The following is a 288358-nucleotide window of genomic DNA, read 5'->3' as shown; positions in this document are numbered from 1 at the left end:
CAGTCCTGGTTCAGTCCTGGTTCAGTCCTGGTTCAGTCCTGTTTCAGTCCTGGTTCAGTCCTTGTTCAGTCCTGGTTCAGTCCTGGTTCAGTCCTGTTTCAGTCCAGGTTCAGTCCTGGTTCAGTCCTGGTAACAGTGCTCCTGTTTGTCCTTGTTTAGGCCTGATTCAGTTCTGGTGCAGTCCTTAGTTCAGATTAAGTGTGATCGTGAGCGTGAGCGGCATGTAGACAGGAGCGGGGCCCGTCCATTAATTTTGTTTGACTGATACACATGACCTGCCTTACCCTCATCCAGCACATTTTTTTTTACATAAATCATGCAAGAAATGTTTTCATAATACGGTCTGAAAGTGTCTCCACTGTCTTAAGTGAACCGTACTGGCCCGTTTATGCAATCCAAAACGAAGCCTCAGAGCTTCCAAAGCAGTCAAGCTTGTTTTGGCTCACAAAACGCTTAATCTAAGGAATCAGAATCAGAAAAGGTTTATCGCCATTGTCAATGAACATAATTTACAAACATAGGAACTTGTCTTGGTGATTCGGTGCAACATAAAACAATAAACAATGATGAAACAACCTATATAAGTCAAAAATACAAACAATTAAAATATGCTATAGGATAAAAAATGATCAAAATAGGCTTACTATGTACACAAATGTACAGTTGAATTTACGTATGTAGTGCAGAAAGTGAACAGTGGAGGCGCTATAAGAAGCCAAAAGAGATGATTGGACAAGAGAAAAAGTTGATTCAGCAGAAAGCAAATATAAACATGACATTTCTCACCAAACACTAACCTGATCTTCAGATAAACCGCCAAATTTCCAATGATAATAACTTTATATGTTGAGGAGACAAACTTGGCAAAACAAAGCAAGAGCACGTTGGCAACAGCTGTTTCCTGTTTATCGATGCATGGCACTCGTGTTACGATCGAAAATATAATATTTCCAGTGCATAATGCATTAACAGCAGCCAAACCCAATGCATTACACAAAGAGACTTTAAAATGTGCTGTAGAGACACAGAGAAGTCAAATAAATAGAGAATAGGCTGACGATAAACTTGAATATATTTGACCTGTTGCTTTAGCCACGTCTCACATGACACGACCTTGGAATTGCTAAACTTCTTTTTGTGAATTACTGAGATCGGGCTCATGATTAAAATGTACGATTATGATTTGATTTTAGTTTTACATTAAAGGACTATGGCTGGTTCACCGTTATTTGGTTCCAAGTAGAAACCAACCAAAAAGATCTGAGAAGTACTGGAACCGAAAGCACTGTATCAACTTACCTGTAAACAGAAGAGTTGGAGAAACAAGGGTCCAGAAAATGCAATCTTCAGTGCAGAGCCTTGTCAGAAATCTGTGTGTTGAACTTCATTAAAAAATATCCACATCCAGTCACTGTCTGCAGTATATGTGTGAAGTTGTGGCCAAACAAATAATACAAACTTTGGCATAATCTTTGTGCTTGGTCCAGGTAAAAGCATAAAATCCCAATAAATGTGGTGTGGTTAAAATCCAAGTGAATCCAAGAGTGACGTGAGTCTGCGTGAAGTTGTAGGATTTTATTTTTGCCTTGATGCATGTGGAGGAAACAAAAATTAAACTTCATGTGAGCTACGTCAATCCTCTTCACGGCTCTTGTTCATGCATTGGTTTTGAGTTAGAACTGAACAGACGTCATACAATTTTGGCCATTAATTTACGCTGGAAAAATAACCGTTCAGGAATCAGTTTCGAAAAGCAGGTATCGTTAAAGTACTGGTTTAGAAAAAATATCCAATGGTAGCTAGCCCTATAAAGGACCCATATCATGCTAGATTTCCCCTCTGAGTATAAAAACGATCTCCTTGGTAACTGACATTTTCTCGATTGACGACGTGGCTCTGAGAATTTTCTCTGCTGTGAAACATGGCTAAAAGGCTGCTTTAATAATAGCAATTATTTAGGGATAAATCTAAATCTCAAATAAATCTAAAATAAAAGACACATTTTGTATCCTGAATTTAAGTCATCCTGAAAGAAATTCTGGCAAACCGTCCGGCGCCTCAGGAGGGGGAAGCAGTGCCTCACCAACACCGTTTACGTGCGGGTGGAGGCCTGCTGACCTCGACTGGGGATGTCCTCGGACGGTGGAAGGAATACTTTGAGGACCTCCTTAATCCCTCAGTCACGTCTTCAGAAGAGAAAGTAGAGACCGGGGACTCAGGGGCTGGCTCATCCATCACCCAAGCTGAAGTCACTGAGGTTGTTCGCAAACTCCTCGGTGGCAGGGCTCCGGGGGTGGATGAGATCCGCCCTGAGTACCTAAAGTCTCTGGGTGTTGTAGGACTGTCTTGGCTGACACGTCTCTGCAACATCGCATGACGGTCGGGGACCGTGCCTCTGGCAGACCGGAGTGGTGGTCCCTCTGTTCAAGAAGGGGGACCGGAGGGTGTGTGCCAACTACAGAGGGATCACACTCCTCAGCCCCCTCGGTAAGGTCCATTCCAAGGTACTGGAGAGGAGAATCGAAATGAGTTTCCTCCGCCGGGTGGCTGGGCGCTCCCTTAGAGATAAGGTGAGGAGCTCGGCCACACGGGGGGAGCTCGGAGTAGAGCTGCTGCTCCTCCACGTCGAGAGGAGCCAGCTGAGGTGCCTCCTGGGCGCCTCCTTGGGGAGGTGTTTCAGGCATGTCCCACCGGGAAGAGGCCCCGGGGAAGACCCAGGACACGCTGGAGAGACTATGTCTCTCGGCTGGCCTGGGAACGCCTCGGGATCCCCCTGGAGGAGTTGGAGGAAGTATCTGGGGAGAGGGAAGTCGGGGAGTCCCTGGTTAGACTGCTGCCCCCGCGACCCGGCCCCCGATAAAGCGGTAGAAAATGGATGGATGGATGGATGGAATTTAAGTAATTGTAGCTGATCATTTTTCCATTCCGACTGTACCATCCACCACACTGACACAAGCAACTTAAGTTGACGTTGACAGCCTATATCTCCATACTTGTGTTTTGTCCTTGTCGCTGCACTTTTCGCTCCTATCTAAACCTTTTGTCATGTTTCCCTTCTAACCTGTCGACGGTGCCTTTGTTCTAATCTTCACTTCCATAAACCTGCGCATCCTCTTGACATTTGGCGGCGCTTGCCAACCCTCGGGCGTAGCCACTTTGTGGAATAGTGATAACATGTCAGCGCTCCCTCTTCCCGGCAATCACACTTAAAAACACTTAAAAAAGCAGCTTGTTTGTAAAAGGTTGCTGTGCCCGGATCAACATGAGGTTGTCCAGCTCTGTCCATTTTGGCCAAGCTTTAAGGAAGAGAGAAACTAATGCTCTAAGCCAGATGGGGACTTTTAATCTTGTACAGGAGAGTCACATCACCCACATCCCCAGGTCATCCTATTATATGGTCCACTCAACAGGTAATGCTACTCAAGGTAATTACATGCGGGCACTGCTTTTGAGTGGGTAGAGATGGTCATTTAAAGCTGTAGTCATGGCTTTTGTCTGCTGTGCTTTGTTTGTGAGCTTGAGAAAAGGAAAGGGACATGGTGTCAGATTGGATGCAAACAATGTTATGGGAATATGGGCTTGCTCTACTTGATTTGCAATGCATATAATTATTTAAATAAATAATCTAGAATAAGTAGATGAGGCCATTTTAATTATGCATCAAAGTGGTCTTGTACTTTGTTTAGGTCATGTTTGACATTTGACTTTTTAGGTTACATTTTATTGTTAACATTTAGGGAAAAATCTTAGGGTTCCTTGCAATTAAATGTATCTGATGTTAAACCATGAAAGAAAAACAACAGTCTGGAATAGTCACTGGCAGTTGTTTCCACATGGTCCTTGTCCATACAGAGCTAATTAAAGTGTTGTTTTTTTTTTTTTTTACACAAATAGCTGCCTATACAATATTGAGTATAAGACTGTTTCCTAACATTAAAAAACTAGACCTTTAAATGTTTATGTGAGGCAATGGGTCCGGCCTAAAGGCTTAGCCAGTGCATTTTATGTGTTTATCAGACAAAATAAAGCATGAGGTGAAAGTTTCACCTCATGCTTTATTTTGTTCCCATGTCTGACTGGGTTTCACCGTGAAACCCAGTCAGACATGGGAACACCAGGGACCTTTTTGCGGTGCTGTGAGTGTACCAACTTTAATGTCACTTTGACACATTTCATAATGTTCTCTAACAAAAATAAGCAGGGTTTCATTGAACAAAAATTTAGCAATATTTAGAAGCAAAAAAGTGTTGGAAAAATTGGTCACAGTTAGGGCAGGACGATCAGTCTTGAGAACCAAAACACCATAAGACATCAACAACTTGGCCATCATGTCCATGTTTTTTAACCAAGAAAAAAACATACTAAACATTTCAATTGCTATAATTTAAAGCAATATTTGATTTGAACATGTTTACCACATATGGGGACACCGATAGGTCATGTTTTTTTTCTTTTTTTTTTCTTTTTAAACAAAATAAAAAGGTTTTAAACGTTTTAGCAGAAAACCTGACACAGCGAGAAAAACAAAGTCATGACATCCATTATCTAAAACAAAAATTACAGCGGTAATTTTTGTTTTGATAAGTCCCGTCTTTCAAAAAGGTCAATTTATAAATTAAATCCAGCCTTATAAGAAAGTGAACTTTCAGCAGCCTTTGTATGTTTTATAACAAGTAACTCCTCAAGCTAATGTTGAACACGTACCAAACCGAGCTTTTACCTCAAAATACTTTCCCACTTTTTTCTGTTGACGTCACTTCAACAATCCTGTCTGAGCCCTGTTTGTCTGCGTGATGACTGTGACCCATCCGCTGGCAAAGTGAACAGCTCATTTTCTCCACAACAATATTCAACAGGCGGATGTCCTTGGGGAGACAATAACTGCAGCCTCCCAGATGGAGAGACAGGTTATTTTTTATATTACCTGTCCTTTGAGGCCACTGTCCCCACTCCACTTTTATTTTGGCTCTGAAAGTGGGGAAAGGTAATCTCATCATTTAAGATTGCAGAGTCTGCTGGTTGTCATAGTCCATCAAGTGACATAGATAGTGGCGCCATATACCGGTAGTCATTTAACACTTGTAACCTTTACTGTAGGAACTGCATTTTATGTTTGGTTTTTACTGCGTTAATAAAGTCCTGGCCCTCTGTCCTGGTTCAGAATTATTAGAATCTATCTTGGTTTTGTGGAGATAGTAGAAGTGAATTTAGAGAAAATGCCTAACACAGGGTTGTTCAAAGACACAATACTATATTCTCCATCATAATGTGTTAGTGTGAATATATTTTACATTAAGGTTCCAAGCCTGAATAAAGGTGTTACATTGTTAAAAAAAAAAAAAAAAAAGAGTTTTATTATGAGTCAATTACACTTCAATAGTCGGCTCTGATGAAAAAAGTTTGGACATGTACAGTCTAATACAGGGCTAATCAACTTAATTTTCCTGGGGGCCAGATTTCTCGGGGGCCGTGACCCTTGCGGCTGGATAGAACATGTCACCACTATTAATGAAAGTTGGGATTGCATAAAATATCCTCAACAATAGAGATCTTTCAATACTGGTAAAATATCTTCTGCTATATTAGATGCTTGAGAAAAACTAAATCGAAATGTATTAAGATAAGATAAGATATTCCTTTATGGTCCCACATGGGGAAATTTCATTGGTGCAACGCAGGAAGATACAGAGGTAGATACAGAAGAACAGATCACTTATAGGAAGTCTGAAAAACACTTTCAGTAGAATATCTCCTATAAATAAAAATTCCCATAGACAAATAAATAAATAAATACATCAATACCATTGCATGTGATCACAAAAGTAATTAATTAATTAAACAACATTGTCCTGCAAATTAGATATTTCAATACTGAAGCAGAACTAACCTAGGACAAGTCTAGAAAGGCTAATAATCAGGTCTGAAACAAGACTAACCCAGAAACAAACCAGGTATAAAGCAGAATTAAATAAGGACTAAGTCAGCATCAAACCAGGTTTAAAGTAGCACTAACCCAGAATTAAACCAGAAAAAAAAGAAAAAAAATTGGGTTGGGTCTCTGGCCGGATCAGATAATTTGGTCTGATTGTGGCCCCCGGGCCTTAAATTGAATAACCCTGGTCTAATACTTGTGAAATGTTTCAGGGTTTACTCCACCCACACACACCCTTTTCTATTCTCTAAATTGAATGAAGATTTATTGGTTTAAATTTTGGTTTAGGTATTTGTATTACTGTATATATTTAGTCAGGCTATTTGCTCTCATTTGGAAAATGTACTTACTGTTCAGTACTTACATATTGTGTTTAGTATGTCTTTCCCGCAAATGAGTCAAAATGCCACTACATTTTCAGGGGTAAACTCCAATGAATTAGCTTTAAACACAGACAGAACCAGAGCCTCCCTGACCACTGTGCTGAGGCTCATCTCCTTTGTACCTCCTTAAGCACAGCCAGAGGAGCTTTAGGTACGTGTCTGCTGTGTGCATGAGGCAGACAAAGCACCTCTCACCTCCGTCGACCCCAGCAACGCTACACTGACACTGGACCGCCGCAGCGTGTGACATAAATCCCCCTTCCTCTGCTCTGCCATGTTTGCTCCTTTCCCCGCTCCTCTGTGCTAGTCTGTCTGGGCATTACGACCTGACCGTGCACTGGGACGCATAGCTCTGAGCCAGCGGGTGCAGCATGTTGTAATATAAATCAGTTTTTATCCATGCATTCACAGTATTCTGTTCTGCTCCGGGACAAACTTTTATTTGGTTCCAAACTCCCTCGTCTCATTCGGCACTTCAGACTACTGGATAAGCCAGGCATTTGGTTCCGGCTGCGCAAAACCCCCATTGTGCTTTTTCATTGTATTATGAAGCTACTGTTTCAAAGTTGAAATCCTCTTACAAAACACTATGACTAAACTGGGCCTAAATCAGGATCAAACTGTGGGATGTTTGACATGCAATTGTTCTCGTGAAGTTTTTAATTATTATTCTCTGAATTCATCTTTCATTTCAGGGATACATTTGTTATGAGAAAAGACATCACATTTTACAATTATAACAAGCACAGATTAAATTACAATAGCCTCAATTGTAATTACTTATTTTCTCTTTCTAAAATGTCCGTAACCATTGCTTTCTAGTTCTTACAGCAGTATTGTGACCTAAATAATATTATTGCCAATTAACCAAATACATACAGAAAATCCACAATTTTCCAGTAACCACAATGACCCTGGTGGTGTAGCACATATCGCATCACTCCTTCTCCCTTATTACTCTGTGAATCACCTTTAAACCCTAAATGTAGCTCAGTGCAGTTTTATTGTAAGGGCCACATACCCCAGCCACAGATGAAAAGACTATTACAAGGTGATAGTCTCAAGTATATGTCACATTGAATCGTATTGTGCACTTAAAGCCACCATCAGTGCCACACAAGCATGACAGGCACCTATGTTATTTTTGGCAGCTGTAATAGCTTCAGTAAATAGGCAATGTTCTGTGCATCTGTTTGATCGGATTACTCACTTGTGTGGTTGAAACTCATTAGCTGGTAATGCTCCTTCGTGTTTTCATGGTTGATTAGTTGTAATATTCGCTATATAGAAAATGGGTGATGTTATTAGTTTTTTAATTGTTAAGGCTGTCTTTTGTATACCATAATTTTCGGGCTATAGAGCACTCCTGAATTAAAGCCGCAGCAACAAAATTCACAAACAATAAATAAATTGTACATAATACGGGCCAAACCTCTCAATACGCCGCAGGGGCCCATGTTGTAACATGAGATATTTACACATAAAGATGTCCGTGGTAGTGAATTCTCATTTCAGTGCGAGGCGCTGTATCATATTGTCACGGGTCCCAAGCTCCAGGGCTGTAGTAGCAGTAATTGTGCAATCTGAAAATGTTGTTAAAAACAAAAGCAATGACAGACCGAAGCGTAGCCTTTCATGTCCAGATTGCGTTTTCTATTGTTCTCAAACACAAATAATACTGTGTACAATTAAAGTCAGTCACTCTTCAAATAAAAACATAGACGACTGCAATAAAATATTATGCAACCGGCCACAACATGGACATTAAACACCAAAATGTAAATCTCAACTAACTGTAAAAAGTGAATCTACATTGCTACAAATATACAGATCTCAAATGTCAATTGTCCCATAAACTCCTGTACAAATGCTTGAACACAAAAATAAAATACCGTGCATACACATGCTTATGAAGCTGAATCAAAACCTTAACACCGGAGTTCCCAAGTTACCGCAACGTTTTAGCTATGAAATCTGACATGACTTCGGACGCGGTTTACTTTACTGCTAATCTGAAAGCTAACTTGCAAATACAAGCCGAAAAGTTCCAGTAAACATTGAAATAGTACTAACTACTGATGAAACATTAAGTAATGACCTTATAGTGTAAGGTGTTGGTGATTTTATGGTGAACTGACCTGAAAATATAGTAAAAAGCAAAAGCAATGACGAACCGAAGTGTTGCCTTTCATATCCAGATTGCGTTTGACCAACCTGGTGCAACACCTCCTGCACAAATGTTCCGCCTTACTTTTCCAATTTACCAAAAATCAGGAAACTACTTAATAATGACACACACTACACACATATGACACATATGTCTAAATAAATGTCTTAGTATTATTTTACCAAAATAACATATTATCAAATTATTCAAATTTCTTGTTATAAAGCACACAGAATGTTTAAGTTTAACATACAGATAAAACTTAACAGCTGTCCCTACTGTCCCCTCCCTCCCTGATTACTCTGTGTGAGCAAATTTACCTGTGGCTTTGTCTTTACATCTGGTTCATCTGCAGCTGAGTTTGTGAGAGTTGTGTTGTAACATTGAAATATTTCCACAGAAATATGGTCCATGGTAGTGATGCATGGGTTGTCTCTTGACTCGTGGGGCAGTTGGGTCAAGAAAGTTTAATTTCTAAACTGCAGACCGCCGTGTATCGCATGTCCGCACTGCGTCTAGAGTCACTTCCTCATTAGACTAATTTCTCTGTGAATTTGAGTCGGATTGTAATAAAACACAGTGTTTTTAAAGCTTAAAATACAGAGAACAGGACGCGTCCCCACTGACATCTTCTACAGGGTGTCAAATGCTTGCGCTTCCTGCTAGATGGCCCCCCGGTGGCCACTAGCCCATTAAAATCTGTAAATTAAATTTGTAAATTAATGACCGCAGGGTCCAAAGCATGGGGAAAAAAAGAGTGGCTTAAATTTGGGTAAACACAGTATACAGAAATGTGGTTTAAATGTAATGAAACTCCAAATGAGCAGTCAAGCGCTTGAAAAGGCAGGTTCACTTAAAGGCGCAATAGACGATTTTTCGGCGATTTGAGAACTCAGGCGGAAGTGAACATGCGCACTCCCCTGTGCGGACTGATACAACACACATGTGCGTTTGTTTAGTAGCGCAACGGATCACATCGCATCTCTCGTCTCCCGTAGATTTCTGTCCACTTCTGAGTCAGCTCGAACTGTCTTTCTCCGTCTTCATTTTGCCCCGTACACTGAGGGAAATATATTATGATAGATCAATGCGCTTAGACACACGGAAATGTGGGACGAGCCTCATGCACCTGCAGGTGAGCGGTAGGTGCGTTTTATGATTGATACGTGGCAGGACTAATCGGCAGTCCACGCCACGAGGAAATAAGACTCAGATTTATGCCAAAAAAATCGTCCATTCAACCTTTAACACAAGGTTGCAATATTGAATATAGTCATTCCATTAAGGCAAGGCAAGGCAAGGCAAGTTTATTTGTAGAGCACATTTCATACACAAGGCAATTCAAAGTGCTTCACACAGCAGGAAAAATGCATTCAAATCACAAAGAAATTACAGAAATACAATAAAATTAACTAAATTAAAAATTATCAATCCAACTGATTTTCTAAACTAATAAAATCACAAACAAAAGAGAAGAGTGCAACGATAAAAATTAACTACAATAAAATTAACTAAATTAAAAAGTATCAATCCAACTGATTTTCTAAACTAATAAAATCACAAACAAAAGAGAAGAGTGCAAAGAAAAACTCCTTTCAGTCATATGCGCAGCTAAACAAAACTGTTTTTAGCTTAGATTTAAACATTGTCAGAGTAGAAGTCTGTCTCACATCTTCAGGAAGACTGTTCCAGATTTTAGCTGCATAAAACTGAAACGCAGATTCCCCATGTTTTGTCCTGACTCTGGGCACCAGCAGGAGGCCGGTCCCTGAGGTCCTCAGAGTCCGAGATGGTTCATATGGCACTAACATATCCAAGATGTACTTTGGTGCTAGGCCATGGAGAGACTTATACACAAGCAGAGCTGCTTTAAAGTCTCTTCTCTGAGCCACAGGGAGCCAGTGCAGAGACCTGAGAACAGGACTAATGTGATCATACTTCCTGGTTCTAGTCAGGACCCGAGCAGCAGCGTTCTGGATGAACTGCAGCTGTTTTACAGCTCGTTTGGAGAGACCAGTGAGCAGGCCGTTACAGTAGTCTAATCTACTGGAGACAAACGCGTGGATAAGTCTCTCTAAATCTGGTTTTGACAGTATATTTTTGATTTTGGCAATGTTTTTTAGATGGTAAAAAGCTGCTGATGTTATTGATTTGACGTGGCTATTAAAGTTCAAGTCTGAGTCCATTATTACCCCCAGATTTCTAATTTGGTTTGTAGGTTTTAGAGCGAGACTCTGGAGGTGACCGCTAACACTTTCTCTTTGTTTCTGTGGGCCAAAAACGATTATTTCAGTCTTGTCTGAGTTCAGCTGGAGAAAGTTGTTTTGCATCCACACACTGATCTGTTGGATGCAGTGACAGAGTGAATCTACTGGTCCATAGTCACCTGCCGACAGTGAAACATAGATCTGAGTGTCGTCTGCATAATTGTGATAGGACACATTTTCACTGCATATCAACTGACCCAACGGCAGCATGTAGAGGTTGAACAGAAGGGGACCCAGGACTGACCCTTGGGGCACTCCACAGGTCAGGGTCATGTGGTCTGAGACACAGCTACCAATTTCAACAAAGTACTTCCTGTCTTCCAGATAGGACCTTAACCAGTTTAGGGCAGTGCCAGTGATGCCCACCCAGTCCTCTAGTCTCTGTAAGAGGATCCCATGATCGACAGTGTCAAAAGCAGCACTCAGATCTAACAGAATTAAGACTGAGGCTTTGCCCGTGTCAGTGTTCAGGCGGATGTCATTTGTCACCTTGACAAGAGCAGTCTCAGTGCTGTGATGAGGTCTAAAACCTGACTGAAAAACATCAAATGAGTTGTTTATTAAGAGGAAATCTGTGAGCTGTTGGTAAACAACCTTTTCAAGGACTTTGCCCCAAAATGGTAGATTAGAGATGGGCCGGTAATGACTCAGTACTGCGGCATTAAGACTGCTCTTCTTTAGGAGAGGCTTTATGACCACAGTTTTCAAAGACATTGGGAATGTTCCAGATTGAAGCGACATGTTAACTATGTGAGTGAATGGTGCTAACAAACTGTTCAGCACAGACTTTAGACATTTGGTGGGTAACACATCAAGGCAGCATGTAGATGAACTCAGACTGGTGATGATCTCATGGACAGTTTTGTCAGTTACTGGTGCAAAGTGAGTTAGCTCTAAGTGCCTTGGTGGTTTTAGGGTAATTTTTTGCATTGTGGGATTTATAGCATTTTTAATGCCCTGAACTTTGTCATTAAAGAATAATGCAAACTCATTACACTTGGATGTGGAAATGAGTTCTAACGGCAGCTGAGCTGGAGGGTTTGTTAATCTGTTTACTGTGGCAAACAGGACACGCGAGTTGTTACTGCAGCTTCCAATTATTTCAGAAAAATATCTTTCCCTAGTTCTACATAAGATTAGGTTGTACATGTTCAGCTTTTCTTTGTAAATCTCTTTTTGAACCTGGAGCTTTGACTTGCGCCATTTCCGTTCGGCCCTGCGGCACTCCCTTTTCTGTGCCCTGACCGAATCATCATTTCTCCACGGCGCCTTCTGCTTATTTTTAACCATTTTAGCCTTTATAGGGGCGATGGTGTCCAGAACATTCAAAACACTAGATGTAACAGAGTTCAACAAATCATTTACATTAGAACATGAGACATTTTCAAAGTTTATCATTTCCATAAACAGTGCACCTGTGCCATCACTTATGTGTCTCCTCTGAACAACTGCAGGACCAACCGGAGGTTTGGGAGAAACAGACAGGTCAAAGAAGACACAGAAATGATCAGACAGAGCAACATCGATCACATTAACATTTGAAATATTTACCCCCTTTGTAATTATGAGATCTAGATTGTTTCCTTTGCTGTGGGTGGGGCCTCTCACATGCTGAGTAAGACTGAAGGTTTCAAGGACAGCATCAAGCTCTTTAGCGTTTCTGTCACAAATATTATCAACATGCACATTGAAATCACCTGTAATGACCAAACCATCAAAGTCTGTGCATATGACTTAAAGCATCTCAGTAAAATCATCAATAAAACTTTGGCAGTGCTGGGGAGGCTTGTATAAAACAATGAAGAGAATGGATGGAGACCGTTTTAGCTCCATTTTAAAGGATACATACTCAAATGATGAAAACACCCCAAAAGACAACCTGCGGGTAATTATTTCATCTCTAAAGACAGCACAGACTCCACCCCCTTTTTAGTTTTTTTCGTGTTTCAGATTCAAACTTAAAGTTGGGTGGAGCAGATTCTATCAGAACTACATTTCCTGTGTTTTTGTCAAGCCATGTTTCAGTTAAAAACATAAAATCAAGATTATAAGAAGAAATAAAATTATTAATTAAGAGAGATTTGTTACATAAGGATCTGACATTTAGCACAGCAAGTTTCAGACTAGTTTCAGTGGGACTGGGCTTTATCTTTTCACAGGGAATATGAATCACATTTCTCAGATTGGGCCTGACTCGCATTTTGTTTTTCCATCTCTGTGATGATGTGACTACAGAAATAGCACTAGGGGGGGCTCTTTTTACATAGGGCCCCGGGTTGGTTTGATTTTAATGTGACAATAAGTCCCGGCAACGCTGAGACCCAGTGCATCCTAGCTATGGGAGATACCAGGTGAAAGGCGAGGTTGGATGGGTGGTGGGGCTTTTGTAGCCAAGGAGAGTTTGGGACCAGGTGAGAGGCGAGGGGGGATGGGTGGTGGGGCTTTTGTTGGTGTAGTCGGCTTGTGCAGGGAAGACATAGCCCTTGCTATATTGGGCGTGAGTGGAGCCATCTTAATGCCTGATTTGATCAGACTTTCAAAATGGCTGGGAAGGCCCATGGGTGAGAGTGGAGATGAGAAGGAGAATGATGAATCTTTAGTGGGAGTAGATGTTGCAGGGGGAACCCAGGGCTGGTGTGAAGGCAGGGGCGATGACAGGGATGTTGTTGGGCTTGTCACAGATGGGTCCAAGGCCTTTGAAGATTGTTCCTTTGCTGGAGGCGGTGGAGGTGAATGCGGAGCAGCTGGAGCTGAATCCTTTGCTGGTGGTGGTGGAGCAGCTGCTGATGAATCCTTTGGTGGAGGCTGAGGTTGTGGTGCTTTTGATGTTGAAACATTGGCTCGGTCTCTGGCTGATGGAGCAGGAATTCTTCTCTCATTCCTCTCTTCTCTAACTATCTGCTCAGGACCCTGTCCAGGCCCAGTCCAATGCCTCAGAGCGTGGAGCAGGTTCTCTGTCAGCACCCTCACTCCACCTCTGCATAGGTGGGGGCCATTTCTCTTAAACAGGTCCTCTCGTTTCCAGAATAGATAGAAGTTCTCAATGTAGTGTAGTCCTCTCGGGGAACACCCTTTGGACAGCCATGTGTTCAGCTGAAGAAGCCGGCTAAACTTGTTTATCCTCCTGTCGATGTTTGGAAGAGGTCCACTTATGAATGTTTTGATTTCCATTTTATCAAGCACGTCGAATAACTTCAAGAAGTCTTTTTTCAAAACTTCAGTCTGTTCCCGCCGCATGTCCACTGCACCCACGTGCACAATCAGCTGTTTAGCTCCTCCATGCTTAGCCATAATATTTGGAAGGAGTGACGTTATCTCAGAAACAGTGGCGCTTGGAAAAGAATGTGTGTTTATCTTTTCATGTGTCACGTGACTTATCGCGCCGTCCCCAACTAAAACAATCTTTGTGACCTTGGCTCCTGGCACAGATCCTCCTCACTGTATTTTGGCCACGTCATCTTTCCTTTTTTCATTTAATTCCATCTCTGAAAGTGGTAAAAATCTGTTGGTGAGCTGTATTTTAGGCGACTTCACGTTATCTTTGTATCGTTTAGGCTTTGCTCCAAGTTTGTTCCAAGAAACAGCCTGGTCTTTCTGGTTTTTAGACAGTTTTGGAAACGATACAGAGTCACTGCGGTTTAGGTTGAAAGTAGCAGTTTTTCTTGTAAAAAGTGTGCTCTTCTTACCGTCGGTTGACACAGGAATGGTATCGTGAAGAACTTTTTCAGATTCCAAAACAAATATCCGTGTTTTCAGCTCATTAATTTCTTGTTGATATTTCCGACAGCGTTCACAGTCTTTCTCCCTTCTTCTCCCGGACATGTAGCTGGCGTCAGATATGTCGTTAAAACTGGAAAAATGTTCTTAAAATCCTTGGTTTACTTGAAAAAGTCTAAAGCAAAAATGTTTGGAGCCGTAGGATATATTTTAATGTTAACACATTTTAATTCAAATACATTTAATTTTGGAACAATATAAGTGTGAATACATTAGAAAGTAACAAAGCAGTACTCATTTAAAGGAGACATAATATGCAACATTGACTTTTTATTAGCTTTAACACTGTTGTAACATTATTCTCTCATTAAAGATCACAAATATTTAGGGGTTACGCATTTTGGCATGAAGTCTTCCTCAGAGCGCTTTCCGAAATATTTTGAATATTTGTTACCTTTTTTGGGTTTAGCTCTCAAGCCTTGAGGACGCGCAACCTTCACCGTTTTACAAAAATACCACAAAGAGTTGTATTTTGCTTCATTCACGTTTGTTTGCTGAATCCTGTATAGTAAGTCCTCAAGACGACATCTACCCCTTACAAATGTCCCTGTTTTGTGACATGAAAGATGGAGCTCCAGCATCTTCTGGGTTTTTCTAGGTACAAAAATCATCACCAGCCCCGCTCTGCTGTTCTGAGCATTTCATTTCATGTTCATTACAACTGTGTGCCTGCAACAGCATGTCAGGCAATCTAGCTTTTATTTCTATCCTCTTTGTGATTTCCTCTCCTGCCAGTAGATGGAGTTCTTCACGTTCTAAAACAGGAGATGCCAAAGCTACTCAAGAGGATGTTTTAAAGATCTATAACGATACAAATACATATTCTACCGCCATTATTTTTCCATATATAATGTTAATTTGCTTGTTCCTTTGCTTGTTTACAATTTCCAGACCAAATTCCACTATGCCTATGACCGGCTTCTTTGTATGCGTATTTCCAGTGTTGGGAAGTAACTCACAATTCGTCGAGTATGTGTATTCCGGTACATGTACTCAAACTTCATGGAAATAGTGTGAAAAATAGAGCACAACTTCTAGTGAGTGCATGTGCATTTTTTTCCTTCTCTATTTTGTAACAAAGTTTCTCTTATCTTATAAATAAATGCATCACAAAGTGAAAAAAATAAATGCATATGTTTTAACCCGTCAACGTGAAAGTATTCAGAATCTATCTGAAATCAATACAACCTGTGATTATTAGTGGCGTAGTCCTATTTCTGACCTGGTTTGGACCTAGTAATATAGTCTGTCATAGAGCTGGTTTAGATCTGGTGGTAAAATATGTTCATAGGAGGTGCTTTGTGTGCAAAGAAAAAAATACTTATATAAATTCTTCCCCTCTCCATTCCTCCCACCTGTATTAGAAAATATTTGCAATAAAATACTTGAGGTTCAATCAAACTGGACACATTTATCTGCATTATTCTACAACACACTAAAAGTATCCTGAAATGCATTTCACATTGTCATCATATGACAAAACTGTGTAAAAAAAGAAAAAAGACTAGAATTTTACCAATAAAATTACCGTTCTTTTGTCATTTTCTTTTTAGTGGGTCATGTTTTTTTCCTTATTATGAAAACCAAATAATTAGGTTTTAATGGAAATCTAAAAACCACACCCATTTTTGAGGCCAGTTATTTAAAATACATCTACAATACAAGTTCAACCTTTTACCCTGTCATCCCCAAAATCCCTCCTCACTGCATTCTGTAAAACTCTTCATGCCGCCATGCTGGGCCCTTTTCCCCAAACACGGTCTAAATAGTCTTTTCTCAACAGCCTCCTCCAGCTTCTGAATCCCACTGCACATCCATGAAATTGGAAGATCTAATTCTCCCATAATGCTTTGAGTGAGCCCAGGGGCTGCCTCTCAGTCTGCTGTTTCTGCTACCTCCAAAACTTCCCCGCTAACAACCACAGATGACAGCCTGCATACGAGCACTGTCATCAATGCTTTATCACAATGGCATGCACTAGCCTCCCCACAGCGAAAACACATCTTAGTTACATTCCCTTTGCGAAGTAGACTTTATGGCATGCTCTCGGCTTTGTGCAGAGTTGGAACTAGGACTGTACATATCCATGGGGCCCCGCACGGCTCCAAAAAGGGCCCTCGAAGCTGTACATTTAGCCTCTGAGCTGTTATTCTGCAGGTGCTTATTGGTGACACTTAACATCTTAATAATTATCCATTAATCCTATAGCAAAAGAAAATCTAATCTAGTTTTAAGAAATATGTCGGTGTAATCCCTCATTCGTCCAGGCGTGTTCCATAGTAGAACAAGCTTCATTGTAGTCATCTGGACTCAGTTAGAAAAAATACACGTTTTGACTCTCATCCAAGAGTCATTGTCAATAAAAGAATTTAGATCGAGAACTCCGATATTAATACTGTTCTGTGGTAAGACCCGCCCATTGGGCGGAGCCTTCCTGAAGTAGAAAGAGTTGTTTGTTTCAACAGAAACTCCCCCCTTTTATCTACCGAGCTAGCCTATTCAGAATTTTAATGGGCTATTAGAATCCTCTTTGTCTTTGTGAGACCCTGGCTCAACCACCCTGAGTACCTGATTAGCATCTAAATGTCCTGGTCCTGGTCCTCTACCTTTCCAGGGGTTCAGTATACCATTATAGATACCAGGGAGATTGAATCTTAACCCTCCATTTCTGTTTAAAGAAGGTCTTTCTTTTTTAACAAAAATAGCTTCCTTAACTCCTCTTTCAAACCATCTTTTCTCCCTGCTTAAAACCTTCACCTCACCGTCTTCAAACGAGTGATTAGAGGCTTCAAGATGGAGATGCACGGCACTCTGTGGTCCTGAACTTGTATTTCTTCTGTGCTGATAGAGCCTCTTGTGTAGAGGCTGTTTCGTCTCACCTATGTAACGTTCTTTACAGCTTTCTTCACTGCATTGGATCGAATAAACTACATTGCTCTGTTTTTGAGTCGGCAACTTGTCCTTAGGGTGAACCAGTTTTTGTCTTAAAGTGTTTCCTGGTTTAGAATAAACAGGGACTTCGTGTTGTCTAAAAATTCTCTGCAGTTTTTCCGACAGGCCAGACACATAAGGGATAGAAACACCCTTCCTTCTCTGTTCAGTTTCCCTTTTGTCCTGCTTCTTGGTTCTCTTCACTCTGTTGAGAGCCCAAGCGGGGTAACCACAGGCTGAGAGGGCATTTCGGACATGTTTTTCCTCTTTCTTCTTGCCCTCGAGCTGGTGGGCACACCTTGAGCTCTGTGTTGTAAGGTTCTGATCACACCCAGCTTGTGCTGTAGTGGGTGGTTGGAACCAAAGAGCAGAAAACCAAGATTATTGGGATTAACCAAGAAGCAGGACAAAAGGGAAACTGAACAGAGAAGGAAGGGTGTTTCTATCCCTTATGTGTCTGGCCTGTCGGAAAAACTGCAGAGAATTTTTAGACAACACGAAGTCCCTGTTTATTTTAAACCAGGAAACACTTTAAGACAAAAACTGGTTCACCCTAAGGACAAGTTGCCGACTCAAAAACAGAGCAATGTAGTTTATTCGATCCAATGCAGTGAAGAAAGCTGTAAAGAACGTTACATAGGTGAGACTAAACAGCCTCTACACAAGAGGCTCTATCAGCACAGAAGAAATACAAGTTCAGGACCTCAGAGTGCCGTGCATCTCCATCTTGAAGCCTCTAATCACTCATTTGAAGACGGTGAGGTGAATATTCTAAGCAGGGAGAAAAGATGGTTTGAAAGAGGAGTCAAGGAAGCTATTTTTGTTAAAAAAGAAAGACCTTCTTTAAACAGAAATGGAGGGTTAAGATTAAATCTTCCTGGTATCTATAATGGTATACTGAACCCCTGGAAAGGTAGAGGACCAGGACCAGGACATTTAAATGCGAATCAGTTACTCAGGGTGGTTGTGCCAGGGTCACACAAAGACAAAGAGGATTCTAATAGCCCATTAAAATTCTGAATAGGCTAGCTCGGTAGATACAAGGGGGGAGTTTCTGTTGAATCAAACAACTCTTTCTACTTCAGGAAGGCTCCGCCCAATGGGCGGGTCTTACCACAGAACAGTATTAATATCGGAGTTCCCGATCTAAATTCTTTTATTGACAATGACTCTTGGATGAGAGTCGAAACGTCTATTTTTTCTAACTGAGTCCAGATGACTACAACTGAAGCTTTTTCTACTAGTTTTAAGAGTGAATACGTTTCGCTACTCATCCAAGTAGCTTCTTCAGTTCCTCTGAAAGGTTTATTTTACGCAAAAAACAACACTCAGGTGACAATTCACACCTTAAAGTAGTTCAGTAGAGTTAACTTACAACATAAACACATTTGTAAATGATTAGAGTTTGATACTTTCATTGTCGTTAGCGCCTCCCTTCAGACAGATATAAGGCTGAGTTCCTGTCCTGAAGAAGATACTTGGATAAGTAGGGAAACATATTCACTCTCAAAACGTTCAATATTCTTTTGCTATGGAACCAACATGGACGACGAGATTACACAGACACGTTTCATCTTATATTGAATCTTATAGTGCTTTTCCTGTTTGTGTAAGTCACACAAGCGAGGAGGCCAATCTGAGCCATCTCCCTCTCCAACCGCCACCAACCAACCGATCATTCACTCACACATCACATTCATTCATGGACACGAGGGGACAAGTGTCTTACCCAATGACACAATAATACGCTCTGGTCGGAGTTACTGCCACCTTCATTTAATAGTACTTGCATCTATTTTCATTCACTTTTATTTGATGTGTTTTACATTCAATTAAAGGTGCTGAACTTGAGTTTTACTGAAAATGAAAACTCAAACTAGTTCATTCGAAAGCAGTCCACATGTATAAGGACTGTATGCGCTTACCTAATGCATTCCGAGCGTACACAACTTTCAGAGGCAGGAGCGAGTTTTGCAGATTTAGTTCCGCGTAGTTTGGCAAATAAATGTTTTGCCCTTCAAATGACCTTTCACATAGATCAAATTACCTTATTTTAAACTTCTTGGAAGGTTTGCTCCTAGCATGACTCCATGGAGATGTTACCAGGCCAGGCAACTTTTTTCCAAGATATTTTGGAGCAATAAAAACCCTTGTAATTGAATAAAAGTAATATATAGAGGTTTAATGCTATACTGGGGAACATACCTAGTTCTTAAATAACTCATAAAAAGTTAAATAGTGCATCTTAAAAACCTGCACCTTCACACAATGCAAAATTTACCCATAATTCAAAGATATTATGGGAACCAGGAGGTTATCTGAAATACTTCTGGGCTACTGCGGTGGATTACTTATTTATAACTTTACTTTTCCCAAGCTAAGGTTTTGCCCCCCTTGGAGCCAAGTCTTTTATTTATTCATTTAGATGATAGTAAGGGGAGAAAGATCACTATATATTCTTACCAGGAGATTCTGTAGCTTTGAACTCAGCGCTGGAACAAAATATTAAAAAACAATTGAAGGCACTAAATTTCTTTTTATGAGAAAATTGCCAAATGTCAAACTGCTATCGTGGACTAAGAATTATATGAGTGCAACACACAGGCACAGAGCTGGTGGCGCTTGATGATTGCCTGTTACTATTTCTTTTTTCAGAATTGTTTTTTTAAGTTTGGCGTCATATTTTTGCAGGTTTGCTCCAGTGAGTGAGCAGGCTCCCGTTGGCACCCGCGTGGGAACCATCCTGGCTGCTGCCGTCAATCAAACCATCTTCTACTCCATTGTGGAAGGGAACGAACGGGGTATGTTTCACAAAGACACACACACACACATGATTTATTACAGATCAGCCATAACCTTTACCTCTGGGCTTCACCTGTCCTCAGATCAATGCTGTTGTTTGACTATTTTTGTTAGTTACTGTCCATTGCAGCTCGCGAATAACTCACAAGAGCTGTAATTTTGCTGATGTTCTGACCCAGACATTTGCCATCACAAATAAGGCCCTGTCACCTCACTTAAGTCTACACTCTGGCCTTGCCTGTTTTACCTTTATCTAATATATCCTCTTATGTTAAACTGTCAAACACTGTAAACCCTTGAATGCCAAATGTAATGACACTGAAATTGTTTGTACTGTAGCCTTGATTTTGCGTGTGGCCTTCATGTTTTTGCTTGATCATTGTGTATGTACTTTATATCATGACATAGGAATAACTTATAGTGGAACCACCATGCTTCAGGGTGCGTTCAACTTGTGCTTATTTGGTCCTAATCTGAGCACATTTTAGTATTTATGTGGACGTAAATTGGTATTTTGCCAGACCATGTTTAGTCCTGGTTTAGCCCAGGTTAAAGGCGCAATGGACGATTTTTCGGCGATTTGAGAACACAGGTGGAAGTGCACATGCCACTCCCCCGTGTGGACTGATACAACACACACGTGCGTTTGTTTATTAGCGCATCTCTCATCTCTCGTAGATTTCCGTCTTCTTATTAGTCAGTTCGAACTGTCTTTCTCCGTCTTCATTTCGTCCCGTACACTGAGGGAACTATATTATGATAGATCAATGCGCTTAGACACGCAGAACCGTGCTGCTCGTGGGGACGAGCCACACACGGCTGCAGGTGAACGGTAGGTGCGTTTTATGATTGATACGTGGCAGGATTAATCGGCAGTCCACGCCACGAGGAAATAAGACTCAGATTTTGGTCAAAAAAATCGTCCATTCAACCTTTAAGTTCAGGTTCAGTCTCAGTTTTGATGTGATGAACGTTCATACTTTAACTTTCAATTTTGGAAAACACACTTTAAAAGCAAAGTTCCCTTTATATAATTGGGCTATATTGTATAGAAATGCTCAGAATGAATCTGGTGATTTAAAAAATGTGCAGGAAACGTTTTTGGTAAATCACAACAAAGGAATTTGGGCTAAACCGAATGAATGAAATTCAACTTGTTTGTGATGAGGTAACAAAAGTGAAAAAGAAGTGCATTTATATTTTCCCTTCAAGTTCCTCAAGTCAAACGCTTTCTCCGGTGGAAGACCAGGGTTTGAAACTCTTGCATTTTATTGATTTTATTTGTTTCCATTTTTGCATGGATGAACTCCCCAAGTCTGCTTGCCCATCCATGAAAGTCACTGCACGCTACAGCTCTTAATTGTGACGTTTTAAACAACATTAAGAAAACTCTGTGTAGAGACTTGACACTCATATCATAGTAACCCTATTATCTGCAAGAAAGTAAACTGCAAAAACATTTGATCACAGTCAGAACATTTGCCTCCTCGTTGATTCTTCATAATTATCCTTTTTTCATGTTTTTAACCAACTGACCTTAGCACAGAATATTTGTTGGTGAGTAATTAGTTTACTGTCACACGCTGTAGTTTCAATATTCTTAACATTATTCCCTGCTGTTATCATTGTTCATTTAGCAGGAATACTTCTGACCCTTTTGAGGAGGAAAATGTCTTAAAAGCATTCCACTCGCACTCCAGTTATGATAACACATAATTGTGCTGTTCAAATTCCACTCTACACATCTGTGAATTCATTATATCTATTTAGGGTCATAAAATGTGTGGTCATGTGGAGCTCAATTCATGTGTTAGCTGCAGGTGTTGGCTGCTTGTGCGCCGCCGAAGCGAACTTGAGTGCTGAAAAAGCTCTAAAGCTCTCTCAGTGTGAGATGTGGCATGAAAAGAAAGTCTTTTTTGCACTGTACTTATGAACAGTTTTGACTGTAAAGATAAATGCATTCCTTGCAGGGCCACATTCAACCTCTCTGTATGTATAAGAGCAAAAAGGAGGCGGAAAGAACAACATGCCTCCATAGATGGCGTATGTGTTTTGTTGATTATGTTATTTTCTTGGCAGGTCATTTTAAGGTGAACAACATGACTGGGGTGATCTCCACAGCCAAACCTCTGGATTATGAAAACGTGACCAGTTACATTCTCAGGGTGCAAGCCGACTCCATGATAGTCGTCATTTCCAACCTGCGCGTGCCTTCTAAATGTAAGTGACATGTACCTGTTCTAGCTAATAACTAGTGCACTAAAAGAGTTTGTTTAAACTGTCACTGTTTGGGCTGCAACTGTTATTTTAGTGGTCGACTCATCAGTGATTATTATTTTTTAGTTTAGAATCTGAAATTGTTGATACTTTTTTACCATTTTGATTTAATAATGCCACTGTCTTTGTTACAAAAGCTCTCTTTGTAGATGTTTTAGATTCTGTGGCGATAATAATGTTTGTGAAAATCCAAATCAAATCAAATCAAATCAATTTATTTTTGTAAGGCCCAAAATCACAACAACAGTTGCCTCTGAGGGCCACAGGGAGAAATGAATCAACAATGTCTGTGGTGGCGATGGAGTCAGACAATGTCTGTGGTGGCGAGGGACGATGTCCCAGGGTCCTCTGTCCTTAGACTCTCCTTCTCGGCCAGGAAAAACTACAAAAAAAACCTCTTTGGGAAAAAAGCGTAGAAACCTGGAGGAGTTCCAGTGAAGGAGAGATCCGACTCCCACAGACGGACAGACGGACACGAGGGAGACTGGAGCTGGAGCCACTCTTCAGGCAGATGAGGGACCGACTGAGGCGAACTGGACCCACTCTTCAGGCAGATGAGGGACCGTCTGAGTTGAGCTGGACCCACTCTTCAGGCAGATGAGGGACCGTCTGAGTCGAGCTGGACCCACTCTTCAGGCAGATGAGGGACCGACTGAGGCGAACTGGACCCACTCTTCAGGCAGAAGAGGGACCGTCTGAGGCGAGCTGGACCCACTCTTCAGGCAGATGAGGGACCGACTGAGGCAAACTGGACCCACTCTTCAGGCAGAAGAGGGACCGTCTGAGGCGAGCTGGACCCACTCTTCAGGCAGATGAGGGACCGTCTGAGTCGAGCTGGACCCACTCTTCAGGCAGATGAGGGACCGTCGGAGGCGAGCTACGACTACAATTTTTTTTATATAGTCAATCAGTCTCGATTGGTTGATCGATGCTGCCCTAGTCAAGGAACTTGTGGTTTAGAAATGCAAATTCCCTGCGACGAGTTGCCCACTGTCCAGGGTGTACCCCGCCTAAGGCCCGAAGTCACTGGGATAGGCTCCAGTCACCCGCGACCCCGAAAGGGAACAAGCGGTAGAAAATGGATGGAATTCAAGCATTTCTCAATATTGTGTCTGAGCATTGGTGGTAGCTTTGTTTTGAGCATGGTTTATAGGTTACTTATTTGGTACCTGTATGGCTTCATATTTGGTACCCGTATGTCTTCAGTGCCTTGATAGAAATCTGTTCAAAACATTACATTTATTCATGAATATCGTTAACTAATACAATTTTGCAGGTTGCTAGGACAGTAATTTGAAAGAAGACTCTCAAACACTGCCTCACATTTTACCAACACAACATTTCGGTCCCTCTGAAGAAAACAAAATACTTGAATTGTTGCTTGTTGTGTAGTAAAATACCAGGAAAAGGGCCACAGAGCATTTTTTTAGGCTGATAGACATGCTCACCACACAAAACCTTGCACGTCGCTTTCATTTCACCGAATTATCTCAAACTCCAGACACTAGACTATTGCTTACTTCAGAACAGTCGGTAGCACAAACGTACTGATAAATCAATGTCTTGTCTTTTTTCTGCACTCTGACAACCTATGAAAAATACAACTTGTTACTGGTTGCATTTCTGTCCCAGTGCGATAAAAGTGCATTGTTTATTTCATGCATCTAAGAGCTCCTTCATTATGAGGACTGTATTTTATTCAATCATTTAGGCAGTTGTTGTGACCATCTATTAACATGATGAATTGCTTGCAAACTCTCTGGCCCAAACTCATATTTTGTAAATCACTCTATGCTGTGTTTTCATGCATGTACTTGGACTGTCTGAATCTTTATGAGTTTTCTTAACAAAAGTTCTGGGCTATGATTGATGTAGTGTTCATTTTCAATTCCTTTCATGCATTTATGAATGATAATCTCATAGCGTGCCAGCTCTATACGCATAAGTCTTGTACATACTAATGGTAGCAATTATACAACATGCTTTAATCATGATTACTTATTCACTTATAATGGATAAAGGAGTTTTTTTTCCATATGCATGCTGTTATCTTGGCTCTTATTGGCTCGTTCTTCTTCAAAGGTCCATTGCAGTTTGCAGTATGTAGTCTACTCTCTCCATATCACTTAGTTTAATGCCTTCTAATTAGACTTGTGAAACTGATCTGTCGCATAAATCTGGCTTTTCTGTAGAACTCGTCAAAAAGAAAATTTGAACCCAGAGAAAATGTGTCACTGGAGCTGTGAACATGGCTTACTTTTTGGATTTGTCCTGCTGTGAAGAAGAAAGGACTCAAATAAGACTGCCTATCACAATAGGGATGATATATTTGAAGAATATATTACTTTTTATTAATAGTAACACCATTTAGTAGCAACTCAATTAATACATTTCTCTGTATTTTTTGGGTCATCTTCTGAAGCCTCATCTTGTCCATAACGCTTATATTAAAGGCCCTGTGTCCGACTTTAATTTCTTCTAGTTTAGGAAAATGTCCTTTCCGTGTTTTGCCAGTATTTGTAGCACCATCTGCTAAGGCACAGATGAAGTTAAGTGGCCATTGCATTTGGTAACCTTCCAAAGTGTCAGGAGAAGTTGAAGAACTGGAATTGTGGTAAAACATTCTGATCATTAGGCTTCAGACACATATATAATATGCTGCTATTACTTTGTGGCATATGCCCTATCTCAGGGGTGCCCGCACTTTTGGATTCAGTAAAGCCAAAAGATCTACCTATAAACTTACTGTATACTATATTGTAGGGGTGTCCAAACTGTGGCCCCAGGAGCCAAATGCGGCCCTCAACCTGCGACCAATCAACAAAAAGTAGTACTTTATACTGTAAAATTGGAAAAATTCTAACATTTTCATGTTATACCAACCAAATATTAATGTTTAAAGTTTTATTAAAAGTGTAAGGGCTCATCGAAACGATGTCAAATGCAACATTTCGAATGGTTTACATCATTTTTGGAACAAGTTAGCATTAAGCGATGGCACTACCTGTCTCCTCCTCCTGCTCCTTGGCACAGGTGACCCGCTCCTCTCTCTCCTGTCTCCTTCAAGCTTGTTTGTTCTGCGGCTCCGTTTTTGGCTTGCAGTGTGCAGCCGCTGTGCAGCCGCTGTGCAGCCGCTGTGCAGCCACTGTGCGCTCCAGCGCCGACAGTGGTGCGGTCTTGCTGCCATAAGAGAAGTGCCAATGAATACATCTGTATTTGTGCTGCTTGGTTCGCTCACACTTGTGTAATGTACTGGTCATCAGCGGTTTCATCCACTGTCACTTGCACACGGGAGATTAAACTTCATACAAACAGATAGGGCTTTGGGGTCGACCCCCACCGCCTCTGAGATTGACCGGTAGATCGTGTTCGACTCAATTGGGCACCGCTGCCTAACTAATGGCACAGCTTTGTACGACATGTTGGAACCTGAAACTACTGACTGCTTTTCAAATTGACACGACTGCATCAATAATGATTATATACATCCTTTGTAATGTACAGTAAACACATAGACGTGGAGTACTTGAACAAATTAACTATTGTAGGGCTTACGTCACAATTTCATCTCATGTGATTAATCTACATCTACAAACAAAGCACCAGAATCAATAGGACTAACAAACATTTCTGCACATGTTTACAAGGCACTACACATACACATATAATCAGAAGGGTAAAAATCAATTAAGCATGTTTGCCAAATGGAAATGTACTCCGAGCCTCTGAGAACGGCATAGTCCACATTAACAGCATTTTTTCCTCCTAATGGACCCATTTCTTCTTTCACATGTCTCTTGAGTACCTGAGCAGGCGGGCAGCTCCATATTTATGTTTATAAGGTATGATTTATGTCTCCGAGTGGACACAAATGCAGAGGCGGAAGAGAACTCTTTCCAGTTCCCCCTTGAGTCCTCCCTCTGTGCTTAACACCGCTTCTTTTGTCTCCATAATTCTTAGTGCTGTGTTTTAGGTTTTTTTGTGCGTTTTTGTGTATGTGTGTGTATACCAGTTCCCCCGGGGCACCCTTAGCTCCCAACGTGAGACGACATCACATTTTTGCACAGAGCCAGAATAAAAATGGTCCTTGACAGTGCACATTTTTTACCCAAACCCGCCGTTGTAGTGCGGACACATATTTATGATTTCAATGCAAAGGTGTATAGCCCAGACAAATCACAAGGTGGAAGTGTTTACAGCAGGAACCTGTATTTTTTTCTTAACCCAAAAAATACTTAAAAACAGCTAATAATCTGATAAAGTTTTCTGCCCGTTTCACACTTTTTCTGACTTCTTACATTATTGGTTGCCGCTCAGGTAATAATTCCAAATAATGTGAAAGCAATTGCAAGAAACTTTTTTATTGATGTCCTGGCATTGCACTGAGGTTATGGGGGAAAGAAACTCCCATAGTGTAAATGATGTTGCTAACGTTATTACGATTGGGAGGTAAAGCCTTAAAATAAAGTCGTAGAAAGCAGGATTTCATCAGCTGTTTTACAAAGTATTTTTACACAGCTATATTTTACTCTCTAAAAATTGTTGGGTAAATACGACAAAAATAGTACACTTGTTTGTTTATTCTTGAGAATGTGGTTAGTGAGAAGTCACAGTGACTTCCTCAATCTTTTGTTCAATCTGGATTTATTGATTGTAGGAATGCAATACCTCCTCATTACTCACTGAAAGGTTGACCACTAAGTAATTCACAGTTTACTGCAGGGTAAATCTAAGTGACTAGACAAGACTAAGTGATGTATAGATCTAGTTTTAGCACTATTTTCTGGTGCTTTTCACGCCTTAAAAACAGTGGCAGGTAGAAATAATTGGTGACACACCAACAATACAGCTGGAAGCACACAGGCTACGCTGTTCTACTGCGTTATGACTGCTTTCCTTCATTATTATTACTTGTTTTATTTGTCTTATCATTGTTTTATGTTCCACCTATGTCCTTAAGTTTCACGAAAAGCGCTATTTAAAACCAATGTATTATATAAATGAACAATGATGTTAACAAATCCTGTATTATTAAAAAAATAATTCTCATAGAAGCAAATTTAGTGTGCACCGATTGAGAAGACAATATACATGAAATTATCTTTAAAATATGACAAATATAAAACAACTTGTACTTTTTTTTTATAACCCTAATGACCAGTCACCATTTGTAGAGACTTAATCATACACAGCATTATTCCACTTAGAAACAGGTAATTTTGAATAAAATATTAAAGCACACTTTTGTTTGTTGATTTGTGATAGATTTCTTTTCCAGCATAGTCTTCTGTTTGAACTTGTGTCTCTGCTTCATTAATGTACAAACTAAAATGGTTTTCTGGAGCCATTTCATAATTGTCACTTGACTTGTGGCACAAATGAATGAGAAAACATGTCTGACTAATTGACAGCTGATGTAATGGTCACTGACAGAGTTGTCCTCTCGCAGTGACTCCATAAACACTTCCATCTCCGTCCATGCTTCAGAATTGGTGCAGACTGGCCCGAAGCCATCTATTATAGACAGCTTTGTTGACATGCTATCGTATCAACCGCGGAAATATTTTGGGAAAACATTTTAGACTTTCCTTTTGAAGTTCTGACCCCGCTGATGTCCATAAAAATCATATTGACGTAAACATTTATAGAAAACTAGTGATTGGAAATGCGCTAACTTTGGACAAATCACAACTGGGTCCATTATTACATCTTTTAGGACTAATTATTTTGTTTTTTTATTGTTTTCAGCCAACACAGCCAAAGTGTTCATCCAAGTGCGGGATGAAAATGACCACGCTCCTGTCTTCACCAGACAGCTCTACATTGGTGGAGTAACTGAGGACACCAAGATCTTCAGCTCGGTGCTCAAGATAGTGGTAAGTATTGTACAGGTTCATTTTCTCACACTGATATACGTCACAAATCCCTGGTTAATATTTTCAAGATTATATATATACAGTATATATCTTGTGTCACATTGGTGCATTGTAACTGAGTAGGGAGAGAACATTGGAAAGTGGAATATAGCAAAATGTCTTCGTACATCATTTTAAGTAGGCTCCTGAACAGTACATTTTTCAGGTATTGGTATCGGCGAGTACCCAGACCAAATCCCCAATCCCATACCACACTTTCCTTAATTAGGGCCAGTAGATGCGAGCCGTGTTCTGTTCTTGTGTCTTTTTGAGTGGAAGCTGAACTTTGGTAATGCTGAGACTGCTCCAACTGCAGCGCTAACACAGACTTTATTTACTCTGCATAAAACTGAGCCATGACCACTGACACACCAGTGGTGGAAATGGACCAAGTAGAAAGGTAAAAGTAAATAAGTCTGCACATTTCTTCATCAAAATCTGTGCATTTTTTTTTTTTTTATGTATTAGTAATTTTCAAACAAGTAGTCCAATACTTTTTTTTCCCTTTTGGCTCTTTTATCTTTAACAAAACTTGAGTTAAGCTTCCTTTACTCTTTCAACCCCTGTGACACTGTATGTGGTATCGGACTGGTATCGGTATCTACCCAGAGACCAAGTATCGGTATTGGCTCAGATCTAAAACAAAATGTATCGGAACAAATATAACTTAAATGATTTGTTTCTTCACCAAATGGAATACAACACAATATACCAAAGCATTAAGGTGCAGCTAGTGGTGATTTTTATACTGGTCACCTCTAACTATAACTTTAATGCTTTCTCTCTGTGTAGACTTGAACAAACTTTCCTCTCCTCTCACCCAGCAGTCACTTCTCTGGGTGCTTCTTTGAGGTGTCACCTCTCCTTTTCCTGTTTTCTCTTTACTCTGGGGTGCGCAGGCAGCGATCAGTGGGCCTGGTTAGGTTTAGAATCAGACTCAAAAAAACAGACCTGTGTGCGGATCAGGACCACTTTGGGAAATGACAGCCACATATTCTTGTTCTGCTGGTGTCAATCTACAAAATGTCTTTGTTTGATCTTAATTTGCCTCATATTCACAGAGAAAGATTTAAAAGAGTGAATAAATGGTCCGAACTGACAGTTTGACTAAAATACAATAAAATCACATCATACAGCCAAGTGAATGGGCAATGATCCCCCTCAAGACCCCCTCAAACCCAGCTATTGTGCCTCTGCCAATAAAGGCAAGGCAAGGCAAGGCAAGTTTCTTTGTAGAGCACAATTCATACACAAGGCAATTCAAAGTGCTTCACATAACAGGAAAAAAATGCATTAAAATCACATAGACATGACAGAAATCAAATAACCTTCATTTCTATTCATTCATACATTTTGTCCGGGCTTAGTGATCCGCCAGGTGGAAACCCAAATCTATTGGCCCACACTGGCAGACACTCCAGACACTCTTTCCCATATTTATTTGACATTGCCAGCGTGACAGGCGTCTCCGGGATGAGCACATTGCTTTTAGATTGATTCTTTCCCATGTTTGACCGTCCCTAGACGTCAACGCGCTATCTGTCTGTGCTGAGCGTATGTATCTTTTACGGCGACACTCTTATTGACGCCTTTAACGACGGACCCAGTCTTGTCTGCCCGCTCCCAAGATTTAGCTTTTGCCAAACTAGTTGTCCCAGACAAAACTCAACCAAAGCTTTAAGTGTTAAATCTCAATAAATAATGTGAATGTTGAACCATGTCCTTTGAGTGCCTTGAAGGTGGAAAAGCACTGTATAAATACACTGCATTAATAATAGATTAGTTTGTATTATCTATTTAGAAACAAATCAGAACAGTTTTTCAGACAACATAAATTAATAACATTAATTAATACCATGAGGAGCTCATGGTTGTTTTGTTCTTGTGAAAGTAGCTCATGGAGGCAAAAGTGTGGGAGACCCCTCCTCAAAGACCTTTTTTTGATACATGGCCTCCGGGAAGCTGCCCATACCAAGTACCATCCAATAGCACAGTGTATGAATAAAAAATAACAGCAAGGCTTGTAATATTCATAAACAGTCAATGGGTCAGTTCATCCGGATTCTTTACATGATTAATTATTCAGAATATGTGTTGGTGCTAATCTGGCCAAAGTTCTGCTTCCACTCCAAAGGCTAAATGAAAAACATTTCATTTTACACAAATCAATCTACTTTGTATGATAGTGGCTTTTCCCTCATTCTACTCTTAAATTAATGGAATTCCTGCTCAACCAGAAGTTCTAAAACAACCGACGAGCTGATCTGTTGCACAAAGAGTATTAGTAATGCCACAATCCTACAGCAAAACACAATCTCAAACACAATCTCTACAGCAAGATGTTTATTTTCCAATGTGTCATAATTTGATCCAGCAGATGTACACCCAGCGTATATATATATTACTCATCCGCCCGCACACTTCCCAATGAGGTCACTTGACTCCGCCTCCTGCCGGACACAACCTGGCTGTCCGCACGCCCGTCCGCCGCGCTCTCGCCCCGTGGCTGCTTATATGAGACACTTTGATTTCCTTTCCGTATCTGTGGACACATCTCTGGTGCTCTGGGCGATGCTGTCCACCCCCTGTGTGTGCGCAGGTGGGATCAGAGCCACTGTAATCCCACTATGTTCACTTTGTTCACAGGAGCATGGAGGCACATCCTGTCTGATAATAACAACACTGTGGCTGCTGGGTATTATCCAAGCACGACGACTAGCGGGTGTAATTTAGCATGTATACATATTTGAAAAAACGGCTGCGTACGGAGGGAAGTGGTGACCTCTTCACTAGCGCTTTGTACTTTGTATCGGAGGTTGTTTGGTGGCGGAAGATGTTTGCCTATAGAATATTATTGTTTATGGAGGAATTCTTCATCATTTAATGTAAAAAAAAAGAAGAGAATACATTAGAAAAGCGTTGTGTTGCGCAAACAAACAAGTTTTTAGTTTTTTTTGTGATATATCTAAATTGCCAAAGTTGAATATTTGTTTGTGATGTACTAAATAGTGACTGTAATAGCTCTTCAATTTTATTTTAATTAATACAATTTAATTTGAGTGCATTACAAATAGTCTGAGCCCCAAAGCAATTAACACATAACTGAAATAGCACCAAATTATCTCTGAGTTCCAATGTTTTGCTCAAAAGTTCATTGGCTAATGTGCGACTTTATAATTTACTAATTTACTATTAAGCGTGGGAAATTATCCTATTATTAAAAGTAGCACAGCAGAGTCAAGTCCAAACTTTTTCCACTGCAAGATCACCAGAATTAGAAATATTTTAGCTTTTTTCCTCTCTTTCTGTTATGATCTGGTGTAATAGTAGAAGCCCAACTACACGCTCTTTAATCATTCACTATTCTGGTTTACACACTTGCAAACAGATCGTAATGTTAAGCAAGTGCGACACCGTGTTTATGCTCGAGTTCCTTTATCTAACTTCAATGGCTCGGTTTGTTGACTTTAGAATATAGAGAAGGCAAAAAAGGCTAAATTGCAGACCAGTCGTCAACAGTTTCTCACAGAACGCAAAAGCCAATTCCGTTCTATAGCGCTTGTTAGGATGTAAATGTCAGTTTGCTCATTTTGAACAAGCTTTTAAGTATTTGTCACTACTGTCCGCAAGATCCACCATTATCCCTTTGTTTGTCTTGAATGTAGTGATAAAAAGTACCATTTCTTAGACCGGAAATGAAAGATTGGAATGTGTTTTATATAGTTCTTAATGCACTCACTATAAATATGGTCAGGTGCAATCGGTGGACTTTCCTTTTAACCATTTGAAACTTTCCAAAAAAGAGACGTCCAGTATGTGTGTGCAACAGAAATGTGTTTTTTTTCTCTGCAATAGAATGTTGAAGGACATGTTTTTTCTGCTGACCACTTGGCTGAACAAATACTGTTTACAGTTTTGTATCCATTGAAGTATTCACAGAAAAGCCGTGGTTCAGATGCTTCTTACATCAGATGTTACCTTCACATGACCATGTACCGCTGCAGGTGGAGAGAGTGAATAGACATGGAAAGATGGTTCGATTGTGTTCTGCTTAAACATACTTGCAATTTACTAGATACACATGAATATATATGTGTGTTTATGTTCACATGCTTGGTACGGAACATAAAAGAAACATGTTGAAGGCTATTTTTTTTATGAATGAAGGCTACACTACATTTATCTATTTTTAAATTCATGTTTGTTTCAGTCTGCTCTTGTAATCCAGTCTAAACAGGTGGATGGAAAATTGTCATTCAAACACTTTTCTTGTTCCTACTTCTGCTACAGTCGGCAAATATCTGTTATCCAAAAATATTTTGAAGGATAAACAAATTCATAATCTGATTTATTGAAATTTTGATGCAAAAACTAAGTAGGTATTTATTATTTTTGCATTTTTCAGGAATATCTAGTTTACAAAAATACGAGGTAAGTTATTTTTTTTAAAAACCTCTTTATTTATTTACGGTACCTATCAACAAATTAACAAATATTTTTTAACTTAGCTTATTAGCTATTTTTACTGTTTACTGAAACATGAACAAAATATATATTGTAAAAGCATAAATTTGCTCTGGGTGCAGAGAGTTGTGAAAAGTGTTCATAAACTCATGTCAGTGATTCTTCAGGATGCTGAGCCTGCATTAGGCAAGTGCATCATGAATACGTGGAGCTGTGAAGAGCTTAAAAAGAACCATTTGATTTCACATTTCAAAATCGGGTACAGCACCTTTGAAGTATTAGAAATACATGATTGCACTTTTTTTGCACTGATTGTAAATTTCATTTTTTACAAAAATCTTCCATTTTTTTTTTGACATACAGGGCCATAGGAGAGAGTGAGGGGCGGGGCCTGGACGACTAAAGGGTAGAATGAGGGGCGGGGTCTGGAGGACTATGGGGGAGAGTGAGGGGCGGGGTCTGGAGGACCAAAGAGGGGAGTGAGGGGCCGAGTTTGGAAGACTAAAGGGGAGAGTGAGGGGCGGGGTCTGGAGGACTATGGGGGAGAGTGAGGGGCGGGGTCTGGAGGACCAAAGAGGGGAGTGAGGGGCCGAGTTTGGAAGACTAAAGGGGAGAGTGAGGGGCGGACTCTGGAGGACTATAGGGTAGAGTGAGGGGCGGGGTCTGGAGGACTATGGGGGAGAGTGAGGGGCGGGGTCTGGAGGACCAAAGAGGGGAGTGAGGGGCGGAGTTTGGAAGACTAAAGGGGAGAATGAGGGGTGGAGTCTGGAGGACTATAGGGTAGAGTGAGGGGCGGGGTCTGGAGGACCAAAGAGGGGAGTGAGGGGCCGAATTTGGAGGACTAAGGGAGAATGAGGGGTGGAGTCTGGAGGTTTAGTGAACAGTGTGATTGGTTTAACAGGTTCCACAAATCAAACTCCGCCCCTGCAGCAGGTGTTTGTGATCAGACACACCTGGCTTTAATGAGGTCAGTACTGTGTGATGTGGCCACAAGAGGGAGCACACACTGTTTTAAAGCAGAAAGCTGCAAAAGTACCAAATTTACGCTAACATTTCCAACAAATGACTAGGAACAGTAGACAATGCTATTCACACTCCATGTACTCAGTTTAGTACCGTAGTAGTAGTAAGTATTTTTAGTTTTTGTGGAGGTTTGGTGGCAGTGGCTCAGTAGAGTAGTAATGGTGATGTTTACAGAGGCCTTTGGTGCAGATTGGACTCCCTGTCTGAGTGCATGTGGCTTCAGTATAGCGAGTATAACCACCCCCAAATGTGAAGAGTCATAAATAATGCAATACAATGTAAAAGGGCTTTTTTAGTGCTTTGTGCTTGTGGCAATATAATACAACACTGTAGAATAATAAGCTTCAAAACTCTCATGGGCATTGGCTTTCCTTTACAACCCGAACAATCTGCAAAAAAATCACTAAACAAGAGGTGAATGTTAAAATCTGATCTGCCCTTTGAGTCAAAGCAGGACAGAATCATCTTCTGAACGTCCATTTTTTGCACGTAGAGTACAGAGGACATGGTTATTCTGACAAATGGTCCAGAATATATCAGACTCTTTCTTCTGGCTTTGTGTTCAATGCAGACAGCACACAGTAGTCATTTACTGTCACAAAGTGCTGCTTATACAATATGATCAATAGAGAAATACAAAATATATTATTTTAGAGGAAGAAGCTATGTACTCATAATAAAATACATAACATTTTAACACAGTAAACTGTGGTACTTTCCGCTCATGGAGCAGATACAGCGATCTGTAACATCATTCATCTCCACAGTTATAAATTGCTTTGACTCTAATTTAAATTTCCCTCATCCCATTGAAAGCCAGTACAGTAAAGCCAGTGTTGACCTTTCCAGTATCACAAAGCTGTGTGCACATGTGTTCCCTACATGTGAATGCCAGGTCACATGTCTCGTCCCGTGTTTTCGTTCTCCACCTTTGATGTGTCCCTTGTGACGAGCTCAGACAGCTTCTTTAACCTGCATCATTACGTTCTGGTAAGATCCAAGTGGTGCAGTGTTTTATTCAAGCCGTCTGATGCATTATTGATGCGCTGGAGCCAATGAGGATCCTCACAGTAGCATCACAAGGAGAAGATGTGAAAAACGTCAAATTAAACTTTAAGAAACTTGTCATTAGTCTGTCTTTGGAGGTTGTGTGTGTTGCTAATGGGCACTAATGTAATCTAAGTTTCAAGTGTTGTTTTGGACGAAAAGAGACGGTTTACAGGGCTGTTGTTAGCTGTGTTGAATGCTTCTTGCTTCTATTTTACTAGAAACTACAAGATAGGACTTATCAAGGTTTTTTTGTATTGTTGCCTCTCTGCCAAAAATGTCTTCAAAGTCTTCGAACCGTTGGACTAAAAACAATGGTTCAACCGCTTTTACATTTGGTCTGATTATTAAATGATTGTTATTATATTATTATCTCCTATTTTTTTTAACTAATAATTCAAATACAATTTTACCATTGGCGTTGCTGGTTCAAGGCCAGTCGCTTGTACTTATGAATTGTCACTATGCTTAAAGTTATTTATTTACTCTTTTTTTTTTACTGCAGATCTTTATGGCCTGTGCCCTTTCTGTCATAATCAGATACTTTACTGCGCCTGGAGTTGGTGATGTGAGGGAAGTTTCTAGCTCAGGGACCCAAGACTACTATTAGAACTATTATTAGGCGAAAATAGAGCCAACATCAACTGGTTACCATTGGGTCAGGGGGCAAACGCTTACCAACTGTGGCCCTATTAGCCAAAGTCAAGCTAACTAACAAAATGAAATGAGCAGTAAAGTTATTCTCAAATAAATGTGAGAATGCTGGAAAATGCAAGAAAAAAACAAGAAATGTAAGGATCCTTACTGTATGACTTCCATTCCATATTTCATACCATATTTCAAGGTCTCCTGTGCCTTTTGAACGCTCTGCCATGATGACCATTTCAGAAATCATGCCAGCTGTGTTGTATGAATGTGTCAATGCTCTAGTTTCTGTTTAGCTGGATGTTAGCCAAGCTACGCACGGGAACGCACCATTCATGGAGAATTGTTCACACACTGAACAACAACTCAAGTCATCACATTGACCCTGAAGCTGCTTGATTAAGGTTCACAAGTTGCATAGTTTTCCTTTTCTCTTTGTCAGATTAATTTGTACGTCAATCAATCATCAATTACTTCGGAGCCTTTTGGCAACATGAATTCACAGGAGAAATGTCAAAGTTTGAGCCTTTAGTTTAGCCACAATGTTGTATGCTCTTTTTCTCTTTGATATAAATGATCTCATGGTAATCCATAAAGCTCCTCTGTGTTTTTAAAGTCAAGTCAAATTTTAAAGTCAAAATCCTGAACAATGCATTTTATAGGACCGATAACTAAAAAGATTTATGGTAGCTGTCGTAATATTTAACTACAGTATAGTAAATCCGATAGTAAAATGTCAAAGCGGTTCATTTAAGGATACACTATAAAAACTGTTGATTGGCTCTCCATCGCTCATCCTGTCTGAGGTCTATATAACGGTGTCCTAAGGAAACGCCCTCTCTTTGTGCCTTTCACGAGCTCCAAAAGACCAAAGTATAGAACTATAAGTGTCAATAGTGTGGGGCGAAGCTACGTGAGAGTTAATTAGAAAGGAAGCAGCTTTGTCTATGGAGGTTATCATTGGAAAGCGTTGACGTTTGACCTTTTTGTAAGCGGCATTTATATGAAAAGAAATTATGAAAAGAATTATATTAGGTGTTTGGTTATCGTTTAGTTCAAGCGAACAGCTCTGGGAATGTTCTCTTGACCTTTTGAATGTTGTATGATTAATTGCTTAATCAAGAAAGTCTTTTTTGTTTCTTTTTTATTTCACATTATTGCATTATAGTTGGTTTGTATTCCTATTTTATAATTTCACCGTCAAAAGCTAAAGTAATTCTTGTTTAAAGGGCTAAAAGAGTAAAATGGCTAATATTTTAAGCAAATGTAGATCGCGAAATGAGTACCAGTGTTAAGCAGCATTCATTTCTTTTATTTTGTCAAGTGTACTAGAGACTTTGATGCTCAAGTGATCACGAAGGACAACATTAAAGCAGTATAATACGCTCTTCTGTCATTTATTTGCTGTTTGTAGCGCAAGACCAGTTGACTCTCGCTTTGCTCATGTTTTCCTCAGCTTCAAAACTGTCACTGGTTTGTCTGGAGAAACGCAATGTGCTGCTTTCACGTGAAGTTTGTATTTCAGAAATGTTAGATGGAGCATGACAATGAGACTAATGTGCCTTAACATACAACTTTTCTATTTGTGATTTTCTTTTTGAAATGTCCATTTAACGTTGAAAGGTCATACAGTAAATAGAAAATAACATAAGATAAGATAAGATATTCCTTTATTGTCCCACATGGGGAAATTTCATTGAGGCAACGCAGGTAGATACAGAGGTAGATACAGAAGAAAAGAACAGATCACTTACAAATACAAATACAAAATGTGCACCAATTGTTGATGTTTTTTTGTAATGCCTGGTGAGTCCTGAGAGCCCTGTTTTAAGTAACTAGGCAGGGTTACTACAATTGAATGATAAAAAATGTATATTTCTCATCAAGACAATGTTTAGTAGAATATATGGATACTGTTTTTTCATTCGAGAAAATTATCAAATAGGACGAGGTAATTCAAAAATATATTGTTCAACATCAAAAACAAGGTATCGTTTATCGTACTGTGTAAGTTGAAAAAACATCCAGCTCTTGTCAAGTAAGGTATATGATATAAAACCTGATATCATGTTGCTCTTCCACGGACATTTACACATTGAAAGAGGTTAACGTTGTTCTTATAGATTTTATTACTAATGGAAGATGAGCCAATTAGAGCATCTGTTTAACATGCTTGAGATATTCTATTTTTAGCTTCCCTCTCATATGGATGCTGATCTAAAGCTCTTCTGCATCTTGGGAAATCTTTCACTGTGTTAAAAATGTCTACACACCATTAGATTGTCAGTTGATTTCATTAGTTGTTGTTTCAGCCACTGAAAATCTCCACATGTGTGTAATGTATATTTATATATATATATATATATATATATATATATGCAGCCCTCTCACTCAGTACTTATCACGTGCCTCCCGGTCCCAGGGAAATAGCTGGAGAAAAATCCAGATTGGTTCTATTCATCAGTGTCAGCAGAGGCAGACAGGCACTCACAAAATTGATGCTTCTGTGTTAGCGACTTGGACAGTCAGACTCCATCCGCAGACGTCAATGGGAGAGTTGTTTTAGAGAGAATGTTTTATAGTGTTATGAAGGTCATAGGAATTAGTAGTGGTGGTAGTTGTAGTAGTAGTAGTAGTAGTGGTGGTGAAAGTGGTGGTAGTTTTAGTGGTGGTAGTGGTGGTGGTAGTTTTTTTAGTAGTAGTGGTAGTTGTGGTGGAAATTATAGTGGTACTGCAAAAAACATATCATAATTTTATAATCAAGCAACCAAACCACTAAATAAAATATTCCTTAAATAAAAGTGTAAGTGACACAGGTCACACAAGGAGCTGAGTCGCTCCTCCTCCGGGGCCTTTGAACCGGCCCCTCTCCAGTGCCAGAGGCAAAGTACCAGGCCTCAGCTGGGCACAGAGAGACCGCTGTGGAGAGATCCAGGTGTATGTACAGCTCTGTTTAGAACACCTCCTTTAAGTGTCTGTCTGCTAATGTCATACTTGCCTTTGTTTTTTTTTTTTTAATCAGTCACATTGATTGAAAAATGGAGGCTGTATTGCGGTCCGTTTCTGCAAATATAATTCAAATCTGACTGAAAAAAGTACTGCCATGTCTTTGGCCAATGATAATTATTAGAGCTGTCCCATCCAAAAGTCTTTTAGTGAAGTCTATGCGACAGCTGGATGAGGCTGTTCCACAAACACATTTTAATTCTCTGCTTTATGATGCACGGATCCTATATCACCCTCTAAAGCGAGTTTGGTGTTGAGCTTGTGCACGCCTAAAAACAATTCGAATAGCTCTATTCTGGAGGGCATCAACATGGTCAAGCTCCTTAAAACCCCACAAACCTGCTGTGTAGAAAAGAATTGAGCCCACCATAGAATAAAATCATGTTGTTTATACAGAAAAGCATTAATCAGGTACAGGTACATGAATTCATTGAAGACCAATCCTAGGTATGTATAAGAACTTGTGTTGGCTAGAGGGGACAGACAGTAAATTCAGTTATAAGTACTTTTGTTTTTTCTAAAATGTATAATTTTTTAATCAAAATGTATCATCATTTAGAGCCAGTCCCATTTGGTACACCATGAATTCAGATAATTTAACCTGTTTTGGACATTTGCTCCAGTCTCTGTTAACAGAATAATATCATCAGCATATAACAAGAGACTTAGATTTAAGTCATCAACAGAAATCCCAAGATTGGCTTCATGCTGTTCAAACGCCAGGTCGTTTAGGGGTCGTAAAGGGAATTAAAGTGTGTGACAATACATCCCCTTTACATCTCAAAAGGAAGGGAACCAGTCAGGTTTTCCAATATCGACCTGTACACATGCAACTGTTTATGCAGTAGATCTGACCGCATCATAGAATTTACCAGTAATTCCATATCCTAATCATTTGTTCAGTAAGTGATCCTTATTAACCCAGTCAAATGCAGATGTTCACTCGGTACAGATGATGCTACCACGCTGCACTCTCCACTACATAAGGTCAATGTCCGTTCTGCTCATTAGTCTGAATGTCATGTGTTTCCAGGTGTTCATTAGGTCTGTTATTGAGGACTCACAGTGCTGATCAGGCTGATGCTGCTACAGAGTGCCACTGAGCTGCATCCAATTCAAAATATACCTCTCCTTTAGTTACAATAATCTCCATTGGGATAGAAGTCTTTTTCTGAAGGCCTAATTCATTAATTTATTTCCCAAATACTTTAGAATTCAGTCATTACAGATAGTCCTTCATTTGGGTCTTTACATTTAAGGTAGCATTTTCTCCTGCTCTCACAGTCGTCCAAAGATAATGTAGCTCTTTATTCCAATTTGTTTCATAATGTTTAGGCTTATTATGTGGAGCGTTCCTCCCAGTATGAGAGCAGCCTATTTCATTTCGTAGGATATCACAATTATACACATTTTTGTGGGTTTTCTGCTCTCGTAGACACGTTTGAATATTCTCTGCAAGGCTTTCACACAATCATTTGAAAATAGACTATTTCCGGAGTTAGTGTCTCTTAATGGTTTTCTTTGATTCCACGAAGACCTAAAAAACCCTCTGACGTGAATCTGAGAAACAGCACTGTAAAATCGACAAGTCTGCAATGAGGTCCGATGGCATCCACAAGCTCAGATGAGGAGTACGCTCAGATGAGGCACAGCATTATACAGTATTAGGATGTGGGGTTACAATATAATCTACTACTGCTCTCCCTCCCTCCATTATCTGTGTGGGGATCAAATCTTCCATTGAGGATGCAGCATTTAGAATCCTTTAAAACTCAATAAACACTTCACCATGTTTGTTAAAACTAAAATAGAGAGCAATTTTGGGAGAAATGTCATCTGTGTCTATAATAATCTCTTAAATCAGCAATACGGTCCCTCCAGATAAATAAACGTCAAATCTATACAACAATGACAATAAATGTACAAAGAATAGATCAGCGTTTCTTCACCAGGTTGACGTTTCATGTGGCAGATAACAGGAGATGATGGCAAGATAATTTAGCGAAATGCGGTTTACAAAATGTAAACATAAAATGCCATCAATTCATCCGATCAATTATTGTAACAGGAAACATGTCTAAGACAGAATTACGATCAATTTTCTTCACACCACCAGAAGTCCTGACTGCACTCAGGTCAATGCTTTCACTAGATAAGTGTGTCTTGTTTAAACAACTAAATCCAGATTCAAATAATAAATGATTGACCTTTGCCTTCATTCAAAACCATGCCATGTTTGTATGCCAGTGCATTTGACGAAATGTTAAAAAGAAGCCAAGTAAAAGTCTTTGCAAATAGGAGTTTCTTTCAAGAGGGTCCTGAAGTTGCATGAGATTCAGCTGACGACACAAACACCCTCTGAAAAAGCATGTTGCACGCCACTTTCTCCTCCAGCGCCGACAACTGCACTTTCACCACACCGTCCCGTAACCAATACAAAACCTTGGCTCTTAAGTCTTTGCTGTCCTCCTGCTGAATCTCCCTGACTATGATCGATACGTTTGGGTCAACTTTGAGACTACTTTCATTTGCAATTTTTGCTTTGATTTCCTCCGCTCTAGAGATTATTTTTCCCACCTCCATGTCCAGGTTTTTTTTGCATTTCTGCTGCAGTTGATTCCAAGTTAATCTTCATCTTGGCCTGGCGTTTAGCAATAAGTTTCTCCAGACGTTGGTTAAAAGTGTCAAATTTAGTATTTATTTCTCTGCCAACGTGGTTTGCATAGAGTCCATCTTTGTGCCCAGAGATCTTATCTCATTCATGAGCGCAGCGTTGCCAGCATCTTGTTCCAAGTCTTTTTAACTTACGGTCTCATGTATTATCAGCCTTGTTTATGATCAATAAATCTTCACTGATGTTTCACTAATAGATTTACACAACAAAAAACGTCAATAGTTCATCATTTACAGGATAATTTGAGTGTTTTCTGAGCCCGTCACGCTGAATGGTAATAGTGGTGGTGGTTGTAGTGTTGATAGTGGCAGGAACAAATGCTTAAGCTTGATACTCCTAACTAATTTATTCTATTATACAATATACTGATTTAAAGTCAATCGTTAAACGTTTTCCAGACTTAAAATGTAAATTTTAAGTCTGGAAAAAAAGATTTGTTGATTTTACTATTACATTGTGTTGAATAATGTCTAACTAACTAATGAACAAAAAAAACTAAACTAAAAGAAAATAGTAAAAAGAGGAGAGTTCCTTCCAATCCTTTGTACAAACACAAGCCTAACATAATTCACTTACAGAAATATCTGAATGTATACAATTTGATTTGGGCACATTAATATGGACCTTTTTTCTAAATGCAGATTGAAAGTTCATAATACCCAGAATATTGTTGAAGGTTTTTATAATTTCTTTACATTTATTTGCCTACATTTCAGAACATATTGAGAGAAATATCACTATTATAAAAACTGTTATTAAAGATTATCTACATGCCAACTCCTCTGCATGTCACCAAGTGAAGATACAATAAAGACAGTAGTTAATCAAGCTGAATTCAAACTTTGTCTTGAAAATATGCAAATCGGGTTGTAGCAAACTAATACAGCGTATCGTCTGTATCTTTGACGTACTACTATTTTATTCGTGGTACATTGACAGGCCAGCCTCTCTGAACAAACCCCACAGACAACGATGATGAATTAGTTTAATGAAAAAAGTGATATGGCGCTGCATCAGAATAACTGTGATAAACGAAGGCCACTGTTGACGCTCCAAACAACACATTAAGAATCAATTCTTATCAAATCATAAAGGACTAAAAGCCATTTCTCTCATACACTTTTAACGAGCGCGCTTCTGTTCTACGGCATATAAATGTGACTGCGTAAAGACTTCACTAGTATGTGTCACTTATGTTCAAATACTAATGGAGCCGTTGCCAAAAATATCGATTCCAGTCTGAGCTGCAAGAATGTTATTTTAGCAGGAAATATTGTGTACTTCTTTTTGCTTGTTACGTTACAAAACCTTTCTGTAGCGGACAAGGATTATCATAAAGAGCTTGTAAATTATTATTTTTGTTTAATTAAGTAGGTTTATGTCAACAAATCAGGTCCATAAGTCAAAAATGCATCAATAAAGTTACGACAGAACAGTCTGTAAATTAAAATATACATAATTATAAGTAGAAGTGTAAAATAAGTGCACAGTCTGTTGAGAACAAACAGCAGACATTCAGCTTAAAGGATCCGCATCAACAACCACAAATGAATGTGTTGTAATAGAATGAAAAAATTGAAAAAAATGATATGAATGAAAAGATATATATAATTTAAATGCACCGTGCAGTAAACAAACCATTTCAGTACGTGTTTGCGCCAAAACCGTACTGAAATGGTTCACTGTTACAGAAGGTCAAAGAACCGATTAGGTGCGAATGAGGACCAAGAGACGTTTAGTAATTTAGCACTAGCACAAAAACTTTGCAGCTATAATTGCTTATAAAAGAGGAGAGACACACACACATTTGTCCTGAAGACGAGTGTGCAGGATCACAGAAACATAGTCACAAAAAAGAAGAAAGATGATCCGCACAACTCGATAAGCTCCAAAGAGATTTTTATTTGCTTCCTGCTTCCGAAGAGTGCAGACGCTTTCCTGCTTGCTCCAGCTTGCCATAGCTGCTTTACTTATTTATTGTGCTTGTTTATCAGTTTTTGTCTTCCAAACATTTTCAATTATGACTTTTTTAAACACTCGCCAGCAAAAAACGGACTTCAGAAACATTTTCTCATCACTCTTATTTTCCTTGTCAATACCAGAAAGCCATACATAATTTTAAAGATTATTTTCTCAACAATGTCATTGATTTTCATTGAGTATTATGCCCCAATAAGCAATTACCAATAGTTTGTGATAAAAATCTACTTTTCATAAAGTAATCTCATTTGGAGAAATAGTCCAGTAAACAGAGTTGTCTTTGGGGGAAAATCTCACAAATCTCATCCGATAATTCTCTCTGTCCATATCAAAAGACCGGCTCCAGATCCAATATGGCGCTGGGTATGTTTGTTTGCTCCACACTTTCAGCTACAGAATGAGACCATCTACAAGTTTTTTCCATTTTTTACCATTTTTATGTTTGGGCTTCTTTAGTGTAAGTTCTGAAGAAATTCATGAGCTACAATCACGGATATTCACATAAGAATCTGAAAAAGGACTCCTCCAGGATCTAAGATAGAAGAAAAATGGCTACTTTCAATCTAAACTGGAGTGAGAATGTGTCGTTCCCAAAACTGTCTAAAGACTAGAAAGACCAGGCTGTATCTTGGAAAAAACTCAGTGCAAAGCCTAAACGATATAAAGATAATGTAAAGTCACTTAAAAAACAGCTTATAAACTGATTTTTACCACTTCAGAGACTAAAGTAAATGAACAAAGGAAAAATGTAATACATGACGTGGCCAAAAGGCAGCAGATGGTGAGAAAATCTGAGTCAAACGTCAAGGTCACTGAGGCTGTTATGGTCGGAGACAGCTCGATAAGACATGTGATGCACGAAAGAATGATAACGCATTCTTTTCCCAGCGTCACTGTTTCTGAGATTACGTCACTCATGTCATCGAGGAGTAAACAGACAGAATGAAGTCATTCGGCGTGCTTGCTAAACTGGAAATCAAGACATTCATAAGTGGAGCTCTTCCAAACATAGAAGATTGCACTACATCTGACGGCACAACACGAGATCCGCACATAAGATGAGCCTGAGCTGACCACAGTGTGTGCTCCATTCTCCCGCCCTCCGGACCACGCAGCGTCCCATCGAGCACTCAGGTCCGGTTAAATTGGCACAAGCCCATCTTCAGGACATACTCCGTGTTGTGCAAAACAAACAAAGGTGAATTCAATGAAGAGACGCCGCTCCAAAGCTGTATTTCTCCTTTTCTTTTCTTTTTTTCCAAGTTTTTCATTTTTAGAACACACAAAACACGACCTAAAAGTAAAAGAAAAGGCAGTATTTCAATAAGTATTTGTATTTATTTTATTTTTCACATTTTGGGAACTCATTGAAAAACGGGAAATTTCTTTTATTAATTTCAGACATAATAGGAAATGCGTTGCTCATATTATTTTGATCTCCGAAGCGCAAACGAACACATTAAAGCTACAGTACACCGACTTCAACCGATAGCGCTCCAAAACAATTAAAAAACGTGTGAATGCACATCCAAACTTATGTCTAATACTGTATTTTCCTGGTGGTCACTTACCTGGTGCAGTTAAATGCCTCTCCTAGTCAGCTCCTAGTGCAGAAGAGTCAAACGTCAAGGTCACTGAGGCTGTTATGGTCGGAGACAGCTCGATAAGACATGTGATGCACGAAAGAATGATAACGCATTCTTTTCCCAGCGTCACTGTTTCTGAGATTACGTCACTCATGTCATCGAGGAGTAAACAGACAGAATGAAGTCATTCGGCGTGCTTGCTAAACTGGAAATCAAGACATTCATAAGTGGAGCTCTTCCAAACATAGAAGATTGCACTACATCTGACGGCACAACACGAGATCCGCACATAAGATGAGCCTGAGCTGACCACAGTGTGTGCTCCATTCTCCCGCCCTCCGGACCACGCAGCGTCCCATCGAGCACTCAGGTCCGGTTAAATTGGCACAAGCCCATCTTCAGGACATACTCCGTGTTGTGCAAAACAAACAAAGGTGAATTCAATGAAGAGACGCCGCTCCAAAGCTGTATTTCTCCTTTTCTTTTCTTTTTTTCCAAGTTTTTCATTTTTAGAACACACAAAACACGACCTAAAAGTAAAAGAAAAGGCAGTATTTCAATAAGTATTTGTATTTATTTTATTTTTCACATTTTGGGAACTCATTGAAAAACGGGAAATTTCTTTTATTAATTTCAGACATAATAGGAAATGCGTTGCTCATATTATTTTGATCTCCGAAGCGCAAACGAACACATTAAAGCTACAGTACACCGACTTCAACCGATAGCGCTCCAAAACAATTAAAAAACGTGTGAATGCACATCCAAACTTATGTCTAATACTGTATTTTCCTGGTGGTCACTTACCTGGTGCAGTTAAATGCCTCTCCTAGTCAGCTCCTAGTGCAGAAAAGCAGGAAAAGAATTGACTTGCTTACTTACTGATACGTAAGCAACTTGTATCCCTTGAGCTTGGGTACAACAGCCTTTTGCCCTTGAGTTAGAAGGTTTAGAAGCTGTTCAGGGCTGCCACCAGTGTATTCGACTTGTCATCTATAATTCTGTTAAAATTATTGCAAAACACACAAAACAATTCCAACATTTTTCAAATATTTACAACAGCACTTGCAAAGTCACTGGTCAGCACAACTTCCAAAATATACCTTGATACCTACTTTTGCATATCAGCTCATTTACTGTACACTCATGTGCGTTTGTTTGATTCCAGGCCACCGATGTAGACACGGGGAACTACAGTGCCAATGCATACCGTCTGATCATCCCTCCCACCGCTGAGGGCCAGGACAGCTTTGTCATCGAGACCTACACCGGACTCATCAAGTCGGCCATGATGTTCCGCAACATGAGGCGCTCCTATTTCAAGTTCCAAGTCATCGCTACAGACGACTACGGGAAAGGCCTCAGCAACAGTGCAGACGTAGTGGTGAGTACAACCAGAGGAGAGAATGAATACTCGAGTGGTCTTGAGTACAACGTCTAGACTCTTTAAGTTTGCAAACAGATACATTCTAAATTCTGGCATTGAGGCAAATGCAGTGGTGAAATGAAGTGGAGCATGATGTGATTTCAATGGGGAAGTGGAGCATTATGTGATTTCAATGGGGAAGTGGAGCATTATGTGATTTCAATGGGGAAACCACAGAATGTGGTATCAGAGCCTTGTTATAGACATTTATGTTCTTCTGATTGTTTTTTTTAATATATCATGATCAACACAGTGTATTTATGATGAAAGCAAAACTTGAAATTATTTTTTAGGTTTTAAAACCCAAATACCGGTACTTACAGAAATTAAGACTCCACAATAGGTTTTCATTGTATCTATCTTTTAATTGGATTGAATTTATTCGAATGTATTTTGTTTATTTAAATGTGTTTAAATGTATTCAAATGTATTTAAATGTATTTAAATGTATTTAAATGTATTTATTTTATTTATTTTATTTATTTTATTTATTTTATTTATTTTATTTATTTTATTTATTTTATTTATTTTATTTATTTTATTTATTTTATTTATTTTATTTTGTGTTATTTACAGACAGTGCATGTTGACCAACAGTAGCTGCATAATATCACATATCTACATATTTTGTAATAGAAAAGCAGACATTTGTACCCTGGACATTCATAAATGTTGGTTATATTTTCAGAAAGCCTTAAAATCAGTAGCATTTAGCTCTGATCTAATCTAGAAATTGGAAATGTATTACAGTTCATCTAGCACTCAAATGCTTTGGAGCACTCTGATAACATTTTAAAGGATCTATCCTTTCATAACATAACTGCCTTGGATGGATGTGAGTCACTGTAGGTTACTATAGGGACCTACAAATACATCAACAAATACTGTATCTCGTGTATTCTTTTCCATCATTAAGCTGTGAGCTGTTTGTGAATGTCTGCCGCGTGGCCCGTGATTGCCACTTGAATAGACTTACGTGCTCTTTATTCGTGGCAGAAACAGTAAACGAAGGGGACACCAGTCTCTGTCAAAGACATTCTGGTTGCAAATGCGAGCGTCACAAAAGCCTGAGAATACAATTACTATAATAGGCCCGTCAGTCTGAAAAACATGGGGCAATCTAATGTCCGCTTTGTAAGGTTAGATTATCTTCATAAATGGCTCGCAGAAAAGACACATTAACATAATATGAATAATTATCGGGTGAAAGTTTCACTACATCCATAATTGTTTAATATCATTTTAAAGCTGGCACCTGATTTTAAAAAATATTTGCAACTCTAGCTTGTTCTCACAAACCAATGGTGTGAGATTTATTGATGGATAAAAAATCGATATTATTGCAAAATTAGAATATTGAGTATATTGTCTATCATAACTATTAAAAGGTCTGCAAAATCAATAGTTTAGGAATATGTAGCTAACAACCCGTCTATTTATTCTTTAAAATAAACAAAATGATGTGATATCTCTGCATTTTTTGTGTGAATTTTACAGTTTTATTAGTATGCTATACTTAATTAACTAAAAATGACATTTACAGGCAGAATGGATGGAATGCAATAATATCACTGAAATAATCCTGAAATCCAAACAATGTATCAGACTGCTAATGGAAGTGAGTTTAGTTTAGTTTACTCATTTTATTTTATTCATCTTAAGAACTTTTTTATATTACTAAAACTTTAAATTAATCAAATGTTCTCAATACTCAATACACAATCAGGCAATTTTGGGGGGAAAATGTACCTAAAGTTCAAAGTCTTGTTGATGGCTCATGTGCAATATATATATTTCACATTATCCATCAAAAAGAACCATAAATCACTGTGAATATTGTCATTAGCGACAAGGACGACTTAATTGTTTGCATTTGTAAACCTTAATTTCAATTGCATTTCCAATATTGTCTTCCTTACCAAACTATTCCCTACCCTTTTATTTGCCTTTGAGTTCAACCTTGCCCTAAATCCTCCAATGCTTTCCTTATCCAACTGTCTTTATTGTAGCCATATATATTACATTGGCGTCTCATTGAAATACGCCCGGCTAACAAGGCCTTAACAAGACAGAAGGAGGACCTGGGACATTGGCTGCCACGTATGAGAGAACAGCGAGTGTTTAAGCATGGCGCTCGTTAATTTTCAAGGGGAAAACCTAATTTCACAGTATCCGCATGGGGGATTTAGCTCCTGCGCTCTCTGCCTGTTGCTATACACACTTAACTGCTGCATATGAATTGGAGAGGATTGCTCCCTGACGCAAAAAACAAGTGGCCAATTAGAGCTTTTTCTAGTGTCAGATATTGTGACAACAGGATTTAACTGACAACTAGATATCGCACCGCTATGTCTCAATTGAAGTGTTAGTTTCTTATATCTTTCTTTCTTTTCTGCAGGTTTCTGTGGTGAACGCGTTGGACATGCAAGTGGTGGTGTCAACAGTTCCTCCTGCGCTGGTGGAGGAGAAGAAGGAAGAACTCATTAGGTACGTAACTCAGCACATAACAAATGAACACATGCATACAGCGCTAGTCTTGTATGTTGAGCCGGCTCGTGTGTCGGCCTGTGCTTTACCGTCGTTATAATAGGCATGTTTTTTTGTTTATTGTGGCTATAATTGAACTAGACAGAGCGAATCGAAACAACACGTGCTAGTCCGCGGTGGTGGTTTGACATCTGCTGGTCTAAACTGAGTGAGTGCACGTGGAGGTTTCGCAGGGCTTCCTTCTGCAGTCAGGCTGTACAATGAAGACTGCTACCTACAATCATCTGCACGGCTGATTCACTTTACCTGCTATTTATTCTGTCCACGTGCTGCACTGAATGTAACCATAGCCACTTACTGTACAGACGTTTTTTATTTTCTGTTTGATTTTAAGTACCGGTATTTTTTATTTATTTTTTCTTGCATGTTTCTATTCTCCTGCTGTTCTTGAACTTCCCGTTGCAACATTGGAAGTTCCACATTGTGTGACAATATGTCGATATCTGATGTTATTTTATCTCATCGTATGTAGTTGAATGCCTCTCCTGGTCTGCTCCTTGTGTTATCGGTCTGCATTGTTACTTCACTGTTACATGCAGCAAGAATACTAAAGTGTTACTGGGATGTTTGAGATTCGACTCAACACTTCAATAGTTCTCAGGTTTAAATGCATTTTGAAATGTGTTTTGAAATTGGAAAAGGCCAGTTATTCAGTTTAAACAAAGTGTATGTCACCAGGCTGGATTGCATTTTGCCCTGATGCCGAGCGCCTCTAACGAGGTTAACTGCGATCACAATTAGCTATGACATAATCAAAACAAATGCTCAGTCAAAAATACAGAATCTCCTCAATAACTGATGTTTTCGTTATCTGTGACGTGGCTCTGAGAGTCTTTTCTGCTTTTTTAAGTCCATAAGCTATCTTCAGACTCATTCTGTGAATTTCTCCCATCTAATCACCATCAGTCCAACTGCGTGCTGGGACCCGATGGTTGGAACATGTGTTGCAATCATGGATCTATGTTTATCTTTGTATGTAATTCTTTCCACCAGTAGATGCTAAAACCTAGGTACTCAAGAGCATGTTTAAAAGCTATATTTGTCCTTCAATGGTAAAAAAAAAAAAGAGTAGTTAATAATAACTTGCTGCTCTCTACCTCTTATCCCAATCTTATTACAATGCTAACAATTATTTAAACATGCATGAATGAAACAAAACTATGCTCTAGTTTACTCCCTAAAACAACCTAACATGGCAAAAGCTTGTAAAAGTTCGTTCTGCATAACTGGGCCTTTAAAGTTGTCTTCTAAACCATTTTACCTGAATGGTCACACGCTTCATCCAGCTTGGCACTGAGAGTCAGCAAGGCTTTTCTTTTATTGGCCGTATTTCGAGGTGTGGATTTTGTGGTGCCTGAAAGGGGATTATCAGAAAGCAGTGTTTTTTGCCAAGAGCCCGATTCTGGAGAGGAGAGAGGGGCACAGAGGGACCATCACAGCCAGAGAGGGGTGCTTAAGGCCGGGACTCTAATATTAGTGCGGATCTGGAGGTGCCGGAAATACTTTAGTGGTTTAGCATCTGGGCTGAGATCAGGCATTAAGGGATAAGGTTGGAGACAAGTTAATGAGTTCTGTTAATTAAGGAAATTCAGGACAAAGTCTTTATAACTTTGTTTGGAAGGTGTCAGAGCGGTTAGAGCTCTCGCCTCCCAATAAGGAGATCATGGTTCGATACCCATGTTACCGTGGGTTCTCCCTGGATACTCCCAACGTCCAAACACATGCAAGTGTTAGGTAAATTGACAAACCTAGTGAATGGGAGAGTGAATGATTGTCTGTGTGTCTATGTGTTAGCCCTGCAACGAGCTGGAACACCTGTTAAGGCCCAAAGTCACTGGGATAGGCTCCAGTCACCCGCGGGTTACAAGCATTAGATGGTGATGGTTGTTTTCACTTAGAATTACGGTTATGTGGTGCATTCAGGTGAAGGCATTGGTCAATATTTCTATGCACGATAGATTCATATATATGAATATTCATAAGATAAGGGCAATATCAGTGTGACAAAAGAAAAATACATGAACAGAAGCAATAGAATACATAAAAAATAAAGTACAAGGTAAATAAAGATTCAGAATTATATCTCTGAACATTAACACAAATATGAAAATAGCCTAAGAAATATCCTAAAGGAAAAGGTACAAGTATTTTATCTGATCATTTACATTTGTGACACGGCCCATTATTACCTTGCACACAAAGAAGAATTCCATTTTTCTCTCATGAGAATCCTCTTTCAACTTCTCTGGTTGCTGTGTTTGTACTCGAGTGCTGTGGTTTGGGCCCAAGCCAAACCAAAACAAACATGAAGGGGCCCACGGATGGAGACCAGCACATTTTAGCAGCTGTACAAGGATGTTGCTTTTTCCTCTTCTTTCTTTATATGCACAGGGAATCATTTTGTGCATTTGTGTGTGGGGAAGATGTCCATGCTTTTCTCTCAACTGGATTTAGCAAAAGTTAGAGTTTTCTGTTTGTTCCGCCCAATCAGCATGAAGTATTTGTCTGAATGTTACACATTTTGAGAGCCATATCCCTCACTGATACTGGATTCGAGAAGGTCACATATCAATCTTACCCCTGCCAGCTCAGGCCCATTATCTCACAGACTCTGCAATCCTAATCTTACAGTTACATCAGCATATTCATAGAGACAAGGTGGGTGACTTGTGCTCATATCACGGCTGGAAGAAGCGTTGTACCGTCCCATCACGCTGCGTAACCTGATAGTAGCATTTCAAACTTGCCATGTTCAAATTCAAATCTAAAAAATCATTTGCAATGTATTAAAATCTTAATTTATTAACTTATTTTCCTATGGCAGAATCTTGGAGAGCCACATCCAAGACCAAATCCCTGGCGCCAAAGTGATCGTGGAGGCCATCGGTCCTCGGCGCCACGGAGACGGCTTCGATCAGGAAGACTACAGTAAATCAGATCTGATGGTGTACGCCATTGACCCGCTGACGAACAGGGCAATCCAGAGACAGGAGCTCTTCAAGTGAGTGCCTCGGTTCTATTAGCGCACGTACAGTTTGCACTCATTTACTTGTGGCGTTCCCGTGCCCCGCAGTACGTGTTCACCTCTAGACTCCCTCTCAAGCCACTTAATAGTTCTGTGGAAAAATCTCCTCTTTAAAACCCCATTGGTCAGTGGTCAGTCTGAAATTGCTTTGAAGGTCCTTTTTTACGCTTTTAGTCTTACATTTTTTACATGTTTTTTGGGGATTTGTAACCTGAAATATTGTCATGGAATACAGGTACTTTATCTGATGCTTTTTTTGTGTACTCAAGATGCCGGTAGATGGCGCAAGCATTCCAGCAATGAAGAAATATTTTCAACCGGACAATAAAATGTATTGTAAAGTGAATGGATGCAAGAAAGAATAGTTTAATGCCATATTGTTGAACGTTCCAGGAGAAAAGGAAAAGAGATTTAAGTTGCAGTGCACTTTTAAATGAACTTAAATATTTTAGGGGGGAAAATATTTGGAACAACAAAATAATTAGTAATTGGACTTAATATTTACTTAGCTCAACAGTTTTTTTGTGCATTTTAAATCTGTAATAAAACCAAATTTACAACATGGACAAAACAGTGGTTGTGTTGCTAAATTGTGGTTTTATTTTGGTCAATTTACCATTTTGATTTTGCAATTGTTTATGGTATTTTGTTACTATTATGCTTTCCTAGAAAAGAAAAAAGCTTTCCAAACTTTGAAAGAAATTGACCTTGTTGTTCAGACCTTTTTTCGGTTTGCTTTTTGTCTGTCCAAAGTATCAGATACCATTTTTCATCTCTCCAGAGGACAGCGACGGTCTCTCCTATCTGTCAACCCGCACACATTAATCTTTAAAAGGCGAACCCCATCCCAGCGGTGTAGCGCCAGTCAATGGGAAATACCTTCTTTTTTCTTGTTGTTTCTTCTGCTCTCCTTCATGCATTTTCTCTCGTGCTCCACTGCTAACTTCATCTGTCACCTTAGCATAACGCTGATCTTTTTATCCACTTAGCCGCTGCTGCTGAGAAAACCTTCATGAATGTGTTTATGACTATTTCAGTTCATTTAAGTCACCCACTTCCAAAGAGCAATTTGTGTACATGTCCTTGACTGTGACCGCAGGAGGACAACAGCAGGCTTTTATTGTGGAAGGGGGAGGGAGTACGGAGAGTGATTTGAATTGGAAAAAGGAAAAACATAATATCATTGCATGTTGGAAAATACAAAGGTAGATAGGAAGGTAGACAGTTATGACATACTTATTTTATGTGATTTTAGAATTGTATAATGAAATTTAAGAATGTGGGCTTCTGTTATTCTGTGTTAAAACAGCTGTATTATTATTATTATTAATGAATTCAGGTATGTGCAAAAAAAATAATCACATATATTTTTGAAAATACAAATATTTTCACACCCTGGGTATATTTTTAACATATGACATTACTGCATATTTTTTGTTGTTTTATTTCTGTTGGATTTCTTGTTTCCTGTTAAATTGATTGTTTTGTGTTTGAAATGTTAATGGTCTATGTTGGTTTTAAAATTAAAAGAAAATTGTAACACAAAACGGATGACAAAAACATAAAAGCAAAATGCATTACTACACTAGGACATGTTTATTTAATGGTGCTTCATAACATGTGCAGTTCATTGAAACAAATCGGCAAGTGAAGCACACTGACGAGGCTCGCTCCACTAGCACTCCTCGCTTAGCAGATTGGAGAGTGCACACCGCTAACCCAAAGTCACAGCTGAATTTGCTTGCTAACCCCGGAATACTCCCGGAATACTTTTGCCAAGTGGCTTGTGCATTGAAGCAAATTTCAGCCAAACCCAACAGATGGAACACTGGCTTAGATAATTACTTGAGACTTTTACTTTTTTTAAAAAAGGTTTGAACTAAGCAGCTGCAGTGAATCTGAAAAATTAAATAAAAATTGAAATTGAGGATATGTTAAACAAAGCTACTTTTTTCTTTTGGTGTGAATTATTACTGTCCAAAAAATCAAGCCATAATAGTGCTAAATAAAAGTGAACCTGCACTGAAATGAAAGATCATAGTTTGTTTTTTCCTACAGTAATTTTTATTTTTTTTGTAGCTGCCACAAAATACATAGAAACCAATAACGCTATATAGTGTGAGTGTGTATTTGGAGACATACAACACACAATATGTCAGTTCTTGTTACATCCCTATAATAAGTAGTACTTCTAATCATTTTATTATAGTATTTCTACATACTCGCTTTAACCTCTAGATAGATAAATGTTCCGAAAAATCATTTGAAGCAGTGTCCGGTGCTGTGATTATGGATGCGGGGCACGTGTCGTTGTATCGTAGGATAATTGCGTGCTGTTCATCTGCGACTCGCCCGTCAGACCTGAAAGAGGGAGAAATAATGCGAGCAGCTTGTATCGGACTGTCCTTACGTCACCTTCAACACGGTCCCCAGTGCGATGTGTGTCCTCTGAGAATAATTAAAGCCAAGGAGCCTGTTAATGACCTTTCCATCGGGGAAACAGGGATGACAGGGATTCGATGTGGCTGCGGACTTAAACTTAAAGTAAAACGTACACAAGCTGCTTTGTCGCTGGTGACATGTTCCTTTTTCCATTTTGAGCTCTTTTAACCATTTTTAGTTTTGTATTGTGAATTGGCTGCAGTGCGGACTTTTCTTCACTAAGAAAACCCATGGATGCAAATATCTAATGCTATAAAAGATCATTGCTGTGTATCATGCTTTTGCAATATTTAGTTTATGGCTTTTTCTTTCCAAATTAGTTATCAAATCATTTCATTGTCATTGCATCAAATTGAGTCAGCAGCATTTCATTTCTCATTTTATTGCGTATTCTAGCAGGCCACACAAGGATAAATCATATTCCATTTAGGGTGACAAGTTAATCTAATAGCTGCTACTTAGGGGACGTTTATGCAAAAATGTGTTTCAGCTCAAATGAAAACACCCGTCTGTCATTTTCTTGACATGGTTGTGATGTTTTTCTAATGTAATGCGCTAAAATGGGCCATGCATGAAGGGACCTCTATTATATATTATATAATATTTGTCTTTTACAGCTGTAGGGTTTGAAGCACCCCTAGTGGCCAGGCGAACGCTCAGCAACATGTTGGGTTCACGTGACATCTTAAAATGAGCTAAATTCGCTGTTCAAAGGTTCATTATGCAACTTTTCTGATGGGTGGTCTGCCATTATGGAGACTTTGGAATTTTACATTGTACAGGAATAAGATGATCTATTATCTCGCTTGCTCTTTATTCAATTATAGTTGTTTTATTTCCCAAAAAATACTGTTAAAAACATATTCTCCTCTCCACAGATCTGGGCAATCATTTATAAAGCACGCAAAACATGTCATACGTTTTTCTGGTTAACTTTGTAATCTATAACTTTACATGCAAATGAACAGTCCGGTCCAAACATTGAACTTTGCGTTGAAGGAGATCTGAGGTCAATGAGACGTGCACTGCAGTGAGTATTCAGGATGTTTGTGTTTTGTCCGTATGCAAATATTTTTGTAAGAATTCCATGCATAGTTTTATAAATGAGACCCCTGAACATATAAAAGTTTAATGCCAAAACAATAACATCAGCAGGGGGATGAGCAGTTGGCAGAAATAATGTCCAGGGGTCTTACTTATGTGAAACTGACTAAAAGTGTAGGCACAAAATACAAACTTTCTCAAACTTTCTGACTTCCTCTCCAGATCTCCTTCTAAAGCATATTATCAAGTTAAGTTGTCTTTTTATAGATCACAAATTCATTGTGGAAAGTCATACATGTAACATTTTTGTACGTACCCACATGAAGTAACAATGAAGTAAGGTGCCAAGATCCCAAACAAACAATAAGATTCAACTTATTATTCAACTTAAAACTGTGAATGATCTGTAGAGTTATTCTAAGGTTCTTGTTATTGAATGACTTGAACAAAACTCATTTAAATTTCACTACAAGCAACTTCAGAATACTGCTTATGCATAAAGTGACATTTTTGAGCAAAAATGCCCTTATAACAGCCTCTTTTAGACACTTAATTTAAATATTTTTGCACTGATGTGTCCAGCCTGTAGTAATACAGATATCAAAACTAGATTGACCCCTCTGTTTTGACTTCTTCTTAACTTTATGGCATTGTTCTTAATCTTTTGACTTATTTGGAACGTCAACCTGCTACCCTCTGGTTAATGGGCACCGTTTAACCCAGTCCTCCACTTTTTTAATTACTACTTTGTTTGTGCTATTAATGATTTCAGAAAACTGGTTCAAAACATTCGCCACACTTTATACGCTTGTTATATCCCATCCCTCTTTTTAGCAAATTCTGAACAATTACCACTAAATTCTATCAATAATTTAAAGTAGTTCAAGACTATGCAAACATCCGCTCCTCCGCACCATAACTCAACTTTTGCGTCACAAACTACGCTTAACCTCGCTGCCTGTTTGTCCCCGTTGTCGCTCTAAATCACAGGTTCTTGGACGGAAATGTGCTGGAGATCAATAAAGAGTTCCAGCCGCACTTGGGCGAAGGAGGCCGCATCCTTGAGATCCGCTCCCCAGACATTGTGGCCAGCGTGAAGAAGGCCGCTCAGGCTGTGGGCTACACCGAGGGGGCTCTGCTGGCGCTGGCCATCATCATCATCCTCTGTTGCATCCCCGCCATCCTCATCGTCATGGTTTCCTACAAACAGTGAGTATAACCGGCCCCAGATAGAATCACCCGCTTATTACGCCAAACCGTTCATCAACTTTATTAAGCTGTCATTTAGTCAGATGCATTTTAATTATGACGAGCCGGGAGAACTTAGCACGGTGTAAACATTCGATGCCTGACTCTAGTTGAAATTTGCAATGATAAATTACACGTGTCATCAATTTAAAGTGCTTTATTCTGGATATTTTTTTTATATTTTTCTGGCAGTTTTTCTCCTAAACAGGTTTGCATTTAGCAAGTTATGCATTTGGAATCCAGTAGATGATCCATTTGTGTTATGAAACGTTGCAAGATAGGATTAAATATACTATCATGAACAGCAACGGAATCCAATATGCTTTTCTTTAATTTTTCATAGAACCTTTACTGTTTCACTTTTCATTCGATGGATAAAGCATAAAAAAAGTATATTTTTGCTTCTTAGATTAATGGAGTTTGCCTACAAAACCTCAATCTTGTATTTTGAATGTTCATACTATTGCAAATAATACAAAATTACCAAAATTGTCAATTTTTTTAATAGTCACTAAACAATATACACCTGCAATCAGTGATAAACATCAGAATTAATTCAGTTGTGTTTATTTTTATAAAACCCCAAATCCCTACAGCAGTCAGGGCTTCTCAAAATTTAAACCGTCATCGGTCAATTAAAGAGCAGCAAAATTAAGACGTGATAGAACTTTTATTTGTCACACAAAGCTTTAGTTTCCCAAGAAATCTAAAAAAAACTGTTTAAAATACACACCTCCCACCGACACCATCCCCTTAGAATGCTTGCAGTTGCTGTTATCTCTTTTTCCAGCCAAAGGATTCCGCCAGCTTTTATTGATATAGTGGAGAAAACAAGTTTATACAGTATACTATACCCTATGGACCGCAACGTCAGGACCTGGCATACCCCGGGATATCGCTTCTGAAAAGAGCTGCGGCCCCCTCGGCTCGCCTCCGCTGTGCATCTTCTCATCACACATGCTGACTGTGCACTCCAGCGCCAATCTCCCGGCTCATGCTCTGTGAAAACACAACCATTAACGCTTGTCTGCCACTAATATCAGCAGCCAACTGTGAGCCTTGTCTGTGTGGATGCTCCTTAATCTACCCACACGATAATCAACAGCGGCTCTCACGCACATACACACACGCGCGCGCGCACACACACGCATACACACATACATACACACATACATACACACACACACACACACACATCGATTTGGAGAGCAAGTCGAGCTGTGAAGTGAGGCCAATAGAAAAGTCATTAGTTGGAGTTTAATTGGGATTATAGTCTTTGACACAATGATAAATGCCATAAATTAGTATAAAATTAATAACAAATGCTGGGTTACCTGACTTTTACAGTGTTAAACGAGCAATTTCAGTTCAGTTCATATGTTTTTATTGAGCAGTTTGTAATAATAAGTCAAACAAACTCATTTTACAAACGAATAAGTAATAGGAAATAGATATTTAAACCTGTTTAACTTGTTCTTAGCTCTCACAAATCCTTTACAGCATTGCTAATGTTCACATGCATTTAGAACTGCTTTTTCAGATGGAGAAGTGAAACAGGGTGGACCACTCTTGCATAGCCAATCAGCTCTCATCTCAAGTTTGCAACAGATAAAATGTTGTATAACTAGATGAAGACTCAGATTTTTGTCAAAAACGACTGATTTTACAATAAACTTTCTGTGGGAGGAAATAGAATGTACTAATTCATGACAAAAAAGTAGAGTACTTCCGCTTTAAGTAAAACCATAGTTATCTTGTCTGTTCTAGTACATGTAACCTACAGCACACTCTAGTGGACACTCATATCTGTCTACTCCATCGGTCAGCCAACAATTCTCCATAGTAACAAACAATAATTTCTATCTCCATGGATGGCAGGACATTTTTACCTGTCACTGTACTCTTCGTGATGTCAATGCGTCTAAACAATCGCACAATTGGGATGTTTCCTTACAATAAGTGTACTGCCAGCTGACACTGCGACTTGCCTCGTCATTAGCATGCTCTTGTAGGCGCTGAGTTTAAGAAATGTTTGTCGGAAGCAGATGGAAGAGGCTCTTGTCCTACATAAATACACACAACTCAAAGTGGCTCACACTAGACTTGACACACCAGATGGCACTTTGTTGTCTGACATCACAGAGGGGGAAAAAGCAAATTAGGAAATCATTGTGTCATTTGCTAGTGTCAATGTCGCTTATTGCATTTGAATTGTAATGTGAGAAGAAAATACACACCATAAGGGGAAGTTGTATCTAAGCAGGTGGATTGAGGCACAGGACAAAAACAAAAACAGGACCAAAACAAGTCTACGTCAGGACTAAAATGGTTATTCAATAGGGCCGTGACCTCTGGGCTGGATAAATGCATGATGTACCAGCACTTTAACAAATTATGGAGTCACTAAAAATATCCACAACACTAGATCTCTTTCAATATTGATAAAAATAACTACTGCTTTATTTATATTTTTGTGGAAATATAAAATGGAAAATGCTTTACCAGCATTGCCAATCCAGCACTCAACCAGAATTAAACAAGACTAGTACCACCAACCAGGTCTGAACCAGGACTATCCCACAAGTGAACGACAATTAAACCAGGACCAAAACAGGTCTGAACTAAAAAATATATATATATTTTTTTTATATTTGGAAGATAGGGACGTGGCCAGATCAGATCGTTTGGAGGGCTTGATCTGGCCCCTTGAATATGCCTGGTATACAACATGGTTAATAACAGCGACTCTATATAATAATAATAATAATAATAATAATAATAATAATAATAATAATATCACATGTAGAGGTATGTAATATACATAATATATTATAAATATAGTATTTTTAAGATGTGCAACAGTTTGATAAAGAATACATCATCTATAATCATTTAAATGTGTTTGTTACCCATACTGCATATGCTTTTTATGCATTCCGTTACTTATATTTAAATCTTTGGACAGGCACAAGTACCAAAACAATAAAAAGTACACAAACTACTGGTAACTATGCACAGAATCCATACTAAGCAGGCATCACGCTGGCAAGGTAAAAGCTTGTTATTCTAAATCAAAGCCACAAATGCTATCGATATGTGGAATCTGAAATTGCCTCTGATGCTGTAATTATCCCAGTGACACACTTATTGGATCGCTGCTTTGTAATATGATTTTAATAACTTTTTTTCTCTCTCTCTTTCCCTCCCCCTTCTTTGCCACCATCTTCTCCAGGTTCAAAGAGTAAGTCATGTTCTCCTCTGATTATTGTTGAATGTGTTTTGAATGATGGATCATTTAGCAGAGTTATGTTACATCAAAGTCACAACAGAGATCCCAAATATTACAAGAAACAATTTGCCTCACGACAAGACTCGCCTGCGCGCTTCACAAAGAACTGCACAATCTGTATTATTGGAGGCAATTGGGTGAAACGGCAGTATTCAATATTGCTGGAACAAGGCAAGAATAATTGAATGTGGACAAATCCATTGTATTCATGAATATATCTCAAAAGTTGTAATTACTTAAATAAAAAACATCAATATTTAATTGAATTAGGGCGGTTAGTGTTATAGCTAGCATTTAATTTTTGTTTTCAATGCAATTACTCTATTTCAATACAACTACTGAAGCTTCCAGCATGATTATGTACTTTGTTATTAGTAGTCATCTTTTTGTCACATAATTACAGCTTTTTTTCCTATTTGTGATTCAGCCTATTCTAGCTGTAAAAAAATAAGCTCCTAGGAATCTATAATGAAGCAAAGAAATAGTGTTTCTACTCCCAAAATACTCAGTGCCCTATTTTCAGTTAATTTTAATTATTTGGCTCAGGTTTGTAAAATGAATTACCATGTAACTTTTACTTTCAAAAGTTGTTTTATAAAGTTAACCTGGCCTGTCTTGAAAGCTGCTGTAGATTAGAGTTTATTTGCTTCGAGTTTGTAGAAGCAGAACAAGCGCCTGTCTAATTCAGATTATATATTTATTTGTTGATTGATAGATTAATTGATTAATTGATTAATTGTTTGATTGATTGATTGATTGATTGATTAGAGAAAGAACTACAATCACAAATGAAAATATAAATTCAATTCATTTTGCACAGCTTACACAGGCACAAGTTAAAGTCTAGCTTGGACTTTCTTCACGTCAATATTTACTCTGAAATAATGATGTATTCCAGCTCCTAAATGCACATTGTCTCTTGCATGCTTGGTAACCGTCATGTATTATTAACAAGCGCGTGTAACAAGTCTCCACTGTGCACAGGCGACAGGCTGAGTGCGCTAAGACGGCCCGGATCCAGCAGGCTCTACCTCCAGGGGGAAAAGCAGCCCCGACACCCTCCGTGGCTGCTCCCGCCGCCAATGTGTACGCGGAGCTGGGAGGGTGAGTCCAGGCTGACATTTTAAACCATAAGGCCAACTCGTGTCAGCAGCTCATGCACAAAGCTGTTAGTGCACTTCCGCTCAGACTTAAGAGCAGAGGAAACAGTGCATAGAAATTCAGCTAATAATACTAAAAATGGAATGTTACTCTCGTACCGGAGTTGTGAAGTTGGTAAGTCGTGAACAACTGGACAGAATGGCAAAGGCAAATGGTCATCTTTGTTAATTAATGCACTGTAAATTACATAATTACATTTCACATTACATTCAAGGGTGCACGGTGGCAAAGGCGGTTAGCGCTCTTGCCTCCCCAGAAGGAGATCATGGGTTCGATTCCCGGACCAGACCAACATCACATGATCTCTCTGGGTGGAGTCTGCATGTTCTCCCCGTGTTATCGTGGGTTCTCCCGTCCAAAGACATGCATGTGTTGGGCAAAATTGGTGACTCTAAATTGGCCCTAGTGAACGAATGTGAGAGTGAACTGTCTGTAATGTCTATGTCTCTGTGTTGGCCCTGCGACAAGTTGCCCACTGTCCAGGATGTACCCCGCCTAAGACCCGAAGTCACTGGGATAGGCTCCAGTCACCCGCGACCCCGAAAGGGAACAAGCGGTAGAAAATGGATGGATGGACATTTATTTCAATGCTCTTGATTTGAAGCTTACTGAACCTCAAGCAAGACTATTATTGTATTGTGTCTCTTACTTAGGAACAGCATCATACAAATCCACCCGAGTAGGTTCACGGGAACAGATAGTAACGTTAATAAATTATAATTACACTGGCCAAAACCATTAAGACAAGTCACAAATGGTGAATACATCTCATACACAGAATATGAACTGCAAATACTTTAGATCTCATTATTAGTTTACAATGATGTGCAAGTTTTCCCCAGAATCAATCTATTTTGAGTTGAATATATTTGGTTTGTATTTTGTTGTTGCATACTTCCTGTTGAGATGATTCAGCCTTAAAGCAATTATAGACTAGAATGATGCAAATTCTGCTCCATCCTTCCCGTTATAGCGTTTCAAAACTATATCACGCTGCAAGTAAAATGTGTTAAAAAATATTTGAACAGTAAAATGTGTCATTGAATCTACCTCAGCCGCAGTATAATGTATTCTGTGTTTGTGTAGCCCTTGCACACATTCACTTACATCGTATTCAAATGACTTTCATGGCTGGACCCGACTTGACCACAGCGTACGTCTGCTTGTTAATCACAATTCTTCTCACTTTATTAATACGAGCCTTGCTTTGCTCCTCGTTCCCTTAACATAAATCACTGCAGACGTTTATGTGCCGTGCATTAAACTTGCGATTATGTCTGTGTTTTCAACTTGACCTCGTGCGTTTTTGCGGAATTGTCCTTCAAGGTGAGAGCGAGGATTCGGAGAAAGCCTTAATTTATGGAATGAGTTCTGAGATGAGATAAATTTTAACTTAGGGTTAGGTTTATGGCTGTTTGGGGGATAAATCGTTTAAGGTGTCAATGTACACAGTACATTGAGTAATTCTTGAAGAAGAGCTTGTTATGTTAACAACTAGTCCCCCTCAATTTAGTGTTTCGTACACTGGCTACTGGGTTGTTGTTGTTGTTGTGTAGTAATAATAGTATCCATAGCACTACTAGTAACAGCTGCAGTTGCAATATCCATCCTAATAGTGGCAGTATTGTGAGTTTCAGTACTACTTGATCTTATTAGTAGAAGAAGACGATTAATGGAAATTTAAAACTATCCTAATTCCTATCCTTTGAATTCAAGTTGAAATATTTTTAATACAGGTGTTAAAACATGTTTGCACTGAAATAATATTTTTTAGTGGCATTTAAATAAAAGATGGGAAACATTTAGGTTCGTAACAACATCACAACTGAACGAGGACATTTAATGGAGACCTGTGAAAAGCTTTACAGCGCACACAGCAGATGTTGACTAGCACTCCACGGCTAACTGGTGCTTGTGATTTTGAAGCAGGACAAATGGGCTCTTGAGAGGACTGACTGTCGTGACTAAGTATTGGTTGTTATGGACGCAGTTTGGCAACATTTTAGCGTGTTGTGTTAAATGTTTCTAAGAGTCTATTGTAGTCTGTGAGTGCTAGAGAATGTTGGTGGCTTTTATGTTGCTTAAAACTCAATATAATTCAGTGTAACTATACTCTGGTTCAGTAACTTGTATTTTGTGTCAGAATTGTCTTAATCTTCTGAACAAAAACAAAAAGTAATGTACATTTGATCAATGTAGCGCAGTCGGTAGCACATATTCCACATATATATCTAATAAGGAGGATGATTCCAGCAGGTATTATAGTCATTATAACAGTTTTAATACAAAGAGTGTATTATATTTTGCTCTGATTATAACATATAGTAAGTAAAGTTTTTTTTAATACTATTAGAAGTTAGTTGAGAAACATTATCTTTTCATCTAACCCCTTTCCTTACAAAAACATCACCTTTTTCATAATTTCATCCTGACATTCTAAAACACTATTCAACACTTTCCATTGTTGTCTTCATTTTACTTTTCCATTTTAGTCTTCTTACCATCTGTCTGTTCTGTCTCCATCTCCATTTCCCTGTCTCTCTGGATTCAGACTGCAGTAAGTAATACAATCATATAATATTTTTTAATAGTCCATAGATGATATGCACAGACTGTTTTGTATAGAATATATTAGACCTTGTCAAGAAATAGTCTTTTGTCCTGGAGCTGATAATGTAGTGTATTTAAATTGGTCTTATAATAATTTCAGCTCTATGTATTATAAATCCCGTCTGAAGCAATGTTCTTAAGTAGATAGCTGTAAGACTTTCCATCTTCTCTAGCTCTGTTCATGCCTCTCAGTGTCCTGTCTGATTCCACTTTTTTACTTGCGCCTATCGTTTCCATATTCAAACCAAAAGATAAACACATTTATATCGTGCAACTTATTCAATTTGCATATGATAGACACAGATATGTAAACCCGAACAGCAAAAATGTGTACAAACCAAATGCCAAATAAAATCCTTGGCGGTGCCTAATATTTTGATCAAAACAATTACGTGCTAGTTTTCTGTTTTGTTGAAGCAAAATGTATCCCTTACGTAAAATAGGGATTATCTTAACTGAATATTGCATTTGAATGATTTATTTTGGAATCCATCATGCATACTGTCTGATTGATTTCCCTTTTCTTCAACGTCTTGTATTGCACTCCCCAGACAGGCCACTGAGTTATGCAACATCCATAGCGTTATAGAAAACAATACTTGCATTAATATCAGTTTGGCTCGCTTGCTCCTCCTCCTTTTTAATACATTACCCATCTATCTTCACCTCTTTCATGTCTTTCTCTTCTTCACTCCCTCCTTTCACTGGGGCAGGGTTCAGAAGTCAGTCACTGTGGAGGCCAATCACCGGGGGAACATTGGCACCTTTCCGGGTTGCGCCACAGCAGCCCGGGTTAACGGAGCACTGCACGTCGGCATTCCCAAATCAGACAGCAACGTGACCTACCTGTCAGACCACCACCCCTTGACCAGGCACAACCCGGTGTATGCCGACTACAGCCCTCTCAGCAGTCCTGAGTGCCAGACGACCAAGGAAATGCCATTCTCCTGCTCTCCCACTCACCCGGTCTGGACAATGCCTGCCAGAATCCGAGGCGGATTGCTTGGATACGAATCGCCAAAGAGACAGGCGCTTATGAACCAGTCGGAATGGGAGAGACACATTCTTCAGGCAACAGATAAGAGATCCAGGGAGGGGAAAAGAAAGACTTTGGATGCGCTCCGTCCGAACAGATCGGAAACTAAGCTGTCAGTGCGTGATCAAGCCCGGCAGTTTGAAGACTTGGGCCTCCTGCTCAACTCCCAAAGGGATCAAGACACTTCAGAAAGGCTGCCCTGCATCACGGACTACTCTTACTCTCCTGGGTTGATAGGGCGAGACGAACCTCCAAGTTGGATTATCAGTCAAAGGGACAGTTCTTGGCCCATGCCCGGCTTGATACAGACGCAGCCTGTTCTGCGAACGTACAGCAACAGTATCGCCGACTACATGGCGAACCAGCCCTGTCAGATCACTGTGGAGATTATTCCGGACCCCCCTGAGATACCCGCTCCTCCCCCGCCTACCGTGCCCAAGCGGCCACCGTCACCCACCACCTCTCCGCCCTGTAGTCCTTCTCCATCCCCACCCACGTCTTTCTACCACACCCCACCTCAGGCCTCTCCTCCACAGGCCTCTCCTCAACAGGCCTCTCCACCTCAGGCCTCTCCTCCACAGGCCTCTCCTCAACAGGCCTCTCCACCTCAGGCCTCTCCTCCTCAGGCCCCTCCTCCTCAGGCCCCTCCTCCTCAGGCCCCTCCTCCTCAGGCCTCTCCTCCTCAGGCCTCTCCACCTCAAGCCTCTCCACCTCAGGTCCCCAAACGTCTAGCTCCCCCACCACCACCACCCCCACCACCACCACCACCACCCCTCCCTCCGCCACCATCCCCATCCCAGTCAGCGATCCAGTTTGTCCCCACATTTCTACCGTCAACCTCTACGTTGCGGCCAGTATCGGAACGCAAACGCCCAGCTTCCATTCAACCAGCGTCTAACTCTGAACCAGGCAAGAAAAAAGAGCTGAAAGGCATCTTAAAGAATCTACAGAATCTTGCTGAACTTGAGAGGTCGGTTGCCAACATGCACAGTCAAGTAGACAAGACTAACAAGGTGCCCAAGTTTAACAAGAAGCTGCAAGTGACGGAGGATTCAGAGAGCGCTATGGAGGCACCCAGCTCTGATTCACAGCATGAACAGGGCATGCCAAAAACCTCACTGAACTCCACGACGGTGAGCAGTGCTGAAACTGGAACAAGTCGACTGGTTGTAGTCTCTGAAGAGACGGACCAGTTGAACTTAGACGACCCGAGCTCTGCTGACATGAGCGAACAGTCCTCCACCCACTCCACTATTTTCTGAACTGAAATATCACCTCATTCTGTCCATGTTTACAGTTTGAACACTGTTTTCTCTCTGTTTACTGTTTTTCATTTTCTACTTTCTTAATGAATTCTAGGTACATTTTTACATTTCCACTTTGAATTATATGGCGTGGTTGAGGTAAATTAGATCCAGCATGTGTTGGGGCTACAGAGGAAATTAACAAATGTGAGAACATTTTATATTTTACCCAGCGTTGAATTGTCAGCTCATGCTCAATTCAGTGGAAATGTATTTTACAAGTGCTTAAAATTGTGTTGTTGTTGTTGTTTTTTTTCTAGACTTCCTGTAATCAATGGCATTATAGCGCCACCTGCCAAACACTTTCTGCCCCCTAGAGCATAAACGAAGCATTCATTAATCCATTTTGCGTAGTTTAACTGCCATTTTACGACCTCTTTATAAGTGCTACAGTTTACGACAGTTTACGACGGTCATACAACACTTCTTTTTTAATTGTAATATCTAGACATTAAATTTTAAAGCCACCACCCCTTGTGAGTATGTTTCAGTTCTTAATCCTTACATGAACCTTTTATCACTAAAGCTTTGAACTAATTGAATTACCAGCAAGTTTCTAAAGCACACAGCTGTGGGCCGTCTTCAGTAAACTTCTGCTGATGTGGATTAAGTTTGGTTGCTTGCACAGATAAGAGCGTGTAGTGAGTGGGATGTGGTTTCGGCAGACTACAAATTACTCAAAAGAGAAAATGATCAGATTATGTAAGTGTCAACTGGGCCAACAAACTCTTATTGAACATTAAAATAAAGATGAATCAAACTTTTTTCTTAATAACTCCCCTGGTGCTGACGAAGTATTCTAAATATCTAAAATGTACTTCATGGTCCAACGTCCCTATAAAACTTCAAGACTTGTGTTGTATGTCTTTCAATAAAAAGCAATACAAAAAATGTTGATTAATACGCTATACTAGAACTTACTAGAACTAGAACTAAAATATACTTTGACTGAATTTGTTGAGCCGACTATGTTGAATTTACATTTTGAACACAAGCTGAACCATTAAATAAGATGGGAAAATGTGATTCAACACTGAAAACGAACAAACCATAATTAAATGCAACAATCACCTCCCCTGCTATAATGCACTTGGGCCTATTTGTTGTCGTCTGAACGGGCCTCCTGTCAGGCTTTTGTTCAGCTAAGAGTCTACCTCTGGGCTCTTGTCTGTGTCCGCAGTGATCCTCACAGCATGATAAAGCAGTCACTGTGATGTGGACTTGTGCGCTGGCAAAGGGCTAATTAGAGAACCAATCAATCCTTTACAAGCCAGAGCCGCTGCCTGTGGGACTGTCAAGTAGTGTTACCCTCCACTTTGCTTTTTCCATCCAAGTGACCTTCTCCATGTCCCATTTGTCCACTCCCCCTGCTCCAGCGCTAATCTGTAAACCTCCAGAGATTCCATTACCTTTTTAACGCTAATTGCCATGCAGCTGCCCTTCCCATACCTGCATGCACTTCCACCGCTGTGTTGATTTTCTTGTTTGTTCTTCTCCATGTGCCCTGAGGCGAGCGGTCCCAGCATACTACCAGAGCGGTAGCAATGTTTCTTTCATGCCGCGTTTTTTCCCCCTCGACGACCAAATCGAACACTGGCTAATTTTGTATTCAATGCTCACGACATGGGGTAATCTCTTTTTTGTAAGAAACAAGCTGCTCACACGCTGTTTATTTCAGACATAAGTGCATTAGTAAAAACCTTTTCTTTAGGTTGTGTTCTAGATATAGACGAGTCTCCGTTGCTGCCGATGGTAACTCGTAGCAATAGATTGATGATTTCAAATTAAATTTACCATGTGGTATTGAGTAAATTAGGCGTACATTGAGCTGTAATTAATTGTTTTGTTGTTGCAAATCAAACGTTCCATAAAATATCCATCTGTTTGGTTGTTGTTTTTTTAACACAACATTAAAATGGGACTAAACAATAAAGCAACTTTTTTGACTCTAAACTCTTGTTCGTGGCATTTTACCTGGTGAATTCTTCTGTGCTATTTTAGTACAAAACAATTTGCTCTGAATAGTCAAAAACCAAGTGTGTGCTGCCATCTTTGGTTAAACTTTGCCACTGCATTTCAATAAGCCTGATGCCAGAAGAGACACTCACCTACAGGAAGAGTTTGAAGTCAAGTCAAGGGCTCAATATGAACACCTCTTATTGGCAACAAAGCTCTTAAGTCAAAACCAGATGCCTAAATATTCTACTCAGTTAGGAAAGAGTTAGCCTGATATTTCCTTTACTAGATCGTTTAGCATAAGAACCTTTGGAGCTTCCTAACCAACAGTAAGGAGCTATTAAACGTCCCAGAATCCAGTGCACAGTGCAATCCCCCCAAGCGTTTCCGAACATAGATGATCTCTGCACAATGAGTTTGTAATATTGATTAAACGCCTCATACTTCATGCAATTATATGATCTGCATTATCCAACTCGATTAAAGAATGAAAATAAAAGCTTTTAGGGCCATAGCGCCTTCACTTGCTTTATTTGTAGAATGTGGGGTTTATTAACAGCAGCGGTTTCACTCATGTGCCAACACCCGGGTCATTCATAAAACACTGATATTTTGAAATTATTTTTAAATCAGCAGAATGTTGTAAAATGAGGTGTGCTTCTTTTTGTTGCACTTTGTGGGTGTTGCAGTTTTTAAATAAACAATGGGTCATGTGACCACTGGTTAGGACGGTAAGCTTCTCCAAATGCTACTGAAGCTCCTTCTCTAACTGCAAAGGGCTCTTGTGGTTGACTCTGTGACGTAGCTCCAAAGATAAAGCAGTTAGAGGTCAGGAGCAGGAGCAGGAGCAGGAGCGAGTGGCTATAGCTATAATCTGAATTTCTCGAATTGAGCCAAACTGTTCCTCTCACTTATATCCTCCTGTTTCTGGCCAATTTAACAGCTTGTTTGGACTGTGACTGTGGGTGACATTTAGGATTTCAGTGCAAGCAAGTCATTTAGTCAAGTAAGACATCTTCACGATTGTTGCTTGGGAATATTTTGAACTCTTTCTGATTTATTTCTTTCTGATTTATTTAGTTTCTCAACAAATCTACATGTTCATATCCACGTACAAAGGATAAAAATACTTCTGATTGCCAGATTCTGATTTTTATTCATGACGGTGCCTGTGATGCCCCATGACTAATTTGAAATAGATGATAGAGATAATGAGATTACCAATGCTTATTTGAGGCACACTTTAATTATTGTACTAACCAAAATAACTTTATCATGTTCCAAGCACACCGTGACATTGCATTTCAAAGAATCACAGTTGAGTTTTAGCATGTTGCCAGATTGGGTTAAATTATTCATATTACTGCTGTGCTAGGCAATCAATATGTTCTGAACCAGTTCCCCCTAGTTTGATTGGTGCATTGTTGCGTAAGGACATACACAATACACTATTAAATGTCATGCCGTAATTTCAGAATGTATTGACTTCTGCCAATGATCAGAATTCACAAACATAGGAACTCGCTTTGGTGATTCGGTGCCATTTAAAACAATGAACGATGATAAATTATGCGCACACAATTTACAGTTACATTTACAGATGTAGTACAGACTATTTAGTGCAGACTATCACTATTTTGTCATGTTTAGTTGTTAACCAGGGATGGGTAAGGGGTGATCAAAAGTATTTTTAAAAATCTGGTATTTAACTGGTCAAATTTGAATACCTTATTTTTAACATGCCAATTTTTAACGAAGACAAACTATGCTTTTGTTTGATGTATAGTTATAATCTATGGCTCCTGTGGATCTTTATGTTATGTTTTGGACATTTTAAATTGCAATATTGATTCAAAAACAGTAACTTAACTGCAACGCTGATTTCCACCGGCCCCTTTACCTGTCACCGTAATCATAATCAGAACAAAGTATGGAGAGCTGCCGAATCCTACGCACGTCCCCGTTCAAGGAAATAAAATTGCAGGACAAAGTAAGTACAGGCAGTGGACGTGTATCGATAGAGAATCTGTGGAGTGGTAAAAAAAATAAACAGGGACCATCAGAGCAATGGCATCTTTCCCATACATGACTCTACATACAACTAAATGTGGTTAAATGAGAAGCGGAAATAATCATAATATTGCTAAAAGCTCCTAAAAGTCGATTTTGCCATCTTAAATACTTGTTGAATGAAATAAAAGGTGTTTAATGTATGCAAGAATAGTTTGTTACAAATTAATATAATACATATCATAAATACAATGCAAAAAGGTGCATATATATATATATATATAGTACAATGTGACTTCATTTGATGTATTTTTACCATCAAAACATTAGAAAAATCTGAGCGTGTGTCTGTGTAACCTCAGCACTCCTTTAATCCACAATCTGAGCTCATCGGCCATTACCGCTCCCTCCTGGCCACTGCGCATTTCTCTTGATGGTGCATTTCGTGGCAGCACTAGCCAGGAGCCAGAAGCCACAGCCCGTGCCCATCCATCAGCTCCCCGGCCCCTTCTCCTCTGTGCCTGGAAGGTGTGGTCATGTCCCCCTGCTCTCCTCCTGCCCATAATAACAGATTACAACTCTCCTCAGGAAGCTCACATCATCACATGTCCATTTATCTAAGCGTGAAAGTTGTCATCATTTATGGAGCCAGACAGGTTACAGTTGTACGCTTGAGGACCTGCAGCTATCAAGCCCACCCTTGCAAAATTGTTTTATATATTTCATACTTTTTATACCAATATTTTTACACTCAAGTTCAGAAATATTATATCAAAATGAACCGATGGGCAATTCCTAACTTCATAGAGCAAAATCAAAGTCAGGCATAGAGGCTTGTTGTATCCTTGGGCAAAACACTTAATTTCCATTGGTCACTCCTGTTACAGTATGTGGGTAGTATCAACAAAAAGGGGCCAAAAAATCGAACAACATTTAATAAATTGGGGTATGATGAAGGAAACTGAAGACACAGTAAAATGTGATGTGTGGTACTGTGTGATAAATATATATGCATTTAAAGGTGGTATGGACGATTTTTTTCAGCAAATTTTGTATCATATTTCCTCGTGGCGTGGATAAATCATTTGTCCTGCCACGTATCAATCATAAAACGCACCTATCGCTCACCTGCAGCCGCGTGCGGTTCCTCCTCACGTTTCCGCGTGTCTAAGCGCATGGATCTATCATAATATAGTTCCCTCAGTGTACGGGGCAAAATGAAGACGGAGAAAGACAGTTCGAGCTGACACAGAAGTGGACAGAAATCTACGGGAGACGAGAGATGCGATGCGCTCCGTTGCTTTAATAAACAAACGCACGTGTGTGTTGTATCGGTCCACACGGGGGAGTGCACATGCGCACTTCCACCTGAGTTCTCAAATCCCCGAAAATTCGTCCATACCGCCTTTAATTTGAATTTCATGTTCGGTGACTTTTACCAAAACAGACTTTAGATGCACATTTGTCCTCACAAAAAGCCCTGTGTTCGTTTTGACAAGTCCCAAAATGAAATGCATAATATTACGACAACATTGGACAATTTCATTAAAACTTCTCCAACATTGTCTCTTCATATCTACTCGGAGATGCTCTAGATATTTCTGCATAAACAATGTCGTTTTGCATCACCCAATCTTCCTGTCAGTCTCCTCACTATTTGCATCCAGCGTGTACTTTATTAAAAAAAAAAAAATGCCATTGCCATTCTGATAACATTAGCATTAAGCTCTCAGAAAGTTATTTATTTAGCACTGGAAAATGCACTGTAACTACTTATGAAAACTCGTAGCTGTCAGTAAAAAGCAAAGGCCATTTTGAAAAGTGTTTGAATGTCCATATTCATTATTTGTCTTGTTTGTTTTTTTGTGTGTGTTCTTTTTTATTTGCAGGCGAGGCGTGGGCAGACGGGTAAGCGCTCTTATTGTGATTTGGTCTTATCTTTTTGTTGTGCCGAGACATTTGGCCGTTCTTCATGCAGCTTGAGGCGGCTTACACTCCATTATTCTTATCTGCTTATCTGCCACTTCTCTGATGGAAAGCACTGAATGAGATTAAGATGAGATAGGACTCTTTACACTGACAACGTAGTTAAGGTTGGTTCGGAAGCTCGACGTATTCCCAATTGCTCCTTTCAGACAACCGGAATGGATTAGTTTTGTGCCATTCCTGACAACAAACAACAGAAAAAAGACATAATTAGGCGAAGGCATTTGTCAGTTGTTTACTTGCTTTAGTGCGAGAGCTGAACCTGAATTTGATTGGGTTTAAACTTAACTTTGAAATATCTGTACATTTAATTTGTCCCACAATTGGGGAATTTTAGTGTTGCAAAATAAAGTGTAAGAACAGCAGGAGAATATAAAACATGCTATGAAAAAATAGACTTAAATCTGACCCTTTAATCAAAATATTCGCATATATTTATTTCACTCCACGGCCAAGATTAAAAAATGATAGAGACAGGTGAGCGTTTAAGTACACTTCAATAGTAAATCTCACCAGCACAATAACAGTGATGATATCTGAGAATAGTGTCGCCTTGAACACTCAAACACACTCACTTAAATGGAAGTGTCTGAATGTCTATCATTGAATGTATATATTTAACTTAACATTACATCCCCTTAAATTACGCTTGGCTTTGTCTGCAAGGTCTAGTGCAGCTACAAATGACTCATTCAGCGTCGATTCAAAGCTCACTTGTATTTTCCCGTTCATTTTACATTATTGTTTGTCCCTGTGTTATCATCTTGTCACCTTCAAATCAGCATATTCCCTTCTGCATGTCTTTTATTCTCACAAAGTTCCGTATGTGTGCATGCTCTCGTTCTCTGTTTACGTCTGCTGTATCAATATTTTATCAATCTTTTCATCTCACGATAAATAAAAGCTATTTTGCAAGCGGTGCACCTTCAGGCTTTGAATGTTCTATTCTTGTGTTTGTGCCTTTCCTGACCATCCTTCCTCTACCCTTCTCCTGTACTAATCTCTGGCAGCAACCGCAACTGCTGAGGCCATCTCTTCTGAGACCTGAGGTAGACATCTTCCTGCTTTTCTTACTTCACCAGGATTGTGTCTGCTGCTGTGTGATCTTCCATTGCCATTTGCGCAGAGTGCTGACTAATTTCTCTGCTTCTCTATACCGCAGGAGCTCTCCATGGAGGCGGGCCAGGACTACTATTATGACCAGGGGTGAGCGTACAGTCTTTTGATAGTCCCACATCTCATCAGTCTTACCCTCACCCGCTGCCTAATCCCTTCATTTAAAATAGAAAAGAGCCCCACTTAATCATATTTACTATGACTACGCGTTTATCTTTTGGTGCTTAAGTCCTTTGGGGTGAAGCGCGAGTCTTGAATTTTAGAATAGACGATGAGCGTAACTTCTGCTCCCTTCAGCAGAATGTACCAGTCGAGTGTGTACCTTACTGCTCCCATAAAATGAGATCAATTATGCTGCCTTGAGTAAACCCTGTGAAGCGTGAGTGTTTTCCCACAGCTGATTGGACGGGAGGTGTTTTGGCTTGTCTGTTAACTTGCCATATGGTGGAAATGTGGGTGGAAAAACACTGGATCCAGGTTTGAGCAGCTGTTGAGAAATTGTTATTCATTAAACGTGGCCGGTCTGTAGTAGATGATGCGCCAGTCTCGGGGGATCATGGTAAGTTTATCAGAAGGCCAAAGCTATAGGGCAGAGACTTTTGCCTTATCCCTTTATTCAATCAGCGTCACCAAAGCAATCCAGTTGCAAAAAGATTTACAATCTTTATTGATCCACGGGGGAAATTACTTGGACATAAAGCTAACAACATAAAACATTCTCACAGTTACTAATCAAACTAACAAAGAGCAAACAGACTTTTGAACTAGGAAAATAAGTATGTCACAACATCACATTTAGTGTACAATTATTGTGAGGAAAAACACCACAATTGAAGGATTATTCATGATTATTCATGGTTACTCAGCCTACGACCAAACAACAGTGAAATCTGTTTTTTCTTTCATTACCAACCCATTTCCAACAGGTTAGTATTCCTCAGGTTTGTGGCCATCTTTACTAAATTGAGCTTTCTGAATTGAATTTTCTGAAAGTTTAAAAAAAAGTTATTTACATTTAGATGTATTTTTCAGACTGTGCATTGAATTAAAAAGATAACATTTTGCTCTTTTGACTATTATATTGTGGCCTGAATCACCATTATTGATAAACATAATAATCTTGACATCCTCACCCTGAGTACAATATACCAAACTACCAATATAGATTTGTGTGCTGGATGCCGGATGCACGCCCTAATTAAAAAATGTGTCTTCCACTAGAGCAGACAAAGATTGAACCAGCAACACTTTGGTAGATGGGTAAATGCTCACCACTGCTTCTCTGTCACCTCAGACTCACGCACACTGAGTGGCTGCTCAGTGTGCCAACAAGATGTAATTATGTGGCTGTGATCCATCATGGGGTTATTGTGAGAGCCACTATCATCACACAGTGTCCCTGGCTCGGACCAGGTGCTTTTGATGTGTTTCTGTTTGCATTAAAAGGTGAAATTATACTGCAGTTAAGCTCTTAATCCAGCGTGCGACTCCATTGAGCCACTGAGCGTAGGAATTATCAATGACTCACTGCTTCCTCCTCTCTAACCTTGAAGCTCTTCTCTTTTCTTATTTAGCACTTAAGGTGGGAAGAATAATTTGGATCCAGTTTCAGTAAAACAGTTCAAGTAATTTTGTCATGCTTAAGTGGATGTAACCATCTCCTTTTTGCTGCAAGTCTCAAAATGAATGATGAGTGAAAAATGTTCTTGCATCCACTTGACGTTGCGCGACACTAATATTTATTTTCTCAAAAACATGCTATTGACTTAACACGGCATATACTTCTTAACTTTGCTGCCACCTGCCATAGAGATATATTATCATACACAATACATACTTCTCTCTAGAATGTTTCATATTATTACATTAATATTAAAGTATCTTACCATTTATTAAATCATATTTGTAACTTGCTCCTTTTTTGCTGGTGTCCTCATTTTTTCCAGATATGGCAGCCGGAGGAGGTTGATACCACCAATGTATGATGACTATGGAGAGATGTTAGAAGATGATTATTACTACAGTCCACAGGTACTGCTTTATTTTTCTTGCAAATTAATCATATCAATAAAAAAATGCATTAATTCCAGTGTGAAGTCAGTGTGAAGGTGTGTGACTTTGTAAAAGAAAGTTAATGTTAAAATGCAATATGACGTTCTTAGGTCCGAGGCCGAGGTCGCGGCATGCGTGGTAGAGGCCCACCCAAGAGTGTTGGTTTTAGAGACATTCCGCCAGAGGAAGAGATAGAGCAAGCAGGACCCACTGAGGCAGCAGAGCCTTCTAAAGCTGCCAAGAAACTCAAGTCAGTCATAAAACTCAGTAAATTCCTAGCAGCCAGCAAGGGAGGGGATCAGCCGTCAGGGTCTGGCTCTTCTCCATGGAAGAAGGCCAAAATGCTGAAGATGTTTGGCAAAAAGAAAGACGACGACTACGCCAAATTAATGTCTGCCCGTCGCATTGACAGTCAGGAGAGCCTAACAGATGGACCTGCTCTAACGGGACCAATCGACAGCAAGGTGGAAACTCGCAGCAAACTTGGCAAGGTTTTTAAGAAGATCAACCTGGGCGCCAAGTTACAGGGCCGATCCATGAGTGAAGAAGAGGAGGCCTCACAAGCAGCCAGTGAGGATGACAAGAAGTCCAAAGTGTCCATTAGTGTGACTGAAAGTGAGCCAGAGGCAGAAGCCAGTGGCAGCGGGGAAGAGAGAGTAAGAGACACTGATGAGGAGGCCTCTGACAGAGACTATTTGAAAGTAGACTTAGATAAGGATTTAGATCGAGAGAGCACAGTGGACTCAGACGAAGAGGCAGAGGAGGAGCCAGAGGAGTCAGGAGAGGAGAAAACTGAGGATGAGGAGGAGGAAAGTGAAAAGGGGTCTGCTTCAGAGAAAGATTCAGAGAAGGGATCCGAGTCAGAGAAGGGATCTGAGTCAGAGAAGGGATCCGAGTCAGAGAAGGGATCGGAATCAGAGAAATCTGGCTCAGATAAAGAGTCTGAAACTGAGAGGGAAACAGCAACAGATAAGGATTCTGAATCAGAGAAAGAGTCTGAATCAGAGAAGGAATCAGAATCAGAGAAAGAGTCTGAATCAGAGAAGGAATCAGGATCAGGATCAGGATCAGGGACTGCTACAGAGAAGGAGAGTGGCACTGAAAAGTCAGAGACCGAGAAGGAATCGGAGGACGACGAAGAGGAGGAAGAGGCTTCAGAGGGGACAAGAGAGAGCGGTTCATCTGCTCGTTCCTCTGTCAGATCATCTGCCTCCGAAGCCAGTAAAGGCAGCAGTGCAGTCAGCGATAGCGCAACTAAAAGTGGTAGTGAGAGCGCAAGTGAGAGCAGAAGGTCATCTCAAAAAACTGAAAAGTCCAGCGAGGAGCTTAGCGAGGCTGAATCTGGAACGGGCACAGCCAGTGATTCTGAGGCAGGTTCCGGAAGCGAAGAGTCAGCATCTCGCAGATCCAGTCAACGATCTGCGTCAGAGGCTAGTGGAGGTTCCTCATCCAAAAGTCAGATTAGCGATCAGAGTTCTGTAGCAAGCGAGGAAAGCTCTGGGGGTTCAAGATCTGGTAGCCAGCGTTCTAAGAAGTCCACCATAACACCTTCTGAGGCCACCATAACCGAAGAGGAGGAGGAAGAGGAGGAAGAAGAAGAGGAAGAAGCAGAGGAGGAAGAAGAAACGGCAGATGAGAGCAAGGAGTCGTCCAGCGAACAGAGTGATGCATCTTCGTCCAGGAGGTCAAGTGTCGCCTCTGAAGAAGCGGGGCCCTCTACCCCTGCCAAAAGCCCTTCCTACCCCACAGACATCAAAAGCATGAGCGCCACGTCCGACGAAACCTACGGCGGACTCTCACCCATCACCGAAGTGGACGAAGACGCCATTTCGTCCGACAGGTCTTCATCCGGCGGAACTAATGCTACGTCAGATTCCGAGACAGACTCCAAGTTATGAAATTGGCAGCTATGAAGTAAGAGAGTGAATAAAAACTTGTCTTGCATGGGAGTGAGGAGAACACTGCTTTCCTCTACAGAGTGCTTCAGATGCCCACTTTTTATTTTCCCTTAGCTAGCAGAAAACTTTGCAGATTCTCTGCTGCACAACCTCTCGTTCGACATTCTTGCACATCGTTAACTTCTATCTATGACTTGCTCTTTGGTTGCCGTTTCTGCCTCGTCTGATTTCTGCTGTGGGATTTTGTGTGACTCTGGTTGAATCTTTCTTTTATTGTCACAAATAATAGGATATAGCAATTTCCATTTCAACAACACTGGCTCTAAGTTGAAAAAACATCCCCTTGTTTCAGCATACTCATTATAATTGGAAGGCATATCAATTTCTATTAGTTTTGTACCCTGTGGTCTTTTCGCCACTTTCTTTCACTGTGCACATTTGTCAACTATTGCCTTCCTGACAGTGAAAGCCTCTGGCCAAGAATGGAGGAAATCCTATCAATCAGAATTAGAGAATGATTAAAAGTTTGAAAATATCCAGCCATCAATGCAGTATAGTATAAAGTGGTTTTAATTTCTGGATGTAGAGAAGTCCGTTTGACAGAACTTTGATGTGATCTAAGAGCTTTACATCAATTGCAAATACTTTAACACAATGACAGGGATTATAAAACAACTGGAATTGATGTTTGCCTATTTGAAATGCCATGGATAGATTTTAGATTCAGTATAATTTGATTTCCATACTTCAAAATTAAAAAAACGGAAAGGAAAATATGTAGCAGCAATCGTAACACCAGTTGACATTTTGGCATCTCTCCTCTGTACTAACATACCTCTTTCTATCATTTTAGTCCGGCAGAAGAAAGCGACTCAAGCTGGTGGTCAATCGAGAGAATGAGACAAGTTCTACTGGAGAGGAGAGCACCACAGAGACCCAGCAGCCACCCCTGGCCAACGTTAACAGCCACAGCAACATCAACGGCAGCATCTACCTCGCCCAGAACGGCACGATTGTCCGAACGCGAAGAATGCCTCTCCCAAACAATCTCAAGTCCGGCTCACCGTGCCGCCTGGCGGAGCATTTTAAAAAACTAGACAAATTGGGCATCACTCACGAAGAGCCCTCGTCTCCCGTCTCTGGCACGGACGGGACAGTGAACGGCACGGAAAACGGGACGAGCACATGCATTTCTGCTCATGTGGACATCAATCTCAACACGCACTCGTCCTGTAGCTCCCTGGGATCCGGCATCGTAGCTCTCAAAACGTTTGGCTCCCGAACTAATATAACCAAGGTCCTGACTGACAGAAACAACGGCCGCGTCAACGTGGAGCAAGAGACCTGTGTTGACAACCATAAGGACAGCCGAGAGACGCTGGAGTCCCACAGCGATCACACGCTATCGGACGAGGACGAGCTGTGGATGGGGCCGTGGAACAACTTACACATACCAATGACAAAACTCTGACTGGCCATGCAGGAAATGTATTTGTTTTTGGGTTTACTGCCTGTCATGTAGAGGTGGGTGATATTGACCAAAAAAATTATACTTTTTTTTTCCCTTTTTTTTTGTGATAATTACACAGTATTTTGCAATGTATCAGAAGTGTTTGTAGAAGTAGGGTCAGGTGTACCTTTTATAGTGTGCGGGAGATGTGCATACTCAACCTTTAAGAACTTTACCATGGTTTAAATTAATAAAAACAATAAGATAATTGACCAGAACAGTTTCAAATGTCCACAAAAATTCAGAACTTGACTTAAATACTTTTGTACGAACATGATTGTAACAGTGATTGTAATTTTAAGTTAAAGTAATTGGATTGACTGTTGACCAAACATTTAATAATGCACAAATCGAAATACTACACAAATCACAAAAAAAACATCTGATTTCATAGAGTATTGCAAGAAGTATAAATGTTAAAATGTATTGATTTCGTAGACTTACTCAAGAATACAAATACATAGAGAGTTCTGTTACTCTCTACAGAATAAAATATGGTGTCTGACTTTGAGAAGTACAATTTTTAATAAAGCTGCTCAAATAAATTAATGTTCTTGAGTAAATCTATCCAGTTCTGCGTATTTTCAAATCAGCAATGTGGTTATTATTGCTATAGAAATAGGACAGCATCACCCACCTCGAACATGCTATTTGTTTTCTTTACCGAAACACTTTTTAAACAAGATTGTGTGCCTCTAATGGATAAGCTCAATGCAGAAGGATACTGGTGATTGCACTTGAAACTATTTTTATTTACCTGATTACACAGATGAAAGTATGACGAGCTACAGGGCTAAGAGGAGATGATATACTTCTGTGGCAAAGAGTGCCTCAACGAAATCTATGTGAACTGACTGTCCTGATTATACGTCCTGTGACAATGGACCCCTTTGCTTTAGTACTTTTATATTCATTTTCTTTTTTCACTGAGATTGTTCATTTTACATTGACAGAGAGAGATCTTTACTGAGAAACCTGTTACGGTGAAATGTAAAAAGTGTGATTATATATATTCTTTATTGAAGAGAAGAGACATATTTTGATAACATTGCTGAAAAGAATCTTTAAAAAAAAATGTTATAATAGTAATTGGTTGTATGTTGTGATCAATTGAAAATGTTTTTTGGGAAAATTCTGAAATATTGGAGAAATTATTTTTGTCTATTTTGTATCTAATAATGTCATTAAAATACACATTTGTGATAGAATTATTCCATCCATCCATCCATCTTCTGCCGCTTTATCCGGGGCCGGGTCGCGGGGGCAGCAGTCTGAGCAGGGACTCCCAGACTTCCTCTCCCCAGACACTTCCTCTAACTCCTCCGGGGGGATCCCGAGGCGTTCCCAGGCCAGCCGAGAGACATAGTCTCTCCAGCGTGTCCTGGGTCTTCCCCGGGGCCTCTTCCCGGTGGGACATGCCTGAAACACCTCCCCAGGGAGGCGCCCAGGAGGCATCCGGAACAGATGCCCGAGCCACCTCAGCTGGCTCCTCTCGACGTGGAGGAGCAGCGGCTCTACTCCGAGCTCCCCCCGTGTAGCCGAGCTCCTCACCTTATCTCTATGGGAGCGCCCAGCCACACGGCGGAGGAAACTCATTTCGACCGCTTGTATCCGCGATCTTGTTCTTTCGGTCACTACCCAAAGCTCATGACCATAGGTGAGGGTAGGAACGTAGACCGACCGGTAAATCGAGAGCTTTGCCTTTCGGCTCAGCTCCCTCTTTACCACAACGGTCCGATGCAGCGACTGCATCACTGCAGCCGCTGCACCGATCCGCCTGTCGATCTCACGCTCCATCCTTCCCTCACTCGTGAACAAGACCCAGAGATACTTGAACTCCTCCACTTGGGGCAAGGACACCCCACCCACCTGAAGAGGGCAAGCCACCTTTTTCCGGTCGAGAACCATGGCCTCGGATTTGGAGGTGCTGATTCTCATCCCAGCCGCTTCACACTCGGCTGCAAACCGTCCCAGTGCATGTTGCAGGTCCGGGTTTGATGGAGCCATCAGGACAACATTGTCTGCAAACAGCAGAGATGAGATCCTGTGGTCCCCAAACCGGACACCCTCCGACCCCTGACTGCGCCTAGAAATTCTGTCCATAAAAATTATGAACAGAACCGGTGACAAAGGGCAGCCCTGGCGGAGTCCAACATGCACTGGGAACAGGTCTGACTTACTGCAATGCGAACACAGCTCCTGCTCCGGTCATACAGGGACCGGACAGCCCCGGACCCCGTACTCCCGGAGCACCCCCCAAAGGACACCCCGAGGGACACGGTCGAAAGCCTTCTCCAGATCCACAAAACACATATGGACTGGTTGGGCGAACTCCCATGAACCCTCGAGCACCCGATGGAGGGTATAGAGCTGGTCCAGTGTTCCACGACCGGGACGAAAACCACTCTGCTCCTCCTGAATCCGAGGTTCGACTATCGGTCGGATTCTCCTCTCCAGTACCTTGGAATAGACCTTACCCGGGAGGCTGAGGAGTGTGATCCCTCTGTAGTTGGAACACACCCTCCGGTCCCCCCTCTTCAACAGAGGGACCACCACTCCGGTCTGCCAGTCCAGAGGCACGGTCCCCGAACGCCACGCGATGTTGCAGAGACGTGTCAACCAAGACAGTCCTACAACATCCAGATACTTTAGGTACTCAGGGCGGATCTCATCCACCCCCGGAGCCCTGCCACCGAGGAGTTTGCGAACAACCTCAGTGACTTCAGCTTGGGTGATGGATGAGCCAGCCTCCGAGTCCCCGGTCTCCACTTCCTCTTCGGAAGACGTGACTGAGGGATTAAGGAGATCCTCAAAGTATTCCTTCCACCGTCCGACGACATCCCCAGTTGAGGTCAGCAGGCCTCCACCCGCACCGTAAACGGTGTTGGTGAGACACTGCTTCCCCCTCCTGAGGCGCCGGACGGTTTGCCAGAATTTCTTTGGTGCCGACCGATAGTCCTCCTCCATGGCCTCCCCGAACTCCTCCCAGGCCCGGGTTTTTGCCTCTGCGACAGCACGAGCCGCGGCTCGCTTGGCCGATGACCTCCGGAGACCTACAAGCCAGAGTGGCCTGATAGGCCTCCTTCTTCAGTCTGACGGCATCCCTTACTTCCGGTGTCCACCACCGGGTTCGGGGGGTTGCCGCCACGACAGGCACCGGAGACCTTGCGACCACAGCTCCGAGCAGCCGCATCAACAATGGAGGCGGAGAACATGATCCACTCGGACTCAATGTCCCCAACCTCCCCCGGGACATGGGAGAAGCTCTCCCGGAGGTGCGAGTTGAATACCCTACTGACAGAGGGCTCCACTAGACGTTCCCAACAGACCCTCACAATACGCTTGGGTCTGCCAAGTCTGTCCGGCTTCCTCCTCCGCCAGCGGATCCAACTCACCACCAGGTGGTGATCGGTTGACAACTCTGCCCCTCTCTTCACCCGAGTGTCCAAGACACGCGGCCGGAGGTCTGATGACACGACAACAAAGTCGATCATTGACCTCCGGCCTAGGGTGTCCTGGTGCCATGTGCACTGATGGACACCCTTGTGCTTGAACATGGTGTTCGTTATGGACAATCCGTGGCTAGCACAGAAGTCCAATAACTGAACACCGCTCGGGTTCAGATCGGGGAAGCCGTTCTTCCCGATCACCCCTCTCCAGGTGTCACTGTCATTGCCCACGTGGGCGTTGAAGTCCCCCAGTAGAACAACGGAGTCCCCGGTCGGTGCACTGTCCAGTACCCCTCCCAAGGACTCCAAGAAGGCCGGGTACTCTGCACTGCTGTTCGGCCCGTAGGCCGCCACAACAGTGAGAGACCTGTCCCCCACCCGAAGGCGGAGGGACGCGACCCTCTCGTTCACCGGGGTAAACTCCAACACGTGGCGGCTGAGCTGAGGGGCTATCAGCAAGCCCACACCAGCCCGCCGCCTCTCCCCGCGGGCAACACCAGAGAAGTGGAGCGTCCAGCCCCTCTCGAGGAGATGGGTTCCACAGCCCAAACCGTGCGTGGAGGTGAGGTATCGCTCAACCTCCCGCACAAGCTCAGGCTCTTTCCCCCCCAGCGAGGTGACATTCCATGTCCCCAGAGTTAGTCTCTGTGTCTGGAGATCTGGTCGCCGAGGCCCCTGCCGTCGACTGCCGCCCATATCTCTCTGCACCGGCCCCTTATGGATCCTCCTGCGGGTGGTGGGCCCACGGGAGGGCGGCCCCACGTCGCTCTTTCGGGCTGTGCCCGGCCGGGCCCCGTGGGGTAAGACCCGGCCACCAGGCGCTCGCCATGGAGCACCCATCCCAGGCCTGGCTCCAGGATGGGGCCCCGGTGACGCCGATCCGGGCGACGTAAACGGCCTTGTTCGTGTCGTCGTCATAAGAGGCTTCTGAACCGATCTTTGTCTGACCCGTCACCTAGGACCTGTTTGCCTTGGGAGACCCTACCAGGGGCATGAAGCCCCCGACAACATAGCTCCCGGGATCATTCGGGCACTCAAACCCCTCCACCACGTTAAGGTGTCGGTTCAAGGAGAGGTGATAGAATTATTGGCTGTTTTATATAGATACTGTATAGAAGTCGATTTTCAAGGACGATTAAATAATGTATCGCCAACAAAGTTCTAATTTATTTTAAGACTCTGAAGTAACTTTACATTACCCTGCGCTTCTGTCACTGATGAGGTAAGTTTAAAGTTGCTCTTGCGTTCCACAATTGACATACGGTTTCAATATACACTGCAGTAAAACTTTGCAATAGTACTATGCCACAAACTTTGGAGAAAATGAGGCCTTCTGTGCGCTGGGCTCTCACGTCCAATTCCAGTGATGACAAGTCACTAATAATAGGGATACGGGGAGCTACCAACTGTATAAAAACTATGAAAAGCAATGTTATATGCAGCTCAAGCCAAAAGAGCTGGAACTCCGTCTGACACAAGTCTTCAATTAATAGCCAGAAGAAGGCGATTGTTATCTCAAGCACGTCACCTTCATTTGTTTCCTGGTTGGAGATTGACACATGAAACATCTCCATGGTGACATTTTACAAAAGGGATGTCAACAACGCCGACAATGCCAATCAAGTTTTCAGAGATCACTTAAAGTTTTGGAAATGAGATGCAGCTAAATGCCAGAGCTATTGCTGAAAATAGGTCAGGGAAGATTCCTTTTCCTACTGCAACAAGTTTGTCCTAAGGAGAGAAAAAATAAGCTTTTGCAAATGGAAGAAAATCTTCATGGAACCTCAAACAGAGTAAGAAATGTGTCTTAATGTTGTATGATGTTACTGCAGGAAAAAAAAAAAAGAATTGCAGGCAGAGATGGCACAAAGCATGTTAAAATAATCATATGGATTGAATGTCAAAAATGAAACATGATGATTTCAGTATTTGGTTTTATACCGATCTATCACCCACCCTTATGCCTATGGAGGGGTGGAGCCAGAGCTCAGGGCTGGGGAAATACATTTGTCATGTCTCTTTACTCAAATAATTGCTTGCAAAAAGTATTTTTTACTTGGAAAAACTGTAGTAAGAGCAAATATAAACCAATGAGTAGGATGAAGCTTTGTGGTGACACACCCCTCATTCAGTTCTCTAGTGTTGTTGGATTTGACAAATAATTTCAGACATGTCACTTATTTAAGTTTTTCTTTTCTTTTTTCTTTCTTAATTTTCAATGAAAAATATATATTTGAAAAAAAAAAAAAAGTTACACCCCTGTTTAGCCATTGTTTTTGCCCAGAAGCAAAGAACTTAAATTAAATAGTTAAATAGTCTCATTCATTTACATAGCAGGGGCGGAGCCTAATGCACGTGACCTTGCGCTCGTGCGCCACCTGTAGGAATCTCGGGTCATTTTTTAGCATTTTCAAACCTATATTTTTGAACCATTTGGTGGTTGCTTCAAAATAACAGCCGTACATGAAAGTAGACTAAACAAGGTAAATGTGAGCTGTTTTCTTTGACGCAAAACAATTAGGCTAAATGGCTAACCACACAAAAGCTAATTATTTCATGATTAAAATCTGCTGTGACGTGTGCTACTGAAGAGGAGAAAAGTCTGTCACGAGAACGTCAAAACATGAAGGTACTTATTTAACTTTGGATGAATACTTTTAAATTGTGACATTTTAAACAAGGTTAGTTTTCTCTTGTTGTTTTGTAGAGCAGACTTTTCATTCTGCCTTTGTCTGAAACTGAACACAACAGAAATATAAAATGTAAACGAAATGAAAGGGCAAAATCTCTCAATTCTAGCTAATTTTGGTCTTTTTCTGTCTGCTGTCCTCAGAGTTATGAGTTAAACACAGTGTAAGTGTCACGTGCAGTGGGAACTGTCACTCATCTGCATCAATGATTTAAAAAACTGAAATGAATGTGATATAAATAATAACTTTACCATGTGATGTAAAATATACTCAATGGCAAATCCCTTATTCATACGTGAACATTACTAATTGAATGGGGTGATATTTATTTTATTTTTGGGCTGTATCTAAAGTGACATTGTTGACGTTCATATTCATAACAAGTGCAGACCCTAAAAGCACAAATCTTTCATTTCACTTTTGTGATTCAGTTTTGTTTTTTAAAGAAACATTAGTCTCAGAAACCTAGTGTATTTGTTGTGTCGTGTCCCTCTTGTCACCAGCAGGCTGTGTTGTCTGGCAGGATGAAGTGACATCTAGTGCGAGAGTGTTGGACTGCAGCTCATCGTGGCTCCAGCAGCAGGTATCTCCTATCACCTATGGGAGACGACCTCATCATGAAACAGACTTCAGTTTGGTTCACTTCAGACTAGCTAACAAGCTTTTCATTATTTATTAGGATAGGATGAGACTTGCAAGTAAATCTTCAACCTCGCTCCCTCATTACTTTCAGATTATACTTTAGAACGCAAGTGGCACAAACACTGTTCCTTATTCAGCTTTATAAAAGTTTGATGGCTTTGCACACCTTGATTATCCATGCAGGAAAGCCTCGACACTCACCTCGTGGCTTGTCTCTTGCGCAGGTTTGTGACAGCTTGCTTGTTCTAATTGGCCTTCTATGGCCTTGTTTCTGGCCCTTAGTTTAATCAGAGGTTGGGGTGCACGCTCGTGCATTCAGATGTGCTTTGGACTGAACACAACAGATTCATTGGCTTTCTGAGGCTGTAGCTCTGCAGCAGCAGCAGAGCCTGATGTGTTCACATTCAATGTGACAGGAACAACTTCTCAGAAAACATCCATTTAAAACCACCATGTCATCAAATATTCATAGTGTCTGTAATGTTGTTTAGTCTGAATCTTCATGGAGATGTGTTCAGGTGAGTCTTAAAATAAAGTGTGTGTTCTGTAGTTAAAATCAAAGACATATTTCACATTACAGCTGTGTTGGAGAAAACGTGTCAAACGTAATTACAACTTGATCATTTTAAAAACTTTTTTCCAGTTAAACGAAAATAAATTCAAGTTTTTTTTTAATGTTCATTATGGAAATAAACATGAGGCTGAAACCATGGAGAGATGCCACATCTCATTAAAATGTTGAGTGTTGTATTATTAGCGCCTCCTGAGGGGAATGTTATATATATTCTTTTTTACATTTGAAGAGGAGCAACTTCTAAACGGCTAAGTTAAATTTAAGGCTGTAGTAGACAAAGGAATTCTTGGTCAAATAAAGACATGACGTGCATGAACTAGGCAAAATCTCTAAAACACTAATAAAGCATTTCTATGATCTTACCAAATATTTGACCTAAACTGCTCTCATAAGACCATAAACTCCCAGGATTTCATGCAAGAAACAACATATATGTTCAGCAAATGACTAGTAAACTATGTATTCACCACCATTCTTATAATGCCTGTAAAATAATTAGCAGACTAATATTTTTTTTGACAAATAAAGGCATTGTTGACCAATTTAATCCACTAAGCGTCTAAAACCTACAGCTGTATGACTGGAACAGATGGATGTTGTCAGTATCATAAAGAACAGAATAATACCAGGTCATGGTGTTATTTCTATTCCAAAATGGGCTTTGTGGTCTGAGTCTGGCTGACAGACAGACAGAATAAACGCTGTACACAGCTGCAAAGGGCTGAATGACGTATGTATTAATGAAAAAGTTCTCTCGGGTCTTTTCAAACCGACTGACATCTGATGGAGCTGAAACTGTGAAGTGACGTGCAACCCACAGAGGTGACGATGACTCACTCCCACCAAATAAGACCTCATTTCCCCAAATCCATTTTCTACTTTCTCCATCCATCACAAGGGAAACGCCATAGGATTCCCTTTTCAAATGAACGATAATAACATTTTCGAAAACTTCACTTCTTCTTCTGCAAATATGACATCACCATCTGCCAGTGTAACAAGAACAGTGAAAACATGTAAGGGGTGTGCTCTGACTAAAGCCCGACATAAGCAGCAGATTATAGATTGTGTTGACGCAGGAGCATTCATTAAGCCATTAATCGCTCTGCAACTGTGAGGAGAGCGTTTCCCAGGTACTCTCGCCCCTGTCTCACCTATTAGCATGGCCAATATAGGATATCCTGGCCTACAGGAGGCAGTATGGTAATCTGGCCATGACTCGTTCTTCAGATTATCACAAATCCCCAACGGAGGCAGCAGGAAACTCCTCATAATACCTGTCTTTCACCATTGCTCGCCTCTGTGCGGAGCTGCAGGAGGGCTGTCAGACCAACACCCAATATGAGCTGTTTACGCTGCTTTTCCTGTACAGACAAATTAAATGTTCAACGTATTTACATCAAGCAAATCTACATGCTTTATGTATCTTTTTGGTGCTGTTGGAAACTTTTTACTACATGAAAATGGTACATGCGTTGCAATAAACAGTAATGCAATACAATAACAAAACTGAATGCAGATTAAGACAAATATGATATATACGGGAGGGAAAACTGAAATTGAATGAACCTTAAAAGACAGATGAGTTTAGGGTGTTTGAAGGTTATTCTTTGTTTGTTCCTTCCAAAGAAAGTTGCAGGTTCGAATGTCACTTGTGGCCAAACTGTTATTTTGACCCCGAGTACAACACTCTCCTCTGTTGCACACATTCTAGTCAGCGTATTATGGCAGAAAGAGAATCCAACATAAAAAATTATAAAAAATAAATAAATCAATAATATAACTGGCAATGTAAAATCTGGAACAGTCTTCCTGAAGATGTGAGACAGGCTTCTACTCTGACAATGTTCAAATCTAAGCTAAAAGCTGTTTTGTTTAGCTGCGCATATGACTAAAAGGATTTTTTCTTTGCACTCTTCTCTTTTGTTTGTGATTTTATTAGTTTAGAAAATCAGTTGGATTGCTAATTTTTAATTTAGTTAATTTTATTGTATTTCTGTAATTTCTTTGTGATTTGAATGCATTTTTCCTGCTGTGAAGCACTTTGAATTGCCTTGTGTATGAAATGTGCTCTACAAATAAACTTGCCTTGCCTTGTTTTAGTTTGCTAGATGAGAAAAAGTCATTTTAAAAAGTACAGACCAACAACATACTTTATAAAGAGGTCTTAATTTAGAACTAAATATTTAATGAACTGCGTATTTTTAAGATGATAATTAGAAATATAGGAAATTCAAATCTATTCAAAACATGCAAGTTTTGTCTCTTTTTGTCTGAAATGAGCCAAAAGTGAAAGCAACGTGATAAAACAAAAAAGAAATAACCGGACCGACAAAGGCTGAAATGAATTTGATGATTGATTGGCACATTAGCATTATCATAATTGTGATATGTAGATACAGCAGATGGCAGTGGCAAATACTCACTGTTTCTTTCCTTATACCAGAGGCCTGGCACAACGTTCAGCCTGAACCTCTGTGAACCGGGAGCTGCCTCTGGACACCTAAAGGTCAGACTTATCACCTCAGCTTACTGCCATCTTCTACAGGTAAGTAGTTCTTTTAAACACAACGGAATACAAGAAAAACAGAACATCAAAGAGAATAAAAACTGTAAAGATGATAAAGTAATGCCCTAAAAATAAGTATGGTAGTAAGAGTTAAAACTGCAAGGAATAAAAGTGAAAGAAGAAAAAGTAACATAAAGGAAAGAAGTAAGACTTAAAACTGGACCAAAAATTTAAATCTTAAAAGAAAGAAGTAAGAATGTATTTATTTTTCATATTTTTGTCAGGGACAGTACATAGTAATACACATTTCTGTAAATATGCCTATAGTATAAAAATTGTGAGGAATAAAAAGTAACATAAAAGTAAGAAGTAAGAATTAAAAGACTAAAAACTGTAGACTAAAAAGTAAAATTCTAAAATTAAGAAGTAAGATTAATACTCTACGAGGAATAAAAGTTAAATCCGAAGGGTAAGAAGTAAGAATATAAACTGTGGACTAAAATGTAAAACCCTAAAAACAACAAGTACATCTGAGTAAAACCCTTTTGTCCTCTCCAGATCCTCTGTCACATTCTCTGTCATTTCCCCTGCACATTCAGAGTGAAGGAGTCAACAGGTAAGATTGTTAACAGTTTATTCACTCTGCTGACAAGCATTAGTGCTGCTCCTGATCAATGCTAAGTGAATCGCAGCCTCTCAGCGGGGCCATGATGCGATTAAACACACTTCATAAACATCCCGGGTCGGCTCTTTGCTCCATCTATAGAGCCCTCCATTTCGCCGCTGATCAATATGGCGCTCATATCATCAGTTTTGCCCTGGGCTTTGCCACCTGTTTGAATTATGCTTAACCTGGCTGCTTCAAAGTTGCAGCATGTCGGAGAGCCTGCTAATTAGATTTCCTCTGGAGTGTGCTCGGGCTGAAAGGCTGATCAATGAGATAGCAAGTGAAGCCGAGTGAGGAGAAGTTTAGCAAGCCGTGCATGAGCCGACGCAGACACCTGGAAGAGAAATATTCACCAAAGCACAAAATAGCTTGACACCCGCCGTCTTATTTGCCTTCAAAATACACAACTCTTCCAAACGGCATTCAAATACTACAGGAAGCAAAGGCAAAATGTACCACAAATTTGCATACAGCATACACTTCATACTTTAGAAGATACATCTTAATAAAAATGAAACACATTTTGATGCTGTAATAAAATTGTTAATTATTTAACTTGACAGGGCAAGCAAGTTTGTGCAGTTGGTATGAAAATGTATATAATAAATGTGAATCTATTGCAAGCAAGTGCACACAGTTGTTAAACTAACCACTAGATGGCGCCTGAAACTCACTGCTGCGCGATGAGGTTCAGGACAGAGCTGCAGCTTGACTTTAGCCTGACAAAACCTTCAGAGACCTTTTGATTTCTGTTTTGTGTAGTATGTTTTTTTGTGTATAAGTCAAAAAACAGTGACGTGGTCACTCTGTATCAATCTTAATTTAACATTTTCCATGATGACAGCTAAATGTCTCTGCTTGTTTGCTGAAGTTTCATTTCATAAAGATGTCAAGCTTCAATCAAAGATTACAGGTTGTTGTGTCTGCCAATCCTTTCAGCCTTTTACTGTTTTGTTTCTTTCCTCTGGTTGGCATGCACCACACCACAGATCAGTCACGTTTTAGTAGCCCAGTCTTCAGACAGAGAGGAGATTCAAAGTCCATCATCATCTCCTCATTTCCTGTAGCTATTTGAGCGCGTGCCTCTCTAAAATAGACGGCTGTCGACCGCAGCCAGAGCTATCTGGGGACCTGTTTTCAAAATAAATCAGGGATATTAGGATGTCTCTGCCTCTTGTGTTTTGACATTTGTGCAGCCTAGGCTGACTTTGTGTGTAGAGCGTGTGCTATCTGACTTAATGATATTTTAGAAGTCTTCTTGGATGTTTTTAGGTTTCCATAACTATATATTGTACATGTCGAGTACTTTATAATTTCTGTGCTGCACATTGTTATTTTGGATATGTACTCCAAACCCTAAAGTAGGGCTTAAATGACAGATAGGTCAGACGCACACACACTCCCGACATCCCGCCCAAAGGTTATATTCTGTCCGAAATGTTGGGTGTGTAGTAAAATACATGCTCCACACTGTCTGGCACTCCTAATGAAGGCCTTTATGACTACTCCTGTGTGGGTCCTATGTATTATACCCCACAAGGTCACATCAGATCTCATCCTATACCCGCCGCTCTACTTTTCTTGTGTCCTGCCTACTTCTCCTGATATTGTCACTGATGTTATAAACACTTTGATGGGTTGTTGTTTTTTTCTGCAGAGGAGAAAGTCTCTCCCTCGCGTGGGTTATTCTGAGTCAGACACAGTTTTACGTGGCCAGACTTGTCAGACTGTGAGCTTTCAGCACCCACAGTGTTAATGTATAATGTCAACGCAGTAGGGAGCCTTGTTAAAAAGCAATTAAGCCAAAATGATTTAAACATTGTGCGGTGAGGCCTATTGGCGAGCCCTGAGGTGCACACTGTTGTTGTCTTAAAATGAGAATTTCACTGTCTGCTCACACTGCAAACCGCTATTTGTGTGCGCATACTCCTGACCGCACTTTCCCACACCCCCCGAACTGAGCAGACCACGGGCGCACACGCACACGCGCACGCACACATAGCAGCATTCACATGAGCAGTAATTGAGGGCTTGGACTAGTTTTTGGTGCATTAAAACAGTAGCTGCTTCAAATGACAGGGGCTGAGACATACTTGCATTGATGTCTGTGAGGTTGGTGAAGATGGCTGATTACCCCGAGAGGACGTGGCATTCACTATTTTGTGTTTTGAGTTGTTTATTTGTTCTGGATCACTTGATGAGAACATTCGATTTTAATGATATTGTAATCTCATCCATGGCAGAGTTTCTCTCTTGTTTGCAGTCTTTTTCCAGGTTTTTTTCTTTTTGTGATTTTTATGTTGAACTTGAATAAACAATAAAACGATACAAAACGTAATATAATGAAAAAAACAAGAGGTTAAAAGTACAGATTATAAACCTATTAATTTGTCTGACTTTACTAAGACTTTTGGTGCATGTGCTACAAGTCAGTAAAGTGGCATTTAATTTGCTGTTTGGATTAGTTTACCTCTGTTTTAAAAGGGTATAGAAGGATGATTGGAGACTGTCATTTACATGTTCCAGCATATATTTATTGTATTGTGGATTGGCACTATATCAGCAAATCTGGGCAATATTTAAACTTGTCGTTGCTCTTTTGTAAAGTACCTGGTGATCTTCTTTACAATGCATAATTCGTAGTAATTTCTGTGTTTTCAAAAATGATGTAAGAGGAGGCTTTAGTTTTGTTGCTCTCCTCTGTCTTAGGCAAAGATTAGCACGAGGCCACAGGCAGACGCATTCGAGCTGTTGGCAGATTGTTAGCTTTCTCTTGAGTGCAAATGTGCTCATCACAGCCAGACGCTTGGATGTGGTTAGAACATCTGTGTGGTCTCCAGCTCAGAAGAAGACAGACAGAGGAGAGACAGAGGGCGAGGAGTAAAGAGGGAGGGGCTCTGGGACCCCACACTTTTTCCATGATGGAGCTGGAACCATGTGTCTGTGCTGTGACAGTGACAGGCGCAGTCTACTGCATGAGTTATGCTGCTGTAGAGTCTGGAGCGTCACTGTTCAGGGGCAGAGAGATGGGGGCGTTAAAGGAGTTCTGGTCCAAAAGTGCGGTTGACTCCCTACCACCAGCAGTCCTGGCCTGTGCGTGCATGTGCGTGCGTGCGTGCGTGTGTGTGTGTGTGTGTGTGTGTGTGTGTGTGGTGTTTATTTACGAGCCTCTTTAACCACGGCGCGGTCCTTGTGGTGGACTGACACAAGATGACAGCAGCCCAAATGTCTTGCCCTAAAAACCAGCCTAATGGCCGCTTAGTGCTGCGGAGCCAGGCACTGGAATAGGCGCCTGGGGTCTTTTCATAGGGGCCCTCTGAGCAACACATCAGCTAACACATCTATGGGCCACCCTCCAGAGCTTTATTACTACCTGCCTGTGTGGCTGTGGCGCCACTCACTCGACCATGGCTGTATGCTTCGGGACAAGGGGAACACCAGTGTGGACACTATATCCACCTATTTCAACTGCTCCAACAATGATCCTGGACATGAATGTCTTTTTAATACTTGGTCTGTGGCGTCTGCCACAATTTGAATCGCCACTGGATGACTGGCTGCATGCCTGAGTCAAAATAACAATACTTTAATTGGAAGTTATGTCTCCAATCCACCGGAGCCACATTTTGTTTTCTTATTTTAATTTCTTATGCAGACAATTGTTGTTTTTTTGTGTCCGTGCTAGTCACTTGTCAATTTAGGGTTAAACTGTGTCTGAAGCCTGAATAACTTTGATAAGTAATTAAGTAACTAAGTAGAGACTAGTGTTATTGGGCAACTTATATGCAATATAAGAGCAAAGATACATAAAACTGATCTGCGTAAACACAGCAGTCATAAGTGCACACCATTCTGTGTGGGCTTGTCAGCCAATGCAATTAGATGCTTTCTGAGAGGAAAAAAAGATTATCATCAAAACCTTGAGCATTGCCCAATTCATGTGAACAGGGCTGTTTGTTGTGAGACACATTGTGCATGTCAAAAATCCGCATCGTTTGCCATTCTGATCACAGCTCCAGGATTTAGGAGAGGAAACGGGTAAAGTCACCAAATGTTGCCCAGAAAATCCCATGGGAATCCATCTTCTCCTGAATCACCTGTCCTCTGTGTACTGTTGATAACAAATCCTCTGTGGTTCCCCAGTGCAACACAAACAGTAGAATGAGGAGCTTTGATGAGAGCTTTCCAATCATGTACACTGTGCCAGGCCGTTAACACTCCTGATAAAGTCATTTTTTCCAATAATTCTAGCTGCAGAAACATTTATTAGACATTTTTATTACGGTAGACACATGGACAAATAATCTGCGTACAAGACGGGTGTGACACTGTTAAGCCCTTATTTAAAAAGTGTGAAATAAAATCTGTTTTGTATGTCTGGTTTCAGTAGCTGTCTGTTAATGTGTTTTATATACATAGCCACCTGCAGTACAAACGAGGTAAACTTACTTTGTGTTTTAATCTCCAATTGTCTTTAACTAGACAAGTGATGTCAAAAGCCTCCACTGCTGAGTTCTTTAGAAGAAGTCATCAGGACAGATTAAGGTCCCGTCTAGACACAAGCTGCGGTGGGGTTCTGTTTTCTCTTCATATTAGCTCAGGCTTTGTGGAGGTGAAGATTATCCCCAGTCAGTCCCGGGAGACTCGGGCCACTCTCCGCTCTAATCTGCAGGGGGACAGTGGAGTTGATTTAGTCTTTGATGAGGCGCGCTCTGTCTCAAATACTGATGAGGTGTTAGCCATCACCACTGGCCAGTCACTGCGTCGTGTTCATCTCAGGACAAACATACGCAGTCATCACAATTAAGCAGTACTATTAAAGGGGCACATTAAAACAGGATAAATGAAGTGGTTACGATTCTGTTTGTGTCTTCAGAGGTTTATGGCGTGTGGAGCATCTGGTGCCAGTGATTTGCACATTAAACAACACCAACTGCCCATTCTATTAAGAAAGTAGAAGAAATTGAGAGCTGAAAATGAGAGTATGTTTTTAGACACTTGCAACACTTTAAAGAGAAGAAAAGGCTGTAAAAGACATGAAATCCAATTTATAAAGATGAGCAGCAGTCTGCTTCTTAATTAGTTAAATTGGCTTCTGTTCAACTGGATTTAAGTAGGAAAAGCACATTGTGCTTGCAGATCAAATGTTCAAGATCTGCAAGTTCTCTTGTGGCCATCCATTTCTAAGAACCCACTGGCTATGAAATTACTGACCCTAAAAAGGCTTTCCAAATTGGCTGAATTTTGTTTGTATTTTAGACATAATATGTGTCTGCGTCTGGTGCCAAAGCAGCTGTTTTAGAATCTTATTTTAAAAAGTAAACATTTGGAGACACTGTGGACTACTCACTGGTCCTTTAGGGGCCTTCAGATTTGAAGGATTAAGATTACGGGGGAGGTTCTTTTAAATGACTGATACTACAAAGTGAGAGAAGGAGCAAAGCGGGGCAGGAGCCTGTGTGGCGGACCAGCAGCAGCTTTACTCTTCAATCAGCAAAATGAAAATTGCCACTCATGTCAAAGTAGAGGTGTTTACTGAAAAAGGACAAAAAGGAATGGAGTGAGACCTCTTGAGAGGGAGAGTTGTGCAACCTGCCGGTCCATCGTTCCCAGGAGCAGGCCAGCTAAATTTAGCATCTCACTACTAGAATTTGTACCTTTTCAAGATGAGTAGGCGCAAATGCCCATGGTGTTGAAAGGCATGATTGGATATGATCTAGTAATGATGTACGCTGACACACAACCAAATTGCACATCCCCAAATGTAACTACAGAAGGAATAAATGTAAGACATTAAAGCCCTGGCCAGCTTTTGTAGTTTTTCAGTGGGGGAAAGCAAAGTGAATCAAGAAGATGATGCAGCAAAAGGTTTTTAGGCTGAATTAGAGAGTGGCATCATGTCAAATGCTATTAATCATTTACAGAGCTATAGGAACAAAAGAAATCATCCAGTTTAGGGCCAACCCAAATCCAAGCCTTATGTGGTTTGGAGGCACCACATGGTGGTCCCAGTGGTGATTTATGATACAGTAGTCGAGCCCTGTGGCCAATCGCTGCACTAATGTTGTTAGTGCCTGTCTAAATGTTATTGATCTGATTGACACTCAATAGATCAAATCCACATATTACAATGTTTAAGATCAGAAATTGTAGTTACAGTAGTTTTATATCATAGCTCCATTAATTTATTTGAACTTGTGGATGACATTCTCGCTAAATCCAATCTTTTCCTAAAGGATCTAATCATATACTTGTGGTGCACCTCGATCTTGTTTGTGTCTCTGCTAATACCATGCACATGTGACCAGGGACATGCCTGCATAGAGGAGTGAGCGCCGTACAGGCCATTATATATGTGCTTACACTCTACATTTATGTTGGTTTATGTGTGCCTAAGTTTTCTTTTCTTTTTGTCTTATTTTCTCTCTCTGGTCTTGTTCTGTTTCTTTGTTTGTAAGTAAAAAAAAAAAGATATTTTTTTTAATTAAAAAAAGAAGGGGGAAAATATTTGTGGGGAAAATAGTACAAGTATTATTACATTAATTGCGTAATGTTAAGACTGAATTATTTATTGCATAATAAAATAAAATATTGTATCTAAACATCCCTAATTTGCCATAAAATTGAGCTTCATCAAGCTAATAATTTCCTCTTTGACAAAATCATTAACAAACTAAAAACAAATCTGGTTTGTAAGATTTGGTCAAACTAAATTGTATCAAGTAATATTGATTAAAGAGCAGTTTCTGCAAAGTACAGATTTATGACACAGATTTGTCAAGGTATGTAGATTTTATTTAGCTTCAAATTTTTTCATTTTTAAAAAATATGATGATGGTCTTTCCTTAAGATGCTAGTGTTGTTTACAGATCTATAGTACCTGACCTCACTACACCTGTTTGCCACATGCCGTGTGCATCAACAGAGCAGTATTTTTTATTCAGATACATTTCTTTTTTTCATCTAATTGTCTGGTTCCTTATCCCCAACTGCTTGAGCCTTCATCAGACAGTGCGTTTAAGTTCAGAGATCTCCGGTGGCTAAAGTGGACACAGGCCCCTCTACAGATAGATCCACTGATGGACCAGGAATGCTTTTGGTCTTATCACGCTGTCATCACAATTACAACAGCAGGCCAGAACCGGGGCACGCGAGGGAGACACAATGTCATCTTGCTCTATAGATCAACAGCCTCCTGCAGTTTGTCCAGCCCAAAGTCACATACAAACAAGTCTATTGAGGAAGAAGGATGACAGTTTTTATGTGCCTTTCTCAGAAGAGCATTTAAGTACTGTTGTCCCAATGCAGAATTATAACTTTGACTAATCCTTTGTGTCATTAGCATCCAGTTATATTATGCTGCACATTTTGTATTCCATCAAAAGGAGGCAGTATTTCTCCTGGACACTCAGGCATTTTGTGTTGTTTTTAAAAATTATTAGGGGCCATTTTGTCCTAAGTACTATTTAGTGCTTACTCGACTCATTTAAATGTTCCACTGTGCATGTTAGACAAGTTAATATTTTCCAATACTTACAGCTTTATAATTTGGATGAAGTCTCCATTTAGTTGTTTTATGATGGCACAAATACTCATGTATATTATAAGGAATGTTACTATAATTACTAATGCCTAAGGCCACATGAAAAGAAAAATATTAAATGCAGTGGAGGAGCTATATTTTAAGGTTGCGGTTTAGAGTTGAAACATGGCATTCTCGAAGCTCTGGTGACACAGGCGACAACAGCAGACTGTGCGACTGGCTGTCTGTCAAACTTTCCAGCCGTCACATGCTCGGTAGTCTACGGTGAGCCTGCACAGCTCTGGTTGTGATTACCATAACGGAGACAGTAAATCATGACGCAGCACGAGACTAATTTGTGGCGGGGCGCAAAAAGACCTGGCCTTTACTTTATAGAGTCACAGTTAACTACAAAAGACACATTAAACACATGGAGGAGACATTCAGTGGCAATAAATTAGAAAGAATAGCCAGCGCCCAAAAGCTGCTAAAGAAAATACTGTATAGACCGTCAGTTAGGTTACATGGAGAATGAGTGCATCGTGTTCACAAGCCCAAATAACAGCAATGATTCTGGTATAGTCCGAATTCAACAGGATTTCTCTAAAATACATGTCAGGGCGAAACTTTTTCTACTCTCCCAAATATCATAAACATATCTGAAGTACTCCAATTGTACATACAGCACACTCGGACCACGCTAGGAGAGGTTTTCAACTGCACAGGGCAGGAAACCGCTAACTAAATATTAGACATGTGTTTGGACGCATGCAATCCACGATGACCCCTCTAGCACGGGCCTGCTCCTGCTGTTTCATTGTTTAAGCACACTACGTTTAAATGGAAAATAAATTGATGTAGTATTTAGTTAATAACTTGACAAAATTTGCATGCTAAAAGTAAATGAGTTGTTGCCCATCTATATTATACGTTTGAATGTTTATTTGGAATTATAGCTAATGGTAAAATGCACCTGGACATCTCTTAACCCCCCATTGACCTACATGTAGGCTGGAAAAAAAAGAGTACCGTAGTCTGACCAGTTCCCTGGAGAAATTGGACAAATATTGGATAGAGAGTGCACATTGTATTTACCTGTGCATGTAAATGTAGTGAACGTTTGCTATCAATAATGTATATGAGCAACAACGGTAACAAGTATTTCCTTTTCTTAATGTATTTTTAAATTGTATTTATTTGTATTATTATCATTTTGAGATTTTTTTTATTTTTAACATGTAAACAGAACAAAACAAAGAACATGACAAAGAAAGGGAACATACAATTTACATACAAACATCCAAATAATCCTATATGTTTAGTCCGGCATATCTTTTTCAATTAGTCTTTCAAATCTGTCCATTTTCAAATTTAGTTTGAATATATATATATATTTTTTCCATTTTTGCGATTATCCATAGTAATTTCAGTCTAGTCCTTATTCATCAGGACATTTAGTGTCATACATTTTTTTGTGAGGGCCTTTTTCCTGCCGCCAAGAGTATGCTCCAAAAATATCTACTGATTGTGTCCATGGCAGGGGTTTTGAGGCCCAATTACAGCGTTTCTGAAATCGATGATGATGTCAACAGGACAGTCCCAAAACACAAGGCAGTGTGCCTCCTGGCAACCACAATTTATGCAGCAAATAATAATAATAATAGTGGGCACTTTGACATAGTGATATGAAAAAATGTGTGACATTTTTCCAACAAAATTATTTCCAAACATGTGATTTTGTGGTCCTCCATTGTGATGTACATATATTTTCCCATTCTTCGTCAGTCAAAATCAAATTACCCTTGAAGAGTCTGATTAGTCTGCCTTAACAAAAACATTAGCCATTGTAATCTCTTTGTTTAATTTATTGGTTATAATAACTTAATTTACAAATATATATAAAAGTCCTATTTCTCCAAGCCAAAGGATTCCTTCATTATTCCAAAGCTTTCTTTTGTTTTTCTTTTACAATCTGGTAGAAAACATTTACACTTTTTGTTATCCAGACCTCACTGTAAATCTCAGTTCTGTGCTGTTAGGTGCAAAACCTTGATCCTAAGCCAACCAGTTTAAGATTTTAGCATCTCTGTTTAGGTTTATATGTTTTGATGAGGGCTTTCCAGATCATAAGCACTGATTTTACCCAGGGATTCGCAATTCCCTCCACTTGACCCAACCAGATATCTTCTGCCAGTAAAACCCGTACAGGAACCTCCAGCACCACATTGCAATCATTATTTTGAGTTTTTTACTCAAATTCTACAACAACAATTATGAAAAATATTTTTAGCAAGTAATTTTTCAGACGAGGTAAACCCCAACCACCTTTTCCTCTTGATAGTTGTAGAGTTTTAAATTGGATATGAAGTTTTTTGCCTTGCTATACAAATCTTGAGATTGTTTTATTCCACACGTTCCACACGATAGGAGATAGAAGCAACAAGCATTTCCATCACTAAATACATTTGAATAGAATCACTCCCTGTGATTCTATTTAGATGCATTTATTGACAGAGCAGCTTGTGCAATTTTATTTTTTTTAGTAATGATACAGTTATTACAATGATGCTCTTCTCTGGCTCCATAAAAGCAAACTGAAGGAGAGTAAGGCTTGATGCAAACAGGAGAAAGGCCTTATCACATTCATGCAGTTACAGAAGTCCGAGAATTATAGAGGAGCAACATGTCATCCACATTCCTGATCTCAAATAATAACTATACTTGACATAAATGATACAGGTGATCTAGGATAATTAACGCTAGTCTCTTTTATGAAGGTGTTTTGATACCTTTGGGAATCAAAAGCAAAGTAAACGTGTGGCAGTTATACATTTACTTGGTTAGCACAAATTGTCAAGAAAAACATGTTTAGAGCAATTTCCCATATTACCTCAAACGTGTCTGGGAGTAAAAAAAAGGAAAAATACAACGTCTCCATTTAGCATAGCACTTAGACAGGTATTCCAGCAATTTTGTATTACTCAGGTTATGGGACTAATTAAGGACAGATCAAAGAAAACTGAGATGCTGCTTGCCAAGATTTCCTTGATTTAAACAACAATCATGAGTCAAGCTTTAAAAACATTCTGACAAATTAAAGGGAAAAGCCTTTATCATTGGCCTCTTCCAGGTAAACGACACCTCTATCCATAAGGCATGACTATTTCAAACCACTGTAATGGATCTAAAATGATCTGGTGCTCCCTATAGTTATTCATTTCACCTGAATCAAGTTATGCCTGGTATTTTTGCAGAGCCAAACAATAAAGTCTATTTTTCTCATGAGTGCTGGGCTTGGCAAGTCAGCATCAATATTTTTTTTTTTCCGTGGCATCTTGCCCTTATTAGCCAAACCACAGAGCTCCCAGCAGCAGGCAGATAAACTAAGCTTGACTGTCATATCATCTTTCCGGGGCAGAATGACATAACTACAGTATTAGGACACTTAATCCTCGCGCATCTGGAAGAAAAATATGTTTTTAAATGTAAAACCACTAATAGTTTGACATGGTGGGACTGGGGGGATAATAATAGGTAGGGCTTGGCGATATGACAAGCATTCATAAAGATTTTTTTATTTGTATTGCTTGCTCAAGAGTTTCTATTTGGTTTTATTATAAACAAACAAAAAATGCTTTTAATATACATTCTCTGGAAAGAAACAATACATAGGATTTGCTGCAAAACTACAGAATTGTTTAAAATGACCCAAGGTGATCTTTGAAAATTTTGCTAATTGCACAGTTCTACTAATAGGCATGGTACCTTTTCTGTTAAATCTCCCATACAACACAAACAATGTTTAGAGAAATGCTAGGTCTGCCCCCTAATCTTTGGCTGCCGAGATGTTTTTGTCGCCACTTTGCTCCTCAGTTTTAGCTCCTTTGAATCTTTACCTCTCTGGGTCAAATGATTTCCTGGCTTCACAGCAGTTCTGTGGTGGCTCCTCTAATGGCGCTGTAATTTTGCATGTCTTTGAAGTTCTTCCGACCGTTGTGTTACCTGAAGTCTGCGCTCTTCTCTTGAGGTTTGGGATAGGGCAGGCTCGCTACCCTCTGCAGCCTAATTAAATGTAATTGCTCCATTTTGTAGTGGTGCCCGTGTGGAGAGGGGAAGCCTTGTAATAAGGGAGATTGCGTGAAGGGTCCGAGGATCACAGACGCCAAAGAGGAGCCACGAGGAGACGATCGGAGACGCTTCCCCCTCTGTCGCCTCCTCTGTCCTGAGCAGACCTAGTCATTACCCCTCCACTCTTCTTGCTCTGGCTGTTTCTCTTTCCTTTTTGCCTATCCTTCATCCTCTCCCTCTCATCATCACTCTTTCTTCCATTTCAAGTCATGCTCAGTGTTTTGGAAATCAACCCTATCACTTCTCATGTATTTTGTGTGATCTTTGTGATCCACACATCAAGCAAGGCTTTGGGTTGAGGCTGAAAGTATGAATGCTAAACATGTACAGGAAGTGTCTGCTGTGGCATTCCCTCAGGTGGCGTCACCGTTGTGGGTGCAAAAAAGCAGGAATTCTTGGAATCCAGCCGGCACCTCTGGGACTCCGTAACTGAGTCAGACGCTGAAATGGGCTGTTTAGACCCCTGACACTGACTTGCAGAGCGACAGGAGACACATTCTTTCCGGGAACAAGGAGAGAGAAAAAAAGGAAATTACAGAGCAAGTCAGAGACAACATGACACACAAGGCAGGAGCGCCAGCTTGACCGTGACCTGGCGGGATGACAGGCTGACAGGGGCTGAGCCGTGATGTGTGTGCAGTAGCTACAAAGGTGACTTCGATACAGGGACATGCATCATTTCTGTTTCTCCTGATCCTTCCTGTTAGTTGCATGACATGTCCTCCAGCTTTTGTTGCGTTACATTCTGTATCAGGCTGTCCAGCCACGCGCTTCCCTCCTCTTCCTTCACAATCTCCTCCTACTCCCTCTTGTTCTCGGCTCGATGGTGCCACTGCGTCTGCCACACGGCCTGTTAAGGCCTAATGCGACACAGGCTCCGGATCACGTTTCAGCCACCCAGCTCCTGCAGCTTCCCCCATTTCATCTCCATCCTCCACTACCCATTTCCTCCACAGTGACCAGGTCTGATCGCAGGACAAAGATCAATAAAAGGCACTGTGTCCCCAAGCCATCATTTGCTGTTTAATGATCCAGGAAAGTGTGGACTAAACGATTTCTCTGCCTGTTAAAAAAAAGTTTTGAACAGCGAGGAAGAGGTATGTAGCGGCAGTGGCTCCGTTGAGGATGAAAAGGTTGCAGAGGGATGTGTAGCACCTTCCTGTCAGTAAGAGTCGGGGGTCGCTTTTTGGAGCAATGATAAAAGTTTGGAGGCAGACTTCAGAAGTGTGGAGGGGAGCGAGTGTGGTGAGATCGCACACAGCGCCAGGCCTGCTGTCTCTCTCATGACCTCCCTCTCATGTGGCTTCCATGAGAACCAAACTTCCAGCCACAGTTGTTTCCATACAAAACCCAAACGCTTTGGTGATCACAACACTTCTTTCTTTTCACTACCACAAAGCTAATCGTTTGGCAGTTACTGTGAGACTGTTTTTTTTCTTAATCCTGTGTGCGAATAGGAAACTGTACACATTAAAGGTGCATTATGTAATCTTTCCTGATAGTCTCCATGGATATGATATTGCTTATCTGGAATGTGCCACAGTATGGAATAGAATTTGTCTATCTAACATTTATTTTGTAAGTGTGGTTTTTGCTCAAAAATACATTGAAAAACATGCTTGCTCCAGAAACACAACATTGTCCTTTATGTACTTCAAATTTAGGTTGAAGGTAGTAGTATTAGCACTAAAACATTTAATAATCCCACTTTATTAATAATTAAATTATTTATGTTCACCTCTGCTGCATTATCTATAATAAAGTCCTTTTGTCAATGTTCTCATGTTTGTATTTGTTTTAAAAATGTTTGCTCACGTCTCCATGGATCTAATCTATTCCGTGGCCTAGTGACAACCTGTTGTCGCCATGGAGATAAATATATTTAATGCTGTACTGTGGGACATTCCAGGGGAAGCAACACATCTCTGTGCAGAGGTGAATATGGTGTATTCTCCACCTGAAAAGTTATAAAACACACCTTAAACATTCCCATTTACGATAACAACCAAATGTCAGATGTAGTATCTATGGATTGTCTCCAGATTTACCAATAGCATTGAAGAACTGTGTACCAATGAATTACTTGTAGATGTAACTCATGGGTTGAATTCCATTCAATCAGAGTTTACCTTTCCACTTTACTTCAAAGGTTTTCTTTCAGTAGGTGTGCCCTATTTCCATAAATCTGCCAACCTGATCATACTGTCATTCGGATCAGGGCACATAACTAATTAACGTGGCCTACACAGTAATTAGCTGTCTGCACACTGAATAACTCATCACTTTGGTCCCATTAGTGGTTCATAATTATGTCACGAATTGTTGCTGCTTGATTTGTAATTATGCCATCTGTATAATTATAGATGAATGTGTCCTCTGAGACCTGTTTTGATGAATATTTCTGGTCATAGTCATTGAGGCTGAAGGTCATAGTTGTATGAATTTCCAGTGATCTTCAAGCAAATGTTTGTGTTTTTCTGACAACAGACTTTAAGAGTTGTTTTGGATGGATGTCTTGACTTAGTGGTAGAAAGTGGAAAAGCTTTAGATCCACTGTCCCAGGATGACATAGTCAAACTGATATGATTATTATTATGATCCAGGGTCGAATTGGTTTAATATTTCAGCGAACAGCATTGTATTTCTGGTTAATAAAATTACACGACCTGCTCCATTTAGAGTCAAAGTGTAGTAGTTGGCTGGCATGTAGACAATTGTTTGAAGTGTGAAGTTTAAAATCAGCATCAGATGGTTTTAATTTAATTTCATATCAAATCCAGATGGAAGTATATTTTTACGCTGTGTGATACAAATATCCAACTTCTCGGAGCCTGTTTGCAATTAAACCTTTGAGTGAACGTTCAATAGGCTGAGAAAAACCTGGTCTTTTCTGAATCAATGGGACACAACGCAAGTTTAGCTGTTAACACCGGGTGGACCACCCCGTTTTTAAACTGTAAATGATATTATATGTCTGCGCTGTTCAAAGTCATACATCAAAGACGGGAGCGAGGATGCCATTTCTGCTTTTTACTCTGTGTGAGAAAATCTGAAGTGTTTGGAGTTCTGCAAAGTTAATCTCTTTTTTTTGGATACACAACAATGACGGCGTTCCAGCAGCAGGAGTCGTAGTAAACCGAATGGGCCGCAGCCAATCAGGTGTAAAGTCGAAACAACTCAATAAAAAGTGCATCATGAGAAACGCCATATGTTTAGTCTTGTCATGAAAAAAAAAAGAAAAGAAAGAAAACAAGATTTGTCCCTGTCAGAAGTCCCCCTTGGGCATCCGAGGCTTGTAATTTAACCCCCATTAAGAGGTATTAGTGTTAATTTGTTCAAAGACAAGGAGCTGTTGTGTTTTGTAAAGACGGCCCATTGTGCGGAGAGAGGGTGTGGACAGCCGCAATTAGTTTTATCAGCAAATGTTTGTCACTGAACACATACATCCTGATAATGACTGAAAAATATAATTCAAATGTTTTGAATATACAGACACAAGTAATATTGAAATGACACATTAGTTGTTGGCAGTGTTACAAAGCTTGCTCTAACCACATAATGAGGTGGTATGAGTTGAGATGGCACGGGTAATCCTATTGTCAACAAAACTGTTTATCTTTCTCATGGCGTTCAAAAGGTAAAAGTGAAGATTAGGTTGCATCAACTCGCAAATGTACACTGGTTCAAAGGCGGTAATAATATCCAGAAACATGGAAAAGATTCAGATAAGCCAAATGTAAAATGGGTCACTTCATTTCCTCTTATTACTGCAATAATTAAAGGCCTAGAGAAGGCCCAGCTGAGATGGAAGTTGATGAGCACTGGGCACTGGAGGAACTGAACAGGGTCAAAAGGCCAGCAGCAAACAAATGAAAATATATATATATCAAATGCGTATTGGCCTCTCTCATTAGAGTGCAGTGCACCATGGGACTTCCTGGGTTAATAACTGGGATGGGGTTTACATTACTTTGTGTCTCGGCAGCAGGAGAGGAACACAACCCTTTAATACAGTGGCTTCAATTACACCACATGAGGAAAATGATGTCCCCTTAGATCCCATTAACAAAAATTATAAACCGTGATGTGTGTATGTGTCCTATCTTTTGGTGAGTTAATTTTGGTTCTCTAACCCTCAAATTTGTCTTCTTAATAAACAGGACAGTTAACAAATTGAGACGTTTGTCCGGATAAACCTTTTAAATGGCTCTGAAATGGGCCAATGTGCATCATAACTGTACCAGCACAAACATCTGTTCAATTATTGATAATCATCACAACTACCGGCAAATTGTTGCTTCTTATCGTGAGCAATTAAGAAAATACGGAACTTCTAAAACACCCTCTGGCTGTCTTCTCTCCCCCGCTCACCCTCCCCCTGCCTTCTGCTGGGTATAGCTCTTAGGCACTTGTGGCTTAATGTCAAGGGATGCCCATTGAAGGAAGCTATTTTGCCAAATGCCAAAGCCATTGAGTTGCTTCATATCCTGTCAGATAAGCACCAACAAAGACTTCTATTTTTTTCCCACTCGGTCCAAAATAGTTCTAAAGTCTTAACATCCTCTCCTCTTTCTCCCGCTCCCCTCCCTCTCCTCTTGTTAGTTAATAAAAGGCGTTATAATGTCAGGAAGGACACACATTCCTCACCATGTACTCACGGATCTCTGAGGAGCTTCATTGGTGAAAGGGGAATGGAGCACTGCCACATGTTTCAAAGAGTACGGGCAATCCAAGCCTCAAAACTTATGTAGTAACCAAAAAAAATGACCTAATAGCAAACTGAACAAAAACATTCAAAAATATGTTATGGAAATTTCAAATACATAAAGACGTACCGCTCGTTGGTCGAGTGGATGACACACATGCCGGCCATGTGGGCGGGCAGCAGCGCCATGAGGTCAAATACGACAATTTGCTCCATGTCCTTCTCCAGTCTCACCATTTCACGGTGGACTGTCCTGTCCAATAAGCACGAGCCGAACCCCCCCCCCACCCGCACCAGAAAAAATGCATAGACCTTGTGTCATACATTTGTATACCTGGAATGAAAACAATCAGTGTTGGACAAAACTGAGAACCCTCACTACAATCCCTGCATATTCGATTTTTTTTACATTTGGCATCTATTAACGCAAGATGTCGACCAACCGCAATAGTTGAAAAATAACTTCCACGTAAAATGACCAGTGGCTTGGACTTGAAAACGTGTTTTCCCTTCAGATTGCTTGGTTGTAGTATTTTGTGGACTGGCTCCAGCACTAATGGTCTGCAAGGCACCACGGTAACTGGCCCCTGTGGGATCCAGAGTGCACGGAGCAGGACAGTGTACACAGTGGTGAGCTCCCAGTCCATCAGTGCCATTGTAAAAGCTACTCACACATTACAAGTTGCAGTGTTTCACAAAGCTCCCCTGTGGTTGCATTTGGACAGCAACTACCGTTCAACGATCAATAAAAAAGCTGTCTTATTACTCAGCTTCAAAAACTCTTCTTGAAATGGCTATGTAGAACAGAGAGATTAATTCCCAGGGTGTCTGCAACAGTTTACTTTCTTTTTTCAATGTGTTCAACAGTTCAATGCTGAGAAATCTGGGTGAGGGATAATGATTCTTCTGCCAGTTATCTTGTAGCCAAATGATCATGTGTAATCTCCCAGTAGCTTGTGGTTTTGTTGTCCGTTCATAGATGTATCACTTGATCTACTTTCATCTTTTCATATTCCAGCTCATCTTCTGTTCTAATCTGTCCTTTAGTGCAGCAGTGCTGAAAGGTGCCTCCAGATGGACCTGTTATTGTCATGGCCGCGGTCAAAGTGAAAAACAAAAAGCTCCAAACACAAGTGCCCACATTGTTATTACATATAAAAATGTTTGCACACTTCAAGTGTACTTACCATCACTTTCACCACATTGACTCAAAATATAATCTAGACATTCAAAACAGTATTATGCTTGTACGCTTTTTTAAATTGGTGAAATTATTCCACAGATGGAAGGATATCATAAATGCTCATTTATGTAGCGACTTAAAGCGTTTTTCTAGGACGTCTAATCTTACAGTCTTTTAATCTGTCATTACACATTCAGTAGTTGATTGTTGGTGGCAGGTAGTATTTTTTGGTTCCTTTGAGCTCCTCAAAATGAATATGTCTGAGACACCACTGTTTCTTGTCTGCTTGACAGATTTGGCTTCCCACAGTTGTGAAGACCTCAGTGTGCACTCAGAGCCGTCTATATGTCATCACAGACAGTGCTGCTCATTTCAGCCAATCACCACACCTATAATTCAACTTCACCTGAAGGTGCGCCTGACCTCATTTGAATACACCATTGTCCTGTGTGAGAAGATGCTTTGTATTTAGTGATGCAAGCTCATTCCTTTTCCCCACCTAATACTTAATTCTATTTACAGGAAGACTTACTTTGTTATGCTTGGACTAAGTTTGTTAACCATACTTTATGATATTATTTATATATATATATATAGTACATTACATTCTTATGCCATTTTTGCAAGGACATACAACCTTAATCATGATGCTACAAAGGCTTCATGTAGTGCCCTTACAAAATATCTGCATTGGAATACATATGCTATGTTTAAATTGTTACTCCATTTTAATTGCCCATTTTCAATTTGTCAACAGGATTTTTAGCCATTTGGCTGCAGTTCGTCTTGCTGACTCTGCAGTCAAATACTATATGTAGCACCAAAAAGAGCCCAGTGCATATGAAAACTTCTCTGTTTGGCTCCTATCAAAATGGCTGAGATGTTTGTGGCTTTGTGATTAAGCTGCTGCAAACCGCACAGCCCAGGGAGAGTAAAACCAACATTTAAACCCAAAACCAAGCTACAGACAGCCTGGGCAACAACAGTGGCATATTAGTAATTACCCCAACACAAAATGTCCGTCATTTGTGTGTTAGCCACAGTCTCAGCACATGGAATCAAGTCTACGAGCCTTCAGGGGGTTTGGGTTAGCTTTATGTTGCTTTTATGACATGTTAAATTGTCTAGAAAACTTTAAGATGACTTATTGTAAATACAGCTTAGGGTTTAGTTCTGTTTTAGTTTTTTCCTGAATGATTTTTGCATATTAAAAGGTTAATACCAATCACCAGAGTGTCGTATCGCACTTCAAAGCTAACAACTATCGGATATGAGCAGCACCATTATTCAGCAAATCCGCTTCTTGACCATTGGGATCATTTCTCCAGGGGAAAATAAGCCATCTGTTCAGAAAACGCTTCCACATGTTTACAAAGAGAAGGGGGAGCATTCTTACTCAAATGAAAGCTGGTCCTTTAATCTGAGGGACACAATGAATAAATGATAAGACTGATAGCACATGAAGCAGCAGGATTGAAGATAACTTTTAGGACCAGATTAGCGATGGGACAAAAATTTGATGCTGAAGTGGGATATTGCGTTCAAGATTTTGGATGGAGAGGACTGAAGTTGCTTGCTAGCTAATCACGGGTTCCTATCAGCGCTCGGGATCACTTCCTGCAATCTCAGCGCAGTGGTATTCGAGTGATCATTGTTTTATCTGGAAGGAATGCTAATTAGAGTTGTTGAGAGGCCGAGCGTTTGCCAGCATCACCGAAGTACAAGTTGTGGGCAGTACAAATGAGACAAAGTAGCTACTATGCAAAGGAGACAATTAAGTGCTGAATCGGATTGCCTAGAAAAAACATTTACCAATCTCGTGCGGTTAATGACAAAGTATATAACGTACGCTAGAGTAACATGAGGGTACTCTGAGGTTTCTTAGTTGGAATCAATCTCTTTTGGGAATGTGCTGACTGGAACAGAAATAATCAAAATAGCGGGCATTTTCAATCAACATGTCAGCGCGAATTTCTCGAGCAATTCAATAATAACACCAAAAATGGAGTGAGGTTTTACGCTTGGCTTCATTCTACTATAAGCTTAAGCACCGAAATTATGTTATGCGCGTCTTGCCAGGAGAATTTGTTCATCTTTCTGAGCTCTTTCTAATGATATGGAATGGAGTGACCCAGACTGGTGCTGCCACTGTTATACTGGTCTTAAAGTGTCCCGAAATAGAGATGCTTATTTGCAGTACCACATGTTGGCTACGCACACAGAAAATGGCAAACTGTGACACTAGGCGAGCATTCTAATTTTCCCTCTTTTATGGTTATTGCTGTGAATTTGCCATAACGAGCTTGGAAGCCTTTGAAATAATAAATAATCTTTTGACGTCTGCGTAACTGCGCGACAACGCCCACTGTGGTCCGAGACGGTTCTTGTTATTCACATCATTATTTTGCCCTGAGTTAACTTTATTTAGTTTAAAAAATGCTGAATGTTTGCACTGTTTCTCTACCAAAACATACACGTGTCCCTCTTGCAGTGGCATGAATAGGGGGATTCTTCCCATGTTCATCACATTATAGAGAGGTGTCCGCCCACGAGCTATAAAGTTGATTCTTTGTCTTTGGCAACAGAATGTACGATTTGTGATTTATACCTTTCTGCGAGCTGTAGGAGTGACAGTAATATCATGTTTGGGAGAGCTACACGGAGTCCGTAACCACAACATAGCTTACTGCTACAGATAGGATAGTTCCCAGTCATTTTATAACCCGCAAAACAGACATAAAGTAAGAAATTATGAGAAGATATGAACCAATTAAGATGGACTGTTGAGTTTAATGTGACTGCAGTGAAAGCTTTATACCGGATGTGTCTTTTTGTGATTGTGAATTTCTGCTAGGGTTTAGGGTTAGGGTTGTTACTGATGTAGCCTGGTCACTAACCTAGACAGATTCAGTCATTTGGCATGGTTTAGTATTGATGAGCCCTCTGCAGGATTAGATTTCCTATTGTTCATGTAAAAGAACGCATTGACCGTTGCACCTGCTGTCACTGCCAAATCAGGCCCTCCAAGCAGTTCAATCTGGCACACAACCATCTTCAGAATACAAACAGAAACAGTCTTGTTTAATTCTGGGTTAGCACTAGTTCAGACCCGGCTTGGTCTTGGTTTACTCCTTGACTAATTCTGCTTTAGTCCTGTTTTTATTCTGGGTTAGTCCTGGTTCGGATCTGGTTAATACTAGTTTAGTCCTAGTTTGATTGAAAGTTGTTACAGTAGTGTCCCTCTGGAAAGGTGTAAACTGTGATTCCATTCAAGTTACCATTTAGCTGTATATTTATCAAATGCTAAGATATTGCTAAATCAAAATGTCATTGCTTATTGAATTAGATGGTTATTTTGAAATGAGAAAACTTACTGATGTGTAAGTGTTGCTTTTTCCTTAGATAAAAAGTATTTCCCCTCTACATGGAGTGCCTTGGTATGTCATGGTCTGTGGCGACTTCTGCATCTTTTTTCTTAATGGACAACCACCAAATTGAGAACATTGTAAGCCATTATTTTGACTTTCATACACGTCTGCACAGCAACGATGACCGAACTTGACCACCGGGCCGATTTGCATTGACAGGGTGTTGTCCTTTTTGTCAGCTCATTTAGCCATCCTCAGATGCTGGTGTGACCAAATCAACATTTAGATAGCGTACTAATGTGCCGCTCGGAGGACAACCTTTGATATGACCCCCTGCCACTCTGACCGTCCCCAGCTTTGCCCCCACCTGCTGGGGACAGGACAATCCAATCCATTTGCCCCCCAGTGAGATCAAAGCCCGGGCCCCCTCCCTCTTACATTGTTAGTTCACCCTGCACTCCACCTTTGCAAAGTCCCCCTTACACAAATGAGATTGTGACATCAAGCATTTTCTGAAAGACAGTGTTCTTGAAAAGAGGAAAAACAAGCATAGACATTTAAGAGTTTGATTGAAGGAGTTTGAAGTGGACTACATGGGGGGTAGTGTGAGTTGTAAAGAGGTGGCAAGTGGCAGAAGGAGGCTCATTAGGGGCCAGTGACTGTTAAAAGGACAATGGCTGGAGTTGTGGGGCCATTATTGGGTTATTGTCTGGTAGGATGCTCCCCTGCTGAGATGTGACACTACGCACTGCCCAACATGTCTGTGAGTGGGTTTGACAGTTGAGTTTGGAAATGTGTTGAATACCAATGGTGTGCTTCGAATGGTATAAAGAGTAGTTTTGTCGAAATAGTGGAAGGAGCTTACACAAAAGCTTCATCTAATATATTTAGGTTTTCAGCCAATAATCATTTATCTTTTTCAACTTTTATTTATTGATTGATTATTATGAATTACATTTTATTTCATTCAATTTTAATACAAATATTTAATTGTGTTCTTCAAAATAAACTTTTTTGTTTTGTTTTTCACATTATTGGTTGCATATTCATTGTAACGATTGTAAAAAGAGGAATTGGACACAGTTGTGCTATAAAAAAGTTCATAAAACTGAAAAGCTTGCCACTCCTCTCTGGATTTAATGTTCCAGTTAGAAATAAACAATAATACTCATGTAATGTTAACCGCAGCAGCACAGCTTCTCATGCCAGCGCACACAAGGATTTCTTCTGTTATGTATATTAATTATGGGAAATACGCCAGTGTTTTGAAAGTCTACTTCAAATCCAACTTTTGCTTGACATCAGTGTTTATGTACATACTGCCAGTCTACTGAAAACATGGAAGGAACGCAGTGCATACAGTAAGTACAGTACTTATGGACATATGTACTGTACTTACTCGTTCACTTGTCAAATGTGGTTTTGACTTATTAAGGAGGAGACATTATTTAATCTTGGTGTCCTGTCTTCTTCCTGTATTGAAATGGAAAAAGCTGTCTGTTTTAATAATCTTTGAAAGTGTAGTCCGCCTAAAGAACTCTCTTTGTTTCCTGAAAAGAGAGTTCTTATTTTTCATGTAATTTGGGTGTTGAAGTGTTTCCTGCAAGAGCTGCTCATCTCCAGGTTATATAAAAATCTATTTAGAAAAAAAGTTTCATAAACCTAGCCAAGACTTTAAAAAGAAGAAGAAATCACTGCTTTATTTGCACAAGATTGTAGGCGATTACAAAGTCCCAAGCTGTGTGATCACTATTCTCAACCCAATGGAAAGAGCATTTACTGTGGATTTATGCTGTTTTTAATGTTGAATCTATACATCTGTAATTATGTTCTGGTCTGATATGGTCTGAGCTCACCGTGCGCTTCCATCTTGTCTCTTTTTAAAATTAATTTTATTCTAATGCTGCCACTTTACTTGTGCATATTTTCCATTCATTTAGCGAGTTCTCTATGCTGAAATATTAGATATCAATCAAAATACAAACTTACCATTGCCTCGGTCTATAAGCCAATCCAGATCGACTGTGACTACGTTGAAACTGCAGCTTGTTATATAATGTTTTGTCTTTAACATCAGTCTTGCTCTCTCCTATATATTTTTCAATGCCTCTCAAAAATGGCATGAATAATGAGTAAATTATATGTGTGAAGCAGCTTTGCACAGTGTGGTTGTGTGGCTGGGGCAGACTTTACATAGTTGCCAGGATAGAAGCCAGCGCTGGCCCTGGTCCTAGCCCCAGCCCTGAGCCTCCGAGCAGCAGCAGCAGCAGCAGGAGGAGCAGGAGGAGCAGAAGCAGGAGGAGCAGGAGGAGCAGGAGGAGGAGGAGGAGGAGAAGCAGGAGGATCCAAATGGGAGAGTATTTTTCTTTCCCCCGTTATGCCTCGGATGCAGCTGGCAGACGGTACACATAAGGACATTATTTGAATAAACAATGGGGAGATTTTTCCCTCTTCCCAGTCTGTCCCAGAGTGGGTTTGGTGAATTTGGTGACAGGTGAATCTGCAGGGATGGAAGAACTACTCCGTTTTGTACAGATATGTGTGTAAAAAAAAGTAAAAATGGCATGTCAAAAATCAACTTTATTAAAGGTTTAGGAATATCCCTTTAAACATTTACAAGTGCTCCCCTTAAAGATGGTGCACAGGTTTGAAAACACTTTTTTTTTTTTTACGGTTTATAGAAAAAAAAAAGAAACAAATAATAAAACACACACCAATGTTGTATATCATACCAATTTTTATATATATATTTTTTTCTGGTACATTTTGGTAAATATGTTGCTAATATAACCATGAATGTGCTCAAAATAACGCCTCAAACCAGTTACAGAATGTAGTGGAGTAGAAAGTACAGATACTTGCTCTCAAATATAGTATATAGCTCGCATTTTTTTTTCAAATATATCATCTATTTTAATTTTCATTGCAAAAAGCTTTGAATTTGTAGTGGAATTAATATCTTTCTCTCATTACTATATCTTTGAAGAAATGTATTGTGACATCAAGGACACCGCTGACCTGAGAACTTAAGAATATGCAGTTGAAAAATACTCAAATTAATTCTACATGAAACTTTATTTACATTATGCTTAAGGAAATGTTTGAATAAATGCAATACAAAAACCATAGTTGAACAAGAACTAAATTCTGCAGATTGCACCTGTGGAGTGGAGTTTGAAACCCAATCAAAGTTGCACACTCCACAATTGCCTCACTCTGTAAAGGCCCTTGTTTCTGACATCATCTACCTGTTTCACCTCCATTGATCTACACAAGCCAAGACCGGCCTAATAAGTTGGTCTTTATCAAACAAGTTTATATTTCCATGACAGATTTCCCAATATTGCTTAACCAGGCAGCACGCCATCAAACAAGAATGGAGTCTATTGTGCGTGTTCTGTGGTGACGATGCCAGCAGATACCAGCAGCTCAACACCTTCCCAGGAAATACAGTTTACCTAAGTACTTGGTTTGATCCTGATTGGGAAGAATGCTATCTCTTTTATCTGCTCAATAACATGCTGCAGCGCTGTGTACACTGGCCCTTTTTATCTGGGAGGCTTCACTCATGAGTGTGTTAGCTCTGTCTGTCAGGAGTGTTTGGCATCTGTGTTAGAATAACAATAGGAGGTGCTCCAGGTACTAAAGAGGAGAAAAGCTTTATTGTAACTCTCAGATCAGGCCGGGAGATTGGAGATTGTCAGACAGATCAAGTCTTTTAGGACAGTTAAATGTTGTGTCATCTTATGTAAACGGATGGGGATAAAACTGGTCTGTGTTTTTGTATTACGGTAGTAAGAATGGCTTTTACCATCATGTTATTTGACATGTCATGGTTTGCCACTATAACATGAACCTGAAACCGCCTCTCAGTCTAACGCTGATTCATTCCTGTGGCATGACAACACCAAATGTAGTTAGTGTGGATGCCATTGTGTGGGCAGGCGGGCTGCTACTCCAAACCTCTGTCTCAGAGCGCTGAGGAGCGTGTAGCTGTTTACATGTGTGGACATATGTCCATGTGTCAGTAAATGTGTAATGGGCCTGTGTCTGTGGGCGTGTGCAGGCTTGGTGCCTGTGCGTATTTGGTGTGTTTGTGTGTCTGGGCTGTTGTGGCCAGCCTCTTGTTGTTGCTCTCAGTGAAGTGCACTGGCTCTGATGCTGTGCAGAGGGGCAGCCTTTTTACTGCAAACAACCCCTTTACTCCACATTATTAAAATGGCATTCAATTGTTCAACTAACATTGATTTGGACTGGTAAAAGCAAAAACAATACTTTTAAGCACTTAATCTCACATATTTGGCTGTTCAACTTGTTTATTATTTACATACACCATGTTTGTATGTTTTAACCCAAACCATGTACCATAGGTAAATCATCCAAACCAAGCCCAGCACACAGCGGAGATGGCCCCCCTCTACAGGGACAGTGAAGTGTCCCTTAACCTTAACAAAGCACATACAACAGGATTAAAAACATTCTAATTATTAACATTTGAATCACCAAACACATTGCCATAACAGTATTTATAAAATGATATGTGAAATAACACTACCATTAAAAATTTTTTTTTTCTTCCCCTTTTACTTGTGCTTAATTAATGCCGTTTATATTATATCCACTGTATCATTGCCACTTGGGGGCAGCAGAACATGCAATTCAAATAAAATATGTTTGCCAATCCAATAATACTTCTAAAATAAACAGTCTACTAAGCCTAAACTCAAGATTACATGTTGTCTAAAACTTGACATAAGTGGTAATGTTCCACCAAAGGCCTTCAATCAAACTGACTTCGAGTGACTTGTTATTGCAGCTAAGCAGATGAAGAGGTGATCTCACTCGGACATGCACTGTATCAAATGTCCCGCTCTGTTTGATCTGACAGAGAATCAAACACAAAGCACAGTAATTTCCTCTCCATCTTTTAATCTTAACACTTCTAATTACAGGCATCAAGGTGTATTTGGGAGGATTCAGAGGCGACACCAGAGCCCAGGCATTTCACAACAGCCAGGAAATGTGGCGTGCTGTGAAAAATCCTTTTGTACATTGCATCACAAAAACTCAAGTTCACCACATTGAATAATAGGAAGTAATTAGAGGCTTTAGCGCTGCAAAATAACTATCTGCACATGAAGGCACAACATTGTAATTAGCAACTAGCCAGCAACACCAACACTATGGCAGCACAATAGCACACACCATCTTCATTGGCCCTTTGCACTGTGATAGAGCATCAATATCCTCCTTGTTTTCTGTTCATCTGATGACAGTGGCCCCAGCCTGTCCTCTGCTGTGATTGGCCGGAGCACGATGTGGCATGTTGAGACACCAGTAATGCCTTGTATGTTTGTTGTAAGTACTTATGTGTGCCTGAAGATACTTAGGCAATTGTCTATAATGAGCGTGGCCCGCATATCTGGGCACTTAAACCCTCCTACACTCAGAATTGTGTCTATGTGTGAAACGAGTAGATTGTTGCTGTGGAATGCCAGAAATATTTGACACCAACAACCATTGTGCCCTGAATATTTGTCACCTAATTCACTAAAGAAACATTATATTCGATCGTGAAATCCTTTCCTAATAAGAAAATACACAAAAAATTAAGGTTGAAGATGATCAGACTTTTGTTTAATAAAACAATATATTCACATTTTCTATACATGTAAATTAAAAATATAGTAATTTACAAAGTATATAACATTATGCTGTATACACATTTACAATGCTGAGAACGAACCATGCAGCACCATGTCCAAATAATACTGGTGTTGACAAAATTCTGTATTTCAATTAAGTGCCACCTCCAACATATTTACAATACAGTAATTTACTGCAATAATTGAGGCACGAAGTTCCACAAAAGAGAAACAAAACAGCACTGCCATTTGTAACAACATAAATTGATCTTCAGAGAGTTCTTAATGTCACTTTCCAACTTCCTTTTCCTCTGGTGGTTGTTTGGTGCGACAGGATCAGTCCATCCTTCACTTCCGTATCCCTCTGGGTGTATCGCCTTTCTCCGGAATCATGTCTACCCTTCCGGTGGCTGTTTGTCAGCAGCTTGGCCGGAAAGGATGTCTTAGGTGTTGGGTGTCTGTGTGTCAGCATCTATGACTGAAAGGCATACACCAGTGTCTGACTGCTCGTAGGGGCTCAGCGTCTCTGGCAGGTGTGTAGGTTCCGGGCTGCTGTCCTGCTGACTGCGAGCTCCCGCTCTCCTCTCTCAGGCTTACAGGCCAGGCCATCTCCACAGTCGCAGCGCTGAAAGAGCTCCAGGCCGTGAGTGCCTTTCCTTCGGTGACGTGTGCACACCTGGCCCTCTGTCAGCACCGGCTTACAGATGCGAGACCAGAAGTGTCTGGCACAGCAGAGTCCCTCGGAGCAGTCTGAGGAGCGCAGGCACGTGTCCCCTTCCATACCTACAGGCAGCGGGCAGACATAAGGCACTTAGAGAGGGACTTTCACACAACATGGCTGCTGGATACACTGAGCGGATTATTTAATGTGAATAAGATGTGAGTGTAATTACCTTTAACAGCATTGGGCAGGTGGCTGTGGGGAGCAGGCAGCTTTTTGCTGTGATGCTCTAAGGTGTTATTGTGTTTGTGCCAGCCGGGGATGATGGATGGGTCAGTGCTGTCTATATCATTAGCCTGACAAACACCTGGGAAAAACAACACACATTAGTTAGCCTAGTTTATCCTTCAAAAATCAACTTGGTTTAGACATATTCTAACATTTCGAGCCCCATAGTCCAAGTACCACGAGCCGAACTCTCCAGCAGGCATGTGGCAGCACTGAACTGTTACATGACGCGTACCGTTGCTACAGCGGTTTCCAGCGCAGCACATGGAGTCGCGTGAGCAGCGCTTCCTGCTCTTGCGGCAGGGCAGGCACGCGCCCCGGGCGTCGTTACAGAACTCATCAGCGCTGCAGTCTTCATCCTCCAAACACACTCCCGGGTGCTGTTAGAATAAAGACAGAAAGTCAGTGTCACAGTGTTGGAACAGCAGCAACACATGTGCGCACTTGTGGTTTTACGCACAAGTGGAAGAATAATTACCTGTATGTTGTCATGGTGAAATTTGTGTCCCACGCTTTGGGACGGTGAGGTGCGCGGGCTGGGGCTCACGGTGTCCCCTCCTTTACCACCGAAAGCACCGGGCACGTTCTTAATGGCGTTGGAATTCATGAGAACGGTCCCCGCGTAAACGTCCCCAAGGTATCCCAAAAGAGAGAGGCACAGAGCCGCGAAGCAGCGCGCTGACAGCGGCATGGTCCCAGCTCTAAATGCTCTAAAAGCTCTAAATGCTCTAAAAGCTCTAAAAGCTCTAAAGTCAGCTGTGAAAGCAAAAACAATCCTCTTGTGCGCAAACGCCGCGTGACAAAGTCCAAGTGAGGCTCGAGTCCTGAATCCAAACTCCTCAGAGAGTGAAGTTCGCAGCAGATACTCTGGTCTCCTGACGCACCAGAGCTGGGATGATCCTTTATACATGTGGACCTGTTTGTCTTCCCGCCCCTCGCTGTGCACAACAAAGGCGGAGGGTGGAATTTCAAAGAGCCCCACTGTACGGAAATGGCCATCTATTCTCTGTCCATAGGGCCCATTCCACCATGTTTGTGTAATGATAATGAACTGCAGAGACGGAGTGACACTAAAGTTCATGTACTGCGTGAGAAGGAACATATAGCTTGTTTTAATATCATGAAATGCAGGAGATTGTTGTAGTTACTAAACAGTTATATTTTCTCAAAATTTTGGCATCAGGTTTTTGGTCTTTTTAAATTGCGCATTTTTAGCCTCATTGTTTATAGGCTTATACACAACATTCTCTAACAAGCGCACTTGAATTGAAGAGTAAGCTAGTTTATAATTGAGTGTTTTATTATTAGGGTGACTCTGTTATTACAGCATGACAGAAGGGTGCTATTAGAGCTTGTTGGTTATTCCAATTGTCTTTGACACTCAATATCTCGCCTCCCTTTGGCGGTGTGAAGAGGCCGATTGAAGTTATTTGCGTCGATTAACTACTTCATTTGATCCTTGTGATTGCGGCGGGGGCAATTCTCCTCCAAAGTGTGCTTGGTTACACAAGTGACGGACATCCATGTGTAGGATATGCGCACCATTAAGAGGTGTGAAAAGTTTACCGAATTAATGGACTTCCGTGGCGAGGCCTTTCAGGGTTGACTGGCACTTCGAGATTAAAGGAAGCTCAGATGTGCCTGACCCTTTAGGCACCTTCTCTGCGGGCTCTGTTTGTCTCCACACCTACTATCCCGAATATAAGCAAACATACCGCAGTGGGACAGGACCTCTGTCTTACACACTAATTATCCGGGCAATTATAAAATTAGCAGAGATAAGAGTATGCAGTTGTGTTGGTCTTAAAACTACAAAGTGGTTGTAAAACAATATAGCTAATGGACATTTGTTTGACCTCGTGCCAGCCTGTCTGTTGGCCCTGTTCAGGGACAATGCACTTTTCAGTTGTCTCTTCACCATAACTTAATCATTACCATAACCGCATCACTTCCGGGGACATGACTGTGCGGTCAGTGTCTGGTGTGCGCGCGCGTGCACGTGCGAGACACCGGACTGACGCACGCGACACTTGGCATCAGCGCGGATCTTTTGAAGTGCAGCTTTTATCTCCACTTTACTAAATGTCAGTGTTGGTAAGGTGAGCCCCTTTGATGCACTTTGATCCTTTTTGATGTTGTAGAAGTGTCACCCTGTTGTTACGTCTGCAGCCATCTCCCCGCGCTGTCCTCAGAAACTAATCTGAACAAGACCGTGAATCATCCCGCATTTACCGCTAAGAGCGCCCCAAAGCCCGATTAGCGCATCCGCACCGCACAACCGCGTAGTGTCAGCCAGGCTTACCTGCAGCGCCCTCTAGTGGCGGCAAGACCAAGTTGCCATTTTATTTGTCTTACCGTCCTTTTCTCAGACCGGGGCATGGAGCACTGGAGCCATAAATATTATTTATTTATCCATTCTTTGGCATTCCTTAATAAATGCTCATTTGTCAGTCATTTTAACCGTCACATGAAGTCCAGTCATAATTTTCAAAAACACACAATGCTCACCCAAAAGTATTTTTATTAATCTATATTTTTAAAAAAAGTTTACAAGTGGCACTCTGTAAAATAAATTTACTGAAAAGACATAATAAAACCCAAATACCAGATAACATAACATTAGATGACATGATGGATTTGCACATACAGTTCATAAATACATCTAAGTGGGAAATATATTTCAAAATGAACGACAGTTTGACATGAGTATTTCCATTAGGAGTGATACTAGATTGTCATCATTTGAGTAACTATTTAAGCTGCAAATCATTCCTGCCATTTTCAACGGCCTAATATGTGAAATGATCTGACAATATAGGGTTTTGAGGGAGGACAATGAGGTCACTAATCTCTGTTCCATACGTTAGGACAAGATCCAGAGTGTTCTTGTGAGTGTGAGTCGGTTTATTTACATTCTGAGTGAAACCAATGCTGTCTAACAAGGCGCTGAAGGCATTACTGAGAGCGTCATCACTCATGTTCACGTGGATATTAAAGTCTCCAACTATAACTATTTTATCCCAGGCTAACACTAAGTTTGATATAAAGTCAGAAAACTCTGTTAAAAACTCTGAGTAGGGACCAGGAGGTCGGTAGATAACTATGAACAAAACTCCTTTTTGGTTTTTCATATTTGGACATGTGATTGACAGCATAAGGCTTTCAAATGAGTGAAATGCATTGTTAGTTTTAGGGCTCATGAGTCGCTTGAGTGTGAGATCACTGCCACACCACCACCTCGGCCTGTGCTCCTGGCGGTCTGAAAGTTAACATGGCTGGGTGGGGTTAACATGGGTGGGTGGGGTTAACATGGGTGGGTGGGGTTAACATGGGTGGGTGGGGTTAACATGGGTGGGTGGGGTGGACTCATTTAGTAGTATCCAATTAATGTGAGGCTAAATGGATGTCGACAGGTACATCGGTGAATCAATGTAGTGTAAAATTATAAGAAAACCACTTATCACTGCTCAACAAAGTCAAGTATTAACAACAACAAAAATCCACTGAATCAAGTAACAAACGATGAAACTCCAATTGTTCCGAGTTATCTTACTAAGACCAAAAGAACCCAAGCACAAATAAATCACTTTACAAAACAATAACAAGTACTGTCAACTCACTGCCTATTGTCGGTTGTCATTAACAGCACCAAAGACATTGAAACCAGGGTTCACAGTTCAGTCAGATCTATAGAGGTGTGGAGGAAAAGGACGAGGAAGAGGCAATCGGGTGATTCCAAAACCAGAAGCATTCAAGTGTGACTTTAAGCACTTTGAGAAATTAAAATACAAAAAATGAAAGTGATTCACACAAATGCAAAAAAGCGGCAACACACTTCTTTTTTTTTCTTCTTTTTGTCTTTTTTTCTCTCAGTAAATGGTCGTAAGTGCATAATGACACATTGCTTTATGGTAATGCTAGCAGACAATTCTCACATGTCGGTGTGTGGTGGTACCTAGAAGTTCAAAGCAGGGCACTTGGAGAATCTCATCTGAACGCACAGTGTATTGTGCTTCTGAAAACTACAGTTTGTCTGTATAGAAAGTGTACTAAGTTCTAGCCTTAACGCCCAAGAATTCAAACGCTATACGTACCATTACCTACTCCATACGTAAATAGATATCAGTGACATTCATTGTCTTGAGCACTTAGTTCATAGATTTGTCTTTCTTTCTTCCGTTAGTTAGGGAATGGCCCCCCAAAACATGTCTTTCCGAACTTAAACTCACTACTATTACCTTCCATAAGTTTGTCACCTGAAAAAAGAACTTTCAAAGCTATACTGGCTCCATTGTTAGCTCGTTGTGTTGTAAATGTGTGTGTATCCCTGCACTTTCTTTGCCTTTGAAACCAAGTATAAGACAACACTGAACTAGGGCTACAACAGTCCCATTAAAAACACTTGATCCACGACTTCGGCCACAGTGAAATAAAGGCATATCGGTGACCCAGCGGTGTGCCGTCTTTGCTCCAAAAATGCACTTGATCAGTCTTTTTCAACGCCGTTTTTATACAACACAGCTACAAGTATGTCTTCCAAAATGACCTCTTCCAAGCCAGTAAAAAGAATATCTGTTGTTTGTTTGTTTGTTTCTTGACGGAAGATGACTGTGCTTCAGAAATCGACGTCCCATCCAGAGTTATCATCCGGAGGTGGGTCCTCGTTGTCCTCCGGGAAACTGTCGAAGTTACTTGTGTCGACTGCTGATGTCACCTAAACAAGGGGAAATACGTCAATCAAATGTAAGATACTTTCTGAGGCGTTCGAATGTCAAAATGGGGAAAGTGACATACAGTAGGGATGATGGGAGGTGTTAATGTCCCCTTCTTTAGACCCTCCCAGTTAAAGCCCTCAAACCATCTGCGGAAAGAAATGCAAAATATTATATACATCATGACATATTCTAGACCAATATAATACAACAACAATACACTAAATGAAACATCTGTAACTGGAAATGCTAAAGTTGGACTAATCGAGGTATAAACTAAAGTAAGGAGTAAAGTACGCCTAAACAAGAACTGAATCCTGGCTACACAAGTGTAAGCCAGGATCAAAGTAGAACTAAACCAGGACTTTATCTGTCATAAACAGGACTTCTGGAACATTAAAGACAGACTCAAATGCAAGAAAACAATTGTCCTTTGTTTTCGGTAAGTTTGTTGGGTTACACTTGCTCTACAGTAAATTCCATTATATTTCTTTATTTTTTAATAGCGTAACAAACACTTTTCCTGGCAAACCCTTTCTTGTCAATAATTATTCAAGGTTTATATTGAAGAAAGATATGAACACGAGCCATCACAGTTCTTACTTGTGCTTTTGGATGTCTTTGACACCATTCTTCAAGTTTCCTAGTCTTTCACAAGGATTATCCCTGTAACAAACAATCCAAAACAAGTTATTCTGATCCGAGTCATGTTTAGAGGCATAATCACCACCGTGAAGGCAGCACTCACTTGCATAGCTTTTTGATTAAGTTGAGAGCGTTTTTGGTTATTTTCTTTGGAAAGACGATCATGTCAATGCCTTTAAGGATGATGTTGTAGGTTTTCATAGGATCTGGGCCGGTAAATGGAGGGCTGAGGGAAAACACATCCAGTAAATCCAACATGTTTACAAAGAAATAAACACTATTACTGTCAATAATGCTATGAACATGACAGTGTCCATACATACCTGCCAGTGAGAAGTTCATACATGAGGATTCCTAGAGACCAGTAATCGGCTGAAATGTCATGGCCCTTGTTCAGAATGATCTCCGGTGCTACATACTCTGGCGTGCCACAGAAAGTCCATGTCTTCTTCCCAAAGCCAATCTTCTTAGCAAAGCCAAAGTCCACCTAACACACAGTTTATCAAACAGATGTTAGTTTAGCATGTGTGCTTTTATTATTTCATCATTTCATGTTGTTTTAAATTGGATGGAATAATGAATTCCAGTTTATCTATTCCAGTTGTTCTTTCATCTTTTTAGAACATAACTCATCATAACTGCTACATCACTACACCTCAGCAGAAAAAATAATATCTGCCATACATTACATTTGTTAGGGATATATTTTATATCTTTTCACAACATCAAATTCCTGCTGGACAACAGTCGTGGAACCAAACATGATAAATACTTCATGGTTTTAGCATTTCAGGCTGAACCCCATTTTCTACGTAGATGTCTTACCAACTTGGCGTAGCCTTTGTGGTCCAGGATAAGGTTCTCTGGTTTGAGGTCTCTGTAGATAATGCCTTTGGAATGCAGGTAGGCAAAGGCTTCCACCACACACGCCGTGTAAAACCTGGTGGTGGACTCTTCAAATGAGCCCCTACAGGGAGGAAAAACAAAAATAAACTAAATAAGAACACATAATGTGATTCAGGGTCAGATTCTTTTTGGCCATAGTGATGTCCTGCTGGATGTAAAACTTTAGCTTGTGCTTTGTAAAAGGTAATGCTGTGTAGGTCATTAGCTGGCATGAACGATATGTTGTTGAAACTGTATTTGTTGGGACATACTTTGAATAAAAATAATATCTGTTACCAAATTTCCTAAACAATATACTGTACAACTGTCTAAATATTCAATTTATACATCGATTTTTCAGTCATTCTTATACAGTAAATTGACAAGAGTAGTTCAAAGCGGAGATGGAACAGTTCTCTTTTTTTACCTGTCTCGTAGAATGGTCCACAGTTCTCCTCCTAAACACGCCTCCATCAACATGTAGAGGTACTTGCTGTCCTTGAATGTCCTATACAGTCTGCAAACACAGTTCAGTTAACAAACATCCTTTGGTCCACAAAAGGAGACACATGGTCGCAGGTTATTTGCATCTCATCAATGGCCTCTCTCTCAGCACATCTCTCTGTCATCTGTCAGTACCCATCCCAGTTAGCACTGCTTTTAACTGGGAATTTTCCAGTGTGTACCCAGCCCAGCCTCGCTCTTGGCCCACAAGATGATGGAGAGTGAATGAACTGACTTATTGTGTTAGCCAAATTAAGATATCATTTCCCTATGGTCAAATTACATCTTAACCTGAACTTTAAAGTCATCCAGTTTCATTGATCGGCCCCGGCCTAAAAATATGTTAGTATGAAATTATATATATTTTTTAACTAGTGAGATATTAAAGTCTTGTTACAGTTACGTTTGAGGGCTCAATTAACAGTAAGCAAAACGATTATTTAAAACATGATTTGCATTTATTTCTATTGCCTTTAATAGAAAATGCACATGGATACCATTGCCAACTTTGTTCCAATTCATGACCATTATATATTATAGTTTGTCAGACATAATTATGTGGCCTCGTGGCCCTGTTAGTAGAAGTAATGTCTTTCCCCAACAGTGAATGTGCTGATAGGGAGCAGTACCTAACAATGAAGTCCGAGTGAGCCTCTTGCATGATGAGCTTCTCCGAGCGTATGTGCTCCTGCTGCCGCGTGTCCACAATGTGCCTCTTCTTCAGGATCTTCATGGCAAACGTCTTGTTCTCATCACTCTTCAGCTGAACCTGCACAGTTTAAAGACGGTTACGGACACTGCGCAATGTTCCACTGCCACGTTGTATGGGGTGTTCTTACCAGCTCTACGCGGCCGAAGCCTCCCACCCCCAGTGTGTCGATGATGTTGAAGTCGGCCAAGTTGAGGTTGGCGAAAAAGGCATTCTCCTCTTCATACCTGCGGCGAAGAACAAGGAGGAGAAAACAGAGTGGGAACAGGATCCGACGTAATATGACGGATGAAAGACGAGATAATCCACTTCCAGCCAACCGTCCCAAAATATCAGACTCCCTTTTGAGCTCATGTGTTTGTGATTCTTAAAGGATTACACCTGTCCAAATCTATAAAGGATGTGAAGGAGATGTTTTGGCCCTTTTTGCACCGTATAAAACTTTCACAGTACAATTACAGAAAACATACAAAAGAAACCTAATGGCAGGAACTAAAGTAAACAAAGGCTTAAAGGATAAAGCCACATTGAGGCCAAGACTATGTAGGATAATAACTAAACTAAATTGTACCAAAACCCAGACTAAACCAGGAGGGCTTAACTTTACCTTTGCACTTTTTTTTTTTTTTTTTTTTTACTCAGAGCACGGCAGCAGTTAATTTGTTCATCTATGTCTATTTCAGTTGTGTTGAACCTAAATAATAATCGTTAAAATTCTGAGTTCTGGGCCTTTCACTCCAGCTTGAGAACGGCGTCTTTATTTACAACCGTGACGTCAACAGAACTGGCAATGTCCAAATCCTTATCCCCTGATACCGCATGTCTTCTCTGGTTATTGTACCTATCCAGTGTTGGGCTGCGGATCAGTGGGCTTAGGACAGCTTTTGATATGGGATGGGCTTATCTGGGTCAGTCCAAAAACACACCGACCGTCCGTGCTCCACCAGGATCGAAGAATATACCACAACAAAAGCCTAATACGGAAACGGTGTCTGCTTTCCCTCCAAGCAGCAGCTGGGATCTGTATCTAAAGTTTAGATAAACAGTGAGTCATTTGGTGAACACTGCCCAGGAATCCGTGCAGAATTCTTGGAGCATCATTTGAAGCATGGTGAAGATGAGTATGTTCCTCTAAATAAACACAAAGTAACCACAAAACCTGACTCCAAAGGCACTTGCAGGCAGGTTAAGTGTTTCTCGGAAAAGGTCAGGCGTTTCCATGGGGCACTAACTGTTTGTATGCGTCTATTATTGATTCTGCTGCTGTGATCATGGGAGGTTCAAGCCTGAGCCGTTTATCTTTAGTGATGTGGAAGCAGGCCAAGAAACGACTCCAAATCCCAAAATGCCCTCTGCTTAAGGAAACGACCAATAACGGAGCGGTATGGCAAGATGTGGGATTATAAGACAAAAGGGCATGAATTTGCAGAGTCCAATGACATTTACTGTTTGGAAAAAAAAAAACCTCAACTGGAACACGTGTTATGTTTTTTTCAAATTAAAATTATACATACAGATACATCCATACCCTCATTAATATCATAATTGATAACGTAACATGGACAAGTTAAAACTTTTCTTTCTTTCCTTTTATGTTTTAAAAATATTTAAATATCTTGTGTGGATGGAATCAAAAATCACTGTTGAAATGTTGAAAAATATGGATTATACCCATTTTTACATTGAATAAAATCGTTATAACCAACAATTGCAGGCACACAACAATGTAAAGTGAAATTCCTCAGCTCATTGCAGACTAAATAAAACCTGCATTACTGTAGTTCATCCAGCAGAGGGGGTCATAGATCCGTTAGACAAACATGAACTCTGGGATGTTGAGCTGAGGTATCTGTCCACAATAAAGTTCCAAATGAAAGCCATGCTGACAGAATGATTGTATTATATTCTGTGCACTTGGACTATTACACAGACACAGCCGGCTCAGTCATCACGTTCAAGCAACAACTGCTGCAATGAATAAGGCACAACCAGGGCCGGCCCAGCCTATAAGCGAACTAAGCAGCCGCGTAGGGCCCCGAGGCGTTAATAGGGCCCCCAATCTGGCAACCCGTCTTATGCGAAGTGCAAGCGCAGCGTGCGCCACTAGTGTAGCAGCGCTGCTGGCGCGGCAGCGCACACAGCGGTAACATAACGCACAAACCGCATTTATTTGTAATGACAATCTGGCAACCAAGACACCAGACCTGCGCTGATTGGGCAACTTCATTGTGCGCGAGGAGCTCGAGAGCAAAACATAAACACAACAGAACGTGGTCCCTGCGTGGTCCTCATGTCCAGAGGAATATATCCCCCCGATGCCGAAAAACGAAAGAAGAAACTTCTTGACGATGTAAAGAAACTGCAAACTCAACAACACTCTCCAGGTATTGAACTTCTCTCACAAAGAGACGGTTAATGCTGCTGTTTGAAACAACACGATTCTGTCACGTTAGTTCGCTCAGGCTGGAGGCGGCGAGAGCTCTGCCCCGCGCTTAATAATATGTCTGATGAATGAAAAGATAATAAGCTTAACATTTACACCAGCCCGGTAGTGTGAGCTGCAGGTGAGGCCGGTGAGGGGCGTCTATGGCCCGGGTCACTAAGAGGAGATCCGGTCCGGACGAGCGCCGTCTCGTCCAGAACCTCTGACGTGAGACTTTGGAGTGAACAGTCTGCGGCCCCTGTCCCGGGCCCCTGTCCCGGGCCCCTGTCCCGGGCCCCTGTCCCGGGCCCCTGTGCAGCCTCAGTCAGAGATGAGCGGGTTTGAGTTTGCGTCCCTCTCTCTCACATCACCATGTGTGAGATCAATCGTGACTCGTGATGTCTGTTTTACTTTGACTTCTTAACGTGGATTGAGAGGAACGTAAAGGTTTATGCACGTGAGGTCCATCAGCCAATCACATCGCAGCATTGTTTCATGCAGGAGTCCAGTGTGTCATGTTCAGATCAGAACAAACATTTATATTGTAATTCACTTTTAATAGAGCAATAAAACATTTCAATTTATTTAAAAAGCATCATTAGACTATTTGTTATAAATTATAATAAATTGATAGTGAAAAATAACCAGACATATTATGATTACGTCTGTTATAGAATAATACTATATATTTTTATATAAAAGTGGCAAAGTTGCAGAAACGCAGTCGCTTCACAATAGCTAGGTTTGGACCTTCACTTCTCATTCTGTTCATTCTCTGGGAATAACATGTTTGCACTGTCTAGTTTTATCAGTGTTAATTGTTAATCAATCAATGCTTATGCCATTTGTTTAATTTAATATAACTTGTTTTGTCACTTTAGCAAGAAGGAACAGTTGGGAGCAGTAAAAGATAAATTAGTAAGGATAACTATTACTTTTACATTTTCAGTTAAAATGAATCAATTTGATCATAATTATTTTTCATAGCCAATATTGTATTGAGTAATTAAGTACACCAATGTATTAATAACTGGCTTTAGTCATTTTCTCCTGGCACAGTTTCATCACATCATCATTTAATAGCATTACAACCTCAACATTTTACTCTTACTTTAGCCGGCTGGACCACATTAAAATGCAGCAGAAGACCCAAAAAAGGTCTGAAAATCTCTGGCCCCCAGACCCCCCCCTGTTCATTAATTTAAACTAATGTGCTAATGTGGCTGTCGACCCTTAACGCCCAAAAACATATCTGGGACGTGTGTTATTTGTACAGGGAGTAGAGGTGATGTCAGCGGAATACCAATTTGCATTGTGGGATTTAAGTTAGCAATATTTGAGCTTGTGAGGTGTTGAGAATAAACTAACTGGCAAACAGATGCCCTGGAGTTTTGGTGTGCTTTGTTTGCGTTGAAGAAAGTTCCCATATGTGAATTGTTTACTGACAATGGCAATAAAACTGATTCTGATGACGTGGTGAGGGGCCCCCAAAAATGTTTTCGCTTAGGGCCCCCTGAAGGCTTGGGCCGGCCCTGGGCACAACTTGAATTAAAATGCTTATGACAGGGTTTTACGATTTTCAAATTTTGACTTAATTTGGTGTGTTTATACCTGTTGTACATATAAATGATAGTTTTACATCAATCGAGTAGGTATTTGTGGAGAAAACTTTAAAAATCTGTAGAAAATGACAGGGAGTCACACTGGGGACACTCATTCCAGTCAGTTTTTGCATCATTTACACAAAGAAACAACTTTTTTGACCCTCAACAAAATAAAGTCGCTCTCATATATTATTATTTGTCAAATTAAGAAAGAATTGTGGCATTAGGTGAGTTTTGGCCTAGTGTTATCTCCTAGTGTGACGTCATCAATTACAAACAGGAAGTGAAATTATAAAGCTAATAAAATGGTGCTATTCTGGGATCATTTGATTTTATAATTTGTACCAAAGTTCTAAATATATTGATATATATATCTTAACCGCGCTTTAGTTCATTGAGTCGTCCGACCTGTCAGAGGCCCTTTAAAGGCTTGCAATTTGTTTTCATGTGATTACATATATTGAAAAGGATATGTTGTTTTAGTCAATGTTCTCCTTACTTTTTGTTTTGAAGAATTAAAAGTACTTACAAAGTTATAAAGCTTAATTGTTCTTAACTCAGCCGTATTGCTTTATTGGTTTGATAAGCCATGTTGTCTTCGAGAGAGATTATTTCACTACATTGTAACATTTTTTTATTATTCATCATGAGGTGTAATATTTGAGTGCACATTTCTCAACATCTCTATGCGTGTCTTCTGGAATTAACTTTCACAGTTCTCAGTCCATCAAAAACTATTTAGCCTTGTCTTACAATGTGAATGACTTCTGAGAACGTGAATATGATACATGTGAGGAATCCCAGAGAGCGCTGTGCTGTGTACATGCCCCTCAAATAGCCCTCTGTGACCTTGAGAACGCACACACTTGTTGTAATCATATCCAGGCTCTTGCACTGGCGCTAATAACAATAAGTGGAATGGTACATGCTGCTGTTGCGGTGAACGGTCTATCAATAACACTGTGGTCTGAAATGTTGCTGAGGTGGTCAGGTAGCACCCAAGGGTCTCATAAAGAGTAACAGTGGACAGATGACATCATTGCAATGATGTAACCCCCATGTGTCCAGATGTGGTAGTACTTGTGTATCATCAAACACAGGGTCAATTTGTCTACAGGCTGACTCAAGGGGGGGCTGACCTTCATCTCTGATCCTCAAAATGGAGAATTAACTAAAAAAAAGTAAGAAAATACACTCTATAATACCTCCATGGAGACGGGCAGGTGACGTAACCTCCAAAAACATTCAATAGTGCACATTTAACAGTACAGTTTTATGTTCTGAAAATGCATTCTGTCTGTCAACCTTTTTTTTCTTTCTATAAAAAAGATCTGAGTTCTCAGACCAGGTTCGCAGACTGAAAATGAAGTCTTGATGTTCAAAACAGTGTACGGATGACTGCACTTAAATCCTTTTCTACGATCGAACACTTTTGGACTTGTTTCTCAGACAAATGATGCAAAAAAGCTATGAGCCTATCTACCTGACATTCTATAGGACTTGACTTCTGCCTCTGATCAGTGTGACGTGGCTCTTACCAGTACATTTTGACTTCTCAGTCTTAAAGATTGTTATCTACTTTTGTACCCATAGATGTGCCTGATGAAGAGTCGTCTGCCTATAATTTGAGTCCGTTAGCCTGACCATATTTTCATTATTTTACTCGCCAGAAAGGGTTAAAAAGTTGTAGCCGTTCAGTTAAGAGTTTACAAATCAAGTTTCATCAGTTATTTTTTGTATAAAGACATTTAAAATATAAAGGCGAGTGTAATAAACAGACTTTTCTCATGCAATATTTTGGATAAGACAGTAAAAGTCAAATGAAGAATGTGCTGTGAGTCAAACCTGTTCAGATAACGTTTATTAACATGTATCATCTTTATATAGAAATAGTAGTTTGAAAACAGTTTTAATACTGCCAATGTCATGATTCAGATTGTGTTCTCAAAGGAGTGCTAAAAATGCAGCCCATATTTAGTTATTTATTTATTTCATTCATTATTTTTGGAGATGCCTGCCATCCGGGGTAGAGTGCTTTGTTGTCGAGCTGCCAGAACTCTCCCCACTGAGAACACGAGCCATGATTTATGCATACAGGTGAATCTGTTGCTGTCTCTTGTGTTATAATATGTTGCTTTCTCTAGTTTTATTCACAATGGCCCCATCAGATGTGGCAAGTGGGAGATGTCAGTTACAAGCGATGGTGTCGGCAGGCCAGAATTTTATATTAAATTTCCCAAAATCAGACTTAATATTTGTTTCTGTTATTCTTCACTTTTCTCCATGTAGTATTTTGTGCCGATTACCTTCATTTTGTGCTGGAATTTTAAGATAAACATCATTGTAAAGTGACCAAGGTTTTTCCCATAAAGGACTGTGTTGTGTTAAGCGATACTGAAAAGACCAAAAAAATGCCTTTGGAAATGCCTTTGATGTAACAGATTTGGGAGAAGAGAACAAAGCATGATGGCTCCAGTCCACATTCCACTGGGAAATAGGTAAAATACACCGTGTAATGTGGCTGAAGAGGCATTAAATAGATTTTAGATGTGGTTTTTGAGAAACGGAACGCTGGCTCTCTATGGACGTCACTTGGCAGCTGGCAGTCAGAGTGCCAGTCAGAGTGCCAGTCAGTGCTTTGGGCACAGAGCCAAAGCCCAGTGCCAGGATGTACCACCGGTCCCAGCCATTACACCTCAGTTCTCCCAATCTTCTGTTTCTGCTCGAATGTTCTTATCCCAGCTGATGGAATGCAAAACCATGACAGACACCTTCAGCCTTCTCTCTGTGGCTTCATGTTTGATTGACTTGATATAGCATCAGTAATACACTTGGTATAAAATATTTGTTTTATTTCTCCGGTTCTTTTTTCACATTGCCCTTGATTGAAGTATGAAGCGCATTCTAGAGGTGAACGTCATAATCACTATTTGAGTTGCCACAAATACCCTGAATATGTATAGAATAATCTTTAGACCTTCACAAACACGTTCTGAAAGGCATGGGATTGTTCAAGAGTTAAAGAGTTAACATTCTTACACACATATTACAAATCTAATCACAAGTATTCCAAAACTGTGCTGCCCTACCACATGATCCAGTTGTGCTACTTTAATGTTTTTGATTGATCATGTTCAGCTCCATTAGATGTTGTTTATAATCTGAGAAAGGCAGTAGTTATTTTTTCCCATAAATGCAAGAAAACACATATTTAACCACAGCAAATCTGGGACTTTACTTGTCTGGTACCAGGCTTCCACATGTTTTTCAAATAGCTTCATTATGTTCCTGTTCTCACCTTGCCCTCCTCTGCTCCAAATGCAAATCTAACTAACTCCTGTATGCCAGTCGGGTTCACTCTCTTTTCACCTTCTCATTTGATCTCTGCTGTGATAAACTGCCCTTGCCCCGCGCCTTCTGTTAAGTTAATACCAAGCTTGGGTTTCATCTCTCCTCGACCAACAGCATAGCCCACGGACTATTGCACTGCCACACTGTGCCAAAAAATAAAAACAGCACGAATTTTCACATCCAACCAATCATCCAAAGAATACTAAGCTTTTTCTTGTACTTTTGTTTCCATAGCAACCGTAAATATACAGGATATTAACTGTTCAGAAAGACAGGGGTCATGGCCTCGACTGCCTCGCCACCTGAGCCCATGGTTTCAAATCTCTGCAAGCTAATTTGATACAGTAAGGATAAAGCATCAGTTATTTTGCGCTTCGAAATTCTAAAATCTCAGAGCATTTTTAGTCTATGTGCAAATCATTTATAGCCAATTTTCAGTGAATAGCGATGGACCATTCAGAGACGGACGGTGATAATGAGCAGTAACTGTTCTGCTTCCGTCGATGCAGTCTCGAATAATGGCAACTGCAACACTATTCTATATTTTAACTTGGATTCGCATAGTCACAACGTCGCATATGTCGCATATGTTGATGAAACTTTAGAGAAGCTAGGCTGAGGTTGTGTTGTAAAAAAAAAATTAAAATATTGACTACCAAATAGACCCAAAGATAGTTCCTCAAGGCTGTTTCTATAGTTTGAGATGTCTCTGGTCCTATATAAATCTGCCATATGCCTCAAAGATGATAAACACATAGCACGTTCAATGTGTCAACAAGATAAATGTGCTTTGGGGTGTGGTGAGGTAATAAAATGTATTCTGCTTACTTTGCTTTAACGTCGGCATCCTCGAGGCCCTTACTGGAATTATCATCAAACCCGCCAATCAGTTTGTTGAAGGATCTGAAAGCAAAAAACATAGAACATTTTGGGACTTAATACCTCAAACAAGCCAGTTTTGTGGTGTTCAATATTCAATGTAGCATTGGGAGCTAAAAGTCTCTGCAAATAGACTCTGTGACAGTGCAGTCTTAAAGAGGTGTAAATGTGCAGAAGAGATGAGGGAATTCTGGGGACCAAAGCATAAATATTTGAATAACTGAATTATGAAGCAGAAGTTCTACTCCGACGAAAGATGAAAAGAATGATGCGTGAAGAGGTTCCCATAGAGAAGCGAGGACTTAAAATGAGATGGTGTTCAATGTCATGGCTGTATACTGATAATTGCTATAGCATAATCGGTTGCTGTCGTAACGTGGAAATGCTTTTTGTACATTCCTGACCGCTGTGGCAGGAAATGTTTGTGGCTCATTAGACAGTTCGTCTGAGTGTCTTTATGTCCAAAACATCATAAGAAGTTTCACCTATTAAGTAGCATTATTAAGTATGCACTTAATATGCAGATACAGAAATGCTCTTACTCTTATAGAAGTATTGAAAAAGGCATACTTTTACAAGCTTTAGATGAGGCTTAACTTGCCACTTTCTTGATATCCTCCTGAAACTATAATGAGATGTGCAAAAGACTAAATATTGCATGGGAAAATGAAGACGGCTGGATACAAGCCTCATCAAGCATCAGGCAATAGGCTCAGCTGGGGTTTGCTCCCACTGAGACAGTAATGTTTGAGTCTGCTGCTCATTTTCGGCTACCTACAGGGCATTGTGCAGCTCAACATCCCCCTGTTCTATTATCCTTTCTTTACCTTTTAGCTGGGCGCATTAGCCTGTTCAACTGCAACAAACTGTATTAATCCAAACCCCAAAGACTCAGAGACAACTGAATAATAACTAAATTATTAAGGAAATAACTGAAATGATTCTCCATATATTGTAAAAAGGAAAATTAAAAAGGGAACAAAATTGCATCATGTCACACAATTATATTTATTTTTAATATAGATTTGTAATATAGCAGTATTATTAACATGACTGTGCATCTCACAAATTGGACCAGACCTTCAATGAACAGGATTTGCACGCACGTACCTTAAAAAAACTGATCCAGCATAAATGTCCGTGATCGGCTCCAGGATATCGGTTCAGGGCAAGGCCAATTAATGAATGTAATAATAAGACTGTTTCCTGGACGTTGTTGGCCCAGAACAGTATTAGAACATTTTATGCAATATTGTTAGATACTTGAAGCCAAGGTATTTGTATTGGATCTCTAGTTAGAACCTGATGCATTTGATGTGACTGCAGTGGGCAGTGCAGGTTAAATTAAATGTCTTTCCCAGAGACACCTGACACAGTGTACTGGGCGAGCTGGTGGGAGGTGTGAGCGGGCTACTTTTGGATGGTCAACCGCATTTATTGGTATGTTTTTAAAATTCCCTAAGAAGCGTTTCTGTTTTTTTCTCTGCCTCATATAGTTTAATAAATTGCATCAAACTGGACAGAGCCGGTGGCATGGACACAAATGGGCCACCGCAGCATCAGTTTTAACCCCAGTGAACAAAAAGCCCAGGCAGTGCTAACCGTGTGGGCAGTGATAACATTAGGCGCTCCCTGATGGACAGCAGTAATCACATGTGTGGGATGACTCATTCACTCGCTCGCCCTTCTCTTTTTCTGGCAGTTTGGAGGAGGTCCCATTTGTGTTGGCCAGGCTGGGCTCCCAGGGGCCACACGGAGGTCCGGGTAATCTGATATGATCTAGACCCGTCTGACCCTCCCAGCTTTCACAAACAGCACTTGTTTGAGAGACGAACCATAAGTCTCCCTACATACCAGACAATACGACCTTATGTCATTTAACACACTTTTGTGCTTTCAGTTGACTCTTTAAACCCAATTGGACCTAATTAATTACTATTTGGCAGGACTGGGATGCCATTATTGTAAGCGGCAGTTGTTATTGTGATGCTCGATAACAATGATAATCATTTTAAAATATATATACTTTTAGTTAAGTAAAATTACAAATAGCTGAAAAGCAATTAATCAGAATCAGCCATAGGATTAGAAATGGGCTGTGTGTGTCCAAACTAAAACCATAAGACGTGTAGCAGCAAATGTACCTCGGCCTCAAGGTGTCACTGGTGCGACAGGTTCTGACTCACCTGTGTCTGTTTAAGTGAGGTATTGCATCTGTTTCAGTAATGCATTGAAAAGGAAAGGATTTTATTTGAAGGAAAAATGTGTCTGAAACACCACACCAACATCTTTTAAGACCCTCGTCTATTGGTCATCAGAATGTGTTCTTATTTCTTGGGAGATTAATCAGATCAATTACATACAAAGTTGTTTAAGCTCGATCATTAAATCTATGTCTTTATATTGACAAAACAATTTTGTCTCCAGCCACCCACACACAACTGCTCCATTCATTTGGATAATTTATGATCAGAATTTATGAGGTCTGAAAATACAGTCCTTTACCTTTGCTCAGTACTCAGATTGACCTTCACGTCTCATAAATTCCCAATAAAGCAGCGCCGACTGTAATATCCAAATGATTTCTCTGTGGTGCAATGTGCAGTTCAATATTCCTATGGTAAAATCACATTCATCATGACTAATGCTGCTATTAGGAGAATATGAAAATATGAGTGTTTTTTATGCTGCCCGATGTTTGAGTGGTTTAAGGCGGTAGCACATATGGCTGGCACATTTTATATTATTGTTAAATGAAAAGAAAAAGAAAAAATGAGTGATTTAACTTACTCTAGGTCAATGACTAGACATGTCACTGCCTCTGCTGCGATCACATTGGCCGCTCTGAGGTCCTCTCTGTGAAGACAAAACATAGAACATTACTGCATACTTTTGACTCTAGATGACATAACTGGCAAATATAAAGCAATAAAACAAAATATCACAAATGGTATAAGCCAATGCTTTGTGTGCTATAAAAAACAAAACCATTCATTAAACAAATGTAGCTGTTTTCTAGGACTAGGCTTCAATCTGAGAATAAAAAAAAAGCAAAAAGAATAGAAAGCTTAATTTGGAAAGGTCTTCTTGCCACACTTTCTTATATTGAGTATTAGATTGCACAAATTATAATGTGGTCATAATCCAGCAGTAAGAAGTCTCACTCTCACACTGTACAGAATGACTGACATTACTCTTTATCATATTTGACTCCAGCTTCATCTTCGTCTGATGACAGCTCTTCCGACGAATCACTCCATCCACACGAGTCCTCCAGATCGCTGTCCCGAGTCTCCATCCTTCACAGTTCTCAAATAAAATACCCCAAATCCAAGTGCAATCAGCTCGTCGCAGTCCAGAAGACAAACCCGGGTGCCGCACTTCACTTGAAAACCACTCCACTAGACTACAAAAATACAAAAAACAATTCTTCTAGATTATTTTCCATCTTCAAAGGTCAAAATTTGAACATTATCAGTTTGAGATGTTGAATCTTTCTTTGTCTTGAATTCAGACATACTTCATCCAGATCTTGCAATAACTCTCTCCAACACGTCGACACAAAACTGTCTCTTCCAATGAACTGGGGATGACAATAGTCTCCATGATAATGTCAACTCCCTCCACATTCCCTTTTCAAATGTGTAAAACCCCAGCCTCCTCTCTGGACACTGACCCTGTTCAAATAAAAGGGCACAGATGGTGGGGACCAACTCGTTTCAGAAGGTGTGGAATAAACAGATGCATTAGGAGCAGGAGTTTGTCGGGCAGAGAGATGTGTTAACAGTTACATAGTGAGGGGGGCAGGTTGCAGGGGACATACTGTATTTCTTTCATAAGCGTCCCTATGACTTGCATCCATGCTCTTAGCGCAATAGTCTGGCCTGGGACTGTCCCACCTGTTGCTTTTGTTTGGCCACAGCAGTATTCAATTGCATTGCAGTCATTTGCACAAGCATAAACAATGGATTATAGGTTCAATGGTAGCCAAAACAGACAAATAATGTTTGTATATCATATTATATGTGGCTGAAGGAGACACAAATAAATATTTTGATTGTTCAATGAAGCAGTCTTTAGTTATATTTCGACCTCTTACAATTGTGCCGTGTTTACATTGGACTAGCCATGGAGATGCATCACAACAGTGTGCAGAAATGCTGCTTACATAATCCTTGCTCATCCTTAAGAGACCTCCATGGTTTCATATTAGACAGTAACTCGTCACACCTGTCCATCTGTACCCCCCTCCAGCTCGGTTAAACAACTTAGTGTGCCATAGTGTTGATGCTATAGTGACATTCCCTGTGAAACTCAATATCTGACAATATCTGTCAAGGACATCCATTTTCACGCCACACTGAGCCTCAAGTCTGTCGATAAGCCAAGGACTGTGCGGCCTGATTTAATTGTGGCAACGAGCAAAGTGAAATCCCCTGCAAACATCTCCACAGGCAGGTGAAAACTGTATCGGGAATGTCCTAGCCCGCTTTCGGAGATGGTGGTGTTGATTTTCAGTTAGATAGGGAGGATAGTGAAAGTGGTAATTGGGCGGTAATCTTGGTGTCCTAAGAAGGGGTTATGGAAATGATGTAGAGGGAAGATTGGAAGAGCGCTGGAGCTGTGGGACAGTGCCAATGCCTCCAGGCTTAGTGTCTGATGGAGAGGAAAACAGCTGCAACTACGGGGGGCTATGTATACATCCTAACCAACAGGGATTTAGGCACTTCATCGAAAGACTGCTGGTGTTACTGTAGATTTGACCTTTGATCTAAGTCAGGGGTCTCCTATAGGTGGCCCGCGGGCCATTTCTAGACCCCGAAGCAATTTGGTCTGGCTCGTAGCCCAGGTTCCCATAATTTAAAAATGGCCGTGGCTGCAGAGCCGCGGCGCGGTCAAATGGCCCAGCAGTTTCGGGAACCGCGGCACTGCCAGATATAGCCTCATCCTAACCCTAACCCCTAACCCTAACCCGGCGCGGTCTCAAACTGCGCGGTCAAATAGAGCAGCAGTTTCAGGAGCCGCGGCACGAAATAACATGGCAGTTTCGGCCGCGCACCGCGGCTCTGTAGACACCCTTTAAAAATATGTGTTGCGACACGGCGGGCCAGAGAGCCCCAGTTCATCTGAAACACTGCTCTTTCGAAGCACAAATGTGTGATAACAGTAAATAACAACTTAATTGTTTTAGTCCTGCTTTAGACCTGTTTTATTCCTGCTTCATACTGCTTTTATTTGACTAGTTGAGTCAGATTTCTGGTAAACACTCGGTTTGCATTGCCTGGATTTTAGTCCTTTTTGTTTTTAGTGATGTAACATTGTAACGATATTATCGTTGTGATATTTTTACTTCTCTGAAAGTAAGGTCCTTTGTTGATTTTTGTCATTGAATTGTGCCACAATTGTTTCTGGATCTGCGATTTTGTAGTCTGGTCCCTGGACCTTAGCCTTCCGAAAAATGCATGTGAAGTATGTGTTTACATGATATAGGGTAGATAGAACATCCTTGTACTAAATACAAAGTATAGAAAGGAAACAAAATAATGTCACTTCTTGGCTACTGTAGGAGACGTGGTAGTCTTTTTGGACCAAAGACAGCTTCTTCCGCTTATGCAAGGCTGGGTCGCGGGGGCAGCAGTCTAAGCAGGGACTCCCAAACTTTCCTCTCCCCAGACACTTCCTCCAACTCCTCCGGGGGGATCCTGAGGCGTTCCCAGCTAGCCGTCAACATAGTCCCTCCAGCGTGTCTGGGTCTTCCCTGGGGCCTCTTTCCGTTGGGACATGCCCGAAACACCTCTCCAGGAGGCATCCGGAGCGGCTCCTCTTGACATGGAGGAGCAGCAGCTCTACTCCGAGCTCCTCCAGAGTGTGGTCCCCAAACCAGGCTGCCCTGGCGAACATGCACCGGGAAAAGGCATGATTTACTGCCGGTAATGTGAACACAGCTCCTGCTCCTGTCATACAGGGACCGGACAGCCCTGAGCAAAGGGCCCTGGACTCATACTCCCGGAGCACCCCCCCAAAGAACACCCCGTGGGACACTGCAGATCCACAAAGCACATGTGGACTGGTTTGACAAACTCCCATGAACCCTCCAGCACCCAATGGAGAGTATAGAGCTGGTCCAGTGTTCCACGAACAGGACAAAATACAACATCCAGAGACTTTTGGTAATCAGGGCGGATCTCATCTACCCCCGGGGCCCTGCCACAGAGGAGTTTGCCAACAACCTCAGTGACTTCAACTTGGGTGATGGATGAGTCAGACTGACATTTATCCCAGACATGTTGCCTATTGATGACGTTGTGGTCAGATCAACATGTAAGCCTACATCTCCAGTCAGTCGCAGCGTTGCAAGTTTGACTCTAGCTCTGACAATTTGCTTTATGTCCTTCCCTCGCACATTGCCATTTCACCATACAGTGTCTTGTCTAATAAAGGGATTCGGGCCAAAACACAGATTTGTTTGCTATAGTGCAAACAAATCTGTGTTTTGGCCCGAATCCCTTTATTGCAAATATAAATCAAACCATTCACTCAATTTGTTACGGCATAACTAACTAGGATGAGTTTATACATACATCTGAATGTTTTTTTCCTGAGGATCAAAGTCTGCGGCTTCTTGCTTTGGAGTACAACCTATTGAGTTTTATGAGCGCGGACACACACAGTTAACTTCTAATTAGAAAGACAGCCGTCTGAGAGCCCTCTCATCAAAAGCTGCATCCTCCAAGATGGCCGCCGTCTCAATCATTTAAATTTGAGACATGCTTGACCATCAAAGGAACGTTTCAATATTTCAATAGACCTCTATCGCTCAAGGCCCTTCTGAGAAAAAGCAGGAACAATGCAGACACAGAAGGCTTTCTTGAAGATGGAATACATTTTTCTTAAACAAAAGCATAACAGCTTCTATAACAAATATTTGATTTGCTTTTTGGATTAAATTACATAATTATACACCACATAGTTAAACCTAGGTGTATTCTGAACAAGTGTAAAAACAACAAATACATTGATTTGGCAGTTTTATTTTTAAACTTATGACAAGTTGGACTAGACATTTCATTAAAAGGTAGTGAACACAATCATATTTCAGATGTCTATTTGTCCTCAGTTTGACATTTTTATTAAAGTTTATAATTGTACTAAAGTTTATAATTGTACTTGGTTGGACATGGGTAGCAAATATGACATACGTAGAGGTAATTCTACAACTGTTACCTAGCAACCTTACTGAAAACAAAAGCCAAAATCCAAATAACACACAACAGTTATGATTTGACAAACAGCAATACTATATAACACCTTTACTGTTGAATGATGGTTTAAATTGTCAGATAGGTGTATCAGTTAAAGGTTGAATGGACAATTGTTTTGGCCCAAATCTGAGTCTTATTTCCTCGTGGCGTGGACTGCTGATTAGTCCTGGCACGTATCAATCATAAAACGCACCTACCGCTCAACTGCAGCCTCATGCGGCTCGTCCCCACGTTTCCGCGTGTCTAAGCGCATGGATCTATCATAATATAGTTCCCTCAGTGTACGGGACAAAATTAAGACAGAGAAAGACAGTTTGAGCTGTCTCATAAGGAGACGGAAATCTACAGGAGACGAGAGATGCGATGCGATCCGTCGCGCTAATAAACAAACGCACGTGTGTGTTGTATCAGTCCACACGGGGGAGTGGCATGTGCACTTCCACCTGAGTTCTCAAATCGCCGAAAAATCGTCCATTGCGCCTTTAAGTTTAAAAGCCACTTTCTGTAAATTTAGGCGGAAGTAAAACTATGATAAATATTTACCACATTTGTTTTCCAAACTAAGTCATACTTAGCAAAGGAGGAAAACCTGTCATCAGGGAGTAACGAGAGCGTTGAGGAGGTAATTTTCTGACAACTAGCGTCGATGCAACTGCTGAGAACACAGGGCATGGAATTCGAGAGTGTTTAAATGTTTCTCCCACTCACGCAAACATGGTACAGCTCAGTGGCATTACGCACTCTCCAGCCCCAGCGTTTGAAAGCTGTTACTGGGCCAGACTGGACCAGACTCAGAGCAGATTTGCATGTGCTCAGCTGAGAGAAGAATGTCTATTTGAAAAACTGTATAAATCCCCATGGTCACCATCACGTCCACCTAAAATACTTGTCCCCATCTGTGTGAAACTGGCACAGACTGAAAGCACAACACAAGAGGACTTGATTCGCGCATACGATCAGACTTTAGACTCCGGTACTCGGCTCTGGAGCTGACCACAGTGCGTAGCTCTGTCCTCATGCCCTCCAGATCACATCTGCACAACAGTACTGTTCTTGTCCTGGACCTGCTCTTGGTTTGTTTTGGTTGAATTGGGACATGGCCATCACAAGTACATGCTTCATTCCCCGGGGTGTAACTGGGACAGAGCTCATGGCAGGGCAAGTACCACACGGTTATGCACAGTTGTGTATGAACCACAGAGAGCTCACTTTCCCCCCTGGGGAATGGACTGTATGCCCATGGGCTTCTTTCCCAGTCTTTCCGGACTAAACAGAGACTAAACCATGTCCAAAAACCTGGAGGTGCTAATCAAAGAACGCACAGAAGTCTGGCACACATCTCTGCCTGGGACTCGCAGCAGGGACTCTTGTTGTGTGCTGCGTGGACTTCAGTGCATTCTGTGCTCAGCACCTCTAGATTCTGGATCTGGTTTAGTCTTGGTTTAGTCCGGGCAGACTGGGAAAAAAGCCCATGGGCATACGCTCCATTTCCCGGGGGTGAAAGTGAGCTCTCCATGGTTCACACACATGGACACTGTGCGTAACCGTGTGGTACTTGCCCTGCCCTGGAACCGCCCCCCTGGCTAAGGCTCCCGTTAACGCGACACAGCCCTCTAACTAATAGCTGTTGACATGTAGCGTCTACTACAAACCATCAACGTGGTTTGTACCCAGGTCCTAGAGCTGGGTTGAAATAATCGATTTTCCGATTTTTAATCGATTCGCATATTAATGACCGATTATCGATGTGTACGTCCAAAGATCGATTTTTTATTTTCATTTATTTTTTAAATTTTAAAATTGAATTTTTTTTTTTTTTTTTTAATTAAAATTATTTTCTACATTTCCCTCTGTGAACTTCAATCTACCTTCAAGAAAGATAATTCAGGACTCCTGGATTATCTTTCTTGAAGGTAGATTGACCCTTAACCTTTTTATCAGTCTTCCATCAGTAACTTCCAATACTTGTAAGATTTGCTGTTTAATATTGATATAATACTAGTTTTAATATTTTGCTTCTCTACACAGTCATGAAGTTAAGGAAACGGTTCAAATACATTTTTCATTTTTAATAACATTAACCCCTGGATCGAATCGAAATCGGATCGAATCGGAAATCAGATCGAAATCGGAGCGAATCGGATGGAATCTGAGAAATCGGAAAAAAACGATTTTGAAACGTAAAAATCGGAATCGAATCGATTCTTGAAAGTTGAATCGAAACCCAGCTCTACCAGGTCCCAAAAAGTTATATTATACATCCCTGGCTATATGTGTAATCAACACTCCTCTTATAGTTATACACCAGAAAAAGTACAATATATTTTCAAGCACACAAGATATTTATCAACAAATCCTGAATAACTTTGCAAAATGTGTGTGGTATTGCATGTGTACTCTTCCAGGATTCAGATGCTCTGGGCATTACAAATCTGTCCTTGGTGCCATTTTCCCATTAAGCTCCATTGTTTTTTGCCCATTTGTAGAAAATGATTGAATTTCTTTTTGCCAATACACCGTGTCCTCCCACTAACAAGAGATCAAGCACCCCCTGTCCTCACATGTTGCCCATGTGTTTTAATGTTGTGTCATCTTACATACCCTATAGTCATTAGTTTGTGCAAAAGCAGGGGAAAAAACACTAACCATCTGTCCAGTTCCAGCTGCCACATCAACAATAACCAGCTCCTTCTATAGTGCTTGGGGATGTTTTGAACCGGAAATAGCTTATGCAATAATAACTGATAGGATTCAATTAAGATAGTAATTTATCTCCCATCTGCCCTTACTGTAAGTCAGTGTTTTTTATTATGAGTTGAATTACACTAGCCAGATGTCCTACTGTGCATGTTTACTTGCATTTGCCACTAGATGGAGACATTTTCATTACACTGGCAGTTCTCTGGCAGTAAGAGCAATCATTCAATCAAGCAGAACTCTGTGGCAGCCTGGGCTCTGTGATAGTGGTTGACCTTTAGCAGACACAACACACATGAAACTAGTTTCTATCCCTCTCTAGTGACCTTGGCTTCAAAATAAAAGGAGATGTGCACTCAGGCCAAGTGGTGAGCAAAAGAACACTTAAGGGCTTTACTGTTGTTCCGATTTCAGAATGAAAAATGTGAGTCCAAGAGCAGATGACTCAGACTGTGGATAACAAACAATTAAAATGTGTTACTAAATATTCTCGTATGACAAGTAGAAACTCATTTTCACTTCAAGAAATCTCAATAACTAGAAGAAAAACATTCTCAGTTATAATTTTGAAAGAGTTTCACTTTGTTAGATTGTGTTATAGTATCATTAGATGACTTGGCTTGAAAAGTGCAATTTACTGGTAGTAACATCATATTTTCCCATTGTATTATCATCGTTAGGAGTTTGGGCAAAAAGTGAATTTGTTTTTGATTGATCTGCCAGTTTCCACATTAGCCTTAGAGGAACAGCTCAAATCTCAAGACCATATTTACTCCAATAATATGCACATGCATTATGTTGAACAGCTTTATGCTGATTATATTTTAATTTGTTTGTAAAAGCACATTTTTTGTCTTCACAAAGACTCCCACAGTTCATTTCTTCCACCAATGACACAGCAATTTCCTTCATTTCACAATCGCAATGTCAGAACAAAAACGGCTAAAGAAATGCTCTGGAAATAACCACAACACCATCTTAAAACTGAGCTACAACATTACATATGCAACTTTCAATATAGATATCTATCAGTAACACGGCAGCACTCAAATTAAGGCACAGACGGCACTTCAGATTGTGAAGATTCTCTACAGTCACTCATTTAAAAAAAAACACTTCAGGGTGAAAAGAAACAGCGACTGGAGAGAATTGCAATTGTAATTAGGACTTCCGGCACATTCATTTTTGAAATGAGATGAAACTTTAGATAAGAAAAAGTTTGCATACATTTTTCAGTAAGATCAACTTCTAGATGGCAAATTAGCTTTTTGAGCTGGCTCTCATGTTAATGTGTGTAAAACATAAATAGTTGTTTATTGTCACTGTTTGACACATCCTTCAATTCCACTACAGCGCACGGGCCCTTGGGGTCTTATCTCCATCACGGTCGGGACTGCCCAACTGGAACATTGAACCTATTGTGCATGTTTTGGGTTTCTTTCCCAGACTCTGTGGGTCCATTCTGTGCGGTGCATGTTTTCCCGGGACCTGGGTGTATTTGGGACCTCATCATCATCACTCATAATGTCATCCACTTAACATGGAGAGCAGGAAAATGTTCCACCGTTTGGCTTTTCTTAAGATAAGATAAGATAATCCTTTATTGTCCACACATGGGGAAATTTTGTTGTTACCACGCAGTAGATACAGAGGGAAAGGACAGATAACTTAAAGGAAGTTTAAAAAAAAAAAAAACACTCTTAATAGAAGAATTCTTATAAACAAAACAAAAAACTCTTATTAACAAACTCCTCTCATATCTTAATAGGGAATGAAGGAAAAATAAATAAAATAAAATAAAAAGATTAAGATAAAGCTAAAAATTAAATATAATAATAATAATAAAATAATAATAATAAGGCTACCCCAAATAAATTGTCTGTTTGCTGTAACCCGAGTCAACATTTTTTAAGTGGGTCGGACGTTAGGCAAATACCTTTGAAGGCAAAAAAAAAGATCCAAATTTTGTCATTTTTTGAGTCTAAGTGACCACCAGGGGTCAGGCTTCAACAGTCAATGACGAAAACGTATCTATCAACCCGATCGGGAGACTAAATCTCACGATTTTAAGATATTTCAATCAACCTTTTGTACGCCGCTATCCTTTATTTTGGTAGCGAAGGCGAGCAGGGGGAACATGGGCGCCGCCATGTTTGTTGTGATGACCCTGCTGGGGGTGTTTCAATCCCAGAATGCATTGCGTAAGTCAAATTTCACACAGAGGGTGACATTACTATGGACATGTCAGTGGCGCCGACAAGGGCAAACCAGTTTGTCATTACAGTCGCATGTGGAGGACTGAAAATGAAGACGCACTTGCGGTGCGCAGTGTGTTATCAGTCCTTTGAGATGAAAGACAGGTTTACAAGCGTGATTAAAAATATTTGACATGGTAGTTCAGGAAAGACCGGTCGGTGAGTCGGCGAAATAATTGAAAAATAAAAGTTTTTGACGTTTTTTCAACAAAATGCTGATTTTTTTTTTCTTTTTCAGTCGGCTAGTTTCATAGCGGGGAGGTCGGGTTACGGCAAACAGACGTATTATTTTGCCTAGCCTAATAATAAAATACATATTTATTTGGAACAGTGAAGGATGGATCAGTATAAAAAAGTGCACCCTCTTGTTCACACACATTCCTGTCTCTTTTCATTCATGACCATGACCATAAAGGCACACAGAGGTTAACCAAAAAATTGCATCTCTGATTGACAAGCAAATGGCAAATATGGAAGTTGAAGGTAGAGGCATGGAAGAATTGGCATACGGTTTCAATTAGAAGCACAGTTGACGGTACAAGACGCCACTCACCCTTGGAATACTTTTTCTCCGAACCAGTCTCCCCTGAGCAGGCTGCGAATGTACACTGCTTCTCCACCCACTCGCTCGAACCTGGTCACATCGGCCTGGAAATGGAAAACAAAGACAGACTGTTTAGGCAGAAACATAGAAACCATAGCACAGTAAATATATTGAGGTAGAAATACGCAGTGGCAAAGGCCTTCTAGTCGCACCAACAGTCCATCACTTCTACAAATTGTCTTCATAAACTAGCGTATTTCCAAAGCTTACAGAGACGTTGGGAAAGCATACGGCGTGACGGACAGTGCATCTCCGCCTATTCCCACCAAAGCAGGTGCCGTCCCCTTGGGTGCAGAGGCATCCGGGCAGCAGTGACCACTTCATTAGCCCACTGACATTTGAGTGATGGAAGTGTGCCTCGAGCAGGCTTTACACACCACTCAACGGAGCACGAGTTTGTTTCAAGGCAAGAGATCATTGAAGCAAAATACAAATCTCCTTCCTGGCATTGAAGAAGATCTCTACGTTTACTATAACAGTACTTTTAAAATTCCCATGTGCTCACAGATATAACTCGAAACAGAGGTAATAGGCAAGGCAAGGCAAGTTTATTTGTAGAGCACGTTTCATACACAAGGCAATTCAAAGTGCTTCACACAGCAGGAAAAATGCATTCAAATCATCAAATGACATAAACAGAAATACAATAAAATTAACTAAATAAAACACCTAGCCAAATCCAAATTTATCTGACCACATTGGCAGGCATTCCAGACACTCCTTCCAGACACATCACTTTTAGATAGATTTTTTTTCCCATATCTGCGCGCTTTCTGCAAACTGCACACATAATACAACGAGAAATGTACTAAAATTTGTAAAAGGATTTCAAATGACGGTTCAATTTAGCTTTCAAACATGGAGTTTATTGTACCCAGTAACAGACAGGGTTTTTGCATTTAATTTGGTTTCCTTTTAATATATATAAAAAAAAAGAAAATCCATTGAGCATTAAACTAAAGTCCTGTGTATCTGACATTGCAGGTACTCTCTCTTCACCCCCTGCGTTCATTTCAAGGCCTCAGGTGGCAGCTGTGAAGAGAGCCTGATCTGTAGTCAGTGTTGTGTTGTGCCAGAAGGGGGAATGTTCTCCAGAAAAAGTGTGCTGTCTGCAAGTTGGACACAGAGCCAAGCGTGTGAAAAGACCTGGGGCAAATCTCCAAAGGTCAGGTGTATGTGAGCCTTCAAGTCCTAGATGTATCGCTTCACCCCACATGTGCTGCTGGCTTTGCTGCAGACAAGAAATATAAGGAATGGAAGGAGGCCAGTTTTAGGGAACGCGTGGCTTGGGATGATTTAAAAACCCTTTCAGATCTTCAATTACGTCCATTTGGCTACAATTTTCCAATTCATATTTAAACAGATATGCAGTTAAAAGCTTGTGTGCACTTGCTTACTTCCACACTTCTAAATAGGTTATAGGACAGCTTATTTTGGCAATGGAAAGAGCTCCTCACATGCTTTACATACCTAAATTATACTCTGATTTTCACTTACACTAAATGTTGACTGGAATAGTGCTCCTGCTTTTAGCATTACTGATATTGTAAGTTATTCCTGCAACTGAAAAACATTATCTGCCAATTGACGTCAGTATTGTATCTTAGCCTGGCTGCTACTGTTGTAACCTTTGACAAATAAGTACTATTACATCTCCTATAGAGGAAAAAAATCATTCTACCCACATGTCAAACAACATTGACATATTTGTGTTGGGCTCATAATACATGTTCACTGTGTTAAAGTGGCCCATAATACATGTTCACTGTGTTAAAGTGGCCCATAATACATGTTCACTGTGTTAAAGTGGGCACATAATTCATGTGACTGTGTTAAAGTGGGCTCATAATACATGTTCACTGTGTTAAAGTGGGCTCATAATACACATGACTGTGTTAAAGTGGGCCCAAAATACATGTTCACTGTGTTAAAGTGGCCCATAATACATGTTCACTGTGTTAAAGTGGCCCATAATACATGTTCACTGTGTTAAAGTGGGCTCATAATACATGTGACTGTGTTAAAGTGGGCCCATAATACATGTTCACTGTGTTAAAGTGGGCCCATAATACATGTTCACTGTGTTAAAGTGGGCTCATAATACATGTGACTGTGTTAAAGTGGGCTCATAATACATGTTCACTGTGTTAAAGTGGCCCATAATACATGTTCACTGTGTTAAAGTGGCCCATAATACATGTTCACTGTGTTAAAGTGGGCTCATAATACACGTGACTGTGTTAAAGTGGGCTCATAATACATGTTCACTGTGTTAAAGTGGGCCCATAATACACGTGACTGTGTTAAAGTGGGCTCATAATACATGTTCACTGTGTTAAAGTGGCCCATAATACATGTTCACTGTGTTAAAGTGGCCCATAATACATGTTCACTGTGTTAAAGCGGGCTCATAATACATGTTCACTGTGTTAAAGTGGGCTCATAATACATGTTCACAGTGTTAAAGTGGGCCCATAATACATGTTCACTGTATTAAAGTGGCCCATAATACATGTTCACTGTATTAAAGTGGGCCCATAATACACGTGACTGTGTTAAAGTGGGCCCATAATGAACATGACTGTGTTAAAGTGGCCCATAATACATGCGACTGTGTTAAAGTGGGCCCATAATACACATGACTGTGTTAAAGTGGGCTCATAATACATGTTCACTGTATTAAAGTGGGCCCATAATACATGTGACTGTATTAAAGTGGGCCCATAATACACATGACTGTGTTAAAGTGGGCTCATAATACATGTTCGCTGTATTAAAGTGGGCCCATAATACATGTGACATGTGACTGTGTTAAAGTGGGCCCATAATACACATGACTGTGTTAAAGTGGGCTCATAATACATGTTCACTGTATTAAAGTGGGCCCATAATACATGTGACTGTATTAAAGTGGGCCCATAATACACATGACTGTGTTAAAGTGGGCTCATAATACATGTTCACTGTATTAAAGTGGGCCCATAATACATGTGACTGTGTTAAAGTGGGCCCATAATACATGTGCATTCTATATTCACCTCCAGGACCAATGGCTCATGCAAAAAGCAGTCACTGTATCTCAGAGTAGCAGCAACATTGCACCTGGAAACATTAGCACTCATTTTTCAGTGCTTTGGAGTCTAAAGTGCCAGACTTGTACACCAGACATTGATACAAAGACATAAAAACAATAAAAACGAAGAAGAAAATAATTCAATATTAGTTAATAAAAACACACTGATGCATTTCCAGTCTGCAAAAGAGTCAATAACACAAACTTTCTACCCTCTGTAGACTGTTGCGTTCATAATGAGCCATGGCTGAAATACACACTGTTGAATCTGACTTTCAAGTGGTGTAAGCAATCATTGCCCATCCTGGAAATGTGTGTCTCGGAGGAACACATGATTATAGCAATTGAACATTGAGCGCTTCAAAATAAAGCATAATTTAATCCTATTATGCTCATAAGAGGCCTATAATTAGCTTAAAGCGTTGATATTTATTTTTTAGAAAACATGAAGGAAAAATAGATCAAAATAATGTTTTGTGTAACATTTACACTTTTTTGTTCATCAACCTGTAAGATTCTGAGTGTGCAGTGTGTATTTGTAACATTTGGTATGATGATTTTACATATAAATAATAGAAGCCACATATTCACTTTTAACAAAGAAGCCTGGGGTTAGTTTGACTAAGCTACAGCAAACAATGAATGAAAAAAAAGTGACAACTGAATTAAGAATACAAAATAAACATTTATGTTGGGACTTATTGGTAAGTAAGATAATTAAATAAACAAGTGGCAGAAATAATGTTACAATTTATTTTATTCCATTATTCATAAATAATTCAGCTGATTTAATGCTTGTGAACATTTGAAGATTAGGCTTTGTACACATGTGTATAACTGTATAACTGTGAATATTCAGTTACAGTATTCGTTGGTGGTCGTTGGTGCACACAGTGTTAAAAGCAGTAGCCAGCCAGCACAGACCTTCTGCTAAGACGCTAAACGCTAAAAAAAAGTGGTGCCGTTTCTTATAGTAAATGATGTGCAACACGCTCACAAAGAGAACATGCAAGTGTTTAAAGGTCCCATAACATGCAAAATCGACTTTCCAGAGCTTTTAACCTTCTTACATTGCTATTTGTGCTTCATATATGTACCCAGAGTGTTTTTTTGATTGATTCCCGCAGTTTTTAGCTATAATACAGACTATCTCCTTTCCTCGAATCTCCAAACTGACGGGCGGTGGGGCAAGACCGCGTCATAAGGGCAAGCACGGGTCATTATCCCCCCTCCCCCTCCCCCTCCCCCCTCTCCACCCGCTTCCCCCTCCCGCCTGCCGCCTCCTGCCCCTTTCCCCCCGGCTCAGCGCTGCTGTCTCCTCATACAAGCCCCAGAGTTTTTCTGCTTCGATTTACGACGAAACACGGCTCAAAGAGGCCCAAAACTTCATTAATGATATCGCACTCTTTACTATTATCACAGTGGTGAAGGTTTATGTGGCAGTTGATGCAGCAACCGGGAAAATAAACGGAGAGAAGTTCTATCCGATACCGAAAAAACAGGAAATAAGAGCGCGATGGACATAAGACTTATATATATGTTCTGCGCACGCTGTAGAATAAACACCTGATTTATTTCGGCTCAAAGTAGTGTTGATTTGAAGTTCTATCGTTTCTCACTCAGTCGCGCGGCAGGAGCGGCGCAGCGCGGAGCAGACAGCTGTGGGGCTACGTCAAGGGGGGGCGGGGGAGCCAGATCACTCTTCGCAAGGGTGGGGGCGAATATCAAACCAAGCCGTCTGCATTTCCGGGTTGGTGAGGGGGTCCAAGGTCTGGGTGATATTTCTTAACTATTATGTTAAGGGTGTTGCACAACCCTTATTATTATCAATTATACACTTACGATAGACAAAGAAACGTGAAAAAAAGCATGTTATGCCACCTTTAAACCTGACCATATACAAAACATTTTTACTTGTATATTCATGCATTGATGGTTGATTTTCCTAACGTTTCATTTGTCTTTCCATGTCATGTCATGTGTTTGAATGTGGACAGTGTTTGAGCTGCACTTGTTGTGTTTGTGATGTGGTTTTATGCATAGGGCAAATTAAAATGAACAATCAGGATCTTATGGGTTCTATGATTAACACAGACATGGCAATATGACCCAAAACATGTTTAAAAACAACACATGGGAAACGAATATACATGAAAGAATGGTTGTCCTTGTCCCACTGAAGTGAGGTGACATGAAAGCTTCTTGATTCCCCTCAGTTTAGACTGATCCGCTCCAGAATACTGATGACAGAGCATCAGGCTTTTCCCATGGTTCCTGACAGAATGTGTTAGCTACAGCGGCTACATTTAACCTTGCATTAACCCCAGCTGTACAATGTACAATTTGCGTAGTATTTCATTTTTTCCCACTTTTATATTTTCATTTTTCACAATTGTTAAGAGACTATAATCCAAGCTTGTCAGTCTGAGCCCAACTAGATAATATGTTGCTGTGGCACTTAATCCATCTTCCCTGCAGTATGAGTGTGAACGTGTGATTGGTTGCGAGCGACACGGCTGAGTAGAACAGTAGTCTCGCTTCTGTCACAGAGTCACACTAACGGAGCTACTTAATAATGGTGTCGTAAATTGACTTTAAAGGAACAGTATGTTAGATTCTGAATTCAAATTTCTTAAACTTGACCAATCTGTTAAAATCAAGTATAGCTTTTGCTGATCAATCGGCATCAATTAAACGCTGGCCCAGATGTCCAACATTGTGCTGTGGTAATGTGATGTTTTAGTTGTCAAGACAGTTTGCAAATCAGAATAAGTCTCATATGAATCGTTCATATAGGTGGCCAGTTCCTTCAATTCAATCCAGTTGGTTTAAATCTAGCAAAGCCCGGTACCTGCAACCAATCACCCATCAGTGTTAGTGCAGTCTGTGAAAAATAGGCGCGTTCAGGATAAGCAAGAACTGTGCAGATCCTATCGGTGTCGATCAACGCAGGAGCAGCGCCTGCAACTCCTGTGTGTTATTATAATCAAAGGCGTATTTATTTACTACGCAATGGTTTGATCCCTTTTCACTTAGGCTTGAGCAATAGTAGTTTTTCCTCCTAAATCTTTCTGTGGCTCAAATACCTGACCTTTGAGACCCATGATTAACCTCATTAAGTGGCCATTTGACTTTGTTGCGTTCATTGTCATCGATGAGCGCGTAGAAAACACGATTTCAACCATTTTGAAGTTGTCGTCCGTCTTTTCAGCAGACTTTTAGCTCCGCCTCCGTTGCAGTCGATCATCCAAACATGCCTACGGTCTCTATCTGCAGGTTAAAGCTCTGGCAACACGGGTTCAGTTGTGATTGTTGTTCCCTTTTGAATCCAGAAAGAGGGCAGACTAAACAGCTCTTTTCAATCGCAAGCCAGAACATTCTTTATTGGCGAATTGCAGCTATTACTATGTGAAGCCTATTCATAATACAACAAACAATACAAGATTGGTCACATTCTGGGGAAAATGTTGTTTATTTTTTTGTGACTGATCGTGGGGCAACAGGCTCACCTTTCCTTTGGTCATGATGAAGAAGGTGTCTCCTCTGGCCCCTTGTCGGATGATGTACTCTCCCTCTTCATAGGTCATCTGAACAAGAACAGAAGTAAAGGTTACTCTCAGTGGTAAAGAGCTTCTTATAAGGAGGAGTCATCTGTCAGAGGGCTCGCCACCTGCTTGTCTTCATGTAGATTTTATTGCTCTGCCTCCATATTCCACAGCACGCCATTAAACTTCTATTTAATACCATACTGTGAAACATCCCAGGCAAAGCAATAACACCTGGCAGACCCCATACCAGAAAAGTTATAGCCCTTATGGCCCATTCACACCACTGCTTCGCGTCCAAGGCAGCCAGAGCGGCTGAAGTGTCCGACACAGAAAAGTTGGACAAAGCTGAAATTTTTTGCGGGCAACGCAGCGCAGCAACCAAACAGAGATTACGCTCCAGTGACGTACCTCTGCATTTCACGACCCGGAAGAAGGACAAAAACAAACCAGGCACTGATTAAAAAAAAAATCATCCAGACGCAGCTCCTGAAGCAAATGATGATATTCACTCAACTCTGCTCACTTCTGAAGTATCTGCAGGACCCAGACAAGCCTCCGAGCCAATCGCCTCCGTTTTTGGACTTTGTAAAGTTAACACACCAAAGCCATTCTCTAAACCTGGTCTTTCACCGGACCAAGAGAAAAGCAACACCGGGAGACACTAAAACTCCTCCACCCGCATGTGCGCTGGACGCCTCTGAGACCCGCGTCTGCTAGTGAGTCTATTTTTTGGACACCCGTCCAAGGCGTCAGGACGTGCGTCCATGGCGTCTGCCTTCAAATGTACAGGTGTCCAACTCGGGCGTCCAGGGCAAATTTAAAGTACTGATTTAGTCCTAGTGGAGACCTTGTTTATTCGTGGTGCATTCCTTTTTTGATTTAGCACCAAACTGTTTGTGTCTTCTTCCCAACTGTCTAAGTGACCTTTGTTTTGAACATGCAGAGGATCCTGATAACTAAATTAACATTATCCATTTAATCTGAAAGCATTGCTAGATTTCTAATAGGATTATTACGTTGCATCCACATTGCGTAAGGTTTTTGTATACCTTGACTTACTGCCCCTGTACAAGGCGGTGGCACATACACTGCATACTGTATAGGCCAGTGTGGCCTTGTATTGACAGAATCTCAAGGTGAGTTTATGTAATGCATTGTATCCATGGTGATACCACTTTCTCAATGACAAAGAGGTAGAAAAGCAAATGAGTGTCTTGCTTTTTATCATTGAAAGCAAAATATCCTTTAATTTAAATGTAGTGTTTGCCAGCGTCCATGTAGCGTTCAACCATCATTTACTCAAGTATGGAGTTTATAGTTACATAAAATTGTTTACATTATTCTCAACCTATTCATATTTACAGTAAAAAAAAACATTTTACTTTATTTTAAATTTAAAATTTGCTCTGTCCCACATGATGTTTCATTGTATTATTCACACTTGCTTTAAACAATGATTTCACATCTTGTTCATTCTAACCTTTTGCACTCATCCTATATCGCGTTGCGTTTTTGTTCTTTTTTCGAGTGGAGAAGTTGCATAATACGATCTGCCATATGTTCTGTTTCTCAAGAACCAAAACACTGGCTCACATTTCCGCCTGCTTGGAGACAAAGCTTGCTATTTCTAGTCCGAGAGCTCTTTCCACAAAAGGATCCTTTGACATTTGCCAGATATGTCTATTGTGACTGTGCCTAAGCCAGGATGTAGCTTTATTGCACCCTGACCATCAAAGGCAAAAACACCACACCATTCACCGCTGCTGCTGCGTCACTCTGGAGATGCTGGTCAAACATACTGCAATCATCATAATGACAATAACTTCTTCATTTTTTTTTTTTTAAATCATTGACACTTAAAGGTGGTATGGACGATTTTTTTCAGCAAATTTGTTATCATATTTCCTCGTGGCGTGGATAAATCATTTGTCCTGCCACGTATCAATCATAAAACGCACCTATCGCTCACCTGCAGCCACGTCAGGTTCCTCCCCACGTTTCCGCGTGCCTAAGCGCATGGATCTATCATAATATAGTTCCCTCAGTGTACGGGGCAAAATGAAGACGGAGAAAGACAGTTCGAGCTGACGCAGAAGTGGACAGAAATCTACGGGAGACGAGAGATGCGATGCGCTCCGTTGCGCTAATAAACAAACGCACGTGTGTGTTGTATCAGTCCGCACGGGGGAGTGCGCATGCGCACTTCCACCTGCGTTCTCAAATCGCAGAAAAATCGTCCATACCGCCTTTAAGACATATTAACAAGTCAGTTTGCTTTATAAACTCTTTTCTGAATCACAAGGAATTAGCTGGTATCTTTGATGATTTAATAGAATAATGTCAATCCATTAAAAAAGTACATTTTTGAGACTTTTTTTAAAGCCTGATGAGCAAAATATTTTGAAACATCCAATTGTGTTTCAGCATGGATTTTACTCTGGATGCCCTCACACCAAACAACATTTTATTAAGAATCAGCACATCTCTCATTTTATTTCTGGCTTTATACATTACAATTTTTGCTTACTTTTAAAAAAAAAAAATTTTAGATTATTCCCAGCTTCCATTATTACCGCTGTATTTGTGGGTTTTATAGTATTTGTGGTATTGTAAGTACAATTTGTACTTTTTCCTATAAATTATAATGAATGAGTAGTTGCAGTATTTTGTAGTACCTTAACCCTCTCCCTTTTCGTTTCAGAATTGTTCATATGTAGGACCAGAGTCCAGAAAAAGGGTCAAAATGTAGGACTAGACAGACCAAAGTGTGGATGCTCAGCCCATTTAGCAGGAAAATAATTGTGAAGTATAGTTTGTGTGTATTAGTATTTGTAGTATTGCTTGCCACATCTTCGACTTACATTTGCTAACAGTATCTTGCCTTGACTTTTGAGCTGTTCTACCTATTCTTCCTGCCTCTTTCTTGCTCACTCCAAAATTTATTTTTGCAGCAGTGAAAAGAATGCATTGAAAAGTGTTGGAGCATGCTTTGTAGCCCCGTCTCTTCAAACCAAGCACTTACCTCTTCAAGGATGTCCACCATTTTGCTCAGAATGTCTTCTTGTAGATCGTGGAAGGAGGGCACGCTGTAAGGAAGAGAAAAGAATGCACGTGTTGGTACATATTTTTATTCATAATTATCTTTTGTGGCCTGGAAGAGTAGCGTAGTATGTGTGCCAGTCTTGCTTTCAGATCAATAATAAATACAATAGAAGGCCTTTATGAAGTAGATTAGCTTTGCACCGATGGAAATGTGTGGCTTTAGACAGAGGAGAGGGATGTGGTGTGTCAGCAGTGGAGCTCTTTGTTATATCCATTCACAGTTGTACATACATGGATTCAAACAGTGAGGTCTGTGCGTATAAGGCTTATAATCAGATGTGAAGCCTTTAATGTTTGTTCCGTTTGGTGCCTGGTTGAATTCACACTCTTATCAAGCCTACTAAATAAAAACCAGCACAATGTTTATCAAGCGGCAGCGGGCAGTAGCTGCACTGGGGGACAAAGCCCTTATCATTTCTTACCATCATGTCCCTCTCCCCCCCTCGGATAATTTTCCACGCTTTATTACTGTAATCAGCACCATCTCGCCCTTAACTTCCCCTCAATCCACAATGTTGCCGGCCCTGACTGGTGTCGCTGTACTTGCCACAGAACAAAATCGATGTGGGATCAAGCTGCGACATTGTTGACATGGACAAAATAATTTCCTTTGTGATCATTCTGATCCAACAGCTTTCTTATTGTATTAGTTTTACAAGGCTGCTGGAGGATTTAGCTTTGGATTAATAATGCGTTCAGGCTCATTATGCTGCTATTGTGAGTCAAGTTCAAGACACCAGGGGCCAGAAGCGCACAGAAGAATGAATGGAAATGATATGGGATTGCATGAGATTTAAGTTTTAGAAGAAAATATGCTGCAAAAATGTTTTATACAACTAGACATTTTTAGTGTGCCATGTAGTTTTCCTTTAAATGTTATCTTCTACTACAGTTTCCCTTTAATTGCAGTACTTCTATGACAAAGACAAATAACAGACAAGTGCGTGACCTTTTTAAAGTTATAATGATGGAAAATGTATAACATGAAACTACTGCATAAAAAACGTGTAAATACAACTTGATATCATAAGAAATCTGTCCTAGAAAGCGTTAAATGTTTTCACTTGGACCGTTCAGAATTTGATTAAATGACCTTGTGATGTGATCACAACTTTCACATTTCCACACAACACATTTTCTCAGTTAAATCATTTTGGACAATCATTCTGACACTGGGCAGGATTAGTTGTCAGACTGATCCAAATAGCCCCAAGGTTTCTTATTTGTGTTCCAGAGCTGTAGAAAAGCCACATTGTTTATCTGTTCTTCAATTGGACCCCAGCAAAAGAAGAGAACATTTATAACCTGCACCAGCGCAGTGCAAACGCTGCATGCGGCTCTAATAAATATTTACATATCTGTCCGACAGTTACGCAACATACGCAAAAGGAAGAAGAGCAGAAAGACTGTGGCAAGGTCTATTTTTAGCCAGCTCTCACACGGTCTTAATATAATAGAAAAACGTATTGTATTCCACAGCTGTAGGAGGGCGCTTGAATAAAATGTGCCGTGAATAAGAGTGATTGCTTGGTTTGGACTGTTTTGCTGCCATTTTGACCTCGATTCGATCTGCGGTTGCTGGTGTGAACACCGTCTCTGACCTCTGTCAAATTTGATCCATTGGTCTTCTGTGGTCAACAATGGTGTTAAAGATTTACAGTGAATACCTGGAGGCGCTGGGGGGGAAGAAAAATCAGTATGGGACAATGTACAATTCCATACTAAAGAAAATGCGAATTATTCTTTACAAAGTTCGATACCAGAATGATAATAATTTAATGTAATTTATCATGTGGTCTTTGACTAGTTCAGATATAGATTAAACCCATTCTAAAACTTAGTATGTTTATGTGATTTTTTCCCCCATTTATTTTCCAATATTCAATAGTAGTTTTAGTGTCAATTAGTATCAGGGAATGGATACTTTTGAAAACCCTAAAGCAAAGACCTCTTCTTGTGCTACTGAGTTGGAGAGCACAATGTCGCCAGCTGTTGGTGAACTGAAGAGTGAAGCAGTTTTTATCAGGCTAAAAATTGTACACTGTCTGTCCTCAAAAAAAAAAGGTCACCACTTCATCCCAGCTAAGCAAATACAGTAGGTACGAGCCTCCTACTGGATAACTGCTGAAGGTGATGATCATTCAGCTGCTCCGTGGTCATGGAAAAGTGTGTTTGAGAAGGGTCGATTCACTGGCCTCAACAGAGAAAACATGTAAGGAGAAGCAGAGACTAATCTACTACAGATCTGAACCCCAGTGAGAGTGTTTGGGACGAGCTTTGTGCAGTGGTCACTCTCTCCATCAGAAATATAAGATCAGTGTGAAAAATAAAGCAACACTGGATAGAAATAAATCTTTTAAAATGCCAAAAACGTATTGAAACTATGCCACAGAATATGTGCTGTAATCAAAGCTGAGCGAGTGCCCATGTATTTGTTCACAATGAAGTCGCTGGTTTCTGATGAGTTGGATGTTCAAACACTGAATGAGCCTGGTGAAGATGGATGGACCTATTTTTTGCAAAAGTTTTACAACAAAATAAAAGTAAAAATCAGCTACTTTTATTATTTTCAACACCACTTTGTACAAATACTCGTACTGCTCTTCTGTGTGATCCGTTAACATCCTGTTTGGGCACTTTTTGGTGTTCTACCCTTTCTTGCTATAATAACACTAATGCAACATTAGTGTGCAACAACTTTTATTGTATCGTGTGATCTACTGCGTCCAAGTAATTTCCCTTGTGGCTCGATAATATTTGTCTAATTCACACACATTCTTTCCCTTTCCAGAGCTCAAAATGCCTAGAAATGTGTAAAATATTAAATTATCAATGAACAAATTCCATTTTGAAGATTGAATATTGGCCATATTGTTGATTATGAAGATTGAATATTGGCCATATTGTTGATTATGAAGGAGATGGTGGTGGATTTCCGCAGACGCCACCCCACTGCCCCCTCACCAGTGAACATCCAGGGACGGGACATTGAGAGAGTGGACTCATACAAGTATCTGGGTGTTCATCTGAACCACAAACTGGACTGGACTCATAACACAGAAGCACTGTACAGGAAGAGCCAGAGTCGGCTCTACCTCCTGAGGAGACTCAGGTCTTTTGGAGTGACAGGGCCACTCCTGAAGACCTTCTACGACTCTGTGGTGGCATCAGCCCTCCTGTACGGTGTGGCCTGCTGGAGCAGCAGCATCACAGAGAGGGAGAGGAAGAGGCTGGACAGAGTCATCAAGAAGTCCAGCTCCGTCCTGGGCTGTGCTCTGGACTCGGTGCAGGAGGTGGGGGACAGGAGGGTCCTGGCTAGATTCACATCTATGCTGGACCATGAGTGTCACCCCCTCCAGGACACTCTCTCCGCTCTGGAGAGCAGCTTCAGTGAGAGACTGATCCACCCTCGATGTGTGAAGGAAAGGTTCCGTAGGTCTTTCCTTCCTGCTGCTGTCAGACTTTATAACAAAAACTGTTAGTACTGAACACTCGCAATACTGACCTAACCTAATACTGATGTGCAATTTTGTCATATGTGCAATTACTGTGAAATTCATGTGCAATCTATGTGCTGTCGTGACACATATTCATGTGCAATTGCTGTCGTGATCACATGCAATGGTATTTATGTATTTATTTATTTGTCTATGGGAGTTTTTATTTATTTATAGGAGATCTTCTACTGAAAGTGTTTTTCAGACTTCCTATAAGTGATCTGTTCTTCTGTATCTACCTCTGTATCTACCTGCGTTGCACCAATGAAATTTCCCCATGTGGGACAATAAAGGAATATCTTATCTTATCTTAAATATATTTTGAATGCCGCAAAAAGAGCTCCATTAAAACAAAAAGGCAACAAACTTGATATGCTGTAGTCTGTCTGAATTTATGCTTTGGGGGTAAATAAAGTCTGAACCTAAACCTTGTCTTAAACATTGAAAAACACATTTTAGCACGTTTCTGTTGGATTGTGAAATTATCTTCAGTACTGGGTCAGTTTTGTTACTAGTATGTACCTCTGCTCCATGTTTTTAAAGTCCTTGCACTTCCACTAGACTCATTTAGATCATTGCAGTGCTCCATGTGCCTTCACGTCACAGTTTATTATCTAGAGCCAGCATGTTAGACACTTTGTACACAGCAGTTTATAAATGTAAGTCTGCATGTGACGGTTATTGGTTGAAGTGACTATTTTTGCCATTTGCTGAAATGACAGTCTCTATCAGCGAGTGGAGAGGAGGAAATGGAGGTCAGCCTGGATCAGCCTGTTAACATCCTGTCTCTTAGTCTCATACTGGAGCTCCTCAGAGGTTTGTTTTCCCTGTAAACTCCAGCACATCAAGATTTCAGAGGAAGTCTACAACATGCAAGCTATAGACTTGAAAACAAATCAGCATGTTGCTTTAACCATAATTATGTGTCATTCTCATCCTTGCTCCTTCTAAAACTGACCATTTCACTTAATGTCTTTTAAATATAGTTAGAACTGCTTGAACAAGATAGATCCTAGTACTTTTCATATGGTTTTAGGGCTTATTTTTAAGCATGTTCATGGTGACATTTTGAGTTCAAGCTCCAGCTTTGAGAAAACACAAATATATGCATTAAATTCACTGGAGACATGCAGGAAATTGATTTGAATTGATGCTTTCTGACAAAATATCAGCACAATTCTTTATCAAAATAAACATTTATGTGAAATACTGGTATTATTTTACTCTTAAACAGGCACTTCAAAACTTTGAATTAAGTAGATTTTTTAACGTGATACTTTTTTTCTGCACATGTATTTGTACTTTTCGTCAAGTACTTTATCCACTTGCCTTACATTTTTTGATCTATTTTGCAGCCTTTTTTTTTTCTTTCTTTTTTCGTCTTTATTGATCCTGCATTTTTAACAAACCTGAGTACTAGTTCCCCTTAGTAAGCGCAGTACCCTGGACCTGTGTCTGCTCAGGAATACTCTGCGTGTTTGCCTAATTTAACGTCAAATATTACAGTATCTTTTTATGAGTGCATAATACAAAGTAAACGTTTGTATTTTTGCGTTGCCGAGTAAAGTTAGCTGTTAGCTTTGAGGACGGGGGACACTATGGAGTTGTGACAGTTCTATGTATCCATCTGCCTTCAAACCGCTCGTTCAAATAGTGACAGATTCTTGCCATGATCCCAGTGATTCATGGAGCTTTGTGCGAGAGGAAGTCTGCGCCTCGTTCTGCTGCTTCGGAAAATATCGTGAGGATTTCATTTTAATAACTGTCGATGAAGCGGGTGTCGGAGGAAGTGTGGCGTTTTTACAAAGGCGAGAGCTTATGCATCTTTATGACTACACAAGGGTTAGGCTTTTGATACGAGTCCTGCTTTCATGCTCCGCGATGGACCAAAGGATCTGTGTCTTTAATGTGCTAATATGCTTGTTCATCTACATACTTTAATGGTACACTTAATTTTATTCATTTTTCTTTTCTCTTTCTCTGATTTTACTGTCTTCTGCAAAGAGTCAGATTAAAACTAAATTATGTAAATATATAATTTAGTATATTATAATTGTGTTTTGTCTGTATGAGCAACATGTGGGGGCCAACTTTTTCATCTTATTCAGGAAAAGTCCGACATCTCCTGTGAAAGACACCATCTCGTCCACGTCTTTGTAAATTAATTCATGACCAATTCATTTCAGATCACAGTCTTGCGTAAGATGTATTGTAGCTTTACCTTTTGAGGAGCTCCATATACTCGGTCTGCTTGATTAGCCCCGTCCTCATCATGATGGTCTGAAAACATTGTCGGTCAATGGCCCAGAGCTTCACGTCAGTAACGGCTGTAATGAAAAGACATAAAGCTTTATGTAATTGGGCTGATTATAAATATAAAGACATTATCCAGCCTCTAATTATACATTTGTGCATTGAAACTCTTCAGTGGCACGTTCAACTCGTTCTAAAAGAGACCAGAGCATTAAAACAACAATTGAATGGGGATTAGTCATCCATTTCATCAGTTTATGTTTATGCATTATGGTCCTCTTATGAGTCTGGCCTGATCCCTTCAGGAGCACAGGCAAAGACAAAGAGCAGTAAGTGGCCTGCATTCATTAACATATACTTATAAGCTTTTAGTGCCTGCTTTCATAAGAATACTGACACAATCAGGATCAACAGAAGTAACATCATTCTATTCTATTAGTGTATGTCAGGTCAAGCATTTACAGTCTACATCAATCAATCTACATCATGGTCATTTCTAAATCAAGCTTAGCATTAAAAATGGCATGTTATAGAGGGAAATGGCATATTTGATATAATTGTTTGCATCATCGCCTAAGGCCCGAAGTCACTGGGATAGGCTCCAGTCACCCGCAACCCCGAAAGGGAACAAGCGGTAGAAAATGGATGGATGGATGTTTGCATCATTGCATTTCTTAAATCTGCTTTACCAGACAGACAGCAATGAAAAACCTTTCTCATCTGGACAATCATTATCCTTTTATGGACAATACAATACAAAATGTGGCATCAGCCCCAGGTGTTTAGTGAAAATCAGTTGACCTGTAGACCGAAACGTTCCATTTCCAGCTCAATCCCTGAGCCAGTATAAACTCTAGCTGCTAATTGAGCCAGCGGAACAAACACAAGGATTTAGCACAATTAGCATTTCTTCAGCAGACATTTTCTGCATATCTTGTTTCAGCTCATTCTAGCTCCTTTTAAAGATTAATTGGGCTAACCTTTACTTCTATTACTTCTTTTATAAACTCGATCGTACTGCTTGCCCTGGGTTTTAAAGGCAATTGCCAACAAAAGTTCTGTGTTTGACATCTGCTATTGCCGACTTAACTTTGTGATGGCCACTTGCCTGCAACCATTTACAATTAATTACCCTCCATTGATTGTGATCTGGCCTGGTCCTGCGGCCCACAAACTTTGAAGGATTACAGCGAGATTCATCCAATCAGAAGCAAGTTGTTTATTTCTTATTGTTAAGACTGGCCAAAGGATAGTCAAAATGCATGTACGATAAACTTAAATCTATTTGGGACGGCGCAGCAGAGGCTTTTATGGACGGAAGTTTGGGTCTTTGCTGCATCTTCTACTTTATGCTTGGTAAAGTTCTGTTTTCCAGACTTTGACAAACCACATTTTTCTGATAAGCTCTGTATCTCTGAGTTTGGAGACAGCTTAGGGTCAGCTTTAGCATATTGGTCAACATTAAACTGAAGAAAAAAAGAGATCTTTACTTTCTGTATTTCTATTTCACGTTTCCATCAAGTGAAGGGAAACATTAAGCTCAGAGAGACACTGTCCGACTTAACTGACTGACTTTGTAACATTTTTATCACCTGAGACACACTCTCACATTCTGGTGTTATTTAGAGTCACAAATTCATGACCAAATCTGTTTTCTTTAACTTAGATCAAATCACACTAGCATTTACTGGACAAATGTTTAAATATAATCTGTGTACTATTGTATTGGAGTTTGGCTTTTCTTTTCAATTATATAGTTTACAGAAGAGAAGAAGTAAAAAGATATGATACATTTTTACTTCGTCACATGGAGTTTGGTTGGAGGCTTGCAAATATCTGCTCCAGGTATATTTTTGTAAACATTGTATTATGTTTATGAGCTCAAAACATTGAATTAGCAGTACTTTCCATGTCACAGGCACAAAGACGACTTTGTCTTCACATACAAAATCATGTACAAGGCTGAGCAGCAAACTGTGTGGAATAATACAATCCAAGAAAGTGCAACTATATACGGTGAGCGACAGTAGCAGCCAATCCCCCAAGGAGTCTGAACAAGTGAGATCAGAATTCATCAGATAAGTCGACTTGGGGGGAGTTTCACTCAATGTGTCTCCAACTGCTGCAGAGCTTTTCATTCTCATCCCCCCCAGTGCAGTTATTGATTATGAGAATCATTTCTGCTAGCTTTTCAACACTCCCAAGTTTTGCTACCGTTCAGAAAAACAATAGATAATTGTATTTGGTTAGAACGAGGAAACAAGCCATAACTATCTATGTGGGAAAGTGTTGTTTTAAAGTGAGAAAACTTTCTTATATCACACATTGATTCAATACTTGTCTAGTTTTTAGGGGTACATGCAATTTCAATTGAAATATTTGTTTGATATGTGTTCCTAAAGTGGCAGTTTGTGGTTCTTTCTCTAATGTCAGCATAGTTCCTTGCATGTTTCTCTACTCATTTGGCTCCATCTATAATGATAAGAATACATTATTTTGCAATTCTATCACAATTATAATTTTCTGCCTTTCTTCTATTATTATTTTCCAGATAGTCCCTCTTGAACCAGTCTAGTATGTCCTTTCAGGTGCTTCAAACCCTGCCCGTGTGAAGCTCCACCTATCGTTTCATTTTTCCCTTGTGGAGTGGCACCGTTGTAAACAAACTGCGCACCCAGAGTCTGCATAAACAGCACTATCAACGCGAGCTCTTCCCTGACAAGCTGCTGTTCATAAGCCTGTAATGTGCACTCCTATAAATTCAACCTTCTTGGCAGCACTTGAAAATAGGGCCAAACCACATGAGTAGTGCCCTCATTACGCACGCAGCACAGTTTCACCGAATCCAAAATCATGCTCACACTGCGATGAAGCTACAAGTGCATGAAAGCGTCGCTGTGTGGAGACACTAACATACATAAATATGACTGCACGGCTATTCAAATGTCAGTATTTGGCTGATGTATGGTCCTTTTCAGTGACTGTTGATACACTAATGCTTTTAAATCCTCTAATGGGCACTCACGTTTTCAAACACTGCATAGGTAATCTCGGGTCAGAGTGAAGTCAATAGTCAATAAACATAAGCATAAAAGCATAAAAGGACACTGTCCCTGACTTCTTTCATGGTCAAATACTGACATTCAAAATATTCCAGTTATAATACTGGTTCACAATTCAAGCAATATTGGAATCTCTGTAATTTAATGAGGGTTGCAGCTATACAGTATTCATGAACTCTTGATTTGAAATCTGCAGCCTTATCCTGTAGAGAAAACATTACATACTATTTAAATTTGACTTTTCTCCTTGATTTTTAACCACATCGTCAACAAGGGACCTTATTTTCTTTGTTACAGTTCATTGCGGCTCTTTGACCCTAAAGCAAAACGAGTGGGAGGTTCGAGGGCCACTCTGCCACGAAATCTTCTGGTTAAATGTGTAAGAGCGAAGAACTGTGAAGTAATATACAATGTGTAGTCAGCCCGCAGCGCATCAGAGGCAGTAAACACATCATTCACCGGTTTGACTACGTAAATTGCATGGAGACTCGGGGAGCTAGTTATCCATCGGAGAGGGCGGTTGGTGGATGAATGGATTGTTGATCATGTAGCGCATCATCTGGCTTTGGTGAGTGACCCTAATGAATTATAAATAGATTTGAGAATGTGTGAAGTTTTTACAACTTGTTTAGCCATAATAATAAGAGTATAAACATATTTTCATGATGATTAAAATGGCGTGATAAGAGCAGGAGACTGTGGGACGAGCTTCTGTCTGTCACTGCTGCTGCAGGCGATGGAGGTCAACCCCATGAGGCCAACACAGACATGAGACCGTCAGGAGGAAAAGACATTATATAGAAATAAAAGGTCTGATAGATAATTTCTCCTGCAGCCCATCCATCCATTTTCTTCCACTTATCCGGAGCCGGGTCGCGGGGGCAGCAGTCTAAGCAGGGACTCCCAGACTTCCTCCCCCCCAGACACTTCCTCCAACTCCTCCGGGGGGATCCTGAGGCATTCCCCAGGCCAGCCGAGAGACATAGTCTCTCCAGCGTGTCCTGGGTCTTCCCCGGGGCCTCTTCCCGGTGGGACATGCCTGAAACACCTCCCCAGGGAGGCGCTCAGGAAGCATCCGGAACAGATGCCCGAGCCACCTTAGCTGGCTCCTCTCGACATGGAGGAGCAGCAGCTCTACTCCGAGCTCCCCCGGTGTGGCCGAGCTCCTCACCTTATCTCTAAGGGAGCGTCCAGCCACCCGGCGGAGGAAACTCATTTCGACCGCTTTTATCCACGATCTTGTCCTTTCGGTCTTTACCCAAAGCTCATGACCGTAGGTGAGGTCAGAACGTAGACCGACCGGTAAATCAAGAGCTTTGCCTTTCGGCTCAGCTCCCTCTTTACCACAACGGTCTGATGCAGCGACTGCATCACTCGCGCGACGGCGAGCGCCTGGTGGCCGGGTCTTTCCCCACGGGGCCCGGCCGGGCACAGCCCGAAAGAGCGAAGTGGGGCCGCCCTTCTGTGGGCTCACCACTCGCAGGAGGATCCATAAGGGGCCGGTGCAGAGTGATTTGAGCGGCAGTCGATGGCAGGGGCCTCAGCGACCAGATCTCCGAACACATAGACTAACTCTGGGGACATGGAATGTCCAGTTGCCCATATTAAGTATATTATAAAAAAGTGTTCCAAAGGTTAAAGGCCCCGAGCTGTAAATCATTGGACTTTTGTGATTCATCACATGTAGACAAATGTACAGCTTTCATTGACTTGGGGCCTCCACAGCAAGAGGGAGCAAAGGGAAAGACAATTTACATCCAACATAAAAGCTACGGCACAGTAACAGGTTGACATATACTGTAATTTCCAATTAGACCAACCAAACAACCAAAGTCTATCAAATGTGTCCATGTTTAAATGAGGTTCAATGGTCAGATTTTCCATTTGTCTAATAACTCTTATTATGCCAGTCCAGTCTTTGGAGTGGGGCCTTTGTATGTGAAGTTTGCACCTATTCACTCCATGTCGAGGTGTGTTTCCCACTAACACATTCAGTTAATACTACAAACCACATCCTGGCACTCTTAACTGGTTGCCCTCTTAACTAGTTCATGCTGAGGTTGACATTTTCTACAATATTGTCTACCTTAATCTCACCTTTATTAAACTTATCAAGTCAATGTTCTGTTCAATTAAAGAGGATGTAATAACTTAAAATGTTCTACCACCTCAAGAGAGAGACCCATTCCGGTTTCCAATACAGATCTCCATTTAATTATCTTTTGTTTGCTAAACACTTTTGCCTTCTTCTCTTCGCTTAATAACTTTAATCCCTCTCCATTCAATACTCCATTCAATTATTTTCCGCCCTAATCAATTAAATTAATTGTGAATACTGACAAGCTTCATGTTTTGCCACTCAGTAATAATCACAACAGCCATTTGCATTGCTCAGAAGCTTGGATATACCAAGTGAATGCTGCAAACACAATAGGAAATTTATAGGATTTGAAAAAGTCCATCATTAATTTTGCACCGTGATAATTTATTATAACCGACTCTCAGCCTGGAGCTTTATATGCAAATGTTATGTTTGTAATCAAGTTCCTGCTGATTGAATTACGCAAAAACATCATTTTATTTTCGACTGGGTTTATGACACAATATGCATCTGGAGTCTCGGTTTGGGTGATGTTCAATATTAGGACGCTCTGCTGCATTCCAGGTCAGAACATGAATTTGTATTAGGTAATCAAACATAGGTGCCAAGAAAGGTCGCGCCTGTAAACAAAAAGAAAAACTCTGCATTGTAAGATATCAGTAATCAGCCAACTGTAGCACAGATAGGTAAATTAGCATCAGGCACAATTCATACATTCATCATATATACTGTATTTTGGACACTGAAAATTAACATTACACTATTACTAAAGCAAGGTGGGAAGTGACCGTTTACTTTTATCTTGCACACAAAGAATAAAATCGCAGGAAATCATTTGGTGTATTTGGACAATGTCAAAGTCAGACGGTCATGTTTCGTAGGCGTCATTTAAATGGTTGTCATGGTAGCAGCATTCAGAAGTGAATCGGGTGCAATGTCATTGACAAGCCCTGACTGTTTCGGAATGAACATAAAGCACTTGTCGACAATTAACCTTGAGTTGGACGGTGATGAATGCTGTTTGACATCGCGGATACACAATACAGAGAGAGGCTTTTTGCTCAGATTATTTTTAATTGAAGGGGCATGCTCGGTGTGTGTAATTATAAATATCAACATGACAGCAGTGCGGAGTCATCATGGCCTCATGATTGGGTAAAAAGTTACATTTGATTCATATATTTCTTAATAAATACACAGCCTGGCTACAAAAAAGTCCCCATATTTTACCAACCATTCATTTTTGAACAATTCATACATATTCTGATTGCTCAATATGTAAATTCATGTAACGCAGCTCCATTTTTAGGTTTGAAGCCGGGTGCCCAAATGGCTTAAAATTATTTGTGCTATTTGTCCGTTAATAGGACTCAACTTGACCATCAAATGCCTGGTTTTCATAGTTCCACATCCAGCCTCTTTATCCATTGTCTCGCATGAAAGAAAACACTGATGTTAGATATACATTGCCCATGCGTCGTCTTCAGCAAAGCTAATGTTGCTATTTTGCTGTCAGCGCTGTTGGGCAGACAAGCAATTCTCCATTCCCCCCAAAGTCATTAATAACACGATCCAAGTCTGATTACATCTGTAGTGGGCCCTCTGAGCGTGAGAAAGCCGGACAGGTCATCTCAGCACACAGGGAGAGCGCGCCAAAGGGGGGAAAAACACAAGAGAATGTCTGTCCAAAATTATAATAAGATAAGATAATCCTTTATTGTCCACACATGGGGAAATTTCATTGATACAACGCAGGTAGATACAGAGGAAAAGGACAGATTACAGATTATAGGAAGTTTAAAAACACTCTTAATTGAAGAACTCTTATAAACAAAAACTCCTGTAGACAAAATCTCCCATTTCCCAAACAGGGATGATCATCTATATTCCAAAAACTGTGAATGTACTACATTATCATCCAGTAATATTGGTATACAAACATAGGAAATAAGTAGATGACAATGAGATTGAGAAAACAAGCAAAAAACAAAGGAACTCTTCACAGACAATTCAAAAGCTTTTAATTGTCTGGTGATTGTTTATGGGTAATTTTCTGATGATCAACTATTTGTGGAAAATTTAAACCGAGTTGTTTCTGAACACTAGTTAAAAGTGCAAAAAGAACATTTTGTACAATACTGCCACATTAATATGAGAATGCCTTCCCCTCATTTCCCCTTTCCAATAACAACAGTGTAGCTTTGTAAAGTCATCTGACATTTAATACACTCCGTTATAAATAAATAAAATTGCTACAGACATTTACACCTTTATTTGAGTGAAAATAAGGTAACTAGCGGTAGTTCCGCATTGAGCAGCTGCCTGAGGGGAAAAAAACAACAGCTTCTAACTTTTACATCTAACAATTACGAACACTTTAAATGGTGTGTTGCCCAGAAAATAAATATAGAAAAATCAAATGCAAATGCATAATCCCATGTGATTGAGTGCAAACAAGGTAAGTGGCTTAGACAGATGCATTGTGCAGCTGCCAGTTCAGTAAGAGAGGCTCAGGGCAGTGGAGGATGAAGCAGATGTTTGGATCTAATATGGTCCCAGCCACCATGCCCGTCACCCCCATCACACACTGGACTCTTACCCTCCAATCCACCCAGCCGCATGGATAAAGCCCATGCCGTTTGTAGCAGTCATAAATTATCCTTTAGAAAGTACAGTAAATAGTGTTTCATTTGCAATCTAGTATAATGAGGGAGAAAATTTTAATGTGAAATAAGACATTAGGGATGAAATAGATTGTTGTTGTTTGGGGATTGTAATGGTTGACCAACCAGAGGATGTGCATATAGTGCTGTTGTGTCTCTGGGCAAACCATCCACACTGTTAAGGTAAGCTATCAAATAAAAAATGACAAATAGTACATTTATATACTTTTTCATTTGTGGTCAGCTATTATTTTGAACAAAATGCTAGACGGGTTTTATACAGTTCATCCAGGAAGTATTCATAGCGCTTCACTTTTCACACATTTTGTTATGTTACAGCCTTATTCCAAAACTGATAAAATTCATTATTGCCCTAATAGTCACTCAAAATTGAGCTCAGGTGCATTGTTTTTCCACCGATAATCCTTGAGATGCTTCTAAAACTTGTCTGGAGTTCTCCTATGGTAAATTCCGTTGATTGGACATGATTTGGAAAAGCACACGCCTGTCTAAGGTCCCGCAATTAACAGTGATGTCAGAGCACAAACTAAGCCATGAAGTCATAGGAATTATCTGTAGACCTCTGTGACAGGATCAAGGCACAGATCTGGGGAAGGGTCCATAACAATGTTTGCAGAATTGAAGGTTCCTCTGAGCACAGTGGCCTCCATCATCTGTAAATGGAAAAGGTTTTTGAACCACCAAGACTCTTCGAAGAGCTAGGCTCGGCCAAACTGAGCAATCGGGGAGAAGTGCCTTAGTCAGGGAGGTGACCAAGAACCCAATGGTCCTCTGACAGATCTCCAGCGTATCTCTGTGGAGAGAGGAGAACTTTCCAGAAGAACAACCTTCTCTGCAGCACTCCACCAATCAGGCCTGTGTGGTAGAAGGGCCAGACAGAAGCCACTCCTCAGTAAAAGGCACATGATGAGTTTGGAAAAAGGCACCTGAAGGACTCTCAGGCCATTCTTTGATCTGATGAAACAAAGATGGAACTCTTGAATTGCAAGCGTCATGTCAACCGGCCAGTACCATCCCTACAGTGAAGCATGGTGGTGGCAGACTCATGCTGTGGATGTTTTTCAGCAGCAGGGACTGGGAGACTAGTCAGGATCAACAGAAAGATGAATGCAGCAGTTACAGAGACATCCTTTATGAAAACCTGCTCCAGAGCGCTCTGCATCTCAGGCTGGGGCATAGGTTCATCTTCATTCATATTGTTAGGAGGATTAACAGATTTGCCTCGATACACTGGGATGTGCATGTGTGATGCGAGTGCGTCGGAAGAAAAGTGATACATTGAAGCTAAGTGGCAAAATGACACTGCATCCGACTTTTTATTGCTATGGCAAACGCCCAGAGCAGTTGAAAAACAGACTGAAACGCTCATGGAGGAGACACTTTGCAGCTAAAAACATTATTATTAACAGACATAGTATTTGTTTTACCTCTTCGTTTGTCTTCACTGAGCCTTAAAAGTAAAATCAAAACTTTGCTCAGCAGAGCAGTACTGATGTTTTTGTTGAGATGCATATTAAGTCGTTTATATTAAATATAAACGACTTAATATGCATCTCAACAAAAACATCAGTAGCCATGGGCTCTCAGGCTTCTCGCCTTTTTTAAAGGCCAGATAAATAATATGGGAAAAAACAATAACTGATATCGCTGTTACTGGGAGTGATGCTCTGTACTGTGGAGGAATCATATTGTACAAATACTATAACAAATAATTTGGCTATTTTAAGGAGGCCTATTTACAGGCAATAGGTTACTCCAAAAGGAGACACATTCAGCATTGCCCACCTGTGTTTATAAAGGCAGCATCAGACTAAACTGTGTTAGTTGAAAACTAAAATTAAATAATTAATTCAAATCAAATTGCATCTTTAGTTGTAAGAAATGCCTCTTAAATTAATTGGGTATATATCGTATCGAACAGGGATCTGAGATTCCCATCACTAGACCCTAAAAACACAGCCAGGATAACAAAGAAGTGGCTTCAGGACAACTCTGAGTGGCCCAGCCAGAGCCCAGACTTGAACCCAATTGCACATCTGAAAATGGCTGTGAACCGACTCTCACCAACCAAACTTATTGGGGTTGGCAGGTTCTGCAAAGAAGAATGGGCGAAACTGTCCATAAAAAAGGTGTAGAAAGCTTGTAGCATTATGAACAAAAAGACTTGAGTAATTAATGCCAAAGGTGTTTCAACAAAGTATTGAGGCTGTGAATACTTTGTACATGTGCTTTCTTTGTTGTCAAACAGTCTTTCACATTGTCATTATGGGGTATTGTTTGTAGAAGTTTGAGGCAAATTATACATTTATTTTGGAAGACTTTTAAATTTAAAGTTAATACTTTCCGGCTGCACTGTATTTATACAAAGCTCAAACTGGGTGGTTTGAAATATGAATACATCAGAGGCTACTGTTGTTGTCTGTTTAAGCGAAACAACTTTCTTCTTCGTTTGAACCAATGACATTCAAGCGTGGCATTCAAAAGTGCCCCCTGTTTGGGTGATGTTTGTCATGGCTTCATATGCAGGCAAAGAAAGAAGTGAGCAATAACATTGTTTGACTTTCCGTGTTTCAAATAGTTTCGAAAATTTTAAGTATGTATGCATGTGTATATAAGAAAAAACTCTGTGACAGAATGAGCTATGCCACGCCCACGTTAACGCTAACTCCGGGTGCAATGACTTTCTCACTTTCTTTTTGTATTTATTTAAAAATCTCTGCCTAAATACATCCGTCTTCTCCAGTCTCCATTCACCTCTAGTCATTCATTCACAAACCACATGGCCTTGCCCAAGAACACAACAATACTGGCTAAAGCAGAATTTCCACCCCAAACCTTCAAGTTTTTGGACCTATCCTTATGTCCTTATGTCCCTGGGGAGGACATGCCACCCACCTTGGCTTAATGTATTTTCACCTAAATAGTAAATCCAATGCCTTCATTATCAAACAGGTTTTAAGTGCAGTTAAGTGGAACACCTGCAATACTAATAGATGTTAAATGTTTCACACCGGTGCTCTGCATGGTTCCGCTGAGTAATTATCAGCCCTGCAGGATTTGTCATTTTGAACACGTGTGAGCAGCCCCATTCACTTCGGATTGGGATCAAGAGCCTAGGAGCAATTCATGCAAGTGTCTTTGGGAGAGCGAGGCAGAAAGGGACAGCTGAAAGCCCCTTTTTGTAAGCCCCTTTTAGCTCATAGTTCTCTGACAGAGATACTTGACATTTTGCCTCATTCTAAAAAGTGGAGGGTCCTGCATCCGCTTCTTGCCCCGGGACATACTACAGGCACTATAGTATTGTTGCTGTAATAATTATTGTATGATCATTGGTATGTTCATCCAAGTGCTATTCTAAAAGTATCATCCATCCATCCATCCATCCATCTTCTGCCGCTTTATCCGGGGCCGGGTCGCTGGGGCAGCAGTCTGAGCAGGGACTCCCAGACTTCCTTCTCCCCAGACACTTCCTCTAACTCCTCCGGGGGGATCCCGAGGCGTTCCCAGGCCAGCCGAGAGACATAGTCTCTCCAGCGTGTCCTGGGTCTTCCCCGGGGCCTCTTCCCGGTGGGACATGCCTGAAACACCTCCCGAGGGAGGCGCCCAGGAGGCATCCGGAACAGATGCCCGAGCCACCTCAGCTGGCTCCTCTCGACGTGGAGGAGCAGCGGCTCTACTCCGAGCTCCCCCCGTGTGGCCGAGCTCCTCACCCTATCTCTAAGGGAGCGCCCAGCCACACGGCGGAGGAAACTCATTTCGACCGCTTGTATCCGCGATCTTGTTCTTTCGGTCACTACCCAAAGCTCATGACCATAGGTGAGGGTAGGAACGTAGACCGACCGGTAAATCGAGAGCTTTGCCTTTCGGCTCACCTCCCTCTTCACCACAACGGTCCGATGCAGCGACTGCATCACTGCAGCCGCTGCACCGATCCGCCTGTCGATCTCACGCTCCATCCTTCCCTCACTCGTGAACAAGACCCCGAACTCCTCCACTTGGGGCAAGGACACCCACCCACCTGGAGAGGGCAAGCCACCTTTTTCCGGTCGAGAACCATGGCCTCGGATTTGGAGGTGCTGATTCTCATCCCAGCCGCTTCACACTCAGCTGCAAACCGTCCCAGTGCATGTTGCAGGTCCGGGTTTGATGGAGCCATCAGGACAACATCGTCTGCAAACAGCAGAGATGAGATCCTGTGGTCCCCAAACCGGACACCCTCCGACCCCCGACTGCGCCTAGAAATTCTGTCCATAAAAATTATGAACATAACCGGTGACAAAGGGCAGCCCTGGCGGAGTCCAACATGCACACACTAAAAGTATCAAGCACATATAAAAGAAAATGTACTGTTATCTTGTAATGCGCTTTTCAGGATTGTTGAAGACTGGGTGTGTAGCCACAGCTGCCCTGGAGTAGACAGACTGACTGAAGCGAGACTACCAATCTGGCCCTCCGACTAACACCAATCACTTGTTCACACGCCACAGTCATACTAAGGATTAAGTGTATTGCCTAGGGACACAACAACCAAACTCAGTCAGAGCGGGACTTCTGGTTGTGGACGCAGGCTCTAACCACAGAGCCACTTTCACCCCTTACTGCCTTTTACTTCATAACCCACCGTTTCTCACATTTCAAAACTTACTGCTATGTTCCCCTTTGATTTGTAAAGCGTATTACATTTTACATTAATAGAGTTTAAGCAAGTATTTACTATATTTTCTCCATTAAATATTCATTACTGTAAAAATAGATCTATTTTAATATACCTTAAATGTATAAATTTGTACCATTATACCAAGGTTCAAAGCTCATGGCAAATGTTGTCACCCTGGTGTTAAATCATGACAGATATGACCGATGAAAACTGCCTGAACTACCTGTACTTTTCGGACTTTAAGCCGCTACTTTTCCCCCACACTTTGAACTCTGCGGTCATGACAACGGTGCGTCTAATTTATACATTTTTAATGGCTACCAGGGGGCAAGCAGGAAGAGACCCCTGGTTCAAAAGACGCATCACTACCGCCTTCATTTATGTGTAAATATCTCATGTTACAACGTGGGCACCTGCGGTTTATTGTCAGGTGTATATGGACAAGTTATTTTTTCTTCATAAATATCGTGTGCGCAGCTTTTATTCAGGAGCCAGAAAAGTACGGTACAAGAAATAATAGTCGGGTACAGGACCTTTAACACAAAGTAATTTGCTATCCATGTTATTTCCCAAACGCTCCTCATGATTTTTAATGAAATAAAAGATAACAACATCAAGTTCCCTCCTATCATCGCTCTCTTCTGACATCCCAAAATTGAGAGCAGCAGTGGCAGACTTGTGGGTGTTCCTTAACCTGCTCTCTAGGGACTGCGCTTTCGGTGACAACAAACAAGTACATGCTGCAGTTGGGTGAAAACAGGATCAAAAGACAGCGCAGCGTGCACATAATTTGAATTCCCTAGTGGGGATGGTGGCGTCGTCCACTGGCCCAGGGGGAACACACAGGAAGAAGGCATGATCGCATAGGCGTTGGCAGCTAATCAAAGGCTAATTTACATATGGGCGAGCTAAAATGCTGCAAATATAGATCTGACAAAAACATGAGAAACTTACTCACACCCAAAATTTGTTATTTTGCATCTGATACTTGTGCTGGAGTTTGAGAGGTAAAATTTTCTATTCAAAGTCATTTAGTAGAGCTGCTTGTGTTTTATGATAAACTGCTGCTTCCAGAGAGGGAATGCTAATCTAAAAAATACAGCCGGTTAGTACACAGACTCCAAGAAAAAAATAAACTTCATCATATTTCATGGAGGACATTTTTGGTGAAAAATTTATCGTTATGGTTAGATTTAAAGATAATAAAAATGTTCTACAACTCATTTGTCATGGCCGGTCTTACGTTCACACTTACACACACAAATGGAGGTAAATTGAGATTTTTAAAAAAAAAAACTAAACCAGGACTAGAGCAGGACCAAACCAAGTTCATCAGGACTAAACTGGGCCAAAAAATAGGCCCAAACCAAAGATAGTATGAACTAGTAATCAGTTTAGATTATTGTAATTACTTTACAACACCAACCTTTACAATATATATTTATGGGCTTTAGACGGAGTAAACAATGGACAGTAAACTGATAGTTGACTCAAAACCATTAACTTTCATCATTCAGTATGGACATGTTGCATTGATAAATGTTACCTTTAAATTTACTTTGACCCTTAATGTTGTTCCTTTATCAAAAACATACCCAGAGTTGTATTTTGCTTCATTCAGACATATTTCAGTAAAAGCACAAGGAAGTACTCTTTGACTTCCCTTGTAGTACTAATGGTGAACACATGTCATATTATTTGTCATCATCACCTGTCCCTAACCCTCCAGCACAACTCTCTGCATAACCATTCAAAATTCATCAAAGAGATTGCGTCCATTGGGAAAAGCTGCAACATTACAAAGTCTTGTGCAACCATTGATGCCGTTTTAGTCATTGTGCGACATCCACGGCCCATGCCGTTATTTTTAGATGCGTACTGCTGACTCAATGAAATATTGAACTAAAGCTGCGGTGTGAGAGATCCTGGTCTTTTAAAAGACAGCGATATCATTGATTCATTGGGTCACAGAAGGCTTATAGCTAAAGGCTGTCATTTTGCAGAGCATGGCATGGTAAAAATGATATGATAGATTGTTGTGACATATAGTAGTAGGTAGGGTTGTCAAAAAATAATATCAAGACTCATTTGAATAAGTTGATGATAAAATCAATGCTGAAAAAAGTCACTTTAACAAAGTTCATGTGACTTTCCCTTTCCTGACTAGTGTTATAATGGTATCATCTAGAACAGACCAGCACATGGTAACAACTAAACTCAACTAAAGTGTTAGTGTTTTAAAATGTATAAAAACTTATTATCACTGGGGTATTGAAATCAGTATTACGTATCAAACTTATTTCCTAAATGTTTTTCAAAAAAATCTAAATTAAGTCTGAAATTTTAGTAATGTGACTGACAGCTCTACAACGCATTAGTTGTGCATGCAGACGGATGGATATGGCTCTAGAAATATGGAGATGAGATATAAAAAAGATAAATACCACAGCCCTGACTTCAATTTCAAATTTATTTTTAAACTACAATTTCAATAGTTGCAAATTGCAATGGCTGTCAATATTTAAAGGTGGTATGAACGATTTTTTTCAGTAATTTTTTTATCATATTTCCTCGTGGCGTGGATAAATCATTTGTCCTGCCACGTGTCAATCATAAAACGCACCTATCGCTCACCTGCAGCCGCGTCAGGCTCGTCCCCACGTTTCCGCGTGCCTAAGCGCATGGATCTATCATAATATAGTTCCCTCAGTGTACGGGGCAAAATGAAGATGGAGAAAGACAGTTCGAGCTGACGCAGAAGTGGACAGAAATCTACGGGAGACGAGCGATGCGCTCCGTTGCGCTAATAAACAAACGCACGTGTGTGTTGTATCAGTCCGACGGGGGAGTGTGCATGCGCACTTCCACCTGCGTTCTCAAATCGCCGAAAAATCGTCCATACCGCCTTTAAGTCAATATATGTCAATAATATCCTCTGTAAAGAAAAAAAAAGGTTGAAACTCTACAAACTTGTGTTTATGTCTTGAGCTAGTATTTAAATAAAAATATCCACAACCTGAAAACTGACAAGCAATTGCAATTTAATATTGTTAGGAAAATTATAAACAGATATTTTTCCACAATCTTTCAGCCTCGCACATGCATGTACAGAATAAAAAGCCTACCTTTTACAAGCAAACGTTGATAATCTTCAAACACTATGTAATTAACACCTTTTTTTCGAGTAAACATTAAACCATCTTGACATTGCTGTTTGCCATTAAATTTCTTATCTCTCCACACCATCAACCAGGAGCCATTTGCTGGGGAGGAAACGTGTTTGAATAACCTGATAAATTTTCGGCTGCGGCAAATCAAGCGGAGGAAGTGTGGCTTGTTTACTATTCATCAGTGCGTTTGAGGTTTATTTTTAGGCCCTTTCCCATCTCGAATCAGGTGGCACAGTTGATCCCCCATCCCACGCAGAGCTATCGATTGTGTCGCAAAATGTAATAACAGGGAACAAGGTGTGATTATGTTGAAGGCATTGTCACTGCGGTGTAGAGCTCATATACCTCAGGGGCCTCGGCGCACAATTGGATTAGACTAGTGTGCGATGTTTGTAATAGTGGCAACAAACCTGCTGTGTTGTTGTTCTTATCATGTTTGACAACCAGAAAGATGACTGCTGTGTTCGTAGGCACCCTTTGTCAAAGCTGATGTCAGAGTTAACGTTGATGATCCATGCTGTGGTGAGAACTTCGAGTATGTTATGTGAAAAGTTGCTTGATAAAAGGAAAAGTAAAAAAAAAATAGGGTTATGAATAAATCTTTCATGACACAGGGAGAACATGAAAACTACACATAGAAAGGTTATCAATCCGGGAATCAAACCCAAAACCATGAGGTAAGATTGTCTACTTCTCCACCTACCGTATATTTTTTTCATAGTTTTGGCCGGGGTCCGACTTATATTTATACTTATATACTTATACTCCAGAGCGACTTATATGTGATCATATTTGTTGTTTTCACACTTGCAACCGCATTTCATACTCCAGTGTAACTTGAATATGTTTTTTTCTTCTCTATTATGCATTTTTGGCTGGTGCGACTTATAGTCTGGTGCGACTTATGGTTCGGAAAATACGGTAAATGTGACAATTTGTGGGTTGTAGATTGTACTGTAAGTAATATTCAAATAATAAGGGAAAGCCTATACTAAAAACAATCTTAGAAGTTGGACTTTTATCACAAAAGATATTTCTAGATGTTCTTAGACTACCCGTGTGTAGTATTGTATTTTTTCTGCAAAGCCCCATTGTCCTCAAAAGTGTAATCACAGCAAGGGCCCAGTGAGTAGCAGTGTTTTCTCGTCAGCCTGTGGAAGTCATTGTTTTGGGAGAGGCGTCACTTTACAATAATGAAAGGCTTGCTAACTAGTGTGGGGCTTTGTGTACGCATCGGTTTTGTAGCTAACCCATGACAATATTAGAACCGCAAACAGAGCGCTGTCGCTGAAGATGTTGTCAGTGAAGAAAAATAAACCAAACTATTCTATGAAAACTACAGAAGTGATACTACGCAGGGTTTCTACAAGGTAAATACAAGTTGGGTGCATTCGAGCCACACGTCTGGGGGAGGTGCTGGTCTGGAGGCTATTTTTTATTCAAAATGCAGAGGTAATTTATTTTTGTAGCTTTAATGACCTAACTAAAAACTGACTGGCGATGTACTCCTCGTGCCTGGGTGGGTTCCTCCGAGTTAAACCCCGTCTTGACCAAGCTGAGCCCAAGATCTGGAAATGGGTCTCCTAACTCTGTACTGTAACTGCTCTCTGCTCTTGCCCGGGGGCATTAAAGAATTTGTCCAATGCAGAGGATTTTCCTACAAGGTCAACTAAGTGTACCCTCATTTTATTTTCAATTAACTTCTTTATTGTTCATTCATAATGTTAGCATTATGACTTATTTCCACTGATTTGTTGATGCGTTTTCAAATATATCAATTCAAAGATTCAAAGCTGGATCATATAAAAGTATCCATTGGCAGAGACATCTGCTGGGCATAAGTGGTGCACGTACCTGTTTGCCCTTTACTTTTTTATGGCTAAATTACACCTTGTGCTTGACACCATCTATCTCACTCCAGACAAGAGGTGCTATGCCTGATTCTTTATAAGAGCAGTACACTGACCTCTAAAGTCCCACCTCACATTGACACTATATATATATATATATATATATATATATATATATATATATAATAATAAGAGCCATGTCCTGATTTTCCCTCCACTTCTCTATGTTGTGGGCACCTGCGGAAATTCATGTTGATATTATCAACCACTATATTGACTCTCCAAAGTAATTAGCATAAGACATTCGGGCAGACAGTTGTGACAGATTCCCTGCAGGGCTTTCCTCAAACTGACTCACTGGATATTGCTCCTGTCTGTGTCTCTTAATAACCTTTTAAGTCCAAACGGAGACAGTGGCAGAATGGGTAGCTCCAGGGAGCACAGCTGTACACATACCCAAAGACAGCACAACAACAGCAGACATACAGATAGAACAAAAACACTGGTCCCAGCCACTTTCTGTATTTCAAATGACAGAGGTGGAGTGGCAATCAGGAGACATAGGAGATTTCCCGATCGGCCAGTAGCTTGTTTGATGCAAGTCGAGATGGGAGCATTCCAAGAATGGTGCACAGCTGAAGGAGCGAGAGTGTCAGGCAGCTGTGAACAAACACAAACTGGCCATCGCCGTGCAAAGCGTTCCTGGGAGACAATACCCCAAAGTTTGGTGAAATTATTGTATGTCTTTCTTTAAAACACCCACACTGAAAAAAGGCGCTGGCATAGTGGTTACGGCCCCTCTCAGCCCCTGGTTGGGACACTGTAAAAATATATTTTAAAAGAGATGATTCTATGCTCTCATTTATGTTGAAATATGCTTTGGTGTTGTGTCAGCTTTTCATCAGCATGCATACATGCATAGCAGGAGCCGAGCTGGACTTAAAGATCACATATCATGCTATTTTTCCTGTTTCGTAGTCTACCCTTAGGGCATATTTGATCATAATAAGTGTTGTGCCACACCCATAACATAATAGTTATAAAATATCACCCGTATATATCATTAAAGAGTTTAGTGATGTGTCCTACCACCTGTTCGCTGACGATATTCAGCTATATTGCTCATTTAAGCCTTCTGAGATTCAGAAGCTGAACTCCTTGGTCAGTTGTTTAGTGCAAATAAAACAATGGCTTAATAAAAACTCTCTGCAGCTTAATACAGACAAAACAGAAACTCTGATTATTGGGTGATCTACGCCAGACTGCTAAACCAAGTCTTAGACACTTGGGGGTTATCTTTGACGAAGACAAGTCTTTAGAGCACCACTCCAAGCTGTTGACGAAAAGTCAGTTGAGGAAAATCTCTAAGCTCAGGAAAATGGTGTCTCAAAATTATCTGGAACTCATAATCCATGCTTTTGTGTCTTCACGTTTAGACTATTGTAACAGTTTGTTTTCCTGTCTAAACAAGAAGGAGTTCTCTCGTCTGCAGCTGGTCCAGAACTCTGGAGCGAGGATCTTGACTCACACAAATAGAAGGCCCACATTTCAGCCATTCTCAAAGCCCTTCACTGGCTGCCGATCTCCTACCGGATACAGTTTAAGATTCTAGTCCTGACTTTTAGAGCTTTGCATGGTCAGGTCCCTCTGTACATCAGCGATCTGATCAAACACTCCCCCTCGCTCACTGAGGTCTTTGGATCAGAAACTGCTGTTAATTCCTCGCACTTGTTTTCGGACCAGAGGAGACAGATCCTTCCAGGCTGTTGCGCCCAGACCATGATCTTCCGCTCTCCCTGCGGTCACTGGATTCTGTTGTTGCTTTTAAGGGTCAGCTCAAAACCTTTTCGAGCCTTTTAATTACAGTTGCTTCAGGGACTGATTTGACTGTATATTGTTGTATGTGTAATGCTCATTGTAAGTTCTTTGTGTTTTTATTGTTTTATTCTGTGTTTTTGTGACGCACTTTGTGACTTCTGTCTGTGAAAGGTGCTATACAAATAAAATGTACTTACTTACTTACTTACTTGCATATCTTGGACCCCACTCACAAACCCAGAAATGCAGACGGCTTAGTTTGAGATTATCCCCCACCCTCGTGAAGAGTGATCTGCCTCCACCACCCAACCCGTGATGCAGTCTGAGCGTGAGCATGTGTCCCCCGCCCACCATGTGACGTAGCCTAGCGTGGAGATCGTGGAGGTGTAAACCTGTTACAGGTACAGAGTGCTTCCTAAAGGATGGGCTGAAACAGGGAAGCCTGCGGAGTAGCCCCCGCTTGTCCGCCTATCCGAGGGGAAGGATAGAGACTGTTCTCTATTTAAAGACTGCAGGAATCAATCAAAAACATGGGCACATATATGAGGTACCAATAGCACTATAAGAAGGTTAAAAGCTTTGAAAAGCTGATTTTGCATGATATGGGCTCTTTAAGCGCTCTGTGGGCTACGCCCAGGTGTTACTTTTATGCCTAGTGTGGAGTGGGCACAAGGGACACAAGTGTGTGCAGTGGGCGATAGACAGAGCAGCAGCATGTGACCACGGTGTGATGTGTGCCACAGGCTGTGCCTGCTGCAGCTCTGAATCAGGACTGTGGTGGTGACTCTCCCGTGCGCTCTCAGCACTGACAGCTAGGACAGACTTTACCCTAACCCTAACTTATGACCAGCTGGTGCTGGTTACATTATGTTTTGTGAAAATAAAGAATAACCTATTGTAAGTATTAGTTTGTTTGGTTTGTTTTTTTCGCACATTGATCAGTTTACACAACCCAACTTAGATTGTAAAAATTGTTAATCATCAAATCTGGAATCGTCTTGGTGGAAGTTGACCCGTCATCATTATAATTTTATTGACACATTCCCTGCTGCAAACTGGTGATGACTGGTCGTTCCCCAGTTGGTCCTCATGGGGTTTATCTGCTAAAGTCACTCTTTGCCTTACCTTCTTCTCATTGTCCCACTTTCTTTAGTAGAAATATTAGATTTTATATATTGGCGATAAAAAAATAAATGCAGCTTGGTGGTAATTTAGGCACATTTGGGCTTTCAGAAATGGGAATTAATTATCATGTTTCATGTAATTCCAAATGTGCGCCGAGTTATAATTTTGTAACTGAAAAACTACTGAATCTTCTAATTTTGTGTGGAAAAGTTCTTGATGATCAAAAACCTTAATTATGACAATCTTTGTTCCCTTTTTAAAACATGAATTGGACAAAGAAAACATCTTTTGAGGTTTGAGTTGTATGATATCTTTTCCATTGCAAGATATGAACACAGACGGCTTTGAAAAACCAAACCAAATCAAAATGAAAACTATTTCAATTGCAGCAGTTTTTGAGTCCAGTACTTTTAGCTGTAATGCAACATTCTCATATTTCATACCCGCAGTAATTGCCTTTATCCGTGGATTTGGTGGGATAGAAAAGTCAGTATTCGTCATAAGGCACATCCACAACAAATGTTTTTGTATTGCTGGATTTGATTTTCACTATGATTTCATACGGTTAAAATATGCCATTTTGCAAATTACACTCACAGAACATGCAAATGCAAAATCAAGAAAACTCATTGTTCAAAGTTATATAGTTATAAAGTAATCTTGGTCTGTTTCTCGAATACGGCTGTTGAACTAAAGGTTGAACTGCCGTGAAGAGTCTAGTTTTACACAGGGACGCAAAGACAGTACATACCTTCATTTTGGTTTGTTTAAATGTGCACTATGTAACATTTCTGGTTAAGGATTCACCATCTGTTTGTCCCCATGGTGATGGATTTGCTTTGCTTGCAACAATCCACAGTATGGCATTAAACGTATTCATCTTAGAGACAAACGGGTAACACTACCAGGCCTGTGCCAAAGGAAATTAGAATATTCCCGTCGCCTGACGGCTGGACCAAAATCCCCTCGTCTATACAAGGGAATTTTACATATTCCGTTTTCTCACCGGCAAATCAAATACCTCACTTTGTTCTTACTCAGATACTTACAAACCTACTTTTACTATCTTAAATCCCTTGTATACACAGAGCGCGCACAGACTCCTGCATTCTGATGTGGTCTGCATAAATAAGATGTCTCTCTCCACGTCTCCTCTAGACCTGCTGCTCGTGCACTCCTCTTGCTCACAGCTGATTATAGAGACGCGAGCAGCTGATTGGGAAAACACAGGGTACGCTTCACCTTTTTTAGACGAACACTGCACCTTGGTCATAGCAGGGTAATTTCACCATGAGTGTGCGACTGATTTGACAGGTGTTTTTGAATGAGAGAGTAAAGAATAGGATGTAGAATAACTGTTTTTTTATTCTCCTGCTGTCTCCATCTCATGTTGACAGTTAAGATTCTGGTCATTATTCATTTAGTTTAGAATTTATGTGAATTTTAATGGAGCAGGGGGTAATTTTATTCAAGATTTTGAAATTGAATAACTTACATACCATGTTTTTTAGAAATACTATACATTATTAACTAATATCAGATAATACTAACAGTCCAATTGATGTATTAACATATTTTGTTTATGTTAATATATACAAAATATATTTATACATTATCTTTATTTACACAATACAAATTACAAATGTGAATAAAAACATTCATATAATTTATCAAATATGCGTTGAGTTAATCAAACCCTTTCCTTCATTTAAAACACACAAAACATTTTCAACACTAAAAAATACCCTCCAGCAAAACACAAAGTTGTTTCAAGAAAGTTTCACTCCATTTCTTCAAACTTAAGTTATGTGAAAGGCCCTGAGGCATGAAATACTTGTTCCCACATTTGTATATACTATTTATTTCCTTAGATTTCCTTATAACTGAAGGGTGCCATCTTCCTCCTGAGCTGGCACACGCTGTGAACTGGCACTAGCTGACCTGCTTGTTGGGCACTTATGATGGCAGCTGGACCGACAGAGCACCAAACACAGTGGGGACACTCTGGCTACAAGCGTCTTTCTCTGAACCAGAAAAATATCCAACCAACCGAAGCTAGATCACCAAAGTGTACACTTGTAGAGCCATGTAATTTTATGCTGAATATGACCACAAAAATGATTGGAAATACACAGGAGGTGTTAGAGGTGGAACATTTGAGGCAAAGCAATAACTTATTCTGCAACAGGTTATTTTATATTGCACAAAAAACACCTTCTATATGCATTCTTATTGTGATAAATTCGCCTCTCCGCAGATCTGCTGGTCTCCATGGAGATGGATACATTGCATACCATACTGAGGAACATTCGCGAGGAAGCAATATCTCCATGGAGTCGAGCTGACAGCGTATATTCCAGTAGAACAGTTACATAATGCACCTTTAAAATACACAAATATTGCAACAGAAGCAAACCATTACACAGACTTTAGTAACGGACCTTAAATTCATTCTTCTCCATTTTAACCATATTATAGATCGCAGGGTGACTCGAGAGGCCCGATAAAGTCCATGGAAACATACATGTGAGTGTGAGTGTCAAGGTGAGCGTTGTCTTCTGATCATGATGTGACCTGAAAGCTGCACTGAGATTGACAAGGAGTAAGGTGCCATCAAGTCAGAGGTGGTTCAGACAAACCTGGGACTAGTATAGTTTTTAAGGCGCCGTAATATATAATGCTTTTTTCTCTTTTAATACCTGGATAACTTTGCATTGGTGTTCCTTTTTGTAACTTACTAATGTAAACATGTTGCGGTATTTTCTTGAATTAACGTTTTTTGACGTTCTCTGCTGGCAAAACATGCACAGTATTTGTTATTTGTGATATATTAATTTGGAAATTAATTTAATTAGGAAATTAAACTATGAGAACATATCTACTCAAACCCGAAAGACATACAAATAAATAAATAAATCACTTTAACATATATGAATGAAAGACAAAAAAACACAAAAGGTAGACTTAGCCTGAATATTTTGTGAACAAGAAACAATGGTGGAGTTTTGTCAGAGGGACATTTGCTAGTTGACCCAAATAGGACTCTTCCTGCTGTTGCCAATTAAGGGTGGGCCAATTAACAACAGTATCACGAGTCAGGTCAACCTATCCATCTGCAGCCCTTCTGTTACCAGACACCCATTGTTTGCAGCTAAGAAAGTGAAAAAGAATGGATGAAAGTAATGACTGTAGTAGAATGTAGAATGTTTGTACTTTTCAAATAGCTGAAAGAAAAATGTAAGCCATTACTTTTGGTTGCTTGAAATAGTAATTTATTTCTGCACTGCGCTCAATATTCTGATAAGTATTAAAAATAATGATTTGAGATGTGTAGTAGAAGATACCACTTACTACAACCGCAATTCTAATATGTGAATGAGAGTTACACGTGAGCAAAAGGTCAGTTACTGGTTTCTGCTCCTAATCTTTGACAGAAAATGTACACTAGCTATTATATTTGCGAAATAGGAGGACGTATCCCATTTCCCCACATTCCGTCACAAAAATGTAGCGTGACGGCTTTATATTAGACTGGACAGTTAGGCTGTGAAATGAGGAGAGAAAGTGGAGACACATTCAGCAGATTTATTTGATCCCAGGAGCAATATCTGTGCTGTTTAATTTTAGCGACACTAAAATCAACTGGTGCATATTGTGTACTATCACACCAACGCTTAATATACCTGATAAATGTTCCCCTGGTTCTTCAACGCAAAACAGACTTAGAACTCATCTCAGTCTGTCAAAACAACATGCAATTCCAGTAGCGAGGCATTGTAGATACATATTGACTCCCTCAAACGCAACATGTCACTTTCCACTACAAAAGAAGACATTTTATACTCAAAACAGACCCATTTGAGTGGTTTCTTTTTCTTGTGATACCATGCGTAAACTGCTATGTCATTATGCCAGTGTGCTCGAGTAATGATGGGCCACATTAGCCCGCTGTGCCTTTTGTTTGCTGAAAATTCAAAGCCAAATTTAAATAGTCAGAAACACGTTTATACAAATAGGCTGCGCTCCATTATAGTGTTATGATTGTGTGGTTGTTTTTTTTAAAAGGTTATCATATTGAGTTGGCGAAGCTTGTAGGTCACGGGTAAACTAAAGTGTTTATTATGAGAAGAAATGAAGCGGTTTGGCACTGAAGCAACAGAACGTTTTCCATGGTTGAGAGAGTCCAAGCCATATTTTCCATGGTTTGTTGTAAAATGTCTAATATCACTGTAAAAGCAATGAGTTATATGTTCCAAGTGACTAGTCTGCATTTGTCAAAAACTAGAAATGTGATACAATTCAGGGTTTGAAAAAAAACTTGCCAATGATATCGAAATTATCCGAAAATAAGTAATTTTGAGGTGTAAAATCACCACTGGATTTACTTGTTGCACAAACAATTGGAAATGTATGCAATCTCCAAAATGAATGTGCAAGTTTACTTTTACCACATATGGTCAATAAAGAGCCAAGAGCAGACTCTATATGTAGGTAACGCACTGATTCATGGGCATTCTAATTCAAGTAAATACATAAAAATACACCTGTTTGGGCTTCAATTAAGCTATAATGGTTTATTTACTGTTAAACTGCAAATCTAAATGTACATATTATTTAACACAATTTTCCTGAATTGGTCTCAATCTCAATCTTAGTTTTTCAAATTGGGTTTTTAATGTCAAGCAGTGATTTATGCCGTTCACAGACAGCGACCACGAAAAGGAAATGAAAGCCATCCTTGAAATTAATTACATTTCGTTTATGTTACCAAGTCCCCATTTGCTGGCAGAACCCAAGAATATACATTACATATTACAAAAGTAATGAGAAGAAATGATTTGTCAATATGACTGCATGTTGACTAACTTGCAAAGATGATGCGTTTTGTATGTAAATTACCCATACTGGGGAACAATTTATGCATACAGAGAGCAAGGGTTCCTACATTATGTCATAGCAGTAACTCACATCTCAGAGTCACATTTTCATTCTTGCCATTGTGTTGTTAATAGGGTACTTCAAATAAAACATATGCATATATATATTTTGAGCTTTTAACCAAAAAATATATATCTGGAGTTGTATTTAGCTTAATTCACGCTTGTTTGATGAATCTTGTTGAGTAAGTCCTCTCCCTCTGAGATGAGAGTTATGCATACACTCTCCCCATATTTAATACAGAGAATGGCTGACCAGGCTTAGTATGGCTTTATTGGCAAGTAAAAAACATGAGAAAAGGAGGCGCGGGATTGCACAGTTTCCAGGTTTAACACAATTGACTTGATGTGGATGTGTACCAAGGTCTCCTTATGCTCCAGTTCTGACACACAGACTGCTCTGACGCTGTCGCTGTCATTAAGATGAAGCTTCACGTAATCTCAGGCAGTAAATTAGACCTCCGAGGAGATAGTTACGGGTACTCACGTAACTGTAATTTTTTTGATAATTGTTTCACTTTCAGTTCATTTTTAAACATGTACTTGTACTTATAATTGTGTAAAATTCTAATCACATAATTGTAATGAGCAAAATAAACAATTATTGGAGTTGCTGAGTGGTGCACAATCATCCCAGCGCAAGGGTTTGCTTTTTCTAAACCTAAAATCACACAAAACCGGACTGTATCTCCTGCTCTGATTGGTCAGAGCTCGGAAAAAATGTGTTCTATTTCCACTGTTGAATTCAGTTTTGTTTTAACAACTGATCTAAAATGCTACTAATATTGTGTTAAAAGAAAATGTACCGTACTTTGAATTTAATGTAGTATTTTTCATGCAATTTTATACAGCAGTATTTGTAGATTAGTACAGCTTTAGCCATGTATTTTACAAAAGTATACATTTTCAGTAAGCGTACTCTGTCAATCATTGCTTTTGTTTAATCTGAATAATACAACAAATGAAAATGATCATCAAAACTGAAGATGTGTATGTGATTAATACACCTACAACAGTACAAATATATTTTGGATCTTAATCCCATGATAAATGTATTGTAATCATGCAAATTGAATTTCTATACTTCATTGCACACACACAAAAAACCCTGCAGCTTTAAAATCAACCTTCATGCTTTTGTTTGTGATCCACTGCTGCCCTAAAACCTTATGATCCAAACTCCAGGTATGAAGGAAAGGAAATTCCTATTACGATATAAAGCACAGCCCATTAAAAAGTTAGTAAATAACTAAACTCTTGTAAACTAAAAGTGGCCCAGGCATCTCTTCTTTCTTTTTGTCATCTTGTTGCTACAGAAGGTCAAGTGCCAACACAAGCCGTTTGGTCTTTTATTGCGTCCTCAAGTGCCTGGTAGTGTGCCATTCTCACTGGTGTTGATAACCGTCAGAATGTTGAGACTTAAAGCAATTTGATGGTGCTCCTAAACTCTTAAGTGAGGGATCTGATATGAATTGGCAGGAATTTGAAAGAAAATAGTATCCAGTCCACATTCAAATCCCTTTAAACGCCCCTCGCTTTTCACACATCGATTTTACTCGTTGGTCTCTTTGTGTTCAGAGCTGCCCACTATCGACTTTGTCATACTTCATCTGAAGACCTTTTTGTAAAGAAAGCACTTCTACAGCATAGTATGAGACTTTTGGCGCTTTGTGTTTTTATATTTGGCAATTTGTTACGCACTAGAGCAGGCACGTGTCTAGACCTCAGTAATACTGGGGCACAGGCCCCTTAAATTAATTCCTACATTTTGTTGTAAAAGTCTGAAGAATTGCACCTCTTGAAAATTTGCACAAATCAAATGTAATTGCCTTTAATCTGTTGGATTTTAGATTAATTAATCCAAATGCCCTAATATAGCCTACAGTAATAGGCTTATACTTTTAGTCTACTACAACAATTTAACGCTTATTAACAGCCTTAATCTTTATTTTACACAAGCAGTTAATCACTGGTGTCCATTTCCAGTGTCAGTGGTTCCCAGTGGAGCCCTGCTCTCTGCTGCCTCTCTTCAAAGAAGGGGAATCTCTGTGTGGTTAATGAAAGTACAGCCTCCAGGTCTGCAGATTTATACTACTACAGAGCTTGGAGACTTTATATTGATGTTTTATGTCTTAACCATGTAGAACCCTGTCTGAAGAATAATCCTTCAGAATGAACTGTGCCCACTTAATTCCCTTCTAATGAAATAAGTCCGTCTCCTTTACAGACTAAAGCCTTAACCAGGTGTTGTGTTCCCAAACATCCCGTAGCACAACACAATATTCAGCACTGCCTGACAGGTTTTTATATGAGTGTGTATGTATTACTAGAAACTGCTCTGAATTCCCTTTGCTTTTATTTCCTTTTTTCACTGTCATTCCTCAAATATGATGGTTTCAGTCTGACATGAATCCACCTCATAATATAAGACACATTTGATATCATCTCGTGCAGTGGCAGGTGTTATGATGCATTGTTATGATGATATTCTCTGGGGTGGGACTATTCTCTCATTTCAGGAACCATATTTTGAGCTGACAATCCAGACCAGGCTTTGCTACTTGTCCTTAAAATATGAAGATGACTCCGTGTACATTTTTCTACTTCTATGATCAAGTCACACCCCGAATTCAAAGCTAATGGACTGTCCATCCATCCATCCATCCATCTTCTGCCGCTTTATCCGGGGCCGGGTAGCGGGAGCAGCAGTCTGAGCAAGGACTCCCAGACTTCCTACTCCCCAGACACTTCCTCTAACTCCTCCGGGGGGATCCCGAGGCGTTCCCAGGCCAGCCGAGAGACATAGTCTCTCCAGCGTGTCCTGGGTCTTCCCCGGGGCCTCTTCCCGGTGGGACATGCCTGAAACACCTCCCGAGGGAGGCGCCCAGGCGGCATCCGGAACAGATGCCTGAGCCACCTCAGCTGGCTCCTCTCGACGTGGAGGAGCAGCGGCTCTACTCCGAGCTCCCCCCGTGTGGCCGAGCTCCTCACCTTATCTCTAAGGGAGCGCCCAGCCACACGGCGGAGGAAACTCATTTCGACCGCTTGTATCCGCGATCTTGTCCTTTCGGTCACTACCCAAAGCTCATGACCATAGGTGAGGGTAGGAACGTAGACCGACCGGTAAATCGAGAGCTTTGCCTTTCGATTCAGCTCCTTCTTCACCACAACGGTTCGATCCGCCTGTCGATCTCACGCTCCATCCTTCCCTCACTCGTGAACAAGACCCTGAGATACTTGAACTTCTCCACTTGGGGCAAGGACACCCACCCACCTGGAGAGGGCAAGCCACCATGTGCTAATGGACTGTACATAAGGTTAACAATGCAGAACTACTCCTACTTGATACGACTTGCTTACGACTAATTGAATCAAATAGTGCAGTCGTGTCCTGTCCTCTCTCAGGGGTGACACTTTGATGTAGCTGTAGACATGTTCAGCAGGCCAGTGTCTTTGTATTAGTGTGTCTAAAGGCTCAAATATTCCTCTCCGTCTTCTCCCTGGAGGTGTCTGTCAGTGTGTCTCTCCGTTTATCACTTTTGTGACCGGCCCTATGATTTTTTTCCTTTCAGTTTTAATCTTTCTTCTTTGGTACTTATATTGAAGTACTTGAGTCAGTTGAGGTTGTCCCTGAATGTTTTTTGAAGATTATATACTGCAACCAAACTCCATTCTGATTATTCTAAGATTTAAGGAATCTATATTTTAGCATCACTTACAACATACCGCCTCACTCCTCGTTTCCTCATAGAGTGCACTTCACACCAAATCCAATACTTTGAAAAGAAAATGAGAATGTGTAGAATTATAGTGTTTTTCCATGTTAAAAAGGTATACACAGTGAAAATGTTTTCTTGCAACGCATACTGTGGTTATATTCTCACATATAATGTCCATCTTACTTACCTATATCATCATGTCATTTAAAATACAAACCATAAACAAATGAACAAATTAAGACAAATAACCCATTACACAAATACTGAGGTGGATGGACATAAGCAGAATTCATTATTAGACTTTTAATTTGATCTTTTTTGTTTGCACGTTGGGAAAACATCACAAAGTTTGATTTCCTTGAGATTAACATGTCACAACATCATAGGAGATTGTTTCTGTAACAATATCAAACAGGATTATGTTCTTCCAGAGATCTGTGCAAGAGATAAGGGGATGCAACAACTTGGACAGTGTTACTGCAAAAACATGATAACATACTATTTCACAATCTGTGGTATGCGAGTTCCTCTGGGATTTCTTTGAAGTTCAATTGTTTTCTCAATTTGATTAAAGGTTGATTTAATCCACATTCTGTCCTTTGGGTTAGACTTTATTTAGAACTAGTATAGCAAAAGTGTAGTGCTATTTTAGAACTGGTTTAGCTCTTTGTGTTAATCTGGTGTTATCCTGCTATAGACCTGGTTTAGATCTGGTGTTATCCTGCTATAGACCTGGTTTAGATCTGGTGTTATCCTGGTTTAGATCTAGGGTTATCCTGCTATAGACCTGGTTTAGAGCTGGTGTTATCCTGCTATAGACCTGGTTTAGATCTGGTGTTATCCTGGTTTAGATCTAGGGTTATCCTGCTATAGACCTGGTTTAGATCTGGTGTTGTCCTGCTATAGACCTGGTTTAGATCTGGTGTTGTCCTGCTATAGACCTGGTTTAGATCTGGTGTTATCCTGCTATAGACCTGGTTTAGATCTGGTGTTATCCTGGTTTAGATCTAGGGTTATCCTGCTATAGACCTGGTTTAGATCTGGTGTTGTCCTGCTATAGACCTGGTTTAGATCTGGTGTTGTCCTGCTATAGACCTGGTTTAGATCTGGTGTTGTCCTGCTATAGACCTGGTTTAGATCTGGTGTTGTCCTGCTATAGACCTGGTTTAGATCTGGTGTTGTCCTGCTTTAGACCTGGTTTAGATCTGGTGTTATCCTGCTTTAGACCTGGTTTATATCTGGTGTTATCCTGCTATAGACCTGGTTTAGATCTGGTGTTGTCCTGCTATAGACCTGGTTTAGATCTGGTGTTGTCCTGCTATGGACCTGGTTTAGATCTGGTGCTATTCGGAAGGACAAATATTTCCTTAGGTGGTACTTGGTGATAATTTAAACTCAACTTCAGTTTATTAGATTTTCTGTTTTCTTAACTTCTTTCAGGGACCATGTGTAAACGGTAAACACATAATTCAGCTGCAGTAGACCTGGCTTAGCTTCCTTTCTTTTCACCCTTAACTTAAAGAATGATGACGGGATTCACTCTGTCACTGCATCCAACAGATCAGTTTGTGGATGCAAAACAACTTTCTCCAGCTGAACTCAGACAAGATTGAAATAAAGGTTTTTGGCCACAGAAACAAAGAGAAAGTGTTAGCGGTCACCTCCAGAGTCTTGCTCTGAAACCTACAAACCAAGTTAGAAATCTGGGGGTAATAATGGACTTAGACTTGAACTTTAACAGCCACATCAAATCAACATCAGCAGCTTTTTACCATCCAAAAAACATTGCCAAAATCAAAAATATAGTGTCCAAACCAGATTTGGAGAGACTTATCCATGCGTTTGTCTCCAGTAGATTACTGTAACGGCCGCTCACTGGCCTCTCCAAACGAGTTGTAAAACAGCTGCTGTACATCCAGAACGCTGCTGCTCGGGTCCTGACTAGAACCTGGAAATACCATCACATTAGTCCTGTTCTCAGGTCTCTGCACTGGCTCCCTGTGGCTCAGAGAAGAGACTTTAAAGCAGCTCTGCTTGTGTACAAGTCTCTCCATGGCCTAGCACCAAAGTACATCTCAGACATGTTAGTGCCATATGAACCATCTCGGACTCTGAGGACCTCAGGGACCGGCCTCCTGCTGGTGCCAGAGTCAGGACTAAACATGGACCGGCCTCCTGCTGGTGCCAGAGTCAGGACTAAACATGGACCGGCCTCCTGCTGGTGCCAGAGTCAGGACTAAACATGGACCAGCCTCCTGCTGGTGCCAGAGTCGGGACTAAACATGGACCGGCCTCCTGCTGGTGCCAGAGTCGGGACTAAACATGGACCGGCCTCCTGCTGGTGCCAGAGTCAGGACTAAACATGGACCGGCCTCCTGCTGGTGCCAGAGTCAGGACTAAACATGGACCGGCCTCCTGCTGGTGCCAGAGTCAGGACTAAACATGGGGAATCTGCATTTCAGTTTTATGCAGCTAAAATCTGGAACAGTCTTCCTGAAGATGTGAGACAGGTTCTACTCTGACAATGTTCAAATCTAAGCTAAAAACAGTTTTGTTTAGCTGTGCATATGACTGAAAGGATTTTTCTTTGCACTCTTCTCTTTTATGTCTTAAATTATTTACACGTTACCCTTTTTATTTTGTTATTTTTGACATTTTAAATACTAAAATATTACATACAATATTTACACCTTTAAATTTTAGATTAAAAATAGCACCTTTTAAATTTATTCAAATTAAAAGGTCTTTCTTTAGAGAAATTCTCTACAATTTTAAATTTAGATATGATTGCATCTGAACATGTAAATAATTTTGCTGGACACAATAGCCCATTGTGCCGGTGTCCAAGCTCAGCTCATGGCAGGTGCCTGGGGACAGGGTCAGAACACACGCTGGTCAGGTCGTCGGTCGGCACTAAGCCTTCTGTAAAGCCCAGGAAGAGCCTGGCGCACCGACCCACTGATCAATAGCCAGGTTTTAACACTAAAGCTTTGGTCGAGTTTAGCTAATGCTAAATCTAGGGAGGGGCAGACGAGACGAGGTCCGTCGGTAAAGATACAAAGCGCCGCGCATCAGGTGGAGGCGTCGACGAGAGAGTCGTTGTAAAAGAAACATACGCTCAGCACAGACGTGTGCAGGTTGCAGAAAGCGCGCAGATATGGGAACAAATCAATCTGAAAAGTGATGTGTCCATCCCGGAGACATCCGTCATGCTGCAATGTCAAATAAATATGGGAAGGAGTGTCTGGAATGCCTGCCAATGTGGTCAGATACATTTGGATTTGGACCATCTCCGCTCCACCGTGAGCTCAGCCATGGACCCGCTGCAGTTTGCATATCGGTCTGGCATCGGAGTGGAGGACGCCGTCATCTCCCTGCTGCACCGCTCTCTCTCTCACCTGGAGAAGCCTGGCAGCTCTGTGAGGATTCTGTTCTTCGATCTTTCCAGCGCCTTCAACACCATCCAGCCGCTGCTCCTGAGGGACAAGCTGGAGACGGCTGGTGTGGAGTACGACCTGGCAGAGTGGATCCTGGACTACCTCACAGACCGACCCCAGTTTGTGAGAGCCCGGAACTGTGTGTCTGACACTCGGACCTGCAGTGTGGGGGCGCCCCAGGGCACTGTCCTCGCGCCCTTTCTCTTCACCCTTTACACTGCAGACTTCAGACATGACACGGACAGCTGTGTCCTGCAGAAGTTCTCTGACAACTCTGCCATCATCGGACTCATCACGGACGACGATGACGCGGAGTACAGAGGACTGGCGCAGGACTTTGTGGACTGGTGTCAGCGGAACCACCTCCTCATCAACGCGGGGAAGACCAAGGAGATGGTGGTGGACTTCCGTAGGCGCCACCCCACTGCCCCCTCACCAGTGAACATCCAGGGACGGGACATTGAGAGAGTGGACTCATACAAGTATCTGGGTGTTCATCTGAACCACAAACTGGACTGGACTCATAACACAGACGCACTGTACAGGAAGAGCCAGAGTCGGCTCTACCTCCTGAGGAGACTCAGGTCTTTTGGAGTGACAGGGCCACTCCTGAAGACCTTCTACGACTCTGTGGTGGCACCAGCCCTCCTGTACGGTGTGGCCTGCTGGAGCAGCAGCATCACAGAGAGGGAGAGGAAGAGGCTGGACAGAGTCATCAAGAAGTCCAGCTCCGTCCTGGGCTGTGCTCTGGACTCGGTGCAGGAGGTGGGGGACAGGAGGGTCCTGGCTAGATTCACATCTATGCTGGACCATGAGTGTCACCCCCTGCAGGACACTCTGTCCGCTCTGGAGAGCAGATTCAGTGAGAGACTGATCCACCCTCGATGTGTGAAGGAAAGGTTCCGTAGGTCTTTCCTTCCTGCTGCTGTCAGACTTTATAACAAAAACTGTTAGTACTGAACACTCGCAATACTGACCTAACCATGTGCAATTCTGTCATATGTGTAATTGCTGTTGGAATTCATGTGCAATTCATGTGCAATTACTGTGAAATTCATGTGCAATCTATGTGCTGTCGTGACACATATTCATGTGCAATTGCTGTCGTGATCACATGCAATGGTATTTATTTATTTATTTATTTATTTGTCTATGGGAGTTTTTATTTATTTATAGGAGATCTTCTACTGAAAGTGTTTTTCAGACTTCCTATAAGTGATCTGTTCTTCTGTATCTACCTCTGTATCTGCCTGCGTTGCACCAATGAAATTTCCCCATGTGGGACAATAAAGGAATATCTTATCTTATCTTATCTTATTTGGCTAGGTGTTTTATTTTTTTATTTTATTGTATTTCTCTTTCTGTAATTTCTTGAGATTTGAATGCATTTTTCCTGCTGTGTGAAGCACTTTGAATTGCCTTGTGTATGAAATGTGTTCTACAAATAAACTTGCCTTGCCTTAAAATGGCAGTAAACTAAAATGTGTAATCTATCGGGCTTTATGTGTACTTTTACTGTCCAGAAATATTGTTGTAGCTGCAATTGAAGGGCACGCAGGCTAATCTGAGACCGCAGACTTTTATGTTGATAAATCGCCCGAATGAGTGTCTGGTGTGTTCTGGGCCGTCTGATTTCAGAGACATAATCAAAGGAAGTGTGCAGGAAAAATTCAGCACCAACCATCATTTTATTTGAGAGTCCACACTCAACATGGTCATATTTTTTTCAGCACATTCTGTTCTTGAAAAACAAGAAAATAAAATATGTTCACTGCACAAAGACCATTTCATTTTGGCATTTTTCCATTTGTTTGCAGAAATTGTAGTTTTACTTTTGTGTGTTTGCTTTTTCTAAAATCAAATGATATTATTGATGCAGCTGCTGATGGCGCCGCAGCAGATGACCCTAATACTTGCCCTGGGTATGGATATATCACATTGAACATTTTCCACACAGAAACTGAAAATGCTATTTCCGCCCTATAGCAAAGCAGTTCAGTGGTAATTATTCTTGATTGATTTTGTCTGGATTTCCTCCTGTCACATTCAACTGGCATTTTAAGTGACATGTTTTGTCCAGGGACACAGTAAGTCAGTCACCATAAGTGCCTCTGGTTATTGTCACTGTTGCCACCATTATCCTGAAAAACTGCTTTTATAGGTGGCCACAATACATGGCAGTTATGTCTTCTCATCACTACTACTAAGACTTTTTTTTTTGGCCCATAGGTTTTATTGGACAGGACAGTATAGCATGAAATGGGGTTGAGAGCCGGGAGGACTTTCAACAAATTGTGACAGGAATCAGACCGGGAATAGTCCACTCAAACACCGGGCAGCACGTCAATTTTATGTATTTATTTTTCTTTGTATTGTATTTGACTAAATTCTTGAAATGACAGTTCATTGTGACCTGTTCAAAATGCAAGTCATATCCATCATGCAAATTCTTTTAACGAGATAAAATTATGTTTGTTGATTAAGGTCAATGCGGCAACACATTTAATGACTTTTATTGGTGTTTTTATCCTGATTTTTCCAGTTGACGAAGTTTAATCATGGAGTCTGATGTGAAGAGCCGAACGCAGGGACTGCTGGTGTTTTATTAATCACTTCATTAGTCACTCCTCTGTGCTGGGGCATTCATTCACACAACTTTACACTTTATAAACAGCAGAACATGGGGTAAGGCTGGGGTGGGCATGTGTGTCTATATTCTTTTTAATTCTATTATTGGGATATGATTTTGCGAGTGGTTTGCACAACTGAGAATGGTTGTGCTCGTAATTACACTACATTAAAGGACGCGTATTTTGCAAAATGCACATTTTTGAGCTTTTAATCAAGTTTTCACATCATTCCTTAATCATAAACATACAAGTTGTTTTTATTGTCTTAGTTTCATTCACGCTTGTTTTTTAATCCTGTGTTCCTGTGGCTTTGAGCCTCACAAAAAAAAGTTGTATGAATTCCCCCCAGATTTATGACGTCATAGTGCATCCATAAATCCTCACTAGACTTCTGTTCTGAGCATTTCTGCTGTCATATCACATCCATTACAACTGCATGGTTACTTTAGCATATCTGGAGAGAGCTAGCTTTTGTTTTTTCCCCCCACGTTAATTCCGTCTGCTGCCAGTGCATCCATCCTGTTGAGTTAACGCTTGACCTATAGAAAGTAATGTGTGATTTTCAATAGATGCATTAAAGTCCATATGACGGGTTCAACTACACATTTCACTAAAACGTTCTGAACACAATTATATTTCTGATTTCACTGAACCTTTTGCCCAATTTGACAATTTTTTTAAACTTTTATAACGTTACTTCCGGGTTGGACATGGGAAGCCAATATGACATAGGTAGAGGTAAATTCACAGCTCTTGCCTGGCAACCATACAGAAAAAAAGAGCCAAAATCCATTTCAATTACACAATAGTTATGACTTGACAAACAATAATTCCATATAACACCTTTCTTATGTTGAACAATCATTTAAACTGTCAGAAAATGGTATAAATGAAGTGTGAACAGTCTGTGTTTTCAATGGCGTGCTGCACATTGATGACATCACAGAGGGATTCTGTTTTAGAACTCAGCATATCCTATAATTGTCTTTTTTTCCCAAATATTTTCTCAAATTGCAACTTAACGGAAGTAAAACTATAATAAATATTTACTACAGGTGCTATCCCACCAAACAAAAAGTTAGTATTAGAAAAACAGGAGAACCGTAGACTTTAAGTTGTCAAAAGCAAAGGCACTTAAGAATGTTTAAAGGCAAAATACAAATAATGCATAATATGTGTCCTTTGAGTAGAATATAAAGTCGTCTACTTGTCATGCGTCTCAACATGGGTTACAAGGGGTGTCATTCATTCATTTCCTGATTACAATAGACAATTACAATTGACCTTCCACTAAACCCACTTCTGTGCCATGTGTATCGATTACATGAGTCTGAATGGAGATGGATTCTGATTGGATAGTAGGGCGACTGGGGTTACTCAGTGCAAGCACTGTGTTCATTATACCAGTTGGTAGTAATAATATTACGGTGTCTGTTACCTCAGACGGCTGCATAGGGATCAACTATTTCACTTTAAAATGCATATTAGCAGACTACACAGTGGTACTCGGATGTAATTACTGATGCCTATGTCTTTAGGGGCCCCACTATACATGCAGTAAAGTCTACATAGTCCCTTTGGATGAATTTGGTTAATTGGTACTTGAACTGTGTGAACTTTATTATAACAGCTGGATTAAGCAATGTAATCTGATGGCAGCCAAAATGCAATGCAATTAAGTAGACCTAATATTTTTTGGGGGGGCTCAATATTTATAATTTGTACTATAATGGGAAACATTTTCTTAATATTGTAGTGCTGGTAATTCATTAACATTAGAGTTGCGGAGGGTCAAATAATTTACATCTATAGCACATTAATAACACTATCAACTGTAGAATTCAGACTATTGAGTGCTGAATATAAACTGCACCAATGGAATTTTTACATATACCAGCCGCACCTGTCTATAAACCGCAGATGTCCACATTGTAACATGAGATATTTGCTCAGAAAGACAGTATACTATAGTGATGTGCGGGTTGTCTTTTGACTGGGCGGGCCAAGAAATTCTCATTTCATTGCAAAGTGGGTTATAAAATGCTGTATTTAGACACATCTAAATTAAGTCCCTCATGAGTGAAAATGAGTCAGATTGGAATAAAACATATGTCCTTGATTTCCCTGTCTCTTTTTTTCCCTCCACATCTGGCTCTGCTCCTGCGCTTGTACTTAGCAAGAGAGAGAGAGTTTCCTGCTTGAGCGCCCCTAGAAGCCATTAGCCCGTAAAAATAAAAAAATATATAACGTAGCCGCATCATTGTATAGGCCGCAAGATTCAAAGTGTGTAAAAAAGTAGCAGCTTATAGTCCGACTTTTACGGTAATTACTTCACACTTCAAATAATAGAGGATTTTTCGCTACTCGGATTGCACGCCAAAAATCCTCTATTATTCCTTTAATGTTTTTTGATGATGGTATTCATTAAAAAAAGGATTAATTTAATGACCCTGTTTTAGGATTATTGCATTAGTGACAAGTAGTTTCAATGTCTTGCAAATGTCTTGAATTGACTGGATCAGTGAATTCAAGGTGTTTGATTGTCTGTCTTAGGTGTACTTTTTGAATGTAGATTTAATTGAAATAAGTTTTTTTGTTTTTACAATTATATTTTCACCTGAATCATCACTACGTACCGTACTTTTACATCAGCAGTTACTACTTAAACGCTGTCCTCCCCATTGTGGAGCCTGTTTGCATTTTGTTCATACTTTCAAACCTACAGATACATTAACTTTACAATACAAATACATATTAATTCATGGGATACACTCTGAGCACTCACAAAGGATTCTTGCAAATATACTCTAATGTATTTTACATCTGCCAGATTAGCAGAAGGGTTTTTTCAAGTATCGGTATCGGTGAGTACCCAAACAATTCACAAATCTTATACAACGCTTGTATTTTCATGAAAATACCAGAGGAGCCATAGAAGCAAACATCCATTGTTGTTGATTGAGGCTCTGGTTCTAAAAACTCTATTAATCACAGAAAGGAGATTTTTGTTTTCCTCTTTGATGCCTACATTTAGCCTTTGGAGTGGAAACAACATTTTGCTAAATTGATTGCGGAGACTGGCTGACAACATCGCAAACACAATGGACTTTGTTTACTCTGTATAATTAGCCATGAGCGTCTTTTTACAGGCCTCACTGTCGGGCTTTGTTCTTTTATCAAGATCACTATTTGACCAGTGGTGGAAAAAGTACTCACGGTTTGTAAAAGTACAGCTACATGAGCAAACCATGAAAGTAAAAATAGTGAAAAGTATACCGGTAAATAGTGCATACATCACCTTAAATAAAAGTTTCTTGTTTTATTTGTATACAGTGACATAATTCCTGAGGGCAAAGATGTTTGTACCAGATTATACCTTTGAAAGATCGTTTCCATCTGCAGTTCTTAAAAAAGAAACGGGAAAGGGGAGCAAAAAGAAAGAAATACATTCGCTAACATTCATTCACTCACACATATTTCCCTTTCACATAGTATAATACAGTGCAGATATAGCAGCAGCCGCTATTTATTGAAATTAAAGGAGTCGTTATTGAATATGTAGTTTAGCAGCGCAACTTACTCATTAAAAAATAAGTAAAATTCATTTTTAAAGTTTATACAAAAGGGCAGATTATATAACATCACTAGCATTTTAGTATATTACAATCAACGTATTACTATCAGTATGTGCATCGCTGGTTCTCTATATACTAAGTCTTCACTTCTCTGGAGAAGGAGAAGAAGTTTCATTTATGAGCTCAGTGGGAGCTTTTTCCATTGCTTTGTCCCTTGATGGGAGAAAGCAGCTGGGGCAAGACTTGTTTTACAAGTGGGAATACTGCATAGTGCCCAAAGAGTTAAAAGTATTTCACATTTAAAGCATTAAATGTGGTGATGTTGATAAAGAATTGTGCTGAATTTTGGTCAAAATTAGAATTTTTCTAGTAAATTTGATGTATATAGTTTTGTTTGCTTAAAGCTCGGGCTTGAACTCAAAGCTTTTGGGGCAGATTTCAACACAAATGTGATACAAAATAATCCCACAAAATGTACTTTACAGCACAGTTTAATAATGTAATGGAGCAGAAAGTACAGATACAATACCTGCGCTTACATGTTGTGAAGTAAATGTACTGTCTAAAGTATCCGCTCTTAAAATGACTTCATTAAAGTACAAATGCCTAAAAATGGTACTTTCCACAGTTGATTTAAATTACATCAAAGTTCTCAAAAACTCTGTGAAATACTGTGTACTCTGTACCTTTTTTACTGAACTTCTTTTTTAAATCTACATATTTTGATATTTGTATCAATATGTATTATGCAGTTGATTATTGTATCAGAACAAAACAAAGGAGCAGAACCCCTAGTATACGTCACACCACACACCAAATACCGGTACATTTCCTCTGATCTTTCACTTAAACAGAAGGTAGCGGCGCAGCAGAGACAGAGCCAGTGAACCTGTCACAGTGTAAACAGTTCCAACTACCTCATATATTCCATGCTGGTTTTTTTTATTGAACCGCTGACGTAAATTCCCGCACTCACTTTGGGAGACGGATCTACTCCTCGGGCTTGACACTAAAAAACCAAAGACGCCCCAACTGAAAGAGACGAGCCTAAAATGGAAATATTTTATCCCATAGGTGCCACCTGTTACCATAGCAACCGCAGCTAAAATTTTTGTACGGTTGAGTGGTCATTCCCAAAGGATGGGGCACAAGGGGAGGTTAGGGATGTCCGTTAATCCAGTGTGCAGTCATCATTACCCTTGTTGATACGGCGCACTCATGAGGCCTCCATGGACCCTGTGTAAATATCAGGGCCACGCACATTTGCATCCCGAGCGGAGGGAAGCAACGGCTCAATGTGTGGGGAATATGGCAGGTCAATACATGTTTTATTAAACGGGAAGATTGCCGGCAGCGAGGGGTCACTCTGGGCTGGATGTATTCAACAGTAAGCATCGGGGCCGAGGCTAAATAAAATGCCAATGCCTCAAAGTTATTTACTCCCACTTAAATAGCAACTGCTTGTTTTTCCCCTTGGATTGGAGGTATTATATATACGTGATCATTTCTCAATTTATATACATTATTCATATTTTAAATGTTTTTTGCGCAAAAAAAAAACATGCAAAAAGAGCTGAAACTAAAATTGTCTGGGCTTTTAAATGTAGTTGCGTTTTAATTGTTTCTTGAATGTCTCGTTAAAATGTGTAACTGTTTTTATTGTTTTATACTGTTTTAGTTTCCCTTTGCCCCACGGCAGCCTTAAAAAAGAGGTCTCTATGAATGGGTTTTGTCTGATATTTTAGCATATTTATGTTGGCTTGACAACATGTCTGAATATTGTCATGGAGATACTCAAATACATTATTAATAATTGAGATACACAAACACCTTACTCTTGAATAAATAATATTATTTTCCACACTTTAAAAAAAAAAAACTTGCTAAACACACTAACTCTTTGAAGACTACAGTGCCACCATTCTGAATTAATATTTATTATCTCAATATTGAATGCATTTGCTTAAAAATACATAGGTTTATTTATTGGCATTGTGTCCATTGGCAAGACACTTCCCCCACATTCCCCAACAGCAATATCACTAAGCAAGTGGTTCACTTTAGCAACTTTAAATTAAATAATGGATTTTTTTTTAAAGTTATTTTTTCAGCTTAGACTAATGACCTCCTCTTTTGCCACAGCAAATATACTGAAACATAACTAATTCGACTCCATCCATCACCAGCAGCAGCAGCAGCAGCAGCAGCAGCAGCAGCATAGGTCCTCCATCCGTGTCTGCCCAGTCCACTGCAGTGGGTCAGCGCTCGCTCACAGCCTGACAGACAACCCGTTCAGCCAGAGCTCATCACTCATAGCAGGAGCTGACACATGAAAGAACCCAGACACTACACTTTGGCATTTAGCTCTGTGGGAGTCTGAGGAGGCACACTTTACTCAGAATGTGCAGCGCGCTGAAGGGAGGAGGCTGATCACGAGAGTGGGGACAATGCTATCACTGTGTGACACTCTTACAAGACAATGGAGCAGAAAAGTCTGAGACAATGCTGGCAAAGTATGGAAATATTCCTGTGGTTTTACAATATGGAATTGTTGACTTTTTGAAATACATGATTTTGTTACAGCAAGTGGGACAAGTAAGATTGGATTTCAAGTTCTTGTGTTCATGTACAATAAAGACACTTAAGGCACATGAACAAGGTTAAATAAGCCATGGCACATATCGGCAGCGGCGTCCGTGTCAGTCAACCCAAGGCCAGCAAATTTTACAACCAATAAATGAGAATGAATAATGAATGAATGAATAATATGAGACTTTGACATGGACATCCTTCAGAACGTTTATGCTGAGTGAGTTTAGATTCATTTGCCTTTCACACCTTGATTGTTAGATTTGTTTCAATATTCATATTTTTCCTTTCAATAATTTTATAATCTTCAAAACATCATATTCTAAAGGTTTGTTCAACTTTAACAGTCAAGATATTTGAGAATCCTGAACGACACAATATCAGATACTGGTCTTCCAAGACATCGCATCATTCAACGGCCGCTTCTCTGCACTTTGCACTAATGCCATTTTTCCATTAGTCCAGACTCTACTCTCCTCATCTCGGCTCTGTGCCCATGGCCTCACTCAGCCCTGGTTGCATTTCCATTACAACTGGTGTTCAGTGGTGCTGTGTAAAAGAGCAAAAGGATGGCTGCTCCACCACCACAACCACAACACATGACAACTGCAACACTACAATATTGTACAATTTTTTTATCTGAAAAACTGCCACAGTAAACGTCAATAAAGCACAGCTAAGCAGACAGAATTACAGACACAGAGGAAGGATACAAACATGGAGAATAGCAAACAAATAAACTTTATTACTCACTTCTCGTAAAGTTAAACTACAGCGTTCTCATACATGTCTTTTTGTGTTTTCTTAAAACAATAAAACACTAAGCGAGTGACTTTGTTAGAAGAGTTTGTGAAGCTGCAGCAGATTACACGGTAAACTCCCTTGCAGTTTATTGTCAACTTTATTTGCATTAAAGCTTTTATCCAAACTGTGCAGAGCTCCGCTCGTTTTCTTTGTCGTCTCAAGTGGCGAATGGCTTTACTCTGGACAGGAAACAGCAAAACTTTTTTTTCTTATCGTACTAAAGTGCGCGGACATTTTTTGCCACTATAGTTTAGTTTTTGCTCCTGTGGGAATAATTCGGATGGAAGACCCACTTCATGTCCGTGGTTGGCATTTCGGAGGACACAGCAGTGTTCTGTCTCCTGCTGCTAATGCAGATCTCACTTTAACCCAATCAGCATCTGACGGTCTGTGGACGTCACGTTTAGTTAGCTTGGCTCGACTGGCCCAAGGGGAAAGAAGGTACTAAAGAGTACCTGTTCTGAGGAAGTAGCGCCAAATGGAAATGTGCTAAAGCAGGGCCGAGTCGAGTCAGTACTCATGGAAAGAGGGCATAAGATAAGCCAAGGTCCCCATGGGGACACTCACCTTTGACAGTGGCCGTCCTGGTGCAGTCGTAGAGAATAGCCAGCTCTCCAAACACCTTCCCCGCAGACATCTCCCCGAGCAGGGCATTCTCCTTCAGCACCTCCACTTTGCCATCTGCAACACACATATCAGAAAAGAGCTCTTGAGAGTAATCCAATTTAAATGACAGCAGTTATTACTCGGGCGTGTCAGACCCCCGCTTGGATGATTGGTCTGTCTGTGGGGTTCAGATTCTCAAATTGTGGCACCCAATTGTGAGTGTTTCTCGGCTTGCTCATCCAGAAAAGAACAACCTGATTACTTGGCTGTGTGTTTATAATATTTTGAAGTAACTAACTAGTAAAAAAACAACTAACTATCTGGACTACATTTGTTGATTTTCTTTTTATCTATTTTATCATTTGGGTGAATACTTTTGACTGCGTTACTGCTTGTTCGCCATATTCCTGCTTAGACAGTAGTTTACAGACATTTTGATGTTACTAGGAGAGACAGTACAAACATGGAACCGTCTGCTTTGAACAAGTGCTTTGTCCTGAAAAGATTATACAATGTTTTGTTTTGAAACAAAATATTCTTCCCATGTCCCCACACAATGTAAACATACCATTAGCAGCCAGCCTGGAGTTCTTAAAACAGTTGTAAAGTTAAGTGTTGGACAAATGGGACGTTTGACCAGAGTGTGACTCCAGAGGGGGAGATCATTTATAACAGCATGAAGGGAGTCGAGTCGGGCAGATGTTTTCTTACACTGTACAAAGGGCGTAAAGAAAAGCAATAGAAGTAGTGGGTGAGCCAAAGTCACAGGCCGTTAAGATTTACACTGTTCAAGACGATATTTCCAGTAACGAGTCAGATTTGATCATTAGTAAGTATTGCCGGGAACTAAAGTGAAAATATTGTCTGACTTTCCACCATCTTAAAGCTGGTTTATAGTAGCCTACACAGTGGAATTGAAGCGGAAGTGCCACAAACCCCAAGGGCTCTTGACGCTGGCACATGAACGAGTGCTTGACGTTGGACTATAAACCAACAGTCATTGTGCTGTTAACGCCTCAGAACATACTGCAACGTGGACACCAAAAACAAAATCATTTCTCTTTCACTTGCTCTGATCTCTTCACTATGAATCCTCTATCTTTTAATGGTGTGAAAATATACAGTTCCTCCATCTTTCCAGGATGCATCAGACAAACATTTCAGATTAGTTTATCATTTTTATGTTACATACATTTTTTATTTTGTTTCACACAGCCACATCAATTCAGTGCAACATTAGACAGTAAAAGTATCATCTAGTGCAATTAGATCATTATAAATGATTAAGATTTGTGCCAGACGTGTTCTAAAACCATACGGTATAGAATATGTGGGAAATGATTTGATTACATTGTGCAAACATATACTTGGCTGACTAGCTGACAGAACATTTAAATCTTAGCTTGTTTTTGTGAGTCTCGAAGAGGATAATTGGTACCTTTGGTATTTTGAAATGGCAAATTGTTCCTTCAAAAGAAAAGAAAAGGCACATTACTAGTGACAGTCATGTTAAATTGTTTAGTCCATTTTCAATGCTCCACATGTTTCTTATTGTGTCAAGGCCAGACTATCAATTTCGTTCTGTGGATTAAACTTTAATTTTCTGTTAGGTATTGTCAGTTTAATTCGTAAGTATTGATCTTGGTGTCTGGTCCCTACTTGTCCAGACTCCGCGGCACCAGATCTTTTGGGAGCAGCATGTCAAGGCAAAAGCAGATGGTAAAAAGTGTCTAGCTCGCCAATAGTTGTTGATATGGCTCGTGTTAGATGTACTACCTGCTGCTACTGGGCCAAACTCCCTGTGGTAAATCAGAGGAATGTACTCTGGCAGCTAAGAGGCCTTCACTCCTCTGTCTGGAGAGGCTGTTGTTGATACTGTATATACGGACTATCAAGGTCACATGTTTGCCTGGAAACGACCTTAACTCCAGTGAGACACTAGGATGAAGCAAGGCACAGCCTCTATCTAATGCAGTGTAGCTAGGCAATATGAGGTAGCAAGTCCTTAAAAGCCACATTTTACACTGACTAGAAGTGTAATTAAACTACACATTTCACGCAAAAGAAGTGATCATTGTTATATTTGAGGTATTATTTCAAAATATTTCTAGTTTTTTTTCTAATATTGTAAACAAGAGACAAAATCCATATAAATACTTAGGGTAATTGACAAATACACCTTTAGTTTGTTAAATGAGTGTTAGTTTCAAATCTGAAAAATGTGTGAGTTGTTTCTTGACAAAATGCAACAGCAACTGATAAATATTACTTTTGATCACGTCATTGTTGTTGTGATATTTGTTGTGTTAGATTCTGTTTATAACCCAATTTTTGTAAATGTTTTTTTCTAATCAACTATTCATTTCAAAATATAATACCACCATGTCTCACCATTAACCCAATTGTCATTTTCCAATTGAGTATCAGCAAACCAGTCATTTCCCTCTGAACCAATCATATCTCTCATATAAGATATCAACCATACAAACTCCTGCGTCACCTCAGTCACCTCCACTGTACGTCTCCTCACATCAAACCTGCCAGCTTCTACACATCCACCGTTTTTGTTCTAAGTTACTGGTTACTGTTGTAAAGGATTTCTTATATTTGAAGTACGACTGAACTGAACATATGCAATGTTAAAGTGAAATTAAACAACATGCCTTTAGTCTTCTTCACATGGATTCATAGTGTGAGCCAGCCTCCACTACTAGAGATGCACTCGGGTGATAAGACTCCCTGAAGGCAACATTTTGACACTGCTTACAAAGGGTTGAAATCTGCTTTGGAAACCCCACGCTTCCCCCTTTTCTTCCACCGGTCTCTGCACACCTGAAGGTACAGAGCATTCTTACTCACTGCTCACGTTCTATTACGGCTCAGCACCAAGGGTAACAGAAGAGAGACTCAAGCTGCTACAAGTGTGTCAGCAAAGATGGTAGCACACTTTTCTCTGCCAACTCTTCCTCGCTGTGAGTCGCGGCTTTGTTTAACACAGTTTGGTGACATGCTTTTTTATATTTCCAGAACTCCTTCAATACCACAATACAGCTCGGAGCTAATAGTCTGATCGAATAGGACATTTTAAATAGAAATGTAAGAGACACTATGGACATTACTGTAAATATTAATGTTCATGTGACACTTGAATTCTGTGGTAAAATGTGACTTGAGATTGCAGATGTTTTTAACTGATTTATGGTTAATATTTGTGTTGATTCTAGGCCAATCCACAAAACTAAAATTTAGTACAAAGTTCAATGACTTTTTTGTCAGGTGAGAATTTTCCAAAGCTTAAAGTGATACCATCATTCAGCCCCAAAGGCATGATTGTTGTCGATTAAATTAACTTCAAACAAGATTAAAAAGGCAAGTTTGTGGAGCTAATCCTTTTTACCTGGATAAGATACAATATCTGTAGATTTTCTGTTTGATTCTGTCTTTCAAAAATAGTAGAATTTGGTGGAAATGTTGTGGAATTGAACATGCATTGACCACATACTTTGCTGGACTAAAGGGAATTCAAAAATCTTCTTACCAGTGCAAATTCATACTGGCAGCTAGTTATAAAGATATAATTGTCTAGCCTATTTTGAGGTTCACGCTTGGACAACATGATTTAGCTGTGGGGCTATTGTATGGACCAGTGGACCAGCCACCTGCTCACTTCTACAAAGTCTGTCCTTGTGAAACAACAATTTCATAGATTGGGCTAGAAATAATTTAAAAGTCAAGTATGAAAATTAAGGCTATTTCCAAATAATAGTCCAAACACATTCACATATTAACTACAAATCTTCAAACCCAAGTCGTCATTGACCTTGCGTCCTTACCACCCCTTTTTGTCAATGTCATTTTTTTGTAAACCTTATCATAATCAACCAAGGTTAAAAGGAGACACTCAGACTAAAGACTTTTCCCCTGCTTTTATTTTAATCCCTTCTCCTTCTTTTCATGCACTACTTTGTTTTTATTTGCAGCTTTATGGGCAGGCAGGTAGAGGATCTCGCATCTCGTATAGCGATTACTTATACTGCCCGAAACTCCAAATACATCTCAATTCTCTCCCCGCCACAAGAGCTAATAGTGAAAAGTAAAATGGACAGTGTCTGTGTGAGTGGGATAAGACTTATGCATGCCTCAATCTACAAGACATGGAATTTCATTAGCAGTAATAACAAGGGAGTTTTATTTAATAACGCATGCTTGAGTTCGAACAAGGACAAAATACGCTCATAAAGTTTGGATCACACAAGAAGGGGAAAGCAGAATACTGTTTTGGAATCTTAATTGAATTTGTTTTCATCCAAACATATTATACGTACCTTGTTTTCTGCACTAATGTCTTTATTGGTGGTATGATTTTGTTTCTCCTGGCCTCATGCACATATGAGGATATTATGAATGTGTAAATTATTCTTTGAACGATTTGAATATTTAAAGAGGAAGAGAAGCATACATGTTTATATTCTATGTACTTATTTACTGTAAAAAAAAAAAATCTTCCGATACTCAAAATAGTTTGCAGATGCCATTGGATAGTGATAAAAATGTAAACGCTTTGAATTAAGAAGGATGACGTGGGATTAAGATGCCCATAATCCAAAATGCTGTTTGTGTTTTTATTGTCGGCGTGGCAGCGTGTTGTCTTTCCTCTAGGCAATGGAGCTTTGCTAATGGGAGATCATTTGAATGCAGGAGACAAGAGGAGCTTCAGGGGAAAGAAATCAGGCTCCCCCAGGGCACAAGATCACATCAAGGTCTGGCATAGGGTTTGAAAAAAAGGGCAAAGATTGTTCTGTAAGACATGTATGGTAACGGAATAGTTTATGTATATGTGAGCAGCTTGGGCACGTTTTCTACTGCTGAGAAGGAGAGTCCAAGGACATGGGATGCTCCGGGACAGTTCTTCATTTGCTTATTGTCTGTGAAAAATGGTTGATCTGCCTCTCTATTATTGGCCAATGACTGTGATGAGGGATTGTTAAATTTCTAACTTTTTGTTGGTTAAATTAACAATTTTGTAAAGCCCTGCAATGCAACGGCTGTTGTGATTTTGATCGAATTGATTGATTGAATAGAATTTGCTAATCGCTGTGTGTCTAAATCATGTGAACTATTTCAAGTCGTAGCATTACCCTCAATGCTTACCCTCCAGAAATGTGAAAAGAAAAATCTATATATACATTTTGTTTTGATACTGTCTATGGATTTCAGAGTGATGAAAATCTAGCACTGTTTTCATAGAAATTAACAATTCAAAACAAAATAATATATCTGTTGAATGGAAAAAGGCCATCTATTTTAGGCCATTTATCTTTAGAATTTTACAAACAGAATTGAATGGTCATAGGTAAGCCGTTACCATAGTTCCCACTGCCATCGTTGTCCAATTCTGATGGACAATGATGGCAAAAATTGTCCAGTAAATTATATCTGTTCGAATTTCACCCTCATTGAAAGTTTTGACTCTGCATTACCATTGAGCCCATTTCTGCAAACCAAAAATAAATGATGAAATGATATGGCGAAGCATGACTAAAAGCTCACTTGTATAACTTGCTATTTGTTAAGCAGGGCTTTGTGCTCAAAAAATACGTTTTTGTGTAATTTCATATAATTGCAGGAAACAAGTCTGCATTCTCCAAAGAGCTCCTAACACAATTATCTGATTTAGGGTGCAAATTACCTCTTATTATAGCATACAATCATAAATAACCTTTATTATCATTTGCATATAACATCAATTTGGGGACAATTGTCAGCCTTGGTGTCCTTTTCAGAACCATCAGCCTTTGTCCATAAATAACCCAATGATCAGCAGCAAGATATTAATAGATGTCGACTCAACTGAAAGTGATTTTATGTTTTTCCAGTTCTGCAAAAAGGACTTGAGGAAACAGGATGCTAGGGAGTTGGTGCGGCTCGGAGCAAAGCATTTACAAGCATCCTGACCTTTTTATAGTCTAGGGTCAAGTTTCCAAACCATTTTTTTTTAAGTGCATTAGAGGAATAAAGATCTACTAGATCAAATTCACAATCTATTTCCTTTTTGCTCCCGATGGACAAGGTTTCGTGAGGCTTTGGTGGAGAAACCCAAGTTCACAATTTATTTTAGGTCATGATGGGAGGAATAATGTGGTGCCAGTTGACATTTTGAGTGTGCTTTTGTGGGAATAGAAGCCCTGGGACAACATATATCTGAAATGGGTTATGATGAAGTGTAGGGTCTGTTCAAGGGGGACCAGTGTGGCTTCAGAAAATATGAGCTCTTATAAATCAATATCTGGACTATTTGCATTTTGACGGAAGTGTTTTCTGAAAGGCCGTGCAAAATTCATCAATCCAAAAGGTGAAACTGGTGAGAGTGGGATAAAGCGGCAGATAAAGCAGTTCTGTGACATGTTTTGCAGGATACATAGTTATCCCAGTGGAAATGGAAAACAAAGATGATGGTCCTGCACTGAAATGAAAGGATTGTGTAAAAGTATCTATAGCTAAACAGTCATTTATTTCTACATTTTGTTTTTTGATAACGCCAGTAAAATTAAAGGTTTGTAAAATTTTGGATTGAAGATTTTGATAATTAATTTGTAAAATGTTACATGAACATTTGGGTGCACGGTGGCAAAGGCGGTTAGCGCTCTTGCCTCCCAAGAAGGAGATCATGGGTTCGATTCCCGGACCAGACCAACATCACATGATCTCTCTGGGTGGAGTCTGCATGTTCTCCCCGTGTTACCGTGGGTTCTCTCCGGGTTCTCCGGCTTCCTCCCACCGTCCAAAGACATGTATGTGTTAGGCAAAATTGGTGACTCTAAATTGGCCCTAGTGAATGAATGTGAGAGTGAACTGTCTGTAATGTCTATGTCTCTGTGTTGGCCCTGCGACAAGTTGGCCACTGTCCAGGGTGTACCCCGCCTAAGGCCCGAAGTCACTGGGATAGGCTCCAGTCACCCGCGACCCCGAAAGGGAACAAGCGGTAGAAAATGGATGGATGGATGGTTATTATTGACCACCATTATTGATCTAAAAGGGAAGAAATATTGAAACAGCTTATTATTAAACTAATACGAGAAAATGTCTTATTTCGCATACTTTTTTTGTCCGGACCATCTTAATCAATTACAAAAATACTGTATGTCTAATACTTACATCAGTGGCACCGTAAATTCTAAACTATTCCACCCATTAACTCTGCGAACCATGAAGACTAATGTGTTCTGAACTGAATAAAAAGGGTTGTGCAAATTGGCATAAAGGTACAAACTAGCTTGAGAGGTTTCATGCAGTCAGTCATGATGCAATGGAATTTCAGATGTTTTTTTTATTGGTAAACCATAAAATAATATTCAACATATATACACCTGTCTGCCATTATCCACCAATCACAACCCAACTCTCATCCTTTTGATCAAACCCTTAAACACTGCAGCAGTAATCATCACTCTCCTCCACCAACCTTGACTTCTTTGTTGTCTCTAAACCTGCTGGGTTCCAAGCACAAACGTTTACCATCTTTACATTTAACTTCACACCTAACTCTCATAGCTGTCTGTCCAGGTTATTCCTTTTGACAATCGCTGAAAGTACAATTCGGGTGATGGCAACTTCTGATCCTCAAAAAGAGCTAGAAGATTTCGCTTTCTGATTGACAGCCCTGTTTGTCAGAAAAATGCCCCGTCAAAAACATTCTGTCGACATGTCTTTCATCGGAGAGACTTGTCTGGAAGAAAATGTGCTCAGAAAAATCTTCCTAGGTCATACATAATAGTTTCGGAGTGTCGAGCACCCCATTCCCGTGTTCCTCTTGGGAATTCTCTGGCTTAACTCGCTAGAAATGTCACAACAAACAACCATCCTGGCCCTTCCATAGGATAGGGGGCAGCTGGTTTCAACCCTTTTACATCAGCCAGCCTTCAAGATGAGAAAAATTTGCCAAAAGCACAAGCGTAATACCCCCTGTCTACCTTTGTAGACTTTCTGCATGCCGACCTGAAATGCACCCACATTTTCCGGAGAGAAAGAGGGCACATGAGGCCACACAGTCAGTCCCAAAGTGCACGACGTCCCCCCTCGAAAATATTAAAATTCCTTCTGCCGTTCCTCGCAATCACCCAACCAACACTTATTATTATTGTCACAAGTGGGCAAACGGATTGATTGCCGGAGCAAAGGAAGGCTAGTGAAAATAATAATTATGTATCCCTGGTATGTGCAAACAGTGTAGGTATTTTTATGCCATTCAGGCTAATAGCTCACACATCAGAATACAAATTAACATGGCGGTTAAAGACAGATGCCAATCACGCACTCATTTCCGTTTTTACAAACTGTTGTCGCGGGAAGGAAGCGACACTATGCACCAGACAAGATAAGTGGTTGTACATACAGCTGTCTGTTGCTAATGGTATGCTTTTAATGCATCAGGAAAAATATGGAAAAGAAATGGTTTAGAGGACTTCATCCAGACACTTTCAGTTGGGAAAAGACGAGCTCAGACCAGGTTTCTCATGAATGACATTCGGATCAGGTCGAGATCTCGTGTAAGTCCTTGTTAGAATATTGTTGTCTTGGTTTGGACGCAGATTGGTTCGGACAAGGGGTGGGGGATAAATTGGAAACACAATTGCTCGTTTTGAACTACTCAAAATTAGAATATCAAGTTCACAGTCTATAAAATCCATACAACAAGCTAATGCAAAATATAAATAACACAGACATAAAGCGTAATCTTTCAAATAAAGATGAACATTGTTTAGGTTCAACAAGTGAATGGTCAGTAAAATCAACCGTACATTTGTAAGCATGTTTTAGGATATAACATTTTTGCATATCATTGCCTTTAGTCCTTGTTCCACCCTTGCCTCAGATCTGGGTTAGTCCTGCTTTAATCTAGAAAGACACGGAATTTGAACAGGCAGAAAACCTCCCGAGTTGCTACTTTAGAAACCCTGCGGAAGGCCTAATGATTAACACAGCCAATCACCATCTCGCCGCATGAATTATGGAATCTTTGGGTGCTAAATATACAGTAATAAGTGTGCCGCCCTATGGTAGTGACATACAGATAGCAGCACAGAAGCCTGCAGCTCCAATCTGGGCCCAGGAAAATGGAGCGAGATCAAAGAGGAGACCACGACATTACAAAGTCTGTAATATGGTAGGAACGTTAAAGGAGCCGGTGGAGCCTTATCTGAGAGCTGACAACATGGGAGTGCACTGGGGTTGATTGATCACACTGACCCTGACAGAGACGCTAAGCAAACTTCAAGAGAAACATACAGTTACAGAACATTGGTTGGTATATCATTAGAGTATGAAAGACAGCATATGCAAAAGCCAAAGTTTTTATGAGGAAGTGAGATTCAGTGAAAAAGATGAATGTTATGACAGTGATGAATGAAAGTAATTTAGACGCTCGTTATCCTATTGGTGCATTTCACCAGCTTTTCAAACTATCTTGGACACCATAGTCTTAAGTCGGCTGCTATTTTAAAATCTTCAGCAATTTTAAAGGATATATACTATGCTAAAATGACTCGTTTGAGCTTTTAACCATGTTCTAACATTACTCCCTCATCAAAAACAGACCTTGAGTTGTATTTAGCTTCATTTATGCTCAGATCCTGTTAAGAAAATCTTCTCCGCTCCGAGTGTCAAAAACACTCCATTCTGAATTTCCCCGATGTTCGATCTGTGACTCCAAGAGTCTTCTGCGCTGTTTGCAAGTTAATAAATCATCGCCAGGAGCATTCTGAGCATTTCTGCCATCAAATCACAATCGTTACAACTGTTGGGCTACGTTAGCCCGTGGCTTACTGATACGTTTTCTCTCAAATATGTAATTCCCCCTGCTACCAGTAGATGAGAGATGAGAGACACTGGAAGCAATTCAGTTTTTTTTCTTCTAAAACATGTGATTTCAAACTAAAAGTACTCTCGATTAAGACCAATAATGATCATGCATAATAGTTGTCCTTGAAGACGTGACACAAAGTGTGCAAACCACATACATAAGGCATTTTGAAACCATTATTTGCCGCACACTCGTATGATTTTCAGCCACAACACACTTACCTACTACAAAAATGTCACATGATCAACCAGGGTGTCTATGAAAACAAATACACAAGTATACAAGGTGACACGTGTCTGCTGCCTTTCCACGCGCTCGTATTTGCAACAAAAAGAATATGAAAAGAAGACATGCACAGGAGCAGTATATTCAGGAGGAGCATGTTACATTGTAGCTGTGGTGATAAATGGAAAGGTTTCCACATCCTCTGTGTTGGTGCCGTCTGTGCTAAGTGTTACTGTGTCACACACAGCATATTTCTCGCCTCCGAGGCATATCCGCCAGTTGATTGTAACAAAAATAAATCATTATTATTATTAATTAAAGTAAAATCTGTTTTGGCCCAGTACATATATGTATTGTAAAAGCAGCTCTTTGAGACTGCTGTATGTTGTATACATCCAATTAAATATAATACATTTTAAAGAATTTCCCCTTGTGGGTGAATAAAAGTAACTCTGATTCTGATTAAAGAGCATTTTATTCTCCATAAATCCGGGAATGTGCATGCTAATGTGTAATTGCTTTACTGTGATGTAAAGACTACTCTGAAAGTAGACTCATCACTGTGAATAATTAGGACCTTCTTAATGAAGTATGTAAGTGAGCAATATCTTTGGACCGTTCCAAACTGTTTAATGTGAACAAGCTCTGTAAACATCAAGTACAGCATCATCAAGTATTTGGAGATGGAGACAGCTCATTTGCCTAATTCTTTCTTTTATAAAACAATACCAAAATGTGCGATTAAAAGTTTAAAAAAAAGGCTTTTAATGTTACTATTGACAAAACAGCTGTTAGCCATTGAAATTGATGAAAGGAAAGCTTCTCTGTCCTGTTTGTATTGTGCTGATCTATTAGAACAAAAGGAAACATTGTGGGATAGTGTCAAAAACAAAACAAAATCAGCTGTTAAATCGCCATGGCTGTTTGGACTCGGAGGTGAGGAATATGTTAAGTGTGAATAATCCCATGGAGCCTGGTGCAGTCTGCCAGTTGTAAAGTTGATTGCAAGTGATAGTCATAAATATCCAACATGTTGGAAGTTTTGCTATTTGAGGTTTTGAAGCTGAGACCTGTCTTACTGACACCACAGACACAGTGCTGCTCGAGCCACTGATATATATTCCTGTAATATAACCTTATTACAAAGCTAATTCATGTAAATAATACTTTTACTACTTTTATTTATGTACATGCACACACAAATATCTGCAGATGGCTCTTACTCTTGCATCTGCTTGCGGTACACTTTCTTAGCTGATAGACAAAACAATTGGAACCCTGAAATTATCAGGAAGAATTGTATGAATAACATAAAATACCCAAATACATCTATAAAAAAACCTTCCAGGTCCTAGTGAAAATGAAAACTATATTCTTTGCTTCTTTTCACCACTGTCTTGCTTTTTGAAAAAGAAATGCTGTGCTGCCCGGTGGTGGAGTGGTTAAGGCGGCAGCACACACGCCAGGCTCTACATGCCAGCCGGCCCCAGTGTTGTGAGTTTGAATCTCGGCTCTGACAATTTACTGCATGTCCTGCCCTCTCTCTCGGCCCCATTTCACGCTCGGCTGTCCTCCTGTCTAATAAAGTCTTCGGGCCAAAGCAATGCTTTGGCTTCAAAACACTGTCACTTATGTAGGAGGTCTTGTGGTAGCAGCCAGGAAGCATTAACATTTACACCTCCAGAGATCTGAACCGTCTCTGCCAGTCCACCTCCTAATGCTGGTGTGCCTTTTTGCCTACTCATGCATGCATTCAAGCTGTCTGCATAAACCATTCACTTACATCTCACAGTGATTGTTATACAAATGAAAACTATATCGAATGTATTTGTAAGACTGTCAATTGCTTAGAAATAATAGGTTTTCACTCGCCACAACATACACAGGATTCACAATATACACACTTGACACCTCAATCTATTGTAAAATTGTTTGTTTTCGCTGTGCTATTTTGCTTAATAATTGGAAGCTATTTAAACTGTCCAATGAGTCAAAACACAATTTTCTAAATTGCTTCAAATATGCTTTAGAAAACGGTTTTGACTGAAAATTCTTATGGAGGGACAGAGAATCACAGCTCTTGTGTTGTGAGGAGTATAGAAGGGATTGAAAATGACGCAAGTAGCTTATCAAACAGCACTAATATATTTTGTGTCTATAGCCATTTATTTGATGTTATTTAAATCGCTTCATTGAACAGCACTCTGTAATTTAAATTGTCCTTGAAGTGCCTTTTTTGTTCAAGTCTAATATTTTTTCATATAAAAGCTCCAAAGCCTTTGAAAAGAAAAAGGAATGTGAGTTTGATAGAATAAAGCTTTGAGGCAGCACTGTTCTTGTACTGAAGCGAATGCTCACTCGAATTTATCTGGTCCTCAAGTACAGTATGTGTGTGTACCAAGTGTAGGGGAAGCTGAAGCTGAAGTAGGAAAACGTATATACGCACTGATTTCCTGTTGATTGTTTTGAAGTAAAACTGCTGAACTCAAGGCAGGTATTTCTTTAGTCATAGGCAGTGCTAACCCATTCCATCCATGCATCCATGTTCTTCTGCTTCTCCAGGGCAAAGTCCATGCAGGGACTTTTCTCAACCCAGACACTTCCTCCAGCTCCTCCAAACTTGAACTTATCCAGGGGCATTCCCAGGCCAATCCCTCCATCCAGAGGGTGTGTAGCGGATAATAATCAAACAATGTTTGGCAAATGTTTTTGTTTTGGTATATTTGTCCCAGATTGTCATATTTATCCATTTTTAAATTAACTGCAAGTGGATTTTTATTCCTTTCTACTATTGTCCATGAATATTTGAGCCCAGTTTATAAAAGTTGGTTCAGTCTGTATCATTTATTTCTTTGTAAAAGAAGCATTTCTTCCTGCTGCTAAAAGTACATTCCAAAGGTATGTATGTATTGTTTCCTTTGCAGGAGTTTTCTGTCCCAGATTCATAGTTTTAAAACCAAGCAGAAGGCTACTGAAAATAATTTGCAGTGTTTTATTAGTTTCAGTTTTTAGGACTTTTTCTTTAGATTATTTTAGCCTGAATGCTTGATTAGACAACTGTGGCCAGCTACACTTGGAGCCTGCAACATGAGTTATCAAGAATTCTGTTTGTAAAACATACAGACACAGAACCAACTCCAAGCTTAGCCTAAACTTACAGCTGTGATGGACGAATCATTGGTTCATCGTATATATTCTTTATTACACATTGATTTTGACAAAAACTGAATGATTAACTATGAGCTAATGCATTAATTTGTGTACCTTTATTATAAAGCTTCAATAACATTTTAGAGAAGTGATGATCCATGTCATCCTTAAGAGACACAAGCTAAAACTCAACTAAACTGGGGATGCCTAGAGGGAATTATCAAGTGGGAAAAGAATAACACTTAATAGTCTTTTAACCAGGGCGTAAAAAATAGCTTGTGAGTGCTCTCCAGTTATTACAATGAGTCAGTCCCCAGGTCCAGCTATTGGTCGTCCATGATAATATTAATGGGCTTCTCAGCGCTTTATTAAGGTGTCATCTTGGGGGAAGTGTGAAGCCCTGTAATTGGAATGACATTTAAATACATCAAATCTCTCCTAGACACACACAGCCGGAAATGTAGAAATCGACCTCTCTCCCCAGAAAAAACCTAAAGAGATTACATATATTTTCCTCGTACCTCAGATGTCATCATGACAACATAGTATTGAGTCAACAGTTGTGGATACAGTCAACAATGAAGAGAATTTCTTCACATGAGCGACGTCTTGGTTCATGGAATTTTCACATGTGGGAAAGATAAATAGTTGTTGAAAGCTGTGGAGTTATTTTTTTTTGGTTACCAGCAAACTCAGGTTGAAATAATATAAAGCTTGTATGGTATCAAATTGTTACCATACAAATTCGGAGCTGACAATATATGGTGTGTAGCTATACATACATACCATATTTCTCTGCTAAAAGACAGATTAATCTAATGATTCACCACCAATTTTCAGATAGCTCACTCCACGCCTCCTCCTGCTGTTGTGCCATTTAAATGACAATTAGTCGACTGGTACAACTTTTGTCTAATAAAACCCCATTGACCGATTACCGGTAACCCAGTAAACGGGGCCCTATAGTCCTCCTGGATCTCAGAAAGGTGTTTTTCTAATGTGACATAAGGCCTTGATGTTTGGCTGATGAGTCACGAGTGCTTCTGACTCCATGTGGGGAAAAGCATGCAGGCAGCAACCTTTGGCTAATTAAGGATCCAGTGCAATTAGAGTTACTATAGCTGAACTAAAAGGTCTATGGAGAAACATTTTTGTACAGTTTATTCCATGTTTCTTTTACCTTTGTTCATCTTGGACAAATCAATAATAAAACTCCCAGTGAAAGGCGCTTCAATAATGGCAGTACTTGATCTTACTCTTTCTATTAAGCTATAAATGCACATAATGTAAAATGTACATTATCTGAATGTGCGGCCAAATTGATATAAACTATGCAATAATGTAAACTGTGCAGTGATGTGGACTGTGCAATAATATAAACTGTGCCATAATGTAGACTGTGCAATAATATAAACTGTGCGATAATGTAGACTGTGCAATAATATAAACTGTGCCATAATGTGGACTGTGCAATAATATAAACTGTGCCATAATGTAGACTGTGCAGTGATGTGGACAGTGCAATAATATAAACTGTGCAGTGATGTGAACAGTGCAATAATATAAACTGTGCCATAATGTAGACTGTGCAGTGATGTGGACAGTGCAATAATATAAACTGTGCCATAATGTAGACTGTGCAATAATGTAGACTGTGCAGTGATGTGGACTGTGCCATAATGTAGACTGTGCAATAATGTAGACTGTGCAGTTATGTGGACTGTGCAATAATATAAACTGTGCAGTGATGTGAACAGTGCAATAATATAAACTGTGCCATAATGTAGACTGTGCAGTGATGTGGACAGTGCAATAATATAAACTGTGCCATAATGTAGACTGTGCAATAATGTAGACTGTGCAGTGATGTGGACTGTGCCATAATGTAGACTGTGCAATAATGTAGACTGTGCAGTTATGTGGACTGTGCAATAATATAAACTGTGCCATAATGTAGACTGTGCAATAATATAAACTGTGCCATAATGTAGACTGTGCAATAATATAAACTGTGCCATAATGTAGACTGTGCAGTGATGTGGACAGTGCAATAATATAAACTGTGCAGTGATGTGAACAGTGCGCGAACAGTGCAATAATATGACCTGTGCAATAATCTAGACTGCAATAACGTGAATTTGTACTCTTGTATTCTATATATTAAATGTATTTGTTTTATTGTTATTCATATGTGGCCTTTTTGTGAGTCCAGCCCCTTGGGTCAACAGATATTTATGCTGTGCCATGTCTGTCCATTAACACGCACTGTCCCAATCAAATAAATATGAGTATGAGGAATTGCAACACTTCCTTTTCATACTTGGGCTTAGAAAGCATGTATCTGCTAGACTATCCCAACCAGAGGCCAATACATCAAGTTACTAACTAGCCGATATACTCTTGCAAAATGGAGCTAACTTTGCTTTTTTGCTAATGCCACATATCACCAAAAATCATCCAAAATCCAGACCCTCACAGAGACTTCATACCAGTGTCACATGTCTTTTGTGGCATGTGATTACTGTTACCACGAGAAACATGCTGGCCTTAGCTCCACTGTGCTTGGTGGGGAACTTTGCCATCAAGGTTTTTTGGTAAGAAGCAGGAAAGAAAATGTGCAAAGATCAGAATGATTTTTGGATGATATCGATAAAACGAGTCATTGCGAGCGATGTCTCTGAAGGTGTGTGCAGCATGTATGCCTTTTCTCCAGGTTGGACTTTGATCCTCAATTGAACATAATCTCTCTGAGTGGAGTCATATCCGCTCTGATTACCGTGCGTCCTCCACTGGCACTTCAACCCCCTAAGACAACATAGGACTGAATTCATTTTAAACTCATTTCAAACTGTTAAAGCGTTCAACAGTCTAGCCTAGAACGCCTGCTATTTTCCAAAGATCCAGAAGCAAATTGGAATATGGGTCTCCTTCATCTCTCTCCCTCAACTTATCCACTCCAAGCACACTCTGCCTCCAGTTTGCATATAGACGCAGAGTATAAACATGGACTTTACTATATACTGCACAAACAGATTCGGCAAAATGCCAGTATTGTTGAGACAGAATTTGCACATTTGCATAACACTTCCCTCTTCTTCTGCATGTCTGTCTTCCTCGCACACACACTCGCACATCTTTGTTCCGGGTGAGGGACTTTCTAAAGCAGGTTGGCCACAAAGGGGATCAAAATGGCAAGGATCATTGACAAACGACTCATTAATTCTGTCTCGGTGGAGTGACTATCGGATCAATTCTTATTCCGAACTCACTGGCCAAAAAGCGCTTTGCTTTTGCGAAGCAGTAACTCTCACACCCTGGAATAATAGCTACAGAGATGCATGGTAAGATAAGTTGGGGTAGACAATAGCGGTAGAACACAATGATAACTTACAAGTGATGGGCAATCGGAAAGAGGCTAGCAACAAGAGACAGATTGAGGTCAGAGTTGAGGCGTGTAGAAATGAGAGGTGAAATTTGAGTGCGGGAATCAGCGATGTAGAGGAGAAATCAAAGGCAGATGGAGCGAGAGTGAAATAGGACAAGACATTGTGCTGCAGGGGAGTTTATTAGTTGCGTAGAAAACATATTTGCACATAAATGACCATATGACAAGAGTTACATGTGACGAGTAACTGCTTGTTTTGGTATGCAACAAAAACGTGAAGTCATTGCTTGCTTGTTGTTTGCCTTTCAAACCTGAAATTCCATATTCAGGTTTGAAAATTACATGAATTCAAAGTATATACAAATTGCATAGATTTTTAACCCATCGTCAGCTGATAATATTTATTTCGTTCACTGGTATTGTAGTGTGTTGATTCTTTAGACAACCTTGCTTCCATTTATATAGTTCCCTGATTTACATAGAAGCCATCACCTGCTTATCTCCATGGAGACAGATCAATTTAATGCCTTTTGGAAGTTCCAAGCAAGTCAATAACATCTCCATGCTAGCGGAGGCTCCACCACAATAGTTACAAAGTGCCCCTTTAAAAAAAACTGCATGATACAATTCTACTTGAAAAGTTTTATTGCTAACAAAGCTTCTAATCCTTTCGCACAATATTTCTAAGTGTCATCCAGTCTCGTTAAAAAGATCATTATTCCTCTACTTTAGCCTGTTGATAAAAATCCTATTATAGCTTCAGTCTAGAGGAGAGTTTTTAGCTCTTGTATCTTTTTAGGCTACAGTGGAATCCCCAGGGTTTCTCACTCTAAAATTCAAAGAGGCTAGACGTTTTACTGTGCTATTTCCCAGGATGCAACTTTGACAGCAACAGCAGCAACAATCTGTACCCTGCATGTAGTTAAGTTGCCAGGCAACAATGGAGTAACGGCAGATTGGTTCACTTTCATTTCTGAAGACGTTTACTGCATTTCCATGCTAGCCCTTGCCATGTGGACTATTATTATTTGAATTATGCAATAATGATGTAGGACATGCAGATGACCTCCCCCTGTTGCCATGGTGACAGGAATGCGGGCTAAAGGTATTATCAGCCAAAACCCCCGCGTGAAGTTTTATGACAGGAACCGAGAACGTGAGCGAACGAACACGAGACGCTTTGAACGTTGAAAATAACTTTTCCATCAAATGACTTCTTTTGGATTACAGAGAGTAATGATCTCTCTCAAGACAAAATGAGACCCATGAGATTGGATTTTGGGAGGTGAGGGCCTCTGGCCTAGCTAGGCTAAGCTAAGCTAAGCTATGGAACAAAGACTTTTCCGAGAGACATGAAGCTAACTTTTTTCTCCCAGAATTAAGAAATCTGTGGCCGTTTTTAAACGTGATTAATACTGCATCATGCAAAATCAAGCAAAGGACCTTTTTGCAACTTTTCACGTCCACAACAGCCTTTGCAGACCAGCCTCATCGGCGGAGCAGCACAACGGCCTTTTCATCTGGGGAACACCTCAGAGCCAAGGAGAACGCAGATCACAGAGCCTGATCCAGTCCTTCTTTGGCCTGACAGCGTCATAGCCGAGCTCCGGAGCAGCTCTGCTCTGGCCAGTGTGCAGACTGTGGCAGCGTGACCCCTGGAGGCGACAAGGACACGCAGGCCCTTGACACCACGCAGGCCCATCTCCTCACAGCTTCTGGTTCCGTTCGTATGAATGCACTTCACAGGCTGGCTTATAATATCATTTTAGAATTAACTCCAACACACAACTAGATAAATCTAGAACAATCATGTTTAGCGTTTTCCATCTGTTATCGACTCATTTGCATATTCCATATTCATATTTATCTGTTTAATTATTTGGTCATTAATTCTTCATATTCCACATTTGGTTAAGTGTTCATTCATTTCCAGAAAAGGGGTCAATGTCACGGTTACGTTCTCACAAACCTTTAGATCAACAAGCAAATTAATTAATTAATTAATTAATTTAGATCTGATTATAGAGTTGTTAAAAATGCCGATTATACGGCTGGTGCCCCAATCTACTATTAAAATATGATATCAAACATACCCACACTTATGCAGTGTCATGTTTGAATTCTTGAACAATTCTTTAATTGATTTCAACCTTGAATGCCCCCCCTCCTTCACAAGTGGGAGGACATTCATAACCTTACAGTACAGTACTAGTAAGAATACCCTACATATACTGGTGCAGCCTGTGCGAGAATGCATACGCTACATATAATACCCTACATATATGATAATAAGGATGATATAACTGAATGAATATGAATTAGCTATTTTGTGAAGCATCTATAATTCAATTAATTCATTCAACTCAAGCTGGTTTGAAATACTGACTACTTACAATAGATAGGTTTTCAGTTTGAAGGTCTGCCACCTGCTCATCTCCATGGATATGTTATTGCAATGCTTTGCCAGGAATGTTTCACGGTTTGACATTGGCATAATCAATCTGGCATTTATTATTTTATTTTAAAATATATACATACCTAGAAAAACCTGCAGGGTTCAGACTTCCACAATTGGAACTAAGCAGACTAGAGCTAAACCAGGACAAAACTGGCCCAAATCAAGTCTAGGGACAAGTGAATGCACACTTATTGTGAGAAAGGTCGTGTATAATATGTCCTGGTGGCATTACCTGGTTGCAGGCTTTTAGCTCGAGGGCCGTCTTCCCGTCTTTTGGACGGGGTATCTCGACATGTGGACGGACATTTTCGAGGGCAAGGACGGTGTAATTTTTATTAATACATTTTAGAAAAGTTTTTAAATTTGGCCGGGAAGCGTTTGACGATAGTCGCCGTGGTCCGCGTCATGACAGTTGAGTGTTTACAAGTGAAAATTTGCATGCTGCGCGCTGATTGGTCGACAAAGTTTGTGTGCTTGGCTCTGATTGGCTGCCGAGCCGTGGTCTGGAAAATGCCGAACCTCCACGGCCAAATACCATGTAAAATACGGCGCGATACGCAGAGTGTGATCCGCACGGCCGAGAGGCGCAGGTGGCGCGAGAGTATGGAAAGTCAATATGATACGAGAGGCGTGCGGACGCCGCTCCAGATCGCCTCCGGGTTAAAAGCGCCGCTTTATTTAGTAAAAGCGTCGGAATTTTTTTAAAGCCCCCGGTTGGACAGGGTGTTTTCAAATCCTAGCTAAAAGCCTGCCTGGTTGTGTCCATGGAGATTAGTTTAATTCTATACTGGAAACGTTCCAGGCAAGAAATAACACCTCCATTGAGACAAGCAGAAAAGCTATGTGCACCTTTAACATCTATTGTTATAGTGTTTCCTCAGTTCAAACTTCCCCTGATTTGCCAATTGAGCTGTCATAATATTTGACATTATATGATCCCTATATCCACAAGGTTTGTCCACCAGGGTGATATATTATGCAATTAAAGCAATTTGTGAAAACTGACTCAGCCCAGAACTAATTAGGAGAAAGTGACACAAAAGCTGCCACTTCACGTGCTTACTCATTACAATCTTGAAATCATTAACGCTAAGCTGCATTATTAGTGTTGCCACCATCACCTCAAGGACACACAGATGAACATACACAATGGAGACACAGATTGAAGGTATTATGCGAAATATTACAGGAAATGTTGCCAAATAATTATTGTTGAAGGTTTTGTGCAAATCAACATCCATGAATCCATTATGTCAGGGCAGTAGAATTCTGCTCTCTTTGAAGATAATAATCCTGGTGGTAAGACCACTTGATATATATTTTTTTTTTATATGAGGCATGAACACCTCTTATGGTTGAACAGAAGAGGTACTTCTACCATAGCCATTTTCCACATCTGCAGCACTGAGCCATCATTCTGTGCCAAAAAAAAACATGAAATTACCCCACAGCTACTGAAATGTTATGGGTACAAACCATTTTGGTGGGCCACACTATCGTAAAATGTGCATTATAAACTGCCTATACAACAATGCGCTTATTTATATATTTTTACCAGCTGCCATTCTGCGTCATCGGCCCCTCTGACCACTACAATCACTCAAACCACAGCTTTTCTTCTCAGCCAATAGTTAATAGTTATTGTCTCTAGAAAAGCCATTGCTTTGCCTGGAATGTTCCACAGTATTACATTGAAACTATTTATCTAGTTTTTATTCCATTACAGGTGAATTTATTGCTTAAACATGCACATCAAACACTTTTAATGTGGGATCTCTCAACTCCATGGAGATTGCTCTATTGTAAAACAATTCAGACAAAACATTAACATCTCTATGAAGACAAGCAGGTTATCTGCCATCTGAAAAGTTACACACCTGACCTTAAAGAAAAGACATGGCACCACATACGTTATAATAAGTGTATCAACAAAGACTATTTCTCATAATGCCAGTATACAGAATAGATGGCATCCTGGACAGAAACATAGGAAAAAGCCATTCCATTAAGATTCCCTACGTCATCTAGTATTCTGTGTTTTATAGGAATAGTGTGGTCTTTTTTTTTTTTTTAATCTGTAATATTCTGCCAGCATCTGTCATTTCAGGTGATGCGTTTTATGACGTCAAACATCAAGAACCGAAGACCTGCTCCATTTGTAAAAATATTGAGTTGGACAAGCTTGATGTTAGAGATGCTCAGAAAGCCTGCTAAAGAGATTTGGAGTGCAGAATGACACATTACTTCATTGATAACATATTCTATTAGCACATCAGAGGTATTAGTAATGGTACAAAGATAAAATATTCTTTTACTCAAAGCACTTAATGGCTGTACATAACCTGCAACAGTGTCATCAAAGTAACACTGTGGAAATATACTTTAAAAATAATGAATGTAGAAAATGGGAAAAATATATTCAAAGCATTAATTACATTTCAATGGTAAAAATCAAAAAATATATAATGCTCTAACTTAAAAAGACACCCCAAATGTTACGTCAAATGTTTTGTGCACAAAGGGGAATAAGGAATACAAAATGATTTGAGAAAAAGTAGTGAAGTTGGCTACAGTTGTCCAGGAACCAGAATGTTAACCAGTTTGAATCCCACCTGAGCACATATTGATAATGTGATCCGTGAGTGATGACCCTGGGTGAAAAGGCAACAGTGAAGCATGGCCCGAATTGCAGTAAATGTCAGTAACATTATGTCTGAGACCGATGTTATAGATTCTGGGGAAGGTATTAAGTTATGCCTGATCACGACTTCTATATTTTCAGTAAAAACATAAGAACGTCTTTTTTCAGTAACAATTCTCCAAGTGAACAGGTCAGAGGAGCACATATAGTAGTGGCAAAGCGATAGTGCCTTTAATTTTCTTTCTGTATCATGTTCTCTCAGGTGGCTCTATTGATTCCATCTCGTGTCCGTGCCACAGATGAGAAGAGTGCCGTTCTCTTGGTTCATTGGACAGAGAGCACCCAAGGGTGGGGGGAGGGAGACATCTATTATTATTACAGAGACACTTGGTCTGACTCGGGCTCCCCAAAGGAATCGATAACATTGATACTTACAGCCATAGTGTACTAGGTTTAGTGATTATATCAATACTAACTGTCAAAGGAATTCAGAGAAATCTATGTGTGTCTTTGTCTGTGTAATGTGATTTCCATGAGTAAAACACACTGGTATCAAAAATTTTAATCTAATATGGGACTATTTATGGAGGTAGAAACACTCACATAATACATATTGATGCTTACATACATTTACCTTTAATGCGCTGCAGAATTGAAAAGAAAATTCCAAAAATACATGTAACTAAAAATAAAAGGGGATAGGCAGAAGACTAGGTCTGTGGTCGGCTAAAGAAAATTTTGGTCAACCAAAGACATGCCCTGTGCATCGATTAAAAGGTGGTATAGCGCTGGCAAAAAAACTCTTTATTATTTATTATTTATTATTTTAATCCTGCACTAAAAAACACTTTTTACAGAAAAGTATGACTAATTTAAGTTCAAACTACATTGTCTTACGACTCCAACTTCCTGATAAGGCATTTATCATGCTTGTTATTATAAACGTTGTGCCTTAAAGAAGAGAACAAGAGTCCTGCAAAGATCAGAAGCTTTGTTAAAATAACTCAAGTCTTCAAACACATTTCTCAGCCTCAGGCTAACTCAGCGTGTAGGCTTGGTTTTAAAACAGAGGACGACTAGCACAGAGACCAGACTGTTCATCCTCTTTAGCTGGAGCATCTCAGCGAGGAGTTTGTGGGTTAGAACTAATGTCAATGTGTGTCATATGCCAAAAAAGAAAAGAACATTTTGAAAAGAGAAGGTAATAATACGTGTTACTGGCGTTGATAAGATGCTACTAAAACCCTCAGCTCTGAGATACTGAGATACAGCTTTGCAACAAACAGCAACAGCAGATCATAATCCAATGAGTGGGGCTATATCATTCATAAAATCAGTGAAATAGATCATCATGTGATCACTTTAAAACATGGCAAAGATACATGTGGTGAAATTATAAATAAGCATTAATCATTCATCAATTATGTGAGATTTCTTCCTTCGGGCAATTTTTATGGCAACAACTGATCTCAAATCAGCCAAACTATTTAAATTGACAGTTTGTAGTAAATGGATGATAAGTTACATATGTATCCACAATTATGTTATACAGACCACTTTCAATCATCCAGCAAGGAAACTTCAATTTGACAGTATTCATGGTCAAACTGTCCATAGGATTTAAACAGCTTTTTAACAGACACATCGGTGTCATGACTCATGTCTGACACAAAGTCTGCATCAAAGTATTGTTTTTGCTTTCCAGCATCGCAGATTGATTACAATTTGGATTAATGCGCTGCTAAGAATAGTCACATGTATCTGTTCCAATTACCGGTATCTTTTTTGGCACCAAACTAGCCAATAATGACTTGATATTCAGACAAAGCAAGATATAACTGGCATCCTATACCAAACACATGTAGTCATCTTATTCTTGATTTAGGAAGAACTTTTGAGACGGTTTGACTCTTAAAAGTCGAATTGAAAGAGGAGAATTTCCTGTTAAAATCTGTTTTACTGAACAGCCCGGGAGCCACAGGTGACAGAGGTGATAAAGTGCATAATCCACAGGGGATTATCATTGGAAAGAACATGTACCTGCCTGCTACCTATGGCTTTTGATTAGTAAAATGGAAAGTTCTTGTTATTTTTAACTTGCATACATTAAGGTTCTTAACGTTGTACAAAGAATGAGTCAAAACACCAAAGGCTTGATATTAGGAGAAGGGAAAGCAGTACTGTTGGCTGTCATAATGATAATATGCAGTATGTCTTGTGTTTTCAGTGTTATTTCATGTGGAAAGAACTTAAATATATCCAAATTGTATGGTAAGATCACTGTATTAACCTCACTGATCACACTATTGTGGGAAGGCTCACAGTATTTTTTGTAATCTATCTTTACAAAAGCAGTTATGCATAAATGGTACTTGGAGTGATGCGTTGGAGAAGTAGAATCTAACACTTTTGGTCTTATTGTGCCATCACCCTTTGCATGTCTGTCTTACCTCTTCCCTTCTGTTGAGCTTAGATAAACTTATAAAAAATACAGAGATGCCTTGAAGTGCCTAAAAGATAACAAATACAGAGGAATGTATTATTCAACTACAATATGACAAATTCATGTGGTCTCCTGTCAAGGCTTTTCCCTGTGTACACTGTGTTTGTGGAGGGTGAGGGGGGAGCCCTAAAAGGTGCTCTGTGCAACTATTCTGTGTCTCCATGGAGATCTTACTGCTTTGCCTGTAACTTGGCTTGCTGGTACCACCTTCTTTTTGAGGTAATGCTGCATTGTGGAACATTCTAGTCAAAGTAATAACATCTTGAAAGAGACAAGCAGGTGGCGTAAACCAGAAAATATGCACCTCCAGATAGACTGAGGCTTTTTAAAGGGTTTGTACAAAGTAGTAGTTTGTTAATATATCCAGGGCTGTGGTGCAGATTGCAGGTGGGTCAGATATTTGTCCAGAGGAGGAAATGTGCTTTTGTTTCACTTTTTATTTATTTAAGCTGTTCGGACACGCAAAATAGCAGCGTTTGTATTACGTTTGTAGCGTTTGTATGAAAAACCTAGCTTTGAGTTGTCAACCACAGCACTGTCCTCAACCCGCACTCCGCCCACCGGATACGGAGGTACTGCAAAACTTTATTGACATATGTACTGCACAGAGCAAGAAAAGAGCTAAGACAGCACCCAGAGATCGCCTGTTTGTAAAAGGCTTTAGCGTACCTTTACATGTACCTTTAAGTACATTTCACATGTGCATTGTGTGAAGAAGGGCTCTGACAACACAGATCATTTACAGTATGTTCTTTTGGCTGTTTTTATCAATTTATTGGCTGTCTGAAACCAATTAGCCAGTCTGAAATGATGTTATGACATTGGATTTGTAGCAATGAACTGATTTGTGTCAAAATATGGTGAGGCGAGATAGTTTTTTTTAATTAATTGCTATATTTATACCAGTATTTGCATGTACACATCGGAGACATACCCAGATCAAGACTGCTCTGCCATCTTCAACCAAGTATCGCCTGACATTCATTTCACGTCATGATTATACAGTTTTCACAACCACCACAAAAAAACAATTCATTTTCATACACAACGTACATAATGCAATCTGCTTAATTTTATTTGTACCAAAAGATGTAAAGGGATTGAAACCAAAATGTGTCATGATCGTTAATATATAATGTCCTTCATAGCATTAATATTTTCACGACAAAAATGTTTAATTCAAACGGCAGCTGGTCTGTAATTCCCACTCAGAATGCCATCGAGCTGTCACACTTCAATGTCATTTACTGGCTTTAAAACCTGATTCACACTGCAGATATTAAGAGCACCAGTGCACTCGCAAGGCTTCCAAATACAACAAACTAGCCCTGAATGGCACTAACGTGTAAATATTGACATGGTTCCCCTTCAAGTAGGCCGCAGAGCAGTGTACTGTTCATACTGGCAGAGCTACAGTCGGCTGTAACGGTTTGGTATAACTGAGATTTAGGATTTTTTTGCATGAGACAAAAGCCAGGACAAAAAAAAACAACTCAAACAAATTCAAAATCTGTTTAAAGGTTTAGCCAGGCTTTAATACAAAAAATATGATGTGGATGTGCTCACAATGAAAACTAAAGTAAAAATAAAATACAGTAAAGAGTTAAGGATAAGTTGATAATAATGCTTTCTCAAATGACACTAATCTTTGGCATTTATAGCTTTGGGATTTAATGTTGTGTGAATTAAAACTACTAAATACCCCTTGGTTGTGATTTGAACAAAAAACATGAGCAGAGGGCACAAGAACACCACCTGCTGGAATATTGAAGAGTGAAGCAATGTTAATCAGGCTAAAATCAATAAAGTGAAGAAATTCTAGTTTCTGGTGATGTGCATGGAAGTACTGCATGTGATCCACAAGCAAAGCTACTTCACTTATAAAATATATAAAATATTTATTAATTTGATATAGAAAATAATGGTGGATTTCAAATGGCCCAAACAAAGATGTATTTCACAGCAAACACTCAACAATTACTATACTGTACGCTACTTTTTACGCCACCAGGGGGAAGCACAAGCGTTCGACACACTGTAGAGCAGGGGTGGGCAAACTACGGCCCGCGGGCCAGATCCGGCCCGCAGAGCCTTTCAATTCGGCCCGCCAAGCTTGTCCAAGTAATATTTTAAAAAACTTTTTTCTTTTTTTTTTCTTTTCCTTTTTTGCCCTCAGGCATCTGTCTGCACTTGTATCCTCAATACATATGACGTGAAATCAATTAAACAATAGATTCAATAGCCTATATTTGACAGAAAAGTTATATTTTATTTCATATTTCATCTTTGGGAATTTTTTTTTTCACTCCAATGATGGCGGGCCGGCCCTTCGCTACTTGCCTGGATTCGAATATGGCCCTCGGAGCAAAATAATTGCCCACCCCTGCTGTAGAGGAAGACGTCAGTGCACTGTCCAGGGGACACATCATGTTCTCTGTATTTAAAGCTTCAAAGTGCGGCTTTCAGACTCATATTCTAGAAGAAATTAGTCCAATGAGGAAGTGAATCTAGACGTGGCTGAACGCAAAGACACACATGGAGCGTGGACATGCGATACATGGCGGTCTGCAGTTTAGAACCTGCTGCATTGAAATGAGACTTTCTTTGCCCGTTGACCCGCAGAAAACCCATGGATCACTACCATGGAACGATCTTTCTGTGTAAATATCTCATGTTACAATGTAACATTAGGAGCAGATGAACCAGATGTGAAGGAACAGGTGAAACAGCTCACACAGAGTAATCAAGGACAGAGGGGACAGTAGGGACAGCTCCATGTTCTCTGTATGTTTTATTACAATCCATCTTATTTACTAGTCTAATTGGTCTAATTAGACCCACAGCGGACCGCGGGTGCGGGTGGTTAACCCTAACCCCCGGTTCAAAAGATACTTTATTTATGTGTAAATATCTGATGTTACAGCGTCAACACCTGCGGCTTATTGACAGGTGCGGCCGGGCGGCCCATGTACTCAAATTAAGTGTAAAAGTTTCAACTAATTCTGCCTAAAAAGTCTGAAACATACGGTAACTTGATGAGTAGAAAAATACCGGCAAATAGTGGTAAAGCTAACGGGCAGTAGCATGCAGTGACCTTTATGGATGGACAAGCAGACTTGGGGTCTTTACCGGTTTACAGGTCTACCGTGCAAAAGGCAAAAAATTTCAGTGGCCTGTAAAGGCCACTAAAGACAACATGGGCCGTATTCTCCCCCCAATATCGCAGTGACTTGGGCGTTTATTGGGAGTTTATTTGCCGACATCCAGTGTCGGTGCAGATGCTGAGAGCTCAGGGCGTGGAACTCTAAACAAGAGGTGAGATCATGCCAACATATGAACATATGAAGTCAAGTGAAAGAAATTGAGGGTGTGGTGTGATGCATTCTGTGAATGACCAGTATTATAACTAATAAACTTGAAAACTAGTGCACTGAAAAACATTTAAGACAAATTTCCTGGAGCCATGTTTCTATCCCCATATAGACGAGTTAATCATAATAAAAACAACTTTCATGGGTATAATTCAATCCAATTTGATCCTGAAACTGGGTTAGGGTTAACAAAATATATGACCTGGTTCAGTCTTAGTCTGAGCAGACTGGGGAAAAGCCCACCTACACACACTCCATTCCCCGGAGGTGAAACAGAGCTCTGGGCCTGACTACAGTGTGTGGCTCTGTCCTCGCGCCCTCCGGACCACGCAGTATTCCACCAAGCACTTTGTCCTGGTGTGCGTAGCAGTGTTCTGCATGTGACTCATGCAGTCCTTGTTGTCCTGGACCTGGTCTTGGATTAGTCTGGTTGGATTGTGAAAAGCCCATCATGAGGACATATGCTCCAATCCCCGGGGGTAACTGTGATTGAGCTTGCGGCGAGGCAAGTGTCACATGGTTACGTCTCCTGTTCACGTGTGTGTAAACCATGGCACGCTTGCTTTCACTCCCAGGGAATGGAGCTTATGCCCGTGAGCTTTTCCCCAGCGCCCGGAAACGAGACAAAATTAGGTCCAAAACCTATAGGCACTGAACACTCTCTTGTAAACTTGTCTCCCTACTTGGGCCGGGCACCTGGACTAATGAGGGTCATCACAGTAGTTTGGGGGGGTGCGCTTTGGGATCATCCACTCCTGTGGCTCGGCCACTGCCTGCCCCTCATTTATAGATCACATGTCATGTTTAAAACTGTCCCTGAACAGGGCCTTAACAGGTAAAAAAAAGAAAAGAATGACAGAAACCAAGCTTGAGCTATGTGGGTCACTATATGATGCTTCGAGATGAGCACTGATCGGCTGAGCAAGAGTCGTTCACCCTTTTCAGTGTCAAAGGGTTTGTGAGAGCTTGGAGCTAGTTAGACATACTTGCTGCTTTAGTTTGAAAGCATGTACCCCAGATTTAGATAAAAATTTAATCACTTCCATACCCATACTACCCATTGGCTTGCAATTATTTACTTTTAAATTCTCTGGCCGTCACTAAGCAGACTAAAGAGTTGGTATATTGTTGCTATATTCATCTGTTTGGGGAGGAACACTTCATTGTAACATGATTACAATGTTATGATCATTATCAGCCATCTGCGCGCCTCTACGCCGGTGCCACGGCCAATCAAAAACCTAATCTCATCACCATGGAAACGTCACCTTTTGTCTAGTCTTTCGCAATCAGTTTTATGTTTTTAAAAATGAGAACAGGGACTGGATGGAGGTAAACAAAATATCATTAAAATGTCTATGGTGGGCCAGCCTCATCACGGTGCCAAGCTCTTTTTCCATTCCAGCGGCTACTGTCTCTTATCTCCAATTATCTCCAAGCATCTGTAACAAAAGCTAACTATCATCAGCCGTTTAAATAGAACAGCCTGGAAACCCCTGGTAAAATGTTGGTAAAAGCCTAGCATGAAGGATATACAAGCAAGATGGTATTTGGCAATTATTGGAAAAAGGCACTATTGAAAAAATAAAGAGATAAGAGATTAGTTTAGCACAAATGGATTGGTAAAAGGTAAAAGAGTTTAAGGCAAATTGTCAATGCCCGTATGTGGAATGCGGAAACCTATAAATAGTATAAAACTGAAGTAGTAAAGTAGGAAGTTATTAAAGTGGGACTAAACACCTAAACTCCGCCCACAGCTGTGCGTGCGTGTGCATCTCACTGCCCTTTTACCATGTCAAGCTCCACTAAGAAACAACAATGCACAGCAGAACAGCTCATTTGATATAAAAATCATGTAGCACAGAGCGTGCTGCAGCTGTGGGAGTGACAAGCATGGCACGGGCCCCGCAGCATGTCACTCCTCATTACAAACTCCCATAGATTTGCATACACTCTGGCACCGGGGCCCTGATCCCCAGCATTTGTTTTTATGCAAAGTTCAGGCTGTAAGAGTTAATCAGCTGCCATGAACAAGCGAAGCTGTGCCAAGAGATGGAAAATAGTGTTTATAGCCTTCAGTTTCCATAAATGTAAACTTAATTTATACATTAAAAAAAACTTGAATAAAAAGCATTTCATTTTCTTTTCATGTTTCTTTTTTTTTTACTTAGAATACGCTGAAGAAACATGTTTTAGTGGATTTTTTGGCCCTTAGCAAAGAGTATGAGAGAGGGAAGGACATTCAACAATGTGTATGAGCTGGAATAAAACTCTCGACCACATTGAAGTGGCAGATGTCCAAAACCTTTTTAAATTTTATCTAGCACAATTTTTTTTTAACACTTTTATTTAGGTCCAAAGAAAGAAAGATCATATGAAGGCTGTTTCCTGAAATGTAATTTGTTTTAAATATACAGTTTTTGCATCTCTACGTTACATTTCATTTGCACATGGAGCTTGGCATATGTGCTATCCACTCAGACACCGAGCGACATGCAGAAACAGGTTTTAAGAATACAAAGAAAGAAAAAACATTTAAAGGTATTTATTTAGATTTAGATTTATTTACCATATATTTATTTAGAAAAAGGTGTGTTTGGTAAGTAAAGCTCCATAAATCAGCCCTCGAACATTCTCACAGTATGAAAATGTACTACAAAACATTCACCTGATACATCTGTGCTACAATTCATTACTACATTAAATCCCTCCAGGAATCCATTAATCTGTCTTAGAACTCACAAAAGCCCTTGACAATAATTCCCATCTTTCCTTTCTATCTTCTGCTTGCATTCAAGAGGAACCTTTTCATCAAGACCCCCCCATTTGTGACCTAGCATGACGACTCACCTGCGCTAACAATCCCCCTCGCCGACTCCCATCTCAGACATCTCAGTGATTAAAATATGTTCTCCTCTCCCCTGCTCGCGAACGCCATCCCAGCATCTGCACACGCTCATATTTCTTTTAATATTCAGTCATATTATGTCAGATTATTAATGAAAAAGGAAACGTTCAGCTTGCTTTGCTGGAACTCATCGTAGATCTGTTTTGCATTTCATTTGCATTTGTCAGTTAGATTGTTGGTCTCTGTTTGCATATCTGCACTCACGGGCTTAACAAAGACAAAGAACTCTTCTTATTCTCTGAGCCAATCAAGCATTATTCATGTTTGAGTCAAATATATTCTAAGTTTATTTGTTTTCCTGCAGTGACTAGATTGATCAATATATTTGGAGAGACCAGTGGAATAGAAATGGAGTGTGGAGTTTGGGGGTATTATGCCTTGTGTCCTGGTGTCTTAAGTTTACTATCGCTAAAAATAATGTGTCAGGGTTTGAATTTCACACCTGTTAAAATCAATGGGGTTGTATTTTTCTTCAGCCGATACCGAAATCCAACATTTGTCTTGCTGCTGTGGCTGGTAGCAGATATTTGATGATACAATTCTTTGCAAGGCTCACAAATGTATATAAATCATTTGATGCATTATTGTCTAAACCATAACTTTAGCCTAATTTCACTTCTATGTCCATTTGTACTCATTAGTCTGGTTTTGAGGTGGGCAATATATAGAAGTTTAAATAATGTTGTCAATGTTGTTTTGAAGCAGAATATTGACCCACTTTTTGCCACAGATCGGCTCTTTTCGGTCTCTAAAAAGAGAACGAGAGAAAATTCTTGCCGCTAAAATACGCTCAAAAGTTGATTGATTTGTATAAAACTTTCACAAGCACCAACAAGTCCCAAGTTCCCTGCGCGGCCTGAAAACAACTTTGTGTCTGTGTAGAACTTCTTTGCAATTCAGATCATAGCACTATGTAATATAATACAACCAAAAAGAGGATTACGATGGATGTCAGGGCGTCAGGACACCTTCCGGAATGAGGTGAATATTTTTGAGTAAAAACAAAATCCTGCACAAAGAGCTGATTAAAAATAGAAAAGGATACTTTCAAGTGAGTGATATTTCAGCACTTTTATGATTCATTCTGCAGAAATTTCACATTTGTCTGATTAAACCCGGTCTATCAGATTTTGATATCAGGAGTACCCAGTTTGAAAATGAACATTTATTCTATATTTTTGGTTGGTGGGTAAACCAGAGGTAAATAGTAAGTTGCTAACCGGCTTACTATGCTGCCATTTCATTTATGGACCAGTAATTACTACTTTAAAAGCTTGCAAAGTTTATACACCAAATGGATTTGCAAATTACTGCCTACAAAAAACCTTGATAATATTCACAATTTATGATTAAATGCAACCTATTTCTTTTACTGGTTGCAAGCATGGATTAAATGTGAAGAAAATTCCAAATATTGAAGTAGAATTTACAGTGTTTTATGAGGCAAAAAACTCTGTCAATAAGACCTAAATGAATGCCATTGCACGGAGATATTCTATGGTGTATATATATATTGACATTTAAGTGGTAGGACGCAGCTCTCCATGTGGCTTAGGTGATCCATAATGCCTGGATAAAAGCATGCGCCATTTCCCCAGAATAAGCTGGAGTAGAGATGCAGGCGAGTACGCACTGATCGATCTGACTCATCTCCTAAATATAATTACCTATAAAGTCACAGTTCTTATCCGGGGCACAGGGGGCTGAGAGTTAAAGCCTAAATGAAGACGGAACACAGCCATGACACAGCCTTTACATTTGTGTTGGCATTTAAACAGAGAGATGCTTCTCCAGAGACTAGTCCGACTCATCACAGCAGCATCATGGGCCAAGTACGCCATGAAGTCGGGGACATTTCAGTTCAGAACGTCAGCAGGATGTTTAGTCACACTGCAGTCTGCAGCACAGTTTGATTGTGTAAACGTGAAAAGAAGTTTTTTTTATTAACACATTTCTTATTCATTTGTACATGTCACTGAGAAAATGTGTTTTTTAGAATCTGCTCAGGGGGCGACACCCACATACTTTCTCCAGATCGAGAGTTCAGGTGAGAATATCAAGCTATAGAACACATCTACACTTTGCTCTATAAAGTTGAAGATTGATTCTTACACCTTACCTTCGGATTGTACATTTTCTTTGGAAATACAAGAATCTGTGCATTATTTCATGTTTGTCTATCCAAATTAACCTAGAAAATTTTAAATGCTCTTTATGTCCAAACTTTTAATAATGTAATATACTTTCAATATTTAAGTTGTAGTTTCTCCAAATACTCACTAGGGGAATATTATTTTAGAGTAAAATTATTCGAGTAACAGTTTTGGCTGCTCTACCCTTTTGATAATACAGTACATTAGTAACACATTTTAAAGCAGTTTAATATGTGGCAATATGTGGCACAATAACACTAGAAATGCCACACCAAGTCTGTAAATCAAAACGGTTGCCCACTAGGGACAGATCCCGCCATCAAGAGCAGTGCTCCTTGTAAAATATTAACCTTTAAATACCACCTTTTATTGTTCAACCTTTGAAAAAAACTCTGGAGCTATCGACGCTGAAGTCTGGTTTATTTGGAGGTCTGCGGCTGAGTGACCGCTGTATTACAACAACAGTGAAATGACAAGCTTGAACAGAGGCTCCACACAAACAAACATGCAACTTTGTGTGTTGAGAGAACAATCTGACCAAAAACATTGAAAAAAGTGAGTCGTAGTGTCTCGACGTAATAAAGCATGAACAAAGACTTACTCAATAATGACCAAATAGTTCATCAAGAACCATTCAAGTACCGTATTTTCCAGACTATAAGTGTCACCTTTTTTCATAGTTTTGGCCGGGGTGCGACTTATACTCCAGAGCAACTTATAAGTGATATTATTTGTTATTTCCACAACCGCATTTCACATGTTGATTATTTTCACACTCACAACCGCAAGAGGGTGCTCAAGGCTCTAAGCGATACAGAAGAAGAAGCAGCACTTCCTCAACATCCGGAGTTTGCGGAGTTGTTTAGAAGTGACACAAACAGGGCCGGCCCAAGCCTTCAGGGGGCCCTAAGCAAAAACATTTTTGGGGGCCCCTCACCACGTCATCAGAATCAGTTTTATTGCCACTGTCAGTAAACAATTCACATATGGGAACTTTCTTCAACGCAAACAAAGCGCACCAAAACTCCAGGGCATATGTTTGCCAGTTAGTTTATTCTCAACACCTCACAAGCTCAAATATTGATAACTTAAATCCCACAATGCAACTTGGTATTCCGCTGACATCACCTCTACTCCCTGTACAAATAACACACGTCCCAGATATGTTTTTGGGCGTATTTGTGGGCCTTAAGGGTCGACAGCCACATTAGCACATTAGTTTAAATTAATGAACAGGGGGGGTCTGGGGGCCAGAGATTTTCAGACCTTTTTTGGGTCTTCTGCTGCATTTTAATGTGGTCCAGCCGGCTAAAGTAAGAGTAAAATGTCGAGGTTGTAATGCTATAAAATGATGTCGTGATGAAACTGTGCCAGGAGAAAATGACTAAAGCCAGTTATTAATACATTAGTGTACTTAATTACTCAATACAATATTGGCTATGAAAAATAATTATGGTCAAATTGATTCATTTTAACTGAAAATGTAAAAGTAATAGTTATCCTTACTAATTTATCTTTTACAGCCCCCAACTGTTCCTTCTTGCTAAAGTGACAAAACAAGTTATATTAAATTAAACAAATGGCATAAGCATTGATTGATAACACTCATAAAACTAGACAGTGCAAACATGTTATTCCCAGAGAATGAACAGAACGAGAAGTGAAGGTCCAAACCTCGCTATTGTGAAGCGACTGCGTTTCTGCAACTTTGCCACTTTTATATAAAAATATATAGTATTATTCTATAACAGACGTAATCATAATATGTCTGGTTATTTTTCACTATCAATTTATTATAATTTATAACAAATAGTCTAATGATGCTTTTTAAATAAATTGAAATGTTTTATTGCTCTATTAAAAGTGAATTATAATATAAATGTTTGTTCTGATCAGAACATGACACACTGGACTCCTGCATGAAACAATGCTGCGATGTGATTGGCTGATGGACCTCACGTGCATAAACCTTTACGTTCCTCTCAATCCACGTTAAGAAGTCAAAGTAAAACAGACATCACGAGTCACGATTGATCTCACACATGGTGATGTGAGAGAGAGGGACGCAAACTCAAACCCGCTCATCTCTGACTGAGGCTGCACAGGGGCCCGGGACAGGGGCCCGGGACAGGGGCCCGGGACAGGGGCCGCACACTGTTCACTCCAAAGTCTCACGTCAGAGGTTCTGGACGAGACGGCGCTCGTCCGGACCGGATCTCCTCTTAGTGACCCGGGCCATAGACGCCCCTCACCGGCCTCACCTGCAGCTCACACTACCGGGCTGGTGTAAATGTTAAGCTTATTATCTTTTCATTCATCAGACATATTATTAAGCGCGGGGCAGAGCTCTCGTCGCCTCCAGCCTGAGCGAACTAACGTGACAGAATCGTGTTGTTTCAAACAGCAGCATTAACCGTCTCTTTGTAAGAGAAGTTCAATACCTGGAGAGTGTTGTTGAGTTTGCAGTTTCTTTACATCGTCAAGAAGTTTCTTCTTTCGTTTTTCGGCATCGGGGGGGATATATTCCTCTGGACATGAGGACCACGCAGGGACCACGTTCTGTTGTGTTTATGTTTTGCTCTCGAGCTCCTCGCGCACAATGAAGTTGCCCAATCAGCGCAGGTCTGGTGTCTCGGTTGCCAGATTGTCATTACAAATAAATGCAGTTTGTGCGTTATATGTTACCGCTGTGTGCGCTGCCGCGCCAGCAGCGCTGCTACACTAGTGGCGTACGCTGCGCTTGCACTTCGCATAAGACGGGTTGCCAGATTGGGGGCCCTATTAACGCCTCGGGGCCCTACGCGGCTGCTTAGTTCGCTTATAGGCTGGGCCGGCCCTGGACACAAAGGAAGAACAATTCAATGGATTTAGTGATTTGGGGTAATACTGATGCTTTGGTAAACTTGTTAGCATGTTCTTTATGCTATAGTTATCGGAATAACTGTTAATATGTTACGTTAACATACCAGACACTTACCACAGTTCTGTCTGTGCCTCATGTAGCTGAAGGTGTTAGCGTTAGCATACGTACACCTATTCTCCATGTTCTCTCATCTGTTATTATTTTAAATTGCATTTCAAGGTGAAATGTCTGTTTTTGGTTTTGGATTTTATTAAATACATTTCCATAAAAAATGCCACGCGTTAATTAAAAATAAACTAGTTATTAAACCTTAATCATTCTTAGTAAACAAGTATTAAATAATTGTAATCCTTCTTTTTATCTATATTTATTTTTACCTCACATTACAACATTGAAACCAGATAATACGTAATTGAAATGTAGAACAACAGTGGTCAACAAAATCAACTACCGGGTCATCTCCTTTTAAATACATTGTGTTTGCACTCAAAGCGTACAGTCTTCAGTGTTGAACTTGCACTGCGCTCGATTGCAATATCGATCCAGTTTATCTACCAGGCATTACCTGAAGCTCCATCACTGTGGTTAAATCTATTGGCCAGATAAGACTCCATTTACTTTCATCAGCCAAGTGAATTTTGTGTATTTCTTTTTCCTTCTTTACTATTTCAAACGATTCTCTGTAAATAAAAGCAAAAGCAGAAAGAATTCAATCACATCTAAAATACTCAGCGGGCCTGTTGTGTTGTCAGATTGGATGCAGCATCGCAAACTGTTTTAGCACCTGCCCGATCGTCTCATCAAAAACGCCCTTTCGTTTTGCAGTAAGGTCCACGGGGACGGGTTAAAACAAGACAATCGGTTTCACAACCATCTATCATTTTTGGTGATGGTCTTACCTGCCAGGACGTACACCAGAGAGCCCACATCTCCCTCCTTGATGATGAGGCTGTGCTTGGCATACTCCACCGGGTACATGCAGTCCACAATCTCCTGGATCTGAGACGCCTCCAAGTTGCTCATGAAGTCGTTGTCCTTGATGGCTTCCTTGATCAACTCCTTGGACCTACGAAGATTTCAAATAAGGGACATGTCATAACGGAGCCAGATCTTACTGCAGAGATATACTTTTGTCCAAACTGCAGAGGTAGATTTGTGGCGTTATTGTTTCTAGCAAGGATTTTAGTTTGTTTGCAGGAGAACAAGGGACTGATTTCTGTAGAAGCCGTGCTGTATCAGCCTGGACGCTTTGTGTATCGTTTCAATTCCTTTTACAGAATGGACGGAGGCTAACACATGTAGCCCTTGCAAGAATGTATAGAACACATAGATATAATGTCAATTCTTGTGGGAAGTTTACCAGTTTTCATCTTTTTGTTTCTTGGATATTTGGTTGTCTACACCGACCTGAAACATCAAACTCTGAATCTGGACAAAGGTTTCTTCTACGTATCTGCAAATGGAAACGCATCAGTCTGCAGTTTGTCCATGAGAGTAGGATCTCTCCTTCACTGTGGCTAGAGTTTCTCTTTTGGTTGTTAGGGAGTTTTTCCTTGCCGAGAAGGAGAGTCAAGGACAAATGACGATATTGGACAGTTATCCATTCTATTTGCTGATTAACCAACATTCACAGGAAATAAGCAGTCTTTTATTGAACAATGACTGTTTGATTGTTTGGTTTTATAACTTTTTTTATTGGTTGAATGTAATATGGACAACTAAATAAACGTATTCCCGGCGTAGCGACTGCTGTTGTGACCTCAAAAGTTTACCACAGTAAGATTTATTCCAACATTGAGTGGGCGAGCATCCCAAATATTTCCGTCGCCTGATGAGAACAGTAGGTGGTCGATTCATCTGAATAGTTTCTAAACATAATTAGATGAACTTTTAAACTGAAAATGGCCACGGCACTACACCATTCATGTTTATTATCTCCGGACTGTTTATTATCTCCGGACTGTTGAACAAGTCACTAAAAAAGCAAAAGCCAGAGCTAATGGATTCGATTGGTTGCACATCAGAAGTTGGCCTCCGAACTGCAGAGCGTTACAAATATGCTTAATAAGTGCATCTAGCTACAAGGGACCAGCTTAAAACATGAGACGTTGCGAGAAAGGGGGCGTCATGTCAGAGGAATAATTTGACCTTTGGGGAAATCAGTGTTTCCTAATTGTACCAAGTATACAAAGCAGGGAAAAGGTGAGGGCTAGTTATTGTCAGAAAATAGGCTATTATGCACAATGGTCATTTATATTCTCACTTAAGACTTCAGCATGCAGGGGAAAAGCTTATTAGTGGTAATCGCAGTGGTATCCTCAGAGGTGAAAGTAGAAACAGTAACAGTAAGTAGAAACAACAGCATGTTTCAGAAAGAAAACACCTGTAATTAAATAATTGAATGATAGATATGTTTAATGCTAACTTCTCCATGGAGACAAGCATCTGGCAGACCCTCAAACAGAAAGGTAGTGCACTTTTAAGTGTCATGGTAATTACTGAATCTGGAATTAAAAAGAGTCCAGTGAGATTCATTTTGACAACAGAGTAGTAGGAGTAGGAGTAATAGGAGTAGTAGGAGTAGTAGTAGCAATAGGAGTAGTAGTAGTGGTAGTGGCAGTAGGAGTAGTAGTAGGAGTAGTAGTAATAGTAGGAGTAGTAGTAGTGGTAGTGGCAGTAGGAGTAGAAGTAGGAGTAGTAGTAACAGTAGGAGTAGTAGTAGTGGTAGTGGCAGTAGGAGTAGGAGTAGGAGTAGTGGTAGTGGCAGTAGGAGTAGAAGTAGGAGTAGTAGTAACAGTAGGAGTAGTAGTAGTGGTAGTGGCAGTAGGAGTAGGAGTAGGAGTAGTGGTAGTGGCAGTAGGAGTAGAAGTAGGAGTAGTAGTAACAGTAGGAGTAGTAGTAGTGGTAGTGGCAGTAGGAGTAGGAGTAGTAGTAGTGGTAGTGGCAGTAGGAGTAGAAGTAGGAGTAGTAGTAACAGTAGGAGTAGTAGTAGTGGTAGTGGCAGTAGGAGTAGAAGTAGGAGTAGTAGTAACAGTAGGAGTAGTAGTAGTGGTAGTGGCAGTAGGATAACAATAGTACGTTTCTTCATCATTCATGCTTCTACTAAGTAATTATAAATAAATAATTTAGACTGGGAAGAATGTGTTCCTCAAAATTGAAATTAATTGTGATCAAAGTCTTTGTGTTTGCAGATAGCGATGATCAGCTTGGTCAATTTTGCCAATATTGGATGTTATTGTGATGAATGTTCATAAACGTTAATATCATAACCCGCCGAGCCCTAGTTATTGCAACACTAATTTTGATGGCACATTTCAGATGGACATTGACGTCACCCAGGTGGAGGTTAGAAGCAGATTTGTGAAGCGCTGTCCATCTGTCCACTGCAGCGGAACCTGTGCCAAAACCAGTCGTCATGCTTCACCAAAACACCAAAATAGATCCGACCAGCCACTGCAGCTTAAACCCTCTGCTTCCATTTAAACATACATAGAGAGTAGCCTGGGAGCTGGTTTTAGCCTGGTTTAGTGTTGAATTAGGTTAATAATATGTATCAGGCTTCATCTGAAATCTCTCCTCCTATGTGAGCCTTTTACACTATCATCTAATTCATAGAAGGGGGAACACTTCTTATCGCACCTGCTGCTATGTTTGACAGGCAGAGCTGGAGCACTTTTGTGCACGGCTCTAAAGCATGCTGGCCTTTTAGAGCGAGAGAGAGTAAGGTATGATAAGACAAAGAGAGAGAGAGAGGGCGCAAAATGGTAGAAACGCTGTAGGTGCTCATCACCAGAGGGCCATGAGCTAAAAGAACAAATAGGCAACAAAGGCACTAGAAGGCACTCTCTAACTGCAGGGGATGTGGCAAACATAAAATTGATGTTTGCCACATCCCCTGCAGTTAGAGAGTGAAGAATAAGAGTAATAGTGAAGAATAAGCATTTCATTTTGCATTCAGGGTATGGAGGAAAACATTGCAATAAAAGTAAGTCCTGCTAAACCCTTAGAGAAAAGCATTGTACAACTTTTTAGAAAATGTATTAGAGCAGTACCTCAAATATTGTGACAACAACAAACCATTATGCTCACCTTCAGTATGCAAAACTGCCTTTTCAAATTTCATCAAAAACATACCTGGAGTTGTCTTTTGTCTCATTCGTTCATGTTTGAGTGGACTTAATCCTGCACTTTTAGCCTGCCCCAACCTCCTGACGTCATTTGGTGGTAATTCATACGTTATTCTCTGTTTCTAAGTCCAATTACCAATCGGAGACCTATTCAGTGCTCAGTTGCAGTCACTACCTTTACAAGCCACTTCTTTAGTGTCAGGCGCAGCAGTCATGGATGCCATGGCAACCCGTCCAGCTATTTACCTCAGATGTGGTCGTTATGTTACGGTAATGATCTACGTTGGCTATAGTAAAAGACTGCCAAAAATCCCATCCCTTTGCTGCTGACCTATTATGATGAAATGTAACATGCCATGACATACCATCCCAGTGTAATAACTTGTCGATGGCAAGCTGCAACATTAATATTCAGACATTTCAGTTGAAAGCAGGGAGCATAAATCGACTCCAAAACTGGGACAGTCCAAGGAGCACATCAGCAGGAGGTTTTTTTTCCAAGGAATCCGCCTGGGTTTGTACAATTTATGTTAACTATGCTAACTCTGCTAACAGCGCGCTCGTTTTTTCTTTGTCATTGTTGGTATTAAAAGTCCTTTTCATTTAATTCCAATAAACATTCAGTTAATTCCTATATACCTTAACACCATAAGTTACACTCTTTTTTTTAATAAAGTACTTAACACAGTGTGACAATTTCACAGACATATTGCTAACTTATCCCTGCCAAGTTTAGGAATTTGACGGGAGATTCCACCAAACGTCTCCAAGAGCATCTTTTTTTTAAACTAGCACGCAGTGATTAACTTTAGGCTGTGTCCCAAATAGATTGTCATGAAAGAAATTTGTATTTTTACAAGGGAATGGATTTGTGGATTAAAAATAGAGCATTTTTGTTTGAAATAGCTACACTCAAGGTAATGTGTGCCAATAGCTCAATTACCTTGGCTGTCAGGTTGTTTTCTATTAGCGGAGTTGCTGAATTGTGGAACGTTCTAAGTGCTATTTCTGTGTGTTGACTTATTTGTGTCCTAGTTTTGTAACGTTTATAGTGAATTCTGTTTCAAAATCGCTCTAATGTTAAAGAGGGGCGGGGAAATAAATCTGTTTTATCAATCTTCTTTACAATAATAGAACACAAACGGTACAGTCGACAAAGAGTGTCAGCATACTGAAAACTGATACTGGAATGAATTACAATTTGTATACAAGCATAAAAGTGCAGCTTAAAACACAAATCAAACATTATTATACTATTTAGACTATTAACCCCATCTTAAGTGACAGAAATCAGCCTGTAGTCTTAACATTTACTTTGTTAGTTACAGTTATTAGATCCAACCAATCCTTTATTATATGAGCATCCGGTTGCAGTCATTTAGTATGTGTATTTTTTGCACAGGCACATACAATTTTGAACAGATACTTTACACTATTTGGCCAATCAGTAAGTATAACCCCCATGTATAGGATCATCTAATACAACTAATCATTTGTAACTCCGACATCGGCCTAAAACTGTCCAAAATATAGAGCAAGTGACATCTATAAAGTATCTTGTCTTGCTTAGTGACAGCATCTTTAAATGGAGCGAACTTCCTGCGCGCAAAGCTAGCACAGAGTTTGTACTTGTTGAGACGCCTGTGGCTGTAGGGAGGAAGCACAAGGATAAGGACAATATTCTACAACAACGCCGGGTTTGAGAGTGGTCAGGGCGAATAAAAGAAAACAGAAATGGATACAGATGGCAGTGAAGACGGTTGGATCAGCTGGCATGCCTTCACTCCAGCTCGTCCATGAGAAAGCCGTACTGTCATCAGCGCCTCGCAGCACGCTCTGCACAGGGACTATGGGATGATGCGCTCAGGGCGGCGCTTAAGTGCAATCAAGACACAGAACAAATCGTCTCAAGCTCTTTCCTCTGTCCTCCCAAAATCAGAGACGCTTTTAAATAAACAAAAAGGATGAATTATTTTAGTAATCACGTATGGACTTCCACTCCCCACATACGCAGCCACTTTATAACTTATTTATTGCTTTTAGGAAATGTAATCAATTCTCTGAATATGACAAATTATTTATTTGACTTATCATGACCTGAGCACTGCAGCACTTTATCCTTGTTATGAATGAATTGTATGTGTTGTTTTCCATATGTCGCCTAGAGCGGCACTGTAGCCCACAACAATTTCCCCTTGAGGGCAATACATTTTGTCTTATTTATATGTGGGTCATTCTCACCTCAGTCCCTCCAACATGAAGACTAGTTTGGATTCCAACTCATTTTTTGCTTGGGGATAATGAAGAAGAAGCGGATTATATATTTCCGGCTAAATTCTTGCCAATAGACCGAACAAGAGGTTGTCTGTTGTTTCGTTCAAAAGTCAGTTCAGAAAAGAAAAGTCGAGCGGTTTAAGCTCCGGAGCACATATCCCAGGCTCAGTGTTGCCCTCAGCCTTGGAATATCAACAATTTGCTACATGTCCTCCTCACTCTTCGTTCTATTCTGTCAAATAGCTTCAACAACGATAAAAAGACAAAGAGAGTGTGAGAAAGAATGAGAAAAAGAAAGAAAGCTAAACAATACATCAAAATGTAAAAAAAAGCTCATTATCGTAATTTATTAGGATTTAGGACGAATTACCACTGAAATATGCCTGACAGCTCGACAGCCTTCAGATCAACTTTTGTCCACAGCTCACATTGTTATGGGAATGACTCATGAGTGGAATCGCAATCAATTTGTTAGATTTCAACTCTCAAGTCCTAAACCACACATTTTGGCATCCATCTTAATCCGTTTTGGTCCATGGCTGTTCTGGCACAGCTTTAAATCCAAGACAATGTCAGCAACACCTGTGATTAGTCATCTTCTAGTCATTTGTTCATTTTAATATAATTTCTGATACGGCTTCAAAGACACCGCAAGATTACATATAATTCTAATACATATAAGTCAAAGACATACCATTCAAATACATAAGGCATACAAAGGGGAGCGATAGTTGCTACGTTTTTCATCGTGACCAACAAATGTGATCCGATTGGCACCATTTAAATGTCATGAAAGTTGTAGCCACTTGCACGACTCCATGAATTGCTTTTCCTGGAATATTCCACAGGATTGGAAAATGTATCTATCTTGGATTAAGGCGAAGCAAAACCTATGAAACAAGCAAGTGGCCCTATACCAGGAAAGTTACACAGTGCACCTTTAATGTCAATCGAGCTGTCAAAAAAGGTAGTGGGTGCCTGTTTTATTGTGTTCCTCACTTAAATTGAAAACTTCCTGAAAAAAATAGCTGGCTAAAAACAAAGCCTTTCTTATCACTCGCTTCAGGAGAGCAAACTGCCACTCAGCAATTAACATGTTAATGTGTTAGAACAGATCGCCGCTGGATACACTGGTGTTGACTGAAGCTCTGCGGTATCTACTATGTACTAGTGCAGCGTATGGCCCCAAACAAACTGTTCCCTTGAGAATCTCAGCGAGTGTTTCCCGAAAATTGAAAAACAGCGATTACGACGTTGCTCCTATTCAACCTAAACCAGCCTCAAACTACCCAGAGTGCATCAATCCTGCAGCAGTGACAGCCCCAAAAATAGAGGTGGCTTTGCCTTATTTGCATGTTAGAAATAGCATAAAAAGGCTTGTTGTCTGGTTGATTAACTCCTGGGTCAGTGTATGTGTGGGTATTTGGATTTTATCTTAAGAATGCATTCAAAAAACAATAATGAGTTATTTGATTTTTGTTGCAAAATGCAGACACCAAACCTAACCAACATTAGAGACAAAACGAAAAAGGCGTTCGTTTTCATTTTCTGAATTCTCTTATGGTCACGGTAGTGAACAGTTACCGCCTGTGAATAAAAAATAAAAGCACCACAGGAAGTTAAAATTACAACTTGTAGACTTTTTTGGAGTTTGTTGAAGTTAAAAAGAGCAGTGATTTTGTATAAATGACAAATCACCTCAAATGCATGAATATTACTTAGACTGACACTCCAGACACCAAAGTCTCTGTCTTCGTCCCTCTGCGCCTGTCCTCCAGTGTCAGAGCGTCTGTGCACGTTCTTCTGAGTTGTGCTTGAACAACATGAGTGCGTCTTTCTATGTCAGTCTTGTGGATTGATACCTGACAAATCGGCCCTTCATTTGTCAACGTTGCGGAACATTGTCCACAGACTGAAATGTGTCTAGACTTTAACTCTTCTTCTTCATCGTGTGTTGAGTGAGCCATTCTTGACCCCTGCTCCACGCCCCAGTCTGGACTGACCACTCCACTGCAGCGCCACCTACTCACTGCTTCTGTTACTACTTTTGAAACATTTCTCCTATTTCTACAATTTCTCCCATAATTATGATTCCTGTAACTAATGTTCTTGCTGCTACAACCTCCTCCGTCGCACAGAGGCCCCTGCTGGGTAGAAAAGCCCGTCTTTGGCCCTGGCACAGAGTTATTATAGTGGTGTCCAGAAGTACAGAGACAATGCAGCACTGGGGGCTTTGCAATACAGTTTAGAGTTTAGCACTGACATCTTTTTGCCACAGAGAGCGCCTTCTTCCCCTGGACCAAAACAGAAATAGGAAAATACAAAATCAAATAACAACTCTTTTTTTCATTTCTGACTCTGTGTTTTTTCTTATCTTCTATATTTAGTAAAAATCTAAATTCAAGTTGTTTTTGAAATGGTTACAGTAACCATTGACCAACCAACATTAAAACAAAATGTCTGGTATTTAATTTTTGAATTTTGGTAGTTTGCAATCGAATTTAAATTACAACTCTGTTTGATTTTGAATACTGAATTCTGAAAATAAAATCCACATACTCATAAATACACTGACTAATATATGTCAGGGTTTGTATTTTTTTTAAAGAATGAAGAGAAAAGAATGAAAAAGAATGAGGTTTTTCAGCAATCTCCTGCTTGCTGTTTCCCTTTAGAGATAAATGCAAAGTAATGGTGCTACAAAACATTGATTCTAAGCCTTGAGTACAACCGGAACCGGACATTTCAGCCAAATGTTGTGCTCCATTTAAGCTAACATGGGACTGAGAAACAAATCTACTTCTATTTTTGAACTGTTAGTTTTTTTTGGACCAGTTTGTAGTTTGTTGGTCATTTTTTACCCGGATAAGCAGCTCAAGGCCCAATACTACATAATGCTCCTTGAATTAAGTTTAATTTAAACAGACAATTCCCATTTGGCTTTTTAATTCTACTTTTACTGAGCACGGTCAACTTTCAAGAGCAGCTCTGTCAATGGAACGTCTTTATTTCCATTATCTCCTAATCCTCTATTCCATCACAATTACACCCTGGAGGACTGACTCCACGTTGCTCAACAGTCCGTCTGGCCACGGGCTTGCAAAAACACCAGCCACTTTACAAGCTTGATATATTTCCTCCAGTCAAGTTTGGGGCCCTGGCAAGTTCCTTAAAAGGAGAAAATATGCTGCTTTTTCAGGGGGAAAAAAACAAAAAGATTAGCAGACGGATAAATGGAGTGAAGTTGTTGTGGAGATTAAAGAGACGCACGGTCGGTTTGGTGGGTCAAAAGCAATGTGCAATGTACAATGTAGTGATAGTGTTCTAGTGTTTCTAGGCCAGGAAAATATTTAGTTTATACATCCGGATGGGGCTAAATCAAGGTTAAGCTCTGCCTGAACCTACTACTACGTCATAAACTAAAGAAGGACTGGATACAGAAATGCAAGTTCCTGCAAATCCATTGAATACTGGGATAATATAATGTAAGATTTGCATATTGTTACATTAAAAAAGACATTTTATGATTTTCTTCCGTGTGTTTAGTATCAAACAATAGCATATGTAGATTATTGTTTTACCTGTTTTTCATTGTAAACCTCAATACTGATCTAAAAGAGCTTAAGTAATAGTAACTAGAAAAAAGTACAGGCCAGTTGTAGGTGAATACTAACATTTCTGAGCGCTCAACCCTCAAATGCAGGCATACTCAAACATGCATGCATCAGTCTTTGAGCACACTTGAGGTAAAACCTTTCTAACAAGGTAAAAATCAATATGTCTCCTTTAATAAGGACATTGGAACTAGCCACTAATAAGAATCAATGCAGGTCATCTCAAACTAAGCCCAGACCAGATCTAAACACAGTCTAAACACGGCTCAAGGTTAAACCAGTTCCAAGTGCAAATTCAACTAGGAATGCAAACACCAACCAGGACGTTCTAAATGACAAAACCAGGACTAAACCAGGACTAAACCAGGACTAAACCAGGACTAAACCAGGACTAAAACTAGGACTAAACCAGGATTAAACCAGGACTAAAACCAGGACTAAACCAGGACTAAAACCAGGACTAAACCAGGACTAAAACCAGGACTAAACCAGGACTAAACCAGGACTAAACCAGGACTAAAACCAGGACTAAACCAGGACTAAAACCAGGACTAAACCAGGACCAAAACCAGGACCAAAACCAGGACTAAAACCAGGACTAAACCAGGACTAAAACCAGGACTAAAACCAGGACTAAACCAGGACTAAAACCAGGACTAAACCAGGACTAAAACCAGGACTAAACCAGGACTAAACCAGGACTAAACCAGGACTAAAACCAGGACTAAACCAGGACTAAAACCAGGACTAAACCAGGACCAAAACCAGGACCAAAACCAGGACTAAAACCAGGACTAAACCAGGACTAAAACCAGGACTAAAACCAGGACTAAACCAGGACTAAAACCAGGACTAAAACCAAGACTAAAACCAAGACTAAAACCAAGACTAAAACCAAGACTAAAACCAGGACTAAAACCAGGACTAAAACTAGCACTAAAACCAGGACTAAAACCAGGACTAAAACCAGGACTAAAACCAGGACTAAAACTAGCACTAAAACTAGCACTAAAACCAGGACTAAACCAGGACTAAAACTAGCACTAAAACCAGCACTAAAACCAGCACTAAAACAGGACTAAAACCAGGACTAAACCGGGGCTACACACAAACTGATAACTAGACTAACTATACAAACTAATAATGTCTAAATCTTTGCCAAATAGAACTTCTTAGAATCATCAGTACCTGTCTAAGATGAGACCAAGATGTGCCAAAGAAACTTAACAAATTGACCATATTAAAGGCACACTATGTGTGGAAGGTTATACACCACCTGCTTTTTGTCAAGGAGATGTTATTGAGTGTTCCACAGAACTGGACACAAACAAAAGTCCAAACATGGCTGACCCTGCTCTCAATTAAGAAAAAACTCAAGGTATTTTTGAGTCATCATGAAATAAATACTTTAGATATGTTAAATGGCATGCTGTGGAACATTTGACGTAAGTCAAGGAACGCAGGTGGATCCCGTACTAGAAAGGTTACGTACATAGTATCAATATTGAGTGGAAATGTAGTGAAATCACTTCCACACCAGGAGCAACCCAAGATAAATCTAAAAGTATAATTAGCAGGACTAAATCAAGAAGTACAAAACCCTCCCATGTTTGCATTGCCTGCACTGACCTTCGACGAAGCGGCTGTAGAAGGTTTCTGAAAACACCTCAAACATTTGCCGCGCTGATTGGATTAGCTTTAGTGCTTTTGAACAATCCCAATCAGTTTCAGCTAATAAATCAGAGAGAAACACGCTGTATATATGAAGCTCGATGTTTTCATGTTTTCAAGTTCATAAGGATTGAAACGAGAAAAAAATATAAGAGAGCAACGCCAACACTTTTCCAAAAATTGGGGCAAAAGTTAGAAAGCTTTTGATCAAAGTTGCTATTTTTATTTTGTCATTTATTATGGTTATGTTTGGCAGCAGTCCAAAATCACCCAAGTTTCCAATCTTTTCTGAAGCGCTCCATGATTGCACTGCTACTACTCGACAATTCTCATTAAACACAGAGTCGTGGGACAGAAGTCTTCATAATGAGGATGGGCATACGCTGGGTAATGCTAATTAAACTAATGAAATGATCACTTCAGCACCCTGATCCTGGTGAGGAAGAGCAGCATCCAGGCATCTAAAGCCATGTAGAAGAGGATTGAAAGAAAACAATGTGGTCAGAGGCCTCATTTATTAAAGAGTGCATCAAATTCTACTTGACTGACACACAGAAGAGGACCAGTGTGTGTCATCTTTCACGTTGCGTTTTTTTAATATATATAAATCCAACCTTTGACATAGAGAGCTGCGTTTGCATATTTTACTAATTGTTTGGTACTTAAAGACGGTTAATACACAAGGCCCCAGGTATATATATATTTCAAACATACAAATACAGAACATTAAAATTACACGCATTATTTAAACAAACATTTGAACATTATGGATGCCATCTCTAGGGCTTTCAACTTGGTTCTAATTTGGGAAGAATTTAAAGACATGAACTCGGTCAGTTTCCAGTCTTTCTGCAACATGTTCCAAGCCAAAGGAGTTGAGGGAACAAAGGCTTTCTTCCCCAGCTCTGTGCGGGTGAAACAGCAGCAGCTCATCATTTGATTGCAAGGAACATGAGTCAACACTTCTCTGTGGGATCAAAGCATAAATGTATGTACGGCATACAAACGTCAGAGAGATAAAGAGCTGAGCAGGAAGTCAGGGAGACTAGCTCCAGGAGGCTGCAGCAGGCTCAGGCCGGTTAGCAACAGGAGGCTGCAGCAGGCTCAGGCCGGTTAGCAGCAGGAGGATGTAGCAGGCTCAGGCCGGTTAGCAACAGGAGGATGTAGCAGGCTCAGGCCGGTTAGCAACAGGAGGCTGCAGCAGGCTCAGGCCAGTTAGCAACAGGAGGCTGCAGCAGGCTCAGGCCGGTTAGCAACAGGAGGATGTAGCAGGCTCAGGCCGGTTAGCAACAGGAGGATGTAGCAGGCTCAGGCCGGTTAGCAACAGGAGGATGTAGCAGGCTCAGGCCGGTTAGCAACAGGAGGATGTAGCAGGCTCAGGCCGGTTAGCAACAGGAGGCTGCAGCAGGCTCAGGCCGGTTAGCAACAGGAGGCTGCAGCAGGCTCAGGCCGGTTAGCAACAGGAGGATGTAGCAGGCTCAGGCCGGTTAGCAACAGGAGGATGTAGCAGGCTCAGGCCGGTTAGCAACAGGAGGATGTAGCAGGTTTAGGCCGGTTAGCAACAGGAGGATGTAGCAGGTTCAGGCCGGTTAGCAACAAGAGGATGTAGCAGGCTCAGGCCGGTTAGCAACAGGAGGATGTAGCAGGCTCAGGCCGGTTAGCAACAGGAGGATGTAGCAGGTTCAGGCCGGTTAGCAACAGGAGGATGTAGCAGGTTCAGGCCGGTTAGCAACAGGAGGATGTAGCAGGCTCAGGCCGGTTAGCAACAGGAGGATGTAGCAGGCTCAGGCCGGTTAGCAACAGGAGGATGTAGCAGGCTCAGGCCGGTTAGCAACACGAGGATGTAGCAGGCTCAGGCCGGTTAGCAACAGGAGGATGTAGCAGGCTCAGGCCGGTTAGCAACAGGAAGATGTAGCAGGCTCAGGCCGGTTAGCAACAGGAAGATGTAGCAGGCTCAGGCCGGTTAGCAACAGGAGGATGTAGCAGGCTCAGGCCGGTTAGCAACAGGAAGATGTAGCAGGCTCAGGCCGGTTAGCAACAGGAGGATGTAGCAGGCTCAGGCCGGTTAGCAACAGGAGGATGTAGCAGGCTCAGGCCGGTTAGCAACAGGAGGATGTAGCAGGTTCAGGCCGGTTAGCAACAGGAGGATGTAGCAGGTTCAGGCCGGTTAGCAACAGGAGGATGTAGCAGGCTCAGGCCGGTTAGCAACAGGAGGATGTAGCAGGCTCAGGCCGGTTAGCAACAGGAGGATGTAGCAGGCTCAGGCCGGTTAGCAACACGAGGATGTAGCAGGCTCAGGCCGGTTAGCAACAGGAGGATGTAGCAGGCTCAGGCCGGTTAGCAACAGGAAGATGTAGCAGGCTCAGGCCGGTTAGCAACAGGAAGATGTAGCAGGCTCAGGCCGGTTAGCAACAGGAGGATGTAGCAGGCTCAGGCCGGTTAGCAACAGGAAGATGTAGCAGGCTCAGGCCGGTTAGCAACAGGAAGATGTAGCAGGCTCAGGCCGGTTAGCAACAGGAGGATGTAGCAGGCTCAGGCCGGTTAGCAACAGGAGGATGTAGCAGGCTCAGGCCGGTTAGCAACAGGAGGATGTAGCAGGCTCAGGCCGGTTAGCAACAGGAAGATGTAGCAGGCTCAGGCCGGTTAGCAACAGGAGGATGTAGTCTTTAAATTCCAAAACATCCACAGTCCAAATAAGTCTGTCAAATAACCAATAAAACCCAAACTACATCATCAAAAGGATAACAAAAATATATGAAATCCTTTAATAAATAGTAAAACACAGACAAACACTTAACAGATAAAGGGCACGATCCCACCTTGGTTTAGAGGCGGGGTTTCCCACCAGGGGTTCTGATTTGTTAAAAGCCCATGTAAGATGTAAGTATTAGAAATAGACTGGAACAAAGGCATTTATTTTGGGTGTTTTTAAAAGCATGTTTGAGGGGGGCTTGTGTCTGCACAACCTTGAAATCAAACAGGTGCCTTCTGCCATAGTGCAGCTTTAAAGATGCACTATGAGACTTTTCTGGTGGGTTTAAAGTCCGTCATCTTGCATTTATTCAATTATGGGTGTTTTTATTGCCTAATAAACCTAGGAAAATATGCATTCATACTGTGAGCGGGGTCTCCTCTCCACAGATCTGACCTATAACTTGGTCTGTTAGCTGATACCGTTGAAAATTCTAGGCTCTGAAAAGTTAGTGCACCTTTAAAGTAGGGCTTCTCAAGGTTGATAGAAGTGCTACATTTAGAGATTCCCTGGGTGAAGTCCAAAGCAGGTCTGTGCAAGAACTAAACCAAGATTAAATTAGGACTAGATCTAAAAAAAAAAGAAAAAAAAAGAAAACTAACACCTAAAGCAATATCCATTAACTTTCAACCAGGTCTAAATAAGTTTGAAACAGAAAGAGGGGGAAACTTTCAACCAAAAGAGGTATAAAAGTTTGCCTGTTTTCTTTGACTTTCCCGACAGGCTCGTCTTTGCTTTCCCGACAGGCTCTGACAGGTGCAACAAACACTAATAGCTTTTTCTATTTCCAAACAAATATTGTGGGCGGTTACTTTGATGCAATCCCAGGAGCTGTGTGCACTTGCTTGTCAGCACTATAATGACCTTCATATCCGACACATCTGACACGTTTGTTTACCCCTTGTTTCCGGCAGATTCACAACCCCGGCTTTGTTTGTGACCTTGGCTAAGTTCAAGGGAAGTGTTCAGGTCGGAATAGAATGGTAATTTGGCTTTAAAAATTTAAACAGTCTGAACATATATAGTCAGATTGTGCATGGAATGAGCTCAAGAAGAGGTTTATATGTTTACATGTTTAATAGAATATCTGTATTTCTAAACACTAAGAGGGTTCAAGACCTCAATCAAGCACCATAACTATTATTTTACTAATCGATTATTCTAGCGATAATCCTTTTGATTAGTTGATCAGTTGTTAAAACACAACATGCCTGTAAATATAGGGTTTTCATTGGCTCGAGCCTTCCAGAATGGAATGGATCGAGACATTGTTCTTGCCATGGTTTCTCATTTTTGACCCTCTAACATTGCTGAATGTCACACATGGGACATAGACGCGATCGGCTCCGCCCGAACTCCAATAAAATGGATGTTCCGAGAACGCCCGTCACAACAGTGCCGACTAGTTCAAAAAAGAAAAAACATGAAACGTTTAATCTTTAGCCTAGGCACATGAGGACAGTGATAGAGCTACCTTTGACCTCTGACCTTTGAGGGGTAAAACACACCTGGCAGCATCGCTCTATGATAAACAGGAAGTCAGCCATGTCAAATCAAAGTGGCACCGCCACGCTTGACTTTTTTTTTTTCAAAATCGTACTTGTCCTTTAGGTTTTTTGTCCGATCGAGCTCAAAACAACACCTTTTGTATCTAAAGACATTGAAATTTATTAAATATCCAAAAGAATGTTGATATTCTTTACGGTCTCTGCGTAACACGCCCTCAAAAAAGGCTTAATTTTCATTCTATTGGAATTGATCTGCGGAGCTCATATTTCACTCACTAATGCGTTTTTTTGATCTGATTGTAAATAAATAGCCATGTAACAAATGTACTCTATAGCGCCCCCTACCCATTGTGTGAAAAACTCAACATTGTCTGATTTGTTTGAAACTCATGGTTTATATTCTTCTTGAGACGCCATGAAAAAAGTGCACTGCAGATATTGTGTATTTTCACAATTGGCCAGCAGAGGCGCAATGAATGCCTTCACTTCCTCTTTCGCTTTTATTTTGATGGGACGTTTCCTCTCGTGCCGCATTAGAATTATTATTCTTTAGACTTTATTCTTTAGGCTTTATTCTTTAGACTTAATTCTTTAGACTTTATTCTTTAGACTTAATTCTTTTGATTTTATTCTAACAAAGTCTGAAGAATAAAGTCTGGCGGTAATGCAACACTTGGATGCCAACTGCCATAAAACAATAATAACAACAACAACAACAACATTCTTTAGACTTTATTCTTTCTGCCACAACTCTGGTATTTTTGACGCCCTGAACATCACTGAAAAGTCGCGGGTCACCGAGGCTCTCTCGCTTTCTCCCTGCTCAGGTCTGCGTTCAGCACAATCTTGCAATTTGTCAGGACAAACAACTATTTGAATTGCAAACTACGCAATCATCAACGGTGAATTACTGAGCTTCGTTTGGTCTGCCGCAAAACGCAGCAGAAAACATGGACAGGCGGGAAGGCGGTCGCTCGGGAGCCATCATCGCCGCTCCGTGGCTTTAATTCAATTTGACCTCAATGAAGCTTGGGGACATCCTGATGGAGTATATTTGCAGTTTTTCCATCAAAAACACAAATTGTACATGTTTCCTATGCCTTTTTGGAATAAATCTAGCTTTGCCCGGGTCATAAACCTCGCTTGGATTACAATTATTTGATTATTAAATTAGTTGACGAACAATCAATTAGCTGCGATTAAACTGCGATTGTTTCAGCCCTACAAACAAGAGGAAGACAATTCGGCCATAAGCAAAACCATGGCACAGAGGTTAGAGCACCAGTCCACCCACTCTCAGGTTGGTCCCACTTGAACTGGTGCATACTGTTGTTGTGTCCTCAGGCAAGACCCTTCACACACGACTGTATGTATTAAAGCTGTGTGAATGAATGCCAAACTTGTAAACTGAACTGCAAATGTACAGCTTTATCATGTTAAAGCTCTGAACGTCTCATAATCATCCATTTAAACCTTACATCCCGTGACCCAGTTTCGGATAAGAAACCTCCGGCAGAAATCTGGAGCAAACCCTTCATGTGACCCACATTTTATGCCACCGGTCTAAATACAACTTTACATGAAGTATGCTAATGCTGAGCTGTCCAACGCATAAATAAAGTTGTATTGAACTTGTACAAGTAAGCATCCTTGACTTATGCATATTACTTCTAAAGTACTAAGTATGTACAGTGTGTAGTTTTTTTATACTTAAACAGGAGCAAGAGCCATTATATATCATGTTGTCAACTGAGCCACAGATATAACATTCATCTATAGGAATTTACACATATTTTGATGCACTTTCTCTACTTTCAATGATACAAACTTTGTCTACTACATCATTGTACATGGAAGTTGGGGTCTCGAGCCCAGTGTCAAACAGCTGGAGTTCTTCACAGCTGTGCACTATTTTAGTCCCAATTCAAACTTCCTTTGTCAAACTGCGGACAGCGGTGTTTGGATAAGAACAGAGCGGCAGATAAACACAGAGTAAAGCAAAAGAACCACGACGCATTCAGGCTGTACTCCACACGTCACAATGGTTAAGAACTGTGAGGATTTATTGTGAGAAGCAACAATGCGTTTAATTACCGTGATTATTGAAAAAAACACTTTCAATTACAAGATTAGAATGTCTGAACTGATCGACTTTATTCCTGCCTTTCAACCAATCACCAAAACGTTCATATAGTAAATCATCTCCACCGCAGCAGCCTCTCCTTGTCCTTTCACCATCGCCTGGTTCCTTGCAACAAAGTTTACTCGTTCCATTAATAATACATACATAATCGTGAAAAGATATGTCACGTCAATGCAACGTCCTGCGAGACCAGATCAAAATGTGATTATCGCCACACTGCAGGCAGTTCTTCACACTCACATTTGTACTACAAGTATAACGTATCAATGATTATTTAGCTTAACTTTACTGTGATTACATGTGATGAATGATCTGATTGCTTTAAGAGATGAATGTAAACTGCCGTGGCACTCTGATGAAAATGAAGTCGCACTTAGTATAGAATAATGACTTTGAGCAGCACGTATCGATCTGTCGTCAGCGTCTAATCCTCCGCCGCACGAGCAAATACTAAAGACTAAAGACTGTGTCAGAAATGTGAACGAAACAGCAGCCAAAACCTGTATGTTTGACAATATGTTTGGAGAATCGGCATTAAACATGAGTTAAAACCACCACGCACTGAAAAAAACCCTTTAAAAAAACAAGTGTCATTACTGTGAGAGGGCTTCTACCTCCACAAACTTAACTTGTGCTTTGTCTCATGGAAATGTTTTTTTTTTTTTACTTATAATATTCCACAGTGTGTCATAAAACCTACGCAGTGTTGCTTTACGGTTTTGCACTGCTGTGACATCAAACTTTCCATACCACAAAAGCTATCCATCCTTTGTTATAGTAGTAAACGTGTGGGAACAGCAACATCTGTTACGTAAATAAAAGGCAAAAACTAAAGGCTTTAACTTTTTCTTTTCACTTCTTTTTGACATAATATTTCTCGCTTTCCTGCTGCATGCATCCTGATCATTTCACCATTTTGACCAACGTTTCCAAAAAAAAGCAGACCTCAAACGACTTTAGAGCGTCCTCCGTCTGTGCCACAGGTGCTGCGCCTGCTGCTGCTGCTGCTGCACTACAGACAGTTACGCACCATGACACACACACACACACACAGAGAAACACACACACACAGAGAAACACACACAGAGAGAAACACACACACAGAGAGAAACACACACACACAGAGAAACACACACACACAGAGAAACACACACAGAGAGAAACACACACACAGAGAGAAACACACACACACAGAGAAACACACACACACAGAGAAACACACACACACACACACACACACACACACAGAGAAACACACACACACACTCACACACACACACAGAGAAACACACACACACAGAGAAACACACACACACACACACACAGAGAAACACACACACACACACACACACAGAGAAACACACTCACGCACACAGAGAAACACACACACACACACTCACGCAGAGACACACACACAGAGACACACACACACACACACACACACACACGCACGCGCCGCCGTTACCAGGGCACCTACTCTGCGCTCTTGTCGTAGAAGGGCAGCTTGTCATGGCTCAGGATGTTGGCGCTGGGCTCGGCGGAGATGGCCTGCCTCTTGGAGCGCTGGTGGTCGCGGAGCTGGTTGTGCTTGTGGACCTGCTGCGTGGCGGGCTTGATGACGGAGCGGTACTTGTCCAGCTCGTTCTGCAGCCGCTGGATGAGCTCGTCCTTCTGGTCCAGCTCTGCCTCCAGCTCGTCGATGAGCGCGTCCCGCTGCCGCAGCTCCTCGATCTTCTGCTGGAGCGCGTACTGCAGGTCGCGCAGCGTGCCCATCATTTCACTTCCGCGAACTTTCACAGCAGCAGCAGCAACAGCAGCAGCAGCAGCAGCAGCGCACTCCGCACGCACAGGCCGGGCATCAAACTTTGAGTCCTCTGCGTCCTCTTCTGAGGGTCGTTTCTCTGCTTTGGAAAAACAAAAAAGGGATCCCTCCTCCAACTGTCTGGGTACGCGCTAAGGTGAACCCATGGCGCGTCTGAAACACAACCAGGCAAAGTTTCTTCCTCTCTCTCTCTCCTCTCTCCTCCCTCCTTTTGCGTCCCCTCCCTCTCTCACTCCCTCACTCACTCCTCTCCTCGTGCAGCGGAGACGCGTCCGGTCCGTGCGCGTTTCAGGCTGCGTCCCGGAGGCGCATGAGAGCCGGGGTAACGGAGAGGCGCCTGCAGGAGTCTCACGTATGGTCTCCTCACCGTCTCACGTGAATTATGGACCCGTGAGAGAGCAGAGGAGAGAGGCAGCGCGTCATCTTCATCATCATGTTCATCTTCAGAGCTCCACGGGTCGCCCCTGGAGCAGCAGGGCGCGCGCGCAAAGAAACTTTTACTTGGGATGTTAATGAGTTGAGTGTCAAGTGCAGTCATTACAACGAGGTGGGTTTTTAATTCATAGGGGCACGCTTGCACCAATGGTAAATGAGTTCCTTTCGCAATTGAGCCAAAGTGTTTAAATTGAGAGTGGCATGTATAATAATCCTGGATAACCAAAACATACCTTCAGGGAATTTGAAAAAAACAAATACTTCTGAACGTTCTGGGGCCCATACACCACTGGGATAGATGCAGCCTTTGTTTTGTTTATTGTAGTCCTGAAAGTAAGTTAATGATGTCAGAGCAAATTCCTCCACTCTTCAAATGAACCATATCAACAATAAATGAAGTGGTCAGGGCTGTAACTAACGATTATTTTAACAGTTGAATATAGTCAACGAATATTTTTCAATCAAGCAACAAGTCAAATGAAAAAAAAAGATTTTTGAAATACACCATCAACCAAATAAATGTTGAAAACGATGACTGAAGGAAAAGAGCGGGGGAAATACGAATATTAAGAAGTGTATTAATCATGAAAATCAGACATGTTTTATCCAACAATGCTACCGTCTTTGTTATAGGTATTTCCCTGTGTCGTACATTTCTACATTATCAGGAACAAATTCGATTATTCTTCATCGACTTGCCACGATTAGTCGATCATCACTTGCAGCCCTACAAGCAATGCATTCAAAATCACCCAAATATTTCGATTTCTGCAAAGGAATTCCCCTCTCACTCTCCAAATGTCACACCCTGACGCAGAACCCCAGCGCTCGTATCCAACCGTGACCTGCTCAAACCGTCAAAACGGACCGGTATTCCACGCGAGACAGACATGCAAATCCCCGGTCTGCCCCTCTCCCCCATCTCCCCCCCATCTCCCCTCAGCATTCCCCCACATCGAATCTATTACGCGTGTTGTGTTCTCCCCAATGACAAGCAGCACCCGTCGTCGTTTTGGCACACAGTCAGCTCCATCTAAAACAAATGTGAAAGCTGTCAAGGACGATCTGATAAACGATCAAAGGGGCACAGAAGAGAAGACTAACCGTGACGTAATGTGCGTGAAAAGACACCGGGGGGGTTCATGCGTTATGTGTTTGGTGAGGTTTCTGACAGAGGTGCTTTCCCCCCCGTTCCTGACACTGAAGCGTGTAAACAAATGGGACGAGGCAAGGCCAGTGCTGCTCAGAATAGATCACAGCTGCCCTCTTGTGGTTGCCAGCTGTAATGAGCATTAGGAAGAATTAACGGTATGCGGTCATCATAAGCGCTTGAGCTTTGGAGACGTTATTGACGTAGTCTGTAAGAAAAGACCCGTGCTGTGGTATAGAAAACACTGTGCATCTCATGTGGACAAGGACTAATGACCTCTGACCCATGTGCTTGAAACTGTAGGAGAGCAGGCAAGTAAGGGTGGGCTGTGAGTGAATATGTTTACCATTTCATATATTTATTGATTCATTAATGTGTTTCATCATATTGAAGGATTTCTACATGCTGCTGACAATTTTACAGTTTAATCTTACATTTTACGACATAAGTTTGTATCGTACATTTCAAACTAGATTTTTTTTTAATGTTAATTGGATGCTGTAGTAGTGGGAATAATGCAGCGTGATGTGTATCAGTATTAGAGTAGTAGTAATAGTAGTAGTAGTATAGCAGAAACCTACCTTCACTTTTATTATCACAGTGTGCATTTAAATATATATTGGGTTTTTCAACCTTGAAGGCACTCAAAGTGCTTTATTAGGCCGTGTGGATGAAGTGTCTTGCCCAAGGACACAGTGACATTCCCTCTAGCGCCCCACTGTGGTACCTGGTGTTCCAGCGGTCTCCCATCCAAGAAGGAACCAGGAACTTGCTTAGCTTCTGAGCGCTGGCAACGTCGGCATTTATATTTACTGTGTAGCTACTGGTAGCTAAAGTTGATCTTAGTTTGTCTTAGAATTGTTTTATTATTGTAAATATTTGAAGTTATATTCTCTAAATCATATGCCTGAGTGGCAAGGCAAGGAAAGGCAAGTTTATTTGTAGAGCACATTTCATACACAAGGCAATTCAAAGTGCTTCACAGCAGGAAAAATGCATTCAAATCACAAAGAAATGACAGAAACAGAAATACAATAAAATTAACTAAATTAAAAAATAAAAAAAAACACCAAGCCACAGAGGGTAACGTGTTTTCGGAGTCCAACTCCCTTTTAAATCAGTCCAACTGATTGTACGTACTTTTACACGTCTAACGTGTTTCGGAATGTCCTTTTATTTTCTGATCTAATCTCTAAATCTGTCAGTTTTGTTGTATCCTCAACTGAACTGTGCAGAAACTAGAAACAGTAGTAGTAGAACTAGCTTGCAAAGAAAGTACTTTCCTTATTTCACTGAAAAAGAAGAGAATAATAACTAATACTCAGATTTATATTGTATTTCTAGGACTAGAAGATATATATATATATATATATATATATATATATATATATAATTATTAAGTTTTGCAGCGGTAGTATACTTTCTACATCAATATCATTGTAGTTGAGTATCGCATATTACTTGAGTGATCATATTCCGTTATAGACGCAATATATAAGTGGTAGATAATAAAATAAAAAATAAAAAAATAATATTCATAAAACAAGCACATGCAAATGAAGCACTGTGTGAAGCAGTAGACGTGCGACTGACTGTCCAGAGCTGCTGGACCGACTGTCCAGAGCTGCTGGAGCGACTGTCCAGAGCTGCTGGACCGACTGTCCAGAGCTGCTTGAGCGACTGTCCAGAGCTGCTGGAGCGACTGTCCAGAGTTGCTGGAGCGACTGTCCAGAGCTGCTGGAGCGACTGTCCAGAGCTGCTGGAGCGACTGTCCAGAGCTGCTGGACCGACTGTCCAGAGCTGCTGGACCGACTGTCCAGAGCTGCTGGCTACTGTGGACCCTCTTGCTATTGCGATGTAACATTGACTCTGGCATTGACATGGAATTGATTGACAAACCTGTACATGGCAAAGTTTAGGGAGAAAGAAGTTGACATTTTTTGTAGCATTCTTATGGTCATAGTATTGGATATTTGTAATACATTGTCTCCGTAGTAAAGTTAGTCAGACAACATTCTTGAGGTTTTGAGTACCAATGTATTTTTGAAATTCGACCACTTCTTCTTCCAAAACAAAGGAAAATGATGTCAACCAGACGAACGTTTGAAGTTTTGATTGGATTTTCTTTAGCTATGGAACCTGGACGACTTTTTCCAAAACTTTCAGCTCTCAATACGTGAACGAGTGGAAAAGTCATTCCTGACAGCTTTGCATTGTATCCAAACACACCCATCCCATATTGAATCAGAAAGCAGGATTTTCCAAGCAGATGTTCGCAATAAAACATACTCTTAAGTGACATTTATATCAACATTTAGCATGGTCGGATTGGTCTTGCTGAGGATCGATTACATATTTTTCAAGCAATGTTTGTACTCACAAGTGGTAACAATATATCACAAATATGACGTGATTGCAGTATCAATGTGTATTAAAGTCATGCAGGAAATCAGTGGTCCAGCAGCGTTTGAGACATTCTGTTTGAGACATTCTGTTTGAGACATTCTGTTCCATTTCTGATATGGTCTGAGGATATTTGAAGTTTGAAATTTTAAGATATTTGAGTGTTTTGTTTTTCCTGTTATTAGGCCCGAGCGCCACAAGCTGGCGAGAGGCCTATTAATCTCGTAAGGCCGTGCGAAGCACGGCTGCGAAAGTGCGCACGTAGCGCGCACGAAATCGAGCGCGAAGCGCTCGCCCACTTCCAAACACTCACTAACGCACTCCTTCACTCATGCACGCACCGTGCATACTAATTAGTAGTAGGAAAATGGAACATTACCGTTGTAAACGGGCGATGCCCGTGCAAAAGTGTGCACTAAACGAGCACTTTACATTGAGATGACGACCGCTTCGCGGTCGTCATCCCCATATAAAGCACTCATTTGCGCCAAGTAGCTCACGAATACGTTCCCCCGTCTCTTGCATGTTCCGTGCATATAAGCATGTAATGCAAAAATTGAACATTATTACTGTATAGAGGGCCAAAAACACAAAGTGGGCGGAGCCCACTCAAAATTAACGAAAGTACCCGTCAGTGACCAGGGACCCACACCATGAGGTAGGAAAGCGCGAGCACTTTCCGAAAATGTATAGTTTATGATATTTGAAAAATGGGAATCGGAATATTATTAGGCCCGAGCGCCACAAGCTGGCGAGAGGCCTATTAATCTCGTAAGGCCGTGCGAAGCACGGCTGCGAAAGTGCGCACGTAGTGCGCACGAAATCGAGCGCGAAGCGCTCGCCCACTTCCAAACACTCACTAACGCACTTCTCCACTCATGCACGCCCCGTGCATACTAATTAGTTGTAGGAAAATGGAACATTACCGTTGTAAACGGGCGAAGCCCGTGCAAAAGTTCGCCCTAAACGAGCACTTTACATTGGGATGACGACCGCGAAGCGGTCGTCATCCCCATATAAAGCACTCATTTGCGCTAAGTAGCTCACGAATACGTTCCCCATCTCTTGCATGTTCCGTGCATATAAGCATGTAATGCAAAAATTGAACATTATTACTGTATAGAGGGCCAAAAACACAAAGTGGGCGGAGCCCACTCAAAATTATCGAAAGTACCCGTCAGTGACCAGGGACCCACACCATGAGGTAGGAAAGCGCGAGCGCTTTCCGAAAATGTATAGTTTATGATATTTGAAAAATGGGAAACATTGTTTTCGCATCGGAATATTATTCTTTCTTTCTTTCTTTCTTTCTTCTTCTTCTTCTCGGGACCAACCCCCCTATTTTTCACCCAGTGAACATTGACGAAAAGTCACAAAAATTTGCACACCTCTAAAAATCGTGCCTCTCTACATTCTGGCTATTTCCCTTTTCTAAAATAAAAAAAATTGGCGCGTCAGCGCCACCAAATGTACCAAAAATGCATTGAGAGATGGGAAATGACCCAAAAAAAATCTGATCGTAGAATCATGAAATTTGGCGCAGAGGTAGATGGTGACAAGAGAAGTAAAAAATATTATTACGGCAACGCCGTCCGCCCAACCAAATGTCGGCCATATTGCTTCAAAAATGGCTAAACATGACTTCGGAGTTTTTCCAAACGTCGTACTTTTACGAACTCCTCCCAGGGCGTTGGCCCTAAAAAGCTGAAATTTGGTGAAAATGCTACTGAGGAGTGGGACATCAAAAGTTATCCAAATTACATTGATACCTCTCACGGTCTCTGTGCGGCGAAGCCGCAAACTGTAACTAAAATTTCAGAAATCTCCCATATTTAAAATTTCTGCCGTTTGCGCAGATAAAGTCCGAATTGCATCAAATTAGAATCAGTTGTTAAACTCTTTGCCCTAAACCTACTTGAAGTGAAATAAATTCATTTGGCGCCACAGCGCCCCCTACAGATTTTATATGGAGGTTAAATGTTTAGTTTTGCGAAATTATATGAAATTTGACACACAACTCAATTTTAGCATCCCCATCAAAAAAGTCAATGAGACCCATGTCATAATTGTTATGGCGTTGCCCAACGATGACCGAAACCTTTCATGTTATTCCAATGGGGAAATCGCCAGAACATGTTTACACTTTAGACTTTCACAAACTCCTCCCAGGGCGTCAGCCCTATTAACCTGAAATTTGGTGGGACTCATCTTCAGGGGTGGACCATCAAAAGTTATCCACATTTTCATTCAAAGAGTCACGGTGTCTGTGCGGCAAAGCCGCACATTTTGCCAAGAATTCAAAATAAAATAGCTTTTTGATGGTAAAACAAAGGGGAGAAGATGTGACAGCGTCACAGATTCAGCAGTAGGCGTAATAAAAGGACAATTGGGGCGCGTTAGCGCCCCCTCCTCTTGCGGCGTGGCGGCGGTGTGGCGGCGGCGTGGCGAGGGCCGATCATTGCCGCTTGCGGCTATATTTCTTTCTTCTTCTTCTTCTTCTCGGGACCAACCCCCCTATTTTTCACCCAGTGAACATTGACGAAAAGTCAAAAAAATTTGCACACCTCTAAAAATCGTGCCTCTCTACATTCTGGCTATTTCCTTTTTCTAAAATAAAAAAATTGGCGCGTCAGCGCCCCCAAATGTACCAAAAATGCATTGAGAGATGGGAAATGACCCAAAAAAAATCTGATCGTAGAATCATGAAATTTGGCGCAGAGGTAGATGGTGACAAGAGAAGTAAAAAATATTATTACGGCAACGCCGTCCGCCCAACCAAATGTCGGCCATATTGCTTCAAAAATGGCTAAACATGACTTCGGAGTTTTTCCAAACGTCGTACTTTTACGAACTCCTCCCAGGGCGTTGGCCCTAAAAAGCTGAAATTTGGTGAAAATGCTACTGAGGAGTGGGACATCAAAAGTTATCCAAATTACATTGACACCTGTCACGGTCTCTGTGCGGCGAAGCCGCAAACTGTAGCAAGAATTTCAGAAATCTCCCAAATTTAACATTTCTGCCGTTTGCGCAGATAAAGTCCGAATTGCGTCAAATTAGAATCAGTTGTTAAACTCTTTGCCCTAAACCTACTTGAAGTGAAATAAATTAATTTGAAGCCACAGCGCCCCCTACAGATTTTATATGGATGGTTAAATGTTTAGTTTTGCGAAATTATATGAAATTTGACACACAACTCAATTTTAGCATCCCCATCAAAAAAGTCAATGAGACCCATGTCATAATTGTTATGGCGTTGCCGTAACGATGACCGAAACCTTCCATGTTATTCCAATGGGGAAATCGCCAGAACATGTTTACACTTTATACTATTAACCTGAAATTTGGTGAGACTCATCTTCAGGGGTGGACCATCAAAAGTTATCCACATTTTTATACAAAGAGTCACGGTGTCTGTGCGGCAAAGCCGCACATTTTGCCAAGAATTCAAAATAAAATTGCTTTTTGATGGTAAAACAAAGGGGAGAAGATGTGACAGCGTCACAGATTCAGCAGTAGGCGTAATAAAAGGACAATTGGGGCGCGTTAGCGCCCCCTCCTCTTGCGGCGTGGCGGCGGCGTGGCGAGGGCCGATCATTGCCGCTTGCGGCTATATTTTTATAATATTTTTGTGTTTTTAGAACACATTTGAAAACCTGTATGATTACAGAGACAGGTATTTTGCTATACTTAAAATGTTTTTCTCGTGTGCTAAATCTGCAACATTCTGGACTTCTGAGCAAAAGAACAAAATAAAACCGACTTGCCTGACATTGTAGTTGAATGTCACAGTCCAAAACTGTGTTAAATAAACTGACTGCGTGACATATTCTATTTGGAAAAATGCGGCAAGAAATGATTATACAACAGACAATCTAGAGGGGTTGAGAGTTATGTCACAATAATTAAAGTACATGTTTTTCAGGCATTATTACATAAAAAAGAATACATTTTGTTCATTTTTAACCACAATATTGATCCACAACAACTTCATAATAGAAGCGGGTCACTTCAAAACCACAGAACGGATTCTAAACGTCATCACGACAAAGCACCACACACACTGACTATGCGGGTGGCAGTATCTGTGGGCGAACAGCCAATTATTATTATCATTATTGTTATTGTTATTGTTAGTAGTAGTAGTAGTAGTAGTAGTAGTAGTAGTAGTAGTAGTAGTAGTAGTAGTAGTAGTAGTAGTAGTAGTAGTAGTAGTAGTAGTAGTTTATTTGAACTGGGACGGAGCACATTAATACATTTTTGTGCATGTGCCAGTATTAGCTGTAGTTTAGCTAGTTTCAAACTGTAGTTGCAGGCAAGGTGTAAAATTACAATTAGGGTTAGTTGAAAAATAAAAAAAGATTAGAAGTCCATTTAAAAAGTTGATTACTGGGTGAAACATGTACAGAAATCTGCCAGAGCACAACAAACACATATGACGATGTGAGTGCCACTCTCATACGTGATTTGATTTTTATTCCTGTTTTAATTCTCATAGAATCCTTTCATTGCTAAGGAGCCATATAATGTTAAACCTGCCGCGTGAATTTAGTTGTCCTGTTTTGTACGTTTTTTATCCATTTGGTTTCATTTATCTATTGTATTAGTTTGTTCTGATTGATCTGTTTGAAATGATCATTATATTTTCTATTAATTTGCTAACTTTTAGAGATAAATGTTTGTTTTAGATTGCTATCATATTGCCCGACACTTTGGAAACTCTCATGTTTATAAAAATGAGCTTTAAAAAATCTAATTGGAGCTGACTTTTGACAGCTTTGAACCACATAATTTATTATTTGAATCTGCCTTTGTTGCCTTCCCATGTCAACAACAACACTCACACATCTTTTATTGTGCTTGAACATTTAGCTCTGGGTTTCTTAATGCAAGAAGCTGAAAGGTTAGTGTAGTGTGCATGTGTGTGAGAGCCTTTCTGTCCTCCTGGTGCTTCCGTAGCTTGTCTCCGGATGCTGTCGGTCAGTTGTCTGTGGATGTTAGCGTTAGCCCTGTGATTAGCTGACAGCTGGGACAGGCTCTGTGCCCACAGGATGCGACTTATCAGCTGCTTGTTATTTAAAGCCTCTGTACCTTATAGGGAAAATATACTGTGTATGTTGAATGTAAAAATAAAACGATCAAGGCATGAAACATCACAATTATGCGGTGCCGGTTCCATGGCGGAAAATTGAGCCGATAAACTAAAAGAAATACGTTGTTTGAAATGATAGAGACGTTACTAACTTGTTATGTCATCCAATCAATATCTTTGTTACTATTTAATGCTGTTTGGTTATAATTACAAGTTTCCAAATGAGGTTTAACTGATTAAAAAGACAATTTTCGTGCTTGGGCCCATAATTATACCTCTATACCTATCACCAAACACAGGTATTCCAACACCTAATTAGTATTTTGAATCTACAATATTGATCAATGTGACCTGTACACCTCAGTATATTTGCAATAGGAGGCTGTAGGTTTCAAATCATGGAAAATCAAACAAACACAGCATCTGGATTAACAAACCACTGCTATCTGCCATGTAGGGTTTGCTTTTGGCACTACTGTTTACATTTTATACTAGGTTACTTGACATTTTTTAAATCAACAAACATAAAAACTTAAATGAAAAAGAAAGGTTAAAGTTGACACTGTCGTCCTTTTTCATATGTTTGAGAACAACTTTATAATAACTACACTTTCATTAGCCTTAATAAAGCATGAACAAAACTTACTTCATCATGAACAAATGGTTTAGTAAGAATTATTCATACTTAGTAACAACTTTATTAAGGTGTTATGGTTAGGGCATTAATAAAGTAGTTTCTCTGCCTGAATCGTGCTTAATAAACTACTTGTTCATTATGAATTCATGCTTTATTAAGGCTATTAAAAGAGTGGTTATTATTGGTGCTTTTCAGCTTCTGGAATGTGATGATGGGGCAAGAGCCTGATTTCACAATTCACAAATATTTAATCTGATGGTTTCTCTCAGTGACTCGACTCATCAACTTCTTGTATTACAACAAAAAACACAGCAATAAAAAGTGTTACTCAAGTTCTTTCATTCTTTTCATTCCAATCCCTCTGAGTCGACTCATCAGTAAAGTTCCCGTTGCTGCCTGTGCTGCATTTTTGGCTGCAGCTCCTCGTATGCTGCACATCCTGTCATCTTCCCCTGCCCCAGTGTCCTTCAAAGCACCTCTGGGTTAAATTTCACCTCCCTAACCATCCTAGCTCAGCCGTTTTTCCTCTCCCCTAGTCCAATCGATCGAAACAGGATCCGGAGCTCCATGCCGCGGTAACATGAGGAGGCTGATATACCGTCCCATACAAGCAGCTTTCCAAAACGGGGGCTTTGGGGATGGGGGAGAAATGAACTGGCAGAACTGTCCCGGGACTGAGAGGGGGCAACATGAACGCACTCACGCCCAAAGTTCAGCCCTTTTTGTTGCCTGAGGAGTTTTGAACACAAGATTTTGCCAACTAGAGATGGCAATGAAACGGGACACACAAAATGCAGAGATAATTGGATTGTATCAGTTGGAGAGACAAAACGGAGAAGCCAATATTCTCAAAAGAATTCTAGATTGGCTTCTTTTTACTTAAGACTAAACACTACGGGCAGAATTCTTCGTTTTTTTTGTCTTTTTGTCAGTTGGTTGATTTCCCCTGAAAACAACAACATTGTCCAATCTGCAACTAAAGTAATTCAATTAACTTGGATCCATGGATTATATTGAAAATGATAGCTTCAGTTGTTTTCTGAAAATGAAGTGTCTCACACAGGAATATGCAAATCAGCCCTTAAAGTAGCACTGCACACACCAGACTTTACAATCTAGTACTACAAGCTGTTGACAGATTATACTGAAGTATTTGTTTATTATATCTAATTCAAAGACCGAGTTATTACAGTTTTAACTCCAACAAATGTTCAGCAATGGTGGCAGAAGCTGTAGTGCACTGCTGTTGTGTCCTCGGGCAAGACACTTAATCCGCCTGGCCTTCAGTGTCAAAGTACTCTTATGTATGAATGAATGTGTGTTTGTGAGAGTGAATGTGGGTTATTTGTGCTCAGCATTGTCCCCGACACATATAATAATACCTAGATTACACAAATGCTAAATAAGATATCCAAAATCCTCTCAGTGTTTATTAAAATACCTTAAGTTGTTTTGATTTTTAAAGCTTTTGAAAACGATAATGAATATAGCATGTTTGAGGCCTAAAACATGTCATCGCTTTGAAAATACCTGGGAAAAAAACAAAACAAAACGTTTTGCAGGTGTCTAAATGGCAAGAACAACTTTTATTGAGTCAAGATGAACTTTCTAGAATACCATTTAACCTGAGGCCTGAGGTGTTCCTGGGCTGACTGGCAACAACAACCACAAAAACAACAACTTGCCCTCAATTTATACATGCAAATGAGCCCCGGAAGCTGTTTCGCCAGTGAAATAAAATTACACAAACTGTCCAATGCATTTTAATCCAGTTACCAGCTTGTGTCTGCTGGTGTTTATTATCCTAATGAAGCAATTTGTTTAGATGAGTTTCTGATTAGTGTGGTCTAATAGGACAGGCTGCTCCAAACTTCTAATAACCCTGTCCAAAACCGTCCGAGGCTCAAACCAGCGCCTAAAGGTGATGAAGGAAGCATATGGTCAAACAAAGCGTTTTCTAATGGTGTATTAAATATCCACAGACATGCACTTCTGGTCCTCAGCGCCCAGCTACTAAAAGCCAATAATGCATTGCGCTTCTTCCTGTCTGCGCCCTGTGGGACTGCCATGATGGATCTGATCAATTAGGAGCTCTTTTCTGAAGCTGCTACGCCTGCCTTAAAGCTGCGTCATCCGCTCCAAAGAATGAAACAAGAACCAGAAGTGCTTAGTCCATTCATGGCCGTACGGACCAGTTTACACGTAAAAACACGCAGTGGGCAGCGGGGAAAGTGCGTGCGCGCGCGCGTGCGTGCGGAGAGTCGGGCCACAACAAGTTTGACGGGGCCAATTGAACTGATCCCAATGCTTTACGTGCACAGGGCGCACAGAGGAACACGTGTACTCACCATTCCGACTTTGCGTATTTCCGAAAAGCCTGTTTGGACAAGTCCAGCTGCGTCTGAGGCTCCGCGGAGATGCCCTGCGCTCTGCGGGTCCTCGGGGCAATAAGTTGCTGAGCGCACGGCAGAACCGACTGACATTTGTGTAGTTTCCTTTTGAGTTCCTGGACCTCGTCGTCTCTGTCGGCCAAGCGCCGCTCCAAGTCCCGTATCCTCTCCTCCTTGAGCAGCAGGATCTTGGCGAAGTCCTCCTCCAGATCACTCATGGTGGCGATAAACTTTGCTCCCGTCCGCAGCGAGACACGACTCGCTTCCCGCACAGGCTGAGGGAACGGCGCTGAAATCCGGAGCGAGGAGGAGGATGGAACCCGATGAGGATGGTGAGGCTCGCGATGCTCCCTTTGCGTGCCACTTGTTTATTTGACAGGAGCGTCCGAAGTGGCGCTTGGAGCACGCCAGCAGCTCAGAGCAGCAGCGCTACACGCCACAGAGCTGCACCCCCCCGGGAGCAGCCGATGAGTCTTCATTGAGAAACCAATTACAGCTGCGCCCTCCCTCTCCGGACGCACGCGGGCACGTACGCGCACAGGCACACGCTCGCGCTCGGGAGGACACGCGCGGGAGACCGGACAACTCCACACAACATGACCGCCTCCCGCACACGGCACACAGGCTATTTCTGCCACCGGTACCGCCCGCTGCTGCCAGACCTCCCGCCGCTGTCCAAAGATGTGTTTGTGTTCTTCTCAAAGTGGCTCTCTCATGCTTCACACCCCTGTCCTGCGCTGACCCGGGACTCCCCGGTGTCCGGCGGCGGGGCGGGACAACACAAGGCTCCATAGTGTGTCCAGACAGGCAAATGCTCTGAAGTGTTTCCTGCATTTGGAGAGAAGGAGACAAAGAGACTACTTTTATTTAAAAAGAAGTAACCTTGCATTACATAACAACCTGCTTTATGAGTGGCACTATATTGTACAATAAGCAATAAACTACACAAATAAACAGGCAATAAACAAAAGTTTTTTCTAAACCTGTTGAACGTGGCATTGTGCATCATTGTGCATCATTGTCTATCATTGTGCACAATGCAGTACAGCATTAACTGCATAGGGAAGTTTCAGATTTGATATATCTATGAATCTCTTTCTGTATAATCCTGAGAACTTCACTTGATAATGCATGCACATTATCAAGCCTAGTTCTCATGAGAAGACCACAATATGAATCAGAAATCAAGTTCAACAGACATAACTTTGGTTGCATACATGTTTTATTTATATTTTCTGTCTGATCACTTTCACAACTACAGACGATCCCCCCAAATCTGCCATGCATATGTTTTTTGGTTGCTATGTCCATCTTTCACTGAGTGAAAACATTCTCCTTTGCTAACTTGACAAAGGAGGACTTGGTCCTTTCTCAAACTGAAGCAGGGGTCAGTGCAAAACCTGGTGATCCAAGACTTTGTTGGAATCTTCTGACCAAATAAACATGACCCATGGGAATACAACCATATGAAGATCAGTGACTAACATGTTGCTGCCAGACTCCCCACATACCTTCAGGAGGCCACGTCTGGATAAGGGGCTGGTCTGCGGGTCAAGGATACTTACACAATTCTCACCTCATGTTGTAATGTTTGGTTTTAGCTGATAAAGGCAGTAATGAATGTTCTCATTTCATATAATAGTGTGTTGCTGATTAAATTGTCTTTTGTAGGTCTTAAATGGTGATGACAAGTGTCCTCACCCACCTTGCCTATAGCTGTGGCACTTTGAGTGAACAAATAATGGTCTACTGTGGCACTTTGAGAGATTTGTGCTGTCATTTCCAAGATTATGATGATTATTATTACTAGTATATTGAGGTTTTTTTTCACAGGTCAAATATATATATATATATATATATATATATATATATATATATATATAATACCCATTCATTTGGCAAATTCGATTTGCTAAATGCTTTAAAGGTGTTCTATGTAACTTTTCTGGTGGAGGGTAGACCACTGTCTCCATGGAGATGTCATGCTTCATCCAGAATATTCCACAGTATGGAATTAAACTAAACAATACATGCTTTTAAAGGGTCCTTTAGGCTACCTGATCTTTACATAAACTACGTAAACTATGTGAAAAAACAAAAGTTCATTCTAAACTCCACATGTATCGCTCACTTGCCTAATGCATTCTCAGCAAACTAAATATTCACTGCAATGAATTTAAAAGTACTTTTCACAAATGTCTGAGTCCAGAGGGAGTCATGGGGAAGCTAACAAACATTAGCCTGCTAACGGCGCACTTATAAATAATAAATAATACAAAACACTGTATAACTAGTTGCAAAGAAAGCGCTGTGTGCTCATTTTCACCTGAATAGATGCTTGTGCAATACATCTGTACAGGGGAAACACATATATAACTGATACAGGCTCTTACAGGTATTTATGAGCAATAAAACATCACTGATGGAATCAAATAAATAAAACATGTCGGGTTCTAAAATGTCAAGTAATTACCCCTTTTCAGAAATAAAAACATGTAAATGACAATTTGCTGATTGTTATAAAAAAATGTCACTATGAAGAGGTGGGGCTTCTGTAGTTCTGAACAGGAAGTCAATGGACCCGTTTCAAATGTAAGTCTTTTTTGTTCAATTTTGTGTTTTACAATGAACAAAATGTGAAATGATGATACATTTATGTTATAGTTAAACATGAAGTACAAAGCATAATATGTCTCCTCCACACAAGTAATAAGGGTTTAACAACCACCTCTGTATTCACCTGTGCCACTCCGTCTCATCTACATTGTTCCTTGAAAACCTTCTCTGAGACTAGATTAACCTCTCTGCAAACATTGATTATCTAAACAGTACTTTTCTCCTTTGACAGTCCAGCACAATTATCCATTTAAATTTCCCCGACACATCTCACCTTGTTGCTGCTGAAGGCTTGACCGTGGGGATAAGAATAGCCTGTAACCTGCATCGTCTACCGTAGATTAACACCTCAACATTGCTTTGCACCATTTTCCTTGCAATATGTCAAATCTACTTCAACCTCCCTGATTGATAAAACAAGGAGGGTGCCGCATCGATGGTGTTTTCTTTCAAGTGCATAGGGAATTTATATCTCCACTTTCCACACTGGTTTAGCATTGTCTAATAGTGCTGGGCTTTTTATTATTCCAAACGACTCTTATTAGGGCCGTAAAGAGCAAGTCTATTTGTACAGATTGTCCTATGGAGGGTATTGCCATGGTTGTAAAGCTCTTTTTAAAAGGCAGAAGTCACGCCTGGCTTACTAATCGCGGGCTAATGTTATCTGGTATGGATCCGTTTACTGTTTGAAAGCATAGCTACAGTGCAGAGGATGGTGTGATTAGTAGATGAGGGAATTCACATCATTAAATGTTGTAAATTAATGTTGATAATTAATAAGCTTATGTACAGTATACAACATGCAAAAGAGCCTGATTGGAAAAAACTAGAAATTGTCATAACACTTTCTTGATATACTAGCATTTCCCTGTGTTGCAAAAGTGACACTATTATCAGTAATGAATGTAAAGATTAGTCACCCATACCATTCAGATTTTTTGTGGAAATATGCAAAATCAGCTTTAATGAGCTTTTAACCCTGTTACAACAGTGTTTCCACATTATTCGTTTACTCAAAGTTGTATTTTGAGTGATTCATACATCAGTTATTCCTGTATTGTCCTGTAACTGAGGCTCAAGGGCTCCGAAAATTCCTGTTTTCACATACCCCCTATCCCCGCCCACATCCTTGTACTTAGTTGCAATTATTTGAAACATTCAAACTCGGAGTTATACAAATAGGCTTGTCAGTACTGCAGTTTTAAACAGGAAGTCAGTCTGTTTCTATTTATATGCTGTTTGAGATCAATAGTGCGGTTTGTGATGAACAAAATCTAAAAGGAGGTCCTTCTCATATTATAGTTGAATTAAAAAAGTATATGTGCTCATTTTTTATTTTTTTATTTTATTCCATTATCATTATTTTATTATTTTTATCTTTAGCTTTTTATTTTTATTTATCTATTTTATTTTATTTCCCCCCCTCCATTCCCTATTAAGATAGGAGAGGAGTTTTGTTCATAAGAGTTCTATTAAGAGTGTGTTTTTGAAACTTCCTATAATCTGTCCTTTCCTCCTGTTTCTACTGCGTTATAACAACGAAATTTCCCCTTGTGTGGATATTAAATGATTATCTTATCTTATATTAATTTGCTAATTTAACCTATATAATTAAATGAAAATAGGCCTACACATATTTTCAACCACACACAACTTTTCATGCAATGGTTCTTTGCGGTGGGAGAAATCATCTTTATAATCGTCATCATGTTCTGTGGGTAGAAGTGTGACTTACTGCAAAAAGAAATCTTGAGCGATATCACAGAAATGAATCTTGTTCGGACAAAGGTGATTTTGATTTGATTTTTGCCGACTCACTGAACAGGCCAATGGCATGACAACCATGTGGCTGAGAGAACTGTTTAGCAAGGAGCATCCAAACAAACCAAATTAAACCTTGCAGTGCTGGCGTAAAAAGAGCATGGAAAAGACTTTTAGAATTTGCAGATTGGCAAGAAATATGCGGATGAAAATATATTGGGAGATGGAAAATTAGCATAACGTTCTCCTGAATGTTCCTCCTCTTCCAAAAAAGTTACAGCAGGATCCACGCCAGATTGATGGCGCTCGACTCGAGGTTAGCTGATTGATATGACTAATTTCACAACAGGAGATCCATTTTTTCAGCATGTTTTTGACCCTAAAGAGAGCCTAAAATGACTGCATTGATCCCATCCCTCCACAGCTATTCATACGCCCAGACTGCTTCTTTCTCCATACTGTATTATTCCAAGTTATATGTTACATAAGAGGCCGTGCCGTACTGGTATAAACGCACCAAACACTTGTGGATTAATTATGGATGCAGCAGGCAGCGTGTTCATTATGACAGAGGTAAATTAAGAGTCACCTTTTGTTGGCCCTGTCCATCGTGACAGATTCACCACAAAGAAGACAGACGCATGAAGAGGGAGGAAAAGAAAGCCCTATTGACATGGCATAAGAAGGAGGCATTCATCTATTATCACGAAACACTAGTTAATATTCCATAGACAAAATGATGGTTTCATCTCGGAAGCGTGTATGTCAAGGTGAAGTTGCCATGGTAAATAAGCTATTGTTGTACAAGAAGAAAAGATGAAAGCAATTTGAGTTATGGCGACAGCTTTTTGGAGCCGTTTAATTTGTATATATTTTGGGTAACTTCAAAAGCGCAGTTATTCTCAACGTTTTATTTGACACAGGAGGTTTCACACAAAAGAATTTCAGGAGGAAAATGAATGCAAGAATCTCTGAAAAAGTGCATCTTGCTATTCTTTTTCTAACATAAATAACCAAGGAACGTTTTGTGCCCTCGCTGTCTTATACAAAAAGAAACTATTTGCAAATATGCTTGTTTGGACCTTGTTGTGGATTTCGGGATTATGGAGATCGGGGAGAATTCTTCCAAATGCTGTAGCCAACAAATCAGATCTTGTAACAAACAGTTGCAGCTGATAACATTGTGAATTAGCTCAATAAAAGAAGTCATAAAGAGATCTGAGTGAGAGTACCCTTTAAAAACACAATTATTGCCCCTTTTAAATTAATAGAAAATTCTTCTCAGGGTTGCAAGCAAAACTCTATCATCTATCCATGAGTTTGATGGTTTTCTTGGAGCTTGTTAGGTCAATTTTTGCTTTACCTAACATTCAATGAAATAAAAAGTCAAAAACAGCACGCCATCCAGGGAATTTTAAAAATGTAATCAAAGGGGAACTGTTATCTACCAAGTTCCTATCTGCAATTCCTCAGTTCTAAACTAATACAAAGGAGTTTTATTAAGTGAATAAGAAATAAGCTGATCAATGTGATCCTGGCTCCCACAGAATCTTTGCTCTTCTTATCTATATATTAATAATATAAATGACAGTGAAAATTTAAAAAAAAATCTATCAGAGATTTAATTGCTTGCCCAATGTTTTTTCCATCCAATAAAGTAAAATCTGTTTTGCCGCAGTACAAATCTAATGTAAATACAGCTTTCTGCATCTAAATATAGACCAATTTATTCTCTGTGACTCAAGAAGTGTGCTGTTAGCGCGCTAATGTTTGTTAGCTTTGCCGTGACTGCAAAGATTCAGTCACTCTGGCCTCAGAAAGTTGTGAAAACCAGGTCAAGTTAAAGGTCATACCTGTGGAGAAGAGAGCCAGCTCATTGTGAAAATGTAGGCTTTTCCACGTTTTTGTTTTATCTTTATTCTCTTTTCAGTCAAAACATGTGTTATAGAACGTGGAGAGATGCAGATATTTAACACCCCACCAGAAAAGTTACGTTGTGCACCTTTAGACATGAAGTTGAAGAGTACATTTAAGAAGGAAGATTGAACTGTATTTCCAGCCAGTTTCTTCCTCTTGTTACTTGTCTACTTGTCAATCAACCCTACTGAGTGTACAATGCATCTTAACAAGTCCCCTTCAGTGCTACCCATGCACTCCCTCTCCCCTCACCCCTGTCCATCTCATCTTCACCACAACAACAGGACCGTCAACCTCCTTAACGTCCCCATCTTCCTCTCTTCATCACCAGGCTATTTACGGAGTCTATGCAGCAGGGTTAAGATCAGTTTACTACGTAGTTATTAACCTAATTTCTCCTATCCAAGTCCAGTCCACTGTTTTAGTCAACAATGTGTGTGCTGCTGTTGAGTAGGTGGAGAGCATTGTTGGTTTTATGGCTGTTCTGGAAAAGCTGTGTTTTGATAGAAAAATACTGCCAGTTTTGTAGGGTTCTTCTTTAGAACATGTAGACACTAAAATGGTCCATTACACATTGTGTTTGGTGTTCGTGGTAAATCTCATTGTTTATTAATTATTATATTGGCCTTTTGTTGGGGGTCGCTAAGTATCCACAGCCTATATTGGCTTAACTTTACTCAACTATAAGGTCATAGTATGTCAAAATACAAAGAGTTTTGACCATGTTCTGGGATTTCTGGAATATTAAATAAAATGTGCAGCTGAATTGTTGCTATGGGCATGTTAAATGTATTAAACTAGGGCATTGTTCGGGATCTTTGTTCATTTTCATAGTCATGAGTTAATTTAAGCAACTCTTTTATAATCTTTCATTTGTGAACTTTGGTGCTGCAGCATTCGTCATTATGAGTGGTACAAAAGTGGGTCCATCCGTGTTTACTTAGTCTGAGTAATGCGGCGCTACCAGTTTTAGCTTAAGCGCTGTATGGGTCATCTCCCCTGGATGTTGTGGCTTAGGTAATGGACGCCAGTTAACCCTGTGGCCATGCAGAGACGGTATGACTGCACACAGGCTGGCTCCGTCCATTCATGAGCGTTATCGAGCGCATTACACCAGCGAGGGCAGTCTGACTCAGGGGTGGGTGGTGTCAATGGGCGAACGGGCTGTAGGCATTTAGTGTAAAGTGTAGTGTTATTATAATGCAGGACGCCTTTGTAGCTATGATTTTATAAGATTTGAACTATGAATAATTAGCTGATATGTAACAGCTTATTTGTATGTATTTCTTTGACAAAATCTAGGCAAATTTGGTACATTTTAAAGTTAGTTAGTGTCTCATCCAAGTAATGGTACTGCTCGATCTGGAAATTCCTACTTTTGAACTCAGGGATGACAGACGTACTCCCACTTCACATACGACATAAACGGACATATTTTCTAGAATGATAATCACCTCAAAAAGTGAATCTGAGTCATTAAAAACCACTTAAACAAAGTAAACATTTGTTACAGATTACAGGTAAATCCAACAATATTCTGTTATTTAACATATGTTAGACGTGTATCAATGCGTATAACGTTTACATCTTTTTAACCTTACATGAGTTAATTTCTCCTCTGGAAAGTCTGTTATTTCCCAATTGAACATATGAATTCAAGGAGAAATACCCGACCTCTCAGTTGCCTTGAACGCAACATAAGGCTTAAATTTGTCTGAGTATAAAATTCTAAATACGTTTAAATAGTCTTTGGTATTTAACAAGCTTTTACTTGATTTGAAGAAAGAGGCATATTACTCCTTGTGCTAATTAATGGCAAACAAAACTCCAGGATGCTGTTTTTGGTCAATAAATCTGGCACTTTCATCACTTAAGATGCTTTTAACTGATATGATAAAATTACAGCGTTGTTTGTCGTTACCGTACCTAATCTGACCTCCAGACCCCTATTATTATAACAGTAACAGAGGATTAATGTCTTGCCACTTTGTGCAACATCTTTGGACAGTGAAAAAGACCGTGCCCTCCGGTTTGCCTTGGGGGCCGATCGGATTACAGAAGACAAGAGGGCAGACATTAGTCACTGTTTTCCTGTAAGGCTCTCTCTCTCTCTTAACCGATCGAGATAGAGCGAGGGGAGACGACGGGTGGGGAGGGAGAGGGGGGTGTCTTGGGTATTCGCAGACATATGCTTGCACATCATTACCACCCACTCACACACTTGCATACAAAGAATTATGTAACCATTCATAAAACCCCCAGCAGCAATGCCAGGAACAGCTTAGAGAAACATAGCAACCAAAGCTAGGTTGAGAAGTTCCAGTACTCTCCGGAACATACCGTTGTCCTGTGGGAGTAGCGGGTAGCCAGTTCACATTGTTGATTATTTTTGGGATTCAAATAAATAAAATACTGGTGTTGCCAATGAAAAGCCTTTTTAAGGTAGTTTACACGATAATGTTATGCAATGATAATCATATTTGATGTTGTCCATGAACCTGATGACAATTTTCTCTGGCAGAAAAAAAAGTACTAACCAAAAATAGCACAAGAGTTTAGAGAACACACATACATATATAGTAATGTATGACTTATTTTTAAAAGCAACTATTATTGTCGACATAAGAAATCCCCAAATTGCTGCTATTGTGAATACACAATTTATTGATCCCAAAGGAAAATTAAGTTCCTAAGATTAGCACAAAAGTCACGAGAACTGGACAGACCCAGATAAGAATGGCTGTGGTCATGACAGTATGAGAATCTTTATAACCTTCAGTGAGTACAATTATATCATATATGGTCAGTGTCAAATGTATTCATAGTACTAAAGTGTAGTGCAGGCAGTGTAAAAATACAATATTCCCATAGCATAAGGCTTTATCAGATACTTAGATGAATGTTCACTTTTTTTTTAGCCTAGACTGGCACATCAATGATCCAATCCAGAAATGTACACTTATGATTGCACATACTGTGAAGTTCGACCACTATCAATCACATTACAATGATGTGTACTTGACCGACACAGTGCATGTGGGTTCACACAATAACACAGAGAAGTACTCATCTCATCACCTTAAAACCCCTGCAGACGGCTGCGGTGTCAAGGAAAAATAGCCGTTGCATATTCTTTCTATAGACCGAGGCTAGTGGGACAGTGCGCATTGACTCAATGGATCAAACCACCAAAGTTCTAATTACGTTAGTTTTTTATCTGATCGACCGTTTCACACATTTAGGACGAAAGGCAAAAGAGCTTCTCTATTGGAGATGCTCTATAGCCCACTTGTCCAAGCCAAGGATTCCCAACCTTTTTCTCCCAAGGACCCGTATTTTACTCAAGGATACGACCTTCTCCCACCTGAGATGCTACTGTCTTATCAGGAATTTTTTTTATTATTGTCTTGTATAAGGCTACCCCAAATAAATTGTCTGTTTGCTGTAACCCGACCCAACATTTTTCAAGTGGGTCGGACGGTAGGCAAATTCTCATTTTTTTTACTTTGAAGGCAAAAAAAATATCCAAATTTTGCCATTTTTTGAGTCGGAGTGACCACCAGGGGTCAGGCTTCATCAGTCAATGACGGAAAACGTCTCGATCAACCCGATCGGGAGACTAAATCTCAGGATTTTAAGATATTTCAATCGACCTTTTGTACGCCGTTATCCTTTATTTTGGTAGCGAAGTCGAGCGGGGGGAACATGCGGGGGACACGGGCGTTGCCATGTTTGTTGTGATGACGCTGCTGGGCGTGTTTCAATCCCAGAATGCATTGCTGACAGAGGCAAACCTACTTGTAAATGTAAATATAACTTCCATTTTACGCACTCTGTTTTGTTACAGAAGCCAAGAAGGACCAAAAATACAGTCGCACATGTGTTGCGCAGTGCGTTATCAGTCCTTTGGGATGAAAGATAGGTTTACCAGCGTGATAAAAATATTCGACATGGTGATTTAGGAAAGACCGGTCGGTGAGTCGGCAAAATAATTGAAAAATAAAAGATTTTGACGTTTTTTCAACAAAATGCTGATACATTTTTTTCAGTTGGCTAGTTTCATACCGGGTCGGTCGGGTTACGGCAAACAGACATATTATTTTGCTTAGCCTAATAAAGATTTATTTATTTTATTAACAAGCCACTTACTTTTATTAACAAGCCATTACAAGCCATTACTTACTAATTATTTTATGGACCCCATGATAATCTTTGGGGACTCAAATTTAGGTCCTGATCTGTCGAATGTAAAGTTAGAAATGACTGGTCCAACCATCACAGTTTGTCAATAAAAACCTTACACTAGCTCTTTTCTCTCTCCAAAGCCAACATTTTCATTTTCTAATCGTGCATAATGTATCATCACAAACAAGCACCGTGATGAAGCGCTCAGCAGATCTAATGCTGCGCCTGATCGAAAGTACATTTCCTTTGAGACTTTGCATTGACCTTCTCGGAGCCTACTAGAAAAGAGGAGACTGCATCCCCCCTGAGGATGGATGTTCCGTCTGTTCGCCGCCTGCCTGTCCGGACCTGCCTTCCCACTTGGCCAGACAAGAAGGAAGACGAAGAGAGAGCGAGAGAGGAGAGGTGCACCACGGGAACAGCAGGTCCAGAAAAGCGTGCACTTTAGCGGCGATAGCACTCGCGCTAGCATCTCGCGGACGTGGCTTTGCATTGTAACTTGATAGCCTACCCGCAGCCTCTCGTTGGGAGATGGATACAAGCAGGGCCCAGGAAATTGACTTAGCAAACGCAATAATGATACTTCCTTCCTGTCTTCCTGCTACAGTAGTGTCAAAATCAGATAGACACGGATGAGACGAGGCATTATTCCAGGTTTTGGCGCTCATTGCTGAATATGAGGTCCTAACAGAGACATGTGTGTGACTAATTGATGTCGATGTAAAGGGCTCTCCAGTCAATCTGGCTCTGCCTCCAAGAACACTCGAGTTCCTATGAGCACCCGGAGTAATCAGCACTCGCAAATCACCCCCTATTGATCACTCTGTCCAGAATGCTGATGAATACACATGCACATTTATGGTATGAGAACAATCGTGATGTAGGTTGAAGGAGACTTGTGAATGGATATTATGAGGAGAGAAACTGTAGCCTGGTGAGCTCTGTATTCTTCTGTAATACAAATGCAAATATCTGGCTTGGAGTTGACTAATTGAAGACTAATGCCATTGCTCATTTTCAAAGACCTGACCGGACTGGAACTCCTGCCCTTTTTCAGGTTGTCAGAGTTCCTGGAGCAAAGAATTGTTCCAGTTTTCCGCTGAAACGAGAACAAGATATGTACATCCAGAATAACAAGATTTTTTACTCATGAATCATACTATTATGCATAGAAAGTGAATTAAAGTATAGAGAAGCTTAGACAAGAAGATTGATAGACTTGAAGATAATTCGAAGTGCTTCACGAAAACAGGAAACATTGTATTTAAATCAAAAAACAGATGAAGACATAACAGAGAAGAACGCACAAGTTATATGCACAGCTAAACTTTTGATGCCAAGATTTGAACATTATAATGGCAAAGTAAATTATAATGACCATTGGTAAAGGTTTAAAGCTGAACACTGAAACTATTTTCCTTAACACCACGTTTCAATCACATGAAAAACTAAATCCCAGTGTCTGTGATTATGTAACCAATTTTTATTTATACCTTTTATTTACTCTTATTAACATTATGTAACAAGCTTAAAATTTTTAGCTCTGAATATGTCAAATGTTAAAAATGCATGAAATGGTCCTTGTGCTGACAAATGTTTGTCATTTAGACACATCCCTGTTTCAGCATAAGGTTAGAGGATAATTGCACCAAAAGAACAGGAGGTCCACCTGCTTTCACGGGGGATTTTCATTTTGAAAACATAAATGTGAAGACAGATCAAGATAGTTTCCCACTTTGCATGCATCACTATGTTGAATCAAGGGACCAGGTGTTTAATGTTGGACTAGTAAACACTCCACAGTGAAATTGAAAATGTGTTCTACAGCGGTAAAAAGTCTCTCCTAAAAACTGTTAAAATTTAAATTAAAACTTTGGAGAAAAAAAAAGTGCAACCATGCAACTAGCTGGCCTCTGTCCAGGGTGTACCCGCCTAAGGCCCAAAGATTGGAATAAGCTCCAGTAACCCACGACCCCTGACGTTTTCGATTAGATTATGTGAAGCACTTTGGAAACTATTGTTTATAAAATGTGTTGTGCAAATAAAGTTGGATTGAAGATAAAACCTACTTCAAATCAGTCAAATCAACTATTCTAGGATGAATCAGGGTCAGTTTGTTCTCCAAAACCTCAAATAAAAAAATATCTAAAAACATTTAATGGACTCATTCTATTTTTTTTTTTGTAAACTTAATTATAAAACCCTAAATCTAGTTGTTAGTAAAATTAGCTTAATCTTTGAAAAAGGAATAGTCCAAACCAAACAAATGCTCCATATACTGTGTCAGCCTCCCAACAGCAGCTTGGCTCCACTTTGTATTTACCTAAATAAATCTAGGCAGGTTTGAAATGTGATTTTCCTCTGCAGAGCTTGTTCCCACTTATAACCACATTAGACCAGTCACCAGAGGCCAAAACTAGAGTGTCAGCTTCACAAAAAAGCCTAATCAATTGTTTATCCTCCAAAGGGTTCAGCCTTAACAGAATTGGGGGACATTATAGAGATTTGACAAAATTACAAAATTACAATAAAACAATGTATTAATCTCAGTTGACACTATTGTTGACGGCGGGAGACTCATCCATGTCAGTGACTTAGAGCAGCTTCCAGGAACTATTTGGAGTCAGTGGGTTGAAGAGTGGTCAAAGGTCATGGTTGGAATGCCGTTTTCCCATCATTCTCCAGGTGTAGTGTCTGACGAACGCTGTTAATGACCGCAGTCACATGACCGCAGTCACATGACCGCAGTCACATGACCGCTGTCACAAGACCGCTGTCACATGACCACCCCAACACGACCACTACATGCAAGTGCTAACCTGCTTGCCTGACCAGCCAAGGCCAAACGAAAATAATTTACAAAGACGTTTTGGTCTGGAATCCAACCCAGTCGCTCCAATTTCCAAAGGGAGTGATTGACAGGCGGCTTAACCAATCAGACAATCACATTGTCCTTTCTTGTCTAAACAAACATGGACGCTTGCCGACTTCTGCTGAGTCAACAAGCGACGCACTAAACTCTGTAAATCTGAGGTAAATGAAGTTATATATTTTGTTCTGAACTTTACGAGGACATTTGAGAGACGTCTTCTGCATTTGAGAGACACGTGACACAAATTGGTGGTTGGACTGGTTCATGCTTGGAGAGTTTTTTTGACGCCCCCTAATGGTCCGATTCCAGACTCTTCTGCATTTGAACAGGATGTAGGAGGGACGGGCTGGTCAGGTAACTAACCTGCCCCAAGTCTCATTAGATTTTTCAAGGCACATTTAATACGATTTATGTTTTCCGTTTAGGGCAATTTGAGATTTTCTCCAAATATTTGTGACAATATTGTATGAAGACAATTCATTCAGTCATTAATTTGAACATCCCCAGACTCATGACACATTATTATTACCATTGTGACATCAGATTAGTGCTTTGGCTGAGGTCCTTTGAGGCATTTCAGTGTACAAATATATACATTTACCATGAGTGAAATATGATCTGTGCAATCCCAAATGCATGTAAACCTAATCAACATATTTGTCATTCTTGCTGTGGCTTATCACGCTTCCCCCTCTCACACAAAAACTCTTTGCACTTCAACACCGCCTTTACTGAATTGAAATTGGAAAACGGAATCTAAATGGGAGAGGGAATAATGGCGCCGCACCGCGCGCAATCTGGGTCTTGTCCCTTATTGCCCTGCCATCCCCGATTCAGTTTCCCGAGCGTTTCCGATCAAAATGGCTGCCGAGCTGGAGCAGATTGCGTGGTTCCCTGGTGACATGGAGGAGTGGAGGTGTCTCTCTTCACGCCTGCCTTGATCGGTCTGACTGTAGCTCTGTGGTTTAACATGAGTGAGGACCCGAGTGTTTGCTTTATGTGTATTTATTTTTACCTCTGCCAGGCTTAGGACGGTTTAAGAGAATGCCTCAGCTGTGCAGGTTGTGACCATGACAGAGTCAAGGGATGAATAAAGAGTTTTAATTAGTTGTGGATAAGCCCCTATATTGAAATGGATAGTTTTGATGAACCAGTTTCAAAAAGTCGAGGGGACTTCATAGACCATGGTTCTTTGCTTTGTTTTAAAGAAGCTAGAGTGAGGAAATGTAATCCTTTACAAGTGACAGTGATCATTTTACTAAAGGCTATAATGATGTTACAGTTTGGTATTTAAAGCAACAGTACTTATAACCATCTGTAGATTGAAAGTCACCTGCATGATTCCATGGAAATAGACCGTTAAAACCAAAGGAAAACCATTTCCATGGAAACGAGCAGGAAGAGGCTCCTCCAGGACATGTACCAGTGGTTTGTGGAGATGCAACTCACAGTAGGGCGGCATATTGTCCTGAACATTAAAAAACTACAACATAAACAACAATAACAAAAATAGTAGAAAAAGCTTCAGTTGTAGCAATGACAATGACAATGACTCTTGGATGAGAGTCGAAACGTCTATTTTTTCAAACTGAGTCCAGATGACTACAACTGAAGCTTTTTCTACTATGGAACACGCCTGGACGAATGAGGGATTACACCGACAATAACAAAAATACTTTTCTTTTATGTTTTTGTTCGGCTGAAAAGTTACAATCTGTGGCTTTAAAAGGAAGTTAAACCATACAACTGGAGTTGAGCTTGAGCTTCCCCGGAGCTGACAAGCCCCCATCAAAATATTTAACTTATAATCTTTATTTATTTAGATTTCCTTCATAAGGTCCTGCCATCTGTGGAGTTTCACTTTTGCAGTGAGTGCTGATAAGTGCAATCAATGCAGAAATCACATCATCAGTGTCACAGTTACATTTACAAAGAAAATGAATGAAGAGGAGCAGAAAGAAGAGGCAACTTATGCTATACTGTATTTACCCTTTTTCTGCTGGGAGTGTAAAACATTATAAACTAAATATCAGTAAAATACTTGAAACACCTTGACAACCTTTGATCAAAATGGTGGCTTTACTTCCACATGTTTGGTCAGAGAGGACCCACAGTGTCCACTTTGCTCCTGTTGGATCTCGTAGTTGAGAACAGAGAAGTCTTCACGAGTCGATACATGTGCAGTTTCTATTTGGAGTGTGTGAGATACACTAAAGGTGTGAGTGTCACTTGAGTATCTGTGCTCTGTAATGAGCTTTGACTAACACTGACTTACAAGGAGGCTGAGAAGAAGAGAAGAGAGGGATGGGTAACATCTAATAATAACTTTAATACCCTTTAAAACATGAAAAAGGACTTAATTTATCATGAACAGTTTATCAAGCTTACTTAATGTATACACTTTAACTTCCCGACCCCTTAATTCAGTAGTTACTAAGACTGAATCATTCTTAGTCAACTTTGGTTCATTATGTATTAATTAGGGTTAATTTATCCACATTATTTCAGTTCCATAAAAGGTTTGGATGCTTTTAATCCAAATCTCATTGGTCATTGCTTTCAGTGATTAGTTCTTGGATAAAATTAGTCATCAAGGTGGCGTCCTAAACATCCTATACAAAATGTAAGAAGAGCTGTTCATCTCTTTAGACTTAATACTACTTCATTGTTGCTTTGTTGACCAAATGGTAAATGGTCACGTTTATACTGTATAGCGCTTTTCTACCTTCAAAGTACCTTCACATACAGGCAGTATTCGACAGCATTCACCTGCGAGAGCTGGAATCGCACAACCAACCTAGCCACAGCTCCGAGCATTGTTTCTCTAAACGCTTAGCCTGCTCTGAATTAAACACTTTCTTTTATTCATCGCAGTCGCTCCCTAAATTTCTTGCAATTCGATTTTGCCCCGACAGACTTCGCATCGTTTGCAGATAACGGCTTACATTCCTCTCAACATTGGCTCTGGACCAGTGGGATAGAATCAAATAAAAATGAATTATTAGATGAGCTGTATAGACTTTCCCTTGTGAGGAGTGGGACAAATGTTGACCGAGGTGTTTCTTAGCTACAGCTGAAATGACAAACTAATGTGGAATGTAAGAGTTGACATCGTTATTTCCACCAGAGAATGCAAATGAGCGAGGTGTGACGCGTTTAAAGAATGGATGAGCAGGTAATGCGATGAAGGGAGAGAAGAATGGATGTGTTGTGGGGCCTGGATGGTGGTGAAGAGGAGGTTAAGGCGAGCTGTGGATGGTTCTGCTGCTGCGGTGGAGAAGGGCTGAAGTCTCTCAAATATGGGACACGTCTCCTCTTGAATGACATTGCAACATTTAGAACCAAATCTATAACTTCTTACCTCAGATTTAGTGTTTCGACCATTGAGTTTAGAAACACTTGCTGTGGTTTTGACACAAACTGATGATGTGTTTCTCGGGGTAAAGGATACAAGCCCAGATCTTTTTTTTTTTTTTTTTTTTTTTTTTACATAAAACAACAAGAATAACTTAAAACAAACAAATACATACCCAAAAGAAAATAATATAGTCCCAGAACTTATTTAAAGTGGTCATTATTGTGGCTTATAGTCCGCTTGGTATTAGGATTTAAAATGTTTAAATAACACACTTTTTAAATAAATAAAATAAATGAAGCCCTTAGGCAACGTAAACACTATTCTAATAGAACCGTGCGCTTGTTTGGAACATAATTTGACTCCCGTGATGTCTGGATTCTGTACCGCAACAATCTGGGGTAAATTCAAATGGAGTGATTTCTGAGTGCTCAGAAGATCATCTCATAAATGGGACGAATGAAACGACCACGAATGAGGCAAATGAAAGGACAATATAACATGTCTGTGTATACGTTTTTCATCTATTGTGTCCTTTAAGTCTTTGCGTGTGTCTTTCTTGTGGCGTGTGTCTTTCTTGTGGCTTGTAGCGCGCAGCAGAAATGGAACAATGAAGAAGGAGAGAGAGTGCATTCTAGTTTGAATGACTTGAGAAGTGATTGGTTGAGAGGGTGTGAGTGGCGGACAATAGCGGCAAGATAAATTGAAGTATATTAAGGAGGAAATGGTCTTAATTTGACTCCTGTACATTATCCACATACATTCTACACACTGAAATAACATTTTCT

At 40.4% G+C, this 288358-nt stretch overlaps 3 protein-coding genes across 5 annotated transcripts in view; 1 reads left to right on the top strand and 2 right to left on the bottom strand.

The window, feature by feature from the left end:
• LOC140351528 (protocadherin-15-like) overlaps positions 1-78597 on the top strand; it is a 315578-nt gene extending 236981 nt beyond the window's left edge. The window contains exons 25-41 of the mRNA XM_072437379.1: positions 20149-20258; positions 22339-22479; positions 28285-28412; positions 46045-46260; positions 48701-48789; positions 51674-51850; positions 56351-56569; positions 60882-61001; positions 64382-65938; positions 67732-67760; positions 70427-70502; positions 71864-71882; positions 72587-73009; positions 73123-73166; positions 75023-75107; positions 75239-77023; positions 77880-78597. Coding sequence (XP_072293480.1) covers positions 20149-20258; positions 22339-22479; positions 28285-28412; positions 46045-46260; positions 48701-48789; positions 51674-51850; positions 56351-56569; positions 60882-61001; positions 64382-65938; positions 67732-67760; positions 70427-70502; positions 71864-71882; positions 72587-73009; positions 73123-73166; positions 75023-75107; positions 75239-77023; positions 77880-78497 — 5836 coding nt within the window. The 3' untranslated portion in view covers positions 78498-78597. The remainder of the gene's footprint in view (positions 1-20148; positions 20259-22338; positions 22480-28284; positions 28413-46044; positions 46261-48700; positions 48790-51673; positions 51851-56350; positions 56570-60881; positions 61002-64381; positions 65939-67731; positions 67761-70426; positions 70503-71863; positions 71883-72586; positions 73010-73122; positions 73167-75022; positions 75108-75238; positions 77024-77879) is intronic.
• A 36991-nt stretch (positions 78598-115588) lies between these two features.
• LOC140351033 (dickkopf-related protein 1-like) lies at positions 115589-117259 on the bottom strand. The gene is made up of 4 exons (XM_072436672.1): positions 117046-117259; positions 116803-116947; positions 116512-116646; positions 115589-116401 (listed from the first exon to the last, which is right to left on the bottom strand). The coding sequence occupies exons 1-4, from the start codon at positions 117256-117258 to the stop codon at positions 116136-116138; spliced, it is 759 nt and encodes a 252-aa protein (XP_072292773.1). The 5' UTR covers position 117259; the 3' UTR covers positions 115589-116135.
• A 2837-nt stretch (positions 117260-120096) lies between these two features.
• On the bottom strand, positions 120097-271133 carry LOC140351628 (cGMP-dependent protein kinase 1-like). Of its 3 annotated transcripts, none has more exons than XM_072437540.1 (18): positions 270823-271133; positions 239749-239915; positions 203295-203408; positions 160538-160643; positions 154740-154803; positions 151679-151756; positions 145046-145140; positions 135069-135134; positions 132228-132302; positions 124153-124249; positions 123943-124082; positions 123237-123326; positions 122750-122891; positions 122248-122411; positions 122028-122150; positions 121883-121945; positions 121362-121428; positions 120097-121281 (listed from the first exon to the last, which is right to left on the bottom strand). In XM_072437540.1, the coding sequence occupies exons 1-18, from the start codon at positions 271080-271082 to the stop codon at positions 121183-121185; spliced, it is 2010 nt and encodes a 669-aa protein (XP_072293641.1). In that variant the 5' UTR covers positions 271083-271133; the 3' UTR covers positions 120097-121182. The 3 variants fall into 3 exon arrangements, with proteins under 3 accessions (XP_072293641.1, XP_072293639.1, XP_072293642.1); XM_072437538.1 differs by lacking the exon at positions 270823-271133 and adding an exon at positions 258416-258738; XM_072437541.1 differs by lacking the exons at positions 145046-145140; positions 151679-151756; positions 154740-154803; ... (2 more) ...; positions 239749-239915; positions 270823-271133 and adding an exon at positions 135473-135833.
• Positions 271134-288358: the final 17225 nt, after the last annotated feature.

Source organism: Eucyclogobius newberryi, unplaced genomic scaffold (assembly GCF_026437365.1).
Source record: "Eucyclogobius newberryi isolate DKJ021-1_F unplaced genomic scaffold, fEucNew1.0.hap1 SCAF_8, whole genome shotgun sequence".
Taxonomy (NCBI): domain Eukaryota; kingdom Metazoa; phylum Chordata; class Actinopteri; order Gobiiformes; family Gobiidae; genus Eucyclogobius; species Eucyclogobius newberryi.
Note: the sequence above shows the minus strand (reverse complement) of the source record. Positions and strands in the feature narration are given on the sequence as shown.

Coding starts and splice junctions, on each gene's coding strand:
- LOC140351033 (XM_072436672.1), bottom strand. CDS start 117,258: ATGCCGCTGTCAGCGCGCTGCTTCGCGGCTCTGTGCCTCTCTCTTTTG. Junction 116,647..116,802: donor TGGAAACCGCTGTAGCAACG/GTACGCGTCATG, acceptor TGTTTTTCCCAG/GTGTTTGTCAGGCTAATGAT. Junction 116,402..116,511: donor CCTGCCCAATGCTGTTAAAG/GTAATTACACTC, acceptor CGCTGCCTGTAG/GTATGGAAGGGGACACGTGC.
- LOC140351628 (XM_072437538.1), bottom strand. CDS start 258,714: ATGATGGGCACGCTGCGCGACCTGCAGTACGCGCTCCAGCAGAAGATC. Junction 239,916..258,415: donor TTCTACGACAAGAGCGCAGA/GTAGGTGCCCTG, acceptor AAATCTTCGTAG/GTCCAAGGAGTTGATCAAGG. Junction 203,409..239,748: donor TCTGGTGTACGTCCTGGCAG/GTAAGACCATCA, acceptor TGTGTGTTGCAG/ATGGCAAAGTGGAGGTGCTG.